Source organism: Rana temporaria, chromosome 12 (assembly GCF_905171775.1).
Source record: "Rana temporaria chromosome 12, aRanTem1.1, whole genome shotgun sequence".
In the NCBI taxonomy this organism is placed as follows: Eukaryota; Metazoa; Chordata; class Amphibia; order Anura; family Ranidae; genus Rana; species Rana temporaria.
Window position 1 is genome coordinate 90,854,007 of NC_053500.1, and position 288,358 is coordinate 91,142,364.

Genomic DNA, 288,358 nt, shown 5'->3' on the forward strand with positions numbered 1-288,358 from the left:
ACTGAAACCATTTAAATATACTTGGCAAATATAATTTGGGAGTTGGTTATTTCATATATTGCATATAAATTATTTGTTTTACCACGAATTGTACCGGATTTTAAGTGTTGCACTATATCTTTAGTTAATAAATATATATTTATTTTAAATATTCAGTTGTGTTGCTTGTCCTCAAAATAGCACGGATAAAATAATTTTGATATCTAGTATTGTAGGAAAATTGTATATCTCCCAAAGCACATATTTACATATTTCCATAAATACAATAATATTTTATAGTTCGGTATAAACATTCTGACGGTATATGTAGGCTCTATGCTGAGATACGTCAAAGGAGATCTGACATATATGGGGGCTCGTCCAGGAACTGTCAAAGTTTGAGACAAGTAACATAATTGTGCAAAATTATATATATTTGTCATTATTAATATTTTATATATTTTTTTTGGAAACAAAATATTGATATTTAAAAATTAATATTTGTATTGCCATTGTTAGATGCAATATTGAAAAATGTCAAAGACTAAAGTTATTGTTAGTGTAGCCGGTCCTGCTGATGCAGAGAATGAAATTGGTCTGCATCACAGACAGTTTGCAAAATATCAGGTAATGTCTTCTATCAAAGAAGTATGGGAAATGAAGACAGAGCATGGTCCCTATAAGTCCGCTGATGCTGCAAGAAGGACCATGGGTACTTTCAAATTTAAGCCCAATCAAAGTACCACAGAACTTTTAAAAGTTCTCAAGAAAGCCCATTGCATGGCTGTTGTAAAAAACCCAGATTTTGAGAGCCACAAATTTTCCCATTTGTTTGGTAAGGCTTTGCCAAATAAAGTAAAATTTATTATGGCCGGGGATTATTATCCCAAAAATGGATTGGTTTGGTTAACAGAATACCATCCTTTTTGCTGTTATACAGAACAGAAGCTTCAATAATAAATTTAAAAAGCCCGCTCAAATAATGGCTTAAAAAGAGCAAGAAACAAAATTGAAGGGAATGAAGTATTTTAGATTCCTGCATTTATAGTAAATATGCACAGCGATCTATAACATATTGGTATCGATCTTCTTAAAAAATAGTTATATCCTATTGTGATTTTATTAAAATGTTATATGGTCTCAAGTGACAAGGCCATACATGTGAACCTTCTCAGTTCTCTCACAATCAGTGAGTATTGTTGAGATCCATATTTAGATGGCACCTTCATACAGGTAACTCCACTTCCCCCAGAAGGGGTCAGACGGGAGGATCATACTAAAGTGTATGTCCCCTGGAATATAGTTGAGAGATTTGCTTGGAAGGTGATATCCTCAAATGCTCACAACCATACAGTGTACGCTGACTTGAGCTTAGCAATTATACGTAATCCTACTGGGATTGTATGGTATTTTCCCTAACAGGTTAGTGACCTGGGGAATATTTATGAGGTTCATATTTAGGCCAGGAATATAATCACATTAGTAGAAATTATTAAAATAGTTGATCAGTCCTAAAATAAATATTTAGGTATTCAAACCCCTCAGGAAATAAATCAGTCAATGATTTATTCCTGATAATCAATGACCCAATATATCATGTGTACATTGGCAACGATATATTACATTGCTTCGTTATGCACATAGATCTGGTAAATACCGATATGGTCCAGATTGAAATAAAACCCAAGTAGTTTCATAAATGAACATGAAGCCTTTAAATAATCTTGGTTACTGCCAGATGCAGTAAACATATTAGTACCACATAGGTCATTATTCAGACAGGTACTAATACATTTTATTATTACCCGGCGATGTATACGTAGGCCAAAAATTTTAAAAGAACCCAGCTGCATTAAAATGTCTCGCAGACAGGATGTATACAGAAAAGATTTCTGTAAATCACACTCATGAAAGAAAAGTTTTCATAGAGTTCAAGAAAATATGTTTATGAAAAGATTCCTGTGATGTGGTATAATAGACATACACATAGCCAGGATCCAATCTGATCCAAGTAAAACGTACCTTGTGTTTTAAATCAAACATTGTTGTCTTTCCCTAGCTGGCTATGTTTTGCTAGTGGAGACCATTAAGAATTTAAAAGGAAAGGAGCTTTATAGGATCAGTGCACTGGATCTTATGATAATCCTATACTTGATATTCTTAAACCAAATGGTCATTGCATTTATATGCTGATCTAAGACAGCTACATAAACGAGTATATATGTACAGCTAAGCTGTGCCATACATTGACCAATGCTTGATATAAAAATACAAAGCGCTAAGTACTTCACCACACTAAATGATGCCCAATGATGGTGAAACATTCAGGTAAGTCCTGAAGACCCATACAAGCTGGCAGTTAACGGTGGTAAGAAATAGAACCCCTGAAACAGAATGTAACTTGGTCAGATAAATTCAAGTTTTGAAGTTGTTTTTGTTTGTTATGTTACATAAGGCCAAGGCCTGATGAACCTTCAAGAAAAAGTTTAACATAGGTGGATGATATTTTCGTTAAATAGCAAAATGTTTGAAAGAGTCCCAGAGTTCAGATATGTTCTTAACCAGTTGAGGGAGGCGGGTGTTTGAAATTTAATTTCAGGAAGACCAATGGTGTCGCTCCAAGGTTCATCTCCTGAGGCCTACGGTTTGCAGCCTAAGTCTCGCACAAGAAGAAAATGGAGACTGTGATGAGGTCAAGAGTATCTGCCAATATCAGTGAATTGAGGACATGTTTGGGTATGGTATGAAATATGAAATTGTATGCTTGTCATCCTAGTTTCCAACCAAGAGTGATGGAAGGTGATGTATAAGAAGAGAATAAGAAAGGATCAAGAGAATGTAATGTAATAAAATGACATTGTGATATTTCTCTCTCGACTTACAGATCTCCAAATCTTATACTTCAGCATTAGTGTTGATCCTGCCATTCATGGCAGAATAATATCATCATTAAATCGTTGATGATTTTTAGTTAATTAAAATATAGTTAAGCAATCACTATATCATATATATATATATATATATATATATATATATATATATATATATATATATATATCATAGTTAGAAAATGTAAATCTTAATTAATAAGAATATGTATTCATTCTGTCTATTTACTCAAATAGAAAATGATTGACAATCCAGACCAGATCGTTGATTGGTAAAGGTGAAGTGATCTACCAAAGACGCAACGATCGCATGGATGATGTTAATCCTTAGCATCCCATTCCGGAGGGAACCATCACCAAACCACACTCCAGACCCAATTGTTGATTGATAAAGGCGAAGTTAACCACCAAAAGACACCGCGATCGTCTGGATGATGTTAATCCGTGATGCCCAGTTCCGGATGGAACCTGCCGCCACATCGAATCCTTCATCAGGAGTCATGAAGCAAGATGCTCCAGGATTCGCATTGTCGGAAAGAAAGATTTGTTGCAGAAGTCTCTTGTTTATTTGAATCCCAGAATATCCATTGAAAGAAGGGATATTGAATCCCATTTACAGCTTGTAACACTACAAGTGCGGATTCACTGAAGTGTTTCTTCAATCGCTGGCTTACCAGCTTTGTTTTATTACATTTGAAATGGGGGGGTGACCCCACCACTGCAACAGTTCATTTTGTTTTTATAAAGACTTGAACTCATCAAGGAAGATCCAAGACACACAAGAACATTCTTTGTCATATGGACGAAGAGAGGAACATTTTTCAAGTATAAAGAAAAATAATAATGGGCCATATCTTTTAAACCACTGATATTTCTTCGGACACCGTTTCTTAACCCCCCTGGTGGTATTCCCGAGTCTGACTCGGGGTTACATTTTTGTGCTGCGATCGGTAAAACCCGAGTCAGACTCGGGCTCGCATTGCAGAATCCACAGGCATGGTTTACTTACCTTGTCCCTGGATCCAGCGATGCCACCGTGCTGTGTGAGCGAGCGGGTGCTCGCTCGATTCACACAGTGCCTCTGTGTGCCGCCGATCTCCGTTCCCTGCGACGTTACGACGCACGGGGGCGGAGAACGGCGCCAAATTCAAAAAGGTAAACAAACACATTACATACAGTATACTGTAATCTTATAGATTACAGTACTGTATGTAAAAAATACACACCCCCATTGTCCCTAGTGGTCTGCCCAGTGTCCTACATGTAATTTTATATAATAAAAACTGTTCTTTCTGCCTGCAAACTGTAGATTGTCCATAACAACCAAAAGTGTCCCTTTATGTCAAAAATGGTTTTAGAGCAGCTAGAAAACAGCAATAATAAATTATAATTACATAATTTAATATAATGACAGCGACAATTCTGCAACTGAGCAAATTTCAGTGATTTTGAGTTGATTACATTATTGAATAATTTTTATTATAATTATATTATTATTTGTTATAATTATTTATAATTATTTATTATAATTTATCATTTTGTTTTTAAAAAAAAAATCATACCCGGGATGCCTACTAGACTCTTGTTTGGACAGATTTGAGTGAGTTATTCCTAAGGCCCCCGTACACACGACCAAACATGTATGCTGAAACTGGTCCGCGGGCCAGTTTCAGCATACATGTTCGGTCGTGTGTAGGCGCGAGCGGGCCGAATTCCAGCAAACATTTGCCCGCTGGGCCTTTTCCCAGCAGACAAATATTCCTGGACGTGTTTTAAAACCGTCCGCTGGAATCCTGCCCGCTCGGACATGTACGGTCGTCAGTACAGACCTACCGTACATGTCCGAGCGCCCGCCGTCCCTCGCATGCGTCGAATGACTTCGACGCATGCGTGGAAGCCTTTAAATGGCAGGCCCGCCCACGTCGTGGCGTCATCGTCGCGGCGACGGCACGGACACGCCCCGCGTATTGTTTACGCGCGGACTTCTGTACGATGGTTAGTACAACCATCGTACAGAAGCCCTCTGGCAGGCATGTACGGTGAAAACGGTCTGACGGACCGGTTTCATCGTACATGTTTGCTCGTGTGTACCGGGCCTATGAATTACAGGCCTACAGTATAAAACGCCAAATTTCCTTGCAAATAATGGTACCGCTTCCAGCACCTTTTTTCTGAAATAATCATACCGCCAGGGAGGTTAATATGTCTATGGCTGTTTCGCCAGAATATAAGGAACGTGGGGGGGATTTGTCAGAACATTTCGAGTTAAAAGAATACATATAATGTCGCACATAATATATGTTTCATAGTGTTCCCTAATCATGTATATGATGAACTGAAGACAGCCATTTTTCCCTGTTAAAGTTTAAACATAGGTTCTCAGGCAAGAATAGACATGGGGCCAGATCCATAAAAGGGATACGCAGGCGTATCTGCTGATACGCCTGCGTATCCCTGTTTCTATCTATGCGACTGATCTACAGAATCAGTTACGCATAGATATTCCCAAGATCCGGCAGGTGTAATAGTTTTACACTGTCGGATCTTAGGATGCAGTACCTCGGCCGCCGCTGGGGGCATTTCTCATCGAAATACCGCTTCGGGTATGCAAATTAGCACTTACGGAGATCCACGAAGCGGTTTCCCTTCGTGAAGTCTCCGTAAGTTGTTAGTTTGCAAACGCAAAATTAGGGCTGCTTTTAGAAAGTGTAAAGTTAGTACACCTTGTAAAAGTATACCCTTCTTTCCCGCGACGCTGTCAAATTTTTTTTTTTACATTTTTTTTTTCCGCCGCATCTCTTTTTTTGCCGACGCAACTTTTTTTACCCGGCACGATTCACAAAACTCGGCGCAATGTAATTTTGCGCAAAGCACATCGGGAAAATCGCGTCGGGAGCATGCATAGTACGTCCGGCGCGGGAGCGCGGCCTAATTTAAATGGGACTTGCCCCAATAGATTGGGCAGGACAGATTTAAGTTACACAGCTGAAAATTTCTAGGTAAGTGCTTTGTGGATCGGGCACTTAGGTAGAAATTTTGAGGCGGTGTAACTTAAATAGGAAGATTTAAGTTAAGCCCGCTGGCTGTGGATCTGGCCCATTGTTCTTAGGTTGTAAATCACAGGTTTAGGACTCCCAGAAAGATAAACAAGATGAAAGGCCTGGCACAGCATGACACAAAACATAGTATTGTCTTTATATATTGAGGCCATGGGGCTTATTCACAATGCGTCCAGTGGAACAGGGGGGGTTAGCATTTCCAGATCTATATAAATATTATCTTGCGGCTCAGTTAGTGACAGTGGGGAGATGGTTGAACCCAGATGGATATGATCCCGCTACAATGGTGGAGGCGGCAGTCAGGGCCAGATTAAGAACATCGTGGGCCTGGTGCTGAGGATTTTGGTGGGGCCTTTTATAAATAATAAATAAATGCGTGGGAATGACATCAACGCAGCCCGGCCAATGACCAAAGGCACAGAACCCAAAAGGAAGATTGGGTGAAGATGGAAGCGCCTGGGTCCCGCCGGATTGATCACAGTGCAGCACTGGAGGACTCAGTCTGAAAATTTAAGTGCCATGCTAGGAACTTTTAACCCCTCCTTGCTCTATGGATCGTGGATATCAATATTGCAAGTTGTGATCACCGCAAGTTGTGACTATTGTAAAAATCATATTTATTTCCATTTTTTCGTCCATTTTGGATTGGATTCATTATATTGAAATTGTGATTAATAAATGGACAAAGTTCAAATGGACAATAGTGCTAAAGAGCCTACCTGCATCATTGTGTATGTTTCATATATTTGGTACTTCTGGGTATGAATTTTATCCTGATGCTCTGGACCCACATCCTCCTTTGGATTTTTGCACCTCTTGATAGTTTGAGTAATTTTCATTTTTTTTTTCGTCCACCAAGGTTGCTGACAGATAGTCCCTTCTCCACTCCTCTGTGTAAAAAATCCAATACACAGGGGCCCAGATTCTCAAAGGGCTTATGACGGCGCAACGCCATGTACGCCGTCGTAAGTCCTAATCTGGGCCGTCGTATCTATGCGACTGATTCTTAGAATCAGTTACGCATAGATATCCATTAGATCCGACAGGCGTAAGGCAGCGTATTCTCTGAACCCCTGATGTGGACTTCTCTGATTGAGGTGACATTGATTTCTGCCCAGGACAGAATCTGCTGTGATAGCATTAGAAGTGACTCAGAACGAGTGACCCCTTGTTTGTTCAGGTATGCCACGTAGTGGCATTGTCTGAAAAAAACAATAGGTCTTTCGAACTGAGCCTCTCTTGCAGAGCCAAGAGAGCGTTCCATACAGCTAGTAGTTCCCTGAAATTTGAGGAGCGGCCTGCCTCCTCTGGTAACCAAGCTCCCTGGGCCTGCCAGCCCTGAGTGTGTGCACCCCAGCCCCACAGACTGGCGTCTGTAGTAACCTTCACGGGAGCATGTTGCGCCCAGTTCTTCCCTCCCTGCAGGTGTTCCCGCTGCTCCCACCAGGAGAGATTGAGAAAATCCTCTTTTGGTAGCTGAACTAGCTGATCTAGAGAATCCTTAATGCGATCCCAATGGCGCAAGAGAAAAGCCTGAAGGGGCCTGGAGTGTAATTGGGCCCAGGGCACCCCTGGGATGGCTGCAGTCATTAAACCTAATAACTGCATGATCCGCCGAAGCGAGGTCTGTGGGAGCAATTTGAAGGCCAGCAAGGCGAAAAGAAGTTTCCAAATTTTCTCCCTGGGAAGAAAAAAATTTTGAGCAACAGAGTCTATTAGATAACCCAGAAAAAGTATGCTCTGGGAGAGTACCAGACAAGACTTCCGTTGGTTGACTTTCCACCCCAGATTCTGAAAGGTCCGTAAAACCAACTGCAGATCCCGGATAAGGGACTCTTTGTTTCGGGCAAAGATCAGAAAATCGTCCAGATATGGGACGATCGATACACTCTGTAACCAGAAAAAGGCCATGACTTCGGCCATGATCTTTGTAAAAATTCTGGTCGCTGCCGAGAGACCGAAAGGGAGGGCATTGAACTGCCAATAACTCGGTCCTTGAGAATCGCAAATCTGAGGAAACCACGAAAAGGCTTTTTATTCTGTGGCTTATTCTTTTGAGAAGAAGGGAACCGTTTACTCTACTCAGAGGATCGAGCTAGGACCTCCACCAAGGAGGAACCGAATAAGAGCTTGCCTTCAAAGGGAATGCCGCAGAGCTTGATCTTGGAGATAAGGTCCCCCTCCCAAGACTGGTCACTAAAGGAATTTTTTTTTAGCTAAATAGCTTCCTTTACTTTACTGCAGTCCTGGTTTCATAATCGTAAAAGATAAAACAAATAAAACTTTTAAAAAAAAGTCCCAAAGGTTCTATGTAGAACTGTAGCAGCGCTACTTTTAAACCAGTGTTTAAAATTCTTCTATGGATATGGTAAACTCATAGGCATATGATGATAGTGCAGATGGATCACACACAAACTAGTCCTTAAATAAGTGCTCCTTTCACCAAGGGGGGTGTTCACCACGTGGGGAGATATTTACTCCCCTGTTGGGGATGCACTCACCACAAGATTGAATTAAAAGGGCCTGGATTATATGTCTGTGTATATCCCGGAAGATGCACTCTCCACCAGCAGGAATGTTAAGTTCAAACCGCATACATATAATGGAAAAAGACTCATATAGTGTAATACAGTTTAAAATCATTTATTAAGCCCAAAAACATCCCCTTTGTATATTGTGCGTACCACAATTTAAAAGTATTCAAGCATAAAAACGTAATCGGTACTGTGCCTGTAAGCTTCTCCCTGTGAGCCTGTGAAGATGCAGATGTCTGCCAAAAATCTCCTGTTCCTGCTCCTGGGGGCTGTACAGCGTCTCTGGTCATGGAATAAGTGTCACGCCCTGACGCATTTCATCATTGGTTAGACTTCAACAGAGGGCGTGACTAAGCCTATTCATGACCAATATAAATACAGAATTGCCAGGCGCCTATTGCGCTTTGATTGGTTGACTCAGGTCACATGCGCGCGTGTTGCCGCACAGGCGCACTATGTACCTGAGTGCCAAGATAGGGTATGGGCGGAAGTGATCATACCGCCGTCCCCTGTTTGCTGTGCGTCCTACTGAATAGACACAAGGAACCAGCCCTGCGTCGCGGACGTGTATTGGAGCGCAAGCTCTCCACCCATTGGTTTAATATGGTCACGTGTGCGCTGCATCTCGCGCATGCGCACTATGTAAACCATGATCCGATATGGGCGGAAATGCAGTGGCGTCCTGTATGAACCCAGAAATTGGCTGCGATCATTTTTAATCTGTAAAGCAGCATTGGCTAAATATATCTTTAGACATTTTCAGCAAATACTGTAGATGTGGCATTCTGTGTATAAAAAGAGAATGATTTATCTGTATAGAATCGATGAATTTATTGTAAACAATCGATCTTATATTCAATAGTAAGACTAAAAATAGGATAAAATATATATAAAAATATAAATATATCTCTTCTCTTCTCTCAAATCATAATCCAATACATGATTTAAAAGAGAGGAAAACAACAAACAATGCGCGTACATTATCACATAAGATATGAGACATGTTAAAACTGCATAGACAAATTGGAAATACAGCTAGATTCCATTAGGGAATTCAATATATAGCCCCTTAGGGCCAGATTCTCAAAGCACTTACGCCGGCGTATCTAGAGATGCGCGGCGTAATTGAAAAATGCGTCGTGCGTATCTATGCGCCGTATCCTCAAAACGAGATACGCCTGAAAACCAGGTTTTTTCCGTCCGACGTAAAACGATTACACCGGCGCATCTTGGAGCGCAAAATACGCTAGACGCACCATTGATTTGCTAGGCAAAGATGCAAATGAGGGAGATACGGCGATCCACAAAAGTACGCTTGTGCAGCGCAGGCTACGCCGTTTGCGCATCTGCTTTTTTCCCGGTGTAAAGTTACACCTTATAAAAGCTGCCTTAACTTTACACCAGACGTGTGCAGGTCAGCTAAAGCAACACCATTAGGGACGAGCTGAGCACACACACTTGCAGGACAACAATCTGTATGCCAACATGCCTGGGGCATCCATGCTCATAGCTATACTAGTGACTTTAGAGGCACGCAGAAGGAGGAGGGAACGGAGGAGGAGGGCACAAGGGAGGATATACCGCAGATGCATAGATGTCTTTGGTATTGCTGCTTCTGAGGTGTATCGCAACTTCAGATTCACCCCTGAAGCCATCATGGAATTAACCAGAACACTGGAAGATGACAACACCAGCCCAACACACCACTCACATGCACTGGAGCCACTGGTCAAGGTTGTGGCAACACTCCATTTCCTTGCCACTGGCTCTTTTCAGCGCACAAGTGGAGTGGTGGCTGGGATGGCACAATCCTCCATTAGCAGATGTGTGCACCAGGTTGTCCCTGCAATCCTGAGACGCATGGCCAACCAAATCATCAAACCCACCCAGGAGGACCTGCGGCTGAAGACAATGACAGATTTCTATAGAATTGCACACATGTGGCACTACAGCCCCCCCATGAGACAGAGCACATGTACCGCAATCGGAAGCATTGGCATTCAATCAATGTACAGGTGATAGTCGATGCCCAATACCTCACATGCCAAACACAAAGGATCCAGCCATGACAGCTACATATTCCGTCAAAGCAACATCCCAAGAGAATTTGAACAAAACGTGTACAAGGACAGCTGGCTGGTTGGTGAGTGACATGGGTGTCAGGCATGACTGTCCCCCCCCCCCATGATGCAGACATCACGAGGGGCACATGCATGACTAACATCCTCCTGTCTTTTCCCTTCCAAGTGACTCTGCATATGCACTGGGACCCCATCTCATGACTCCATTCCGGAACCCCCAAACCCCAGGAGAGGAAAGATACAATGCTGCACACATACGTACCCGTGCAGTGGTGGAACGCACCTTTGGCCTCCTGAAGTCCCGTTTCCGATGCCTGGATAAGTCTGGGGGTACCCTGTTGTATTCCCCAAACTTTGTGTGCCAGATCATCGGTGCATGTTGCATGCTGCACAACTTCGCAGTGAGAAGGGGCCTGGAGATGACATACATGAGGACCTGACCCCCTAACCAGACATTCCCCCCCTAGCCGAGGGTACCCCGTCTTCTGAGGGAAGAGCAGCCAGGAGACGCCTTGCAGAAGGCATCTTTGCACAGTAAACACACACATTAATCATGGCACAATGAGAATGCACGCATGCACACCCACTGTGGTCCCTAGCACACACACCCCACATCCTCATCTAATTGGATTAGACTGAAGTACACCGCATGGTACTAGGGAGCAGCAACGCCCCGCCAAGGCTCCAATTATGTCACTGTAAATTCATACACCATTCACATGGACCTGGGATCACTTCTCCCTGGTCCTGGGGATCCCTACTCCACCAAAAATGAGGGTGACACCCCTTTTCTGGCAGGAATGTCACCCCCACATTCATACCTCATTCACACACATAAAACAAATCATAATCACAGTACAAATCCCCATAAAATATGAAAAAAAAAATCAAAAGCACATACCACATTAACGACGGCGTGAGCTACGCCTGGGCCGGCCACGGCCACTCAGGGGAGACTCATGGGGGGGGAGAAGGGGAAGGAGGAGCCTCCCCTGGTGTCTTTACACCTGCTGGCCTGCCCTCCAAGGCCACGGCTATTCTGTTCAGGCCCAGAGTGAGGGCTGCCGTATTGGCCTGGACAGCCTGGGTATTGTCCTGGACAGCCTGGGTCAGGGCATTCACCTCCAGGGCCACGCCTGCTGTGGCGGTCAGCAGGTCATAAAAGCAGGTGATGATCGCCAATGAGTTGGTGCTCACATCATTCACGGAGTCTGATGGGCCTGGTCCCTCCGCAGATTTGCAGGCAGAAAGTCTGCCACCCCCCTGGTGTTCTGGGTGGCCTTCCTGCCTGCAGATGAGGCTTGGGGCCTTGGAGGAGGGGAGCCCCCTGGGGGGGGCAGCCCTGTTGGGGGAGGAGTGGGAGGGGCTACCCCTGATGGAGGCCTGACTGCTGCCAGCCTCAGGGGGAGAATCATCCAAAAGCCCAAGTATTTCCCTGGCAAGGTCAAGCTGATCCTCCTCAACCTCCCCCCCCTCTTCCTCCTCCCCCTCAACCTCCTCATGAGGTGAGGTGTGGCCACTCCCCTGCCCTGAAGACTCCTGCCTTTCTTGGGGCTCTTCAGCAGCCTGTTGTCCGGGGGATGGAGCAGACTGGCCAGATGGCCCAGCACTCTCCTGGCCATCTGTGGATGACACAAAACATACACAGGTTGGAGGATCCACACACTTGGCACATATTCCCTCCCCCCCACACATGCTACTCGCCAGATAGAAAAAAAAATTAACTTACCTGTCCTCACGGCCTCATCGGAGTCAAAGCCAGGCAGGCCCACCACTTGCTGGCTGTGGAAGCACTGGGTCACCGCACGCTCCTCCTCAGTCCACCTGATGGTGCAAGGTGGTCCCCCGCCAGTGCCCCTGGCATGTGCTGTAACCTTGGCCAGCTTATCACGGACCAGGCTCCTCAGATCATTGATCTTCTTTGTGATCCCACTGGGGGTCCTACTCTCCCCCCCGCATTGATCTCATCAGTAATCTCCTGAAGGATCGCCTTCTTCCTGGCCGGGGTGGTGTCCCGGCTCTCAGGGCCATGTAAAAAACGCCCATATCGGGTAATGGCCCTAGCAAGGATTTGCTTTTCACGCACCGAGAAGTTGAGCTTTCTCCTCTTTCGTGCCATATCACCACACAGCACTCAGCACCAAACAGACACAAAAATCAGACAGAACAAACAGAGACAAAAAGACACAGAACAAACAGAGACAAAAAGACACAGAACAAACAGAGACAAAATCAGACAGCAAAAAACAAAAACCACAAACAGACAGCTAATACAGACTCCAAAAACCACACAGAAAAAACAGACACAAAAAACACTCAGCAAAAAAAAACACCTAATACAAACTCCTCTAACACTCTCCAATAAATCTTTCCTACAACAACCTACACAAACCAACACACAGCCACAGACAACAGAACAAAAGCACCTTGCTTTCAGGAAGGGGAACACAGGGATGTACTTTTGCAATGGAAGGGCGTTTGTCTGGGCCTATTTATACACAGGGCGTATCTCACTAAGTACGCTGGGTCTAGTTCCTATATCACTGATTGCGCCGGGCCGAGTTCTGAGCATGCCCAGTGAGGTGCATATTCATGCGCGCATGCGCAGTACGGCCGACCCTTCATTTGCATCGGGTCACGGCTCATTTCAATGGAGCACGCCCACTTCCTTCCCACTTTCAATTACCCCGCCTTACGTCTCGGAATTTACGTTACGCTGGTGCAAATTTGGGCGCAAATACTCTGTGGATACGGGACTTATGCCACAAAATTGAGCCGCCGTAACGTAATAGACATGCGTTACGCCAAACTAAATATGCGCCGCTCTACGAGAATCTGGCCCTTAGATTGCATAGTTAGTTAATAACAGTCATTCCTATATTTGTGGGATGTGAAACCCACTGTAATTAATGTCTTATGTCCTTACTATATAACACTTGTAGTGGACATTTAGAGATGATCTGTGTATATGATGGAAGCTCATATTGAAATTATATGGGCACCAATGCAATATAAACCACATATCGTAAACCCATAAAACTGGATAAACGTGCTTATAAACTTAATACAACTTAATAAAAAGATATAAGCATAAATAAGGGGCTATAGTATAAAAGATACAAAAAGAGATAAAATACATAAAAATACATAGAAAAATTAATCAATTAGCGCTAAAATAAATTGGCGCTAAAATAAACGTTAAAGTTAATGATTAATGATAAGATAATGTAATATATGAAAATAGAAGACCTATGTGTCACTAATAAAACAATTTATGTCTAATTCAATGTGCAGGCCTTTCGGGTTAAAACATCTGTCGAGAAAATCCAACGTGTCTCATGCTTGGAAAGTTCCCTTACTCTGTGTGAGCCTCTCCAGTTTACTTCAAGGTGTTCTACCTCCCAGAACTGTAAGCCCGAAGGATCCTGATTATGTTTCAGTTTAAAATGCCATGACACATTATGGTCTTTGTAACCCAACCTAATGTTATTAATATGCTCCAGGATCCGCACTTTAAGCTTCCTTTTGGTGCGTCCTATATAGAGCAAATTGCAGGGACACTTCAAGGCGTACACCACGTAATCGGTATTGCATGTTATGAATTGCTGAATTGCAAATTCTTGTTTGTTCGATCGGGACGTGAATTTATCCATCTCTCTGATAAGCCTTGATACAGATTGACATGCTTTGCACTTTCTACACGAGAAAAAAACTTTTTGATCCCAGAATGATGTTGGTCTTGTGGGGGGATCCAGCACTTTTTTGACTATACGGTCTCCATAGCTAGATGCAAAAAAGTGTGAAAGCAACGAAATCGTATCTAAAGGATACAAAAGATCTCCTAATATGTCTTCAAAATATCTCCTTGAAGGAGTAACTGCTGATGTGGCATCACTTTATTCGATCATTCAACATGATAATGCAATGCTATCCTTAAATTGGGCATTAAGCCAACGTGAAGATTTACCACACAGTCAAAAACATTTTTTGGCCCATGCACTTAATTTTTTTGTCTATCGCACAATTATTTTTGGTACAACAGCAGGTTTTACTCCCAGAGAAGAGGTGTGACGATGGGTGCCAAGTTTGCACCCAGTATCGCCAATTTATTTATGGCAGAATGGGAGGACAAAACAATCTTTAGAGGAAGAAGATCCGAATTGCTTTTTTACAAACGATACATAGACGACCTGTTTTTTATCTGGTCAGGAACCACAGAATCCCTACATGATTTTTTAAACATTTTAAACAGAAACACGAACAATATAAAACTGACCTCCGAATCTAGTGAAACTGAGATCAATTTTCTGGATGTGTCCATATATCGTCAAGGTTCAAAATTACAAACAAAGGTCTATTTCAAACCTACAGATAGGAATAGCTACCTGCCAACCACAAGTGGTCATCATCCCCTCTGGATCCGTAATATTCCCAAGGGACAGATCATGAGGGTCAAAAAGAATTGCTCAGAAGACTCAAACTTTCTTACACAGTCAAAAATCCTTACAGATAGATTTGAAGCCAGGGGGGACATAAGCCGGAAGCAATGGAAAAACTAGTAGAAGAAATTCATGCTATCCCCAGAGAAACTTGTTTCCAGCCCAAACCTATCACTGAAATTACAGCCACAAAAAGTAAGGAATGGGGCTTCATATCCCAGTTCCACACAAAATATAAGGAAGTGGAATCAATATTTCAACAACATTGGCATATTTTGATGCTAGACAAGAAGTTGGGCACTGTTCTCCCACCGGAGCCCCAATTTATTTACAGAAAAGCATCTAGCTATGGAGACCGTATAGTCAAAAAAGAGCTGGATCCCCCCACAAGACCAACATCATTCTGGGATCAAAAAGTTTTTTTCTCGTGTAGAAAGTGCAAAGCATGTCAATCTGTATCAAGGCTTATCAGAGGGATGGATAAATTCACGTCCCCATCGAACAAACAAGAATTTGCAATTCAGCAATTCATAACATTCAATACCGATTACGTGGTGTACGCCTTGAAGTGTCCCTGCAATTTGCTCTATATAGGACGCACCAAAAGGAAGCTTAAAGTGCGGATCCTGGAGCATATTAATAACATTAGGTTGGGTTACAAAGACCATAATGTGTCATGGCATTTTAAACTGAAACATAATCAGGATCCTTTGGGCTTATGCCCCATACAGACGGTCGTTTTTTGTGATGAAAAAAAAATGACGTTTGAAGTGATGAAAAAAAACGACATTTTTGAAACTTCATTTTCAAAAACGATGGAGCATACACACCATCATTTTGAAAAATGATGAACAAAGTGACGGCACTCTAAAGGGGAAGTTCTATTCGCCTTGAGGCTGCTTTTAGCTGGTTACTTGTTAGTAAAAGATGATTCGTGCTTTTTTGTCTGTTAAAGCGTGATGAATGTGCTTACTCCATTATGAATGGTAGTTTTACCTCCCGTCTCAAAACTTGCTTCTGGGCATGTGCGGGTTTAAAAACGTCGTTTTGCCCACACACTATCATTTTCATTGACACAAAAAATGACATTTTGAAAAACGACACAAAAAATTCGAGCATGTTCGAATTTTTTTTTGGTCGTTTTTCTGAAGACATAAAACGACATTTTCCCCACACACTATCATTTTAAATGACGTTTTCAAAAACGTCATTTTTTTTCATCACAAAAAACGATCGTCTGTATGCGGCATTACAGTTCTGGGGGGTAGAACACCTTGAAGTAAACTGGAGAGGCTCACACAGAGTAAGGGAACTTTCCAAGCATGAGACACGTTGGATTTTCTCGACAGATGTTTTAACCCCGAAAGGCCTGAACATTGAATTAGACATAAATTGTTTTATTAGTGACACATAGGTCTTCTATTTTCATATATTACATTATCTTATCATTAATCTTAACGTTTATTTTAGCGCCAATTAATTTTAGCGCTAATTGATAAATTTTTCTATGTATTTTTATGTATTTTATCTCTTTTTGTATCTTTTATATTATAGCCCCTTATTTATGCTTATATCTTTTTATTAAGTTGTATTAAGTTTATAAGCACTAGACATGTGCACAGCAAAAATTTTCGTTTATTTCTGTTTGGTTTCTGTTCGTTTATCGTGATTCGTAACGAGTCGTAATTTCGTAAGACGTTAGTTATCGTATTCGTACTCTTTAGTATTTTCGTAACACTCTTTTTTCCGTTTCTGTTTTTTTTCTGTTAGTTTATTTTTCGTTGAATCGAGATTCGTATTTTCGTTATATTTTGTATTCTGCCGCGTTCGTATTTTTAAAATGATTTTTTCGTTCCTTCGTTTTTACGTTAGTTTAATTTTCGTTGTTTTGTTATTCGTATTTACATTATATTTTCCATCATGCCGCATTCGTATTTTCGTAAGAAATATATTTTCGTTGCTTTATGATCATTCGTATTTTCATGTCTAATTTCCTTTGATTGTAAAAACGTACTTTTGTAGATTTTATTGCATTCGTAATTCTGTTAGAATACATTTTACGTTTATTCGACACACTACTCGTCGTAATTTTGTAATTCGGATTTTACTGTGATTGACTTGACTGTCTTAGTTAGCACACACACCCTGTCTAGAATGAAGTCTGACGTAAAAGAAAACTAAAATATGTCAGATATTACAAATACAAATCTAGAAATTAGATGCACTGCAGTCTAACACAGAAAAAGACACAAGGAGCCAGGAGGTAATGAGAAAGAAGCTCATTGGGGGAAGGAACAAACCTCTTCAGAGGAAAGGGACAGCGCTCAGTGGCTATTGGTCAATGTCCAGAAATATTTCAGTACTAACGAAAGCTAATTTACATTATTTTGTATTTTCGTTGTTTTCATTTCAGTTTTCCGAAGATCCGTAATTTATTTTTCGTTAGTTTTGATTTTCGTTTTTTAGTCTTTGTTCGGCATTTCGTTTTCTTTTCGGTCTTCGAATATTAGTAAGTTTGCATTTTCGTTCATTTTGTTTTTCGTAATTATTTTTTTTTTTTGGGTTCGGTATTTTCGTTGTTTCTATGTTTTCGTTTCTTTCTTCTTTCGTATCTTCGTTGTTTTTCATATTCGTTTTTTTGAAAATATCGTTATTCGTTATTAATTGCTCTAAACCATTCGTTCATTCGTATGTTAACGAATCAACTAAAATAACGAAAAATGACGGAAAACGTATTCGTAACTTAAAAAATTGCACATGCCTAATAAGCACGTTTATCCAGTTTTATGGGTTTACGATATGTGGTTTATATTGCATTGATGCCCATATAATTTCAATATGAGCTTCCATCATATACACAGATCATCTCTAAATGTCCACTACAAGTGTTATGTAGTAAGGACATAAGACATTAATTACAGTGGGTTTCACATCCCACAAATATAGGAATGACTGTTATTAACTAACTATGCAATCTAAGGGGCTAAATATTGAATTCCCTAATGGAATCTAGCTGTATTTCCAATGTGTCTATGCAGTTTTAACATGTCTCATATCTTATGTGATAATGTACGCGCATTGGCCCAGATTCAGGTAGATTTGCCCTTTAGTTACACCTGTGAAGAGCAGCTGATTTGCTCTGCGCTGGGGCAAATTGGAAAGATTGCCACCTGATTCAGGATTCCTTTTGTCTGCTAATTTGCTCCTTTGTAAGGCAAAAATCAGGGCGTAAGGCAGCGCAAGTGAAAGTGGGTGTGCCCTATGCAAATGATCTTTTTTCCACTCAGCAGTGGTTTGCGCCTATTTTCAGGGCAAATTTTGCCCACCTGCTTGCACTGAGCAAATAAAAAGGGGCAGACCTGCGCAGGTCCTGTGCAAAATTACATCCTGCTTGTTCCACCCCCCCCCCCATGAGCAAGGTAATTTTGCCCTTTGCTGCGAGATGGCACCTCCCGGCCAAAAAAAAAGAGGAAGGCTAATTTTGTGGCAGCGGAGATGGAGATCATGCTGGAGGCACTGACGCGCCATACTACTGTTCTGTATGGCGCTGAACGCCAAAATACTACCGTAGCCCAAAGGAGGGCAATATTTGAGGCGATAACCTTAGACATCAATGCCCTGGGCTTTGAGGACCGGACTTGGATGGACATCCAGAAAAAGTTCACGGACATGCGGCGTCGCGTCCGGGACAAAATTGTCCTCATTAAAAAGCACAGCAGGGGCACCGGAGGAGGACCAGCCTGTTCTGTGCGACTCAATCTGGAGGAGTAGGTCATCTCTCAGAGTCTAGCCCTGGAGCAGGTGGAGGGACTGCCAGGCTATGACTCCACTGTTGGGGACTTGGGGACTGGTAAGTTTTTTGTTTCTCATATCTGCTGTGTATCATGGGAGGGGGTAGAAGTGAACATATGAGGGGGGTAGAAGGGAACATGTAACAAGTTTTTGTTTCTCATATCTGCTGTGTATCATGGGAGGGGGTAGAAGTGAACATATGAGGGGGTAGAAGGGAACATGTAACAAGTTTTTGTTTCTCATATCTGCTGTGTATCATGGGAGGGGGTAGAAGGGAACATATGATAAGTGTGTTGCTCCAGCAACATTTTTGTTTTGTGTCATCCACAGATGTTCATGATGAGGCTGGGCCGTCGTCGGCTGTAGGGCGACCCACGCCATCCCCAGAACATCATGGGGTGCAGTCAGGCCCTCTGCAGATCCTGGGCATGTTGGTGGAGGAGGATATCGGCCAGAGTCCATCTAGGGAGGAGGAAGTGGTGGAGGAGGCCGTTATCCTCAATCTGGAGGAAGCAGTGTCCCTCCAGGAGGATCTCACTATCCCTGACCGACCATAACATCATCCCCCTCCAGGGCAAGCCCCTCCAGTGTCCCTCCCTCCAGTGTCCCCCCCTCCAGTGTCCCCCCCTCCAGTGTCACTCCCTCCTGTGTGACCCCCTTCTGCTCCCTCAGTTCGTGCCCCAGCTTCTCCTCCAAGGAAGGCTCTTTCTAAAACTAGCGGTGTACCCTCCAGCCTCCGTGAGGGTCTGCAGGAGGAGCAGGCCCGGCAGACCCACCATATAGGGGAGATGGTGGGAGACCTGAGGCGGGTGGCGGACAGCCTGACATCCTCCTCCTCCTCTGTCCAGCAGGCCCTCACCCACCATGCTGACCGGGGGGACCGACAGAATGAGACCCTGGAGGATGTTAGTGGCAACTGCGCAGCCATTGTGACCTGTCTGGTTGAACAGCAGGATGCCACTGCATTATTAACTTCGGAGGTGAGCAGGTTGGCAGGTGCGGTGGAGGCCAACACTGCTGCTGTGCGGGAGGAGGGGAGACTTACCCGACGGCAGTTGAGGATCACCACCACATGGCAGATGAGGATGTTGGGACAGACCAACACCGTCCTCAACCGCCTGGCCAACGCCATGGAGGGCTTGCAGGCACCACCTGCCAGGAGAGATGAAGTAGGGGTTGATGCTCCCCCCCCCCTCCATCCCCACCCCATGCTCCACCACGGCATCTGAGGAGCCAGAGCCGGGGCACCCTTGGGCCAAGGATGTCTAAAAGAAAAAAATAATTTATGACCATTTTTTTTTTTTGGTGGCTCAGATTATGAGCTTGTTTTTTGGTTATGCTCAGATTTTGAGTTTTTTTTTTTATTGATGCTCAGATTATGAGCTTTTTTTTATTTTGTAGCTGCCCCTGGCATGTTGGCACACAGATGTGAGATCCAGAAAGTGTGGGTGCTCTGCTTGTTCAGCTCGTCCGTCTTGGTGCTGCTGTAGTTGCTCTCCAGCTGACCTGTGGCCATCTGTTGCTAACTTGCCCCTGCTTTTATAAAGTGCAAATTTGCCCCGGCCAAACAGCTTGTGCGCTTTGGGCGCAAAATGCGCCTCACACGCGCAAGTTTATGAATCAGTGGCAGTTCCTCATTTGCATATTTGCTGAGGGAAAACCATGAGAGCGCAAGTTGCTCCCTGAGCAAAATTGCCCCTTAATTGCGCCGGGGCAGAGAAACTGCCTCCGTGCAAAAATGCCACATTTCAGGCTTAGCTTGCTTTCTGGGTCACCCGCAAATTTGCCTGGGCGCAAATCCGTACTTGCGCGGCGCAAATCGCACTTGCTTCCGCGCAAGTCGTACCTGAATCTGGGCCAGTGTTTGTTGTTTTCCTCTCTTTTAAATCATGTATTGGATTATGATTTGAGAGAAGAGAAGAGATATATTTATATTTTTATATATATTTTATCCTATTTTTAGTCTTACTATTGAATATAAGATCGATTGTTTACAATACATTCATCGATTCTATACAGATGAAACATTCTATTTTTATACACAGAATTCCACATCTACAGTATTTGCTGAAAATGTCTAAATATATTTAGCCAATGCTGCTTTACAGATTAAAAACGGTCGCAGCCAATTTCTGGGTTCATACAGGACGCCGCTGCATTTCCGCCCATATCGGATCATGGTTTACATAGTGCGCATGCGCGAGATGCAGCGCACACGTGACCATATTAAACCAATGGGTGGAGAGCTTGCGCTCTAATACACGTCCGCGACACAGGGCTGGTTCCTTGTGTCTATTCAGTAGGACGCACAGCAAACAGGGTACGGCAGTATGATCACTTCCGCCCATACCCTATCTTGGCACTCAGGTACATAGTGCGCCTGTGCGGCAACACGCGCGCATGTGACCTGAGTCAACCAATCAAAGCGCAATAGGCGCTTGGAAATTCTGTATTTATATTGGTCATGAATAGGCTTAGTCATGCCCTCTGTTGAAGTCTAACCAATGACGGAACGCGTCAGTGCGTGACGCTTATTCCATGACCAGAGACGCTATACAGCCCCCAGGAGCAGGAACAGGAGATTTTTGGCAGACATCTGCATCTTCACAGGCTCACAGGGAGAAGCTTACAGGCACAGTACCGATTACGTTTTATGCTTGAATACTTTTAAATTGTGGTACGCACAATATACAAAGGGGATGTTTTTGGGCTTAATAAATGATTTTAAACTGTATTACACTATATGAGTCTTTTTCCATTATATGTATGCACAATCTTGTGGTGAGTGCATCCCCGACAGGGGAGTAAACATCCCCCCACGTGGTAAACACCCCCTTGGTAAAAGGAGCACTTATTTAAGGACTAGTTTGTGTGTGATCCATCTGCACTATCATCATATGCCTATGAGTTTATCATATCCATAGAAGAATTTTAAACACTGGTTTAAAAGTAGCGCTGCTACAGTTCTACATAGAACCTTTGGGACTTTTTAAAAAAAGTTTTATTTGTTTTATCTTTTACTGTTTTACGATTGTCATATTTTTTAGCAGCAGCTGCAACCTATGCATATTTATTAATCTGTTACCGATCACTTTGAACTTACGTGCCTAAGCGCTGAGTAGTGCTATATTGTAAGAGGGGCGTCATTAGCACTATTTTTGAATTGAGTCCTGGTTTCATGTCCTCATTGTTCGTTTTTGCTCTGATGTTGCTGTAATTCTGCTCTGTTCCGGACACTTCCTGGTTGTCTGTTTCCTGATAACCACCGTACTGTGAGATTCTAGTTTCGTTTTCCAAACCTATACTGCTCTATGGGTCTGTCCAGCACAGCGGCATCAAATAACATGCAAAAACTAAGCTAATTGCAAAAACGAAACTGAAACTAGGAGGTACATTACATGATTGATTTGTATCTATTTTTAATTGTTTTTAAAAGGAATCAGTTAACTATTATGTCTCTATACCCTGTTAACAGTCATTTCAGCTAAAAAATGTTTTTCCTTTAGTGACCCTTTAAGCCAGATCTCTCTCCTGGCTGAATTAATGAGAGCAGAAGACCTAGCTGCAGCTTTCACAGAGGATGCAGCTGCATCAGCCAAGAAGGCTGCTCACTTGGCAATGAGTGGGAGGGACTCCCTAATTTCCTCTTTGGGGGTGTCGGATGAAAGGAGATCATCCAGACACTGAACCCATACATCCAAATTCCTAGCCACACAGGTGGATGCTACAGCTGGCCCCAATGACAAAGCTGAAGCATCCCAGGCCTTACGCAGTAAAGAGTCAGCCTTCCTATCCATTTGTTTTTTAGGGACCCCTGAGTCTTCAAAGGACAGGTCTGGCACTATAGGCACTATATAGTGCCTATATACCACCCTGACCTGGCTTTATATATCACCCTAACCTGGCACTATATCACCTAACCTGCCAGTATACTACCCTGTCACTTGAAGTCAAAGTGTGGTGCACTGCCCTGGGGGAGGGGGGCGTATCCAGATAAAGGATACGCCCCGGGTGCCAAATGCTCTAAGTATGCCTATTTTGTTTATTGAGATTTTATATATAATTACATTTTGGGGAAAACAATTATTTTGTAGATTACAAAGATTGTTACCTTTAAATAAATGCAAGGTAGGAACAATGATTAAAAGATAAGAAAAAAAATGATTTTAATTATTTATTTGTTTAATTACATAATATATTAGTTTATTTTGCAGAATATGGGCGTGCTGGGGAGGCGGTAATGGGCGTGGCTGCTGGGAGGTGTCTGTGTACCAAATGCTGTAATACACATTGAGAACAATGCTTGTCTCATTCATGCGGTCAGTGAAAAAGCGGCACTGCACATGCACGATGCCGCTAAGCATACCAGGAATTGTAGTTCCCATTAACATATGATGTAGCGGCAGGGAGCGCGCTCCAAAACTTGAAGCTAAGGCAATCAAAAGAGACTGTAAAGGAGAAAGTGCCAAAAATAGCTATTAATGTAGTGGGATGCCTCTTTGTCCAGATTCCGGTGCCGGTCCCTTTAACTCAACTCCCCACAATCCTCTGAGCTCCTGGACACACCCAGGGGATATAAATGTCAGCTCCACCTAGCTTTTGGTGCTCAGAGAGATCTGGCCAGATGGGACAGCAGTGACTGGGCAAGTGAGCTGTTTCCAGGTGCTGGGTCCTCCCCTGTTAAGCCTGGTGTGCGGGCCACCAGCAGTGAGCACAAGAGCACGTAGCATCTTTCCAAGCCCCAGTCACTGGAGAGGACTCTGTTACAGTCCATGTGGGGAAGCTGTCCATGAAGTGGGTTGGCCCTATCTGCAGCCACCAGAACCTCCTGACCGAAGCAAGTAGCAAGCAGTGCCAGTGTGAACTCTGTGCCAGCAGGAGGTCCACTCAGCTCACAGTCTGCTGAATTAACAATTACTATCTTGGACACGTGAGATTCTTTAGTCCTCTATTCTATCTGTAGATTGAACTGAGAACACGCTGCTGCCACCTGGTGGACATTAGTAGAACTGCAGTATAGTTGTTATATCTTTTCCCTTTACGGTTCATATTAATGTTTTGTACTGTATACCCGTGTTACATGATCTCCTGCACAATTTGTGTTGAATTTCAATGTTAAATAACATAGAAATTGCATATCACCACTGGTCTGGTCATTTGGCTGAAACCGTTACTCAACACTAATAAAACAGGTAAAAATAGGATTTTTTGTACTCACCGTGAAATCCTTTTCTCTGACGTCCATGGAGGGACACAGCCCCTAAATATTTTTTTTGTAAATTCTTTATTTAGGAGGGAAGAACATACAGAAATACAGAGACACCCTCAACGTATATTACAATGAGTTTAGCATTCCCCACACCCTCATACACGTAGAAAACAGCACATATAATAAAGAAATATGTTAATCGAGGGAGCTCACAGTGTTTTTTCAAGGAGCAGGAGTCCTCTGCATCCTGCATGGCCATTATTGCGGCATCCGCCCTTTTTATTTTAAGAGAAACAGGATAAATTGAGTTTGAGCCCGGTGACAACCTCTCAGGTCCGACATAGTGAAGATAAAGGAGATTAAAGTAAGAAACGAAAGATAGAGGGAGAAAAGAGAAGAGGGAGAGGGGGAAAAGAAGGAAAAAAAAGGGGGGGAAGAGTAAGGGAAAATACCACCGTCCAGTCTTAGTCATCCCAGCTGGGGAGCATTTGGGGTCAACCGTCCATACTCTTCTGAGTAAATAAATTTGTGCCAGTGGAACCATGTTTTGGAAAAATTTTCAATCAGGCCTTTTTCCATGGCTACCAAGTCCTCCATTGCGTGGATATCCGCCACTCTCCTCAACCAACCGGCCACCGACGGAGGTTGGGTCTGCTTCCAGTTCAGGGGGATGCAGCCTTTCGCCGCCGTGATCAGGAGCGGCAGTATGGATTTTCTATAGGCCTTACCCGGGATCCTGTGGTAATGCAGAAGGAAGAACTCAGGGGATAACAGTATCACCCGATCTGTGAATTTCTGTGTGATCCGATGGACCTCTGTCCAAAAGGATTGCAGGAGGCGTCACGTCCAAAAGACATGAAGGAGCGTTCCAACCTCCTCCCCGCATCTCCAACATAGGTCAGTGCTCTGAGGGAACATCTTGTGTATCTTTTACGGTGTGTAATACCAACGGGATAGGACTTTATATCCCGTCTCTTGGAGCCTTGCACAAATAGAGGTCTTATGAGTGAAAAGGATGATCCGATCAACTTGTTTGTCCGTAAGTTGTAGGTCCAACTCGCGCTCCCATCTGGAGACATAAGAAGGTCTATGTTCCGGGGGCGGAGACACCAGTAATTGGTAAGTCAAAGAGATCGCATGCCTCAGCTGGGATTGGTCTAAGCTTAGTAGTTCAAAGGGGGTTATTATTATTATTATACAGGATTTATATAGCGCCAACAGTTTGCGCAGCGCTTTACATCAGGGAAGACAGTACAGTCACAATACAATTCAATACAGGAGGGATCAGAGGGCCCTGCTCGTTAGAGCTTACAATCTAGAAGGCAGGGTCAAGTGGAACAAAGGGTAGTTAGCTGTGGGAGATGATCAGATGGACTCAAATGAAAATACAGTTGTTAGGTGTGGGAAGGGTAGGCTTCTCTAAAGAGGAGGGTTTTCAGGGATCCTCTAAAAGCTAATAGAGAAGGAGATAGGTGGATAGATTGGGGTAAGGAGTTCCATAGGCTTGGAGAGGCTCTGGAAAAGTCCTGGAGACGAGCATGGGAGCAGGTGATGAGAGAGCTAGAGAGTAGGTCTTGAGAAGAACGAAGAGAACGATTAGGTTGGTATTTAGAGACTAGGTCAGTGATGTAGCTGGTGGCAGAGTTGTGGATGGCTTTGTAGGTGATTGTTAGTAGTTTGAATTTAATTTGTTGGGTGAGCGGAAGCCAGTGGAGGGATTGACAGAGAGGAGTAGCAGAGACAGAGCGGTTGGTAAGGTAGATGAGTCTGGCTGCAGCATTTATTATGGACTGAAGGGGGGTTAGAGTATGCAGAGGTAAGCCAATGAGGAGGGAAATAATCAAGGCGAGAGATGACCAGGGAGTAAATTAAGAGCTTTGTGGTGTCATTGGTTAGAAAGGAGCGTATTTTGGAGACGTTGCGAAGGTTGAGGCGGCAAGATTTGGACAGTGATTGAACGTGAGGCTTAAAGGACAGTCCTACTCCTATGACCTTGACATGTGGGGATGGGCTGATAGTTGTGCCATCAATTTTGACAGAGAGATCAGGGGAAGAGGAACGTGGGGAGGGAAAATGATAAGTTCCGTTTTGGATAGATTGAGTTAATTGGGTTAATTGTCTCCCAAAGGCCTCTGGGGAAGGCAACGAGCTAATGTAATGGGAAAGCTGTACCTTTTGCCAGAAAGATAGACCATTCAGGGCTGGATCTTCCAAGATTTGCTTCCTGCTTTTCCATTGGCCATTGGAAAGGAATTGCCTTGCCTGGGATCTCTCAACATGTTTTAAGTCCAGGAATCTAAGGTCGTTAAGTCCCGGGCTGAAGGCCGGGTTGCCAACCACCGGGGTGAGTAGGGATGGAAGCGGAGCGATTGACAGGTCACGGAATGCCTTCAAAGCCGTCCGGACCGTCACCCCCACCGTAGGATGGCTGGAGACCTGCCTCGGTAGGGGCAGCTGGCACCAGGGCAGCGAGTCCAGCCGTGTCCCCGTCAGGGATTGCTCTATTAGCACCCATTGTTTCAAGGCGCTGTGGCGGCTCCAATCCAGAATGCGGGTAAGATGACATGCTGTGTGGTAAAGAGTGGCATCTGGCAAGGCCACACCTCCCTTCAGCTTTGGTAGTCGAAGAACCATTTGCGCTAACCTTGGGGGATTCTGGGACCACACAAACTGGGTGAGCACTCTATTCACTGTTCTTAGGAAGGAGGTAGGGACCTGTATAGGGAGGGCTTGGAAATAATACAGCAATCTAGGCAATATATTCATTTTAAAGTGGAGGTTCACCCAAAAAACTTTTTTTTTAACATTAGATTAATGCCGCGTACAAACGGTCGTTTTTTGTGATGAAAAAAAAACGAAGTTTTTGAAAACGTCATTTAAAATGACCGTGTGTGGGGAAAACTTTGTTTTATGTCTTCTGAAAAACGACAAAAAGAAAATTCGAACATGCTCGAATTTTTTGTGTCGTTTTTCAAAACGTTGTTTTATGTGTCAATTAAAATGATAGTGTTTGGGCAAAACAACGTTTTTAAACCCGCGCATGCTCAGAAGCAATTTATGAAGCGAGCTTCAATGGAACAGAGTGCCGCCGTACGTGCTGAATGTAACCGCGCTTTGCTAGAGCATTTTGAAAAAACGATGGTGTGTATGCTTCATCGTTTTTGAAAATGAAGTTTAAAAAACGTTGTTTTGTTTCATGATCTAAAACGTCATTTTATTTCATCATAAAAATTGACCGTCTGTATGCGGCATAAGGCTCGTTTTGTCAAGGGGAATCGGGTTTTTTTTTACAATCGAAGCAGTACTTACCGTTTTAGAGATGCATCTTCTCCGCCGCTTCCGGGTATGGGCTGCGGGACTGGGCGTTCCTACTTGATTGACAGGCTTCCGACAGGCTTCCGACGGTCGCATACATCGTGTCACGATTTTCCGAAAGTAGCCGAACGTCGGTGCGCAGGTGCCGTATAGAGCCGCACCGACGTTCGGCTTCTTTCGGCTACTCGTGACGCGATGTATGCGACCGTCGGAAGCCTGTCAATCAAATAGGAACGCCCAGTCCCGAAGACCATACCCGGAAGCGGCGGAGAAGATCGCTCTCTAAAACGGTAAGTACTGCGATTTAAAAAAAACTACCCGATTCCCCTTGACAAAATGAGCATCAATCTAATGTTAAAAAAAAAAAATTGGGTGCACGCCCGCTTTAACTATGAAACATCGGCCGAACCAAGAGAACATACCATGCTGCCACTCCTGCAGGTCCTTTTTTTTTTTGTATAATAAGTGTTTTATTTTATAAACGAGATACAAAAATAAAATGCACAACAAATACATAATACAGTGGCATTTGGGCAACATCTCATTAACATAGTCCGAGCACAGTTATGCATTACAGCCGGGATACAGTTCTACTTGGTCTAAGGGAGGGGTGACATCCCACCTACTCCGGACATTCGGTCCACTTGAGCGGGCATCCCCCCCAACAGGTGGGGAGCGGGATGGCCCTGAACCCCCGTCTCTGAACAAAAACTGACGATGTTCCCATAGTGACATCAATACATTCCCTGGAGTCCGCCAAGGGCGCCTTAGGCGGCCCAGTAACAAGCGAAAAAGAGGAACCTTCCAGGGACCTTCCTGAAAGCTCGAGGCAAGGCCGGGTACCGAGGTACCACATGCCTGCCTAACTTTAGCCGTATGCCACAACACAAAGGCAAAACAAAAAAAAATGAAATTATTAAAAAATTAACAGGGGACACACAAACTGACACACATTAGACAGACACACAGAGAGAGAAAAGACAAGGGAGTCAGGGTAAGAAGAGGAAACAAGAGAGCAAGGTATAGAAGGAAAGAAGCGGAAGGATCAGCCCCCACCAACGTCCCATGCGGGGTATAGTAGTATTCAGGAGGCCTCCTGATTAGACCGTTGGCGTTGCGCCTGGACGAGTCTCCCAAAGGAGGGGTCTGCCAAAGTGAGCAGGGCCTCCTCTAAGCTGGACGATAACGGGGCAGTATCGTGGATGTGCGCCCTCCACTCACCCCATGTATTATTGAAGCGCTCCCGGGTGTCCCTACACTCTGCGAGCCAGCTCTCGGCCTCCATGATCTCCCCCACCTTCCCCAACCAGTCCTGTTCGCTAGGGATTTGTGAGCTCTTCCAATGAACTGGGATGAGACGTTTGGCTGCATTGAGGAGATGGGGGAGAGCACTTTTCTTATATCGGGACAGTGAGATGGTAGGAACGTGAAGCAGAAAATGTTGAGGCCGGGCCGGAATATCCAGCCCCAGGCCCTCAGAGATATGCTTACGGACAACATCCCAGAACGGCCGGAGCACCGGGCACTCCCACCAAATGTGTAGGAACGTGCCTTTCTGCCCACATCCCCTCCAGCACACCTCAGAAGCGGTAGGGAAAATCTTTGCTAGCGTAGTGGGGACTCTGTACCATCTTGTTAGTAGCTTAAAATTGTTTTCTTGGGTCCTAGAGTCCACAGAGCTTGAGTGGGTCAGTCGGTACAGATGGTGAAGTTGTTCCCCGGTAAAGTCTATGTGTAAGTCTCTCTCCCACTCCCGCACAAAGTGGGGGGTGGGGGAGGGTGATGCCTCCCCCAACAGCCCATATAATGCTGAGATCGCATGAGGCAGGGGTCCGCAGCGAACCACATGTCCTCAAATTCAGTCAAAGTGGACCTAATCGGAGCTGCCTTATGGCTTTTGGTTATAAAGGTCTCCAGTTGGCGATGTCTCCAGAAATCAAAGGGGTAGCTACCGAATCTCTCTCGCAAAGCGTCGAGAGACAACAAAACGCCCCCCTCCGCAAATTTTGCTATACTACATAGTCCGTCACCTACCCATGTACCCAGAGATGACCTGAGCTCCCCAGGGGCAAACCACGGGAACCCACAAATCAGCGCCAGGGGAGATGTCCTGGGCGCCAAGCCTAAGCTAGTATTCAGCCTATCCCACAGACTCAAGGAGTGTGCCGTCAATGGGGACACCCACTCCGAGAGCCCCCGCTCTTCAGCCGGTACCCATGGCGCATAGGACAGGTCCCTCCCAGCCATAGTCTTTTCCAGGGGGACCCATAGTTTAAGGGATGTGTGGAATTTCCAATTCAAAATCCGTTGCAAGGCGACCGCTTGGTAATATTGTGGGATGTTCGGTATGCCCAGGCCCCCTCTGATCTTGGCCCGCTGGAGTATGGACATTGCCAATCTGGGTTTTTTGCCCCCCCACACAAATTTAGTAAAAAGGCTACGAAGATCAATGAAAAAGCGCTTCGGTAATCGGATCGGTACCATTTGCAAAAGGAATAGGACGCGTGGCAGTACTACCATTTTTAGAATATTCGTCCTACCTACCCACGTGAAAAGGGCCCTGTCCCACGTCTGGAGGTCCTGTGTGATGGAACTGAGAAGGGGTATATAATTCAGTTTAAATAAAGAGTCATGATGGTTGGTGAGCTGTATCCCTAGATATTTTATAGAGGAGGTGGACCACCTAAAGGGGAAGGAATCTCTCAGGGAGGATATCAAGGTCTGCGGGACCGTGATTGGCAGAATTTCGGATTTTGTAAGGTTTACTTTAAAGTTGGAGACCTCCCCGTATGCAGTTAGTTCCCTCATAAGGCTTGGCAACGAGAAAAAGGGGTCGACAACATGAAAAAGTATGTCGTCTGCGTAAGCAGATAATTTGTGTTCAAGGGAACCCGCCTGTACCCCCCTGATGTCCGGGCACTCCCTAACCTTCTGAAGCAATGGTTCCAAGACCAGAGCAAACAGGAGGGGCGAGAGCGGGCACCCCTGTCTCGTGCCATTCCGAATGGGGAACACCTCAGAGAGGCCGCCGTTTACCTTTACGCGGGCCGTGGGTGAAATATATAGGGCAGATATCCAGCGTAGCATGTGGGGGCCTAGACCTGTCCTCACGAGTACCGCGCGGAGAAAGTCCCAGTCCACGCGATCGAATGCCTTCTCCGCGTCGGTGGACAATATCAAATAAGGAGGCATCCGATCCCGTGTGTGCGCCCAATGTATAAGCTGCAGGGCCCTATTGGAATTGTCTCTGGCTTCCCTACCCACCACAAAGCCAGTCTGATCGGCATGTACCAAGTCGGGGATAAGGTGTTTCAGTCGGTTAGCCAGGATTTTAGAGAAAATCTTTAAGTCCGTGTTTAGGAGGGATATTGGCCTGTAGCTCTGGAGGTTGGGTGGGGTCCTTGCCCTCTTTAGGGAGCACTGTAATGTGTGCCAACGAAGTCTCCTGCGGGAGGCCACCAGTCGTCGCCAGGGAGTTAAGGAGGGCACAGAAGGGGGCCCTGCAAGGTGTCAAAAAACTTCAGGTAATAGGCCCTAGTGAACCCGTCCGGTCCCAGACTTTTGCCAGAGGGCAATGATTTGATAGTGGCCAGCAGTTCGGCCGTGTCAATAGGACGTTCTAAGTCTGTCGCCTGTTCCGAGAGGAGGGAAGGGAGCCCAATCGAGGAGAGGTATTCCTTGATTCTGGCCCGTTTGAGAGTCTCAGCTGCGGGAGAGGAGGCGGAGTTCAAATTATACAGAGACTCATAATAGTCTCGAAACAGCGAGGCGATTTTTGAGGTATGCTGTGTTTGTTCACCCCCAGGGGACAATAATTTGTGCACGTGAGCTAGGAGCCTCTTCTTCCGAAGAGCACGGGCCAGCAACCGGCCGCATTTATTACCCTGCTCGTAGTAAGTATGGGCCATATATCTCAATTTGCGATTGATTTTGCGATCCAGTAATTTCGCAAAAAGCACTCTGAGCTCAGTAAGACGACTAAGATCTTCGGGACCAGACGTCTTCTTATGACTGAGCTCCGCAGTGCCTGAAGCACTCGCTGGAAGTCCGCCTGCCTCTCCCTATTAAGCTTAGCACCCATAGCAATAAAGGTGCCACGGACCACTGCCTTGTGACCCTCCCACAGGGTGCCCCCGCTTACCTCCTCGGCGGTGTTTTCCTGAAAATAGTGCGTCAAGGTCTCCTGTACCCCCGCCACTACCCCCAGATCATCTAACAGGTTCTCGTTGAGCTTCCAAGTCCTAACCCTGGAGAGTGCCTGAGATAAAGAAAGCGTGAGGGTCACTGGGGCATGGTCAGATATAGTGATTTGGTCGATAGTTGCCCCCAGGAGAAGGTCCAGTGCGTCCTGATCCACCAAAAGCATGTCAATTCTAGTATACACCTTGTGGACACTAGAAAAGTAACTATAGTCCCTTTCCGTAACGTGGAGGGCCCTCCAGCAGTCCACCAACGTGTGGTCCTGAAGTGTCCTCCTAAAGTGTCTTAAAAAAGCATTAGAGTGGGTGGTCTTACCCGACGAAGTATCCAGCATAGGGTCCGGGCTGATGTTAAAGTCCCCCCCCAGAATGAGTCTACCTTCGCGGAAGTCAGCTAGCTGGGCAAGGGTCTGGTCAATAAATGTAAGTTGTTGCACATTGGGGGCGTACAAGGTTGCAAAAGTAAATTTCTGTCCCATAATCAAGCCCTTTAGAAACACATAGCGTCCCTGGGGGTCCGTCTTGTGGTCGATGGTCTGAAATTGGCACTGCTTATGGATAGTGATGGCCACCCCCCTGGACTTGGGTTTTGGGGAATTACTAAGATACCACTGCGGAAACAAATGGGTGGGAAGCTTCGGGAGAGATAAGTCTGTGAAGTGGGTCTCTTGCAAGAACAGCACTTGAGCCCTTAGCCGTTTCACTTCTAACCAGAGCCTGTTACGCTTATTAGGGGAGCACAGACCCCGTGTGTTATAAGAAACTACCTTAACCGTAGCCATGGGAGAATGAGTGTGGTCGTCCAGGTACCATTCCGAATCCGCAGGGGCTGATGCGCTTCTCTAGAAGAGAGAGAGAGAAAAGAGGGGAAGGAAAGGAGAAAAGAGAAAAGAGATATAGGGATAAAAGGACATTAATGACACAAAATACACAACAAATAAAAAAAAAAAATTTCGGGTCCACTAATGCCAAAAGGGCATAAGAGAGTGCGACCCTGTACTGCTTGCCCGGCCCAGGTGGCCCCCAAAAAAATGCGGGGTCACAAAGGTGGGGCAAGGTGCCCTTAACAGGGCGTATACCCATAACAGGTGGTCCTAAGTGGGAGTCGTGATCGGACACCGAGAGCCAGGAAGCTCCCGCCCCTCACACACACTAGTAGAAATAAAAAAAAAAAAGAGAAAAGCAACATGTTCCGGCACTATTCTGCCCAAGAGGGATCCCAGGCATACTAAGGGCACCCAATCCTACAAGCCCAGACCCCAGGCCCATCAACCACCCCGGGCCCGCCCCCCAACCCACAGTCCCACCTCCTCATCTGAATGTACAGTTCCCCATTGGCATTGGATGGGTAAGGCACCGCAACATGGGCCTGGCTGTGGGGCAAGGTCCCGCAAAAAACAAAACGTGCGTAGTTTCAGGACCGAAAAGGAGTAACAGCCACAAAACCCCCCCCCCCCTCACTGGTGTGCCAACAAAAGAAAAAAAATATATACAACTGAGAAAAAGGGGACCCTCAGTTGGGCCTCTTCATCAAACAGTCTCTGGAGGGTGGTGTTGGGGATATCAGAGTCGGTCAGTGATACCAAAAAAGGGACAAGAAGAACTCCCGGCGGTTCTCCGCCTTCGGATGCGAGAGAATGCGACAGTCCTCAGTCCCCTGCCGGTGATCCTCTTCCAGCCCCAGTAGATGAGGGACGCTTACGACCACGGGAGCTTCGGACCTGCTGCCAGGGCTGGGGTGCTGCCACTGTCGGAATAGCATAAGTCATTCTCCAATCTGTGAAGTCTACCGGTTCTAGTTGTAGCTGCGTCAGGAAACGTGGGAGATCATCTTTATTGCGTAGGATAGCAGACCTGCCATCTCTGCTAGCTTGCAGCCTGAACGGGAACCCCCAGCTATACTTGATATCTGCAGATCTCAAAGATTCCAATAGGGGGGAGAGAGCCCTGCGCTGCATCAGGGTGCGGCGTGATAAATCCTGATAAAAGAAAAGCCTGGCACCATCAAAATCAAAATATGGGCGTTTGCGCATGAGCTGCATGATTCGGTCCTTAACAGTATATCTATGGAGCTTGCATATAATGTCCCGCGGGTTCTCCGCGTCCTGTGACGGGGGTCTGAGGGCCCTGTGAGCTCTGTCAATCTCCACTTTGTCATTCGGGGAGAGGCCCAGCAGTTCCTTAAAAATGCCTTGCAAGGTGGGAACAATATCACTAGCCCCTGTAGCTTCAGGCAAGCCCCTGATACGAATGTTGGACCTGCGGCTGCGGTTTTCGTAATCGTCCAGCTGCGTGATCAAGGCCTCAATTTGAAAATCCTGAGCAGCACATTTATCTCTGAGTAGTGCATTAGTAGGCAAGGCCTCATCTACAACCTGCTCCAGCGTTTCCAGTCTGTTACCAAGCTGAGTAGTATCGGCTTTTAGCTGATCAATGTCCTGTTTAAACGCTTTTTCCACCCTGGTGGCAAAGCGATCCAAATCTTCCCGTGTGGGGAGAGATAGCAAGTGCTGCCTCAAGTCCCGGTCGCCCAGCACCTCTGCAGCGTCAGATGCTAGGCCTAATGAGGCCACAGAGCCAGGGGAGTCAGGGGGGGTCGCATCCCTTACCAGATTCGGCGTGTGGATGGGGGATCCTCCGTGCTGCGACTGCGGGGAGAGTCTGGCCGCTTCCTTCCCCTGCTTCTCAGACCCCTTGCTCTTCCCGGGCGCCATCTTGGAGGGCTCGCCGCGTGTTTGTAGGCCGCAGCCGAAATAAGCGCCGATGGACCCGGTTCCGAGCTGTGCGGGAGGCTTGTTTCTGGAGGAGGTCTTCCGGGATCGGGACATGCCGTTCAGGGCCCGTTAGAAGGCGGCGAATCCGCCGGATTGTGCTGTTTAAGCTGCGGTGTGTGAGGAGCTCAGGAGATCAGCGTCCTCACGCGTCCATGTCCAAGCCACGCCCCCTGCAGGTCCTTTTTAATGGCTGTCAGAAGAGGAGGGAAATTCAGGGGGGAATATCTCCTCCATCTTACTGGGCAGGAGGATGCCCAGGTACCTAATGTGGGACATAGCCCACTTGAAAGGAAAGTCCAGTCGAAGCAACGCAGCTAGTGAGGGGGGCAAGGCGACATCAAGTGCCTCTGACTTCTGATAGTAGATACGGAACATTGACAACTCCTCATACGTCTTCAGTTCCTTGAGCAAGTTTGGAATAGACACTAGGGGATTAGTCAGAAAAAAGAGCAAATCATCCGCGAATCCCACTATCTTCGGGGACAAGGTGGCGTCTAGATGGCTGCCCGTGATATTGGGGTTGTCTCTGACGAGACGCAGAAAGGGTTCAAGGGTAAGGATAAATATCAAAGGTGATAGGGGACAACCTTGTCTTGTTCCGTTCGTTATCTGGAATGAAGAGGAGAGGTGGCCATTGACCTTGACCTGGGCCGACGGGCGGGAATATATTGCTTGCACCCACTTCATCATGCGTTCCCTCAGGCCTATATGTTGGAGAGTTTTGAACAGGAAGGGCCAGCTCACCCTGTCGAACGCTTTCTCGGCATCCGTCGAGAGGAGCAACAGTGGGATCTTTTTAGTCCGAGCCGCGTGTATAATATTGATAGCTTTGATAGTATTATCGCCCGCTTCTCTAGTGGGGACAAATCCGACCTGGTCAGGGTGGATCAGCTGCGGCATCAGGCCTATGAGACGCATGGATAGGATTTTTGTAAACACCTTGAGATCCACATTTAGTAGTGAGATCGGACGATAGTTTCGGCATCGTAGCGGGTCTTTGCCCTCATTTGGGATCACTGCAATGTGGGCCCTCAAAGCGTCTCCTGGGAGGGGTGTTCCCTCTCCAGTTGTGTTGTAGGTGGAGACAAAATGTGGGGCCAATAGGTCCCCAAATGTCCTATAATAGGGGAAGGAATAGCCATCCAGGCCCGGGGCCTTGCCCAGGGGCATCTGGGCCATTGCTAAGTGTACCTCCTCCACTGAAATCGGTTTTTCAAGAAGCTCCTTAAATCTTGACAAGGGGGTTATGTTCCTATTCACAGGAGAGGACTAGGCAGAAACATGTTAGATAATTAAATACATGTTACTTTAACAGAGATAAACAGCCCCACCAAGAGGGCGGTCCCTCCAGACATAACCCTCCTTCCCTGCAGTATGCAGCCTCAGTTCGTAACAAGCAGTACAAACCTAAAAAGGAGGGGTGGGTGCTGTGTCCGTACATGGACGTCAGAGAAAACGTTTTTACGGTGAGTAAAAAAAAATCCTATTTTCTCTTATCGTCCATGGACGGACACAGCTCCTTAAATCTTGACAAGTGGGACGTCCCCAAGCAGTGTCAAAAACGAGGGGTGAGAACAGTATCAGTAAAACCAATTTAACTTCACCCCAAAACAAGCAGAGCTCCTCAACAGAGGAGTTTCAACTTTAAACAGAGGCCTGCAAAACCTAGCGGACGAAAGAAGCATCAGAAGATGCACTCACAGCAACCTTGTAAAATGTGGAAAAAGTGTGAATGGACGACCAAGTCGCCGCCTCGCACACCTGTGAGACAGACGCATGATGTTGGAAAACCCTGGAAGCACCAATTGCCTTGGTCGAAAGTGCCGTGACCGGAAAGGGGGCGCCCGCCCCCTAAGAGCATAGGCCTGTATGACATTTTGTGGAAAGGGATTTCTCTGTATAGACAGAAAAAAACACTGCGCTATCGTGTAAATAAATTAACAGTGAAAAAATTAATTTCAGTGAAAAGCTGCCAGTATTAATTACTAAAATACCATAGTAAACAAAGAAACAAAAAACAAGATAATACGGCGCTATAGTTTAGACCTGTGAAAAATATATGTGCGAAATGTATCTCAAAAAGCTGAATACAACACTTATAAAAATAAATGTGAAATAAATAACAAAAAGAATGATCAAAGAATTGGATAAATGAATTGACAATATGGTATTCAATGTGACAAATCCAACCATAAAAATAAGTGAAGTGAAAAAGAAATAGTCCATAAAAAATCAATGCAATTAAGTCCAATTAAGGTGAGCATCTGTGATTAATCAGGAAAGGGATCCTCCACCAAAAAGGTCACCCAATGTGTGGGAAATGAAATCTCCTTACCAGAGAAAAAGACCGGGCTTTCAACGGTCTAATTCAACATAAGGATGTTTAAAGTCTTCCTTGAAAAGACTATTCCGGACACTGCTATGAATCACCAGTATTGATAACTCCAAAGGATAGAATCCCATTCAAATCCGCTCCAGTTAAACATTGGTGTTCATAAAAAATAAAGAATGGTAGGAAACCACATAGTGCATTACTGTGTAAACATTGAGCTTTAATAAAAACAGGTGTGCACTTACAGCAAAAACTTTGTAATCTATCCCCGTAGACGTCCGTATTGCGACGAAACGCGTAGGAGGAGCTTAGCCACAGTGACGTCATCACGTTAGAGGGAGAGACACGTGACGGACGGAGATACGAAGCGAACGGAGGCTTGGGGAAACGCCATCCCTTCCATACCATATCCCACATGCGAGATTACAAAGTTTTTGCTGTAAGTGCACACCTGTTTTTATTAAAGCTCAATGTTTACACAGTAATGCACTATGTGGTTTCCTACCATTCTTTATTTTTTATGAACACCAATGTTTAACTGGAGCGGATTTGAATGGGATTCTATCCTTTGGAGTTATCAATACTGGTGATTCATAGCAGTGTCCGGAATAGTCTTTTCAAGGAAGACTTTAAACATCCTTATGTTGAATTAGACCGTTGAAAGCCCGGTCTTTTTCTCTGGTAAGGAGATTTCATTTCCCACACATTGGGTGACCTTTTTGGTGGAGGATCCCTTTCCTGATTAATCACAGATGCTCACCTTAATTGGACTTAATTGCATTGATTTTTTATGGACTATTTCTTTTTCACTTCACTTATTTTTATGGTTGGATTTGTCACATTGAATACCATATTGTCAATTCATTTATCCAATTCTTTGATCATTCTTTTTGTTATTTATTTCACATTTATTTTTATAAGTGTTGTATTCAGCTTTTTGAGATACATTTCGCACATATATTTTTCACAGGTCTAAACTATAGCGCCGTATTATCTTGTTTTTTGTTTCTCTGTATGACATTTTGCCTGATCCACTGAGAAATGGTGGTCGACGAGACCACCGGGGCCCTTTTGTGGACCAGACACTGACACAAAAAGAGCGTCAGAGCTCCGAAACGGAGCCACAGCAGGCAGGTACACCCGCAAATCACGTACCACGCCTAAAGTATGAAACGCAACCTCCGTAGGATGCGCCGACCGAGGACATAAGGATGGAAGAACAAAAGTCCACCTTCGGAAGAAGGGAAGGTGGCGGGCGCACCACCACCACTTAATCCGTATCAGAAACCCTTCTGACAGAAGTAATGGCCACTAAAAAATGCCACCTTCCGAGATAGTGTCAAGGGAAGAATCTCTCTGATGTTTCCAAAAGGAAGATTCCTGAAGAACCGAGAGCACCAGAGTCAAAACTCATGAGGGAAGAGGTGGGCCAAGAGGGGGAAGTATATTACCAACCTTCTGCACAAAAAGGTACCCACCAGGGAATGGGCCGCAAAAGGCCACTGAAAAAACACAGCCAAGGCTGAAATCTACCCCCAAACGGTGTTTAAGGCAATTTTTAGATCCATTCCAACCTGTAAAAACAGCAGGACCCAGGACACCGAGTACATCCATGGACGTCACCCCATCTCTTCGCACCAAGAGATGTAGGCCTTCCAGGTGCGATGGTAGATCCTCCAGGAAGAAGACTACCGTGCCCTCAGCATGGTTGAGATGAGCATGGTTGAGATGAGAGTCGGACAGACCCCAGTCTCTTAAAACCTGGCTTCCAATAGCCATGTTGTGCAAGCCAGTGACTGTACAACAGGAGGAAGTATGGGACCCTGAGACAGAAGGTCCTCCCTTCCTGTCAACCGCCAGGGTACCTTCACCACCAGGCGCCCGCGATCAGCATATGAAGGACGCCGAGGCCAATCTGGAGCGATTAGAATCAACGGGATCCCCTCAGCCTCCACTCTGTGGAGCAGCCAAGGAAGCAACTACAATAGAGGAAAGGTATAAAGTAGCTGATACTGACACCACAGGGCCACCAACGCGTCTGTACAGGATCACTAGAGCTGGCCACAAACTTCGACACCTTGCGGTTGAGACGAGTGGCCAGGAGATCCAAGCCCTGTGAGTCTCACCTCCTGCAAGGGAGCTGAAACACCTCCAAGTACAAGGACCAGTCGCCCTGGTCCAGCATCTGGCGACTCTGGTAGTCCGCCTCCCAGTATACCTGATGGTAGACCGAAGCCACGGCCGTGGAGTTGTCCGGCTGAATCCAGATCGGACAACCTTGCAACCTCCTCGACCACGAGGAGAGGCATAGCCTGATCGCCCAAAGTACTAAGACCATGATTGGTAGACAGGATTTACAGCACCTGGTATTCCCAGGTGGTCTCCCGTCCAAGTACTAACCAGGCCCGACCCTGGTTAGCTACCAAGATCAGACGAGAGCGGGCGCATTCAGGGTGGTGTGGCCATAGGCCCACTAGAGTCCAGTGACTCTGGGCCGACTGGACCCCCCAGGCACCCCCTCAACCCGTGAGGCTGGCGTCCATCATAATCACGTCCACTGGAAGGGAAGAAACGACTTCCCGCACCGAAGAGTCTGGGATCTCAGCCATCAAATCAGAGAGACTCTGACTAGGTGGCGCACCTGAATCTGATGATCCAGAGACAAAAAGAGATTTGTACCACTCGGACAGAATTTCCCTCAGAAAAACACGAGTGTGGAACTGGGCATACGGTACCGCCTCGAAGGAGGCTACCAACAGGCCCAGGACTCGCATGCAAAACGGAGAGATGACCGATTGCGTGATGCCAATACCTTCACTGCAGGCTGAAGAGTCTTAAATTTCTCCAGGGGAAGAAAGAGTGCGGATCAACCCTAGGAACTCCAAGTGTTTAACACCCACCCGAATTCTCGGAGGGTCTAAATGGCTACCAGGGGTCAAGTCCTGGGGAAAAAAGTGTGGGAACTCCCACCCAATATACACTCCCCCACCAAAACAAAAAAAATGATACGCTCATATGCATAATTACTAAACCGCATGTTTTTTTTTCTCGATCCACTGTACCTTAGTAATCCTTTATGTTACTGGCCACTTCCTGTATATGGATTCATCAGGTAGTGTGCGGGTATTCCGTCACTTCCTTGATGCCGCAATTTCTCCTGGGAGCTTTTGTCATTGTTCCCAGGAAACATTGCAGAGGTCTGCCGCGAGTTATCGCGGGATTTAGAAAGAAGCAAGTTCTTTCTAAATCCCGCGATAACTTGCGTCAGACCTCCGCAATGTCTCCTGGGAACACGGATTGGCTTGGACGGCTCGGCTTTTCTAGTCCTGCAAAGGGAACCGAGTTCCTGCTGTGAAAAAAGTGCAGGAACTCCGTTCCCACGCGTTCCCGAAGGACTTGAGCCCTGATGGCTACAGACACATCCACCAATTCTGAGCCAGAAGCTGCTCTTAGAAGAAAGTCGACTAAGTAGCCCATAATGGCAAAGCCTCGCAGTCCCAGCAAAGCTAGGATAAGTGTGAGCTCCCTGGTGAAAACTCTTGGTGCTGACGCCAGATCAAAAGGAAGGACCACAAACGGGTCCTCCCCCATCGCGAAGCACAGAAACCTCTGTGACTTGCACAAAATAGGACATGCATGTATGCGTCCTTGATGTCCAAGGACGCCAGAAAGTCCCCCGGATGGAGCCCAGCTACCACCGAACGACTGGATTCCATGCGGAACTACCCAACGTTCACAAAGGCATTTAAGGCTTGAGGCCCAAAATCGGATGGACCCCGTCCATCTTCGGGACTGAGAACAGATTGGAATAGAAACCCTCAAACCTCTTGTCCTGCAGGACAGGTAAAATTACCCCGCAGCTTAGCAAGTCCCACACTGCCCCAGGGCAGATCGACGAGCCGGGAGGAGAGGGAGACACGAGGGAAAAAATCTGTTCGGTGGATAGGAAGGAACCCTATCTAGTACTCCGAAGAGACCACCTCGCAGACCCACTGGTCGGAGAGCAGGGAGGTTCACCGAGCTTTGAACCTGCAATGCCAACCCCCCACCCCCAAGACGGGCAGGGGAAGGCTACATACATTGGCGGGTTTGGGTGCCAGCGTGATCGGCTTACGCACCCAGGGACGTTTTAGTCCCCCAGCTAAACCTTTGTTGGCCTGGGAGGGTTTGCCCACGTACCCTGACTGACGAAAATACCGATTCGGCATGGGGAAGGAAGGACCCGGTCGACGGCGGGGTTCCTTCCCCCTGAAGGACTGAGGGAGGAGAGTGCTCTTCCGTCTAGTGACATCCTTGAAAATGTCGTCCAGCGAGGACCCAAAAGGCCTCCCACCCTTGAAGGGTAAATCCGCCAGGGCATATGTTAGAGGCCTGGTCAGCAGACCAGCATTCCAACCAGAGGAAGCGGCATAAAACCGAATCTGAAACAGAAGCTCTGGATATCAAGGGCGTGGCAGCCAGTGAAGCATCACAGACATATACAAGGCCCTGGACCAGCTGGTCCGCTAGCCTAATAACTTCGGGATAGAGCCGGTGCTCCTCCACAGTCTGGTGCAAAATGCTCACTCAGTGAGTGATTGAGACCCCAGGATAGTGGCTACAATAGGCCGCAAGGCAGACCCCAGCATGGTAATCATGGAATGGGTCAGTGCTTCGGATCTCCTATCAGGCACATCAATAAAAGCAGGGGTTCCTGCAATTTACCCTGGCAACCGGAGGGTCCACCACCGGAGGAGAAGCCCACCTCTTGAAGAGGCTCTCCTCAAAGGGGTACCAAACCGCCAGGCAGTGAGGGACTACAAAAGCCTTCTGCGGCTTTTCCCATTCCGCATCTATGACATTATCAAAGAAGGGCACATAAGGAAAAACCTGCACAGAGCAGTTTGATTTGTGTGACCCAAAAAAGACCGAGCCCTCAGCAGAAGCCCAGCTGCACTACATTGATACAATGAATAAAAAGTGAAAAAATGATTAAGGAAGTCCCAACTATGAAATATGTGACTTATGCAAAGTCTTCCAATGACCTTTTGGGGTTCTAATAATTCTTTTAGGCTGGGCTCACACTTGTGTGGTGCAAATTCTAGCTCTGTTATCTCTGTTCAGCGTTTCATCTGCGTGGTAGCTGCAGACTTGCTAAACTGGGAGAGGGGAGGGAGAGGAGAGGGGGAGTGTAGTGAGCAAGGAGAGAAATCCTGTTGAGAACTGAACACATCTGCGAATCAGATGCGTGCCCATAGAAGATAATGGGCCTGAATTCGCACTTGAGCCGCACACGTTTTTTGGGCAATGCGCAGTGCGAATGCATCACATATATGTGAACTAGCATCATTAAAATCAATATATTTTGTAATGCTATGTGAATTGGACGCTGTGTAAGCTGCAACGGGGCCTCAGAGAAGGACGTATCAACGGCCAAAAGTTTGGTGAAAATCTTTTGACTTTTTAAATATACACACAGTGAAACCACCACGCACGCACGCTTATCAGCTGCACAAGTTTTCCTCCAAAGACTTTAGATGTTGGTCTGGTCAGCAGGCATAATAAACCGTTAGTCTGCTATGGAGCGGCCTGTCAAATTCTGCAACCTGATTTAAAATTCTTGCAGCCGTGAAGTAAATCATGGGAGACAAACACACACCGTTGCCCATGTGATTGAGGCTAACAGGGCGGGATGAGACACAATAACCAGACCCTACGATCTCCGCCCAGCAGGTGGCGCTCCTCCGAGTGTTCACACTGCGGCCTTCACAGCCTCTGTTGGAGCAGAATGTCGGAAGCGGGTGTTGTCGCATCCCTCGAGGACTCTTGGAGCAAAGTAAGGAGGGTGGCATAGGGCAGGCCGGGGATGGTCAGAGTTACTAAGCTGGGGGCGAGGACACACAAGGGCGCGGGGCAGAATGTATTCTTACGACGGGTGACTCTTCTTCCTGACAGACTTATAGTATATCCTCTGTTATGTGTTGGCGCAGGGTACTGACACAGTAGTCAGTCAGATCCTTGGGTTATTACAAAGAGTCACGTTTTGTTTATGTTATTCAGTCTGGTCGGTGTGTTAGTTGTGGTGGGTGTATAGAAACGATCCAGTGGCGGATGGTGCTCCAAAATTTTTGGGGAAAAAAAACACATCAATTGCAGCCTCACTGTGCCCCATGAAACGCAGCCACTTGTGCCCCATGAAACGCAGCCACTTGTGCCCCATGAAACGCAGCCACTTGTGCCCATCAATTGCCACCACAAAGAGATATAAAGTAATCTGGAATGGAAAGGGTGTGTCAGGCAGTGTTTGGAATGGTCAGATCTGACACTGGAGGATGCAGGATATATGAGCAGTGAAGATATATGTGAGGGAGAGAAAACAGCAGAAAGTGAAGGAGGGGGAGAGGGATCAGTGTGACAGGGAAGATCTACACCAGGGGTCTCCAAACTTTTCAACACGAGGGTCACATTGTAGATTTTACAAGTATTCGGGGGGCGAAAACGTCTGCATGTCTATGTCCATCAGAGTCCCCCCATTATATCAGTATCCTCAGCATATTTTTCACCATTATCAGTGTCCCCAGCAGAGTTCCCCCCATTATCAGTGTCCCCAGCAGAGTTCCCCCCATTATCAGTGTCCCCAGCATAAATGTCCCCAGCATAGATGTCCCCATTATCAGTGTCCCCAGCATAGATGTCCCCCATTATCAGTGTCCCCAGCAGAGTCTCCTGTACATGTACAGTATGTGTGCAGATTAATGCCCATTTTACGCTTGCCTGTACAATCCTATTTCTTCACTGTAGGAGCCGACTTCAGCTCTCCTGCACCTTCCGACTCCTACCCACTGCTGCACATGCAGGCTGTAAGTTAGAAGGATTCCTAATGTAAACAGCGGGCGGGAAGCTGGGAGGACCATGCTGATGACGTTATCTCCTAGCAGCCAATCCTCAGCACAGCAGCCAATCCTCTGGCAGCACGGTAGGGTGTGTGGGGAGTGGCTTTTTGTCCTGGACCTGCTAGACATTTACTGCCGATAACAGCAGCTGCTTTTAAAAGCCAGCAGATCGGCAGAGTCTGGGCAAGCTGGGGGCCAAACAAAACACACACGTGGGCCAGGGTTTGGAGACCCCTGATCTACACACTTGCAGTACAGGAGAAAGGGGGAGTAAAGTTGGAGGTGAAAGATGTTGCTGTAGCAGGAGTCATAACAGTGACAATAGCTTCCCCCCATTCCTGACCCTCCGTGTACTGTACCTTCTCTGTTTTCAGTGTGCACTGCTGGATGTCACATGGAGATGGATGGAGGACTGCTTCTTCTCCTGCTGATTGCCTCAGCACTTACCTGCTGAAGGAGGCAGGCAGTGTGAGCCGAGTCAGGCAAATGCAGCCAGTGTAAATCCACATAGGAGCAGAAATAAAAAAAAAAAAAGTCCCTCCAGGCTCCAGCTACAGTCTTCCCGACTTCACTAGAACAGAAAGTGAAAGTAACATGGCTGCCGGGGGAAAGCACCTCCCAAGTTCTACAGCGGGTGCTAATGGTCAGATACAAAAACAGGCAGAAGTCTGACCAATGAGAGTGCTGGGGCTATTACCTCTGCGCCTCGAAGCAACACAAAACCCTGCAAATGTAGCGTCTCACCTGCAGTCACGGGATTGCAGTGGCGTGACGCTCCCATAGTGCTCTGGGGCCGGCGCCCGAGCAGAGTGAACTTAAAGAACTTTAAAAACACTTTTTTTTTAAAGGGACCCTTTTTTTTCTTCCCTAATAGCTTTGGGGGGGGGGGGGCCCAGTGGCGGCCCCTATGGACGGGCCGCCACTGAAACGATGAATACAAATTATGCTGTTAGGTCAGGAAAATAGAACGCCTCCTTGGCGACAGCTATCACAGGATGTGATGAGGACTCTACAGCCAGCCAAGAAGATATCTGGTTGTGGTGTGTTTTTTTTTTTTTTTTTTTTTTTTTTTTTGTGGTTTACTATAGGGTAATGTGACAGGTTCTCACTGACATCTACCCTCACCAACCCTCCCCTACTGTCGCATTCCGTCATCAGAGCCCAGTCCAATCCCTGTGTAAGCTGACCTGAGTCAAGTGTTGGAACTTATCCAGGGTACATGACTTATTTTGCTCCCATGATGTTGCTTAGGCCTGGGAGGATGGTGTCCTGGTGGGAGGTCAAATGTTGCCCCACTAATGGTAATGATAGGGGAGCATGGCGAAAGTAACAGATGGCAAGGGTTGGACTTTATTTGCAGGAGGGTCAAATAGTTGAATTTTTAATAACGTGTTTTTTTTTTTTTTCTTTCTATCAGTCTGACACCTCTTTTAGTGATAATGTGGAAACAGGTAAGACTAAACATTTATTCTATGCTTATTTTGTAACAGTAGTATGCTTATTGATGGAGGAAAAGCGTATATGTATACTATTTCTCTTTCGTTCATTGACGAACACAGCACTTTGTTCTTGACCTTAGGGTTATATCGCCACCTTCAGGAGAGGACTAGGCAGAACATGTAAACACTATAACCCCTCACACAGCATCCATCAGCTCAGTTTTTTTTTCTGCCTAGTGTAGGAGAAGGACCTGGCTCCCAATAAGAACCATTGGTCCTGGGGATTTTTTCTTTTTGATTCCTGTTATCTACTATCAACAGCCTGGCTGGGTGACAGGCTGGATAATATAGATCCTGGTAGACTCCCCAGCGTGGGGAGCGTGAGGAGACCTTAGCTGCGCGCTGGGTCGGCTACGACATGCCCTGTCTGATCCAGGGGCTGCCGGCGAGCTATATGCTCCGGGGCACACATATGACCGTGCTACTGCTGTCCGTGTCACAGTGTGCCATGGCCAACAGCCACCCCGTACCCCTCGGGTGATGGGTCTATCCGAGGAATGCGTCCAGCAGTTCTCACAGGAGGGGTAAGTATGGTTCTGCCTGCCTCGGCAGGACGGAGCAGCTGGGCATTCCCTGGGAGGTCGAATTGGGGGTCTTCCATGCTCCTCTTCTTCTCTCCCCGTCCCTTCCTTCCTCCCCATACTTGGGCCACTGCGCGACTGAACGGGGGTCTCCATGTCCGGCCGGGGGGCTGTGCTGGGTGTTGGGGGGTCCGTTGTTCCCTTCCCTATTTTTGGGGCATAGTGGGATGTTTGGTATGCACTTTTGTGAGAGACCACAGGGTCAGCGGGACCACGCGATTTTTCTGTAGTTTTTGTCAGGAAGTGCAGCGGCCATTTTCCTGTAGCCTTACTCTGGAAGTTCGGCGACAATTTTCCTGTAGCCTTACTCTGGAAGTTCGGCGGCCATTTTCCTGTAGCCTTAGTCGGGAAGTCCGGCCGCCATTTTCCTGTAGCCTTAGTCGGGAAGTCCGGCGGCCATTTTCCTGTAGCCTTAGTCGGGAAGTCCGGCGGCCATCTTTTCAGAGCCCTCAGGCATTTTCCTGCTGAGGCGGCCATTTTCTCGTAGTGTCAGCTTGTTTTTGCCTCTAGCGCTGGTTATCCTTCTGGAACGACGCAAAATGCACAGAAACGCCTCATGAGGGAGAGCGGATGGCACAGCACAATGCAGTACCTGGCCGGGGTGGTGAGTCCTGCGGGGTGTCCCTCAGTCTGTGGCAGCTAGGAGGGTGGACTTTTGTTGTACTGGCTTGTGGTCCCTAACGGGTGTCAGGTGGATCAGCATGGCATCAGAAGCTGGCGCTTCTTCTCCAGACATCCCTGTAATGGCAACCGGTCCTCCTGCACCTACGGTGCCTATGGACGCTTTGTCGGCAGTCCTGGAGTCCTTTGTTGCCAGGGTGGAAGCGGCGTGTGGGTGAAAAGGGGCTAAAAAAAAAAACGCCCCAGTGGTCTTCTGGGGAAAGCTCTGATTCAGACTCTGATCTTGCTGTGGCACACGGCCCTTGTTCTGACGTTTTAGAGGACGCGGACCAGGACTATCCGGACAGTGAGGATGACTCTGTGTCCGGGTCAGCGCAGGAAAGGGCGCTTGTAGGGGCACTTATCACAGCGATGCGGGATACCCTAAAGATGGAGGATACGGCGGGGGCATCTACAGAGGTGTCGGCCCCTTTAGGGTCCCACAAGCCGGCCAGCACGGCTAAGGTGTTTCCCTCCCTATCTTGCTTTGATTTTATTTACAAAGAATGGGAACAGCCGCAGCGGACCTTTTCGGTCCCAAAACGCATGGCGGTACGGTACCCCTTTGAGGAGAGTTTCCTGAAGAGATGGATATCTCCCCCCATTGTGCACCCCCTGGTCTCCAGGTTAAACAAGATAATCACGATTCCGGTGAAGGGGACCCCAGCTTTTAAAGACCCCGCTGATAGGAGGGCTGAGGTGGTTGCCCGGTCCACGGTGGTGGGGGTCGGCATTACAGCCAGTATTTGCCACGGCCCTGGTGTCCCAGACGCTTACTGAATGGGCAAAATTGTTGCATGAGAGTTGGAAAAGCAACAGGCTTCCCTGATTTGCGTGGAACTGGCAGACCAGTTGGTGCATGGCCTTAAGTATGTCTGCGATGCGGCCTTTGCTTTTTAGAGCCTCAGTATCTGCTGTGGTGCTCCATTGCCTAATTTGGCTAAAATGCTGGTCTTCGGACCAGGCGTCTAAAAAGGCCCTGTCAGATTTGCCCTTCCAGGGAGAGAGGCTATTTGGAGCATCGCTGGATGACATTATTAAGAATGTTCCTGGGGGTAAGAGTACGTTGCTCCCACAGTCCAGAAAAGGTAAGGAGCCATGCCGTAGGCCAGGGCCCTCCTTTTCCGATCAGAACCCCCCCCTCACCTTCCAGGACTGCTACTTGAGAGATGATTGGCTCTGCCCTCTACAGGAAACACAAATCGGATACAATATAAAAGGCCCCTCCCTTTCCTCTGACCCTCAGTTGTTTTGTGTTTCCAGACCCTCCAGGAGCACCACCACGTTTTTTGTTTTTCTTGGGTCTGGTAACTGTGGTTGGTGGACCCCCCTTCTTTGGCGTCATCCAGGACTAGTTGTGGCCAAGTCCTGGGTGCTTTTTATTAGTCATACCCCCAGAGGAGTTCTGTCCAGAAGGGTTCCCTGTTTGGAGTTTCTTGCCTACCTGGTTCTAAAATGGTGGCAACTTTTTTTTTTTTTTTTTTTTTCCCCAGCCTTGCTGTGCGTAACCTGTCCTACCTCGTACTTCACCGAGGTATACCAAGATGGCGTCCGGATGACTTCCGGTGACGCGGTAAGATGGAACCGGAAGTTGGGTGACGCGCTTCCGGGCAGCGTTTTTTATTAGAAGCGCGGCGTGATACACTAAGGACATGCTGCCTAGGGGACAGTCTGCTGAACGCCAGACAGGCGCATTTTTAGCAGGTCAATTGCAATCTATTTCTCTGGCAGATCTCTGCTCACCCGATTGGAGCTTGAGGACAGGTCTGAGGATGCTCCGCTCGGATTAAACCAGCGGCAGCCTCCGGGTCCCATACTGCCCCCACTGTAAGCCCTTGTCTGTGGTTCTACAGCAAGGGACCTTTTTATGTATAGACCTTTTTCTTATGATTCTTGTTTCTGCTTTATTCTAGGCCAAGATGTTGAAGAAGAAATGTGGGAACTGTAGGGCCAGGCTCTCTGATAGTTATAAGATACAATTTTGTGAGGATTGAATGCCATCCAGAGCTAGTTCAGAGACTACCTCTTTAAAGGAGTTTATGTCTTCTATGAAGAAGGTTGTGTCCTCCTTAGTCTTTCAATGACAGGTTAGCAGGTCTGGGGCCTTCCTCATCTAGTTCCATAGCTCAAGAGCCTTCAGCCTCGGCTAAACCCCTTCCTCTATTAGTATCCAAGACCATTAGTTCGCGCAATGCCTCCAGCGAAAGATATTGACAAACTTTTAATGTCAATATATACTTCGGAACAGATTGGACCAGCTGAGGTGTCTCAATCTGTACAAGATAAAATGTATAGGGGTCTACAGGGGTGGAAAGCAAGAGATTTTCCGGTGCACCAGTCGCTTAATGATAGGATTCTTGCAGAGTGAAAGGAACCTGAGAGAAGGTTATTCCAGTCTAGAGGACACAAAAGGAGATTTTCTTTTCAGTCTGAATTCATAGAGACTTTCTTTAAATGTCCTAGAATAGATGCCCCCATGTTTCAGGTGTCAAAAAGGTCAGACCTGTCCTTTTGAAGAATCCGGGGTCCTTATAGGGGTTGTAATGTATTTTTTTTTTCCTAAATAGCTTCCTTTACCTTAGTGCAGTCCTCCTTCACTTACCTCATCCTTCGATTTTGCCATTAAATGTCCTTTTATTTCTTCTGAGAAATCCTCACTTCCTTTCCTTCTGTCTGTAACTACACAAAGTAATGCAAGGCTTTCTCCCTGGTGTGGAGAAAGCCTCTTGAGGGAGGGGGGGAGGAGGCGAGCAGGCAAGTCAGGACACTCTCTACTTTGCAGATAGAGAAAGGAGCTGTGTGTTACACTCCTGCTCGCCCCCTCTCCCCTCAAGAGGCTAACACACAGCTCCTTTCTCTATCTGCAAAGTAGAGAGTGTCCTGACTTGCCTGCTCGCCTCCTCCCCCCTCGAGGTTTTCTCCACACCAGGGAGAAAGCCTCGCATTACTGTGTGTAGTTATAGACAGAAGAACAGGAAGTGAGGATTTCTCAGAAGAAATAAGGACATTTAAAAGCAAAATCAAAGGATGAGATAAGTGAAGGAGGACTGCACTAAGGTAAAGGAAGCTATTTAGGGATTTTTTTTTCTTTTTACCTTTACAACCCCTTTTAAGGATCAAATGGACAGGAAGGCCGATGCCTCAGCTTTCTCCTTGGGTCCAGCTGTAGCATCCACCTGTGTGGCTAGGAATTTGGATGTATGGGTTCAGCGTCTGGATGATCTTCTTTCATCCGACACCCCCAAAGAGAAGATTAGGGAGTCTCTCCAACTCATTGCCAAGTCAGTTGCCTTCTTGGCTGATGCAGATGCCGTTAAGGCTGTGGCCAGATCTTCTGCTCTCATTAATTCAGCCAGACAGGCTATCTGGCTTAAATCTTGGGAGGGTGATCTTGCCTCCAAAAACAAACTCTGCGGCATCCCCTTTTGAAGGCAAGCTCTTATTCGGTTCCTCCTTGGTGGAGGTCCTAGCTCGTTCCTCTGAGAAGAGTAAACGGTTCCTTTTTTTCTCAAAGCTACAGAATAAGAAGCCCTTTTGCGGTTTCCAGAACAAGGTTAATTTTAAAACCAACAGGCGAAGAAAAAGTGGTCTTTTAACAAAGATGAGCAAAAAGGCGGAGACTCTCTTTGCTCCTTCAGCACCTTCCAAGAATCCCCAGTGACACCAGGATAGGGGAAAGGTTGTCCTATTTCGTCAAGGAATAGGCAGAGATTTCTGACAATTCCTTTATTCTTCAAACATTAGAAAAATGTTACAGGTTGGAATTCAAGAGTCTCCTCCTCCAAGCCCTGTTTCCCCTGTTCCAGAAACTCAAAATTTCAGGGATTTTATTCCCACGTCTTTCTGGTTCGGAAAGCCTCCGGCAGCTTTCGTATGGTCATAATCATAAATGTAAGCTACCTAAACAAATTTATTCTCTACAGACGTTTCCAGAAAATATTTATTCTGTAAGAAATCTGTTGTGGCCAGAGGTCTTCATGGTAACCCTGGATTTTCAGGACACTTATCTTAATGTACCTATCTGCCAGCGCCACCGAAGGTTCCTCAGATTTGTGATTCTCATGGACAATGGACCGAGCCATTGGCAGTTCAATGCCCTTCCTTTAGATCTCTCGGCAGTACCCAGAATTGTTACAAAAATCATGGCCGAGGTCATGTCTTTTTTTCAGATACAAGGTGTATTGATCGTCCCATATCTGGACGGTTTTCTGATCTTTGCTCGAGACAAAGAGTCCCGTATCCGGGATCTGCAGTTGGTCTTGCCGATCTTTCAGATACTAGGGTTGAAAGTCAACCAACAGAAGTCTTGTCTGGGGTCCTCCCAGACGATACTTTTTCTGGGTTATCTAATAGACTGTTGCTCAAAAGATATTTCTTCTCAAGGAGAATATTTTGAAACTTCTTCTCTCTGTGCAGGCCTTCAAGTTACTCCCACATACCTCTCTTCGATGTGTCATGCAGTTATTATGTTTGACTGCGGCCATCCCAGGGGTACCCTGGGCCCAATTACACTCCATACCCCTTCAGGCATTTCTCTTACGTTATTGGGATCACTGGAAGAATTCTTTAGATTAGCTGGTACAGCTGCCAAGAGAGGATTTTCTCAATCTCTCCTGGTGGGAGCAGCAGGAACACCTGCAAGGAGGGAAGAACGGGGCGCAACATGCTCCAGTAAAAGTTTCTACAGACGTAAGTCTGTGGGGCTGGAGTGCGCACTCTCAGGGCTGGCAGGCCCAGGGAGCCTGGTTGCCAGAGGAGGCAGTCGTTCCTCAAACTTCAAACTGCTAGCTGTGGGGAAAGCTCTCTTGGCCCTGCAAGAGAGGGTCTGTTCAAGAGACCTATTGGTTTTCTCAGACAATGCCACTACAGTGGTGTACCTGAACAAGCAAGGGGGCACTCGTTCAGAGTCGCTTCTGACGCTGACACAGCAGATTCTGTCCTGGGCAGAAATCAATGTCACCTCAATCGGAGCAGTACACATAAGGGGTTCAGAGAATGCACTGGCGGACTATCTGAGCAGAGTGAGCGTCAGTTCCAGCTGTTGGGAGCTACATCAAGGCACGTTCCGGGAGATTGTGCTAAGATGGGGTCTTCCTGCAGTGGATCTTTTTGCCTCCAGTCTCAACAGAAAACTGCCAGCGTTCTTCTTGCTGGAGAGCGAGACAGAGTCCTTGGGAACGGATGCTCTCCCCTCTTACCTCTGGTAGTTTGGAAAATTATTCAGGATCGAGCAGAAGTGGTTCTGATTGCCCCCTGGTGGCCCAGGAGAAGTTGGGTTTCCTCTCTGAAAGACCCTCTCTGTGGATCTTCCCTGGCCCCTACCAGATCGGAAGGAACTACTCCATCAGGGACCAGTATTGCATCCAAGCCCTCAGACCTTCCATTTGAAGGCCTGGAGGCTGAGCGACGCATCTTACAATTGAAAGGGTGTTCAGAGAAAGTTATTCAAACTATCCTGGACAGCCGCAAGTTGGTCACAAGTGGAATCTATGGGAAAGTTTGGAAAACTTTTATTTCCTGGCGAAGGAAATCCGGTTTCGATTCTTTCCACTCCCTGTGCATTGGATTTTTTACACAGAGGAGTGGAGAAGGGACTATCTTGTCAGCACCCTTAGGGTTCAAGTTGCGGCCCTGTCTGTGTTTTCAGACAAGAGACTAGCGGAAGATCCTTTAATCAGGAGGTTCCTTTCAGCCAGATCTAGGCATGCTCCCAGGATCATCAAACATGTGCCTCCTTGAGATCTGTCATTAGTGTTAAATGCTCTAACAAGGGCTCCTTTTGAGCCTTTGCATGAATCTTCCCTGAAATTGATTTCCTTGAAGATTTCCTTCCTTTTAGCCATTAAATCAGGGAGAAGGATTTCTGATCTACAGTCCCTTTCCTGTAAAGACCCCTTCCTGAGGATTTTAGAGGACAGGGTAGTGATTAGGCCTGATCCTTTCTATTTGCCCAAGTTTCTTCTAACTTCCATAGGTCCCAGGAAGTAGTCCTTCCTAGTTTCTGTTCCTCTCCGAAGAATGCGGAGGAGGAAAGAGATGTCTGCTGCTTTACTTAGAGAAATCCAGTGGGTTTAGGAGTTGTTCCCAGCTGTTAGTATTGTTCAGTGGCCCCAAAAAGGGATGGATTAGGGAAGCTATTTGTGAAGCTTACAAAGCGTCAGGTCGTAGTCCTCCTTCTAGAATTAGGGCTCATTCAACAAGATCCATGGCTACGTCATGGGTAGAAAGAGCAGGGGAATCATAGGAAGAAATTTCTAAAGCTGCCGTCTGGTCCGCCTCTCATGCATTTGTCAAACATTATAGAGTTAAAATTCTTTCCAGCCAGGACCTCTCCTTTGGTAGGAAAGTGCTTCAGGCTGTTGTCCCTCCCTAAGGTATAGTATCTTGCTTATCCTCTCAAGTAGCTGTCTTGGAAGGTGAGGGGGGGAAAACCCCCATTGGTCTTACCGGGAACTGTATTTCCAGGAACCTTCCAGGACATTGTCTATATTCCCACCCTATTCTACTTTCACCTGGTGGTGGTGTTTTGTTATGTTTGTTTGTGGTTTTTTTTTTTCCTCTGCCGAGTGCACTTTGGTGGAGGTTTGCTTGATCTTTTAAACAACTGAGGGGCAGAGGAAAGGGAGGGGCCTTTTAAATTGTATTTGTGTTTCCTGTAGAGGGCGGAGCCAATCATCTCTCAAGTAGCTATCCTTGAAGGTTCCTGGAAATACCGTTACCGGTAAGACTAACGGGAGTTTTCGTCCGCCCAGATTTGCAAGTAATCGTTCAGAGGCAGACAAGGCGCCTGCTGAGGGAAAAGGAGCGTCCCTGGTTCACAAGCCTGTGAGCAAATCTACGACTACATGAAGGTTTGCTAACCGCTCAACACTCAGGTGGGGGGTCGCCTTCTGGAGTTTGAAGCTCGGTGGACCTCCCTCCTTTCCAACCAGTGGGTTTGCGAACTGGTATCGTCAGGATACAAGATGTTTTTTTCCCTCCAACCTTCATCTTCTCCCGGCACGACGGGACGCCCTGTTTGGGGCAGTGCAAGACCTGCTGAAGCGCGGATGATGGTGCTTGTACCGCCGCCAGAAAGGTTTCAGGAATTCAATTTCAATCTGTTTGTAGTCCCAAAGAAGGATGGGGTCCGTCCGATCCTGGATCTCAAGGCCCTCAACTGCTTTGTAAAGGTACAAAGATTCAGGATGGAATCAGTTCGCTCTTTGGTCGTTGCACTCCATCCGGGGGATTTTCTGGCATTCTTGGACATCAAGGACGCATGTCCCCATATGTGTCGGGCATTAGGAAGTTCCTGCGCTTTGTGGTCGGGGATGAGCACTACCAATTTGTAGCCCTCCCCTTTGGCCTGGCATTGGCTCCAAGGGTTTTCACCAAGGTGCTCGCCCCGATTTCTGGCTTTGCTGAGACAGCGAGGAATCACAATTATGGGCTACCTAGACGACCTCCTGAGAGCAGCTTCCGCCTGAGAATTGGAGGAGGATGTGGCGATCGCCAGTCAGGCTCTTCGAGAGTCTGGTTGGGTACTGAACCTCCAGAAGTGTTGATGCCGACTCAACGCCTGGAGTACCTGGGCTTGATTCTGGGCTCCTCAGAGGCAAGAGTTTTTCTCCCTTCAGACAAGCTGCAGACTCTTCAGGCTGTGGTGAAGCTGTTGGAGTCCCGCAAGTGGCCGTCACTGCGCTTTTGCATGCGAGTCCTGGGCCTTATGGTGGGCACTTTCGAGGCGGTACCGTATTCTCAATTCCACACTCGAGCCTTGCAAAAGGAGATCCTGTCCAAATGGGACAAGTCTCTGTTGTCTTTGGATTGTCAGATTCAGGTGAGCCACCTAGTCAGGGAATCCCCGGTTTGGTGGCTGAGGTCTCCGGCCCTTCAGTCCGGGAGATTGTTTCTTCCTCCCTATTGGACGGTGATCACGACGGACGCCAGCCTGACCAGTTGGGGGTGTTTTGGGGCGTACAGTTGGCACAGGGTCACTTGACGCAGGAAGAATCCTGCCTGCCGATCATTGTGCTGGAACTTCGGGCGATCAGGCGGTGCCTCTCCACATGTCCAACTGGATCCTGACTGGGCATCCCTGCAGCCTCCGTGACCAACGCCACGGCAGTGGCATATGTCAACCATCAAGGAGGAACGAGGAGCTTAGCTGCAGCATTGGAGGTCGCTCACATTCTGTGGTGGGCAGAGCGACGCGCGCCGGCTCTATCGGCTGTGTACATTCCCAGTATAGAAAACTGGCAAGCAGACTACCTAAGTCGTCAGATGCTGGACCAAGGGGAATGGTTGCTACGTCCGGATGTATTTCGACTCCTTTGCCTGAGATGGGGCATGCCAGACGTGGTATATTGTGAGTGGGTTGTGTTTCCGCGCCAAGAAAAATAAAATATATAGCAATTATTCACAATGTAAATGAATAAGTGACAAGCTGCTCCTCTGAGTCAAAATATTAAAATTAATGAAGTGCAATAGAATGAAAAGGTGTGAGAGGGCGCTAGTGAAATACCTAACCATTGGGACACCCTCACTGGTCGGGACCCAAGGTAGGGGTGATACAATAAATTATATAGAATTAAACCACTCTGGTGAACAAGGAAACTCATCACATACTAAATAGTACCTAGATAGCAGAGTGAGTACATATAAAACAAGTGAAATAAATTAATATGAAAACAAATAGGTTATCTCAAACACTCATAGGAAGTGAAATCACATTGGTGTGAAAGGGTAGTAAGGTGTCTCAAAAATAGCACCACACAAAAAACGCAGTCCATATGAAGTTGCCTTCGCAGGTTAATTCAATTGGTATTCATGCGATAACTAATGAGTGATGATGCAGCCACCACCATCTGTTTAAACTTCACCCAATGTGCTCAGGTCAGGGAATGTGCTTACCGGATGGAGTGAACCTATTTAATTAAAAATTAGGTCTGCAGAGCTGAGCAGGTTAAAGTGCCTGCACACTATACACCAGCTGTTCAGGCGGTCGTACTATCTGGGCCAATGGTGTCTCAGGAATCCATCAACAAAAACAAAGGAAAGCTAATAGTGCATTACCGCTTTATTAAAATGTATAAAACATACAAGGCTGATTGGCCCCTTACTTTGGTGGGTGCCTGCCCGGCACTAGGACCGTGTGCGTTGTATACAGGAGACTGTATCGATGTCACAGGCTGCTCAGTATGGGGCGTCCCAATCGAAAGTGCAGAGTATAGGCGCAGGATCAGCTGTGGAGCGGGGATGTCAGACTGCCTCCGACATATGTTTTGTGGATCTCCACGTCATCAGGGGGGGCGTGTCTGACCACCAGGGATTCTGGGATTTGTAGGCAGAGAGGAGCCAATGGAAATTGTCGGTGGGCGTGTACCAACAACGAATGTAGTCCTAGCACCACGCGGCATCGCCACCTCCAACAGCTCAGATTGTACACACATCCCCATTGAATTTTGGCATACATTTACCATGATCAGGAATATTTATAATATTAAAAGCACTACATATAAAATCTGGGCTAATACTGTTATTACAATACATTGGTGAGTAGTCAAATGTTTATCCTATATGCATGATTACCAAAAATTTGCATATCAATGATGATAAGTTCATTTGATTAATTGAATCTCCTCGGAAATTAATTAAACCTCTATTGTAATACAGATTATGGAGACATAATTTAAAAAACTGGTAAAAAAGGGGGATATTTTTAAAACCAATTACTTGGGGAAAATAAATTATTTGAGAGGATGTTATACTTAGAGAATGTTACTGCCATCTTGTGGAATAAAAATATAATGTTCCTATTGGAATTGAAAAAAACACGTTATGTATCTTGGATCTGGATTTATCATATATGGATAGGATGATTATCTTCCAAGTAAGATAGATGGATCTTGCTGGAAAAAATTAAGCACAATTTAAGGGGCAGATTTTTTTTTTTTTCAGAGGCCCCTGGCGGCTCATTCATTGGTGAGTACGTTTTGTGCAAGGGGTTGGACATGTGGCCCCTCCGGTTCGGAGGGGCCAGGGTGGGCGCCTCCTTTTCTTGTCACAGTACATTTGACCAGGGCAATTGGTCCCTCATGGGCTTCCTGACATCAGGTGTGTAGGGCAGCGACCTGGTCGTCCGTTCACACTTTCACAAAATTTTACAAGATTGATGTGAGTGCATCTGCGGATGCTTTCTTCGGCCGCAAGGTTTTGCAAGCGGCTGTTTAAGGTTGCAACTCCTCCGTTGAGGAGCTCTGGTTGTTATGGGTGGAGTGCTGTTTGTTTGCTGTTCCCACCCCTCATTTTTTTTTGACATTGCTTGTGGACGTTCCTAAGGTCAAGATTGAAAGTGCTGTGTCCATCAATGAACGAAAGAGAAAATAGGATTTTTGTACTCACCGTAAAGTCCTTTTCTCTGAAGTTCATCGACGGACAGAGCACCCACCCCTCCTTTTTCTGTTTGTGCTGCTTTTTGACAAACTGAGCTGCTGGATGCAGTGTGAGGGGGTTATAGCCAGTAGGACCACCCCCTGGGCGGTACTGTGCAGCTTTGCTGTTTTTACATGTTCTGCCTAGTCCTCTCCTGAAGGTGGCGATATAACCCTAAGGTCAAGATTAAAGTGCTGTGTCCATCAATGAACTTCAGAGAAAAGGATTTAACGGCGCCTACAAAAATCCTATTTTTTAACATCTTGCTGCCCACGTAATGCATATTTCTAGCAACAAAGACGGTGGGTTGTAATGCCCACACATAAGCATCCATGGGTGCCAGATATTTATGTGCTGAAAGTATGATTATAGCAAAGAGACTGAGCTGTAAAAGACAACTCCCTGTCTTTAGTAATGATCAGGGGCATTGGTCACATTAGGTAGACCTTCCCCACCCCCTGGGCATAATTGCCCAGAACTGGGTGGGAAAGAGTTGAGTAAGAATTACAACTACTTTACAAGGCTTTCAAGCTTTTTGGAAGCTTCCAGCATTATCCTGTTAGCCTATAAAGCAGGGGTGCCCAACCTTTTGAGGAGCGAGGACCACTTTAGTGACTTTGTAACTGGTCGCGGGCCGCAATGAGCAGAGCGAATAGATGACAGGTTTGTGTCATTCTGCATATGCGGAACAGACATGGACACAGCCCGCGGTACTCTATGGACCATCAGATCTGATCCCATTCTGTGTTTTTTTTTTTTTTTTTTTTTATTCTTATTGGAGTGGCGATAGGCAGATGTACGTTTACATCTGCTGCTCTATAAAGGTGAATGAAGGGTTTGACTGGGTCTGCCTGAAAAACGGACAGACTCGATGGTGTGAAAGGGGCTGAAGGCTGCTTTCACACTGTTGCACTGTGGTTTACCTGCATCTCAACTGACCTCAATTGTCACTTCTTCCTCAGGATTCCTGCAGGTATGGCTGGCTGCTACTGTCCCTCAGGTGGGTGTGGCTGCTGCTGGCTGTCCTCCATGGCAAGTACTGCTGGCTGGTTTTTGACCCACCATCTCCGAGCATCTGTGTGATAGGAGCTGGCCCTGGAGGAAGCATACGGCTGCAGTAGAGAGTAGAGCCGATGCTTCCTGTATCGCTCCTCTCTCAGACGGAGTACGTTTGGCATCACTCCACCTGTGACAGGAGCTGACGCTATACAGGAAGCATCAACTCTGCTTCCTCCTAGCATCGATTCGGTTCTTAGCACCGGTGCTCGGGGGTGGTGGTTCGGGAAACCCGCCATCTGGGCTTGCCACCCCAGAGCAGAAGGTGGCCGGTCACATCAGAGGGCACCACAGGCCAGCAGTTGGGGGCACCCCTGCTTTAAAGAATCCTTCAGCTCCTGCTTGGATGTGACACCTTAACCACTTGAGGACCCCTTCACGCCGATATACGTCGGCAGAAGGGCACGGCTGGGCACAGGCACGTACAGGTACGTCGCCTTTAAGAGCCCAGCCGTTGCGCGCTCGCGACCTAGTCCTGAGCTCCATGACCATGCTCGCCTAAACTGAGGGATTTTTTTTTTTATATATATTTTTTGGGGGGATATTTATTATAGCAAAAAGTAAAAAATATTGCTGCGTGTGTTTTTTTTTTTTTTTTTTTTTTTATTGTCGCTCTATTTTTGTTTATAGCGCAAAAAATAAAAACCGCAGATGTGATCAAATACCACCAAAAAGCTCTATTTGTGGGAAAAAAGGACGCCAATTTTTTTGGGGGGCCAAAGCGACGCAGTGCCGAATCGCAAAAAGGGGCCAGGTCCTTAAGTGGTTAATGGGTGTTCATACCGTCACTTTAACCCTTTTACTTCCAGGTCTGTACAGCGTAAGGACCTATAGAACTGCTTACACCTGACCAGGTCTGTACTCTGGACCTGGCATTCCTCCTACTGCTATAAGCTCATGGTCACTTCAATGACCATGAGCTTTTAGTAAAACCCTTCAGCAGACTGCTGAACATCTGCTAGATTTGATAAGTGGCTGTGAATTGGTGATCAGAGCTGTGAATAGCTCTGATCAGAGTTAGGCTGGGTTCACACTGGTACGACACGATAGTCGTACGACTGTGGATCCAACTTTGCCCTGCGACATCTGTCCTACTTCCATTCGACTTCAATGAATGGCATCCGACTTTGATCCGTTCATACCAGGTCTTTTGAGTCTTGAAGGGGGTAACCCTGCACCAAAAAAAAAGCCAGACCCTTCTCAAAGCATGCAGGTCAGGAAAGCAAACTCGCCTCCCTCCTCCTGGACCATACCAGGCCACATGCCCTCAACATGGTTAGGGTGCTTTGGTCCAGGGCAGGGGGGTGCAACCCACCCCAAAGCATCTTGTCCCCATGTTGATGGGGACAAGGGCCTCTTCCCCCACAACCCTGGCTGTTGGTTGTGGGGGCTTATAGGACTCATGGATGAAAAAAAACAATTGGTACACAGGTTTTTAACCACTTAAGGACCGCCTCCTGCACATATACGTCAGCAGAATGGCACGGCTGGGCACAGGCACGTATTTGTACATCCCCTTTAAGTGCCCAGCCGTGCGCACGTGACCCGGTCCGAAGCTCCGTGGCCGCGGGATCCGCGGACCTGATCGCCGCCGGTGTCCCGCGATCGGTCACAGGAGCTGAAGAACAGGGACAAGTGTGTGTGTGTGTAAACGCTCTACCCCGTTCTTCACAGTGGCAATTTCACTCATCGTCTGTTGCCTGATATAGGGAAAGGCGATCAGTGATGTCACACGTCCAGCCCCGTCCCCCTACAGTTAGAAACACATATGAGGTCACACATAACCCCTATAGCACCCCCTAGTGGTTAACTCCTAAACTGCAATTGTCATTTTCACAGTAAACAATGCATTTTTATAGCATTTTTTTGCTGTGAAAATTACAATGGTCCCAAAAATGTGTCAAAATTGTCCGATGAGTCCGCCATAATGTCGCAGTCACGAAAAAAACGCTGATCACCGCCATTAGTAGTAAAAAAATTTTTTTTTATAAAAATGCCATAAAACGATCCCCTATTTTGTAAATGCTATAAATTTGGCGCAAACCAATCGTTAAACGCTTATTGCGGATTTTTTTTTTTTTACCAAAAATATGTAGAAGAATATGTATCAATAAATAAATAGTGCAGCGCAAGTGAATATGCTTAAAAATTCAAATAATCAAAAATAGATACATAATAAAAAATAAATACATAAAGTCCATAGAGTGCAAAGTGATAAAGGTGCTCCAAAAAATATACAGTGGTGATATATAGTGCAGAAATCTTCATCAGATCTGTGACCCATAGGACAGGATAATCCTCCACCAAGGCTAATGGATGGCCTCTCACCTCAGCGATTCGACCTGTGGCTAGGTCAAAAAGCAAATATCATATCCTCCACACAGTAAATGGCAAGCAGCTTTCAGGGTTCAACTCCAAAAACGTCCACCAGATGGAACCAGCAAGCAATAAACAAATAATCTCCCATAGATCATTCAATGGACCGAGAAAGAGTAAAACAAACACACTCTAAGTGTTCACTGCTTAAAAGGTTTAATAATCACAACAAAAGTTTAAAAACCACTCACATTGTAAAGCACTCTGGTCCGAGTGCAAAGATAGCAGCTTGTACCGCAGCTCAGAGGCCCGGATCAATGTGTACAGCGTGTGTAGGTCTCTGTGAGGCAAACGTGGATGACGTCGTCGTAGCTCCTCCCCCTCGTACGCGTTACATCCCAATGTAGGCGGGACTTCATCAGCATGGGGCGGGGATCAACGCAGACGTCCCACAACACTATATATACAATACGGTTGCCACAGCAGCACAAAAGGAGCCAATTGACTAGCGCCATCTGGTGTTTGCAAAGCAACACGCCAGGCAAAGGTAAAATAAAATCTAAATAATATATTTAAAAATAGCCTGAGAATAGCGCCATCTTGTGTACAAACACAAGACTGAAGATACTTAAATCTTAAGGGACAATATTCAGTCAGGCAATCAGGTTAAAACCAACCAATTATTTAAAAATATATAAAAAAATATATAAAAAATATATAAAAAATATATTTAGACGTCATCCGCATCTACCTCACCTAAGACCAAAACATTTACATTACAAGTTTACAATATATAACTGCATCAACATATAAAGGCAGTTCAAGCTAGAAAAGCAATTATAGTAAAAATTATAAATAATAAAAAATTATATAGTAATACCCAAATAAAAATTTGGATACCTATAATAAAACATAACATTAAAATACAATCCCCAAAGTACTTCTCAACGATTAGATATAAAGCAGTTGAGATCGAACTCAACGTTCAATCCCAACGGCACAGAAACCTTCATCTCGTATATCCAGAACGATTCTCGTTTACTCAATTGCCGAATATAGTGACCTCCTCTCCAATGTCTGGTGACTTTCTCTATACCCTAAAATTTGAGGCATTTGGGGTCCCTCTGATGATGGTCTCTAAAGTGTTTGGATACGCTGTGGGTCTTAATGCCACGCTTAATGTTGCTCACATGCTCACCCACTCTCACGTGCAATTCACGTGAGGTGCGCCCTATGTACTGTAACCCGCAGTCGCACTCGAGCATATAAACTACGCCCTCTGTTGCGCAGGTGATCAACTGCTTTATCGGATACTCTACATGGGTAACATTGGAAACAAAAGATTTACGTTTTTTAATATTCCGTTTTGCATGTGGCACACCTACCACAGGCATAGAACCCGGACAGGAAATTAAAAAGCCTAGGACGAGGAATGACAGGTGGGTCAGTGACTCCAGGTGCCAATCGGTCTCTAAGTGAAGGTGCCTTTTTATAGATAAATTGTGGGCGCTCAGGAAGGACAGGACCAAGAATTACATCTCCCTTTAGTATCGGCCAATATTTGGCAACAATTTTCTCGAATGCTTTATGTTGAACATTAAAATCCATTAGCATCTTGAAACTAGTTTTTCCTACATCATCTTTGGGAGGATTGTCCTGTATCATCAGATTTCTATCTGTTGTCCTAACTTTTTCTATTTCTTGCTCTATCAAGGGCTTAGAATATCCCTTTGCAACAAATCTAGTGGCCAACTCACGGGACTGCACCAGGAAATCAGATTCCCTGGTGCAGTTTCTCCGCAGTCTCACAAATTGGCCACGGGGTATGTTGCACAACCACAATCTGTGGTGACAACTATTTAATTGAATATATCCATTCCTGTCCACCGATTTAAAGTGGTTCTTAGTCACCAATCTAGATTCTGACTTGGATATCTCCAAGTCCAGAAAGGTCACCTGTTCCGTAGAAACGGTCCAGGTAAGGACTATACCCAGTTGATTGGCATTCAACCTTGTCATAAAGGCATTTAAAGATGGCATATCGCCTTTCCAGATGAGCACCAAATCATCTATATACCTTCGATAGCAACAGAGCTGGGGCGGCATATCATGGAAGATTGCATCTTGCTCCCAGTGGGCCATAAATATATTGGCCACACTGGGAGCAAAACGAGCCCCCATTGCTACTCCGCAGCGCTGAAGAAAAAACTGTTTATCAAACCAAAAATAGTTTTTAAGTAGACAAAATTCCAAACTATCCAAAAGGAAACGTACATGCTCAGGGTCCAGATTAGTGGACTCCAGAGCCCATGCAACCGATTGCATGGGCTCTGGAGTCCACTAATCTGGACCCTGAGCATGTACGTTTCCTTTTGGATAGTTTGGAATTTTGTCTACTTAAAAACTATTTTTGGTTTGATAAACAGTTTTTTCTTCAGCGCTGCGGAGTAGCAATGGGGGCTCGTTTTGCTCCCAGTGTGGCCAATATATTTATGGCCCACTGGGAGCAAGATGCGATCTTCCATGATATGCCGCCCCAGCTCTGTTGCTATCGAAGGTATATAGATGATTTGGTGCTCATCTGGAAAGGCGATATGCCATCTTTAAATGCCTTTATGACAAGGTTGAATGCCAATCAACTGGGTTTAGTCCTTACCTGGACCGTTTCTACGGAACAGGTGACCTTTCTGGACTTGGAGATATCCAAGTCAGAATCTAGATTGGTGACTAAGAACCACTTTAAATCGGTGGACAGGAATGGATATATTCCATTAAATAGTTGTCACCACAGATTGTGGTTGTGCAACATACCCCGTGGCCAATTTGTGAGACTGCGGAGAAACTGCACCAGGGAATCTGATTTCCTGGTGCAGTCCCGTGAGTTGGCCACTAGATTTGTTGCAAAGGGATATTCTAAGCCCTTGATAGAGCAAGAAATAGAAAAAGTTAGGACAACAGATAGAAATCTGATGATACAGGACAATCCTCCCAAAGATGATGTAGGAAAAACTAGTTTCAAGATGCTATTGGATTTTAATGTTCAACATAAAGCATTCGAGAAAATTGTTGCCAAATATTGGCCGATACTAAAGGGAGATGTAATTCTTGGTCCTGTCCTTCCTGAGCGCCCACAATTTATCTATAAAAAGGCACCTTCACTTAGAGACCGATTGGCACCTGGAGTCACTGACCCACCTGTCATTCCTCGTCCTAGGCTTTTTAATTTCCTGTCCGGGTTCTATGCCTGTGGTAGGTGTGCCACATGCAAACATGCAAAATGGAATATTAAAAAACGTAAATCTTTTGTTTCCAATGTTACCCATGTAGAGTATCCGATAAAGCAGTTGATCACCTGCGCAACAGAGGGCGTAGTTTATATGCTCGAGTGCGACTGCGGGTTACAGTACATAGGGCGCACCTCACGTGAATTGCATGTGAGAGTGGGTGAGCATGTGAGCAACATTAAGCGTGGCATTAAGACCCACAGCGTATCCAAACACTTTAGAGACCATCATCAGAGGGACCCCAAATGCCTCAAATTTTGGGGTATAGAGAAAGTCACCAGACATTGGAGAGGAGGTCACTATATTCGGCAATTGAGTAAACGAGAATCGTTCTGGATATACGAGATGAAGGTTTCTGTGCCGTTGGGATTGAACGTTGAGTTCGATCTCAACTGCTTTATATCTAATCGTTGAGAAGTACTTTGGGGATTGTATTTTAATGTTATGTTTTATTATAGGTATCCAAATTTTTATTTGGGTATTACTATATAATTTTTTATTATTTATAATTTTTACTATAATTGCTTTTCTAGCTTGAACTGCCTTTATATGTTGATGCAGTTATATATTGTAAACTTGTAATGTAAATGTTTTGGTCTTAGGTGAGGTAGATGCGGATGACGTCTAAATATATTTTTTATATATTTTTTATATATTTTTTATATATTTTTAAATAATTGGTTGGTTTTAACCTGATTGCCTGACTGAATATTGTCCCTTAAGATTTAAGTATCTTCAGTCTTGTGTTTGTACACAAGATGGCGCTATTCTCAGGCTATTTTTAAATACATTATTTAGATTTTATTTTACCTTTGCCTGGCGTGTTGCTTTGCAAACACCAGATGGCGCTAGTCAATTGGCTCCTTTTGTGCTGCTATGGCAACCGTATTGTATATATAGTGTTGTGGGACGTCTGCGTTGATCCCCGCCCCATGCTGATGAAGTCCCGCCTACATTGGGATGTAACGCGTACGAGGGGGAGGAGCTACGACGACGTCATCCACGTTTGCCTCACAGAGACCTACACACGCTGTACACATTGATCCGGGCCTCTGAGCTGCGGTACAAGCTGCTATCTTTGCACTCGGACCAGAGTGCTTTACAATGTGAGTGGTTTTTAAACTTTTGTTGTGATTATTAAACCTTTTAAGCAGTGAACACTTAGAGTGTGTTTGTTTTACTCTTTCTCGGTCCATTGAATGATCTATGGGAGATTATTTGTTTATTGCTTGCTGGTTCCATCTGGTGGACGTTTTTGGAGTTGACCCCTGAAAGCTGCTTGCCATTTACTGTGTGGAGGATATGATATTTGCTTTTTGACCTAGCCACAGGTCGAATCGCTGAGGTGAGAGGCCATCCATTAGCCTTGGTGGAGGATTATCCTGTCCTATGGGTCACAGATCTGATGAAGATTTCTGCACTATATATCACCACTGTATATTTTTTGGAGCACCTTTATCACTTTGCACTCTATGGACTTATGTATTTATTTTTTATTATGTATCTATTTTTGATTATTTGAATTTTTAGGCATATTCACTTGCGCTGCACTATTTATTTATTTATTCACTTTGAGATATTTTTTGGATTATATCTGCAGTGCTGGCTTGCGATCTATTTTAGTTTAGTCTTATATTATATTTTTTTCCAGCGCTGAATCACTTTATTACTTTTTTCTGAAGAATATGTATCGGCCTAAACTGAGAGATTTTTTTTTTTTTTTTTTTTTTTTATATCTTTTTTTTGGGGGGTATTTATTATAGAAAAAAAGTAAAAAAATAAATGTTATATTTTTTTTTCCCCATAATTGTCGCTCTATTTTTGGTTTATAGCGCAAAAAATAAAAACCGCAGAGGTGATCAAATGCCACCAAAAGAAAGCTCTATTTGTAAGAAAAAAAGGACGCCAATTTTGTTTGGGAGCCACATCGCACGACCGCGCAATTGTCAGTTAAAGCGACACTGTGCCGAATCGCAAAAACTGGCCAGGTCCTTTACCTGCATAAAGGTCCGGGTCTTAAGTGGTTAACAAAGTCATTGGTTATTTTAAGGCAAATATGTGTTTATTGCTTTTCAACAGATTAATACAACACATACAAATGTCAGATGTCCACAATACAGGATGGCATATAACAATACATACTGTCTGAAACACTAAACACTGTATAATGTGAGCCAACCATGAGTCTAACCAAATCGCCTCCCTTATCGGGCAGCTAACAATGTGTAATATAGAAAAACAATGAGGGCTAATGAAATAGAAGTCAGTAGGACAACATCTGACATCTGACCACTAGAAAAGAGAAAAGGAGAAAAATTAAGTAAGGAGAAAGAGGAAAGAAGGAGAAAAAGACAGGTGGGTGGGGGGAGGGGAGGGGAGAGAAGGATGGACCGAGCGGACCACGACATGTCATACATACAAAATATGCGTGGATTGAGCATCAGGGCTGGCCTCGAGGCATTAGTAATGCCTTCAAGGAATCTGAGGTAGAGTAGTCGATCCATAATGCCGCGTACAGACGGTCGTTTTTTGTGATGGAAAAAAATACTTTTAAATCATGAAATAAAACAACGTTTTTGAAACTTCATTTTCAAAAACGACGTTGCCTACACACCATCGTGTTTTCAAAATTCTCTAGCAAAGCGTGGTTACGTTCAGCACTCTTTTCCATTGAAGCTAGCTTCATAACTTGCTTCTGAGCATGCGCGGGTTTAAAAACGTATTTTTTAAATGTCGTTTTGCCCACACACTATCATTTTAATTGACACATTTTAATTGACACAAAAAACTACGTTTTGAAAAACGACACAAAAAATTCAAGCAAATTCAAGCATGTTCGAATTTTTTTTTTTTTTTTTGTCATTTTTCAGAAGACATAAAACTACGTTTTCCCCTCACACGGTCATTTTAAATGACGTTTTCAAAAACGACGTTTTTTTTCATCACAAAAAACGACCGTCTGTACGCGGCATCAGAGTCACAAGGTCTAAAATTTATCCTAAGTGTCAGTATCTAAGGTCAACATTTCCTCCATGTGCATGATGTCGTTGACTACAGAGACCCATAAGGACAGGGGAGAGGTAGTAGTAGTTTTCGTCATTGGTTATTTAGCGTACCTTTCGATTTGCATTATTTCGCAATAAAGCGCAATTTAAACTTTACAAATATTTATGAACTCAATATGGGTTTAGCTTTTATATTTAGTAGGAATTTAGCAGCAATTTTGTAAAATTTGCTGTGTATGTGCTTGTTTGCTAATAATAATTTTAGCAAAAGTATTGTTTTTGATAAACATTTGCGCAAATATCACAGGGCCTTAAAAATCAGTAGCACCTTCCTTTTTATTCTACTGGTCCTATGCGCCAAAAAAATTTTATGTTTTGGAGAGTCTTTTGCAAACTCTGAAAACTTAAGGGGGATAAATTGAAGCCTGTGTGAAACAGGCCTAACTTTGTAGACATAGCAGCTTTTATTCTTTTCCTGCACTCCTATCTAGCGATGCCTCTGGATACTAAAGTATATCTAAACGTAAGAACAAAAATGTAATGTATTGCTCCTTAGGCCTCATGCACACTTGAGCTCAAAAACCTGCTTTCTTTCTCGTACATCACGGGACACAGAGCGGCATATTCATTACTATGTGGGTTATATGGAGTACCTTCAGGTGATGGACACTGGCAATCTCAAACAGGAAGTGCCCCTCCCTATATAACCCCCTCCCATAGGAGGAGTACCTCAGTTTTTTCGCCAGTGTCTTAGGTGTTGGTCATGGTTTAGCTTTGCCTCCACATCCTTGGGATCAAGGCAGGCTAACCGGATCTGTCCAACGGCCTCAGTGCTAAAGTGGACAGTATCCGGACCCCAAAGCCATGGGGTTTGCCCATAACGCTTCTCTTTTTAGAGAGCTGGACCCTGGGCCCAGGACTTAGAACCTTGGGCATCTAAAGCTCCTGTTTGCCAGGGTGCTATATGGGCCCAGGACAGTGGCTCCTTCATAGGAACCCAGGGCCTGAAGGTCTAGACGCCACCCACGGAGATGGGGGAAGATTGGACCTCTTGCTGTGCAAAAGTCCTGCGGCATGGAGCAGGTAAGTATTGGGGAGCCTGCGGAACTTGGTTCTTAGCAGATTCCCTGGAGGGAGGTGCACAGGGGGTCATGCCTGGGTATGCTCTGCATTGGCAAGGAATCACTATGTCTATGGTCAGAGACAGGATGATTCAAATCTTTTTCCCCCAGTGATAGGTGTCCTCCCTGGTAAGTGTTGTTTAGCTAGGTCTGCTGCGCTAGGTGTGGGATCTCTGTGAAATACAGGAGCCGTGTTTCCCATGCTAAGAGGAGGTCTGTGACCTACCTGAGGGCTTACCTGACTGGGTGCTGCGCCGCTCCGTCCTCCTCCATGTGCGATGGCCCCCGCCGACGGGCGCGCGCCCGAGATATGAACGTTTTTTCGCGCCATTGGCTGGGGTGGGGGCGCATCCCTGTGGGCGGCAATTTACATATAGGAAGGGGAGGCCCTTCCAGTAGCTGCCAAAAGCTCAGTGTCTTCCTGAGTTACAGAGGAGGAGGACGCAGAGCGGAGCTCGCTGAGGCACCCAGTGGCGGAAGGAAAGATTACAGTCTTTTTCTAAAGAATAGACTGTCAAACCTACAGATAGGTTTCTTTTTCCTTTTTTTCAGCAGATGGCTATTGGCAATACTTATTAGGAGACAGAGTATTTTTCTTTTCCTCTTCAAAAAAAAAAAAAGATATATAAAAAGAAAAAAGAAGAAGAAAAAGGGAAAGTACTTCTGATCTCCCTTCTCAGTTTGGGCGTTAGTCTCTATCGTTCCCAAACCGGCAGATCCCCTTAGCTACGTCTGTGGCTGGGTGATAGCAGGTGTACCTCGGTATTGTACCATGGCTTCTGGGTCAGAGGGTACAAAGGGTGGGGCTTCCCCCGCAAAATCCGAGGGCTCAGACACGGCTATGCCGCTGCTCTCCCCACAGGACATATCAGGGCACGCCCTGATGGGACCTGGGGGATCTGGTGCTGGGGCTGGTCCAGTTCAGTCCAACCCCGGCTTTGTCACTGAGAGGGTGCTTGCTGTTTCTTTAGGAGAACTAGAGAAAAGAATGGCAAAAAGAATAGCTAAGGCTATTTCGGGTAGAAAGCGGACTAGGTCTCCGTCACCCGAGCAGGAACCCTCAGACTCAGAGATCCTTTCCCTAGGGGAATTGGATAATCCTGACGTTTTGGACCAGGGTGGTTCAGAGATCGAGGATCCGGATACTGAGGAGTCTAGTTCAACCTCCCCAAGGGGAAAGTTTGTGGGTTCAAGCTTTAACGGACATGGTCCATGAGGCATTTAAGTTACCCATACCAGAACCTCAAGTATCGGCGGTTTCAGCTTTAGGCTCATTAAGAGCGCCTCAAAGCAACGCAGTTTTTCCGGTCCATCCTCTACTCGAGGATGTCATATTTCAGGATTGGATCAAGCCAGATAGTCTTTTTACCACCTAAAAAATTCTCTGTTTTATATCCTATGGAGGAGAAATTCTCCAAAAGGTGGGCGCCCCCGGCGGTGGACGCAGCCATCTCCTGTGTTAACAGATCTTTAACTTGCCCTGTAGAAAACTTACAGGTGTTTAAGGATCCGGTTGATAAACGCTTGGAAACATTACTTAAGGCCTCCTTTACTTCAGCAGGGGTGATAGTTCAGCCCGCTGTGGCTGCTATTGGAGTTGCCCAAGCATTATCAGATAAGACTAAGCAAATGCTTAAACTTATCCCTGCCCAACAGGCAGAGGAATTTTCGGATATACCCAGGGCTATACGCTTTACGGTGGATGCTATCAAGGACTCCATCCAGCAGGCGTCACGTTTATCCTTATTTCTAATCCATATTAGAAGGCTCTTATGGTTGAAGAATTGGGAGGCTGAGCCCCCGTGCAAAAAACTCCTGGTAGGGTTTCCCTTCCATGGAGGACGTCTCTTCGGAGAAGATCTGGATAGATATATTCAGACTATATCAAGCGGCAAAAGCACTCTCTTGCCAGTCAAGAAGAAGGCCCGAGGGCCCGCCTTTAAGCGCCAGCCCTCCCCGGGGCAGGGGCCCTCTAATACCAAACAGTATCGACGGCCTCCTGCAAGATCAGGATTTAACAATAGGCCGCAGGGCCAAGCCACGGGGGGCAAGAAGCAGTGGTACCGCAAGCCTGCGAAGCCAGCCCCCAAGTCGGCCTTATGAAGGGGCGCCCCCACCCACGATGGTGGGGGGAAGGCTGCGTCTCTTTGCAGAGGTTTGGGAGGCCAGCATTCCCGACTGCTGGGTACGGTCTTCCGTGACCACGGGCTACAAACTAGAATTTCTAAAATTCCCTCCTCCTCATTACCAGGAGTCAAGAGTACCAGGCGACCCTGTGAAAAGAGCCGCATTGATGGCGGCATTGACCCTGTGAAAAGAGCCGCATTGATGGCGGCATTGAATCATCTGCTATGCCAGAAGGTGATAGTAGAAGTACCAGTCCGGGAACAGGGATTGGGGTTCTACTCCAACCTGTTTATCATCCCAAAGCCCAACGGCGATGTCAGGCCAATCTTGGACTTAAAGGGAGTAAATGCGTACCTAAAGGTCCGCTCATTCTGGATGGAAACTATTCGGTCAGCTGTCGCCGTGCTCCAGAAGGACGACTTCATGGCGTCCATAGACATAAAGGATGCTTACCTTCATGTGCCAATTTTTCAGCCACATCAAGTATTTCTACGCTTCGCGGTGGCTCAGCGTCATTTCCAATTTGTGGCGCTCCCCTTCGGGTTGGCTACGGCCCCCCGGGTATTCACGAAGGTCCTAGCCCCAATCCTAGCCAATCTAAGGACCCAAGGGGTCACGGTCCTGGCTTACCTGGACGACCTCTTGGTCGTAGACCACTCGTCTCCTGGCCTGGAACGAGCAGTGGCCCTCACGGTTCAGTACCTCGAGAGGTTCGGCTGGGTCCTAAATCGAGACAAGTCAGCATTCCTGCCCACAAGGCAGCTGGAATATCTCGGCATGAGATTGGATACAGAACAACAAAAGGTGTTCCTACCCCTATTAAAGGTCAAGGCCATCAAAGAGCTAATACAAATAGTTCCAAGAAAGAAAAGGCCAACTGTTCGCCTATGTATGCGACTACTAGGCAAGATGGTGGCCACATTCGAGGCGGTTCCGTACGCTCAGAGCCACACTCGCATCCTGCAGGCAGCCATCCTGTCAGCATGGAGCAAGAGGCCTCAGGCCTTAGAAATTCCTTTGCCACTCTCACCAAGAGTGCGGCAAAGTCTATCTTGGTGGTTAAACCCTCAGAATCTCCTGAAGGGAAAGACTTTCAGTCCTGTGACCTGGAAGATAGTAACCACAGACGCCAGCCTGATAGGCTGGGGAGCAATTTTGGATGGTTGCACTCGCCAGGGCAGCGGCAGAGAAGCAGTTGCCCATCAATATCTTGGAGCTCAGAGCTGCTCGACTAGCCCTCAGGGCTTGGACGTCCAAACTACAAGGGTTCCCGGTGAGAATACAATCGGACAATGCCACGGCGGTGGCATATATAAATCACCAAGGGGGAACCAAGAGTCAAGCCGCTCAGAAAGAAGTGAGCTTGATTTTCTTGTGGGCAGAAGCCCATGTGCCCTGCATATCGGCTATATTCATTCCCGGAGTGGACAACCTACAGGCGGACTTCTTAAGTCGCCAGACTCTGTTGCCGGGGGAGTGGTCTCTGCATCCACAGGTCTTTTAGACACTCTGCCAGAAATGGGGAGTGCCGGACGTGGATATCATGGCATCGAGACTGAACAAGAAGCTAGACAGGTTCATGTCCCGCACAAGGGATCCCAGGGCCTGCGGAACCAATGCGTTAGTTTGCCCTTGGCATCAGTTCAAACTTCTTTATGCATTTCCCCCGCTCCAGTTACTACCCCGCCTGCTGCGCAGGATCAGGGTGGAGCACATACCAGTTATCCTGGTAGCTCCAGCATGGCCCAGAAGGGCATGGTATTCACTAATCCTGAAGATGGTAGTGGGAGACCCTTGGACTCTTCCTCTACAGCCAGACCTGCTATCGCAAGGTCCGATCCTCCACCCTGCCTTACGGCATCTAAATTTGACGGCCTGGAAGCTGAATCCCTGATTCTCAGGGGTAGAGGTCTGTCTCAGAAAGTAATCTCTACACTAATCGGAGCCAGGAAACCGGTCTCTAGGGTGATTTATTACAGGGTCTGGAAGGCCTATGTAGGCTGGTGTGAGTCCAAGCGATGGCTTTCTCGCAAATTTACCATCGATAGAGTATTAAGTTTTCTCCAGCTAGGAGTGGATAAAGGACTGGCATTAAGCACAATCAAGGGACAGATTTCAGCTTTGTCAGTGTGGTTTCAGCGGCCGCTGGCCACCCACTCGCTGGTTAAGACCTTCATTCAAGGGGTCTTGCGTATTAATCCTCCAGTTAAATCCCTGCTTTGTCCGTGGGATTTAAATCTTGTTCTGTCAAGTTTACAGAAACAACCTTTTGAGCCGTTGGCTGAAATTCCTTTGGTTTTACTGACAAGGAAGTTAGTATTTTTGGTCGCCATAGTTTCCGCCAGAAGAGTATCGGAACTGGCAGCCTTATCCTGTAAGGAACCATATCTTATTTTACATAAGGACAAGGTCGTTCTCCGCCCTCATCCTTCCTTCCTACCAAAGGTTATATCCAGTTTTCATCTAAACCAGGATTTGGTATTACCATCCTTCTTTCCTAAACCTACTTCCAAAAAGGAAGGGTTGCTGCATACCTTGGATATTGTCAGGGCCATGAAGGCCTATCTTAAAGCTACAGAGAAGATCCGGAAAACAGATGTGTTGTTCATTTTACCGGATGGGCCCAAAAAGGGGCAGGCAGCTGCAAAATCCACCATCTCGAGGTGGATTAAACAGTTAATCACTCAGGCCTACGGCTTAAAGGGGTTGCCTCCTCCGTTATCATTAAAGGCTCATTCTACTAGGGCCATGGGCGCCTCCTGGGCAGCACACCACCAGATCTCTATGGCTCAAGTTTGCAAGGCGGCAACCTGGTCTTCTGTCCACACGTTTACAAAGTTCTACCAGTTGGACGTAAGAAGGAATACTGATACAGCCTTTGGGCAGGCAGTGCTGCGGGCTGCAGTTTGAGACCCTCGGGTTCCGGGGGCTCCCTTTTGAGTAAAATTTAAAAATTATTTTTTTCTCAACCAAGTTGGATTTAATATGATTTAAGTATATCTCTAAATTAAATCCTTTTGTCTTGGGAAGATGTCTCCCTCCCCTCATTGTAAGCATTGCTTTGGGACATCCCACATAGTAATGAATATGCCGCTCTGTGTCCCGTGATGTACGAGAAAGAAAAAGGGATTTTTAATACAGCTTACCTGTAAAATCCTTTTCTTGGAGTACATCACGGGACACAGAGCTCCCACCCCTCTTATGGGGACCATTTTGGGAGGCATACTGCTTGCTTCAAAACTGAGGTACTCCTCCTATGGGAGGGGGTTATATAGGGAGGGGCACTTCCTGTTTGAGATTGCCAGTGTCCATCACCTGAAGGTACTCCATATAACCCACATAGTAATGAATATGCCGCTCTGTGTCCCGTGATGTACTCCAAGAAAAGGATTTTACAGGTAAGCTGTATTAAAAATCCCTTTTTTACAGGCACTTTGAGCTTTATCTTTCTCTGCCTCTAAATTCCCCTCTGTGTTAACCTGTGTGTGTCTATGCACTCTATAGGCATTTAGAGGCAGGGGTGTTAAGAGGCAGAAAAAAAGCATCACTTGTGCGTTCAGAAGAGAAGCTTTTGAACTAAAAAAAAAACTGACACGCCTAAAAGTGGGTAATATAAATACCCAACAATATGGTTAGGGAGCAAAATCTCTAATCCCCGATGAGATTAACAGATAAGAGATGTACTGCATATACTATTAGAGGTTGAGATCTATTTTTTTATTTCATTTTAAGGAAAAAAATTCAGTATTGTCCGTGAAGAAGAAAAAAATATTTTAAAGACTGTTTTGACGATTTTCAGACAGAACTGTAATATATTATGAATGACAGACTCCCTTGCCATAGGCGGGTGGCTTGATAAAAGCTACCTGCGCCTGCTGTCACTAATGCTGGCCATAAAAAAAGAATGTCTTCCTTCAAAAAAAAAACTTTTTTTTCTAATCCTTAGTGGGGTCAAATTGATTTCGACCACAGTGACGTGAAAACTTCTTGGTCAAAGTAATTTTCAGACAGTGTATGTGCTTTTCGTTCAGAAACTACATTAATTTTAAAACAATGTTAAAAGAGAAATTTTCAGGGGCGTGGCCGACAGCGGAGCTGTATGGACGCTCATTGCTAGAGCTCTGACTCTCTTTACCTCCCTGAAGCGGCTAGTGGCGACGAATAAAGTGCCCGATGACTCAGCGACAAGCTGGAGGGATTAGAGAACCTCTTCCCCGCAATTGGGGAAACGTAATTCCCGCAAGAAACCCCGCAAATTGCGCATGATTCACAGGGAGATTCTATCCTGAACCCTTAACTCTCGACTAATAAAGTCCCCACAACAAATATTTGTGCACACAAGAGTTGCTTGGCAACTCGCCTGTTCTTACATGTTTTTTGTTCTTGACCTTGACCCTAATCTCCTTCCCTTTCCACCTCACAAATTGTATCAATCAATCTCCTTTCTTTTATAGAAGTTATGTAGTCGATGGACACACTCTATCTTTACTTCATATGAACCGCATGCAGTTCATCTATGTGAAACATATTCACTATGTCTAATTTAAAAACTACTATCACTAAATGCCAAGGGCCTCAACAGCCCCTTCAAAAGAAAAGCCGTATGGAATGATGCCTTGAAATTCGGAAGTGACATACTCTGCATTCAAGAATCACACTTTGCAAAAGACAATCCTCCTCAATTTTCTCACCCTAAATTCCCACATATCTTCGCCTCTCACAACCGTAGGAAGAAAAAAGGAGTCCTGACGATCATCAAAGATTCGATCTCTTTTCAACTTTTAGACTCTCAACAAAATAAACCGCTGCGAGACACGCTGGGCCACATTCAGAGAGCACAGGGAAACAGCCTGCAAGGCCTCCTCCCACTGCTCCTCCTCAAAAACTCCAACATTTCGTTCCCACCGTGACACCACTTTAAGAGGGGAGTCCCCATGGAAAAGGCCGAGGAGCATTGTATAGCTACAGGAGATAAAGCCCTTATAGGTAGTAACATCAAACATGTAGTTGAAAACAGGGGTGGAGTCCAAGGACCACTGGTCCCCCTCCCCCCTGGGCCCCAACCACATGCCGAAGCTGCATGTAATAGAAGTGCATTGTGGCAGGAAGTCGAAAGGCTTCCTTAAGCTCCGAGAAAGGCCTCAGCCTTCCCTCTTGGAAAATATGGGTCAGATGAGATATTCCAAACTGTAATCACTTGGTACCATAGGGTAATTTTTCCAACTCCGGGTAGTGATTGTTATCCCATATGGGGCTATATTTAGTAAATCCCTGTACTCCTTGCATTGTTTGTACCTTATTCCAGATTTTTTGCAGAAGCACATAGGTAGGGAACAACTTATTGGACTTACTAAAGCGTAGGGCCTCAAGACCATCCGCCACCCCCGACCCCGTGGTAAACTGAAGCAGCGCAGGTGTGGAGTCTAACAAGTTCAGGCACAGCTCCCGCTGGGGGTGCACCGCCCTCGCTATGTGCTGTAACTGCGCGGCCAAATAATAAAGCCAGGGATTGGGTAGTGCCAATCCACCAGCTTCCTTTGGGCGCTGCAACTGCTCCCAGTTTTTTATTCTGGCCGATTTTGACTACCAGAGAAGCGACCGGAAAATCGAGTTTATATTACGAAATTTGTTTAGGGGGATGACCATCGGGGTGTTGTGGAGCACATAGAGCAGCTGTGGCATCACAATCATCTTTATAAGGTTTACACGACCCGCAAGGGATATATTGAGCCTGCTCCAAACTTTAATACTATCTCGACAACGGTTAATCAAGGGGGTCAAATTAAGTCTAATATAATCCAGGGGCCTAGGGGTCACCTGTATACCCAAATATCTAAAGGAACCTGTAAGCGGAATGTCCTGTAAGGTCAGCACCGGGGGTTCTGGCGTCTCATCTAGCAACATCAGAGAAGACTTAGTCCAGTTTATAACCAGACCAGAGTATTCCCCGAACTCCCTTATCACCCTCATAGCCTCTTGGAGAGAAACGGATGTATCCCCAAGAAACAACATTGTGTCATCGGCATACATCATTATTTTTTCATGTAGTTCCCCGTACTGGAAGCCCCGTATAGATGTATTAGAACGAACCATTGCAGCCAGAGGCTCTATGGCCAGGGCAAACAACAGAGGAGACAGGGGGCAGCCCTGTCTCGTACCTCTGTATAGTCTAAAACTAGGAGACAACTGGCCCCCCTCCCTGATGTGTGCCGTTTTTGCATTTTTAGATGCACATTAACACTCCATGCTTGGTGCTCAGCATTCTGTATGAGGCAAGAGTAACATATACACAAAAGGACGGTTTTTATGCATGTCGCAAGTGCCTCCCATGCAGGGAAGCCCATAAACCACTAAGAGCTGTTGAACCTTCTACTTCCACATCCAACAATATTGAATTCCCCATAAAGGAGTTCATCACATATAATACCTTCTATGTCAGGGCTCAAAATTTCAAGTCCTGAGTTACTAGCCAGGCCTCAAGAGTTACTCGCCACCAGTTGCCCCACCCAATTCATACACTGCCCTGCACCCGTAAACACGCCCTCGTCGATTATCTCATGGAATGACGATGTTTTATGCTGAATCAAGTTACAAAATTAAATATTACCAACAACAACTTTAACAAAATGGGACAGGGCACTGGGGGCAGACCAGAGGGACAGGGCACTGGGGGCAGACCAGAGGGACAGGGCACTAGAACTGGGTCTCTTCCCCATTCTCTTGCTGTCTCCTCTGCAACTCCCATCCATCCATCCTCTCTCTCTCTCCCATTTATCTAATCATCAGGAGCCTGTGTGTGCGGCTCCACGCTTGCATGTCCCCACTTCCCCCTTTTATTCAGGCTGGCAGAGAGGAGAGGAGCTGCAGCACAGCGGGGGGGGGAGTACAATCCAGCGCTGAGATCCACACAACTGCACAGCCATTGACACCATAGCACAGCGCACAGCACACATTGAGACCAGTCTGTTCACAGTGCTCAGGCTAAACTGTTGGACACTTACATAGAGCACAAGGAGAAGAAAACTGCACAAACTAGAAGGCTGCCGCTCTCATGTCAGGGCAACTTTCAGTGAGCGCTGCACCAGAGTGGTAATTTTTGCAATCCTCCACCTCACTCATTACTTTCTGCTCTCCAGCTACATTGGGGGGGCAGGCTCAGAGAGGTCATACTGTTAGGTCCCATGGCTTAATGAGAATTGTAAGGAGAGCACCTGTGTACTGCTCTGCCTGTGCGCGGCTCACCAGACTACCTTTCCCGAGCATGCACCTTTCCTCTTCGGCCGCCAATCTCATCGGGACTCTAAGTGTAGGCACAGATTGGAGGGAGATTGGTCATGCAGCCCTGTCATCACTCCCCCCCAGCTTAAATCCACTCGCCAAATGCTAGTAGGCGAGTGGAAATTTTGAGGGCTGTTCTATGTGGTGTACGTCCTAGTAAACTCCCCTGTAAACTCATGTACATACGCCGCACACAAAGATTTTTAAAAGCGAGGATAGCAGAACATGTAGCAAATATCAAGTTAGGTTTTAAGGACCATAATGTTTCATTACATTTTAAATTATTTCATGATCAAAACCCTGCAGTTCTCAAATTTTGGGGAGTTGACCACCTTAAACCATCATGGAGGGGGTCTAACCGCGTTGGGGAACTGTCCAAACTTGAAACACAATGGATATATTCAGTTGATACCTTGTTGCCGAAAGGGTTGACCGTTGACCTTGATATCAACTGTTTTATTAGTGATTATTAATAATATCCTCCTTTTATTCCCTATATGGCACAGATACTACTTTTAAAATATTTCTAATACATTTTAAATATTTTAAATGTGCTTTCGGTATTTTTTAAGTATTTTTTTTTATTATATTATACTTTGGAATTGTATGTGTGTGTGTGTGTGTGTGTGTGTGTGTGTGTGTGTGTGTGTGTGTGTGTGTATATATATATATATATATATATATATATATATATATATATATATATATATATATATATATATATATATATATTGGATATACTTTATAGGGCATTGATCTTCTTTAAAAATGATATGCCCAGCAGGCATTTGTGAATATGAGTTTCCTCCAGCCAGCATGTCGAAAGCTGATGGGTGCGTCCCTGCTCAAAACTGTGTGCCCCTCGTCCAAGCAGTGAAGAGCTTACAGGAAGGATACTACCAGCTGGAGGTTTGCCTGCAAAACCTGACCGTGTCTACTGATCCTGTGGACCTAAGCCCACCTTCTGCAACCATTGCATCAGCTCAGGAACATTTAGCCTCTGCTCTTACTGTGGTGGTCCTGCCTCCTGAACCAAGGATACCAATTCCTGATCATTTCTCCGGTGACCAAGAGAAAGGTTGGAGCCTTTCAGAATGCCTGCTTGTTATATTTGGCCCTCCAGCCAAGGACTTTCTCCCTAGAGACTGTGAAAGTGGGGTTCATTATCTCCCTTTTGTCCATTGAACCTTAGTCCTGTAGTCCATGGACTCTTGCAAATGGTGGAATGAGGCTGCTCTTGGATACCAGTACTGGCTGGGTCTGTCTGAAGCTTTTAAAGATGAGCTAGCTCTAGTGGATTCCCCTTCATTAGAAGGTCTCATTCAGCTGGCTGTCCTTGAATAACCAGCTCCCTTCAATAAGAAAGGTATACAGAGGTTTGTGGTTTTCACCAATTTTTTTTATTTTATTGGAGATTCGTAAAATTTATTTTCCACCATCATTGCTCCAATTACCCAGTTGACTCTCTATCATGTCTGATTTCCATGGACTCAGGAAGCTCAGGTAGTCTTTGACAAACTAAAGTGTCTGTTCATTTCTGCACCAATGCTAGAACATCCAAATCCTGCCTTACCTTATGTTTTAAAGGTCAATGCCTAAGAATTGGCCACTGGGGCAGTCTTATCTCAACGCCAGAGGCCCAAAACTTTCGCTTCTCACGAAAAATGAGCCAGCTGAAATACAATTATGATATGAGTGACCTGAAGCGGTTGCCCATAAGATCTGCATTGGAAGAATGAGAGATGCCTGCTGGAAGGTGCAGCCCATCCCATTATATTTAGGGGCCACAAGAACCTGGGATATCTCAGAGCCTGTTGGGCCCTGTTCTTTTCCAGGTTCAACTTCCATATCACTTATTACACAGGGTCCAAGAATGGGAAAGCAGATGCTCTCTCATGAATGTTTCTGGAGACTTCTGAGATTGCAGCAGCCAGTACTATTCTGTCTTCACCAAATTTTTTGCTAATTCAGCTGGATTTAAAGGCATTGATCAGACAAGCCCCAATGTACGCAACCTGAGGAATCTTCTTTGAGGAGACGGGAGGGATTTCTTTGGCACGATAACAAGGTCTTCTTTCCGCCGAAAATAAGACTCCCAAGTACTGAAAACGTTTAACCACTTGACCACTGGGCACTTAAACCCCCTCAATAGGGATGAGCAGAACACCCCCGTGTTCGGTTCGCACCAGAACCTTCGAACGGACCTAACGTTCGCGCGAACGTATCGAACCCCCATTGACGTCTATGGGATTTGAACATTCGAATTCAAAAGTGCTAATTTTTAAAGCCCAATATACAAGTTATTGTCGGAAAACTGGTTTGGGGACCCGGGTCTTGCCCCAGGGAACATGTATCAATGGAAAAAAAAGTTTTAAAAACTATCGTTTTTTTCTGGAGCAGTGATTTTAATGATGCTTAAAGTGGGGAAAAAAATAGAAATTCCTTTAAATATCGTGCCTGCTGGGTGTCTATAGTAGTGGTACGTGTTTAGAACTGTCCCTGCACAAAAATAAGATTACTATAAGAAAAAAGTCATTTGTACACACGATCAGTCCAAACTGATGAAAATGGACTGAAGTCTGAATGACTGATGGTCTGATGTGCCTACACACCATCAATTCAAAATCAGATCGAGTCCAACGCGGTGACGTAAAACACGACGACGTGCTAAAAAAAACGAAGTTCAATGCTTCCAAGCATGCGTCGACTTGATTCTGAGCATGCGTGGGTTTTGAACCGATGCTTTTGCGTACTATCGGTTTTGACCGATCGGTCATCAGTCCGATTTTAAAGCAAGTTTTAAAACTTTGTTCTCAAGGACAAAAATCTGATGGGCCATACACACGGTAGGTTTGGACTGATGAAACTGAACTTCAGTCCATTTTCATCAGTTTGGACTGATTGTGTGTACATGGCCTAAGACTGCTTGCGGCTTTAATGTAATGTTTGGTCCCTGCAATATGGATGAAAATCACTGAGAAAAATAGCATGGGTTTCCCTGCCCCCCTCCCCCCAGGTCATTACAAGCCCCTTTGGCCTTATATACTTTGAACAGCAGTATACAGGCGGTGCAAACAAGACAGGGACTGTAGGTTTGTTGTTAAGTAGAATCTGTTTGTAATTTTTCAACTGGTACTTCTTTAAAGTGTAGCTTCAGCCTTAAAATCCTTTTTTTTTTTAAGCTTTTCTGAAAACATAGAGAAGGGTTATCACCCCTGTAACATTTGTTTTGCTGTCTGTGTGCATCTGTTCAGAAGATTGCAGCTCACTTTCTGTCCCAAAGACAAATGATTTTTTGAAAAAAAAATTTTTTTTGTGATAAAGCATCAGTGGACAGGAGACATCTTTTACAGAAGAGAATATCCCTTCCTAGGGGTAGATTTCCTCTCATTTCCTGTTGTCTCCTTCCGTTTGCAAGTAGGAGTCGTTTGTAAGTTGGATGTTTTGAAAGTAGGGGCCTGACGTATATACTCTGCAGAAATTTGGGCCCTAGGTGTTGGTGTTGCCACAACACTGTAAGCCCTCACAGTTAGTCTTGGTGGGCGCTGGAACGCCCTGCTGTGAAATATTAGATCAAGAATTGTAAATACACGCCCCTGTTGAACAGGGGCAGAAAAATTGGGCCTTAGGCACTGGTGCTGGTGCCACAACACTTCTACCCCTCACAGATACTCTAGTTGGAGCACAGTAATGAGCCCGCTGCAAAGCATAGCATCAAAAATTGTAAATACACGCCCCTGTTGAACAGGGGCAGAAAAATTGGGCCTTAGCCACTGGTGCTGGTGCCACAACACTGCAACCCCTCACAGATAATGTAATTGGAGCGCAGCAAAGAGCCACATGCAAAGTATTGCATCAAAAATTTTTATTACACGCCCCTGTTAAACAGGGGCAGAAATATTGGGCCTTAGGCACTGTTAGCGGTGCCCAGAACCGACAATGTTCTTACTAGCTATCAGCAAAATCATTGAGGAGGAAAAGGATATTCAGTCAGCATAACAGGATAGTCACTTAGCATTAGCATAGGCAGTCTCCAAGGGATCTGACACTTCCAAAAAATGATTCAGTTACATCAGCATCAGGTGCTTGGTAGCTAATGTTGATCCAAGCCTGATTCATTTTTATGAAGGTCAGTCGATCGACTGAGTCGGTGGAGATACGCCCCCTATGATCGATCACAAAGCCTCCAGCAGCACTGAATGTGCGTTCTGAAAGAACGCTGGATGCAGGACAAAACAGTAGCTCAATTGCGTACTGTGCAAGCTCTGGCCAGTGATCCATCCTCAAGACCCAGTAAGCCAGAGGATTTTCGGTGGGGAAGGTGTCCAAGTCTGCTCTTGCCCCTAGGTATTCCCGCATCATGTAAACCAGACGCTGGCGATGGTTGCTGGAACCGGTCATACCTTGGGGCTGCGGACTAAAAAATTGTCTGAACGCATCGGTCAGACAGCCACTTTCTCCACCGCTCCTTCTGTGACTCACTGAAGCCTCAGCAACACGTTGTCCAGGACCAGGATTTGGTAATCCCCCAGGTTCTGGGAACGCGTTGCACATGTTTCATCTTCTGCTCCCTCTGCGACGGCAAGATAAGCTCCGCAACCTTACTCTTGTAATGTGGATCAAGAAGAGTTGCCAGCCAGTAATGATCCCTCTCCTTGATTCCACGAATACGAGGATCCTTACGCAGGCTTTGCAGGATCAGGGAGGCCATGCAGTGTAGGTTTGCTGAGGCATTCAGGGGACAGTCCTCTGGGTCACTGAGGACGACAGGATCCGCAGCCACCTCATCCCAGCCACGTAAAAGTCCATGGGTTCCTTGGGACTGTAAATGATCCCTTGAAGACTGCTGATGCTGAGTGGTAGGCTCCACCTCCATGCTGATGATACAATCATCTTCCTCCTCCTCTTCCTGTGTGCTAGGCAGGCAAGCAGGACCACTGTCTGGGTAAAGGGGGCCTTGAGAGGTAAGGAAGTCCTCCTCTTCCTCCTTCTGTTCTGCCTCAAGGGCCCTGTCCATTATTCTACGTAGCGTGTGCTCCAACATGTGAATAAGAGGGACAGTCTCACTGATGCATGCACTGTCACTGCTCACCATCATTTTGGCTTCCTCAAAAGGTGACAAGACAGTGCATGCATCCCTGATCAAGGCCCACTGGCGTGGGGGAAAAAAAACAAGCTCCCCTGACCCAGTTCTGCTGCCATATTGGCACAGGTACTCATTGATGGCCCTCTGCTGCGTGTGCAGCCGCTGCAGCATGGCAATGTAGAGTTCCATCTGGTGGGCATGTCATAGATTAGGCGGTTCTTGTGCAGGTTGTAATCCCTTTTGGAGGTCTGTCAGCCGAGCTGTGGCATTATATGACCTTCGGAAATGCACACAGACTTTCCTGGCCTGCTTCAGGACATCCTGTAAGCCCGGGTACCTGCCCAAGAACCGCTGCACCACCAAATTCATAACATGAGCAAAACAGGGCACATGGGTCAGTTGTCCCTGTCGCAGGGCAGAGAGGAGGTTTGTGGCCATTGTCGCTAACCTCCATTCCTGGCTTAAGCTGGCGTGGGTCAACCACCTCTGAGCCTGCCCCTGCAGAGCTGACAGAACCTCTGTCCCAGTGTGGCTCCTGTCTCCCAAGCACACCAGCTCTAGCACTGCATGGCATCTCTTTGCCTGCATTCCTGCGTAGCCCCTCGTACGCCTACGGAGCACGGCTGGTTCCGAGGACACATCAGCACAGGAAGAGGCCACAGAGGAATAATAAGAGGGGGTGGAGGAGAGAGGTGTGTTACAGCCAGTAGTAGTGTTTTGGAGGCGTGGTGGCGGAACAACCTCCTACACTACTGTACCTTGCCCTGCGTCCTTCCCAGCTGCCAGTAGAGTCATCCAATGCGCAGTGAAAGAGAGGTAACGTCCCTGTCCATGCCTGCTGGACCATGAATCAGCAGTAATATGCACCTTACCACTGACCGCTTTGTCCAGCGAGGCATGGACATTGCCTTCCACATGGCGGTAGAGAGCCGTAATCGCCTTCCGTGAGAAAAAGCGTTTGGGAACTTGCCACTGAGGTACCGCACATTCCACAAACTCATGGAAGGGGGCAGAATCTACCAACTGGAAAGGCAGCAGTTGAAGTGCTAGCAATTTTGCTAAGCTAGCATTCAATCGCTGGGCATGTGGATGGCTGGGAGAGTACTTCTTTCGGCGCTGCAGCAGCTGGGGCAGGGAAATTTGTCTGGTACAATCTGCCATCGGTGTACTGCTAGTAGATTGCCCGCATGTACTACTAGGTTGTGACACACCTAATTCTACACCTTCAGTCCTATCGGTGCAGGCTTCAGAGAGGTCCATGTGTATAGTGGGGTTGGAGATCCCAGCTGATGAGGGGCAAGGGGAGGTCCGCTTTGTTCTTTGGTGTGGGTCTTTCAGGTATGCTTGCAAACGAACTGCATGGCAGGTCGACATATGTCTGGTCATGCATGTGGTGCCCAAGCGGGTGATGTTTTGGCCACGCGAGATACGCTTGAGACATGTGCATCAGATCGCACCGTTGCTATTTGCAACATATGTCTCAAAAAAGGCCCACACCAAAGAACTTTTGCAGTAACGCTGAGACACAGCAGCACTCCTCTCTCCTCTCTCTCCTCTCTTTCCTCTCTTCCTCTCTTCCTCTCTTCCTCTCTTCCTCTCTTCCTCTCCTCTCTTCCTCTCCTCCTCTCCTCTCTTCCTCTCCTCCTCCTCTCTTCCTCTTCTCCTCTCTTCCTCTTCTCTCTTCCTCTTCTCTCTTCCTCTTCTCTCTTCCTCTTCTCTCTTCCTCTTCTCTCTTCCTCTTCTCTTCTCTTCCTCTTCCTCCTTCTCTCTCTCAGGCACCCTTGTAGAGTCAGTGACCTCATCATCCCCTCCTTATCACTGTCAAACTATACAAGAAATGGGTTTAGGTGTAAAGTAATTAGCACACTTGCACTATGCACCAAGTGGGTTTAGTTGCAAATGAATGAGCAGCACACTTGCACTATCCACCAAATGGGTTTAGTTGCACTGAGCACACGGGCAATACAACACGTGAGAACACTGCAGCTAGCACAATCACAAAGTAATGAGCAGCACACATTCACTATCCACCAAGTGGGTTTAGTTGCAAACGAATGAGCAGCACACTTGCACTATCCACCAAGTGGGTTTAGTTGCAGTGAGCACACGGGCAATACAACACGTGAGAACACTGCAGCTAGCACAATCACAAAGTAATGAGCAGCACACTAGCACTATGCAACAAGTGGGTGTAGTTGCAAATGAATGAGCAGCACACTTGCACTATCCATCAAGTGGGTTTAGTTGCACTGAGCACACGGGCAATACAACACGTGAGAACACTGCAGCTAGCACAATCAACTGCCTGACAGATTAGGAAGGACTAATCTAACTAAACTATACAGTGTATAAATATATGCACAACTCCTGGGATGTATATATATCCTCTACACACTGTAAGTGAGAACACTGCAGCTAGCACAATCAACTGCCTGACAGATTAGGAACAACTAATCTAACTAAACTATACAGTGTATAAATATATGTACAACTCCTGGGATGTGTAATATATATATATATATTATATATATATATATAATTATCCTCTACACACTGTACATTTAAACTAGTCTCTCTCTCTCTCTCTCTCTCTCTCTCTCTCTCTCTCTCTGGCCAATTATGGCTCTCTGTTTTTTGCGCGCTGTGATAGCGGGTCATAGTGCATGCTTGGCCAATCATCCGCGCGCAATGCCGCAGTGAATTATGGGCCTTGGCACGTCACTCGAATTTGGCGCGAACGACCCGTTTTGTTCGAATTTCGATGAACAATCGAACAGGCAATGTTTCGAGTCGAACGCAAAGCTCATCCCTTCCCCTTAATAACCAGACCAATTTTCATCTTTCGGTGCTCTCACATTTTGAATGACAATTACTCAGTCATACAACACTGTACCCAAATTAAATTTTTGTTTTTTTTTTTCCCACAAATGGAGCTTTCTATTGGTGGTATTTAATCACTGTTTTGTTTTTTTATTTTTGCGCTATAAGAGAAAAAAAAGCCTGAAAATTCTGTAAAAAAAATATTTTTTCTTTGTTTCTGTCATAAAATTTAGCACATTTTTTATTTTTCTTCATAAACTTTGGCCAAAATGTATACTGCTACATATCTTTGGTAAAAATAAGTACAAATTGGTGAATATTATTTGGTCTTTGTGAAAGTTATAGCGTCCACAAGCTATGGTGCCAATATCTGAAAATTGTTGGGGGGTAGTATTGCGCCGGGGGTATTGCAGAGTATTATAATAGGGGGGTGTAATGGCGCTTGCAAATAATAAAGTGACTAAAATTTAAATAATACTAATAGCAATTCATGTTAATAAATAAATAATGATCTTCCAAGTAATAAAATCCAATTTCAAGTGAGTATAAACACCATTTGCTGTGTGTCTAAATGTGTTCCACTCCAAATAAAATCAAGAATACCGCCCAACATCAATCAGTTAATGTGGAGGGTAATGAGAGTGAATTAATAATAAAATTACCTGATGGGTAACCCAACGTAAGCACAGTGTAGATGTGGTCAGAATAAAAATTCATAGACCTCAATAAATAATACATAAATATGCAGAAATCCAAAAGTGCTAAATCCAATAAAAGTGCATAGTGAAATTTTTTATTTTTTCACTATGCACTTTATTGGATTTAGCGCCATTAAAAGAAAATATACAGGCACGAAAGTCTCAGATTAAAAATTTAAAGAGAAGCACACCATTATTAAAAAATGCACTCTAACCTTAATAATTAAAAATGATCATAAAAAAAAGTCAATCCACGACCATCTTCTCAATTCAAGAGTGATATACACATACATATCAACCATTATATGAAATATGAAAATGAAAATTTAAAATTGATAAAAATACATAAACATCTACATTGTACAAAAGGAAATAAGTAAATAAAAAGACACCTATCTATTGGAAATAAAACAATTTGAGGTCAAAATCTACATCCACCCCAGCAGGCGACATCACCTTGGTCTCCGTAAATCCAAAAAGATTCTCGGCGACTTAGCTGGCGAATATAGTGGCCCTCTCTCCAATGTCTGGGGACCCTTTCAATCCCCCATTTAGGATCACGTTGGTGGCACATTCTAAAATGCTTAGATACGCTATGGGTTTTAATGCCCCTTTTTATATTGCTAATATGCTCGCCTACTCGTACATGTAGTGCTATCGAAGTATGTCCAACATACTGCAAGTCGCATTCAAGCATATAGACCACACCGTCGCACACGTAATGAGATCTTTAATTCCCAACCGGAAACCACACATTTCAATCTCAGGAATAGATCGATTTTTAATCCACATTGTAATAATAGACACTTATGCCGCATACACACGATCGGTCAATCCAATGAGAACGATCTGATGGACCGGTTTCATCAGACCAAACCGATCGTGTGTGGGCCCCATCGGTTATTTATCCATCTGTTAAAAAATTTGAAACTTGTTTTTAAATTAACCGATGAATACCTAACCGATAGAAAAAAAACGATAGTTTGTAGGCACGTCCATCAGTTAAAAATCCACGCATGCTCAGAATCAAGTCGACGCATGCTTGGAAGCATCCAACTTCATTCGGATTGACCGACAGGGCATAAGAGGTTTTTAAAAATATGGTATGTAGTGATCTTGACAGTCTCCGAGTAAAAGTTAGAGATTCTTAACATATCAAAAAGAGGTATTTTATCATTAGAACAAAGGAATGATATTGCGATCCGACCAGCTGGCAAGGGGGGGGGGGGTATTGTTCTCAGCAAGACATATTATCAAGAGGAAATGTCTAGGTTGCTGAGCGATCAGGAATCTTATCAATTACTAAACTGTGACCCTAGCTTTAGATTAAAAAATTAATTACATTCTTTGATAGAGGGAGGTAAAAGCAAAGGGATTCTTAACCCAAAAGAGGCATCCTATTTGGATCCTCTTTATCGTAGGACTCTGATTAATATATTTTTTGCCTAAGCTGCATAAAAACTCGGAACAGCCCCCTGGTCAACCGATAGTCAACGGGATTGATTCCGTGACTTCATTGTTAGGCCAATATTATTTAGATTTTTGTTTCTTGCAACCCCTTGTCACTAAAATGGAAGCTTATCTCAGAGATACTAAGCAGATCATCCAGATTCTTGATACCCTCTTATGTACTCCTACTAGTATATTGGTAACTGCCAATGTAGGATCTTTTATATACTATTATAGTATCACTAGGGAACCTATCCATTTCCTTTTAGAGGGCCTTGAGTTCTGTCTGCTTAACTATTTTTGGTTTAATAGGCAATATTATTTACAGACACGTAGTGTGGCAATGGGCACCCGTTTCGCTCTGTGTGACCAATTTGTTTATGGCCCACTGGGAGGACGATGTCAGTTTTCGCAATCGCCCACCCCAGCTGTCTTGTTATAAGGGGTATATAGATGATATAGTGATGATATGGGAAGGATACATGCCCAGTCTACAGCTATTTATGGACAAACTAAATGGCAATACCAAAAATATTAAGCTTACTTGGACTGTAGACAAACATCAGATCACGTTTTTAGATTTAGAAATTTTGAAGAAAAATAACTGTTTTCATACTAGGAACCATTTTAAATCTACTGATCGTAATGCTTAAATTCCTTTAAATAGCTGCCACCACTAACTGTGGTTGTGCAATATTCCGAGAGGCCAAATCATTATGCTCCGACAAAATTGTTAGACGGAAGAGGAATTTTTATCCCAATATCAGGTTTTAGCTACTCGTTTTAGACAAGATATGCATATTCTGCGATTAATAGTGAAATTGAGAGGGCAAGAGTTACAGATAGAAGTGCTATTGTGGCAGATAAGATTGTGAGTTCCAATAGTAAAGTGGCCACAAATGAATTCAAAATGGTAATGGATTATAGCATTCAATACAAAAAGTAAAGCACCCTCCCTTTATGATATTCTGGCACCAGGAGTTATTGATCCGCCCAAGACAGTGGAGAATAAGTTGTTCAGTTTCTTATCTAGCTTTTATGCGTGCGGCAGATGTGCGACTTGCAAAAATGCTAGAAATGAACTAAAATCCGCTGGCTGCAGGGAGGGCGAGCCATCGCTGTGATGCAAAAACACCGCCATTAAGCTGCTCTCTTCACTTCCAGGTTTTTTCTAGGAGGAAGCACTGAGCTCCAAGCCTCTTTCTGTACACGACCGCATCACAGGAAGTGGGCGGTGACGCAGACACAGTGCAACCCGGAAGTGTTAGGACGCCGGGAGACAGCGTGGAGAGTGGTGTGGAAGTGGTCGGCTTGCTGTACCAGCCCCTTTAGCTGTACAAGCAGCCCAGGACCCAGCCAACCTCCTCATGGAACAAGAGAAGGCAAATGCAACTGCTGGCAGATCCAGGTTGGGGACTGGGGAGTACAAACCCCCCTTGGAAAAGGAGGAGGAAAGGGGAGGGAGAGGTCCTGGTTTCCAGGGTCTGAGACCATGGGGCCAGCCAGAACAGGAAACTGGATTTCACTTCTCACCTTACCTTTTCCCCTCCCCAGTACAACCTGCAGTCCCAGGGGAAGACAGAGTAATGTTATACATATGTTTTATACCTCTTGTCTTGCAGACTCCCCCAGCGGAACCCAGGAGGCCTCAGTACAGTCTCCTGCCGCGACAGGGCATAGTTCCTCCAAAAAATGTGGGAACTGTAAGCATAAGCTCCCAAAGTCCTACTCAAAGCCCTTTTGCTATACATGCATAAACAATTTAGCAGGGAAGGAGGCTGCTGCAATGATGAAAAGATTCCTTGCATCCATGCAGACGGAAATGCTGGCAACTGTTAAAGCTTTCCGTGAAGCAGCTGGACAGTCAGCGACTCAGAGTCCTGACACAGAGGAACTTACCCCTAGAGAAGGCACATCCTCTCAAGAAAGCCTCTTTACAGGGAGACCCAGTGCCCTCCTCCCACCCTCACAAGTACTCCCCCTAGACCAGGCAGAGGAAGATTAAGGGAGGGACTTAGAAAGCCGGGCCAGATCAGGACACGGCTCAGAGGGAGAGTTGGATATAGACTCCTTTAGCCAGTCCCAGGAGGAGACAAGGCTAATGAGACACCTCTTTGCTGTAGAAGATCTGGACAGACTCCTCCAGACAATCTATGCCACAGAGGAGATTCCAGAAACCCCTAAAGTAACCTCGGCACAGGATAAGGTTTATAAGCAAATCTCAATCTAGAGTGTTCCCACTCCACCAATCCCTTAAGGATCTAGTCCTACAGGAATGGAGAGAGCCTGAAAGGAGGATTGTCAGACGGAAAAGGAGATTTCCCTTTCACCAAACTGATGGAGACTTTCTTTAATCTCCTAAGACTGGATGCGGCTTTGTCGCAATTCACCATGTTGTCTGACCTCTCCTTTGAAGACTCAGGCAGTATTAAGGATTTGGTGGACCGCAGAGCAGAATCCCTCCTTAGAAAAGCTTGGGAAGCTAATACAGCAGCCATGGGTCTAGCCTTAGCAGCAGCCTGTATAGCCAGGAATACAGATTCCTGGGTGGAGAAGCTCACGAAGCACCTGTCCCAAAAAACTGAATCAGAGGATGTTATCGATTCTCTAATAGTGATAGGAAAAGCTGTTGCTTACCTTGCGGATGCTGCAATCGAATCCGCAGGAGCTTCGGCTAAAACGGCAGCATTAATCAACTCGGCTAGAAGAGCTGTCTGGATTAAAGCCCGGGAAGGAGATGTAACATATGAGGGTAAGCTATGTGGCCTTCCCTTTTAAGGTTCGTTGCTTTTTGGCCAGGGCCTGGACGATGTCCTGTCAAGGTCATCAGAAAAATGTAAAAAGTTTCCAGTTAAACCCAAAAAAGATGGGTTTAGGAAAACTTTTAGATGCCCCTCTGGGCAAGCAAAGCACAGAACCAAAAAGGAAAAGCTGGCGACAAGGTTGTCCCAATTTTGTTCCTCAGTGGGAAAAGATTTCGGACAGCACTTACATTTACCGAATTCTACGAGAAGGTTATCGTCTGGAATTTTCGGCAACACTCCCCTCTATGATCACTCTTGCACATCCTCCCAGGCATGCCCTAAAAAGATCTGCCCTCCTGGAGGGTATCCAGGAATTGGTCGAACAGGTAGTGGTACTAGTACCAAAAGAACACCAATACCAGGGATTCTATTCCCACATATTCGTTGTCCGCAAGCCATCGGGAAAATACTGCCTGATAGTAAATTTAAGAAACCTGAACAAGTTTCTGGAATACAAAAAATGTACTATGAAAAGTATCTACTCAGTACGGAAGAACCTCATGAAGGAAGCCTTCATGACGACTCTGGACCTCAAAGATGAGAGAAGGAAAAAAGCCCAAGGGCAATAGAACGGCTCACTAGCTCGGATGTCATCCAACTACAGGGAGCTCAGAGCAGTAGGGGAAGCCCTAAAAGCCTTTCAGAGAGACATCACGGGCAAGGAGGTTCAAGTAAGCTCCGACAACGCCACGGTCGTAGCCTATTTGAGTCACCAGGTCCAGACCCCTACTGGAACTATCCAAGGAAATCCTGGACTGGGCAGAAGGAAAAGTTCTCTCCATTTCTGCCATACACATAAGGCCTCGTACAGAAATTTCTGTATGATGGCTGTACACCCCATCATACAAAAATCCGCGCGTACTTGATACGCGGCGACGTGCGCGGCCCTGGCAGTTCAATGCTTCCACGCATGCGTCAAAGTCATTCCGCGGACCAGTTTCAGCAGACATGTTCGGTCGTCTGTACGGGGCCTAAAGGGGACAAGCAATACAGAGGCAGACTTCCTCCGTCATCAGCTGATAAGACGGGGGGAATGGGAACTAAACCCTGAGGTGTTTGAAACCCTGGTGCAGTACTTCAGAAATCCAGAAATAGACCTTTTTGTCAACAGGCAGAACAGAAAAATAAAGAGATTTCTCGATTTCCCAAGAGAAAGAGTGAGAAGGTTTAGATGCACTGACTCAGACCTGGCATTACATGCTGGCATACACCTTCTCGCCCTTGGCCTTGATTCCGCGGGTCCTTCAGAAGCTCAGCAGGTCTCCAGGCCAGATCCTTCTGATAGCACCCTGTTGGCCAAGGAGAGCTTGGTTTGCAAGTCTGAAATCCATGGCTGTAGCGGAACCACTGAAGCTCCCAAACAGGATAGATCTTCTCGGGCAGGGGCTAGTTCTACACCCAAGGCCGGAATTTTTCCAGCTGCCAGCCTGGTTAGTGAGTGCCAGATCCTGAAGCAAAAAGGCTGCTCAGAGAAGGTAATAAATACCTTCCTTTTGAGTAGAAAACCAGTGACTAAAAAGATTTTTTCAAAAGTTATGAAGACTTTCTGTTCTTGGGCTAAGGAAAGACAGATGACCTCAACTTCTGTTCCGGTTATCCTGGAGTTTCTCCAGGACGGTGCAGATTTAGGCTTAACAGTCAGTACCCTTCGGGTTCAAATAGCAGCCCTCTCAGTCTATCTTGATAGAGGACCTCATTAAACATTTTCTATTAGCAAGGGAAAGAGTTTCCCCTGTGCTTAACCACTTCCCGACCGCCGCATGTAAATGTACGTCCACAGAATGGCACGTACAGGCAAATGGGCGTACATGTACATCCTTGCCTTCTAGCGGGTGGGGGGTCCGATCGGGACCCCCCCCCGCTACATGCAGCGGTCGGATTCCCGCGGGGAGCGATCCGGGACGACGGCGTGGCTATTCGTTTATAGCCGCTCCGTCGCGATCGCTCCCCGGAGCTGAAGAACGGGGAGAGCCGTATGTAAACACGGCTTCCCCGTGCTTCACTATGGCGCTGCATCGATCGAGTGATCCCTTATATAGGGAGACCTGATCGATGACGTCAGTCCTACAGCCACACCCCCCTACAGTTGTAAACACACACTAATTGAACACTTAACTCCTACAGCGCCCCCTGTGGTTAACTCCCAAACTGCAACTGTCATTTTCACAATAAACAATGCAATTTAAATGCATTTTTTGCTGTGAAAATGACAATGGTCCCAAAAATGTATCAAAATTGTCCGCAGTGTACGCCATTATGTCGCAGTCACAAAAAAAATCGCTGATCGCCGCCATTAGTAGTAAAAAAAAAAAAAATGTATAAAAATGCAATAAAACTATCCCCTATTTTGTAAACGCTATAAATTTTGCGCAAACCAATCGATAAACGCCTATTGCGATTTTTTTTTTTTTTACCAAAAATAGGTAGAAGAATACGTATCGGCCTAAACTGAGGAAAAAAAAACATTTTTATATATGTTTTTGGGGGATATTTATTATAGCAAAAAGTAAAAAATATTGATTTTTTTTCAAAATTGTCGCTCTATTTTTGTTTATAGCGCAAAAAATAAAAACCGCAGAGGTGATCAAATACCACCAAAAGAAAGCTCTATTTGTGGGGAAAAAAGGACGCCAATTTTGTTTGGGAGCCACATCGCACGACCGCGCAATTGTCTGTTAAAGCAACGCAGTGCCGAATCGCAAAACCTGGCCTGGGCATTTAGCTGCCTAAAGGTCCGGGGCTTAAGTGGTTAAAGGTAATTTTCTGCCTTGGGACTTAACTAGGGTGTTAGAGGCGTTGATCTAAACACCCATTCTAACCTATAGAAGAGGTTCCCTTTTAAGTTTCTAACTTTAACGTTTTTGTTGGCAATTACTACAGCCAGGAGGGTAGGGGATCTGCAGGCGCTGTCCAGCTTCCTGCTGGTACAGCCAGAGTGAGTCACTCTCAAAGCAGATCCTTTGTACCTACCAAAAATAGTATCCTTATTTCATAGGACGCAAGACATAATATTGCCGTCCTTTTGTGATGAACCAAAAAACGAGAAAGAAAAGTAATTTCATTGTCTGGATGTAAGAAGGTGTCTTCTTATTTATCTAGAGAGAACAAAGAATTTTAGGAGATCCAATCACCTACTAGTTCTGTATGCTGGGCCCAGGAAGGGACTTCAGGCCTCAAAAGCCTCAGTCTCCAGATGAATAAGAGAAGCTATCTCCAGACTTATATATGCTCCAGAATCCCAGCTCCAGCTAAAATCAAAGCTCATTCAACCAGATCTCTAGCAACTTCCTGGGCTGAAAAAGCAGGGGCCTCCTGGGAGCAAATCCGCAGTGCGGCCACCTGGTCCAGTCATCCTACATTCCTGAAGCACTATCGTGTGGAATTGTTGTCACAGCAAGACTTGGCTTTCGATCGGAAGTGTCATGGTCTTACCTCTCTCCTGTCTCCTTCGTTTGACATGTGCTGGCGGCCATCTTGGTTTCTGGGTCTCTTGTAGCCTCCCACCCTGCGGCTCCTCCTTCCCACTGGGAGGAGCTGGATGCCTGGCTCATATATATAGGAGGTCTGTGGCTTCAGTTCCTTGCTTGGTCCTCCTGTGTTCACATGCTTCTAAGACTGCTGCTGCTTCTGGTTCCGATCCTGGCTTCGTCTGACTTCCCTGCTGGTTCCTGATCCTGGCTTCGTCTGACTTCCCTGCTGGTTCCTGATCCTGGCTTCGTCTGACTACCCTTCTGGTTCCTGACCTCTGGCTTCACAAGACTCTGCTTCGGTTTTACCATCCGTTTGGACTTTTGCTTTACAGCTTGATTTTCAATAAAGCCTTCTTATTTTCAGTTATCTCTTGTTGTACGTCTGGTTCATGGTTCCGTAACAGGAAGGTCCTACAAGCTGTGGTCCCACCCTGAAGGTAGGCCTGTGGTTACTTGATTATCCTCTCAGGTGTGCCGTCCTGGAAGGTGATGGTAGAAAACCCACGTTAGACTTACCGGTAACGGTATTTCTACGAACCTTTCAGGACGGCCGGCCTACTTCCCGCCCTAAGTGGAGGGAAAAGATAAGCTAATCGCTAGGTGGTAAGTACCGTACCTATACGGAACTATGTCCCTTGTGAACCAGTTCGGGATTACTTTAATACATACTGGGGATCAAGGGGAAGGGTGGGGACTTATAACAAGCTATTGATTGTGTTTCCTGTAGGGAGGAGCCCTCATCTCTCAGGTGTGCCGTCCTGGAAAGTTCGTAGAAATACCGCTACGGGTAAGTCTAACGTAGGTTTTTCCTTTCCGTTTATAAAATTTAGCAAATTACTGTATGTACTCAAGGAAAAGCCGAGTTTTTCAGCACATTTTTCTTTGTGCTGAAAAAGCCCCCCTCGGGTTATACTCAAGTCTGTGTCCATCTTCACCTTTGTGCACCTGATCCTGGCCAAACTTGGCACACTGTAGCCTCAAAGTTTGTTGTCCGGGGGGACCTACGGTCGGGGAGCACCGGTTTTTTTTTCAAAGCCTGGCAAGCCTTCCATAGACTCCCATGATAAATGGTAATTTTTCCGGTGATATTGGGGACCGGGTACCGGCCAGCCCTAGGTCCCCTGGACCCCAACCTTGGCACACATGTAGCCCCACTCTTCATGTACAAGTGTGCAGTTTGTTGTCCAGGGGACCTACGGCCGAGGAGCACCAATTTTTCAAACCCGGGTAGCCCTTCCATAGATTCCCATGTTAAACGCCAGTCTAGTCACACAGATCAGGTAGGGAGATTGGGCACAGTGACAGTGAGGCACGGACACAGTGAGGCATGCACATGGACACCCTAGGCTTATACTCGAGTCAATACGTTTTCCCAGTTTTTGTTGTAAAATTAGGTGCCTCGGCTTGTATTCGGGTCGGCTTATACTCGATATATACGGTAGTCATTTTTTCTTCATAAATTTTGGCCAAAATGTATACTGCTACATATCTTTGGTAAAAATAAGTACAGTGGTGTATATTATTTGGTCTTTGTGAACGTTATAGAGTCCACAAACGATTGTGCCAATATCTGAAAATTGATCACACCTGAGGTACTGACGGCCTATCTCATTTATTGAGACCCTAACATGCCAGAAAAGTACAAATACCCCCCAAATGACCCATTTTGGAAAGTAGACATTCCAATGTATTTAGAAAGAGGCATAGTTTTTTTGAAGTTGTAATTTTTTCCCACAATTCTTTTCAAAATCAATTTTTTTTTTTTTTTTTTTTTTTTTTTTTACAAAATTGTCATATTAGCAGGTTATTTATCACACACAGCATATGCATACCACAAATTACACCCCAAAACACATTCTGCAATTACTCCCGAGTATGTCGATACCACATGTCTGAGACCTTTACACAACGTGGCCACATACAGAGGCCCAACATGCAGGAAGCACCTTCAGGTGTTCTGGAGCACCCAGGCCAATTCTGACATTTCTCTCCTACATGTAAAAATATTTATTTGCTAGAAAATTACATATAACCACAAAACATGTTTTTTTTATTTTTTAGCAAAAATCCTAGAGAATACAATGGCGGTTGTTGCAACTTTTTATCTCGCACAGTATTTGCGCAGCAATTTTTCGAATGCTATAAAAAAAACAGTATAGTTAGCCCAATGTTTTTGCATAATGTGAAAGATGAAGTTACGCAGAGTAATTGGATACCTAACATGTCACCCTTCAAAATTGCACACACTCGTGGAATGGCACCTAACTTCGCTACTTGCGTATGAATTCACTTCTCTATGCGAGCACACGGGGTCAGGGGCGCTTTAAAAAATAAAATACAAATTATTGTCCATTTTTACTTTATTTTAGTTTGACACGTTTGTCCTAAAAAGTGTAAACATCTCTTGTAATAGGAATATGGCATGAAATGTCCTCTTTTACAGTGAGATATGGGGTCAATAAGACCCCCACATCTCACTGAAATAAAAAAAAAAAAAAAGAAAGATCCTGGCTTCAATCGTAGCGGTGAGTCGGTAGAAGCACCGAAGGGCTGCGGGAGGAGGGGGGGGGGGGGGGAAGTCCCCTCTCGCCTCCCCTAAGAACGATCAAGCGACAGAACAGCCGCTATGATCATTCTTATGGTGTAGGGAATCGCTGGCTGATATCTGAATGATGCCTGTAGCTGCAGGCATCATTCAGATATCCCCGCACAAAGTCAAGGACGTCATATAACGGCCGGTGGGCGGGAAGTGGTTAAAACACTGTGGGGCCGATTTACTAATATCAATGCGCTGCGCCGGTTCATGGCTTAATTAGTGCACCGGGTGAAGCCTTAATTAGGCGCATGAACCGGCGTAGTAGCCGGCGCAATGCAAGTAATATGTAAAGCCGCCGCCGAACTCCCTATAGAAGTCTATGGGAGAAATCAAAAGTGTTAATTTTAAAGGTTAATATGCAAGTTTTGTCCAAGTTTTGTCCTAAAAAGTGTTTGGGGACCTGAGTCCTGCCCCAGGGGACATGTATCAATGCTTTTTTTTTTTTTCTAAACAGACGTTTTTTCGGGAGCAGTGAATTTGATAATGCTTAAAGTGAAATAATAAAAGTGAAATATTCCTTTAAATTTCGTACCTGGGGGGGGGGGGGTGTAAAGTCAGCATGTGAAATAGTGCATGTTTCCCGCACTTAGAACTGTCTCTGCACAAAATGACATTCTGAAGGAAAAAAAGACATTTAAAAATCACTCGCGGCAATAATGAATTGTCGGCTCCGGCAATTCAGAGAGAATTCATTCATTAAAAAAAAAAAAAAATGCGTGTGGGTCCCCCCAAATATCCATACCAGGCCCTTCAGGTCTGGTGTGGATTTTAAGGGGAACTCCACCCCGAATTAAAAAACAAAAATGGCGTGGAGTTCCCCCAAAAATCCACACCAGACCCTTATCCGAGCACGTTAACCTGGCCGGCCGCAGAAAAGAGGGGGGGACAGAGTGCGGCCCCCCTCTTCTCCTTAACTGTACCAGGCCACATGCCCTCAACATGGGGAGGATGTCCCCATGTTGATGGGGACAAGGGCCTCATCACCAAAACCCTTGCCCGGTGGTTGTGGGGGTCTGCGGGCGGGGGGCTTATCAGAATCTGGAAGACCCCTTTAACAAAGGGGACCCTCAGATCCCGCCCCCCCCTTTGTGAAATGGTAATGGGGTACATTGTACCTCTACCATTTCACCCAAAAAAAGGTGACAAAAATGTTAAAAATGACAGTAGCCGGTTTTTGACAATTCCTTTATTAATATCTTCTTTCCGCTCTTCTTCTTTTTTTCTCCTTCCGTCGGCCTTCTCGTCCCGCATCTTCTTCTTTCCCGGACACTACGCTTGAAATTGAATTCCCCGCCGTGTGCCGCTCCTGTGACCCCGCCCCCCTTTGACGCTACAGGTAAACTCATAAGAAAGTCATGTGCGTCAGAGGGGGGCGGGGTCACAGAGCGTCACACGGCGGGGAATTCAATTTCAAGCGCAGCGTCTGGAGAAGGTGTAGTGGATACTACTTTCACCTAGCAGCAACAAGGGTTGCTTATTCGAATCCCGCCCGTGACACCATCTGCCTGGAGTTTGCATGTTCTCCCTGTGCCTGCGTGGGTTTCCTCCCACAATCTAAAAACATGCTGTAAATCGGATCCTGTCTAAATAAGCCCCAATATGCAGTAGTATATTTAGGTTTTGTGCTGCCCTGGGCCTGACTAAACTTCTGCACCTCCTAATAGAAAAATAACCCACACTTCCTGTCAAGGCCTCACCCTGTTTTTTTTAGGACCCGCCCAGAAATCTTCAGGGGACACACACACACACACACACACACACACACACACACACACACACTAGTTCTGGGGGGGAGGGGGGGGGCACTGGATTCCCTTAATTTGCATAGTTTTTCTCTCACTTCCTGTTTGGCTATGGGGCAGGAATTGAAGGCAAATCTCCCTAATTGGACAGGGATGGTACAAAATAAACTGACTGGGGCTATAACCCTCCCTCCCTCTATCCAAAATGAAAGAAAAAAAGTGTTGATTATAGTTCTACTTTAAGCACAAATTTCTGTTAATTTTATTGAGAGGACTAAGAAAATATAACCATGCCAATAGGCCAGGATACAGCATTGCTAATATGTATGAATGTGTGTTAGGGACTCCCACAAACACCACCCAATGTTAACCACTTCAATACCGGCCCATTGTAAAGTGACGTCCACAAAGGACCTCTACCGTTCAGAGTGGATGTCATATGACGTCCTGGGCTTTGTGGGGGGATATCTGAATGATGCCTGCAGCTAGAGGCATCATTCAGATATCCTTCTCTTCTGCCGGCGATTCTGCACAACGTAAGAATGATCATAGCGGCGGGAGGGGACATCCCTCCCGCCGCCATCCGGTGCTTCTCAGGGCTCTCCCGTGCCATCGGGGGCCCGGAGAACGAATCGTCCGGCGCTGGCAGGAAGCATAGAGGTGACTGGTGACCAGTTGGTCACCAGTCATCTCTATGACCGTCGGAGGACCCGGGCGCGATGTGATGACGTCACGCCCGGATCCCCGTAAGTAAACAAAGCAGCGATTGCGGCTGCTAAGCAACTGTAATCATGAGATCGGTGAATTTTTTTTAACCGATTTCATGCTTTCAGGCCTGGAGGAGAGATGCGGGGTCTTATTGACCTTGCATCTCTCCATAAAGAGTACCTGTCACACACATTCCTATTACAAGGGATGTTTACATTCCTTGTAATAGGAATAAAAGTGATAATAAAAAAAAAAAGTGTAAAAAAGAAATAAAAAATGTTTTTTTTAACGCCCCTGTCCCCAGTAGCTTGCGCGCAGAAGCGAACGCACACGCAAGTCCCGCTGGCATATGTAAACGCCGTTTAAACCACATATGTGAGGTATCGCCTCGTGCTTTAGAGTGCAACAATTCTAGCACTAGATCTCCTCTGTAAATCTAAACTGGTAACCTGTAAAAATTTTCAAAGTGTTGCCTATGGTGATTTTTAAGTACCGAAGCTTGGCGCCATTCTATGAGTGTGTGCAATTTTAAAGCGTGACATGTTAGGTATCTATTTACTAGGTGTAACATCATCTTTCATATTTTACAAAAAAAATTGGGCTAACTTTACTGTTTTGTTATTTTTTTAATTCATGAAACAATTTTTTCCCAAAAAAAAGGCGTTTGAAAAATTATTGCGCAAATACCGTGCAAGATAAAACGTTTCAATGACCGTCGTTTTATTCCCTAGGGTGTCTGCTAAAAAAACATATATAATGTTTGGGGGTTCTGCGTAATTTTCTAGCAAAAAAAACATGATTTGTACATGTAGGAGAGAAGTGCCAGAATAGGCCGGTATGGAGGTGTGTATAAAAGCCCTGTATGGAAGTGGTTAAATAAAAAAATTTCTGAATTTGCAAATAAGTATCATCTGCTCATTTTTTGGAGATGTCTGCACCCCTGAGATCAATCTAAATAGTTTCTCATTATGTAAATTGCACTCTAGCATTTTGCTGTGTACACCCCAAATTTATTAGGGATCTTGGACTTTGGGGTCCATTTACTAAAGGCAAATCTACTTTGCACTACAAGTGGACAAGCAAGGAAGGAAGAAAAAAAAAAACGTTGCTTCTACAGGATTGGATGTTAAAACAATCAGTGCTTCCCCTCTGATTTTCAGCGACTACGCTTCTACTGCAGAGTGGCTTTGCCTTTACTAAACCCCAAACTAACTAATCATTTGGGGTGTACACAGCAGTGCTGGAGTGCAGTTTGCTTAATGGGGACACTAGTTTAATTGACCTGTGGGTCCCCAAGAAAAGACATTGGTATGGTTTTAACCTCACTTCCTGTTCAGCTGTGTGACAGGAAGTGAAGCCAAATTTTAAGAAATAGGGACACAAAGCCCAACCCAAAAAACACAAGCAAGGGTTCTAACACTCTCTTGGCTTCCCTTAAACACCCACAATTAGAATAGGATTGCCTTGCGCTAGAATTAAGCACAGTGCTGTAAATCGGCACTTCAAGCCTGTCCGCCAACCCCCCCCCCCCCCAACAGGCCATGTTTGCAGGTTTTCCTTCATCTTGCACATGTGCTTTAAAAAACAGTCTGGACAGCAATTCTTGATAAGATAAATCCACAAAATATGTCCTGTCTGGGGTACTTGACTGAGGCTGAGAACCACTGCAGTAAAAAGGCAACAATACTTGCCGCGCTGTATTTTTCCTTTCCTGGTGACATGGCAAACATTTCACGCATGAAGGCACCAGGAAAAGAGCTTCCAGACAAAAATCACAACTGATTGGTTACCAATCAGCCCTAATTCAGCTGCAGCTGTTAAAATCTGTATCATGAAAAAATAAACAAACTTCAAAATTTGAAAGTAATTTTTATTGGTCAACAAAACAAGGAAAGCAAAAAATAAATATAAAAAATAAAAATAGGTTAATTTGAGACCATAAACAGCATATGGTTTATGCTTTGGAAATAACACAATAGAGAAACAGACACAGGATTGAAACATTAGGCACAACATCTTGAGAAATATTTAGCAAAATAATGCAGTACAAAGACATCAAAGTGAGTGAACAGCGTAAAAAAAAAAACCATACACTGACGAAAAAAAAACCTTGATCAAAAACCTATCTTTTTGCAAAGACATTCTTGCCAGCCCCCACACACACAACCTGCCCTCTTTCAGGGCAGCTGACAAATGCTTTATATAACATAGGCTTGTGTGTTAATGACGCAATTGAAAACACATGGACAAAGTTCAGTCTCTACATTGGGTGCACTTGTTACACCTGTTGACTATCTCCTTAAATTACTAACCCAAAAAACACGCTCTATGAGACACAAAAAGCAACATCAAAAATTCTAAGTCCCTGGGCATGCTCAGTTCACCAGAAATGCAGAGGCAGAAGCATGAACAAAGCTGCAGTCGCAGCTGAAAGCATGAGATCTGTGTTTATTTTTTTCCCGATCGCATGCTTTCCAGCCTGAAGGACAAGATGTGAGGTCATATTGAATTATTACGTAAAAAAAAATAAAAAAATTAAAGCGCCCCTGTCCCTAGTAACTCGCACTCAGAAGCAAACACGCATGTAAGTCCCGCCCACATATGTAAACGCCGTTCAAACCACATATGTGAGGTATTGACACGTGCGTTAGAGCGAGAGAAATACTTTTAGCACTAGACCTCCTCTGTATCTCTAAACTGGTAACCTGTGAAAAAAAAAACAAGCGCCGCCTATGGAGATTTTAAAGTCCTGAAGTTTGGCGCCATTCCATGAGTGTGTGCAATATTAAAGCGTGTCAATTTAGGTATCTATTTACTCGGTGTAACATCATCTTTCACATTATCACAAAAAAATGGGCTAACTTTATTGTTTTGTTATTTTTTAACCAATTGCTGGTCAATGATGGGCCACTTTTTGCGATACGGCACTGCGTCGTTTTAACTGACAATTGCGCGGTCGTGCGACGTGGCTCCCAACCCAAATTGGCGTCCTTTTTTTTCCACAAATAGAGCTTCTTTTTTGTGGTATTTAATCACCTTTTTATTTTTTGTGCTATAAACAAAAATAGAGCGACAATTTAAACAAAAAAAAAATATTTTTTGCTATAATAAATATCCCCAAAAGTCTGTAAAAAAAAATATATTTTTTCCTCAGTTTAGGCCGATACGTATTTTTCTACATATTTTTGGTTAAAAAAAAAAATCACAAAATGCGCAAAAGTTATAGCGTCTACAAAATAGGGGTTAGTTTTATGGCATTTTTATTAATATTTTTTTTTACTAGTAATGGCGGTGATCAGCGATTTTTATCGGTACTGCGACATTATGGCGGACACATCGGACACATTTTTGGGACCATTGGCATTTTTATAGCGAGGAGTGCTATAAAAAGGCATTGATTACTATAAAAACCGCCACTGGCAGGGAAGGGGTTAATTATGTTCCCTGTGTGTGTTCTAACTGAAGGGGGGGTGGGACTGACTACTGGAAATTACAGATCGCTATTACTATCAGGCATTTGTCCTGACAGGACCGGGAGCTGTGTGTTTACACACACAGCTCCCGGTTCTTGCTCTGGGACCAACGGGGATGCTGAAGGGGAACTCCACACCAAATACCCCCCACCCCCTTTAAGCTTTTACATTGCACCCGGGCTTCGTAGTTTTCTGCCGGGGGGGGCGCCACCCCCCCGGGCTTCTCGCTGCCTTCCGCCGGGGCGCCCCACCCCCTTTAAGCTCTTTTTGATTTGGGGGGGAACCCGGGCTTCGACGTTTTCTGCTGGGGGGGTGGGCTTCTCTCCAATGTCTTCTCTGTTCCCTCTTCTGCCTGTCTCCTCCGCGGGGCCCAGGACTTCTCTCTGCTGTGTTCTCTGTTCCCTCTTCTGCCTGTCTCCTCCGCGGGGCCCAGGGCTTCTCTCTGCTGTGTTCCCTCTTCTGCCTGTCTCCTCCGTGGGGCCAGGGCTTCTTTTCACTATCTTCTTCCTTCTGTTCCATTTGATGTTGACACAACGAGCTCTCCCGCTGTTATGGCGTCTGAGCGGACCGCATCGACTTATATAGGCATAGGGCGTGGTCACCGGGTGATGCCACCCTGTGACCCCAACCTTTGTGACATCACATTCCCATCATGCCCCAGGCAGAAGAGGGAACAGAGAATACAGCGGAGAGAAGTCCACCCCCGGCAGAAAACGGCAAAGCCCGGATGCCCCCCCCAATCAAAAATAGCTTAAAGGGGGTGGGGGGCCCCCGGCGGAAGGCAGCGAGAAGCCCGGAGGTGTTGTGCCCCCCCCCTGGCAGAAACCTACGAAGCCGGGGCTCCGGCGGAAGAGAGAAGACCGAGCCTACACCCCCCTTGTAAAAGAGCTTAAAGAAGAAAGGGGGGGCCCTGACAGAAGACCCCTAGCTGACTAATAAATTACTACAAAAATCTGTGTGGTGTTTTTTACTTTACATTTTCCCCCAAGGTGAATGGGTAGAGGTACGATTTACCCCATACTCCTAGGGTGGGGGGCCCGGCATCTGGGGGCCTCCTTATTGAAGGGGGCTCCCAGATTCCGATAAGCCCCCGCCCGTATACCCCGACAACCAACGGCAAGGGTTGTCGGGAAGAGGCCCTTGTCCCTATCGACATAGAGACAAGAGTGCTTTGGGGTGGGGGGGGGCAGTGCCCCCCTGCCCCAAAGCACACACTCCCCCCATGTTGAGGGCATGCGGTCTGGTACGGCTCAGGAGGGGGGGTGCTCGTCCCCACCCCTATTCCTCTCCGGCCAGACTGCGTGCTTGGATAAGGGTTTGGTCTGGATCTTGGGGGAACCCCACGCTGTTTATTTCAGCGTAGGTTTCCCCCTTATGATCCAGACCAAACCGAAGGGCCTAATGTCCCCCCAGAGGGGAACCCACGCAGTTTTTATGTTTGAAATTTGGCGCAGAGTTCCCCTTCATGGTCAGCGCAAGCTGAAAACAGTTCGGCCTTTCACGTGCGCCGACTCAAGCCGTGCAAAGGCAGCTACGCCGCTTGGAATTTACCAAGATTTTCCCGGCGTAGTGAGACGACATACGTGAAAGGACGTAATTACCGTGTACGCATGCGCAGTATGCAAATAAACCTCCCGAGGGTTTAGGCGCACTTGCAGACATGCCGCGATCGTTTCACAAAAATCACTTTCAATTCGGCCCGGGAAACTTCAACAAACACATGTCACTACACTTCCCCACATCAACCCACACCCCTCTCCTAATAAACTCCCGCCCAAACTCCTATTTACATTTCTAAATGCCGTACGCCAGCTCTATAGAGGCGCACCATGCGCCCTCTCCTGGGTGCACTAGGCATTATAGTAACTAAAGAAATACACTGCTCTGCCAGCGTATTTCTTTAGTAAATGACAAAAAGGCTGTTACTTCTGTCTTTGCTCCATGAGTCATGGAGCGAAGGCTTGGTAAATCAGCCCCTTTGTGTTAAAAGAAAAAAAAAAGTTGTCCATTTATACAATATTTCTAACGCATAGCATGTACATACCAAAAATGACACCCCAAATTAAGAAAAATGGGGGAACTAATGCGCAAACCATCAAGGGATAAAATATACTAAAGTAGCAGCCACCTAAAAAGTATTCACACACTGAAAGGTATAACAATAAAAGGGGGGGGGGGGTGAGGGGGCGCTTACTATAAAAATATTTCAAACTATATGGCATAGCGTGCATAAAACGCCAAATAATTCAAGAGTGATACTTGCAAAACCTATCCATAAATGACCCTTCATAAAGGTGAAGATAATAGAATAACACTGAAAAATGTATTAAAAAGTGCAACAATCCAGTTCAGAAATGACCTGTGTAAAAAATATATATAAAATCCGTGTATGCAAAATACATACACTAGAAAAAAACTGTATAAAATTGTACAATAAACAGTCTTTAGTGCAGAAAAAAAATGTTTAAAAAAAACATGCAAAATAATGCAAATACTGGAAAATCTCTAAGCCACACTCTAATCCAAAAAGTGCAGATACAAAACAATTGTCTCTTAATTGCAGTGATATCCAATAAAGTGCAGGTGCTTTCATCCAGTGCTACGTGCCAAACGTTTCCCCCAGCCTCTCACCTTAAAGCGGTAGTTCACCCCCCCCCGACACATTTTACCATCGAGACAGGCATTGTAGCGCGAGCTACAGTATGCCTGTCCCGATTTTTTTAACCCCGTACTCACCTTGTAGTCGTCCATCGTAGATTTCGGCTCCTGCGGGGAATGGGCGTGCCTATGGAGAGGGAGGATGATTGATGGCCGGCCCTGGCACGTCACTCTCCCCGAAGACAGCCGGAGTAGGTCTCGGCTCTTCACGGCGCCTGCGCACAGGCTATGCGCACGCGTCGTGAAGACCAAGCCTATTTCGGCTATTTCCGGAGAAGTGTGACGCGCCAGAGCCGGCCGTCAATCATCCTCCGTCTCCATAGGCACGCCCATTCCCCGGTATCTTCGATGGACGACTACAAGGTGAGTACGGGGGTAAAAAATTCGGGACAGGCATACTGTAGCTCGCGCTACAATGCCTGATTTTAAGGTAAAATAATTTTTTTTTTTTTTTTCCCGTCGATAGGGTGAACCCCCGCTTTAAAGGGTCACTAATGGAATTTCTTTTTGTTCTGAAATGACTGTATAGAGACATAATAGTTAACTGATTCCTTTTAAAAACGATTAAAAATAGATAAAAATCAATCCTATAATGTACCTGTAGTTTTTTAGTTTTCGTTTTAGCATGTTATGCTGCATCTGTGCTGAGCAGTATTGGTTTGAAAATGAAACTAAAATCTCCCAGTACTGTGGTGATCAGGAAACAGACAACCAGGAAGTGTCCAAAACAGAGAATTACAGCAACATCAGAGCAAAAACGAACAATGAGGACATGAAACCAGGACTGCAGTAAGGTAAAGGAAGCTATTTAGCTAAAACATTTTTTCCTTTAGTGACCCTTTAAGAGGTGAAATAATAAGCCTTTATGTTGTATTCCGCATAAAAAACGATCCCTGCTCACTTTCTCTTTATGGTCACACCTGCTGATTAAATGCTCCGACAGACGCATACAGGAAAGAGAGGATACTCCATAGTGTAGTATTTAACACAAAAAACTAACTTTTATTAATGGCCAAACACCCACATGTAAGCAGAAGTAATTCAGCATATACTGACAGTCAGGGCCGCTGATAGGTCAGTACAACCAGCCCTGTTGTACCGGGCCCCAGCCAGCATGGGGGGCCCAAGCAGATTTCTAGCTAAAAAAAAAAATGAATTGGCTAAATAACTTGATTGACAAGGTATATAGTACCTTCCTGGGCCCCATCATGTTAATAGAGGGGCCCAGGAGGTGAGAGAAGAGGAGGGACTTTTTCTCCATTTTCGGGTGGAGACATACAATCCCTTCTCTGCATCAGTGTACCTTGTCTCACTGTATGCTTTCCTCCGCGTATGGATACAATTATAATGCGGCTCCCTTTCCTCAGTAAATGCCGTGCTGCAGCCTGAGAGAGAGAGACTGATCACTGAGGAGGCTGAATGAAAGTGTAATCCCGACGCTGGTCCACAGGCAAGCAATCCCTCTGCGCGCACACACACACACACACACACACACACGCTGGAGGCTCAGTCCCCTGACTCCCCATTGTGTACTCTAGAAGGTCCTGCATACAGTGCAGCAGGTAACCGGTGCTTCTTTGGGCTTGACCTTTCCTATTTTCACCCTCAGGGGTGTCTGGAACTTAGCCGCAAAGGAAGACCTCTCTCTCCATTGGCCTCCAGTACCAGGTACGTGATAAGCATGTTAGAGCCATAGAGCACTTGCTATACTCTGATCATCATAATAATAATGACCACAAGCACACAATAAGATGCTACTTTACACGTGTGTTGTGGAAAGGGGCAGTAAAAACACACAGCCAAGCTGCATTGTTACCACCCCCCAAACCACTGCCCTTTGGAGAATTTTTCATCTAAGCTTTGCAATCAGCTAAGGATGAGCTCCGGCGTGTTGGCAAGCCTCACGTGCAGAGACCGCCAGGAAGTCGGCGCTGCGCTAATCACAGGCAGTGAGACATTGTCCCGATGTGCGTCTGCAGAGATCGGGACGATACGCGTTGTCAAGACTACAGCCTAACATTCTTCTTTCCTGCTTCCCTCGGCTTGCTTTGCACTCTGAGCCTCAAGCCATGCCTCGACATCGGCTTCCTTGAGCCCTTTCCCACTCCCAGCTCCAAGCCTCGCTTTGGACTTGGTCTCCCAGTGCCGTCTGACGTCATGCCCGGGAAGCCCTGCACCCTTCGTGTCTCCAGTGGAGCCCTTTTACATTGCCTTTTGGGTTCCCCTTCCATCCATGGTAGGCCGGGTGATTTACCATCCATTGCCGGGATCAGAACTAGCTTGATTCGGCCTCTTTTTCCACATACAACCTAGATTGTCTCCCTTCTCCCCACCTGTGGGTACATCTTAGAGGATACATGAGGTTTCCATCCACCGCAGCAAACTCTCCTACCATTCGGCTTATTGCACGCCCCCACAGGGTATCCTCATCATAGTGTCAAGCAAGCTGATTGTTGATGGATTATTCATGCAACGGAGGACTAAATTGTTTTTATTAAATCGTTTATGGCAATATTAAATTGATCGTTTTATTGATTTTTTTTTGCCTGTTTATTCTGTCCGCACAAAACGTGGCCCCCAATAGCGCTTTTTATATGGTTGCTTTTGATTGCACAGAGATCGGCAAATGTCTCCCTGCCTGTGATTATCGCAGCGCCGTGTCAACTTCCTGGCGGGCTCTGCACGTGGGGTGTGCGAACACGCCGGAGCTCATCCTTAGCAATCAAGTCCGCCTTTCAGTTTATCCTGTGGACCAGTGGGTACAGTAGCTCCGTATGATGGCACAGTGGAATTGATGTGCGCAGTAGCTGTGTTTGATGGCACAGTGGTAGCAATTGATGTTTTCCCCTAATCGTCTTTCAGGACAGCCACGAGAGACCTTGGCTCCTCCCCTCTATTGGAAACTCCGCGCCAGCCTATAAATTTCCTCCTTCCCTGCTGGTCCTCAGTTATTTGTGTTTCCTCCAGAGGGGAGACACCATTAGGAATCAGCCAGGAAGAGCCAAGGGAGGCTCAGGTAAGACGGTCCTGGAAGGGAGCAGGGGCTCTTGGGACTAAAATCGGGTTACTTACCTGAAATAGGATGGCCGCCCTCACATCTCTGAGTTCAGGTGTAGGTCGGGGGGGGCTCCGTTATTGTATGCACCGAGTGCGGTGCAAAGAAGTGCAGCCAGTGTCCCATACTCCGCAGCGTGTGGTTGCAGGAGGAATGGGGATTCCAGAGCGCAAACCACGCTGAGTATTGGGACCGCTCGGAGCCGATGGCGGGTGACGTCATGTCCAGCATACGGCGGCGTGCACTTTCCGGGTTCGTGGCTTCCGGTTCCGGGCGCGAAATTCAAAACGGAGCCAGGCAATGGCTGGAGGGAGCTGCACATCGCTGTAGAGACAGCACAAGCGGCGCTGGTGACAGACATGTCGGGAACAGAAGGCAAAGATACTGCTCCAGCAGAGACCAGCTCCAGCCATACTAAGGTAAGGGGAAGCTAGGGTGGATTTCCCCTCTCCTAGAAAAACCCACCATCCCTCTACACCCCCCAGGGTAATAGGGAGGGGGAGGTGGTTTAATCCCTCAGTGTCAGAGGGGGATTCATAGGGCCCCTAGTGTGGTAAGCCCATATGAAGGCACTGCGCACCTGACGTGTAGCAGGGGGAAGGTTACGGTACTAACTGTGGGGTATATTTTGTTCCCTTGTGTCTTTCAGAAAACTGACAAAGATAAAAATACCCACAGTTCAAGAAAAAAGTGTCCATCTTGTAGAGTCACACTTAGAGAGTCATGGAAAAAGGCTATTTGTAGCGACTGTATTAGAAAGCTAGTACAGGAGCACACTGCGGAACAGAGTGATCTGGCATCATCGGTTAAGGAACTATCTAACACTTTTGATTCCTTTAAAACATTTTTTGAAGGTTTTCAGATCCCGCAGCTTCAGTCAGCTTCTCCTCCTGTACAGGCAACAGCTTTAGTACCAGAATTAAGACCTTCCACTAGTGCAAGCCCAAGGAGCCAGAAGAGGAACTTGACAGCGCAGTGTCCGGTTCACAGGAATCAGAGGAGGAGGCTCAGGAAGGTGATTCCAGGAAGCCCTCCCGTTACAAACTCGCATTAGAGGATGTAGATCACCTCTTGGGAGCTATATATACCACTCTGGGTATTCAAACAGAGAAAAAATCACTATCCCTACATGACCAGATGTATGAGGGTTTAGGTGAACAGGAAAAGAAAAATTTTCCAGTCCATGAAGTTCTGATCGAAGCAATAAGGAAAGAATTGCAGGAACCAGAAAGAAAACCATTCTTTTCTAAAGCTTTGAAAAGACGATTTCCATTTTCTGATGACCCATCCTCAATATGGAACAAGACACCAAAGCTAGATGCTGCCTTTTCTCAAGTATCAAGGCATACAGACCTAGCTTTTGAGGACATGGGCATTTTATCCGAAGCTATGGATATGAAAATGGATTTGTTACTAAAGAAGTCTTGGGACTCCACGCTGGGTAGTTTGAAACCAGCAATGGCAGTCACGGTGGTAGCCAGAAACATGGAATTTTGTCTAAACCAGATTCAGGCTCACATTGAGGAGGGGACTGCGAAAGAGCAAATCCTATCCTCATTCCCCACATTGTTGAGAGGCATAGCTTATATTGCAGACGCCTCAGCTGAACTTGTGCGGATGGCAGCCAGATCATCTGTACTGGCTAGCTCCACTAGGAGGGCTTTATGGTTGAAGACATGGCAGGGGGACTGCACGTCTAAAGCCAAACTATGTGGCATCCCATTTACAGGGGACCTGCTTTTTGGGCCTGGATTAGAAAAGGTGCTAGACCGTACAGCGGATAAAAAGAAAGCGTTTCCGCTGAAACGCAAAGCACCTTGGAGTCAGCCACAGCAGAATAAAAGGAGACAAAACAAATTTAATTGGGTTCCAAAAGGTCCCCGTTTCACAACACCCAAGGCAGACAATCAAAAAAGGCCCTGGGCCCAGAAAGGAAAAGGCAAAGCAGGAGCTATTTTTCGTGTTCCTGAACAAGCCTATGATAAAAAATGACAAATTGCTCGCAGTGGGAGGAAGACTGGGGGCCTTCCTTCCTCAGTGGGAAAAGATAACTTCCAATCAATTTATATTGAGACTCATAAAGGAAGGTTATCATCTGGAATTCTCCAAACCACCCCCAGGAAAATTTTATTTAACAAAGCTTCCAAAGGAGAGGAAAAGCCGAAGGGTTAATGAGAGCCCTGGAGGATCTCAAGAAACAGGAGGTAGTAGTAGAGGTCCCCAAAAAAGAAAGGGGACTCGGGTTCTACTCCCACATTTTTGGAGTAAAAAAGCCCACGGGAAAGGTCAGACCAATCCTAAACCTCAAGCCCCTGAACGTGTCCATAACCTACAAAAGGTTCAGAATGGACTCAATATATTCAGTGAAGGCCTTACTACCTCCAAACTGTTTTCTGGTCTCTTTAGATCTAAAGGACGCTTACCTACACGTCCCAATACACAAGGACCATCAAAAGTTCCTAAGATTGGCGGTAGAGACGGAAAACAGAACCTTGCATCTACAGTTTCAGGCCTTACCCTTCGGCCTTTCCTCCTCACCCAGGATCTTCACAAAGATTCTGGCAGAAGCCCTGGCACCCTTGCGAGTCCAAGGCATATCCATCATCGCCTACTTGGACGATCTGCTGCTGTTCGCAGAAACCCCAGGGAGGTTGCAAAAGAACCTCAAGATCACACAGACCTTTCTAAAGGATCTGGGGTGGTTACTAAATGTGGAAAAATCAAATCTAAAACCCACACAACAAATTACATACCTGGGGTACGTGATAGATTCTGTTCAGCAAAGGATATTTCTACCCAAAGGGAAGATAGAAAAAATCCAAAAGGAAGCAAGGGCAATCCAGGTAAATTCACCATGTGCCATCAGACAGATCATGTCAACACTGGGGTTACTAACATCAGCAATCCCAGCTGTTCAATGGGCAGCCTTACATTTTCGGCCCCTGCAAATGTTCCTTCTAAAGGTTTGGGACCACAAGCAGGAGTCCTTAGACACCCAGGTTCGAATACCGACACAGGTAAAAGGAACCCTATGGTGGTGGAGGACGGTAGAGAATATGACCATGGGTCGGCTGTGGACACTTCCCATTTCCCAGATCCTTACCACGGACGCAAGTTGTATAGGATGGGGAGCACATCTGGGCTCCCAAATAACCCAAGGGACTTGGAAGTGGGAAGAGGATGAGATCCTCCAACTGGAAAGAATTTAAGGCAGTAGGGCTTGCACTTCAATTCTTCCAGAAACAACTGAAAGGACATCATGTTCAAATAAGGTCCGACAACGCTTCAGTCATTGCCTATGTAAACAAGCAGGGTGAAACAAGAGGTGGAACCCTGTGGGCACTAGCGAAATAAATCCTGACATGGGGAGAAAAAAAACACTTTCTCTATCAGCAATCCACTTAAAAGGGGATTTAAACACAGTAGCGGATTTCCTCAGCAGAATTCAGGTGAAAGAAGGCGACTGGGAACTGATATAGGAGGTGTTCAACCAAATCACGCAAAAATGGGGAACACCTCAAGTGAACTTATTTGCATCCAAGAAAAACAAAAAAAGTCAAGACCTTCTTCTCTCTAAACAGAGAGGACGGAGCACTGGGAGTGGATGCATTAGCACAAAGGTGGACATTCAGGATGTGCTATGCCTTTCCTCCACCAGTATTAATACCAGCAGTGTTAAGGAAACTGCGTGCAGAGAACACCAACCTGATTCTCATAGCACCTCACTGGCCCAGGAGACCGTGGTTCTCTATACTAAAAGAACTAGCTATAGAGCCCCCCTGGTTGTTGCCAGTCCAGGAAGACCTACTCTCCCAAGGCCCAGTATACTGCCCCCAAGTAGAAAGGTGGAACTTGGCCGCGTGGTTTCTGAGGAGCAGCTGCTGAAAGCGAAGGGTTTCTCGAACCGCTTAATTGCGACTCTGCTGAAAAGTAGGAAAATAGAGACACGCAAGATCTATGATAAGGTGTGGAAGTGCTTTGGCAATTGGTGCACAGAAAACTCCTTTAATACACAGAGTTCAGTGGCCATCCTAGAGTTTCTGCAGAGGGGTGTGGAGAAAGGACTTAGCCTTAGTACGTTAAAAAGTCAAGTATCCGCACTGTCAGTCTTCCTAGAAGAAAGGCTAGCATCTGACCCATGGATAGTCAGATTTTTCAGATCTCTGAGCCGACAAAGACCTATACAAAATTCAGTCTTCCCGAAATGGGACCTGTCATTAGTACTGCAGACTTTGACAGCAAAACCTTTTGAGCCATTAGAGGATTGCAACCTAATGACGCTGACGCTAAAAGCAGTCTTTCTGGTGACAATCACCACAGCAAAAAGGGTCTGTGAGTTAGAGGCCTTATCGATCAGACCCCCCTTTTTTTCAGATCTTCACAGATCGTATAATTTTTAAGATGGACCCGGGATTCCTGCCTAAAGTAATTTCGAGGTTCCATAGGGAACAAAAAGTTATATATTACCTTCATTTTGTCCGAACCCTTCTAGGGAACAGGAAATAAAATTCCATAACTTAGACGTCAGGAGATGCGTCTTACATTATTTAGAAGTGACTAAAACTTTAAGGAAAACGGACTCCTTATTTATTTTGCATTCTGGAGCTAGGAAAGGACGTAGCTACCAGGCACACAATAGCTAGATGGTTAAAAGAAGCCATTGAACAAGCTTACAGGTTAGGAGGCATACAGATTCCAGAGGGTATCAGAGCGCACTCCACAAGATCTATGGCAGCCTCACAGGCAGAAAGAGCTGGAGCAACGCCGGAGCAGATCTGTAAAGCGGCGACATGGTCCAGTTTTGCCACCTTCGTAAGACACTATAGGGTGGATCTTTGGTCAGCTAAGGATCAGACCTTTGGACGTAAGGTCTTACAAGCTGTGGTCCCGCCCTAGGGTAAGTGCTCGGTTATCCTCTCAGGTGGCTGTCCTGAAAGACGATTAGGGGAAAAACTAAGTTACTTACTGGTAACGTTCTTTCCCGGAGTCTTTCAGGACAGCCGGGTAACCCACCCAAAGGTATGTATAAGATTTCCTTACAGGAATTGTGATATGGTTAACGATGTGTATCATGTTTCTTGTCTCCCCAGCAACTGGAGGTGCTCTTAATGAACTGAGGACCAGCAGGGGAGGAGGAAATTTATAGGCTGGCGCAGTGTTTCCAATAGAGGGGAGGAGCCAAGGTCTCTCAGGTGGCTGTCCTGAAAGACTCCGGGAAAGAACGTTACCAGTAAGTAACTTCGTTTTTTTTCCCCTTAATATTTCAGTTTGTTTGCGCCCCCCCCAAAATAAAGAAATTGGAGCACCAGCCGCCACTGATGTGGACCTGATTGAAAGCTCCATGTAGGTCTACAGGAGTCCAGATATGATTCGACTTGTGGGCATTCAGGTCAAAAAATAAATGGAAAAGAACATTTTAAGACCTAAATGTGACAGATCAGCGGTAGTCTGGTGTAAATGGACACAAGTCTGTGGTGTATGAGGACACAAACTGAACAGGCATAGATGTTAAAACACTGACATCTCTCCCATTCAGATCCAGTTATGTTTGGTGGGGTGCTGTAAAGCTTCCTGGTGGTATAGATAAAGGTGGGTTCAGACTACAGTCCGAACATGCCTGAGCTCATCCCAGCTAATTAGTTGTTCAAGTTCTAAAAATAAGGCATCTCTGCTGCTTAATGATAGCGTAAAAAGTTTTAAGTTTAGAATAATAACGGTTATTAAAGGTTCACCTTTTGGAACATGTTATTTCAGCTCCTGCCACCATTCCCACAGATTTTGTAACAGCATGACGGTCAGGTACGCTGTACGGGGCCCCATGATTTCTAACAGCGGCCCTGCTGACAGTACTGTGTACAGGAAGACTTCTGTGTTCGGCCACACCCGGAAAAGATGTCACCACGGCTCTCTGTCCTCACGCGTATCTTGGCTGTCCACATCACTTTTTCAAAGGATGAAGAGCCGTGGAGACTAAGGTGACTTAAATAGCACCGCGCTGCCATGGCTACCAGCAACGAGGTGCACCTGCATCTATGATGGCCAATAAATCTTGACAAATAACATCTGTAATTAAGTAATTGAACATGTGCCTATGTATATTGGATACATAGGTGTGTGTATATTATTTTTTATATAGTCCTGATCAAAAGTTTTAAGACCACTTGAAAAATGGCAAAAAATCATATTTTACATTGTTGGATCTTAACAAGGTTCCAAGTAGAGCTTCAACATGCAACAAGAAGAAATGAGAGTGAGACCAAACATTTTTTTGAGCATTCAATTTAATGAAAACAACGAATAAACTGAAACGGGCTGTTTTTCAGCTGATCAAAAGTTTAGGAGCACACCTCCAAAAAAAACTAAATCCCCCCCCCCCAAAACAGAAATCCAACTTCCAAACATGAACTCAGTAATGAGTATCTCCGCCGTTATTGTTGATCACTTCAAAAATTTGTTTCGACATGCTTGATGCAAGCATTTCCACGAGGTGAGTGGGAACATTTCTCCAAGTGGTGAAGACAGCCGCACGAAGGCCATCTACTGTCTGGAACTGTTGTCCATTTTTGTAAACTTCCCTTGCCATCCATCCCCAAAGGTTCTCAATTGGATTTAGATCAGGGGAACACGCAGGATGGGCCAAAAGAGTGATGTTATTCTCCTGGAAGAAGTCCCTTGTCCTGCGGGCATTGTGTACTGTAGCATTGTCCTGTTGGAAAACCCAGTTGTTACCACACAGACGAGGGCCCTCAGTCATGAAGAATGCTCTCTGCAACATCTGGACATAGCCAGCGGCCGTTTGACGTACCTGCACTTCCTGAAGCTCCATTGTTCCACTGAAAGAAAAAGCACCCCAGACCATTATGGTGCCCCCTCCACTGTGGCGCGTAGAAAACCTCTCAGGGGGGATCTGCTTGTCATGCCAGTAACATTGGAAACCATCAGGACCATCAAGGTTACATTTTTTTCTCATCAGAGAATAAAACTTTCTTCCACCTTTTGAATGTCCCATGTTTGGTGCTCTCTTGCAAAGTCCAAACGAGCAGTTCTGTGGCATTCAAGGAGACAAGGTTTTAGTAGACGTTTTTTGTTTTTGAAGCCCTTCAGTCTCAGATGCCGCCTGATGGTTATGGGGCTGCAGTCAGCACCAGTAAGGGCCTTAATTTGGATCAAGAGTCGTCCAGTGTCTTGATGAGAGACCCTGCTTATGCAGTTCAGCAACCTGACCACGTTCAAAAAGGGAGAGTTTTTTTGTCTTTGCCATCACAACGTGTGACTACCTGACAGAAAATGACAATGAATCCACATCTTTGCACAGATTTGGCCTTTTAAAGGCATGTGGTCCTAAACTTTTGATCAGCTGAAAAACGGCATGTTTCAGTTAAATCGTCATTTTCAATTACCGTATTTGTCGCCCTATATCGCGCACCGGCGTATAGCGTGCACCCCAAACCTAGAGGAGAATAAAAAAAAAATACTGACAATTTACAGATAGTTACTTACAGTTGCCCGGCGTCCATCCGTGGCCTTGTCCGGTCCGGCATCCGTCTGCGGCATTCGTGGTGTTCTCCCGCGCTGTCTTTGAACGCCGCCGCTGACATATACCGAGTGCAGTACACTCGGGTACATTCGGCTGGGCTCAGCCATGCTCGGCTCCTCTCGCGGAGCTGATCGTGGCCGAGCCCACCTGGGTGTACCCGAGTGTACTGCACTCGGTATATGTCGGCTGCGGCGCTCAGAAAGCGGGGATCGGCGTATAATGCGCACCCACGATTTCCCCCTGATTTTAAGGGGAAAAAAGTGCGCGTTATACGCCGATAAATACTGTAATTAAATGCTCAAAAAATGTTTTGTCTCGCTCTCATTTCTTCTTGTTGCATGTTGAAGCTCTACTTGGAACCTTGTTAAGATCCAACAATGTAAAATATGATTTTTTGCCATTTTTCAAGTGGTCTTAAAACTTTTGATCAGGACTGTATAACATTTATATTATATATATTTAAAAAAAAAAAAAAAAGAATTAAAAACGACTAGAGATAAATAACCAGTATTTAAAACAAATAACAGGCTCCATCTAGCGAAATATTGCTGCAATGACAAGCCTAAAAACCAGACTGACATAATTCTGGATAAATGGACTGACAATCATAGAGGCATCTAGTGGGGAAATTGAAAATTGCTGGTAAAAATTGCTTGTAAAAAATCAAGTAATATCAAACAGTAAAAAAAGTTTTTTTTTTAAATACTTTAAAACCATACTAGCTGAGGAGAAAAAAGTATACATCAGGGGTTGACAAATTTGCTTGGAATCTAGGAGCCAGCTAAAAAAGTTAGGAGCCAGAAAACGCGCCCGTCCCGACGAGCTTGCGCGCAGAAGCGAACACATACGTGAGCAGCGCCCGCATATGTAAACGGTGTTCAAACCACACATGTGAGGTATCGCCGCGATTGGTAGAGCGAGAGCAATAATTCTAGCCCTAGACCTCCTCTGTAACTCAAAACATGCAACCTGTAGAATTTTTTAAACAACGCCTATGGAGATTTTAAAGGGTAAAAGTTTGTTGCCATTCCACGAGCGGACGTAATTTTGAAGCGTGACATTTTGGGTATCAATTTACTCGGCGTAACATTATCTTTCATAATATAAAAAAAAAAATGGGGATAACTTTACTGTTTTATTTTTTAATTAAAAAAAAGTGGATTTTTTTCCCAAAAAAAGTGCGCTTGTAAGACCGCTGCGCAAATACGGCGTGACAAAGTATTGCAATGATCGCCATTTTATTCTCTAGGGTGTTAGGATAAAAATATATATAATGTTTGGGGGTTCTAATTAGAGGGAAGAAGATGGCAGTGAAAATAGTGAAAAATTACATTAGAATTGCTGTTTAACTTGTAATGCTTAACTTGTAATACCAACGGCCACCACCAGATGGCGCCAGCTTACACATCTGGTGGTAATAACTTGTAATACCAATGGCTCACCACCAGATGGTGCCATGTCGAGCCCTGGTATACATGATATCTCATAAAAAACGGATAATTAAATGGAACTCAGAAGGATCATCAACACACTCCTCTGTCACTGCAGATTTAAAGGAAGTTTTTTTTTTTTTTACTTCTTTTTGTGTGCCTACACGTAAAACAATTTTACATGGGTAATAACCCTTTCCATCAAAGATAGTGAATTTTCTTTGGGCAGGAGGATCAAGGAAATGTTTGGCAATAAAAACACAATGGGTCGGTGCCCTCCGGTAGACAAACTTGGGTCTATCAGATAGTACACCTCCCAGATGTCAATCTGCTTTTATTATGTTCCAGTGTTTCTTCTTGCAGATTTTTTTCTATTTGTTTATACTGTAAATTAAAGTCCATGACTAATGGTACTCCGTTCATTAGTGTTTTTTGCCTTCAGAGTCTTGAATCGACATACGTCCTTTATTTTCAATAACATTTCTTTTGTATCCCTTCTGGATGAATCTTTCCCCAATAAAGTGCACTTGTTCTAAACAGATGTCCTTGTTCGTGTAATTCCTCCTTAGTCTAGTAAATTGTCCTTTGGGTATATTGTCTAGCCATGGAATGTAGTGACAACTATCTAATGGGAGGTAGCTGTTCCTGTCCACCGTTTTAAAGTGTGTTTGTTACCAGTTTGTTATTATCCTTTAAAAATTTCCAGATCTAAAACATTTATTCTTTCATTACTAATTTCCCAAGTCAATTTTATATTCTTCGTATTTGTATTAAACTCAAAACCAAAGTCTATTAGGGCTTTCTCTGTCTCCTGCCCAGATCACAATGTCATCAATATACCTTTTAAACAGGAGGAGTTGCTGTGGTTTTCTACTGTACAACGCATCCTCCTCCCATTCAGCCATATATAGGTTTGCCACACTGGGTGCATATTTTGCCCCCATTGCAATACCACACACCTGCTTGTAATACTTCTCTTCATACCAGAAGTAGTTGTGATCCAAACTGTACCTCAAGCATTTCAAGAGGAATTTTCTTTGGGTCCGCTTTAGTTCACTTAAATCTCTCATGGCCCATTTTGTGGCTTGTAAGGCCTCTTCATGGTTAATGATTGTATATAAAGATGCCACATCTGCTGTTGCTAATATACAGGTCTGTCATCTAGTGTGATATTTTCTAATAGTTGGATCAGGTGTTTTGTATCGCGCAGATAGGACTTGGTGAAAAAGACTAACGGCTGAAGGAACCAATCAATATATTTCCCCAATCCTTGCTCCCACAGAGTTTAATGCCATTTACTATGGGTCTTCCTGGTGGTTTTTCTTTATTTTTGTGTATCTTCGGGAGCGTATAAATAACCAGAATTTTGCAGCCTGTTGGTTGGAGGTATTTGCTTTATTTTTTGTTTAGCAAGCCCTTTTCCATCCCATGTTCTAGCAGGTATGCCAATTCATCTTTATATTTAATTATTGGATTATCTGGTAGCTTTTCATGGGTGTCTCTCCCAATGGGCGGTCCAATTCTTCCTTATAAGCTTTTTTAGATTGTGATAAGACAAGCCGACAAAGGAGGAGCTATTGTGATCCAATTTCTTTTTTCTCGTCCAGGCTTTTGATACCCTTCTTTATATCACTTGGGTCATTCATTTTTCTTTCTTTTTAAATCATGTAAATCCTTCAATACCATCTTCGGGAAAACTGTATACTCACCTTTCCGTAATTTTCCTTTTCTGACGCATCTTCATGGCAGCACACACTGGGTTGTGACTCTGCCCCCACAACCTGACAGGTTTGGTTAGCTATAAATTTGAAGGGGAGACGCCCCGCACCATTCTCTGTATCATCAATAAACAGCAGGGTGGGCATCTGTGTCCTGCCATGAAGATGCGTCAGGAAAGGAAAATTACGGAAAGGTGAGTATACAATTTTCTGTTTTCCTGACGCATTCATGGCAGCACACACTGGGAAATAATTTGCAAGAAAACAATATTCTATAGCGCTGAGGAATTGGCTCTAACAGATCTGCCGAAGTCGGCAGTAGCCAAGTGAGCAGAATCCACTCTGTAGTGTGAAATGAAGGTATGTCGGGAAGACCAAGTATGGTCTCCGATGAAATGCCGCAATATGCTGCCCATGAAGTAGCCACTGCCCTTGTCGAGTGAGCCCTGATGCCTTGCTGAATGGAATAGGCTTCTTTGATAGCTTTAACTAAACCAGGGGGCGATGGTTCTGGGAGGTAGCTGCCTGGCCTCGTCTGCTCCCATGTGGGATAATCAAGAGAGAATCCATCTTCCTCAGGTTCGATGTAGCTGAGAGGTAACTGGAGATGGTTGACTTGACATCCAAGGTGTGGGGTTCACCCCTCTCATTAGTGAAGGACAGAAGGACGATGTCCTGGTTATAATGAAAGGAGGAAGAAACCTTTGGTCTAAATCGGTCTGAAGGTTTCAGTACCACTCTGTCAGGGAAGAACGCTAAATAGGGTTCCGTAGCCATAAGTGCTTGAATCTCCGACACCCTTTTAGCTGAAGTGATGGCAATAAGGAAAGCCAGCTTTTAGGGTTAGGTTCCACACTGAAACTAAGTTGAATGGAAAAAAGGGTGGATTGGACAGGGCCTCGAGTACTACTGAGAGATCCCATGTTGGAAAGGTTGGCTTCCTAGGTGGTCTGATCTTCATGCAGGCCTTCAGAAATCGAGTGACCAGAGAATGAAGAGCCCATCTAGTACCTGTCTTGGCAGAAAGGGCGTATACTTGAACCTTTAGGGTACCTGAGCTTAGGCCTTTGTTAAGCCCTGACTGAAGAAATTCAAGAATTTGAGATGGTTCTGGTGAGATAGGATTCCAATCTCTTTGCTGTGACATCGACCCGAACCTCTCCCAGATTCTAGTGTAGGTGGCATTAGTGGGGCTCTTTCTGGCTTGCATTAGGGTCGATATTACTTCATGGGAGCATCCTTGTTCCCTTAACCTAACCCTCTCAACTTCGATGCTATCAGATGCAGCTTCTCTGGGGCTGGATGGAAGTATTTTCCGTGATATAGGAGATCCCTGGTAACTGGTAGGTGAATTTGAGGCTGCATACTGAGTTGTAACAGAGTCATAAACCATTGCCTCCTCGGCCAGAACGGTATTACTGCTATAACCGTGGCTAAGGACTTCCGAAGTCGGGACAGGAATCTCGCAATCAAAGGAGTTGGAGGAAAAAATGTACCCCAGCTCGAAGTTCCAAAGGTGGACTAGGCAGTCTGTTCCTTTGGCTGATGGAAAGTGGGTTTTGGGCAGGAACCTCTGACACTTGGAGTTCTCCGGCGTGGCCGCTAGGTCGATTTCTGGTACTCCCCAAGTCTTCGTAAGAATGGAGAATACATGGTGGTTTAGGGACCATTCGTTGTTCGAAAGTGTCTCTCGGCTTAGGTAGTCAGCCAACAAATTCTGTGCTGCCGGGACATATACTGCCCTTAGATCTAACAGGTGCAGTTAGGCCCATTCCAATATGGGGCGAACTTCCTCCAGAAGCGTGCGACTCCTGGTTCCTCCCTGTCTCTGGATATATGACACCGCTACTTTGTTGTCCATCCTCATAAGAACACCTTTCCCCTCCAGAAGGGGCGCAAAGGACATGAGAGCCTGAAAGGCTGCCCTGAGCTCTAAAATATTTGACACTATGCCCTGAGCTCGAAAGTGCCACTGTCCTTGGGCTACTTGGTCCAGGTAATGTGCTCCCCATCCCCTCTGGCTGGCATCTAACGTTACTACTTCTGGACTTGGGGGAACTATTGGTCTGAACTTCCTGAGGTTGGACGTGTTCGTCCACCACCACACTGATTGCTTTACCCAACTTGGGATGTGAATGGTTTGGAGCATTGACGTTCCTTTCCATTGCCTGAGAAAGGAGTTTTGTAAGATTTGCATATGCCACTGGGACCACTGTACCATGGGTATGGTCGCAGACATGGACCCCAGGATACTGAGGCAGGTTCTGGCCGGTAGGCGCCTGGATGAGAACAGATTCTGCATCTTCTGGAGTAAGGTCGTCTTCTTCTCCTGAGGGAGTTGTACACAGTTCAGCCTGGTATCCAACTCTGCCCCTAGAAACACCATGACTTGCGTGGGCTGGAGACTGCTCATTTTCCAGTTGACTAGCCACCCGAAGTCTTGCAGGGTCGTGAGCTATAACTTCCGGTGATAAGTCAAGGTTTCTCGATTCTCTGACAGGAGCAGTATATCGTCCAGATAATGATGGACTCGCAACCCCTTCTCCCTGAGAAGTGCGATCAGGGGGTAGGAGAACTTTGGTGAATGTCCTGGGTGCTGAGGAGATGCCGAATGGAAGGCACCGGAATTGGAAATGACACTTGACTGAGAACCGAAGAAACTTTTGGAAGGCGGGATGGATCGGGACGTGAAGGTAAGCGTCTGATAAATCCACCGATAACATCCAGTCTCCCAGGTTCACTGCCAATAAAATGGACTGAAGGCTTATATTTTGATCCTCTTGTTGAGCCGCTTTAGGTCCAGGACTGGACTCAATTCCCACGTTTTCTTTCGTACCAAAAATAAAGGGGAATAGAACCCCCTCCCTTTTTGGTGCAGCGGTACTTCTACGATTCCTCCCCTTTTTGTATCAATTCTGTTACATATTGCAGAAGTAGTCTTCTTTTGTCTGGGGAAGATGGTATTTTGGTAGGGTGGAATGTATTCTCTGGTAATGTGCCCATGAATTTCCATTTGTGTCCGATCTTGATAGTGGATAATGTCCATGGATCTGGTATGTGACTTGACCATATTTGAGCAAAGTTCTTGAGCCTGGTGCCCACCTGAGCTGGGTGGGCGGGCGGGCGAATTCTCAAAAAGATTTCGGTTGGTCCCCAGCCGTGATGACCTTGACCTTCCGTACCTTCGTAAAGGAGGGTCAGGAATTTTTCCAGTCCCTTCTGAACTCCCTGCCGGGCCGATAGGACCTAGCATCCCTGTATTTTTCGGGAAGATTGCGCGTATAAGCAGGACTTTTCTGGGTGTTAGGTCTCCTATAGGAGGGTATTGGCCCTGATTTTCCTCCTGTGACTTTGGAGATGGCTGAATCCAGTTTTGCGCCAAACAAGTTTGAGCTGTCATATGGAATTTTGCACCAATTTGATTTTGATGCTGCATCAGCTATCCAGGGCTTCAGCCATAAAGCCCTTTTGGCCATAACTGAGGCTAGCATAGCCCTTGCTGAGGATCTACTGATGTCAACTGATGCTCCGGCTATGAAGTCGCCTGCCAGTTTAATCTCCTGTAAGGAAGAAATTATTTTCTCCTGGTCAGTTCCATCTAGGAGGGATTTCTCAATGTTGGCCACCCATGCCGAGATGGCTTTGGCTACTGCAGCGGTGGTGATAGCTGGTCTGCAAGCGCCTCCTGCCGTGGAGTGAGCCTTTTTTAATCCAAGATCGATTTTGCGATCAAGTACGTCCCGGAAGGTAACTGCGTCTTCAATCGGCAGAGGAACGTGTCTGGCAAGTCGCATTAAAGATGAGTCAACTGTCTGTGCATTAATCCGGGAATGATTTTAAACTCTTTTAATGGATACAATTTTGCAAGCATGTTGCTAAGGCTAGGCGCTTATCCGATCTCTCCATTCATCTTTTATGAGATCCTCCAGTTCCTCTATGAAGGGGAACGATTCAGGGTCCCACTTTAGTTCTGGAAAATATTTCCGAACTTTCTGAGGTTCTGTCTCATCTTCCTCTCAGCCAATTGCTTCCTTGACTGAGCGAGCGAATGGTTTGACTAAGCAGAAGTGGAACCCTGATGCCGCCTCGCGTTCTTTGTTTTCAGAGAGATTTTCTGAAGCCTGTGTGTAGTGACAGGGTATTGGTGATGTGCTTGGGGTAGGATCGTTCATCAACGGAGCCGTAGTTCCCAAAATTGATTCTCGTGGCGACTCTTAGGAGCTCTGTCGCTACTCTGGCATCCGGCTCCTTCTCCTTGGTTGCTTCGTTGAAGCAAGAACGGCAAGCCAATTTTCCTGGCAAGGCTAGAGCGCCGCATACCCAGCAGGCATTTACCACGGGACGGTGATGGTAGCTCCGATCATGGTGCTGCTGCATCCATCCAATCTGTCAGGTGAGGATAAAAAAAGAGAATGGTGCGGGGTGTCTCCCCTTCAAATTTATAGCTAACCAATCCTGTCAGGTTCTGGGGGCGGAGTCACAACCCAGTGTGTGCTGCCATCAATGCGTCAGGAAAACTTCAATATGACCCTCAGTGCCAATTGGGGGATTAAACAAGGACTTATTTCTCAAATTACTAAACTGAATCTTGCTTCCTGTAGTAATGGTATTCATCTGTGTATTTTCTCTAGGTTTATTCAACATATATTTTTTGATATGTAAATTCCTCACAAATTTATTAATATCAACATACATAATGAATTTATTGAGGTTCTTTTTTGGGGCAAATTTAAGACCTTTGTCTAGTACAGGGGTGTCAAACTGGCGGCCCTCCAGCTGTTGCAAAACTACAAGTCCCATGAGGCATTGCAAGGCTAACAGTTACAAGCATGACTCTCACAGGCAGAGGCATGATGGGACTTGTAGTTTCGGAACAGCTGGAGGGCCGCCAGTTTGACACCCCTGGTCTAGTACTTTCAATTCTTCTTTTGTGAGTTCTACCCCACTAATATTTGTGATCCCTTCTCTTATTCTTTTTTTCTTTTAGTTCCTTTGTTCCTGATCTGCATCCTCTCCTCGATTTACGTTTCTTTCAGATTTGCTTGCAACTGATTTTTTTTGGGGGTGTCACTCAAACTTTCTCTTCACTGCCTCGATGGCGGTCAGGCATTTTTTTTTTTCGTTCTTCCTCGTCATCGATCCAGATCTGACTCTGTCTGCTTCGTCTCTGGTATCCTGTTTCTTGTTGGTAATGCCTGGGAGATTCTTGACGTTTCTGGAAACCCCTCTTGTTGATGACGCCTTGGAGAGAGTTGGCGTCTCATCCCTAAAAAATGCCACAGTGTCCTGTCTCTTGTTTCTTGTATATAACGATCATTAGGATGTTCTAGGATCTCCATATTGGTCTCTCATTGCTTCACTCTCGTTCACTGTAGTTTGTGACACTATAGCGATACCTCGCCGTCTCAACAAATCTAGGACCGGGCCTGAGAACCTTGGTAAACACCCTTGGCGCTGAGGCCAGGCCAAAGGGAAGAGCCACAAATCGATAGTGGTCGTCCCTAACCGGAAAGCGGAGGAACCTTTGATATCCGACAAATATGGGGACATGCAAGTACGCATCCTTGATATCCAAGGAAGCCAGGAAATCTCCCGGATGGAGTGCTGCTACCACTGAGCGAACCGATTCCATCCTGAACTTCTGGACTTTGACAAAGCAGTTCAGAGCCTTGAGGTCCAGGATTGGGCGGACCCCTTCTTTCTTTGGGACCACAAACAGGTTTGAATAAACCCTTGAACCTTTCCAGCTGGGGCACGGGCACAATCACTCCCCGTGCCAGCAGATCCTGCAAGGCCCCAAACGGGGCTGCCCGGCATAGCGGGGGGAGCTGAAGGTTCGAGGGGAAAAAACCTGTTTGGAGGGTAGGAGAGGAACGCTATCTTGTACCCTGAGGAAACTACTTTGCAAATCACACAACTGCGGTTGGGGAAGGATTTCCATGCACTCCTCTGTTATGTGATGTTCAGTATTGGACCCCAGGCCTCACTCTAATCAAAAAGGGTTTGGGGGTTCACTACATCATCTCTTTCACATACAGGTATGCATTGAGCTATTAAGGGAGGAGATATTACTACATACCTACAACCCCTAGCTTAGGTATAGCGGACATGTTCCGTATTTCAGGCCAGAAGGCCGTATTCTATAAATAACAAATGTCAAGCACGTAGCATAAGAGAATACTGTATGCAGATAGCATATACCGTATTTATCGGCGTATAACACACACACACAGGGGTATAAAACGCACCCTAACTTTAAGAGGGAAGTTTCAGGAAAAAAAAACTTTCCACAGCCCCCTGCATATAACACGCAGGCACAGTTTACCCTCTATTTTCAGGGTAAAAAAGTGAGTGTTATGCGCCAATAAATACAGTACCTGAGAGAGGCAACTGTAGATTAATTTGGGTAAGTGTATGTCCCTTTAAGATATGTCACAACTGTTGCATGAAACCACAATAACTAATTCCATGCAAAGTGGTAGTTTAAACTTTAGCCAGGTTCAAATAGTACTTGGTAAATGCAATATGTGAACAGGGTAATTCTAGAGCAATAAATGTAACGTGGTAAGGGTACTTATCCGTTTGTAGAGCATGAAAGTTCTTCAGCAATAGCAGAGTATTGTGGCAGCAATGGGATTTAGGTAATAGAGGGTCTCCTGGTGGTGCATATCTTAGGGTGTCCCCACAGCAACTAATTCAGGATGGCAACGTGGATCTAGGTAGAGGATACTTAGGATTGAATTGCAGCTTGATGGTAGTGTGGATCCGGACTGCAACGGGTTACAGCTGAGGGGATGGTGGTATTAGTTTGGTGGTAGCGTGGTCCGGCTAAGGCCGACAATAATAGAACACCCTACTGCAGGAATGCAGTAAATATATAGGGAGAAAACAGGTGCCTGGAATAGCGTGATTGCACACAGCGCTTCCGTGTTCCACGCTGGAACACACGTGGCGCTATGAAGTGATGGCAGAGCGTGACGCCGGGAAGTGACGTCAGAGCGCGATTGCCGAATGCGTTCCAAGGTGGAACGCAATCGGCGACGGCGCTTACATATAGTGGGATACCTGGACGACCTTCTTCTGAGAGCTGCTTCAAGCTCAAAATTGGAGGTGGATGTGGTGATTGTCATCCAGAACCGCCGAGATTTCGGTTGGGTCCTGAACCTCCAGAAGTCTGTGTTGGTGCCAACTCGGCACCTGGAGTACCTGGGTCTGGTCCTGGATTCCCTAGAGGCGAACGTTTTTCTTCCCTCGGGCAAACTAGTAACTTTGCAGGAAGCAGTGAGGCTGCTGTCCTCCCGCAGGACATAAAACAAGTAAAAAAAGGCGCAAGCACATATACCTCAATACATAAGTTCAGTTAGATACCAAATAGTCCAAGGAAAGTAGGTGTATGTGCTGGGGTTCAAATATAGAGCAATGGTCAGTCAGGGCAGCCACCGAGACAACCAGAAGCAGGTTCAGTAAACTAAAATAAAACAAGGAGAGGGGCGCTCTGAGTATGTATCAAAAAGGTATAATAACAATAATATCCACTCACATGGGGAATGTAGAGTTGAGATCGTAGCTGGACTGGGAAGATGATGGTAGGGACTGCAGGTCACAGCAAGTCTTTCCCTGTCTGGCACACATCGGATTCTGAGCAGAAAGTTGCCGGGATGGCAGGGCACAGCAGGTTTATCCTCAGAGTCCCAGATAGGTCACACGGCCAGTTAGGTGTAGGAGAAATCCATCTAGCATTGGTATGGGTTCACGAAGGGGTTAAAATGGTGATAGAGGAGGGGGGAGAGCCGAATGACAGTAGGCTAGCGCACTCTGGATGGTGAAGTTCGTCCGGCCTCTGCAGTGACACGGCCGTGTGTTCAGAGGTCAGAACGAGACTTGGATAGCACAACAGCACACTGCGCCGGGCTGTGACGTCATAAATGTGTGACGTGTGTTCGAAGCTGGCTCGCTGTTGGTGGAGAGGACAGCAGCGTTCCTATCTCAAGCATGGGATGTGGGAACATGTGGACAAGTTTATATAAAATGACAGGGGGCGGGGCCAGCACGTGTATAGGGAAAAGGTCAGCGTTTTTACAAGATGGGACAATAGAGGACACACAATGTAAAAGGAAAGAAATGCCATAAAATACATGGGACACATAGCAAATTGAATAATTTCAGCATCATGCACAATAAAACATTATACATAAAGTACATAATGAATAAATAGATAAAAACATCATACATAAATAGGGCATAGAATGGAGTGAATTGACCTGTATGAATAAGATTAAGTAAATAAAAGGGATGGTTTTGATATTCATTAAGAACCGAAGGGGGGGAAGGTGGGGAGATGCACGTCGGTTTAAAGAACCAGATCATTTTTTTTCTCAAATTCTAGTAGAGAATCTTAGGTTTATGTTAAATCAGGTTAAACTTGTTTTGGTGAGGTAAGAATTAAATTAATGAAATGGACATTAAAAAACAATTATTTCATCAGATGTCATTCAGGTTGTGTGTGGTATGTATGTATGTATGTATGTATGTATGTTATAAATTAGGGTTGTCCCGATACCACTTTTTGAGACCAAGTACAAGTACGAACTTTTTTTTCCAAGTACTAGACGATACCGATTACAGATTTTTTTTTTTATGTCATGTGACAGTGGCACATGTGTCAGTATTTTATTTATTTTTTACAATTTTTCGTTATGTTTTTTTACAATGCTTTCTCCTGACATCTCCCCTTTGAGACCGAGAAAGGGACACAGATCCCCAATCCCTTTCTCTGCAGCCTCAGCTAAAATGAATGGCGAGAAGACAGCGGCTCCTCTTCATTCATAAACTGAAACATCGTAAACACAGGTTACGATGTTTGTTATATGTATGAATGGACACTGACTCTGTTCTTTTGGCAAAGGTAGGAGCCGGCTTTAGCGGCTCCTACCTCTGCTCTCTATCCTGACAGATTGAGGACAGAGGGAGTGGAGGAGGACATAGAGGGGGACAGCAGAAGAACGGAGGGGAAGAGCAGCAACACAGAGCGTGAGGGATGACAGCAGCACGGAGGGGGGACCTGGAGAGCAGCACGGAGGATACAGGGGGACAGTCAGCGGTGATTGGTGTGGATTTGGGGGGAGTTACAAGCACCGATCACTGCTGTCTAAATTTCACTAAAGCAGATAAAAAGGAGGGGGGGGGGTCCGGTGAGAAGCTGTCAGGCTTTATTGAAATCTATACAAGGAGATCGGTTCTCATATATATATACACACACACACACACACACACACACACACACACATATATATATATGTATATATTTTTTTTTTTATTATACCCAATAATTATACATGTATTATTTTATATTATATAGGAGAAGTGATGGAAGGGGGGGGGGCGGAAAGAGGGGGGAGGGTATTAAGAGAGAACATAAAAACTATAAATTACTCTACTTTAGCTATATACTTACTGGATAGCGAACCCGCCACCCCCATATATAATGAAGATAAATGTAAGGAACCGCAGGAGGTCGTCACTGGCGGTACCATACCCTCAATTTCACACTCATGCCTTGCAGTAGGACATTCTGAAAAAATGGGACAAGTCTCGGTTGTCCCTGGATTGCCAGATCCGAGTGGACCAGGAGGTCAAGGCCTCCCTGGTCTGATGGCTGAGGTCTCCGACCCTCCCGACCGGAAAGTCCTTTCTCACCCTTCGGTGCACAGTGATTACGACGGATGCCAGTCTGGCCGGTTGGGGAGGCGGTCGGTCAGCTCAGGGTCGCTGGACCCGGAAGAATCCCGCCTTCCGATCAACGTGCTGGAGCTTTGAGCGATCAGGCATTGCATCTCTTGGTGGTCTCAGAGCCTGCAGAGGGGTGCCAGGTCAGGATCGAATCGGAGGACACCACGGCAGTGGCCTTTTCAACCATCAAGGGGGGACAAGGAGCTTGGCGGCAGCCTCGGAGGTTGCTCACATTCTGAGGTGGGCAGAATGAAGTGTACCGGCTCTCTTGGCCGTGTACATCCCGGGTGTGGAAAACTTGCAGGTGGACTATCTTAGCCGCCAGATGCTGGACCAAGGAGAGTGGTCGTTACACCCGGAGGTGTTTCAACTCATTTTCAACAGGTTGGACACACCAGACGTGGATCTGCTGGCTTTGCGGCTCAATCGAAAGGTGTAGAGGTTTGTGGTGTGGTCAAGAGACCCCTGGACGGACGCGACGGACGTGTTGGTGGCCCTGTGGGGGCAGTATCGGCTGATTTATGCCTTTTTTCCCCCACTGAAATTGCTGCCTCGTCTGCTTCGCAGGTTGCAGACCGAGGGAATCACAATAAATTCTATTTGTTTTGGATTGGCCTTGCAGTCCCTGGTACGCCGACCTAGTGCGTCTGGTGGCGGATGTTCCGTGGCGACTACCGATGCGAGAGGACCTTTTGTCACAAGGACCCATACTTCATCCTGCGTTACAGTCGCTGGCTTTAACGGCATGGCTATTGAAAGCCAGGTGTTGAGGGACTGCTGCCTGTCGGATGCGGTCATTGCTACCATGTTGAGAGCATGAAAATCTTTCTCTAGGAAGATTTATCATCATACTTGAAAGGCCTACATCTCTGTGTGAGGAGCTAAAGTGGCGACCTCGGGTGTACTCGGTCTCCAGAATTCTGCTGTTTTTACAACATGGTATGGACCAAAAAGACTTGCTTTGGGTATATTAAGGGCAGATTTCTGCCCTGGCCGTCTTTTTTTTTTTTTTCAATGGCCTTTGTGGCACATTCCCTGGTGAGTATGTTTAACCACTTCCATACCAGGCACTTAGGGCACCTTCCTGCCCAAGTCAATTTTCAGCTTTCAGTGCTGTCGCAATTTGAATGACAATTGCGCGGTCATGCTACACTGTACCCAAACAATTTTTTTTTATCATTTTGTTCCCACAAATACAGCTTTCTTTTGGTAGTATTTGATCACCTCTGCAATGTTTTATTTTTTTGCGCAAACAAATAAAAAAGAGCGAAAATTTTGAAAAATATATTTTTATTTTTTTTTAGTTATTTTTTTTTGTAAAAAGTATGGTTTTTTTTCTTCGATTATGGGGCCACCGATGAGGTGGCACTTATGGACACTGATAGGCGGAACTGATGGGCACTGATAAGCGGCGCTGGTATGCGGCACTGATGGGCACTGATAGGCGGCACTTATGGCACGCATAGGCGGCACTGGGCACTCACGGGCAGCACTTATGGGTGGCCACAGATGGGCACTGATAGGTGGGCACTGGGCATGGATGGACACTGAGGGGTGGCACTGATGGACACTGAGGGGTGGCACTGATGGCATTGCTAGGCAATCACTTGTTGATCCCATGTTGCCAGTCAGTGCCCATTTGTGGGCACTGATTGATATCTATCTCATTTTTTTTTTTATTATTGCCCCCTTCCCTGGTCCAGTGTGGGCTTCCCTGGTGGTCCAGTGTGGGCATCTGAGGGGGAGCTGCGCTGATAAACAATCAGCGCGAACTCCTCTGTCAGGAGAACCGCTGATCGTCTCTCCTCTACTCACGCCTGTCAGGCGCGAGTGAGGAAGAGCCGAATCAACGGCTCTTCCTGTTTACATCGTGATCAGCCGTGATTGGACACGGCTGATCACGTTACCGAAACCTGGCTTCACGAATCCGACACTGCATCTTCTGCTGCTCTATCCCACGAGGTCTTCTTTGGACTCACTCCCCCAGAGCAGTGGACGCAAAGGAGGGGGGTGTTGGAATTCTTTTAGCCCCACATAGCACCTTTCAAATACTTCACCCACCTCCCTCTCTGGCACTCTCCTCATTTGAGGCACATTGCGTTCGTCCCTTCTCCCCAGTTTCTCTAAGGATAGCTGTGATCTACCGTCCCCCTGGTCCAGTATCATCCTTGCTTGACGACTGCCTGGCTACCCTACTTTCTCTCTTCTGAAATACCCACAATTATTTTTGGCGACTTCAACATCCCTACTAATGCTAGCACTCCTGCAACTTCAAAAACTTCTCAGTCTAACCTCCTCCTTTGACCTGAAGCATGCTCCTACTCACTCTGAAGGCAATACACTTGATCTTGTCTTTTCCCACCTATGACTCAATGCAACCTCTCCAACCTATCCTTACCCCCTCTCTGATCACTACCTTATTAACTTCACTCTCTCCTGCTCCTCCACCTCCTCTCCACCCAAACGCCTAACGGTTTCTCGTAGAAACCTTCACCATATCAACCCTTCTCTTCTATACTCTGCAACTGACCACCTCTATGACAAAATCGCACCCACCTAGCCACTTCTGTCTACAACACTTCACTTCTAGCCTCACTGGACAGACTGGCCCCCTCACTACACGCAGAATAAGGCCCCGCCCCCCTTCAACCCTGGCAAACAGATGATACTAAAAGTATGAAAAAACACAGCCGTGCCCTCGAGCGCCTGTGGCGTAAGACAAAGTCCCAGAAAGATTTCGTCCAGTATAAATCTGCCCTCCAAAAATACAATTCCAGCCTCCTCACTGCCAAGCAGACCTATTTCAATCACCCTCATTAAAAACTTATCATCCCGTCCCCGTCAACTCTTCTCTACCTTCAACTCTCTACTTCGTCCCCCACTGCCTGCACCCACCAACCTCAGTCGCTGCCTGAAGATCGCCAATCACTTCAAACAGAAGATTGATACAATTCGCAAGGAGATCTCTACTGTTCAGATACCCTCCATGCTATACACCTCATGCCCACAGGTACAATCTTTCAACCCCACCACTATAGACGAGGTCGCTAAATTACTTACTAATGTCCATCTTACCACCTGCCCTCCTGTTCCCTCACAAATGCTACGTTCACCCTCTGACTCTATTCTACACTCTCAACCCACATCTTCAATCTCTCCCTCTCTTCTGGCATCTTCTCTAACTCTATGAAACATGCACTTGTCGGCCCCATACTTAAAAAGCCCTCACGGGACCTATCCAATCTTAACAACCTACGCCCTATCTCCTTGCTCCCCTTTTTTTCCAAACTCCTTGAACGTCTAGTCCAGGGGTGTCCAAACTTTTTTAAAAGAGGGCCAGATTTGATGAAGTGAACATGCGTGAGGGCCGACCATTTTGCCCGACATTCTTTGAACCATTAAAATTCGGTCTATTAGCTTGATTTAGTAGGAGTTAGGCCGGCGTATCGGTAGATACGCCGACCTAACTCGGAATCTGCGCCGACCTAAGTTTAAGTGTATTCTCACACTGAGATACACTTAAACCTATCTAAGATACGACGGCGCAAGCCGTCGTATCTTAGGGTGCAATATTTAGGCTGGCCTCTAGGTGGCGCTTCCATTGCGTTTGGGTAGAACTATGTAAATCACTAGATACGCCTATTCACGAACGTACGCTTGCCCGTCGCAGTAAGATACACCGGTTGCGTAAGGCATTTTTCAGGCGTAAAGTTATTCCATCAAATAGCTGGACTAGTAATGTTAAGTATGGCCGTCGTTCCCGCGTCGAAATTTAAAAATGTTACGTCGTTTGCGTAAGTCGTCCGTGAATAGGGCTGGACGTAATTTACGTCCACGTCGAAACCAATATGTCCTTGCGGCGTACTTTGCCGCAATGCACACTGGGATATGTACACGGACGGCGCATGCACCGTTCGTAAAAAAACGTCAATTACGTCAGGTCACCCCCCATTAACATAAAACACGCCCCCTCAGCCTAATTTGAATTAGGCGCGCTTACGCCGGCCACATTTACGCTACGCCGCCGTAACTTAGCAGGCAAGTACTTTGTGAATACAGTACCTGCCTAGCTAACTTACGGCGGCGTAGTGTAAATACGATACGCTACCGCAAAGATGCGGCGGGCTGTCTGAATCAGCTATAAATGTGTTGGTCTGAGCACTAATACACTGCCAACAAGAATTCTCTTTCCTTTGTGGATGTGTGTGGCGAAGAGATGGGCTCGGGCGTGTTAATTTGGATATATATCTCTTTTGTGGCCCCCAACTAATCCCCTGAGCGCCGCTCCGGATAAGGATGAGCTTGGGTGTGTTATTTGATATACGTATTATCGGCGTATAACACGCATCTTCACTCTAATGCCGCGTACACACCATCACTTTATGTGATGAAAAAAAATGACGTTTTTAAAAACGTCACTTTAATTGACTGTGTGTGGGGAAAACGTCGTTTTATGTCTTGTAAAAACGACCAAAAAAAATTGAAGCATGCTTCAATTTTATGTGTCGTTTTTCAAAAGTGCACTTTTTACTTCACAGAAATTGACCGTGTTGTAGCAAAAAACTTCGTTTTCTAAGACGTTTTTTTCATCACGCATGCCCAGAAGCTACTTATGAAGCGAGCTTCAATGGTAAAACGTGATGAACGTAACCTCGCTTGCAAGATCATTGTGAGAAAACGATGGTGTGTAGGCAACTTCGTCTTTGAAAATTGAAGTTTTCAAAAACGTAATTTTTCTACTTCACAGAAAGTGTCGTTTTTTTTTCATCACATAAAGTGATGGTGTGTATGCGGCATTTAGAGGGAAGTTTCAGGAAAAAATAATTTTAAATAAAGAACTATGAGAAAATAAGGGTCACTGCCCATCTGCAGCTTCACCATTGCCATGAATGCCAGCCTCACCATGCCATCATTGCAGCCTGATCGTTGCCCATCTGTAGCCTCAGAGGGGACAGGGTGGGGGCAGACGACCGCTGACAGATTACATACAGGAGATTCTCCTGTTCACTGCTATGATAGACAAAAACAGTCGTCTCAATGGCAGCCCAGGAGACGGGAATTCCTATTACATGTAATAGGAATTGTAATCTGACGGCCCTCGTCCTGCCCCTCCCTGTCCCCTCCGAGGCAGCACCGATAAATACAGTATATATATATATATATATATATATATATATATCTATATCTCTCCAGATTGCCAGGGGGGGCCGTATTAAACCTGGATGCGGGCCACGATTGGCCCGCAGGCCGGACTTTGGACATGGCCTGGTCTAGTCTACAGCCGACTGAGCGTCCACCTTGCTGATAATAACCTTCTTGATCCCCTTCAATCTGGATTTCGTTCCTCAACATTCCACAGAAAACTGCTCCTCTAAAACTAACAAACGATATACTAACGGCCCCAAAACTAAGGGAAACACTATTCCGTACTCCATACTCCTGGACCTCTCTGCTGCCTTTGATACGGTTGACCACCCACTCCTCCTCAAAAAACTCCACACCTTCGGTCTCCGTGACCGTACTCTCGCTTGTTCTCTATCTCTTATCCAACCGTACCTTTAGCGTTACTTACAATTCTACTTCCTCCTCTCCTCTTCCTTTCTCTGTTGGGGTCCCCAAGGTTATGTTCTTGGACCCCTCCTATTTTCAATCTACACCTCCTTCCTGGGTCAGCTTATAGCCTCCCACGGCTTCCAATACCATCTCTATGCTGACGACACTCATCTATTTCTCTGCCCCTCAACTCGCCCCATTCATTCTCCTCACGCTCATTAATATACTATCAGATATATCAGTTTGGATGTCACACCAATTCCTCAAACTCAACCTATCCTAAACCAAAACTTTTAATTTTTCCTCCCCCACGTGCCTCTTCCCCTGATCTCTCTGTCAAAATGATGGCACAACCATTAGCCCATCCCCACATGCCAAGGTCCTTGGAGTAGTCTGGACTCTGGACTCTGAACTTTCCTTCAAGCCCACGTCCAATCACTGTCCAAATCTTGCCGCCTCAACATCTCCAAAATACGCCCCTTTTTAACCAATGACGCAACAAGCTCTTTAATTCACTCCTGGTCATCTCTTCGCTCGATTACTGCAACTCCTTCTCATTGGCTTACAGCTGCATACTCTATCCCCCTTCAGTCCTTCATGAATGCTGCTGCCAGACTCATCCACCTTACCAACCGCTCTGTCTTGCTGCTCCTCTCTGTCAATCCCTCCACTGGCTTCCGCTCGCCAAACAAATTAAATTCAAAATACTAACTACTACCTACAAAGCCATCCACAACTCTGCCCCCAGCTACATCACTGGACTAGTCTCTAAATACCAACCTAATCGTTCTCTTCGTCTTCTCAAGACCTCCTGTTCTAGCTCTCATCACCTCCTCTCATGCTCGTCTCCAGGACTTTTCCAGAGCCTCTCCAAGCCTATGGAACTCCTTACCCCAATCTGTCCGTCTATCTCCTTCTCTATTAGCTTTTAGAAGATCCCTGAAATCCCTCCTTTTCAGAGAAGCCTATCCTACCCACATCTAACAACTGTACTTTAATTTTGTCCATCTAATCACCCCCATATCTACTATCCTTCGTTCCACTTGACCCTCCTTCTAGATTGTAAGCTCTAACGAGCAGGGTCGTTTGATCCCTCCTGTATTGAATTGTATTGTAACTGTACTGTCTTCCCTGATGTTGTAAAGCGCTGCGCAAACTGTTGGCGCTATATAAATCCTGTATAATAATGTAATTCTACCCGGGCGATAGGTGCCTCCTGGGCTTTCCAACATCAAGCGTCTGTCTCCCAGGTGTGTAGGGCGGCAGACGCCGGTCCTTGCCGGAATTAAGTCTCCCGCGTGCAAACGCGGGAGTGACGACATCGCCGCTCAGCCAATCACGGCGCTTGGAGCGGCGATACCGGAAGACACGGCGAGGCAAGGTGACATCTCACTCAGCGTGTGGACCAGGTATAAGTTCCCCACACCTCGTTCCAAGGTAAGTATTTAATCCAACTTATTATGCACTTATGCCTTTGCCTTTCAGGTGTGCTAAAAAAAAAAAAAAAAAAAAAAAACCTGCTGCGGGTATACAACTGCTTTAACCACTGTTGAGTTGTATGAGGAGGAATGTAACAGGCTAAGACCAGGGTTCGACAAAATCCGGGCGCCCGGTCGCAATTGTGACTAGAATTAGCGACCTGGCAGGTGGGGAAGCTTAGGCCTGCTAAGACAATTTGTGCCATGGGGTCTAGTAGTATTCGGATCTAGTCATCTCAAGCAACACGATAAGCAGTTCAAAATAACAGGCATTGTAAGTACAGGTCATTAGCATAGTACCATTTGCATAAGCTATCAGTTGAGAGAAATGTGGTTTAAAAACATTCCCCCGTCCCCACCCCTCCCAACTTGGCATGGACATGTTTACTTTTACCGAAATATATAAACAGAGAACATCCAATGCGGAGAACTCATCAGAGGTAGACATCTTGGGTTAAAAAAAATAGATAACCACAGAAAAAAGGAGAAAAGAGTACACTCATTACTTTACATTGTAGCAGTGTCATTTCTTCAGTGTTGTCACATGGAAAGATATAATATATTTACAAAAATGTGAGGGGTGTACTCACTTTTGTGAGATACTGTAAGTGGTGTTACACTGCATTTTGAAATTTTGTGATGGAAGATGTTCAGATAATACATTTTTAGTCACATGAATTTTATTATTCATTTGTCATGTATGTGTTTTTTGTTTGATTGCACAGAGTTTTATTTTTTTTTATTGCATTTTATGTGTGTGGGAAACACACAAACAGCTGCAGCCAATTATTATAAATGATATCATTTTTGGTTCACGATTTGTGTGGTATTGTGGAGACTTTGGTATAGAACTGTATCTAATTCACAGCTGAACAACTAATTTGGAATGCTCACTCAAACAGACCTGAAAATTGCACTCTGCACATGTGTGAACCTGGTCAATGGTATTAAGTTTGAAAGTATTGATTTCAACAATTTCCTTTCTCCTTCTTTCTTGGTGCAATGAAAAACTGATAATGTTTCATTATTCTAGGACATATGGAACGAAAAGGAAGCATAGTGTCCAGAGCAAACAGCATTGGCTCCACCAGTGCCTCCTCTGTTCCCAATACAGGTACATTTCCAGCTCATATGTTCCTAATTAAAGTACCACAGAACTCCGTTGAGGATTATTCTGTCTTTTGGGGGCCCATTTACACTCACGGTTTGTTAATGCACTTTTCCAGATGGCAGCACATAACACATATATCTGGTTATTACATTACTTGCTTGTTAATGCAAAGCCTTGTGAATACAGCCTTGAGCTCTGATCACAGTTGTGCACTTTTGGCAAAGTCCTAGTTCTATTACATGTAGCCAATTGCATTGCTCTGATCTCTTCCTGCAGTTCCAGTGCCCTTGACTATAAGCACAAATCTGATCACACATTCTACATAATATTTGGCACACATTTAACCATACCAAAAATTCTGAAGAGGTTTACATGTATATTGCATTCTCCAAAGGATAGTAACAATGTAGAATTTTTTTTTTTTTTATCTTTAAAATGATATATGATTCTATGATAGAATCTCCAAGCCTTTTTCTATTCGAAATGGAACACGGCAGGGATGCCTATTATCACCCATTATTTTTATTCTGACAATAGAACCTTTTTTAGGACGATTCAGGAGAACTCGCACATTAAGGGAATAGCAATAAAGGGAGAGGAACAGAAACTCGCGACCTATGCCGATCTAATTTTTTTTTCCAACTTTAAAGTTAACTATGGAAAATCGGAGGCGATGGAAATAGAAATAAATACCTCATTACATTTGATAACTACGCAATTTAATTTTAAATGGACAGAATCCCACAAAAGTTACCTAGGGACTAAAATATCGAAGAATTTGAATAAGCTATTTGAACTTCATTACACACCATTGGCGAGACGGATCAAGCTAGACTTTTTGAGATGTGATAAAGAAATCTTTTTTTACCAGAAAATTCAAGTTTATTGAGATGTAAAAGAGATATACATACCGAATTTTCCGGCGTAAAAGACGACTTTCTGGATGCAAAAAAATGCATCCAAAGTCGGGGGTCGTCTTATACGCCGGTGACAGTCTCCGTGCTGCGAGCGTCAATGATTTAAAAGCCGCTCCTTCTCCTCAGAGTGTCCTGTGATAGGCGGAACACAAATCTTCCCAGCAGCGCCTCTGTTCTGTGTTCCTCCTATCACAGATGCCTTCTCATCCTTGGACGAGATGAGAAGACGTCCGTGATAGGCGGAACACAGAACAGAGGCGCTGCTGGGAAAATTTGTGTTCCGCCTATCACAGGACAGTCTGAGGAGAAGGCGCGGCTTTCAAATCATTGACGCTCGCAGCATGGAGACTGTCACGGCCTGGTAGTCGATTCAGAAAAACGTGAGTAATTGCACTGTTCGCACAGTGGGGGGCAAGTTCAGGCACAGTGGGGGGCAAGTTCAGGCACAGTGAGGGGCAAGTGATGGCACAGGGGGGGCAAGTGATGGCACAGTGGGGGCATGTAATGTAATGGCACAGTGAGATTTGAAAAAGCCTGTTTCTGTCAGCGGTTCTGGCTACCCCCTCCGCTTCCAGAAAGACTAGTAGGAAGGGGGTAGTCTTATATGGCGAGTATATCCCAAAACCAAAATTTTTCCTGGAAAATTAGGGGGTCGTCTTATACGCCCAGTCGTCTTATACGCCGGAAAATACGGTACATGAAAAGCAATGGATTAACATCGACCAAGATTGAACAAGGGTTTTGCAGTTGTATATTGTAACTTTCAAGCCGTCTATCCGGTTCGTACCGGTCCTCGCATACATGAGCACATCATTACCAAAAAAATAAAAAATAACCAGATAAACACAAACCAAAAAAAAAAATAGAAAAAAAAAAAAAGGGAGGAGAACCGGAAACCAAGATGGGAAACCAAGAAATATTAGTACAGCCTTTTCTGAGTTATGCCTATACACCAACGTAATATCTTCCTTCTCCCCCTCCCTGAATATGATGTCCTCCCCCCAAAATCATCACCCTCCGTCCAAAACCACCATTTGGTAGTAACTCAGACCGTGCAAGTTTCCCCGTCTTCCAGCCATCTATCCCATATACTGGAAAATTTCTGTGGTCGCCCCCTATGGACATAGATCATCCTCCTGTATGGAAGAGTGATGTTCACCTCCCTTTTCCACTCCTCTAATGTTGGGGCCCTGGCCTGCATCCAGGCCTTGGCCACAACCTTCCTAGCCAGAAATAGTGTTTCACATATAAAGATAGTCTAATATTTGTCTACCTCCACATCTGGCAGTAATCCCAGGAGACATAATATTGGGTCCATGCCCACCGGAGATCCCATGTTGTGGAGGAATTGCGTCACCTGTAACCAGTAGGCTTGCACGTCCGAGCAGTGCCACAACAAATGATAAAACGAGCCTGCAGTTGCGGCACACATGGGGCACCCGGGGTTTCTTGTGGGTTGGAACTTTGCCAGTCTCATGGGTGTTGGATATGTGCAGTGAATTATATACAATTGTGTTAGTCTATCCGAGAGTTTGGGGGATGACGTCTTAACTCCCTCTAAAATCTCTCCCCAGTCAGTGTCTTCTATATGTCCTATGTCCTGTTCCCATTTCACCTTAGCCATCTGAGACACCCTGCCTACCCTACGCTGTCGGATAATATAATATAGATTAGATGTGAGTTTGGCTGAATCAGCTCCGAAAATGATATCTAGGGGCCCCCTTTAAATCCACTGCGACCAAGTCCAACTGTGTTCTAATCGCATGCCGAAGCTGTAAATACCTGGATAAAGAAATCTTTACATGGTTCGGGCGGACAAATATTATAAAGATTAACATGTTACCAAGGCTTTTGTATTTAATACAAACCCTGCCAATCAAGATCCCCCCCCCCCCCCCCCCAAGTTTTCTAAGAGATTTAAGATCAAGTTTTTTTTAGGTTATGTGGACGGGAAAGCCAGAAAGAGTACGTATAACTATCCTATCATTGCCTAAAGGAAAAGGAGGAATTGGGTTTCTGGACCCAGTAAGATATCAGGAAGCTTCTCACTTAGTCAGAGTGATGGAGTGGTGCGGATGTAACAAGAAGCCCTGGATACAAATGGAACAGATGAAGATGGATATTCCCCTAGAAGGCCTGGTCTGGATTCTGGAGGCAGAAGTGCCAAGGAAGTGCCACTGGAAGTAAAGAAACATCCAAAGATAGGCACCACCATACGAACAACTAAAAAGATCTTTAAAAAACAAATGTCGACATACCCTAGCCTGATACTGGGTACCACGGGAGTACTACGTCGAAGGGGTATTGTAGGGTTGGGTAAAGTAGTTATTCCTGCACTACAGTGGAAACTATGTGTGCAAGAGGGTAAAGGTGCGGCAACTACATATGGGCCAACCACTACCACAGTGAGACATGGAAAAAATCAAGAAATGGTGTTGCGCTCCAATAGCATAGAATGGTGGAATTGGTAAAATGTATAAATAACCAAAATAGTATAATTGATAAATGGATGTGCAAATATGCAAATAGACTGACTGAAAGATAAAAAAAATCGCTGTAAATGCCAAGATAAGATGCATCCAAATGCATATATATTTTTATTCGTACATTTATCCATTCATATATATTTCATTAACATTTTCATGTTTTATATACTTTACTCTTTATATGGAATTTATCGGGCTTGCATCATGAGACATCTACAGTTCACAGTACAAAAGAGAATAACCTATTTCTCTGGTATTCATATTTCTGTATATTTTTCTTTATCGTACATCACGGGACACAGAGCGGCATATTCATTACTATGTGGGTTATATGGAGTACCTTCAGGTGATGGACACTGGCAATCTCAAACGGGAAATGCCCCTCCCTATATAACCCCCTCCCATAGGAGGAGTACCTCAGTTTTTACGCCAGTGTCTTAGGTGTTGGTCATGGTTTAGCTTGCCTCCACATCCTTGGGATTAGGTGAGCTAACCGGTTCTGTCCAAAGGCCTCAGCGCTAAAGTGGTCAGTAACCGGACCCCAAACCAATGGGGTATAGCCCATAATGCTTTCTTTTTAGAGAGCTGGACCCTGGGCCCAGAACTTAGAAACCTTTGGGGGCCTAATGTTTCTGTTGCCAGAGTGCTATATGGGCCCAGGACAGTGGATCCTTCATAGGAACCCAGGGCCTGAAGGTCAATGCCCCACGAGATGGGGGAGATTGGCCTCTTGCTGTGCAAAGTCCTGCGGCATGGAGCAGGTAAGTGAGGGGAAACTTGCGGGAACTTGGTTCTTAGCAGGTTTTTTCTGGGGGGTTCACAGGGGACATGCCTAAAGTTATGCGCTGCATCTGGCAAATTAAGTCACATGTCTTAAAGATAGGATGGCTTTATGTGTATTCCCCATAAAAGGTGACCTCCCTGGTAGTATTGTAAACATTGAGAAAGAGGCCTGTGTGTATGTGTGTGTAAAGAGAGCTGTGCTTGCCTGCAAAGTTGCTGCCACGGTTCTTCCTCCTAGCCTGGAGACAGGACAAACTGTCTCCTCGTGTGGTCTCCTTAACCCAACCCCACCCCCCCCGCCGGCGGGCGCGCGCGCGTCCCCGTGATATGGGCGCAATTTCGCGCCGTTAGCTGAGGGGGAAGGGCGGGCCAGCATGTTAAAGGAAGGGGCGGCCCTTCCATTTGTTCCCAGCTCAGTGTATGCTGGAACTGAGAGGAAGAGACCAGAGCGGCAGCACGGGGCGCCGAGGACACACAGTGGCCAAAACAGTTATTACAGTCTTCAATAAGACTGTCCTGGAGCCTAGAGTTAGGCTGTTCTTTTCTATCTCAGCAGTTTTTTGGCAATACTACTAAGGGGGACAGAATGTTTTTTCTTTCTTGGGTTTGAAAAAAAAAAAAGAAAAAGAACCATTAACGGGAAAGAAGGCATTTTTTATCCCCCAAACGGGTTTTTGGGCAATAACTATTTATAGTTCCAAACACCGATAAGTTAGCAGGCGTACCTCAGTATTGTACCATGGCATCTGGGTCAGAGGGTACAAGAGGTGGGGATTCCCCCAGAGAGTCTGAGGTCTCGGACAAAGTTATGCCGCTGCTTTCCCGAGAGGGAGCCTTGGGACCATCGGGATCTGGGGCTGGAGCTGGCACGGGTCAGTCCAACCCTAGGGTGGTCACGGACGAGGTATTGTCCACCTCTTTAAAGGAGATGGAAAAAAGAATGGAAAAGATGATAGCCAAGGCTATGCGGGGCAAAAAACGGAATAGATCTCCGTCGCCCGATCGTGGACCCTCAGAGGAGGAGGTCCTTTCCGCAGGGGAATTGGACGACCTCTTGGACAAGGACCAAGCAGGTTCGGGGATCGAGGATCCGGATACAGGGGAGTCTGGGGCAGCCTCCCAAGGGAGAGCTGGTGGGTTCAAGCCTTAACGGACTTGGTCCATAGTGCATTCAACTTGCCAGTACCAGATCTCCAAGTATCGACTGTTTCAGCTTTGGGCTCACTAAAGGCGCCTCAAAACAACGCAGTTTTTCCGATCCATCCTCTGCTAGAGGAAGTTATGTTCCAAGATTGGACCAAGCCAGATAGAATCTTTTTACCACCTAAAAGATTCTCTGCCTTATATCCTATGGAAGATACATTTTCCAAGAGATGGGCAACCCCGGCGGTGGCATCTCATGTGTTAACAAATATTTAACATGCCCTGTAGAAAACATACAGGTGTTCAAGGATCCGGTGATAAACGCTTGGAAGCACTACTTTAAAAGCTCCTTCACTACTGCAGGGGCAGTAGTGCAGCCAGCTGTGGCTGCGATTGGGGTTGCACAAGCATTATCGGATCAAACTAAGCAGATGCTTAAACTTATTCCTGCCCAGCAGGCAGAAGAATTTTCTGATGTCCCTAGGGCCATACGCTTTACGGTAGATGCGATTAAGGATTCTATCCAGCAAGCGTCACGTTTATCGTTATCCCTTATCCATATGAGAAGACTCTTATGGTTAAAGAGCTGGGAGGCCGAGCCCCCATGCAAGAAGCTCCTGGTAGGGTTCCCCTTCCATGGAGGACGACTCTTCGGAGGAGACCTGGATAAATACATTCAGACCATTTCAAGCGGCAAAAGTACTCTTTTGCCAACCAAGAAAAAGTTTCAGGGGCCTGCGTTTAAACGACAGCACTCCCCTGGGCAGGGGCCCTCTAATGCCAAACAGTATCGACGGCCTCCTGCAAGATCAAACTTTAACTTCAACAGCAGGACAGGCCGCTAGAGGCAAGAAGCAGTGGTTTCGCAAACCAGCAAAACCAGCCCCCAAGCCGACCTTATGAAGGGGCGCCCCCACCCACGAGGGTGGGGGGAAGGCTGCGTCTCTTTTCAGAGGTTTGGGAAGCCAGCATTCCCGACAAATGGGTACGGTCTTCCGTGGCTACGGGCTACAAATTAGACTTCCTAAAGTTTCCTCCTCCTCATTTCCAGGAGTCAAGGGTTCCAAACGATCCGGAGAAGGGAGCCGCATTAATGACGGCATTGAATCATCTACTCTCCCAGGAAGTAATAGTAGAGGTACCAGTCCTAGAACAAGGGCTGGGTTTCTACTCCAACCTATTCATCATCCCAAAGTCCAACGGAGATGTCAGGCCAATTTTGGACCTAAAGATGGTAAATGCATACCTAAAGGTCCGCTCATTTCGGATGGAATCCGTGCGGTCAGCAGCTGCCACACTCCAAAAAGACGACTTCATGGCATCCATAGACATAAAGGATGCCTACCTTCATGTTCCAATTTATCAGCCACATCAAAGATATCTACGCTTTATGGTGGCTTCGCGTCATTTCCAATTCGTGGCGCTTCCCTTTGGGTTGGCTACGGCCCCCCGGGTGTTCACGAAGGTCCTAGCTCCAATCCTAGCCAAGCTAAGGATCCAAAGGGTCACGATCCTAGCGTACCTGGACGACCTCCTAGTCATAGATCACTCGTCTCATGGCTTGGAACGAGCAGTGGCCCTCACGGTCCAGTACCTCGAGAGGTTCGGCTGGGTCCTAAATCGAGAAAAGTCAGCATCCAGCCCACAAGGCAGTTGGAATATCTCGGCATGAGGTTAGACACAGAACAACAAAGGGTGTTTCTACCTCTGATAAAGGTCAAAGCCATCAAGGAATTAATCCTACTGGTTCTAAGCAAGAAAGAACCGACTATTCGCCTATGTATGCGGTTACTAGGCAAGATGGTGGCCACATTCGAGGCGGTACCGTACGCCCAGAGCCACACTCGCATCCTGCAGGCAGCCATCCTGTCAGCATGGAGCAGGAGGCCACAGGCCTTGGATATCCCTTTGCCGCTCTCATCAAGAGTCCGACAAAGTCTGTGTTGGTGGTTAGACCCTCAGAATCTAGTGAAGGGGAAGTCTTTCAGCCCAGTGGCTTGGAAGATAGTAACCACAGACGCCAGCCTGACGGGCTGGGGAGCAATTTGATGGTTGCACTCGCCAGGTACTTGGGCAAAGCCAGAGAGGCAGTTGCCCATCAACATCTTGGAGCTCAGAGCTGCTCGACTAGCCCTCAGGGCTTGGACGTCCAAATTGCAGGGGTTCCCGGTGAGAATTCAATCAGACAATGCCACGGCCGTGGCATACATAAATCACCAAGGGGGAACCAAGAGTCAAGCCACTCAGAGAGAGGTGAGCTTGATTCTCCTGTGGGCAGAGGCTCATGTGCCCTGCATATCGGCAATATTTATTCCAGGAGTGGACAACCTTCAGGCGGACTTCTTAAGTCGCCAGACTCTGTTGCCGGGGGAATGGTCTCTACATCCACAAATCTTTCAAACACTCTGCCAAAGATGGGGAGTGCCGGACGTGGATGTCATGGCATCGAGACTCAACAAGAAGCTAGACAGGTTCATATCCCGCTCAAGGGATCTGATGGCCTGCGGAACCGATGCGCTGGTTTGCCCTTGGCATCAGTTCAAACTTCTTTATGTATTTCCCCCGCTCCAGTTACTACCCCGCCTGCTGCGCAGGATCAGGGTGGAGCACATACCAGTCATCCTGGTAGCTCCAGCATGGCCCAGAAGGGCATGGTATTCACTAATCCTGAAGATGGTAGTGGGAGACCCTTGGACTCTTCCTCTACGGCCAGACCTGCTATCGCAAGGTCCGATCCTCCACCCTGCCTTACGGCATCTAAATTTGACGGCCTGGAAGCTGAATCCCTGATTCTCAGGGGTAGAGGTCTGTCTCAGAAAGTAATCTCTACCCTAATCAGAGCCAGGAAACCGGTCTCTAGGGTGATTTATTACAGGGTCTGGAAGGCCTATGTAGGCTGGTGTGAGTCCAAGCGATGGCTTTCTCGCAAGTTTACCATCGATAGAGTATTAAGTTTTCTCCAGCTAGGAGTGGATAAAGGACTGGCATTAAGCACAATCAAGGGACAGATTTCAGCTTTGTCAGTGTGGTTTCAGCGGCCGCTGGCCACCCACTCGCTAGTTAAGACCTTCCTTCAAGGGGTCTTACGTATTAATCCTCCAGTTAAATCCCCGCTTTGTCCGTGGGATTTAAATCTTGTTCTGTCAAGTTTACAGAAACAACCTTTTGAGCCGTTGGCTGAAATTCCTTTGGTTTTACTGACAAGGAAGTTAGTATTTTTGGTCGCCATAGTTTCCGCCAGAAGAGTATCGGAACTGGCAGCCTTATCCTGTAAGGAACCATATCTTATTTTACATAAGGACAAGGTCGTTCTCCGCCCTCATCCTTCCTTCCTACCAAAGGTTATATCCAGTTTTCATCTAAACCAGGATTTGGTATTACCATCCTTCTTTCCTAAACCTACTTCCAGAAAGGAAGGGTTGCTGCATACCTTGGATATTGTCAGGGCCATGAAGGCCTATCTTAAAGCTACAGAGAAGATCCGGAAAACAGATGTGTTGTTCATTTTACCAGATGGGCCCAAGAAGGGGCAGGCAGCTGCAAAATCCACCATCTCAAGGTGGATTAAACAGTTAATCACTCAGGCCTACGGCTTGAAGGGGTTGCCTCCTCCGTTATCATTAAAGGCTCATTCTACTAGGGCCATGGGCGCCTCCTGGGCAGCACACCACCAGATCTCTATGGCTCAAGTTTGCAAGGCGGCAACCTGGTCTTCTGTCCACACGTTTACAAAATTCTACCAGTTGGACGTAAGAAGGAATACTGATACAGCCTTTGGGCAGGCAGTGCTGCAGGCTGCAGTTTGAGACCCTCGGATTCCGGGGGCTCCCTTTTGAGTTAAATTTAAAATTTAAAATTATTTTTTCTCAACTAAGTTGGATTTATTATGATTTGAGTATATCTCTAAATTAAATCCTTTTGTCTTTGGAAGATGTTCTCCCTCCCCTCATTGTAAGCATTGCTTTGGGACATCCCACATAGTAATGAATATGCCGCTCTGTGTCCCGTGATGTACGATAAAGAAAAAGAGATTTTTAATACAGCTTACCTGTAAAATCTTTTTCTTGGAGTACATCACGGGACACAGAGCTCCCACACCTCTTATGGGGACCATTTTGGGAGGCATACTGCTTGCTACAAAACTGAGGTACTCCTCCTATGGGAGGGGGTTATATAGGGAGGGGCATTTCCTGTTTGAGATTGCCAGTGTCCATCACCTGAAGGTACTCCATATAACCCACATAGTAATGAATATGCCGCTCTGTGTCCCGTGATGTACTCCAAGAAAAAGATTTTACAGGTAAGCTGTATTAAAAATCTCTTTTTTACTGATTTTTATTCATATGTTTTCCATCTGTCCTTCTACAACTCTATATCGCTGTATTTCGCCGCTTTTACGTCTTTCATTCACTATTTGATTTTTGTCATTAGCATATATAAGAAATATCTATCTCATCTTCACCATTCTTTGCAATGTGTATCTATGTTTATTAGGCCACTGTGTATTCACATATATCAACATATTCGCTCCCCCTCTTTGTTTCTGGATAAATAATTGCCAACACATTATTGATCTACAATACACCTCCCCCGATCATGATTTATGACCGGGACGGGGTTTTTCTGCACATGTTTATCACCTTAGACACTAACACTCACTACTTTCATTTTCACTGACACATATTATTCTATTTTTACTTTTATTATATATCATATGTGTATTGTAACATTCGGGGCTATAGCTCGGTGGGATTAAGTGCACAAACCGTTCACCTGAACATAAAAAGGCTTTTATTCATAGGTCAACAAAAAAATAAGGCTTTTCTCAGCACACAAGGAAAACTATAAACGAAAAGTTCACTTAGCTTCAGCATCAAGGCCGTTTTCTCCCTGGCTTCCTTAGTCAGGGGGATCTGCCAGTACCCTTTTGTGAGGTCCAGCGTGGTGATGTACCTGGCAGGACCTAACCTCTCAATCAGCTCATCTACCCGTGGCATGGGATATGCGTCAAACTTGGAGACTTCATTAAGTTTTCTGAAGTTGTTGCAGAAGCGGAGGGTGCCGTTGGGCTTGGGTACCAACACGATTGGACTTGACCACTCGCTCTGCGACTCTTCAATGACTCCAAGCTCGAACATTCTTTTAACCTCTTCCGACACTGCCACCCTATGAGCTTCTGGGATACGGTAAGGCCTTAATCGGATTTTTACATTCGGCTCGGTCACAATGTCATGCTCAATGACATTGGTGCGACCGGGCAACTCTGAAAACATATCCTTATTTCTTTGTAAAAATTATTTTGTTTGCTGGGTTTGGGGCCCAGTCAGGGTAGCAGCAACCTGCACCAGGTCGATCCCTGCATGGTCCCCTGACTGTACCCCTACTACCGCGGACACTTGTTCTCTGTCTCTCCAGGGTTTCAACAAATTAACATGATAGATCTGGTATGGTTTTCTTTTCCCTGGCTGGTGTACCTTGTAGTCCACCTCACCGACTTTCTCTACCACCTCAAACGGGCCTTGCCACTTGGCCAAGAATTTACTCTCTACCATGGGTATTAGAACAGCCACCCGGTCTCCTACTTGGAACTGTCTAATTTTAGTCGACATGTTATACACTCTTCTTTGGGCATCCTGAGCCTTCTGCATGTGCTCCCTCACCAGCGGCATCACCTTAGCCACTCTCTCTCGCATTTGAGAGATATGCTCTACCACCGTTTTATGCGGTGAGGACTCACTTTCCCATGTCTCTTTTACCAGATCAAGTAATCCCCAGGGCCTTCGTCCATACACTAATTCAAATGGTGAGAAGCCCGTGGATGCTTGTGGAACCTCCCGGATAGCAAACAGAGCAGGGAGTAGCATATCCCAATCCTTACCATCTTTCTGGACTACTCTTTTCAACATGGACTTTAGGGTTTTATTAAACCTCTCAACCAGGCCATTGGTCTGCGGGTCATAGACGGACGTCCGCAACTGCTTAATTTGGAACAGTTTGCACAAGTCCGCCATCACCTTTGACATAAAAGGCGTACCCTGATCCGTCAGTATCTCTTTGGGGAACCCATTTGAAACAATTCCCTGGCAATGGCCTTAGAGGAGACTTTCCTCAAAGGGATGGCTTCTGGATACCTAATTGCATAATCTAAGATTACCAATATGTGTTGGTGCCCCCGGGCCGACTTTACCAGGGGTCCCACCAGATCCATAGCGATTCGCTCAAACGGGACCTCAATAATTGGCAAGGGTACCAGAGGATTTCTATAGTGGGACACTGGGGCGGTTAACTGGCAAATGGGACAAGACGCACAATACCTTTTTAACTTCGGCTTTCAGCCCTGGCCAGTAAAACCGGTCGGTTATCCTGGCCTCTGTTTTCTCCGCCCCCAGGTGTCCTCCCAGTGCATCGTTGTGGGCCAGATCAAGGAGCATCCGCCTATACGGTTGGGGAACCAGCAACTGCTCCACAGTTTCCCCTCGGCTCTCAGCCACTCGATACACCAAGTCCCCCTTCAATGCAAAGTGAGGAAACCTCTGATCTGCGCCTGGCATTTGTGAGACCCCATCAATAACAGAAACCTGCTCTCGAGCATTGATCAAGGTAGGGTCCTGTAATTGGGCGGTGCCGAACGCACCCCTGGATATATCCAGGTCTGGATGTACTGGCCTTGAGGACGTTTCCCCTTCCCCCTCCTCAACCTGGGAGAGCTCCTCATCATCCTCCCCCAGCATAACTTGCAATGGGAAGACTTCCCCCCCTCAGAGATCAACTCGGTTTCTAGACCTGGGACAGGGGCATTATCCTCCATATTAGCATTCTCTGCCGTTTCATTATTGGTGACAGGTGTCTCCATATCAGAGGGGTATGTTGGGGAGGTTTCAGGTTCGGATGCCTCAGACCCTGTCCCTTCCAGGTCCAGTGTCCCCAGTTCTCCTGGCAGCCCCATCTGTACCTGGGTCCATAGTTCCAGAAATAGTGGACAGTCCCGCCCCACTATGATGTCATGAATTAAACTTTTTACCACCCCAACCTCCTGTGTAACTGAGGCATGGCCATAGGAAACAGTCACCGGGACCAAGGGGTACTCCTTGGTGTCCCCATGGATACACACTACCCGTAGTGTCTTGGTTACTGGCCCAAGCCTCCCAAGTACCCTGGCATGTACTAGTGTTACCATGCTACCGGAGTCCAGTAGAGCCCTGGCAGGAAGGTGGTTCACCCACACTTCACACTCAAACCGTCCTGCAGCCAGATCAAGATGAGTGGCACACACACTTTGCACATAGAAGGAGCTTCTCCGACCAATCCCGCAGTCCATAGGCTCCTCCTGCAGTGGGCATTGTGCCCGGGTATGCCCCCAGGACCGACACCGACACCAACACTGTAGATCCCCTGTCCTTGGGGCAGGCGCCAACCTTCGTGCTTCTGCGGAAGCTGATGCAGGTCTGCGAATTCCCATGTCTGGTAGGGCTTCTCTCCTAGGTGTTGTGGTCGGTCTGGTTGGCCTAAGCGTGTGTTCCCGACGCTTGGCAGGCCCAAGCAAGTCCTCTACAACGGTATACCTTTCAACCAACTCAACCAGCTGGTCAGCAGTTGCAGGGTCTCCATGGCTTACCCAGCGCTGTAGGTCCTCCGGCAGGGACCGCAGGTACCAGTCCATCACCACCCGTTCCACCATTTGTGGACCGGACAACTTTTCGGGCTGCAGCCATTTTTTGACCAACTGTATCAGTTCATGCATTTGTGACCTGGGTGGTCTGTCAGGTTTGTACCTCCAGCGATGCACCCTCTGAGCCCGGATGGCTGTGGTTACCCCCAGGCGGGCCAGGATCTCTGCCTTCAGTCGCTCATAGTCGCTGATGTGCTCAGACGGGAGATCAAAGTAGGCCTTTTGCGGGTCACCGGTGAGGAAAGGGGAGATAATACCAGCCCATTGGTCACGGGGCCACCCCTCTCTCTCTGCTATCCTTTTGAAGGTGGTAAGAAAGGCCTCTACATCATCACTGGGTGTTAACTTTTGTAAAAAATGACTGGCTCTCACGGACACTGGGTTGCTAGTGGCAACGACCGCTTGCTCTCGTCCCTGAACCAGCCGCCGTACTGCCTCCTGCAAGGCAGCCACCTGCGCTTGAGAGGACTCCTGCTGAGCCGTAAACTGGGTGACTAGCAGTCGTGTGTTTTCTTGCTGCTGAGCCATCGCTTCCTCATGGCGACGGTTTGCCTCTGCCAACGCTTGCTGCTGGGTCACAGTGGCTTGTGCCAGAGCCTTGATGACCTCCTCCATGCCTTTGTCTGTTTGCAATGTCTGGGCTGACTTTACCCAAGACATGCCATAAGTACACTGTCTCTTTAAATGTCAGTTTTTAGTTTTTAAACAGTTTTTGCGCCTGCAAATGCACTTTGCCCGCATTCGACACCAGTTGTAACATTCGGGGCTATAGCTCGGTGGGATTAAGTGCACAAACCGTTCACCTGAACATAAAAAGGCTTTTATTCATAGGTCAACAAAAAAATAAGGCTTTTCTCAGCACACAAGGAAAACTATAAACGAAAAGTTCACTTAGCTTCAGCATCAAAATAAAGTCTGCTTATCTTCAGCACCAAAAATAAGTCAAAAGAAAACACATACAGTTCGTTGGTAGATGGGTCTTCACCCCCTGTAATCCAAAAGTCCTCACTGTATTGTGAACAGCAGCTATCAGACTCCCAGCTTGTCCTCACAGGTGCAATCTCCACACACCTCCACCATCACTTCCTGTTTTAAATGGGTGGTTCTCTGGGAGTGTTAACACCTTGTGTGCTGGCTCTTCATTGTTTAGGAGTGGAGGCTCTTTCCCACCCAAATAGCACTTTAGAGCCTCCAGAATTCCAGGCCCCAAATTACTCTATCAAAACAGATAGAACTGCGAGCCAGTCCTCTCTGGATTAATTCTTACCTGGAACCCTTCACCCACTTTGGGTGACCCCCTGAACACTCTTCCCGCTATTTAAAGGGACCATAGCCCAAATAGTGGTGCTGTATAGCACCCGTCCAGGACCCAACCCTGGTGTCCTGTACAGTATATACAACTTCCTATCGATCTTCACAATTTTTATTTTCATTTTCACATCCATTGCTTTGTATAATCATTTGATAGCATTTCATTGTATTATGTTTCTTTACACTTTCACTTACTCACTTATGCACATTGAGTTCACGTATATATATTTATGTTGATTAATGTTGTATTTTGGAATTTTCTCCACATATATTTTTTGGTATGCACAGGTGGGCTGTGACTCTATATTGGCCTTAGGTGTGTCCTGTTACCATAGGCCCCTCCTAGCCAATTACCAATAGAGGTCACATGTCCCCCTTTGATCTCTATATATATCAAACAGTTTTATTGCATGTTAGCCATGAATAAGCACTGATTTTGTGCGAAACGTCGGCTGTTCCCCTGTTCCTGTTGTTGTGATCTGGTGATGTATCTGCTGTTCATTTAATAAAAGACAACCTGTACGGTTTTTGGAGTGCGGCCATCCATCCTTCATCTATCTTTCTTTCTCGTACATCACGGGACACAGAGCGGCATATTCATTACTATGTGGGTTATATGGAGTACCTTCAGGTGATGGACACTGGCAATCTCAAACAGGAAGTGCCCCTCCCTATATAACCCCCTCCCATAGGAGGAGTACCTCAGTTTTTTCGCCAGTGTCTTAGGTGTTGGTCATGGAATAGCTTGTCTCTACATCCTTGGGATCAAGGCAGGCTAACCGGATCTGTCCAAGGTGCATCAGAGCCAAAGTGGACAGTACCCGGGCCCCTAGCTAGGGGGTTTTGCCCATAATGCTTCTCTTTCAGAGAGCTGGATCCTGGGCCCAGGACTTAGAACCCTTTGGGGTGCCTAAAGTCCCTGTTTGCCAGGATGCTATATGGGTCCAGGACAGTGGGTTCCTTCAAAGGACCCCAGGGCCTGAAGGTCTAGACGCCACCCACGGAGATGGGGGAAGATTGGACCACTTGCTGTGCAAGGTCCTGCGGCATGGAGCAGGTAAGAAAGGGGGGGTCTGCGGAACTTGGTTAGGCAGCAGGCTCTCCAGGGGGGATCTTTTGGGGGAGTTTGCCTGAGTATGCTCTTGCATTGGCAGTCTGGGGCCACTATGTCTGTGTAAGACAGGATGGTCTGTGTTTTTACTCCCCATATGTGTGATCTCCCTAGTCTATGTGTTGCAGGTTCTATCTGGCTGGGCGCTAGGTGGGGTATTAGTGTGTGCCTACTCTTTACCCTGAACTAGGGAGGTGTCTGCGCCTACCTGAAGGTTCTTACCTGGCCGGGTGCTGTGCGGATGTTTCCTCTGTGTCTTGTCTTCTCTCCTGCGTCCCTGCAGCATGCTGCTTCCACCATGGCCCCCCCCGTGACACGGGCACGCGCGCAGGCGCGTGCACAGCGATTTATAAAAAAAAAAAAAAAAAGACGAAATTCGCGCCGTTTTTAGAGGGGGGGGCGGGACGTTGGATCTCATAAGAGGAAGGGGCGGCCCTTCCTCTGTGCTGTATTGGCTCAGTTCATTTCTGAGCTCAGGAGAGGAGGACACAGAGCGGCAGCAGTGCAAGCCTGATGCACAGTGGCACCCGGTGGCGCAAGGGAGTATTGCACTTCTGACAAACAGAACTAGCTTTTCAATCTAGCCTAAACATTTCCTTACAGCAGGTGGATTCTTGCAATTTCTCTTGTGGGGAGACAATGTGATTCCGTAGAAAAAGGGAAAAAAGGGACTCAGGATCCAAAAAATCCTAAAAAAAAAAAAAAGAATATATATGCATAATTGAAAAAAAAAATAGGGAACACATATTGGTCTCCCCATTGGGTTTTTTGGGCATTAGTTGTTACTACTGTCCCCTTAAAACCGCATAGTTTTTTCTCCTACCTACATCAGTCAGTTGTTGTAAGTAGGGGTGCCTCGGTATTGTACCATGGCTTCCAAAGCATCAGGATCAGGGGAAATGGCAAGAGGTGCCAGAGGACAAAGGGGTTCCCCCTCAGATTCTGAAGGTTCGAGTCGGGATATGCCTGTACTCTCCCCACAAATTATTCCAGTAGTGGGTGCCTTGGTTGAGCCATTAGGGGGATCTGGTGTTGAGGCTAGTTCAGATCCACCCAACCCTGTGTTTGTCACAGAGGAAATGCTAGCCCTTTCCTTGGGGGGACTAGAGAAGAGATTGGCAACTATGATTGTCAATTCCATGTCGGGCAAGAAGCGGACTAGGTCTCCATCACCGGGGGGTGTACCCCCAGATGCTGAGGTTCTCTCCCTCGGAGAATTAGAAGCTCAGGAAAATCATTCCCAGGACCATGAGGGTTCAGGGGATGAGGAGTCTACTTATGAGGAGCCAGTCTTGGCCTCCCATGCAGAGAGCTTGTGGATTCAGTCATTGACAGACATGGTCCGCCTGGCATTTAAATTGCCCTTACTGGAGCCTCAGGCTTCGGCGGTATCATCCTTAGGTTCATTGAAAGCGCCTTTGAGCAGCGCTGTTTTTCCGGTCCATCCTCTTTTAGAGGAACTGATTTTTCAGGATTGGATACGACCAGATAGGATCTTTTTACCACCTAAAAGATTTTCCACCATCTACCCTATGGAAGAAAAATTTTCCAAGAGGTGGGCTCTCCCAGCTGTGGATGCCGCCATCTCTTGTGTAAACAAATCTTTAACTTGCCCGGTGGAAAACATACAGATGTTTAAAGAACCGGTGGATAAGCGTTTTGAGACACTTTTAAAGGCATCCTTTGCTACGGCAGGTGCAGTAATACAGCCAGCAGTGGCTGCTATTGGGGTTTGTCAAGCGTTAACAGACCAGACAAAACAGATGCTTAACCACTTGGGATCCGCCTGCCGTCAATTGACGGCTACAGTGCGGATCCCAATCGCCAAACTGCCGTCAATTGACGTCCGCCCCTTAGGGCGGTCCCCGCGCGCGCTCCAGAGCGCGCTGCGGGGAAAATCTGTGTTGGCCGTGTCCCTCGGACACAGCCAATTACAGATCGCCGCGAACGGCCAATCAGAGTGGCCGTTCTCGAGGCGATCTGTGCGGCCAATGAGAGAGGATCTCATATGTAAACATATGAGATCATCTCTCATTGCCGTTTTACACAGAGACAGCGGTGCTGTCTCTGGAGAGGAGACCGATCTGTGTCTCTTGTACATAGAGACACAGATCGGTCACCCCCCCCTCCACCTACAGTTAGAACACTAAGCAGGGATACATTTAACCCCTTCCTCACCCCCTAGTGTTAACCCCTTCAATGCCAGTCACATTTATACTGTAATTAGTGCATATTTATAGCACTGATCGCAGTATAAATGTGAATGGCGCCAAAAATGTGTCTGATGTGTCCGCCATAACGTCGCAGTCCCATTAAAAATCGCAGATCGCCGCAATTTCTAGTAAAAAAAAATAATTAAAAAAAAATAATTCTGTCCCCTATTTTGTAAGCGCTATAACTTTTGCGCAAACCAGTCGCTTATTGCGATTTTTTTTTTTTTTTTTTTTTTTTTTTACCAAAAATATGTAGAAGAATACGTATCGGCCTAAACTGAGAAAAAAAAATGTTATTTTTTTTTTAAAATTGGGATATTTATTATAGCAAGAAGTAAAAAATATTGTATTTTTTTCAAAATTGTCTCACTTTTTTGTTTATAGCGCAAAAAATAAAAACCGCACAGGCGATCAAATACCACCAAAAGAAAGCTCTACTTGTGGGGAAAAAAGGACGTCAATTTTGTTTGGGAGCCACGTCGCACGACCGCGCAATTGTTAGTTAAAGCGATGCAGTGCCGAAAGCTGAAATTTCACCTGGGCAGGAGGGGGGTATATGTGCCCAGTAAGCAAGTGGTTAAAGACATTCCTGCCCAACAGGCAGAAGAGTTATCGGATATTCCTAGAGCCCTGTGCTTTGCGGTGGATGCTATAAAGGACTCCATTCAGCAGGCGTCTCGTTTGTCACTATTTTTAGTACACATGAGAAGGCTCTTATGGTTGAAGAACTGGGCGGCTGAGCCCCCATGCAAAAAGCTTCTGGCAGGTTTTCCCTTCCATGGAGGTCGACTCTTCGGAGAGGATCTAGATAAATATATTCAGACTATATCGAGTGACAAAAGTACCCTTTTACCGGTCAAAAAGAAGTTTCGGGGACCTGCGTTTAAAAGGCAGCTCTCCCCTGTTCCGGGGCCCTCCAATTCCAGGCAGTATCGACGGCCTCCTGCGAGATCAAACTTTAACAATAAGTCGCAGGGACAGGCCTCTGGGGGCAAGAAGCAGTGGTATCGTAAGCCAGCAAAGCCAGCCCCTAAGTCTGCCTTATGAAGGGGCGCCCCCACCCACAAAGGTGGGGGGAAGGCTTCGTCTTTTTGCGGAGGTTTGGGAAGCCGATATCCCCGACAGATGGGTCCGGTCTTCCGTGGCCACAGGCTACAGATTAGAGTTTCTAAAGTTTCCTCCACCTCATTATCAGGAGTCAAGGGTACCGAGCGATCCAACAAAAGAGGCCTCTTTACTGGCGGCATTGGATCATCTGCTTTGCCAGGGCATGATAGTAGAAGTACCAGCCCAAGAGCTAGGGCTAGGGTTCTACTCCAATCTGTTTACCGTTCCAAAGCCCAATGGCGATGTCAGGCCAATTTTGGACCTAAAGGGTTTAAACGTTTACCTAAGGGTTCGTTCTTTCCGGATGGAATCTGTTCGGTCAGCAGCCGCCGCACTCCAGAAGGACGACTTTCTGGCGTCCATAGACATAAAGGATGCTTACCTTCATGTGCCAATTTTTCAGCCACATCAAAGATTTCTCCGCTTTACAGTGGCCCAGCGTCATTTCCAATTTGTGGCACTCCCTTTCGGGCTGGCTACGGCCCCCCGGGTATTCACAAAGGTCCTAGCTCCGATCCTAGCCAACCTAAGGGTCCAAGGGGTCACGGTCCTAGCCTACCTGGATGACCTCCTAGTCATAGATCACTCGTCTCCTTGCCTGGAACGAGCAGTGACCCTCACGGTTCAGTACCTTGAGAGGTTCGGTTGGATCCTAAACCGAGAAAAATCAGCATTCCAACCCACAAGACGGTTGGAATACCTCGGCATGACGTTAGACACAGAACAGCAAAGAGTGTTCCTGCCTCTAGTAAAGGTCGAGGCCATCAAAGACTTGATCCATCTGGTTCTAAGCAAAAAAGAACCAACTATTCGCCTATGTATGCGACTATTAGGCAAGCTAGTGGCCACGTTCGAGGCGGTACCTTACGCTCAAAGCCACACTCGCATCCTACAGGCAGCCATTCTGTCAGCATGGAGCAAGAGGCCACAGGCCTTGGAATTTCCTTTGCCACTCTCATCAAGAGTCTGGCAAAGTCTGTGCTGGTGGTTAAATCCTCAGAATCTACTGAAGGGAAAATCTTTCAGCCCCGTGGCCTGGAAGATAGTGACCACAGATGCCAGCCTGAGGGGCTGGGGAGCGATCTTGGATGGTTGCACTCGCCAAGGTACTTGGGCACAGGCGGAGAGGCAGTTACCCATCAATATCTTGGAGCTCAGAGCTGCTCGGCTAGTCCTCGAGGCTTGGACAGCCAAATTGCAGGGGTTCCCGGTGAGGATACAATCGGACAATGCCACAGCTGTGGCATATATAAACCACCAAGGGGGAACCAAGAGTCAGGCAGCTCAGAGAGAGGTGAGCTTGATTTTCCAGTGGGCAGAAGCTCATGTGCCCTGCATATCGGCAATATTCATTCCCGGGGTGGACAACCTGCAGGCAGACTTCTTGAGTCGTCAGACTCTGTCGCCAGGGGAATGGTCTCTGCATCCGCAAATTTTTCAGATAATCTGCCAGAGGTGGGGAATGCCGGACGTGGATATCATGGCATCGAGATTCAACAAGAAGCTAGACAGGTTCATGTCCCGGACACGGGACCCTATGGCCTGCGGAGCCGATGCGTTGGTTTGCCCTTGGCATCAGTTCAAACTTCTTTATGCCTTTCCCCCGCTACAGTTGCTACCCCGCCTGTTACGCAGGATCAGGGTGGAGCACAAACCAGTCATCCTGGTAGCTCCAGCATGGCCCAGAAGGGCATGGTACTCACTAATCCTAAAGATGTCAGTGGGAGATCCTTGGACGCTTCCTCTACGGCCAGACCTACTCTCGCAAGGCCCGATCCTCCACCCTGCATTACGGCATCTAAATTTGACGGCCTGGCGGCTGAATCCCTGATTCTCAGGGGTAGAGGGCTGTCTAAGCAGGTAATCTCTACCCTGATCAGGGCTAGAAAGCCGGTTTCCAGGGTGATTTATTACAGGGTCTGGAAGGCCTACGTAGGCTGGTGTGAGTCCAAGAAATGGCTTTCCCGCAAGTATACCATTGATCGAGTGTTAAGTTTTCTCCAGCTAGGAGTGGATAAAGGCCTGGCATTAAGCACAATCAAAGGACAGATTTCAGCTTTGTCAGTGTGGTTTCAGAGGCCGCTGGCCACCCACTCGCTGGTTAAGACCTTCATTCAGGGGGTCTTGCGTATTAATCCTCCGGTGAAGTCGCCACTTTGTCCGTGGGACTTGAATCTTGTTCTGTCAACTCTACAGAAACAACCTTTTGAGCCGTTGGCTGAAGTTCCTTTGGTGTTACTAACAAGGAAGTTGGTATTTCTGGTCGCCATAGTTTCCGCCAGAAGAGTGTCAGAATTGGCAGCCTTATCTTGTAAGGAGCCATATCTTATTCTGCATAAGGACAGGGTGGTTCTCCGTCCTCATCCTTCCTTTTTACTAAAGGTTATATCCAGTTTTCACCTGAATCAGGACTTGGTATTACCATCCTTTTTTCCGAAGCCCACTTCCAGAAAGGAAGGGTTGCTGCATACCTTGGATATTGTCAGGACCATGAAGGCCTATCTTAAAGCTACAGAGAAGATTCGGAAAACAGATGTGTTGTTCATTCTACCGGATGGGCCCAAGAAAGGGCAGGCAGCTGCAAAATCCACCATCTCGAGGTGGATTAAACAGTTAATTACTCAGGCCTACGGCTTGAAGAGGTTGCCTCCTCCTTTGTCAGTAAAGGCTCATTCTACCAGGGCCATGGGCGCCTCCTGGGCAGCACACCATCAGATCTCTATGGCTCAAGTATGCAAGGCGGCAACCTGGTCTTCAGTCCACACGTTTACAAAATTTTACCAGGTGGACGTAAGAAGGAATACAGAGACAGCCTTTGGGCAGGCAGTGCTGCGGGCTGCGATTTAAGACCCTCAGAATCGGGGGCACCCTTGAGTTAAAATTTAGATTTAAGTTAATTTTTTCTCGACTAAGTTGGATTTATTATTATTTGAGAGTATCTCTGAATTAAATCCTTGTGTCTTGGGAAGATTTCTCCCTCCCCTCAGTAAAGCATTGCTTTGGGACATCCCACATAGTAATGAATATGCCGCTCTGTGTCCCGTGATGTACGAGAAAGAAAAAGGGATTTTTTTTAATACAGCTTACCTGTAAAATCCTTTTCTTGAAGTACATCACGGGACACAGAGCTCCCACCCCTCTTATGGGAAACATTTTGGGAGGCATACTGCTTGCTACAAAACTGAGGTACTCCTCCTATGGGAGGGGGTTATATAGGGAGGGGCACTTCCTGTTTGAGATTGCCAGTGTCCATCACCTGAAGGTACTCCATATAACCCACATAGTAATGAATATGCCGCTCTGTGTCCCGTGATGTACTTCAAGAAAAGGATTTTACAGGTAAGCTGTATTAAAAATCCCTTTTTTAAGATGCATCCAAAGGTGTACTGCATGAATGTGCAAACCGTGCAGATAAGGTGACTCAGGAGCATAAATAAAATCGCAACGTAAAGATAATAGTATATGCAGTCGCAGAGGAAATCGCAGGATGGTGTTCTGCTCCAATCAAAATAAATGACTGGACATAACTGATGTACAACAATGATGGATGAATAAAACAGTGAACTAAATAAGAGTGCAAATATATACAAATAGGTGACTGTATAATGTAAGTAAAATCACATCATATGAATAGTGGATGGAACCGCAAGATTGTCCAATTGTTACAAAGTGTAAATGGTGCAACTGCGACTCAGTCCAAGAGGTGGAGAAATTACAAGGTGCAAGTAGAGTGCTGGGTGCAGAAATAGAATCGCAGCATAAACATAATATATGCAGTCGCAGAGGAAATCGCAGGATGGTGTTATGCTCCCATGAACATGAATGACTGAACATAACTGATATACAGTACACCAATGATGAATGATGCAACTGCGACTCAGTCCAAGAGGTGATGCAGTTTAATCAAAATAAATTGCAAAGTGCGAGTGAAGTGCTGGGTGCTAAATGACATCAGCAGGTGGCAAGGTGACTTGTTGGTGAATCTTCGGTGTATGATGACACCCGAAGGTGTGCTAGCAAATTACCTTACGGCTGCAAGATAAGCAGCTTTCAATAAAACCAATGGAATCACTCGGGGGGGGGGGGGGGTAGAGGGGATAACTCCTATCCATCCTTTCAGTGGTGTGGCGCCTAGGGGGTTAAGGGCCCTTTCACACTAGCGGACCGTATGTCTGCATTTTCATCTGTCCGTTTGCGGATGAAAACAGGACATACATGGGTCCCTATGTGATTACGGGTGTCAGCGGATGAACATCTGCTGACACCCGTAATTTGTCCGCCTCCGCAAAGATCCGCATTTGCAGACGGAAGAAATCCTATTTTTCTTCCGTCTGCCGGATCGGATGAACACGGACATACGGTCCGTGTTCATCCAATCCCCCATATGAGGAGAGCGGAGGAAACACAGGGCGGTCCCTGCACAGTGTGCGGGGACCGCCCTGTCAGCTGCCAGCTCAGCGGGGATTTTACAGAGGATCCCCGCTGAGCAAAGCGGACACACGGAGCGGATCATTACTGATCCGCTCCGTGTGAAAGGGCCCTAAGGCTTCCTTCCAGGCTGGGTGGTCAGCAAGGTAAGACAGCTCCAAAGTGTGTCACCAGGCAGGGTAGAGAAAACATAGAGGAAGCTCTCTAGTGTAATATGTTTTAAACACTCAGCGGTTTATTCAAACATATAACAAACAGGGTACTCACATTTAAAACAGTAATGCAGTGTATATCAGAAATGAGCAGCGAGTTCACACTGTGCAAACGTCACTTCCGGTGTCCTAGTGTCTGACGCGTATCGTCACTGTCACATGACTTCATCTCAACGCTTCTCTAATGTGTATAGTCATTGGAAAGCAAGCAGTCCAGCGCATTGCGCTCCACCTCTTGGACCGAGTCGCAGTTGCACCATTTACACTTTGTAACAATTGGACAATCTTGCGGTTCCATCCACCATTCATATGATGTGATTTTACTTGCATTATACAGTCACCTATTTGTATGTATTTGCATTCTTATTCAGTTCACTGTTTTATTCATCCATCATTGTTGTATACCATTTATCAGTCCTGCAATTTCCTCTGTGACTGCATATATTATTATCTTTACGTTGTGATTTTATTTATGCACCTGAGTCACCTTATCTGCACTGTTTGCACATTCAGTACACCTTTGGATGCACCTTATCTTGACATTTATAGCGATTTTTATCTTTCAGTCAGTCTATTTGCATATTCAGTTATCAATTATACTATTTTGGTTATTTATACATTTTACCAATTACACCATTCTATGCTATTGGAGCGCAACACCATCTCTTGATTTTTTCCATATCAGGGTTGTCCACTTTTCATTAGACAACCGTTTAATGACTAAAAGATCGAAAGAGACATAGCACCAGAATTGGACTTCTTCAGGATGATGCACCTAGAAGCCTTATTCGAAAAAGGCAAATGCATATACAGAGGTCAGGACATTAACAGGGTTTGAGCAGACATGCCTGAAAAGGGAGTCAATGAGACACTTTTTGTCATATTTCTATGTTATATTAACCGGTCTCGAAGCACCACAAGAAGTTTCGTTTCTTTAGGCCTCATTCAGACGAGGCGGACTCCATTGCTACGGAGTCCGCCTGCTCGCGCCAGCTCAGCGGGAGATCAGTCTGCAGATCTCTGCTGAGCCGACGGATGACAAGCTCCTCTCTGCTCACTGAGCATGGAGGGGCTTGTCGGGCATCACTGTCTCCTATGGAGTGATCTGATGAAAACGGACAGCATGTCCGTTTTCATCAGATCTTACCCGATCCGATTCGCTATGGATGGATGGGGACGTGCCCCCATACGGCGGCTTCAACACTGAACTCGACGAGGAACTCGATGTGTTTGGCACGTCGAGTTCCTCGGACGTGTGTACGGGGCCTAACATTCCTATGTTAATGGAAAAAGATAACTCTTTGCTGAGACACCTTCTCACAGCAGCGAGGGCATGTATCCCTGTCCTGTGGAAAAAGGATAGTCCCCCTCTGGACCCCTTTACATCACATAGCCCCCTGCACCTCTGGACCCCTTTACATTACACAGCACCCTGCATCACTGGACCTCTTTACATCTCATAGCACCCTGCATCTCTGGACCCTTTTACATTACACAGCACCCTGCATCGCTGCACCCCTTTTACATTACACAGCCGCCTGCACCTCTGCACCCCTTTACATCGCATAGCCCCCTGCACCTCTGGACCCTTTTACACTGCACAGCCCTCTGCACCCCTTTACATTACACAGCACCCTGCATCACTGGCCCCCTTTACATCTCATAGCCCCCTGCACCTCTGGACCCTTTTACATTACACAGCACCCTGCATCACTGCACCCCTTTTACATTACACAGCCACCTGCACCTCTGGACCCCTGCATGTTACACAGACACCCCCTCAGTGCAGACCCCCCCCCTTAGTGCAACCCCCCCTCAGTGCAAATCCCCCCCCCCTCAGTGCAACCCCCCTCAGTGCAAACCCCCTCGGTGCAACCCCCAGTGCAAACACCCCCCCCCCAGTGCAAACCTCCCTTAGTGAAAACCCCCTGAGTGCAAACACCCCCTTAGTACAACCCCCCCTCAGTGCAAACACCCCCCCCCCTTCAGTGAAATCCCCCCAGGTGCAAACACCCCCCTTCCCATTCAGTACCTCAGATCATCGCAGGCAGCGCCACGGCACATTGACAGAAGGTCCCCTACCCCTCTGTACACACAAACAGAGAGGAGGGGGCTGTGCCTGTGTGCCGACTGCCGAGCACCGCTAACAGCCCGTGGCTGTGAGAGGAGGGGATGGATGGTGCTGTGGTGTCACCCCGCAGCCCCCCTCCTCTTGTACCGCGGCGCTTGGCGCTCCGATTCCGCGGCGCTCATCGCTGGGGGGGGGGGGGAGACTTCCCACTGAGGTGCCTTGATACAGCACTCTGGGAACAGCCTATTCGTTCAGAAATTTCTTTCTGTGTCTTACCCTCTTGCTTGAGGGTGTCAATGATGGCCTTCTGGACAGCAGTCAGGTCGGCAGTCTTACCCATGATTGCGGTTTGGAGTAATGAACCAGGCTGGGAGTTTTTAAAAGCCTCAGGAATCTTTTGCAGGTGTTTAGAGTTAATTAGTTGATTCAGATGATTAGGTTAAGAGCTCGTTTAGAGAACCTTTTCATAATATGCTAATTTTTTGAGATAGGAATTTTGGGTTTTCATGAGCTGTATGCCAAAATCATCAATATTAAAACAATAAAAAGGCTTGAACTACTTCAGTTGTGTGTAATGAATCTAAAATATATGAAAGTCTAATGTTTATCAGTACGTTACAGAAAATAATTAACTTTATCACAATATGCTAATTTTTTGAGAACCACCTGTACAGTTGTGTTCAAAATTATTCAACCCCCCAATGCTGTAAAGGGTTTTAGGGAATTTAGTGTACATTTGTAATTGTATTCAGAATGAAATCCTACAAGGACTTCTTAAAGAACCATATGCAACTAAAATGACATCAATTGGTTTTGTAATACAGTAGTAAATGTTTCTTTTGTGAATTCTTCATTTACACAATTATTCAACCCCTTAAAGACTACCACTCTGAAGAACAGAGGTTCATTGAAGTGTTTTCAATCAGGTATTGAAAACACCTGTGGATGTCAGGGAGCAGCAATAAAGCCAAATAAGCACCAATTAGGCAGCTTTAAAATGACTGTGATACTCAGCTCCTTCTAGACATTTACTGGTGTGGTTACAAACATGGTGAAGTCAAGAGAATGGTCCAGGAAGACAAGAGAAGAGGTGATTACTCTTCACAGGAAGGGCAATGGCTATAAGAAGATTGCAAAGATGTTAAACATACCAAGAGACACCATAGGAAGCATCATTCGCAAATTCAAGGCAAATGGCACTGTTGAAACGCTACCTGGTCGTGGCAGAAAGAAGCTGACTTCGACTGCTGTGCGCTACCTGAAGCGTAGAGTGGAGAAAAGTCCCTGTGTGACTGCTGAGGAACTGAGAAAATATTTGTCAGATGTGGGTACTGAAGTTTCTGCTCAGACAATACAGCGCACACTGCGTACTGAAGGCCTCCATGCCAGAAATCCCAGGCGCACCCCCTTGCTGTCTCCAAAGAATAAGAAGAGTCGACTGCAGTATGCCAAAAGTCATGTGGACAAACCACAGAAGTTTTGGGATTGTGTTCTGTGAACTGATGAAACAAAGTTAGAACTGTTTGGGCCCATGGATCAACGCTATGTTTGGAGGAGGAAGAACAAGGCCTATGATGAAAAGAACACCTTGCCTACTGTGAAGCATTGCGGGGGGTGTCAGGATATAACTTACCGAAGCCAAGATGCCAAGGGCGGCTCACCTTTGCGACCTGATGCGATCCGCCCTCTGGATTTTGGGACAGAGGGTAGGACGCAACAGGAGGCACCGGGACCAGTGGCAGGAGGAGATCCAAGGTAAACCGGAAACTGGATCGCAGAAGCACACTGGAGACTGTAGCGGATGACACAGGAAACAGTCCAAAATAGCAGGTGCACACAGGGAATAAGACTGAAGGAAAAACCAGGAACAAGCCGGAGTCAGGGGCTGAAGCAAGCGGTGTATCCAAAAGTCCAAAGCCGAGGGTCAGGGATTACAGAGATCAGAGAGTCCAAGTTCAAGCCGGGGTCAAGGTAAACAGAAGACGATAATCCAGGAAACAGGCCAGGGGTCAGGTAACGAGATATCCAAAGAATATTCAGCAGCAAGGTAATCCAAAAAGCAGCTGGAACATTTTGGAGTGGTCATCGCAGTCACCAGACTTAAATCCGATTGAGAACCTCTGGTGGGACTTAAAGAAAGCAGTTGCAGTGCGCAAGCCTAAGAATGTGACTGAACTGGAGGATTTTGCCCATGACGAATGGGCGAAGATACCCGTAGATCGCTGCAAGACACTTGTGTCAAGCTATGCTTCACGTTTAAAAGCGGTTACAACTGTAAAAGGATGTTGTACTAAGTACCAAGATTAAATGTCACTTGGGGGTTGAATAAAACTGATAATGATGTAAGCACAGAAAAGACATTTGTGGTTATTTCATTATAAATGTTATGTTATATTTGTCTGACCTACACGTGCCTCTTTGATTTAATTGTAAGCAGGATGACTGAATGATCAAAATCAATGTCAAACTGGCCAAAACAATCAATTTCAGTGGGGGTTGAATAATTTTGAATACAACTGTAAGAGAGTGGAGTGGGCGGCAGGGAGGGGAGAAGGATTACTCCACCCCACCTCCCCCCTTTCTTTTCTTTTTGTGGGCGGTGTGTATTAATGGGGAAAGGCGAGGAGGTAAAGAAGGATAAAGAGAACTTGCATTGAATTTATAAACTATTTAAGAGGCAAAGTAATGTACACAGTTAGATGGAAATATTAAGACATTGTAAGACTGTGATGAATTGTAATGTGAATTCTATGAAAAATAAAGAATAAAAGAAATAAAAATATAAGATATATGATAAATATATAATAAACATCCCAGCTATTTTTGTGATGTTGGTATTAAAGCTTACCTCCAGGCAAACTGTTTTTTTTTTTCTGTGTCATGGTTTAGTAACGCAAAGCAGGATTTCCCCCATTCACCTTGTTGTGGAAGAATTCCCTTGGGCTTTGTACGCAAATCCACACCGCGCCAAAATGTGCACTTCCAGCGTCTCAATGCACACAAAGCACCAAACAATTCCTTTGTGCTTAAAAGCACGTTTGTATCAAGCTCTTTGGTACAAGGAATGTACTTCATGGCACCAGGTAGAATCAGAAACGATGCTGCTTCAAACTGGAATCTCAAGCTTCTGGGCAGAGCACAGAAACTCAGGTTCTTTTATTCATTGGAAACAAAAGAATAACAAAGCAGGAAGTGATGGCCCCATTAGCCAATCACTTCCCTTAATACAAAATCACATGACAGGAAATGACAAACAGTAAAAGGGGAGGGCACTCAAAGAAAGGCAGGGGGAGGAAGTGCACACACCCCATCTTAGCCAGCATGGAGCCCACTCGGATATTGTTCAAAGTAAAACAATATCTAAATTAAGATCATTCTACTTGTTCTTGCAGGCTTGAGACAATCTGCGGGGACACTGCCACTGCTGTTGTTAATATACGGTACAAGTACACAGACGAGCAGATATCAAACAGATATGTATCCATAAGGGGATAACGAAGTCCACAAGAGCGATATAATAGGTTTCTCTCGTTATGCGGACTTCGCTTCTCTAATGTGTATAGTCATTGGAAATAAAGCAGTCCAGCGCAAATGCTCACACACACAGATAACACGTTTCAATCCCATAAGAAGGTTTTCATACTGACCATTTTTGCCGCTGGTCTCGATTCAACCCAAGTGCGCTCTGCTAGAGCACTCCTCGTTTAAACATCAGACACAGGGAGACAGATGACAATCTATAAAACACACATCCTAGAATAAAATGTCCACATATATATATATATATAACCTTTCCACAACAACCTCAAATTTGTGGCTGGGTAGATTGTTTTTTCACATCAAATAAACAGAATCAAACTGGTGTATGGTCAGCTTTACATATCTTAGTGACTGGGCAGTAAAAGGAGAAACAGCAGACTGATGAACTCCCTTCTCTCTCTCTCTCTCTCTCTCTCTCTCTCTCTCTCTCTCTCGACTTCCCTTCCTATCGGCATGCTCCTTATGCTGCCCCCCCCCCAATATGAGTTATGCTGTACAGGGGACAACAAGGGGGGTGATGTCAGGTACTTCCACTACATGCATAAAAAAATTGATTGCATAGCTGAATTATTTGTGTGTGGTTTGTCTGCCTGGAGTTTATCGGTCCATACATACTGTATTATCTCATCGCATCACAGTGGGGACAATTTACTAAAGGAGGCAGTCTGTGAATTTAAGTTGAGCCTGTTTATTTTGACTATACAGTAATGTGCGTTGGAAATGAGGGGGGGGGGGGATTTTGCCAACACATAAATGGTTTAATGCAAGTGAACCCAGTGTGGTTTGCTGCTTTTTTGAACCTATAAGCGTTTTCATTCTTCTAAACTTCAATTAGAAATTAATCTGAGCTTTTAGTATATAGGTTGCTTTGCAGATCTTTATAGAATAGGCCCCTGTTTATTACAGTTGCCTTTTTAGCTTGGGGTGGGATACAGTTTTACTTTGTGTGACAATGGTATACCGCTCAACCATCCATAGCCCGCTGCATGATCGACAATACTTGTTCCCCAACCTTAGATGACGAGGACAGTGATTATCGACAGGAAAGCATTAAGGATGCATACAAAGACAGACGGAGGCGGGCACATACACAGGCCGAACAGAAACGAAGGGATGCTATTAAAGTAAGTAAATTTTCTGGGCATGCCGCTTGCATCATTTACATGTTATTTTTTTTTTCTGTTCTTTGCTGCTTGACAGCCCTTGCTGTCAATGCCAATGGTGAGGATCTCCATATTTCTTCTTTTAGTGTGTACATACATCCCTCTTCATGACCATATTCGTTTTTTTAAGTCCAAATGTAAACCGTGTTTCTAGTTCCCAGACCCTAATCAAACAAGCAAATTAATAATTGAGTTTTTGTAAAGTTAAAGCTTAACTCTGGGTTTTATTATGCTTTAAATAGTTTTGTTTTAGACTAAATGGGTTCAAATTAACTATTTTCCTTTACTACCGCACCAGCTACATGCAGTATACAGCCATGTATTCCAGAAGCAGTGCAAGGACTCCCCATCCCGTTCCTAGAACAAAATCGAGCTGGGCTGAGCTCTAGTCAGCCTTTGATAGGGAGCCTTGGAGATCATGACCTCATCTCACCACCTCTCCAACTCCAGTCAGTGTGCATTTGTGAAAATAGGCACTGCTCTATCACACAAAGCATGACTAAAATCAATAGAATGAGGTCTGGTATAACACTTTACTGCTGTGGTTCACTGTATAATACAGCAGATCTTTTGGCATTACCCCTGCTTCTAGGGGAATGAACATTTTCCCTGCTGCTGTTTCATTAGCTTCAGTGGAAGGCAGGTGAGACATCTACTTTCTAATAGACTCCTTATGTCTCATTAAAAAGAACCTGTTATATCACATAGGGTAGTTGTGGCCTCCTATGTGATAAAAATAAAGTTAAAAGCATTTTACACTTTCAAGTGTGTGTGTGTGCGTGTGTTTTTTTTTTTTTTATTGTTTTAACTAGGTATTGGTGTAGCTATATTCTATGTGTTTGCCTTGCTTTAAAATGATGGGCTCACGTGTTGTGGCTGCAGTGTGAAGTATCATGCCTGATCAGTTCCCATGTGTTCATACACAAATGCACCTAACTTGTCCATATTCAAAAGACCAGCAACATCTTGTTCTGGGTCACGCAGCACTTGTCATTTTTCCATGTTGCATCAGATGGTTGCATGCTAATGTGATGAAAACAAATGGATCTCTTCCACTATGTTAGCTCTTTCACCTGAAGACCACTAGTTTGAGGGACCAAGGGATTGTGAGGTATATAGTTCTTCGCAAGAAAATGTAGTTTTCAGACTACAGAGGTCATTTATTAACCTGTGCAGTGCCATATGACATGCCTCTGGTTTCAAACTAACAGAAATTTTGAATTCTACTATAGACTGTGTGCATAGGGCAATTAAGGCATGTAAATGCCTACAGTGAAGGATTTTCAAAACTTTAAAAGGAACGGGTAAAAACCAAAACATCCCTGAACTGCAGTTCATCAGCATTAGTACATGTGGCCAAATGCCCATAAAATCTTCTATATGTGGGAAAGACTATTCGACCACTGAAAATAGGAATTTTGGAACATATTGGGTATGTTGCCCTTAAAACAAATAAACCCACCCCACGTTATATATGGGAGAAACAATGACCTGCAGTCCTGGGGGATTAGAAAATGTTAAATGTGGACCTAGGAAAGGTGAGTAATAAAGAAAAAAGTACAATTTATGTTCACCCCATTTATTTGAAATACAAAATACAGGCAGTTTTGGAGTTGCGAACATCCGAATTACGAACAAAGGTGATGTGACGGCGCTGCCGGCCGCTTGTGCGCCACACTGATCCTGGATACAGGCGAGCAACCATTTGGCATCACTGGACGCATCTCACACTGCAGTGAGTGCATGGCCACAAGTGTCCCAAATAACATGACTGCATGCGCAGAAGCACACCCGGAACATCCCACATCACTGCACAGGCTGGAGCTACACTTACAAATGTACTGTTCCGGCTTACAAACAATTTTCACGCAAGAACAAACTTACAGTCCCTAACTTGTTCGTAACCCCAGGACCACCTGTATTTGAAAAAAAAATACCTTGTTTTGGTAGTTTCCCACCTGGAAAAAAGTAGAAAATGTAAGTAAAAATTTTATATATGCGTAAATTATGCATCATGATGTAAATATACGTCCTGACTTTGGGAAGAAGTCCTCTCCTACATACATTTAGTCGGTAATATCCCTATGCCAAACACTGTTCATTTGCCTACTGGGCCTTGCAGAGCAGCTGGTCCCCACTGTAGCAGGGCCTACGATGGTGAGTCTGCTCTTGTTTTACGCTAGAAAAGCCATCACACTACACTGGAAGCCAGTCCCCCCCAACGAGCACCTTCTGGAAAAAGCTAGTAAACAAGAAACCTATATCAACAGGGGAAATACCAGAAGGTTTGGTCTAAGTGGTTGGCTGAGCCATCCATGGCATGAGTGGGGGGATGGAATTCAGTTTTCTGTTTGAATATGTGCCTCTCTCTCTCAGTACGATGCTCTAGAAGATATCCATTTTCCCCATGATGTGTCGTTTATGTGAATTTTACATATTATGCAAGGTGCCCTGCTGAAATGTGAGACTGACTAATGGAGCCAAAGTGGAGATAAACACATTGTAAATTGTTAATACTGCAGGTCTTTTTTGCATTAATCTAGTGAACCTAGTAAACCCTGCGTGGCCACGCATCTGGCATGTTCCTTACATATTCTATGCATCATTGACCCATGTGTGGGCCGTCTGATGGGTATTGTTTTGTTCTGTTTTATGTGTATGTACGTGCCTTAAAAAAACAATAAAAAAAATGAAATATACTTCCTGCCCAATGGGCCTATAAATGGCTTTTTACACATGGTAGATGTGCTATTTTGCTTTTCTCTCACTTTAGAGCACGTTCACAGTATATATATATTTTTTTGTATGAATACTATTGGGGAGCTACCTTGACCTAATGGAGAGTTAAGCTGGGTACTGTGAAAAAAGCTGATAACAATTCTGTACAAAGCAAGATTGTTGGCTTTTTAGTGTAGTGTGTACACAACTTTTCGACATCTGATTCAGACTTTCCAAAGGGACAAACTCTAAAATGTTTCTTGTACGTGAACAGAACAAACTATTTTCTTTAATGTGTACTGTTTTCGTATGAGAAAAACAAAGTTATTACCTGTTACAATCTTCCAGGACCTGAGCGATGGGCACCTAACAGGAAACGCATGATCCACATCAGTTAAGCCATCACACATACAGACCCTCAGTATTAGAAAATTACAGAGGGCTACAACAGGCTAAAAATGTTTACATCTGAATGCAGAAATAAATTGGGTGGGAACTAACGCTGTCCTGGAAATACTGTTAACGGGTAATAACTTTTTTCCCCCCAAATCATCTTCCAGGTCCACTACCCGAGAGGATAGTCTAGAATTAACTGTTTTTAGGGCAGGACCTTCCTATCGAAAGTTTGATCTGCTCTGGACAGAAGTTCCAGCCGATTGTGCCTTGCAAAGATTAGGAAACTTGATCAGGTGGCTGCTCTATAGATCTGGCTAGGGGAGGCTGCTGCCTTTTTTGCCCAAGAAGCTGCCACTGCTCTGGTCGAATGGGCTTTGATGCCCCCAGGAGGTTGCAGCGTTTTGAGTTCTGTAGCTTTTTTCTATGGCTATATTTATCTACCTTGCTATGGTGTTTTTGGATGCTTTCATGCCCTTCCTTAGGTCCATTGAATAGGATAAATAAATTAGTGGATTTTCTTCACTGTCCTTTCAATGTAATCAGGCATCTCCTCACATCCAACTTGTTGAGATCTATCTCTTTTTTAGATTTTTGTAGTTGCTATGAAAAGAATAACCAGCTTCTTGAGATCTATGGAAATTTGTGATAACCCTGGTAAGGAATGCCGGTTCAAGGAAAAGCACAATCTTGTCCATAAAAATTGGACAGTATGGTTCAGCCACAGATAGAGCCCGAAAATGAAGAATACACTAGACCGAAACCGATACCGAAAATGACAGTGTTTTTAACCACTTCCATCCCAGGCACTTACGCACCTTCCTGCCCAAGCCAATTTTCAGCTTTCAGCACTGTCGCAATTTGAATGACAATTGCGCGGTCATGCTACACTGTACCCAAATGAAATTTGTATAATTTTGTTCCCACAAATAGAGCTTTCTTTTGGTGGTTTTAGATCACCTCTGCGATTTTTTTATTTTTTGCGCAACAACTAAAAAACGACCGAAATTTTGGAGAAAAAAAAAAAGTTTATTTTTTCAGATTTTCTTTTGTAAATAAGTACGTTTTCTTCTTCAATTATGAGCACTGATATGGCGGCACTGATGGGCACCGATGAGGTGGCACTGATGGGCACCAATAGGCTGCACTGGGCACGCATAGGCAGCACTGATGGGCACGCATAGGCGGCACTGATGGGCACGCATAGGCGGCACTGATGGGCACGCATAGGCGGCACTGATGGGCACGCATAGGCGGCACTGATGGGCACGCATAGGCGGCACTGATGGGCACTGATGGGCACTCTTTGGCGGCACTGGGCACACTTTGGCGGCACTGGGCACTCTTTGGCGGCACTGGGCACTCTTTGGCGGCACTGGGCACTCTTTGGCGGCACTGGGCACTCTTTGGCGGCACTGATGGGCACTCATTGGTGGCACTGATGGGTACTTATGGGTGGCACAGGTGGACACTGGGCATAGATGGGCACTAAGAGGTGGCACTGATGGACACTGAGTGGCACTGATGGACACTGAGGGGTGGCAACATGGGCACTGACTGTAATGATGCCCAGCAATGCCAGTCAGTGCCCATTTGTGGGCACTGATTGGCATCAATTGTGTTTATTTTTTTGTTTTATTGTTTCTTTGCCCCATTTGGCAACCGGGGGGCACTCCCTGGTGGTCCAGTGTTGGCATCCGAGGGGGGGGGCTGCGCTCATAAACAATCAGCGCAAACCCCCCCCCTGTCAGGAGAGCCGCCGATCGGCTCTCCTCTACTCGCGTCTGTCAGACGCGAGTGAGGAAGAGCCGATCAATGGCTCTTCCTGTTTACATCGTGATCAGCCGTGGTTGGACACTGCTGATCACGTGGTAAAGAGCCTCCGCCGGAGGCTCTTTACCGAGATCGAAAATGCAGGGTGTCAGACTGACACCCCGCATCACCAATTGCTGCGCGCCCCCACTGGCTGCACACCGGCATGAAATCCTGCAGGACGTCAATAGACGTCCAGTCAGGATTTTACAACCACTTCCCGGACATCAATTGTATATTGACTGGGCGGGAAGTGGTTTAAAATAATAAAGTATTTGATATATAAAATTGTGTTATTCATATTCGACTTTTTATTATCATGAATTTTAACAAATAAAAACAAGTACTGTAATATTGTAATTCTATTACTGTAACAGTAATGTATTGTAGTGTGTGTGTGTGTGTGTGTGTGTGTGTGTGTGTGTGTGTGTGTGTATATATAAGTATTTTAATAATAAGTAACCCACATAAATTGAACACAGAAAATAAAATGCCAAATTAAAAAAGAAAGTAACTTGCAGTTACAGTACATATGCTGCACATTAATAATAATAAACAAAATAAAAAAATAACCAGGCATAATCTAAAATGCCAAAGACTAAGGGCTTCTATGTTTGAGTAGACGTACGGTATTTGCACAGATTATATTGTTCAAAAATAGAAGAACCATAAAACAAGACAGAGGCTATTATACACATCATACCACTAAGCCGTCGGGTCAGTTGTATCAAAGCTTGTTGTCAAATTAAAACAGCTTCCAGCCCACGATACATCATCATTCACATCACATAATTGGGAGTGGGACAGCTGAAAAACCCAACAGGTGAAGGTGTTTAAAGGACTTGCCTCTCCTCAGAGCTCTAAGGAAGAGGCAAGTCCTCAAAATGCGTTAGCCTGTTGGGTTTTCCAGTTGTCCTAGGCTATAGGTGATGTGATATGATGTATTGTGGACTGGAAGTTTACTTTGACGACAAGGTTGAGAAAGTACACCTGTTGGTTTGTTGTATATTACTAAAGTTACCATATTAACAAAGAGAGGTCTTCCTTAAGATAATGCACTAGGCTGGTGCACCCTCTGTCTTGTTTTATTTCAGACGGTGTATCCACTGACTTCCCTAGTCATAATAAGAGGGCATCAAGGCGAGGCATGTCCAGTGAAACCAGCAGGGAAAAAATGTAGGTAGCAGTCTGGGGCCCACTTCCAAACACCAGAGATTGTGTAGTTTATTTTACTAAAATTGGAGAGATTGAAAAATTTAGCGCAGCTGAGTATATTAGCCTAGCCAAAAGTTCTTCGGCTTGTTCAAAGCTTTGACAAAAAAACAACAACTGGAAGCTGATTGATTAACCTAACCTTCTACACAGAGCTGCACCAGATTTTGCACTCTCCAGTTTTAGTAAATCTGTTTCAATACTTTTTATTAAGGCATTTTCAATTTCCACATAACAAAATGGAACAATAAAATCGTACAAGTCACAAGAATAAGAGTAGCATAAAATATATATAGAATGTATCCTCAATTGTAATGTATAAGATTGTAATCCATGCATACAATACAGGACTCCCAGCAGAGTTTACTATTCGGCACAAACCGTAGCATTCCAACCAATCAGCAGTCCGTGACTAAAACTCATGTCAAAGCCAACGAAATCCAAGGCATTCATCCAACAAATAAATGCATGGAAAGACAGAACAATATTGTCATCAATAAAAATGTACAATATAAAACAAATTTCAGAGGACCAACACCATTCCCAATACACAGAATATCGGGTTTGGCATCGGGATAGCGCAAGAAAGATTTAGGTATCTTAAATTTCTCACTGCAAGTTAAGCAAGGCAAATAAACGAAGTTTAAAAAAAAAAAAAAAGTTTTTTAATAATAAACTAATAATAATGATAATAATAATAAAATAAATAGAACAAATAATAAAACAATAGGGTATGTGGGGGGAAATATCTCCGTGCCAGCTAATTAAATATCCAATAACTAGATCAGAAGAGACCTAGGATCACTTGATATATAATTGATCCATGGATCCCAGACAGCCTTGAAGAAATCCAGTTTGTCATGAAGGATAGCAGTCATATGTTCGTTGAGCATGATCCAGGAGAGTTTATTTTTAAGATGGTCGAATGGGAGCATGGCCGACTTCCATGACCTTGCAATAACCATTCTAGCTGAAATAAATATAAATCTTATAAGGCATTTTTGGGGTCTAGAGGCGTTTTTCACATCATAACCCAGCAGCGATTGTTTCGGAGATTTAATTAAATTAATTTGAGTAAGAGTATATATAAAATTATAAACTCTGATCCAATAACGCCGCACTCTGGGACATTTCCACCATATGTGATACATCGTCCCCTCAAGTCCACATCCACGGAAGCAAAGAGGAGAAGCACCAGGCATAAAGGATGCCAGTCTATAGGGAACCATGTACCACCTCAAGAGAATTATGTAATTCGCTTCGATTATTGAAGTGTTCATAAGTGAACGTGATGCTCCTAGAGCCAATTTGTACCAATCTGAAAGTTCAATATTATCCTGGATATCCTCATCCCATTTTACCATATAATTCAACCTAACTGAAGAAGCCGTCAAAATAGAGTAAATATTTGAAATATGACCTTGCATATGGTCGAATTTGCGACATAAACATTCCATTTTTGACAGTGACGTTAAATTAGAATCACATGGCAAGTCATCCAAAAAATGTCTTATTAGATTGTAATTACATTTTTCAGAAACCGGTATATGAAAACGATCCTCCAGGAGTTTATAACGTAGCATTCCATTAGTATTACAGACGTCCGCTATGCGTATCAGTCCCTTATTTTTCCACCATTCAAAATTATTGGGGACAAGCCCCGGGGGAAATTTTCTATTCCCAAAAATAGGTGCCATCAGGGAGTGAAGAGATCTAAATTTATATGTTCTGGATAATCTATCCCAGATATTAAGAGAAAGCGATAAAGTTGGGCATAAGATCGGTGGCCTTTCCCCAGGTGACAACCAAAGCATGTGTGATAATGACATACCACGACATGCGTAACTCTCCAATTCCATCCAGATAGGGCCGGGGCGTGAAGAGTGCGATCTAGTCAATTGTGCTAGTATTGCAGCATAGTAATATTTAATGAAATCAGGAGCACCCAGACCCCCATTAGCCTTGGGAGTAAGTAGTGTACGTTTGTCTACCCTAGGTTTCTTATTCCCCCATATATAAGAAATAACTCTGGACTGAAAAGCTTTGCGATCCGATTGAACTAATGCCACCGGAAGTGAGCCGAAATAGTATAGTAATTTTGGGAGGATATTCATCTTAACAGAAAATAATCTGCCCAGCCATGACGGTGGGTGAAATAACCATTTATCCAGATCAGCCTTAAGTTTCTTAAATAGAGCAGGGTAGTTCCGGGAATATAACGTGCGTATCGACGGAGTGATATTGATCCCCAAATATGGGAGGGATTCAGTATTCCAATTAAGAGAGAATGTTTTAGCAAGGAGATCGTGGCATCGTCCAACGAAATACTCAAGGCCTGAGACTTCTCCTGATTAACAGTTAGGCCTGAAATAGTGGAAAATAATGTAAGAATAGTATTCAAATTAGGGAGAGTAGTGATTGGGGAAGATATCAGCATTAGGATGTCATCTGCAAAAAGGACACATTTATGCTCACTGGTACCACATTCAATTCCCAAAATATCCGGAGAGGAACGAATTTTGATCGCAAGTGGTTCTAGGGCCAAGACAAAGAGTAGTGGCGACAATGGACAACCCTGTCTCGTACCCCTATGGATTAAAAAGGGATCGGAGGAGTATCCTCCAACCATCAAGGACGCCGAGGGGGAGTTATACAGCATTCGAAGCATAGTCAAAAACCTTGACTCAAAACCAAACTTATGTAAAATATAGAAAAGATAATCCCAAGATAGGGAATCGAATGCCTTGTGCATATCCAATGATAAAAGCATTCCCTTCCGTGGTCCCCTCGCATCCCAATCAGAATGAACCGCAGATATAATATCTATAACCCTTCTAATTTGATCAGTAGTCTGTCTTCCTGGAACAAATCCTGCCTGGTCTGGGTGTATATATTGAGTCAAAAAAGAATTAAGTCTCGAAGCCAAAATTTTCATCATAATTTTCAAGTCTGTGTTAATTAAAGAAATAGGGCGGTAGTTAGAACAGAGTCCCAGGTCCTTACCCGCTTTAGGGATAACATGTATATAAGCTTTGTTCTCTTGGGTAGGAAGGGGATCTCCCCGTCTTATAGCATTAAAAAATGTACATAGTTTTAGTAAATCAATCAACCTCTGTGTTTTCCGATTCTGTTTCATATCCCTTTAATAGCAAAATTACTGGGCAAAACAAACCTATTTTAAAATTAAAGAACCACCAACCATAACAGAAATATGGCAGAAGGCAGTTAGTTTTTCTGTAAATAGAACGCACATGTAGACACGTAAGTGCAAATGTGCACCGGCGTATGCGCGCGCCCGAGTCACAAACCAATATACGCCTAAAACCTGATCACCCTACGCCGACGTATCTTGCACACGCCGGCATAGCGTGGGCGCAAATATGGGCTGGACGCATGTTGCTTCTCCAATTGATTGGGCATTCAAATATGCAAATGAGGGAAATACGGCGATTCACGAACGTGCGTGTGCCCGGCGCATGCTACGCAGGGTGCACGTAAGTTGTACGTCCGGCGCAAAGTTATTCCCCATAAAGGAGGTGCAACCCGGCAACAGACGTGCACAGGTCAGCTGGAGAGCAGCTGCAGCAGCACCGTTACGGACGAGCTGAGCAACCATACTTGCAGGACAACACATCTGTATGCCAACATGCCAGGGGCAGCCATGGTCATAGCACTACTGCGTCCACAGGCACGGAGGAGGGCTCAGGAGAGGATATACCGAACGCGCGTGAACGTCTTTGGCATGGGGGAATCGGAGGTGTATCGCATCTTCAGATTCAGCCCTGATGCCATCCTGGAATTAGCCACAGCCCTGCATGATGAAATCACCAGCCAGACAGAACGCTCACATGCAGTGCAGCTTCTGGTCAACACTCCATTTCCTCGTTAGTGGATCTTTCCAACGTACAAGTGGAGTCATGTCTGGGATGTCACAATCCACCATGAGCAGATGCGTGCACCAGGTTGTCCCCGCAATCCTCACAAGCATGTCCCACCACATCATTAAACCAACCCATGAGCATCTGCGACAGAAGGCAATGCAGGATTTCTACAGAATTGCCGGATTCCCAGTGGGGGCCATTGATTGCACACATGTGGCACTACGGCCCCCCCGTGCCACAGAGCACATATACCGCAATCATAAGCAGTGGCATTCCATCAACATACAGGTGATAGCTGATGCCCAATGCCTCATATGGCACATCCGTGCCAAACACCCAGGGGCCAGCCACGACAGCTACATATACCGTCAAAGCAACATCCCAACAGAATTCGAACAGAACGTGTACAGGGACAGCTGGCTGGTTGGTGAGTGACATGGGAGTCAGGCATGACTGTCCGACCCCATGATGCAGACCTCACGAGGGGCCCCAATGCTCGGCTAACATCCTCCTGTCTTTTCCCTTCCAGGTGACTCTGCATATGCACTTGGGCCCCATCTCCTGACTCCATACCGGAATCCCCAAACCTTGCTGGCAGGAATGTCACACACACACACCAGTCACACTGTAGCATCACCGGGCAAACCCTGCCCCTGCAAACTGGTGTCCAGTCACCACTTCTGCACTCCTGACCGTGTGCAGTGACAAAATAAATAAAATAGGGATCATGCCATTGTCTGACGTGGCATGCCCTTACAGGAGGACGGCACATACATCTGTGCACGTCACACAAAACAAAAATAAAGCTCATACTCTGAGCTGCACTTGTCCAGAGGAGAGTCAGGGCCAGGCCTCGTGCCAAGGGTTCGGCTCCTCAATTGTCATGGCGACGACTCGGGTGGGGGGGTTGGATCATCACGAGGAGGTTCATCCCCTGGGCTTTCGCTCCTGGAGCTGATGGCAGATGTCCAACAACAAACTATGTACAGTAGTTCAAAAGCTGGAGTTCTCTCTTAACCACTTAAGGACCGCCTCCTGCACATATACGTCGGCAGAATGGCACGGCTGGGCACATGTACATACAGGTACGTCCTGTACTAGTACCCAGCCGTGGGTCGCGGGCGCACTCCCGCGACCTGGTCCGAAGCTCTCGCTGGAGTGCGCCGATCGTTCCCCGGAGCTGAAGAACGGGGAGAGCCGTGTGTAAACACGGCTTCCCCGTTCTTCACTGTGGCGGCTGCATCGATCGTGTCATCCCTGTTATAGGGGGACACAATCGGTGACGTCACTCCTACAGCCACACCCCCCTACAGTTGTAAACACACTTCAGGGAACACATAACCCCAACAGCGCCCCCTAGTGGTTAACTCCCAAACTGCAACTGTCATTTTCACAATAAACAATGCATTTTAAATGCATTTTTTGCTGTGAAAATGACAATGGTCCCAAAAATGTGTCAAAAGTGTCCGAAGTGTCCGCCATAATGTCGCAGTCACGAAAAAAATCACTGATCGCCGCCATTAGTAGTAAAAAAATAATAATTATTAAATAATTATTAGAACTATCCCCTATTTTGTAAACGCTCTAAATTTTGCGCAAACCAACCGTTTAACGCTTATTGCGATTTTTTTTTTAACCAAAAATAGGTAAAAGAATACGTATCGGCCTAAACTGAGGAAAGCATTTTTTTTTATATATTTTTGGGGGATATTTATTATAGCAAAAAGTAAAAAATATTGTTTTTTTTTTTCAAAATTGTCGCTCTATTTTTGTTTATAGCGCAAAAAATAAAAACCGCAGAGGTGATCAAATACCACCAAAAGAAAGCTCTATTTGTGGGGAAAAAAAGGACGCCAATTTTGTTTGGGAGCCACGTCGCACGACCACGCAATTGTCAGTTAAAACGACGCAGTGCCGAATCGCAAAAAGGGGCAAGGTCCTTTTAGCTGCATTTTGGTCTGGGTCTTAAGTGGTTAAATTGAAGAAGTGCAAATAAAAACTGTAGAAGAACTACAATGAACAACCAATGGCACAACTAGACAATTGGAACATGGTAATAGTCAATCGCAAGTCTAGAACGGTTTCAATGCAGTACAGAGAGTTGGACTCAGTGGGCCGGATTCAGATACATTGGAGTATCTTTAGGCGGGGCGTAACGTATCTCAGATCCGTTACGCCACCGTAAATTAGGGTGCAATTTCCCGTATTCAGAAAGAACTTGCGCCCTTAGTTACGGCGGCATAACGTATGTTGCGTAAGCCCGCCTAATTCAAATGTGGATGATGTGGGCGTGTTTTATTTAAATTCACTGTGACCCCACATATTTGACGTTTTTTACGAACGGCGCATGCTCGAAATTACGCCGCAAATCGTCATTGCTTTCGACGTGAACCGTATTTATCGGCGTATACCGCGCACTATTTTGCCCTGAAAATCAGGGCAAAATCGTGGGTGCGCGATATACGCCGATACCCCGCCTTTCCGCCCACAAGTTTGAATAACTGCGCCGGCATATACCGAGCGCAGTACACTCGTGTATCTTCGGGCAGTCTCGGCGCCTCTCGCACTGACGTCCTGAGCGTACAGGACGTCAGCGCGACAGTTGCCGAGCCTGCCCGACGATACACGAGTGTACTGCGCCCGGTATATGTTGGCGCAGTATTCAAACTCGGCGCAGGAAACGAGCGGGGAGGACGCTGCCGCAGAAGAATGCCGGACCCGCCGAAGAGGACACCCGACCCGCCGAAGAGGACACCCGACCCGCCGAAGACGGACGCCGGACCCGCTGAAGAGGACACCCGAAGCCGCAGAAGGACGCCGGACCCAACGAGGACGCCGCGCAAGACACCAAAACTGTAAGTACAAAAAGACAAAAAAACGTTTTTTCCACAGGATTGGGGGCCACTTTAGGGGTGCGCGGTATACGCGGGAGCGCGTTATACCGCGATAAATACGGTAAATTACGTCCAGCCCTATTCGCAAACGACGGGGGGACGACATCCATACTTAACATAGGATATGCCTCGTATAGCAGGGGTAACTTTACGTCGGAAAAAGCCTAATGTAAACGACGTTAAAAAATGCGCCGGGCGGACGTACGTTTCTGAATCGGCTTAACTACCTAATTTGCATATTCCTCACGGAAATATACGGAAGCGCCACCTAGCGGCCAGCGGAAATATGCAGCCTAAGATACGACGGCGTAAGAGAAATAAAGAGACTTACGCCGGTCGGATCTTAGGGAAATCTATGCGTAACTGATTCTACGAATCAGTCAGTCGCATAGATACGACTCAGAGTTACGACAGCGTATCCGGAGATATGCCGTCGTAACTCTGTTGTGAATCTAGCCCAGTGTCTTGAAACCGGTTGTTAACGGCCTTATTCCTGTTTCTGCCTCTTCCTAGCAGACGCTTCAGTGCAGCAATCAAGGGAATAACTTCAGCAATGGAAGCATTAGCTGAGCTTATTTTGTTTGTTAACTGTTTAAATGGAGATAGTTAAAAATTGTTTGTTTCTTCTAACATCCACTGATGCGCACTCAGTGTTGCCGGCAGCTCGTAATCTGCAATGTATGCAGCTAAAACATGCTTTTGTTCGAAAAGACGTTTCAGCATATAGTAGATGCTGTTCCAACGAGTGGCTACATCTTGCTGCAGTCTTTCAGTGGCATGCCAAACTGTATCTGCAAAGCCTGTAATCTGGAATAAGCAAGCAGAGAATGCTTAGTGACCCACAATTTTTCTTCCTTTTGATACGATTACAGATATGGTGCGCTGACTCGGCAATCCTTCATTCACAGCCAATTGCAGCGTGTGTGCCATACACTGTATGCTTTTATGTTCACTGTCCCCCATTGCCTGTGCCATGTTCCGCGCATTATCTTGGACAATCAAATGCACTTTAGACTTCTGATTGTGCCAAGCATTGTGCCAAGCTGCTGCAATATGTGATCTAACAAGCATGCATGCATTAAGTAGGATGTTTCGCAATTTAAATTTGGCATCTATCCACTGCGCTGTCAGGCTAAGCATGCTCGTTGGACTGATGTCTGAACTCCAAATGTCCGTAGTAAAACTGATTGCTATGTCGGTAGTCATGAGCTCATGAACGTGTTTTCTAACACTGCAAAACAACTCAGGTAGAAGTACACATGTTTTGGATGTTAGTCCTTCATCATAGCTAAGGACTATGGGGGTAATCCACAAAGATCCGGCGTAACGTAAATTTTCCCATTTAAGTTACACTGCCTTAAAATTTCTACCTAAGTGCCCGATCCACAAAGCACTTGCCTAGAAATTTTTGGCTGTGTAACTTAAATTCCGCCGGCGCAAGGCGTTCCTCTTTTCATGGGGGCGATTCCCATTTAAATTAGGCGCGCTCCCGCGCCGGCCGTACTGCGCATGCTCGTGACGTCATTTTCCCGACGTGCATAGCGCGAAATTACGTTACGCCGAGCTTTGTGGATCGCGATGGGTTCAATAAAGTTGCGTCGCAAAAAAAAAAACATACGGCGAAAAAAAAAAAATTCAAAACAAAAAAAAAACGCGTCGCTGGACAGAAGGGTCTGCTTTTACATGGTGTAAACAGTTTACACTTTGTAAAAGCAGCCCTAATTTTGCGTTTGCAAACTAAAACTTACGGAGAAAAAACGAAGCTGAAAAGCTTTGTGGATCTCCGTAAGTGCTAATTTGCATACCCGAGGCGGCATTTCGACACGAAATGCCCCCAGCGGCGGATGCGGTACTGCATCCTAAGGTCCGGCAGTGTAAGTCCCTTACACATGTCGGATCTTCTGCCTAACTATGGGAAACTGATTCTGTGGATCAGTTCCATAGTTAGAAACAGGGATACGACGGCGTAACAGCAGTTACGCCGGCATATCCCTTTTGAGGATCTGGCCCTATCAGCTTTGTACATGTACTTAATAAAGAAATACTATTTTGGATGTCATCCTGAGTGCTGAACATTCCTTTCCTTCACCATTCTCCAGGGTCTCGGCTTAAAAAAAAGTTTTGGGGTTCTAAATCATTCTTAATGACTAAGATAAAGTGGCTCTGCGCAAATGTTAGTATTACAAATATAAAGAGCTGCTGGCTCCACTGCAACAACTAACAAGGTAGAGTCTGAGGCCTCGTACACACGACCGAGAATCTCGTCGTAAATGAAACATCGTTTTCCTCGACGAGGTTCTTGTCAGGCTTGTCGAGAATATTGTCAAGCTTTCTTTGCATACACACTGTCAAGACAAAAACTCATCGTTCTCAAACGTGGTGACGTACAACACATACAACGGCACTATAAAGGGGAAGTTCCATTCCATTGCCACCACCCTTGGGGCTGCTTTTGCTAATCTCGTGTTGCCACGTGTTGGTAAAAGTTTGGTGAGAGACGATTCGCGCTTTTCAGTCTTCGTTTTCTGTGGTTCAGTTTGTGCTTGTGGCTTCGTATCTTGTCTTTCAGGGCGTGTGGTCAGGTCGTATTTGTTTTACAGTGCGTTCCTGGCCACTCGTTTCTGTTTTTCAGGTCGTTCTTCATAGGACTTGCTGTTCTTCAGTGCGTTCTGTTTAGTTTGTTCGTTCTGATTAGACGTTCATTTTCTAGCCATGTTGCAGTCGGTTTGTGTTGGTCTTATTGTTTTAGACCTAGACAAGGCCATGAACAGGGTGAGGAGGCGTTCATGGACCAAGAATCGGTTGCTCTGTAGGAACCAATTCTCTCATATACCTCTGCTGCGGGAGATCCAGGAGAATAATGCTGATGATTACAGGAATTTCCTTAGGATGTCTGGCCCCGTTTTCCAGCAGCTTTTGGTTTTGGTGTCGCCCTATATCACCAGGCAGGATACCGTTAATGCGGGAAGCCATCGGCACTGAGCAGAGGCTAGTGGCCACGTTACGCTATCTGGCAACTGGGAGAAGCTTGGAGGACTTGAAGTTCACGACGGGCATCTCCCCCCAGGCTCTGCGCCTCATAATCCCAGATACCTGTTCTGCTATAATACAAGTCCTGCATGACGACTATATGAGGGTAAGTTTTTCTCCTTTAAAATCACATTTAATGTATGCTAATGTATTGTATATTTTTCCTCCTTCCCTAATTGCCATGATTGTAATATGCTGTGAATGTCCCCTTTGCCCCCATGCGTGCTGTAAGCTTTTAATGCCCCTTTTTTGGCCTACATGCATATTTCCCTTCACTAACCTCCCCAGCATGCTATCCTGGGCCCAAAACACCTAGCCTATTCACTTCCCAATGTATTTTGTAAGATCCATTGTAGTGCTTTATCCTCCCCCCCCCCCCCTAAAATGTGTTTTAACTTCACTTTTTTTTTTTTGGAGGTCCCAAACTCATCTAGCCCCCCCCCCCCCCTTAAATGTTTTACAATGGTCCATCTGAGGGGGTGAGGAATGTGATAATTTGGCCTTATTTTTGTATTTTAATGCTCCTTAAAATAAATGTTTGAATGATGTTGGCCAATAATGTTTTTGTATAACCTGCTTGCAATGTTATGTGTAAAAGTACAATTTTTTTTTATCTTGTTTGATTCCACAGCTTCCGTCCACGCCACAGGAATGGCAGACTGTGGCATCGTAGTTTGCTACGCGGTGGGACTTCCCCAACTGCGGTGGAGCCATTGACGGGAAGCACGTCCACATCGTGCCACCACCCCGTTATGGTTCCCAATACTATAACTACAAGGGGTTTAATAGTATTGTGCTGTTGGCAGTGGTGTCGGCACAGTATGAATTCCTCTTTGTGTATGTGGGAAAGAACGGCCGGATGTCGAATGGGGGAGCCTTCAGGCAGACGGAGTATGCACTTAGTCTACAGAGCGATGATCTTGCATTGCCCCTGGATGCAGAGAATGTGGAAGGACTCCCCTTTGTGTTTCTGGCTGATGAAGCCTTTGGCCTGGGACCGCATCTAATGAGGCCGTTCCCCCAGCGGACCTCACCCCAGAAAGGAAGGTGTTCAACTACCGGCTGGCCAGAGCCCGAAGAGTTGTGAAGAACGCCTTTGGGATAATGGCCAGCCGGTTCTGCCTGTTTTTAACCTCTATTCACATGGCGGAATATAAATTAAACTACATTATTTTTTGTTGCTGCATTTTACATAATTTCTTAAGGAGACAGTCTCCTACCTATATGGCCACAGTTGGGCCCGAGGCCGGACTTGGCTCAAGTGTAATCGCCTTGCCGGGCCTAAAATATGTCTGTCCTGGCTTGCCCCCCCAAAGTGCCTGTGCAGCCCGGGATATATATGTGGAGTATTTCACGGGTAGGGGGGCCATTCCTATGCCAGCCAATCTGTAACTTTATTTATTGAAGAAAAAGCATAAAGAAATCTGTTGAAATTACATTTTTCATGTCTTGCTTGTGTTTATTTTAGCTGTCTCATAGTTTTTCCTAGTGTACTACTTGTAGTGTCAAGTGTATTTTCTTTATGAACTAACAACCATTTCACAGGTAACACCAAAACTAAACACATCAAAAGTTCTAGGGTATTTAAGAAAAACAAGCCACACTTTCTTGTTGTTTTTACCAAATTTTTACTTGGTGCATATTCACACACATGGTCTTTCTCAAATATTTGATGTGTGTATACATTTTGTTTTATTTTTTTAATTGCCATAAACTGGCATTTTTTTTTTTTAGGAAAAAAAAAATGACATAACACAAAATACAACAATGTAAACCTCTAGGCAATAACTCAGACATTCTAATTTTTATTAAATTGTCTACCTGCCCATAATAAGATGGGGTGTTGTCACCCCTAGACAAGCCAAAATTTGAAGATGCACACAGTCTTTTTAGGGTTAAAAATTAGTATTTCCCTCCTGATCCCTATTGTCAACATGCTATCTGCCATCATGGGTGATCAATGGACGTGTTTTGTGGGTGCAACCCCTTCTTCCTTTCACCTACTTGAGTTGCGAGGAAGGGGTTGCACCCACAAAACACGTACATAGATATCCAGAGATGGCAGATGGCACATGTTGACCCACTGTGTGCATCTTCAAATTTTGGCTAGTTTGAAAAAGTGCAAAAAAGTTTTGGTCAAACTGGGAACACAAAAAATTGTTTTTTTTTAGTTTCCCCCCCCAAGTCATCAATTATGTCATTAAATGTTTTCTCAATAAAGGCCATTTTTTGTTTGACGTACATCTCCCTACTGCACGCCTTGATTTGGAGGAGGTTGTTTTTGGCCCTGGAATTTGAGAATCGAGGCCTTTCTTCAGCCACATGTTCATCCCCTAAACCAAAAAAAAAAAGGGTATTTGGAAATCTGCAGGTCTACATCTCGTATTGCCTGAAGCTGTGGTGAAAGATACTGACCTGTTGTAGGAATTTCAACCACTTCTCCTTCCTCCACATCCTGGGTGGTCGGTGAGGTGTGGGTTCCTGGCGAGGTGGGCGGTGAGGTGTGGGTTCCTGGCGAGGTGGGCGGTGAGGTGTGGGCTCCTGGCGAGGTGGGCGGTGAGGTGTGGGTTCCTGGCGAGGTGGTTGGTGATGTTTGTTTTCTGTGCTCGGAGGAGTGGTGTCCTCCCAGTCTTCTGTCCCCTATGAGAATGAAACAAAAAGTACACTTGGCACACACATATTTGAGGGCAAAAATAGGAATCTTAAACATTGCTTGGAAGTGGGGTACAAGTGTCTGTTTGGGCAGTTACAAGCAGAAGACATGATTTTTGCAAACACTATTCTTGACTACTCACTTTTTTGGGGACAAGTTTCAGACATGTAGACACCCCAGAAATGCACAGGAGCACCTGTGTAGGTCACCCTAAAAAGGTTGTTCTGGTGGCACACACTAGTGCTCTTGAGTGCAGATGTGAGTGCCCTCTCCTTTAGACTGATGTAATTTTGATTTTAATTCTACTTACAAACACATCAGCTAGATACAGTGGCGGCCCGTCCATAGGGGGCGCCCGGGGCGCCGCCCCCCCTCCCCAGGCAGAAAAAAAAAAAAAAAAAAAAAAAAAAAAAAAAAATTGAATTTTTTTTTTTTTTTTTTTAAACATGTCCCTTTAAGAAACGTTTTTTTTTTTTTTTAAAGTCCTTATTGCACTGTGTATGGGCGCCGGGCACAGTGCGGTATTTTGTAGCGCTACGTCTGTGCAATCACAAGATTGCAGTAGCAGACGGCAGCTAAAATATGCCTTTGTGGCACAAACCGACGCGCCATTGTTCCCGGCGCGATGGCTTGCATTATAGCCGGGCGGGTGCAGTGAGTGCACAGCACACAGTGTGATAGAACTATGTCACCGCCCAGTGGGCGGTGCTTTCTTTCACACAGTCAAAGGACAGTCGGGAAGTGACGTCACCTCAGTCAGATCTGCAGCTCAATACTGCTCCGCCTGAGAGGATCTGCTTCAAAGAGGTAGGAAAGAACTGAAGCCTTCCCCATCATTATATTTTTTTGATATGATATTTCTTGGTAGGAAGCGGCCCCCCCCCCCTGGTTATTAGCTGAAATGTGTTTCCCACAGTTTATTAACATTTCTGTTAATAAAAGAAGGTAGAAGCCATGCCTTCCCCCAGGAAGGCATGGCTTCTACCTTTTTTTATTAACAGAAATGTTAATAAACTGTGGGAAACAAATTTTATCTAATAACCAGGGGGGGGGGGGCCGCTTTTTACCAAGAAATATCATATCAAAAAAATATAATGATGGGGAAGGCTTCCCCATCTTTATCTTTTTTTTATATGTATCGTGCTTGGTGAAAAGCGGCCCCCCCCCCTGGTTATTAGATAAAATTTGTTTCCCCAGCCCAGTCCCCCCCTGTGAGCATGGCGATTGCCGAATGTGGCTGAAAGGCCCCCGCTTATTGTAAGTTTTTTGTGGCCATTAGCAAAATGAACACCTTGTCCGAAATGGCGGCCGTCAGCACCACAGCCCCCCCCCCTCCCCCGCTTAATGCAGAAGTCAGCCAGCGCGGCACCCTCCAGCATAAAACTTTTTTTTTAATATACTATCTGGCCAAATAGGAAGCCGTCAGGACCCCCCCCCCCCCTTATTGAACGTTTTTAAACATTAATGCACATTGCACATTATGGGAGAAATGGCGGCCGTTAGCAGCCAAATCCCCCCACCTGCTTATTGAAAAAGTTTTCCAAATGCACATGGCTAAAATTGCTGCCCCCCCCCCCCCCCCCGTTATTGAAACAGGTTACAAAATGCACATTGCTTTCTGAAATGGCTGTCCCCCCCCCCCCCCCCCGGTTATTGAATTTTATTTAAATGCACATTGCTTTCTGAAATGGCTGTCCCCCCCCCCCCCCCCCCGGTTATTGAATTTTATTTAAATGCACATTGCTTTCTGAAATGGCTGTCCCCCCCCCCTGGTTATTGAATTTTATTTAAATGCACATTGCTTTCTGAAATGGCTGTTCCCCCCCCCCCCCCCCCCCCGGTTATTGAATTTTATTTAAATGCACATTGCTTTCTGAAATGGCTGTCCCCCCCCCTGGTTATTGAATTTTATTTAAATGCACATTGTTTTCTGAAATGGCTGTCCCCCCCCCCTGGTTATTGAATTTTATTTAAATGCACATTGCTTTCTGAAATGGCTGTCCCCCCCCGGTTATTGAATTTTATTTAAATGCACATTGCTTTCTGAAATGGCTGTCCCCCCCCCTGGTTATTGAATTTATTTAAATGCACATTGCTTTTTGAAATGGCTGTCCCCCCCCCTGGTTATTGAATTTTATTTAAATGCACATTGCTTTCTGAAATGGCTGTCCCCCCCCCCCTGGTTATTGAATTTTATTTAAATGCACATTGCTTTCTGAAATGGCTGTCCCCCCCGGTTATTGAATTTTATTTAAATGCACATTGCTTTCTGAAATGGCTGTCCCCCCCCCCCCCCCCTGGTTATTGAAACAGTTTATTAAATGCACATTGTGGCTGAAATGGCGGCTGTCTGGCAGCATCCCCCCCGGTTATTGTTTTTTTTTAAATGCACATTGTGGCTGAAATGGCGGCTGTCAGGTAGCAGAACCCCCCTCCCCCCCCCCACCACGGTTATTGAATTTTATTTAAATCTACATTTTGGCTAATATGGCGGCTGTCGGCTAGCATCCCCCCCCGGTTATTGAATTTTATTTAAATGTACATTTCGGCTTAAATGGCGGCTGTCAGGACCCTCCCCATATTAATTTAAATTTTGGTGGATAAAGGTGGATGACAGAACCCCCCCCCCCCCCTTATAATTTTTTTTTTTAATTACATCTTGGCAGAAATTAAAAGGAACCAAGCCCCCCCCACCCCCGCGCTTGTTCAACGTTTTTTTAATGGCTGAAATGGCGTCTGTCAGAACCCCCACCCCTCGCTTATTAATTTGTGGCGGCAGACGGCAACCCTGTCCCCCTCCCCCCTTTTTTTTAATGTAAATGGTGGCCGTCAGTTAGGCTCTGTTCCACTTGTGCAAATTGTCCGGGACTGGAAAGTTGCATGACAAGTTGTACTCGATGATTTACAATGAGAACCGTTCATATCTGTGCAACGTCAAGTCACAGCGACTTCAAAGTAGTCCCTGTACTACTTTTGTCTTTTGTCCCACTTTGATGTGACTTGAGGTCCTTAGACCTCCAGAATACCTAGACATTGCCTCAAGTCGCTGCAAAATCGCTGCTAAAAATTGTGGCAGAATCTTGCGACTTTCAGGCTAACGCAGCATGAAAGTTGCGCGATTCTGCCGCAATTTTGATGCGACTTGAAGCAATGCCTGTGTCTTCTGAGGGTCTATGGACCTCAAGTTGCATCAAAGCGGGACCAAAGTAGTGCAGGGACTACTTTGAAATCACACAGATATGAACGGTTCTCATTGAAAATCATGGGGTACGACTTGTCATGCAACGTTCCAAGTCCCAAGTCGCAGGACAAGTTGCACAAGTGGAAACGGTACCTAAATGAAAAGAGTTTTTGTGCATGTGAACTGCATTCTGATGAGTAAACTTCACAGTTAACATTGCGAGCCATCAGATTTGTCCATAGTCTTTACAGCACATGCACAGGAATAATGATCAGATTTTACTACCACAGGCGTAGTACCAATGGTAGTAAAATCCAATCGTTAAGGCTCCTTTCACACTTGTGCGACTTGAAGGTCACGTGATTTTGCCATGATTTTTGCCTTGACTTGAAGCAATGTCTGTGTAATCTTGTGTAATCTTGAGGTCTCTGTCTCAAGTCGCATTAAAGTTGGACGAAATTAGTACAGGGATTACTTTGAAGTCTCACAGATACCAATTGAACTCGTTGGAAATCATGGGGAATGACTGAGTGTGAAAGGACCTCAGGTTGTCTGTAGCACGTTTTCACTGCTGCTACCTGATCATTGATTTAGTCAGGGCTGTCTCGCAGGGCAAATGGGGAACTTCCCCTGGGCCCAATCTTTATAGAGCGCCCCGCGCTACCCGTGAATTAGGGTCTCAGGGACAGCTTTGCAGAGTGCAGTTGTGCACAGAGGACACGGGAGGCTGTATTCCTAATCTAGCTAGCAGTGAGGGGGCGGGGCCGGGAGCTCCACTGACCCCGCCCCATGTAGCCTGTATGCAGAGCGGCTGTAGTAAGAGGCGAGCCCCCTTTATACTGGTTGGGGAATACAGAGGTCCGGGGGTGGGGCGGGGCTGGGAGCTACACTGATGCGCCCACTCTGATCACTGGCTCTCACTACAGCCATGGGCGTAGGAACCGGGGGGGACGAATCCCCCCAGGAAATAATGCGGGGGGGGACAGGTATGATAAAATCCCCCCCAGGTTAGGAGGACTTGGAGCCAGGGACGGGTCACTGCTCAGCAGCACAGCGGGTGGGTGCCGTTGCGCCGAAGTTTCAGACACTCGCACTGGTCCCCTCCCTCCTCCTACACCCCTTGTTGTCTCAGGTGGTACTGGTAGCGCGGCGCCGTTGCGTAAAGCGTGCGTGCGTAATGCATGCAGCTTCAAACTCTAACCGCGCCAGGAGCAGAGGGGAATGACTGACCGTGTTAAAGCGGGAGTTCACCCATTTATAAATATTTTTTTTTCTCCCCTTAGCTTCCTGCTCGTTCGGTCTAGGGGAATCGGCTATTTGTATTAAAATATGAGCTGTACTTACCCGTTTTCGAGCTGCATCTTCTTCCGTCGCTTCCGGGTATGGGTCTTCGGGAGCGGGCGTTCCTTCTTGATTGACAGTCTTCCGAGAGGCTTCCGACGGTCGCATCCATCGCGTCACTCGTAGCCGAAAGAAGCCGAACGTCGGTGCGGCTCTATACTGCGCCTGCGCACCGACGTTCGGCTTCTTTCGGAAAATCGTGACGCGATGGATGCGACCGTCGGAGAAGCCTCTCGGAAAGACTGTTAATCAAGAAGGAACGCCCGCTCCCGAAGCCCATACCCGGAAGCGACGGAAGAGGATGCATCTCGTAAACGGGTAAGTACAGGTCATATTTTAAAATAAATAGCCGATTCCCCTAGACAAAACGAGCATCCATCTAAGGGGAAAAAGTGCCCTCTAAGGGTGAACCACCGCTTTAAGCTGATGTCGCACAGCACAGAAGCCGGGATGGGACTGACACCACTCGCCGTACTGAAGAAAAAGTTAAGGTAAGGTCGCCTGTCTCCTCCCCTTATCTAGCAGGCTGTCAGTTTTCACACCTCTCAGGGTCTTCGCACCTGTAATTCCCTCCTCCCCCCTGGCCTGTACTCCACTGAGGAGGGGGGGGGGGGGGCCACCAAAAACAGATGTGAGCCTGGCACTGTGAAAAACGAAAAAAAATAAAAAAATTTAGATATGTTATAGCAGAACGTACAATTTATATTTTTTTTAAATTGGTCTTTTGTTAGAAAAAAATAAAACAAAAAAAAATAATAAAACGCAGAGGTGATCAATACCACCGTGCAGTTGTCAGCTTAAGTTACGCAGTGCACAAAATGGCCTTCATGAAGGGGGGGGGGTAATTTAGATTTACCCCCCCCTTAATGACAGGCCATTTTTTTTGCGATGTGCACTCCCGTAAGTTAAGCTGACAACTGCGCGGTCATGCAACACTGTACACAAATAAAAATTTGTATTTTTTTTATCTTGTGGTATTTGATCACCTCTGCGTTATTTTATTCTTTTTTTTTTTTTTAAAGACCAAATTTGAAAAAAAATAAAATAAAAACATTTTACTTTCTGCTATATACACATATCCATTTCTTTTCTTTCTTTTTTTTTACGTTTTTTCATAAATTTAAGCCAATGTTTTTGGTACAAAATATCCCAATAAGCATCTACAAACTATGGGATATATTTATGGCATTTTTAAAAATTTTTTCTAGTAATGGCGGAGATCAGCGACTTATAGCGGGGCTGCGATATTGCGTCATTGTAGGAACCAGTGACTCTAATACAGTGATCAGTGCTAAAATATGCACTGTCACTGTACTAATGACACTGGCTGGCAAGGGGTTAATCATCTAGGACAGGGGTCTCCAAACTTTCTAAACGAAGGGGCCAGTTTTACTGTCCTTCAGACTTTAGGAGGGCCGGAACTGTTGTGGTCACTGGAAATAGAAAAATGTTCCGGTATCAGCAGAAGTAAACAATGCCCCATTTTTTGGTGTCAGTGAGAGGAGTAATGACCCATCATTGGTGTAGTTGGGAGGAATTGTGCCTCTTTGTTGGTGTCATTGGAGGAATTGTGCCCCTTTGTTGGTGTCATTAGGAGAAATTGTGCCCCTTTGTTGGTGTCATTGGGAGGAATTGTGCCCCTTTGTTGGGCTTATATTAGAAGGGAATTTGTTCCTCATTGTTGGTGTCATTGGGATAAATTGTGCCCCTTTGTTGGTGTCATTGGGAGGAATTGTGCCCCTTTGTTGGTGTCATTGGGAGGAATTGTGCCCCTTTGTTGGTGTCATTGGGAGGAATTGTGCCCCTTTGTTGGTGTTATTAGAAGGAATTTGTTCCTCATTGTTGGTGTCATTGGGGATAAATTGTGCCCCTTTGTTGGTGTCATTGGGAGGAATTGTGCCCCTTTGTTGGTGTCATTAGGAGAAATTGTGCCCCTTTGTTGGTGTTATTAGAAGGAATTTGTTCCTCATTGTTGGTGTAATTGGGAGGAATTGTGCCCCATTGTTGGTGTAATTGGGAGGAATTGTGCCTCATTGTTGGTGTCATTGGGAGGAATTGTGCCCCATTGTTGGTGTTATTAGAAGGAATTTGTTCCTCGTTGTTTGTCATTGGGAGGAATTGTGCCCCTTTGTTGGTGTCATTGGGAGGAATTGTGCCCCTTTGTTGGTGTCATTGGGAGGAATTGTGCCCCTTTGTTGGTGTTATTAGAAGGAAGTTGTTCCTCATTGTTGGTGTCATTGGGAGGAATTGTGCCTCATTGTTGGTGTCATTGGGAGGAATTGTGCCTCATTGTTGGTGTCATTGGAGAATTGTGCCTCATTGTTGGTGTCATTGGAGGAATTGTGCCTCATTGTTGGTGTCATTGGGAGGAATTGTGCCCCATTTGTTGGTGTCATTGGGTTAAATTGTGCCCCTTTGCTTGGAGTCATTGGGAGGAATTGCTCGCCCCTTTGTTTGGTGTCTAGTGGAACTAGAAATTGTACCCCCTTTGTTGGTGTCATTGGGAGAGGAATTGTGCCCCTTTGTTGGTGTTATTAGAAGGAATATGTTCCTCATTGTTGGTGTCATTGGGATAAATTGTGCCCCTTTGTTGGTGTCATTGGGAGGAATTGTGCACCTTTGTTGGTGTCATTGGGAGGAATTGTGCCCCTTTGTTGGTGTCATTGGGATAAATTGTGCCCCTTTGTTGGTGTCATTGGGAGGGAATTGTGCCCCTTTGTTGGTGTCATTGGGAGGAATTGTGCCCCTTTGTTGGTGTTCATTAGGAGAAATTGTGCCCCTTTGTTGGTGTCTTTGGGAGAGAATTGTGCCCCTTTGTTGGTGTTATTAGAAGGAATTTGTTCCTCATTGTTGGTGTCATTGGGATAATTGTGCCCCTTTGTTGGTGTCATTGGGAGGAATTGTGCCCCTTTGTTGGTGTCATTGGGAGAATTGTGCCCCTTTGTTGGTGTCATTGGGAGGAATTGTGCCCCTTTGTTGGTGTTATTAGAAGGAATTTGTTCTCATTGTTGGTGTCATTGGGATAAATTGTGCCCCTTTGTTGGTGTCATTGGAGGAATTGTGCCCCTTTGTTGGTGTCATTAGGAGAAATTGTGCCCCTTTGTTGGTGTCATTGGGAGGAATTGTGCCCCTTTGTTGGTGTTATTAGAAGGAATTTGTTCCTCATTGTTGGTGTCATTGGGATAAATTGTGCCCCTTTGTTGGTGTCATTGGGAGGAATTGTGCCCCTTTGTTGGTGTCATTAGGAGAAATTGTGCCCCTTTGTTGGTGTTATTAGAAGGAATTTGTTCCTCATTGTTGGTGTAATTGGGAGGAATTGTGCCCCATTGTTGGTGTCATTGGGAGGAATTGTGCCCCATTGTTGGTGTTATTAGAAGGAATTTGTTCCTCGTTGTTTGTCATTGGAAGGAATTGTGCCCCTTTGTTGGTGTCATTGGGAGGAATTGTGCCCCTTTGTTGGTGTCATTGGGAGGAATTGTGCCCCTTTGTTGGTGTTATTAGAAGGAAGTTGTTCCTCATTGTTGGTGTCATTGGGAGGAATTGTGCCTCATTGTTGGTGTCATTGGGAGGAATTGTGCCTCATTGTTGGTGTCATTGGGAGGAATTGTGCCTCATTGTTGGTGTCATTGGGAGGAATTGTGCCTCATTGTTGGTGTCATTGGGAGGAATTGTGCCCCATTGTTGGTGTCATTAGGAGGAATTGTGCCCCATTTTTTATGTCAGAAGATAAATTATTGCCCCAAGGGCCAGATAAAAGCAAGTAAAGGGCCACAGTTTGGAGACCCCCTGATCTAGGGCAATTAAAGGCTTAACTGTGTTGCCTAACCAGTTATAAACAACTCCCAGTTTACTGAATAAGAATATACCTGGCGAGTAAAAATGCTGTCCCCCCCAGATTTGTAAGGGTTCCTACACCCATGACTACAGCCGCTCTCTTACGTTACGAGTGAAGCTCTTGGCCCCGCCCCCTTTCTGTTATATAGCACGCGAATACAGCCTCCTGTGTCCTCTGTGCACACTGCAAAGTCTGTCATCGGGGCCCCAATTCACGGAATTATGGGTAATCTCATGCAGTATGTCACAGTATCTGGTAATCTCATGCAGTATGTCACAGTATCTGGTAATCCTGTGCAGTATGTCCGCAGTGAAGGCCGCAAAGCCGCGGCCTCAATTACCGGCTGGCTCCCAACGGCCGGTGCGGGCCAGCCGGTAATTGAGGCTTTGCGGCCTTCACCGAAGGAAGCTGAGGCCTGCAGAAGGAATCTAGGAGTGGCCATCTTGTGGTGGCCGTTGGCATTACAGGTTACATTACAAGTAGCAAAAAACAGCAGTTCTAATGTATTTTTTCACTGCCCTTCCCTCTAATTAGAACCCCTAAACATTATATATATTTTTATTCTAACGCCCTAGAGAATAAAATGGCGGTTGTTGCAAAACTTTCTGTCACACCGTATTTGCGCAGCGGTCTTACAAGTGCACTTTTTTGAAAAAAAATACTTTTTTTAATAAAAAAATAAAACAACAGTAAAGTTAGCCCAATTTCTTTTTTTTTATATTGTGAAAGATAATGTTACGCCGAGTAAATTGATACCCAACACGTCACGCTTCAAAATTGCGTCCGCTTGTGGAATGGCGACAAACTTTTACCTTTTAAAATCTCCATAGGCGACGTTTAAAAAATTCTACAGGTAGCATGTTTTGAGTTACAGAGGAGGTCTAGCGCTAGAATTATTGCTCTCTCTCTACCAATCGCGGCGATACCTCACATGTATGGTTTGAATACCGTTTACATATTCGGGCGCTGCTCATTCTGCGCGCGAGCTTTGGCTCCTAACTTTTTTAGCTGACTCCTAGATTCCAAGCAAATTTGTCAAACTCTGTAGTATATGATGTACAGAGCCTTGTGTATAATGTGCAGCCTGGTATTTGATGTGCAGAGCCCTGTGGTATATGATGCAGACCCCGGGTAAAATCTTGTAGTGGGTCGGATGTGGTTGTCATGCCATAGTTTGGAGACCCCTAGTCTTTACTTCCTTTCAAGTGTGCAATCTAAAGGCAAATACCCCAAAACAACAACTGTTACTGATAGCTGTTTTTCGAAGATAAACTGAAAATTCCTGGTTGTGTTTTTCACATGGCAATATTGAATAAACATGCATCCAGAACACCTTGAAAAATGTGGTGATCAGGTTGAAGCTACATAATGTACCCTGTTCTCTGAAGTCTATTGCCAGTATAAAAGCCAGCCACAAACTCAGCACAGGGATGGTGGGAACCCATAATAATGGGCACAACGGGTGTACAGACCTGGGAACTCAGCACAGGGATAGTGGGAACCCCTCACAATGGGCACAGCGGGTGTACAGACCCGGGAACTCAGCACAGGGATGGTGGGAACCCCTCACAATGGGCACAGCGGGTGTACAGACCCGGGAACTCAGCACAGGGATGGTGGGAACCCCTCATAATGGGCACAACGGGTGTACAGACCCGGGGACTCAGCACATGGATAGTGGGAACCCCTCACAATGGGCACAGCGGGTGTACAGACCCGGGAAACTCAGCACAGGGATGGTGGGAAACCCCTCATAATGGGCACAAGGGGTGTACAGACCCAGGAACTCAGCACAGGGATAGTGGGAACACCTCATAATGGGCACAGCGGGTGTACAGACCCGGGAACTCAGCACAGGGATGGTGGGAACACCTCATAATGGGCACAGCGGGTGTACAGACCCGGGAACTCAGCACAGGGATGGTGGGAACCCCTCATAATGGGGCACAGCGGGTGTACAGACCCGGGAACTCAGCACAGGGATAGTGGGAACACCTCATAATGGGCACAGCGGGTGTACAGACCCGGGAACTCAGCACAGGGATGGTGGGAACACCTCATAATGGGCACAGCGGGTGTACAGACCCGGGAACTCAGCACAGGGATAGTGGGAACACCTCATAATGGGCACAGCGGGTGTACAGACCCGGGAACTCATCACGGGGATGGTGGGAATCCCTCATAATGGACACAGTGAGGCTACAATTAATGGGCACAGTGAGTCTGCATATGACGTGCACAGTGAGGCTACATTTGATGAAATAGACACTTGGATTTGGCAGCCATACCTATCTTATAAACTTACCCTGATTCTCATTTGACTCATAGGTACTGATCATTGTGGAATTTGTTTTTCAAAATGAATGACAATTCAGTTCTATCTTTGAAGCAAGTGCCCTTCACAAGGCGTTCAGATGATGAAAAAAAAAGGATAAAGGAGCTTGGACCACATCAACCCAAATTGCAAATCCAGCAGAGGTCAAGTGATCGTGGTCGAGTTTACACTCGAAGCTTTTCCCCCACTTCATATAACAAATGGAGTTGGCTAGCTGGATGTGATGTGACAAATGCCTATTATTGCTTCCCCTGTTTGCTTTTTCGAAGTCATGGTACTGACACGTTGTGGGTATCAACAGGAATTTGCGACCTAAAGCATCTCACTGAAAAGTGCAAGCGGCATGAAATGACGAAAAGCCATCTTGACAACTTCATGAGGCTTGAGTTTTTTGGGAAGCGTAGCATTGGCGAACAGCTAGATGCAGGCTACAGAATTGGCATTAGAAAACACAATGAAGAGGTCACAAAAAATCGTCACATCCTGTCTAGAATAATAGACTGCGTAAAATTTTGTGGTGCATTTGAACTGGCTTTGCGTGGCCATGATGAAAGCGAGAGATCAGAGAATCCTGGGATATTCCGTGGCTTGGTGGATTTTGTTGCTTCTCTTGATGGAGTTTTGCAAGAGCACCTTGAGAATGCCACTGTTTTCAAGGGAACTTCAAAAACTGTGCAGAACGAGCTTTTGGACTGTATGTTGTCTGTTGTGAGGGAGCACATTATCCAAGAAGCACGGAGCAGCGATTTCATCTCAATCCAGGCCGACGAGACCACCGATATTGCCACACAGTGCCAACTTGTGATTGTACTGCGCTACATTGATGCCAACAACAACGTACAGGAGAGGTTTTTGGAGTTTATTCCTCTGCAATCTACTACAGCAGATTCCATCGCTACAGCACTACAAGAGCGCCTTGCTGTCATCCTTCCAGAGGATCAGAAACATAAGCTGATCTCCCAAGCTTATGATGGAGCGAGTGTGATGAGGGGTGCCACTGCAGGTGTTCAGAAGAAGATACAAGATGTGTACCCAAATGCCCATTATATCCACTGCTATGCACATCAGCTGAACCTAATAATGCAACAAGCCACTTCTCAAATTCCCAAAGTGAGACTATTTTTTGCAAACCTTGGAGGATTTGCCAGCTTTTTTTCAAGATCACCCAAGCGCACAGATGTGCTTGATAAAATAGTTGCTCATAGACTACCGACATCAAGCAGTGTCAGATGGAACTTCCACAGCCGTGCTGTCAATACGGTGTTTGAGCACAGAGAGGACCTCATCCGCTGTTTTGAAGAAATCCGAGACTCAGGTGACTTTGACCCTGTTACCATGAGAGAGGCAGCAGGCTTTGTCGCGATGCTGGAGGATCGGGATTTTAAATATTTCCTGACGCTTTTCCACACCATCATGCCCCATGTGGACTTCCTCTATGCCAAACTCCAGAAGAAGGACATAGATTCAGTCCACATTAAGGGGAGCATCGAGCAGTTCCAGAAGGACGTTATGAAGATCAGGTAGCAGCTGTATTCCTCCTTTTACATGTGTTGTTGTTGTTATTATTATTATTATTATTTTTATTATTATTGTTCATACATTTTGCAGAGATTCTATCCCATCCCTGGTTGACCAAAGCATTCAAGGTGGTTCTCAACAGAGGAGGCGGCGCTCGCTGAATCTGGGAGAACATAAACGCATTGCATCTGAGGTGAGTTTTTATTTGTTGCAATATTTTTCTTTTTGATAGCTCTCTAAAATAGATATGAAGATTATAAAGAAAAATATTTTTCTTACAATATTCATATAAAAATGATGAGATCTGAAAGGATTTGTTATTCCCTCTAGTGGATAACATGAGTATTACAGCCTTCATCTGTGTTAGCTGCTTGAGCATCAGAAATACATGAAACCTGACATATTTACTAAGAATGTCATGTTCATGTTTATGGAGTTCTGAGAAGTTATGGATTCAAAACCACTGAAACTGATCTTCTTTTATAACTTAAAACTGAACATTTAAAATGACCAGTTTTAAGTTATGAAGGGAGATCAGTTTGTCAAGTTTCCTGCATTTCTGATGCTCAGGGAGCTAACAGAGATGACATTGACATTTGTCTTCACTACATAATTTTTGTTTTTCTCCTTCAATCCATAGGTCTGTGATACCATACTTTTGCACACCATGCAACGTTTCTTCTTCACAAACCACCTTGTTAGTGCCACCTTGCTTCAAGCAGACAAGTTTGAACAGTACGCAATGGAGTTTCCGGAGGATGCACTCAGTAAGACTTTGAAGGCCTATCCACAGCTCAATAAAAGCTAGTTAAAGACAGAGCTTAGTCTCATCTACTGCACAGACGAGTTCAGAAAATGTAATGGTGCTGTGGACCTACTTCAGCTGTTTATGGAGAACAATCTAAAAAAAGGATTTAGAGAGACTGTCACTCTTCTGAAGATCCTGATCACCACACCCATGACCACAGCAGAAGCTGAGAGGTGCTTCTCAACCTTAAAAAGGATAAAGACTTTTTTGAGAAATTGCATGACCCAGGAAAGGCTGAATGCATTGGCCATGCTGTCCATGGAAAAGAGAGTGGTGACAGAGATGACTGATTTCAACCAGAAGGTCATTGAAAAATTTGCAAGCCAGAAAGAGAGGCGAGCAAAATTTTTTTTCAAATAATTATACTGGTGCGAATGTGAATGTGGCATTCATTTGTATTTAGTCACCTTTACTTTAAGATTTTTTTGGTTGCTGTTTGTTGTGCAATAAAGTTTGTTTACTGTTTTAAAAAAATTCACTGATTCCTGCTAAATTTATTGCATTATTTAACAGTTGACTTAAACATTAAGGTTTTCTATATTTTATCTAGCAGGAATGACACATAATCACCTGCTAAATGCAAATTTAGAGTCCTTCATTACTATCGGTGTAATTTTTCAGTTTGTTTGTGCCGATCTGTAAGGCTGTACTATATACTATGATCTGTGATGCTGGGGCTGTATACTCTGTGGCTGTATACTCTGTCCTGTGATGCTGAGCTGTATACTCCTGAAACTATGGGTGGAAGCAAGTGGAATACAGGGGATGGAGTAGATGGATTATATAAGGTGTACAATACAATAAGTTGGAGGTGCCAAACATAAATGGGCGGGTTCTTGCGCCCCCCCATCCTAAAACTTCACCAGCCGCCACTGGCTAGATACCTATGTAATCATATTTCTTGAATATAAACAGGCATATTAAAATAGTTTTAACCCTGTATCTTCAGAAAACATCGTAGTGGCCGAACAAATGTGTCTGAAACGACTGTTATTTTCTAAGGTCCTATATTCAAAAGCAACAACATGGAGCAACATGCAAGTTCTGAAAAACAAGAATAATAGGGACACAGGAGAAGTACATACTTTTTTTAAGCATTCTCTTAATGCTCCTTAACTGTTCCGGCTCCCTCAGTTTGAGGTCTGACCACCTCTTTCTGAGCTGCTCCTTTGATCGTTTCACCCCAAAATGTCTAGTCAGACTTCTTTGCACTTTATCCATAATGCCTGCCATCATAATTAGACTTTAGCAAGATTTCCGCCATTTCCGCGTAGGACATGTTCGATGCCTTGTATCTGCTCCACGTTTCTGACGGTTCCTCATCAGGCTCTGGGCTTGTTGTGTCGTCGTTCGACAAATTTATAATTAGACACATGCTCATCTGATTCCGCCACGTCGTCTTTTCTGGATGTTCTAGGCCTAATTGGAGACACCTGCTTATCTGATTCTGCCATGTCATCGGTTCTGGATGATCTAGGCCTAATTGGAGACACCTGCTCATCTGATTCGACCATGTTGTTGTTTTTTGATGAACTAGGCCTAATTTCAGACACCTGCTCATCTGATTCCGCCATGTCGTCATTTTCGGATGAACTAGGCCAAATTTCAGAGACCTGCTCATCTGATTCCGCCGTGTCGTTTGTGCGCCGAAAGAGATTATGAGATCAGCATGAAAATTTGTACAAAAAGTTAGTCAGAACTGTGTAAATATCAGCAGCAAAAGAAGTTCATTATTGTACCATTCTAAAGATGATTTAAATGCGCAGCATTTAAACGATGCAATAATTTTTACAGCGTGACGAATGTGCTATCTCCATTACGAACACTAATTTTATCGAGGAAAACAGTCGTGTGTACGAGGCCTCAGAACAGTAAAAATTGTAAAGTCGGTGTGGTGCTGCTCTATAAAGTAGATAATAAATTAATTGATACTGGTTTTTTTTTTTAAAGATATTTTTATTAGGTTTAAGACAAACCAACAAACAGAAAAACATACAAACAAAAACACCAGACAACCTAGTCATAAACATCAAGCAATACACTCAAACATGGAAAAATAAACTGACATCAATGCAATATAAAGTAGGCACAGTGGTAAAAGGCTCAGGTATAATACCGGGATATAGCAAAAGCAGAGGTCCAGACATTAGAGATCCGTGAGGCACGGCCCATCAATGGTCAAGCAAGAGTAGTACAATCAGTGCTGGGAGAGGGTTAGCGGACTAGCCAACCATCTACCCCAAATTTTGTGGAAGGTTTTGTTCCGTTTCCGGAGTTCAAAAGTAAGTTTATACAGTGGGATTGCGTCATTGAGTTTTAACCAGAGCGATTTCAGAGAGGTCTGTGTCCCCTTCCAGGACAGTAAAATTACCTTTTTTAACATAGAAGAAGAGTATACGGAGCAGTCTCTTGGCATGTGATGATAGGTGTAATTCGCCAAAGATGCCTAATAGGCAGTTCTTGGGGTGGATAATGTTTAGGAGGCCCAGCGCCGATGGGATGAAAGCACCCACTTGTTCCCAGAAGTCCTGGACTACCGGGCATGTCCAGTAGCAGTGTAAGAAATCGGCCTCACAGCCGCGGAAACAGGCAGCTGAGGGCAGGAGACGCATCCTGTGTAACCTAGCCGGAGTGAGGTGGGTTTGATGGAGAATTTTGACCTGTATGATGCGGTCCCGGGAAGCAATAACAGAGGTTTTATACGTATCACTAAATTCTGACCAGTCCTCGTCTACCAGGGAGATGTCCAGAGAGGTCCATTTTACCTGGGCTTTGTGAAACCTGGGGTTAAAGCCAGTCATTAGGGCTGCATAATAGGTGGAGACAAGTTTAGTGGAATCTTGCTGTCTGAGCAGTTTTTCCAATGGGGGCAGGTCAGTGGGATCATCCTGGGGAGCCAAACTGGGCACGGATAGCGTGCCTGAGCTGGTAGTAATAAAATAGGTACGATCTTGGTAAATCGAAATCTAAACGTAGCTGAGAAAAAGATTTAAAGCCCTGAGCATTGTACAGGTGGCATAAATATTTAACCCCCTTGGAGTACCAGCGATTGGGATCAGGAAGGGAGTATAGTTCCTGCAGATTGGGGTTAAACCACAGGGGGTTGTTGGGAGATTACAGCCAGGTGTGCCTGAATACTTTAGTGACAATATAACGAAAAGAGGAAAGGGAAGTGGCAAGTAGGGAGGTTTCCGGGGCGATCTGGGACACGACCTCTGTAGATAATATTATGTAGGGTTTGCAGAGAAGATGCGATGGCTCCCTCCGTGGAGGTAGAGGCACTGGCCAGAACCGGGCACAGCAAATCGTGGATGTGCACCAACTGGGATGCCAAATAATATAGAAAGAAGTTGGGAAATGCCAGGCCTGCCAAGTGCGCTGGCAACCGTAGTGTTTCAAGTGCTACCTTGGGGGAGCCACCCTTCCACAGGAAAGTAGTACATATTGAATCTATACGTTTAAAAATAGATTTAGGTATTTTGCAAGGGGAATTGGCAAGGATATAGAGTAATCTCGGTAGGTAGATCATTTTCAGGACGCTGGCCCTCCCCATAAAATCCAGAGGCAGATCCTTCCACTGCTTGGTCTGCTCCTGAAGGCGGACCAATAGAGGATCTAAGTTATTGGCGACATATAAAGATAAAGGGGTCTGCACCAGAACCCCAAGGTACCTAAAGGAGGATACCACTTGAAGCTTGGAATCCGGGTGAATCAGGGGAGGCTCAGCCACATCTAGGAGGAAAAGACTAGACTTATCCCAATTCACCCGGAAGCCAGAATAGTCTCCAAATGTAATAATCTCCACCAACAGGGCCTGAAGTGATTCATTAGTATCAGCCAGATACACCAATGTGTCATCCGCATAAAGTGAAATGCGCTCCTCTATATTAGCAATTGGGAGTCCTTTAATTGAGGGGGAGGAGCGAATGCGAACCGCAAGTGGCTCCATGGCCAGGGCAAACAAGAGGGGCGACAACGGGCACCCCTGTCGTATGCCCCTAGTAATCGGAAAGGGGCCAGTGATAGAGGAATTGACCCGCACCCGAGCTACAGGGGAGGTGTAAAGGAGTTTTATCCATGCTACAGCACGGGGGCCAAAGCCATACATCTGTAACACCCAAAACAGATATGGCCATTCCACACTGTCGAATGCCTTGCAAGTGTCCAAAGAAACAATAGCACGAGTGGGAGGACAGTCGTGTGGATATTGCAGGTTTTGAAACAGCCTGCGGATATTCATTCTGGTGGACCTGCCGGGGATAAAGCCCCCTTGGTCACTATTGACCAAGGACGTGACTACAGTGTTCAAACAGTTTGCCAATATTTTGGCCAGAATCTTAACGTCCACATTAATAAGAGAAATTGGACGGTAAGATTCGCAATTAAGTGGGTCCTTACAGGGTTTTAATAGAAGTACAATCAAAGCCTCTCGCATCGTTGGGGGGAGGATCCCGACATCTAGAGCTTTGTTATAGGTTCGCAAAAGAAAGGGGCACAAAAGGTCTTTAAATTGTGAGTACCATACAGTCGGGAAACCGTCAAAGCCCGGAGTCTTGTGTGCAGGCATTTGTGAAATGGCTGCAGCAATTTCCTCAACCCAGATAGGTGCATCCAGCACTTCACGCCCCTCCGTTGACAAGGAGGGGAGAGATATGTCAGCCAAGTAGTCATTCAATTGGGAGTCATCGTAGTCAACCCTAGAGGTATACAGGTCTTTGTAAAAGCATAAAAAGGAGTCTAGGATATCCCCTGGGTTGTCACTGATGGGGCCTTGAGCAGTAAGGATATGTGGGATCGAAATGGGAGAGTGGTCAGGTCTAGTCAGATATGCCAAGAGACGTCCGGCTTTTTTACCATGTTCAAACGATTTTTGTGTTTTTGCGTGAGATCTAACAGACGGAGTTCATACTCCCTACGGCTCTGTAACCATGCCTCCCTCGTGTCAGAGGCAGGGTTAGAGGCATAAGCAGACTCAGTACGTACCATAACAGTCTCAAGTTCCTCTGTAAGCATCCGGTTATTTTTGCGCAAGACCCCTGTGATGGACATGAAAGTGCCCCTCAGAGTTGTCTTAAACGCGTCCCATTCAGTGGAGGGGTCTACTGTTCCCAGATTATCCCTCCAATAGTTTGTGATGCCTGTCCTGCATTCTCCCTGCACTACCTCGTCCTCCAACCAGTATAAGTTCAGGCTCCAAATAGCAGGCCCTGAACCTGGGAGGAGGAGGAGGTCCACTGAGAGAGGGGCATGATCAGAAACCCCTCTAGGCAGATATGAAACGGCAACAGGGAGGGTCTCAGCCGGAGCAAACACCATATCTAGTCTGGACATGGTGTGGAAAGAGTCCGAATGGCAGGAAAAGTGGCGTACATCCGGATTTTTCCTTCGCCACACCTCTGTAAGGCCATGAACCTGTACCCAGTCTTGAAAAGAGGGAAAGGGTCTACCTCGACCACCCAGGTGGTCCATAGTTGGATCTAATATAGCATTAAAGTCCCCCACATAAAGTAAGGGGCCAGGGGGTCTAGTCAGCAGCTGAAGTGACAGTCTAGAGAGTACCTCCACCGAAAACGGGGGGGGGGGGGTCACATAAATGTTCACCAGGGTAAAGGTCACAGTAGAAATTTGCAAAGTAAGAACAATAAACCGCCCATCAGGGTCGGTTTTAACTTGTACCGTCTCAGCCGGGAGAGATTTGGCTAGAAGGATGGAAACCCCCCTGGAGTAATTGGTATGAGTGGCAACAACCACGGGCGTTTTAGAGCCCTTGTTTTAGAGCCTGTAAGGTGAGTCTCTTGGAGGCAGATGTGAGGGTGAAATTTTTTTAATACTGAAAAGACCAGGGATCTCTTCTGGGGTGCATTCAGACCTCTAGTATTCCAGGAGACTATCCTTAGGGGCTTTGCCATTGTAAAACATACAGTAGTAAATAAGCACAAAGTAACAAGAATATAAATGACCAGACAGGCCGCGCCACCTGAAGCACATACATGCACATGAGTAAAAAAAAGTGCGTGGATTCGCCATCAGGACACCATGAGCCAGCAATGAAATAATAAAAAACATTAAAAGTCTGCCATAGGCAGCAACCTGAGAAAAAATATAGGAGTCAAAAAGTGCAAAAAGGAACAGATTAAAAAAAGAGAACAAAAACACCAACAAAATCCCATAAAGTCTAGATAAAATCCCTTGCCCCCCTCCCCTCTCGGCCAACCCCAACATAGCGAGCCTTGGATCCCTGAACTGTAAAACGAAAACCCCCCTCCTTAAACTGAGGGAGAGCTGTACCGTGGCCTCGCCACTAACTGGTATGGGGGGGTGTAGTGGAGTCCAGAGTGACTTCCGAGCAGCATTGTAGGGGTGAAAAGCATCATAGTCCAACAGCGGATGCAGTAGATTGCAGAGTAAACAACTGGCAGTAGTTGTAGGGGGATAGTAGGCCTGTTAATAAGGGGGACGTTCAGTCTATTAGGATTAAAGATGACAGGGTAATAGTTCTCAGGCCTATTGCAGGGAGACGTACCATACCTTCATGAAAATTCGGATCACAGTGCAGCCAAGGCAAATGAGTTCTCCAAAATGGAAGGATGGACATATCCATAATCAGTTCAAGGAAAACATAGAGGAGAATGCAGGGGCCTAGGACCACAGATATTAGGCAGCCCTGTGCCTAGGAAGAACTCCATATCGATCATTGAGCCAGGCCATAGCCTCCTTGGGGTTGTTGTAGAAGTGCGCTTTACCCTCATAAATGATGCGCAGCTTGGCGGGAAAAAGCATGGTGTAGGAGAGGCCCTCTGTACGCAGGCGGGCCTTCACTGCCGCAAAGGAGGTGCGTTGTCGCTGGACATCTGCTGAAAAATCGGGGTACCGTTGTATTTAAGTGGACCCTTCTCCCAGGCCAGGCGCAGAATAGCAACTTTGTCTTGGAAGTTGAGGATCCTTGCTATAATGGATTGTGGGGGTGCTCCAGAAGGTGGGGGATGCGGAGGGGTGCGATGGGCACCTTCAATGACATGTGAAAATTATGGTGCATCAGTCCCAAAAATGTCCCTCAGCCAATTATATAAAAAAAATTCTGGGTGGGAGCCCTCCGCCCTTTCAGGGAAACCAACGAAGCGTAGGTTGTTCCTCCTCGAATGATTTTCCAAACTGTCGATTTTGGTGCAGAGGGCCACCATTTCCCCAGTATGGTCCCTCACTGTAACAGCTAAGGGGTGGACAACATCCTCAAGGGAGCTGATACGTTCTTCAGCCTCCCCAGCTCTGTCCCTTAAATTTTGCACATCTTGCTTCAGGAGAGAAAAGTCCATGCGGACTGATGCAATCTGTGCAGTGAGAGAGGCCTTGCAGTCCTGTATAGCATGCATGATGGTGGCCAGGGTGGGCTCAGCAGGAGGGGAATCAGGGCCTGAGCCATCCTCGCTGTCTATGGGGGAGTCCTGAGACTGCAGGGGGTCTGGCTGTGCACAGTGGGGAGCAGGGGCAGATTCACTCACCAGAGCCTGTGATTTCTTGTGAGGAGTGGAGATGGGTGGCTGCAGCCTCACACCATGCTGCTCTGCCTGTGTCCTAGAGCCATCTTGCCATCTGAATCGGGCCTGCTGTTCCGCCGCAGTTGCTGGCGCGGGTGGCCCGTATTTCACCATGGATGCCAGCCTGGAATGTTCCCACTACCGTGGGGAGTATTTAGAAGTTGGTCTGGTGCAAATCGGATATAGGATGCCTGTAGGATGCCACTCGGAAGACAGAGCTGAAGTCTCACAGGTCTGTTCCCTCTGCCATCCGGACACGCCCCTCCTTAATTGATACTGTGTTTACAAAATGTGTGTAACACTGTACACCAGATACCAGATCTCAGCTAGTATGTGCTGTGAATGCGGTTTACCCCCTTGTTGGGAGAGCTCTCTGGTGAGTGCAGAGCAAGAGGGGGAGCACGAGTTGAAGCACAATGCATACTTTTTATGAATATACATGGCTGCTGAAGCACTTAATAATGTTATCAATGTATACCTCCAAAAACATTATGCTATTCCTAATAAATATGTGTCACTAAATATATACCATAAATTCCTAAAAATGGTAATATCTCTTAGATCTGTAAAAAAAATACATGTGATCCGCAAATAGTACAAAGTTCATTTTTTTAAACCGCACAAATTTATCAATAAACCTAAACGCTACTCAATTAAGTCACAAGGGGTCTGCTCCTTAACTTAATCAGTGCTAAAAAAAAATAGTAAAGTGCAAATGTGTGCGCAGCAGGGATAAAGATCCACTCTGTGGTTTAACCATTGCAATTCAAATAAAACATTTCAAAATAAAAAAAATGAAATTAATTCTCTACTGTTTTTACTGATGGCTGAGGAAGTGAGTTAAAGTGTTACTAAACCCACAACAGTAAAATCAGTCTGTATATGCAGTAAAGCATACTTGTTATAATCACTGTGGAACCTAAGGGGTTAATCCTCTGCATTGTGTAAAAAAGAGTATTTGATCATGGCTTTTCTGATCTTTTCCTTCCACTGTCCCCAATCCATCTCCTGATAAGACAGAGCCTTTGGAGTCACTCTGCACACGCTCAGTTTGGTGTATATTTCTAGAGTTTTTTTTTTCTTTCTTGGGAGGGTGCGCTTGATGAACACAGCGCCAATCGGCGCTGTCCATAGGGTCAGGGGTCCTGCAGCCTCATAGGACAGTCAGAGGAGAATGAAAACTCCTCCTACAAACTTTAACCAGTGGCCGGTTAGAGACTGCTATATACTGCTGATGAGAAAGGGTATTTAGGAGTTTATAGTGTATTTACTAAAATAATTGCATTTCGATGTACTGTGGGAGACCAGATATAGTAAATGCAGGTTTAGTAACATTTTAACCACTTGGATGAAAAAGACTTCTGTGCTGTCAGTGAAATTAAGCTAGGGGGCACTGCTGCAAACACCTGGTGATCTGTTCTAACAGAAAATATGTGTCAATGAATAAGTGATGGTGTCAGCGCTGTGCACGGACAGCCTAAAACTCAACAGCTGTGAGGTGAGCGGCTAGGATACACAAGAGGTGTCTGCACTGAAGTTTTTCCTCTTTTCAACACTGGCTTTTGGGGATCACCATATAGACTCTTTGCTCAGCATTCAGTGTGCTCTTTCATTATTTGCTTTCACTCACAGACTTGTTGCTCAGCATTCAGTGTATTCTTTCTATCTTTCTAAAATATAAGCAAGTGAAGTGTTATAACATGGAACAATCTCTAAACGTAAAAATATGGCACACATAAAGTCCAGAACAGAGAGATCCAAAGCAAAGAACCACACGATAAATATAAAAAGTCTGATGCAACTGCTGAATGAAAGAGAAGAGAGTCCAATGATGAAAGACCCCGCAACTGAATCTTGTGAGATAGGCAAGCCGCACACCTTGAAGTATCACACACACACCACTAGTGGTCCCAGCAGCTCACCTTACAGCTGGCATGTATAGCCTGATCGAAAGGGTTTGCATACGAGGGTCTGCTCTTGTAACCAATGCTGCTCTTAGAGTCGCATGCAAGGAAATAACATACGGCAAAAATAGTGTAATACTGGTATGACAAAGAGTTAAACATGCAGCCAGCACTGGATGCACTCACATGAAGTGAAGGAATAAGTAGCTTATCTCCACGAGCAGCGAGCTCGTCTGTGTCCTGCTTCCCCTCTTGCTCCGAGTCTTCAGTGTGTCACTCTGGAGATGCTAAGTGACTCGAGTAGCGATGTCACAAAAAATGAAGGGAAGGAGGGCACATTGCATAATCCAATATAGCAAAAACTTTTATTTAAAACAGCATAAAAAACTCACATTTAAGCAGTAAGACGGTGCACAATATCCACGAGTAGCGAACTCGTTTGCCAGCCGTCAGGTGCTACAGTTGTCCAACGCTCCAATCCCGACGCGTATCGTCACACCACGTGACTTCATCCCCTGAAACATTTTTTTTCCTAAATAGCTTTGTTTACCTTAGTGCAGTCCTCCTTCACTTGCCTCATCCTTCAATTTTGCTTTTAAATGTCCTTATTTCTTCTGAGAAATGCTCACTTCCTGTTCTTCTGTCTGTAACTACACACCGTAATGCAAGGCTTTCTCCCTGGTGTGGAGAAAGTCACTTGAGGGGGGGAGCACGAGGGTCAGGACACTCTCTCTACTTTGCAGATAAAGAAAGGAGCTGTGTGTTAGTGGGCGTCCTGACACTCCTGCTTGCCCCCTCCCCCCTCAAGAGGCTTTCTCCACACAAGGAAGAAAGCCTTGCATTACTGTGTGGAGTTAGACAGAAGAACAGGAAGTGAGCATTTCTCAGAAGAAATAAGGACATTTAAAATCAAAATCGAAGGATGAGGTAAGTGAAGGAGGACTGCACTAAGGTAAAGGAAGCTATTTAAGGAAAACATTTTTTTCCTTTACAAAAGTATAGCTCTGCTAAGGAACCCTCTGGGGGTAGAGGAGCTATGCTTTAAGGATCCTTCCAAGACGCTAATAAAGAGCTGAATCTGGAGGATCCAGGCCTCATGGGTGAGGCGTCACCTGTAATGTCTCTCTTCGAAGGACTGGGGTCCAGCACTTTCGGTACAGCAGCTAAAAGTCCTGGTCAGAGTCTTTTACAAGGCCCAGGGGAGAGGTATCCGTACAGGAGCCCATATCCCTGAAGGTTGGCACACAAACCCGCAGAGATTGGTGAAGATTGGTGCTGTCTGAGTTCATTTCAGCAGAAAAAACTTGCGGTGAGGATAAGGTAAGAGAAAGGGAAGCCTAAGAACAAGCATAGGATCCCTTTCAAAATTATGAGTCGTGTGTCTTCTCTTTTTTGGCCACTAGAGGGAGTACTGAGTGTACTCGCCTTACTCTGCAAGGATGTCAGTTCCACTGGACAAGCACATTCCTTCTGCTGCATAGCTCTGCATCAGCACGGCCACGGCTCCTCTCCCCCATATGTTGCCAAGTCCTAGGCAGGTAAGGCATCCGGGAAGAGCAGGGATGTCGCTCTCTAAACCCTTTCAACCGCATAATGCCCCAGGTGCGCACGTACAGGGGCGTGCTTTATAGACGGTGCACAGGCGCGTGCATGGGCACTCCATAATTATAGCGCTCAAACAAATGCTTTTAAAGCGGAGTTCCACCAAAAAGTGGAACTTCCACTTAATCCACTCCTTGCCCCCCTACATGCCACATTTGGCATGTAATTTTTTTTGGGGGGGGAGTGGGGGCTTCAGGAGGAGTGGGACTTCCTTTCCCACTTCCTCCTTCCGCCGAGGGGCTGCAAAGGCGAATACTCTAATCGCCTTTTGGCAGCCCCTCCCTGTAGGCGATCGACTGGGACACGTGACAGGTCCCAGGCGATCGCCTGTCCAATCAAATGGTGCAGCGGTTGCAGTGGAGGTGCCGGCGGTGAAGGGGGGGGACCGGAACGAAGCTCCCAGTGGCACGTCGCTGGACCGGGGAACAGGTAAGTGTATGTTTATTAAAAGCCAGCAGCTACCCTTTTTGTAGCTGCTGACTTTTAATAAACATAAAAAAAAAGCCTGGAACACCCCTTTAAAAGCTCATGGAGGCCACAGCTCTTCCCTTTGGGACACAAGCAGCAGCAACGACAGGCAGCTGCAGCTAAAGGGGCACATAAGCTCTAGGTGGTTGGTAGGGCACTACCAAGAGAGACCCCAACTCCCTAGCATGAAACTGTGTGTTTAAGTTGCATACTTTATGTAGATTGCTAAACTGAGCACAGTAGTATATGCTTATTGGTACCTCGGCTTGTTGCTTGTTAATATGTCACCCCTTAGAAGGAATTCAGGGACTAAAAAGGACAAGAAAACACCTCCACCTGAGACAGGAGGCTCTAGCCGTGCCTACTCGGTACCGTCCTCCCCTGTAGATCTTGATTTACTAATACAGGAGGAGCCATTGCCACTATCGGGAATATCAATTTCTCCAGTGGCGCCTGGGCCTGCCTATGTCACTGAGGACACATATATCGCAGCCATGGGGAAGCTGGAAGGAAAGATCCCTACGCTAATCACAAAATCCTCACAGAAGAACAAAAAGCGATGAAGGTCTTCTATGGTATTAGATTCTCTTTCAGAAGCTTAAGAGGAAAAGGATGAGGTATCGCCTACAGACAGGGATGAGGAGTCGGACGGATCAGGGATGTCTGAGGAACCCTTTTCTGCTTCTCGAATGCTAAGAGCTCAGGTGCAATGTTATGCTGAAACAGTGCGTACTACATTCAGGTTGCCCTCTTCGGAGTTAACTGAAGCACCTTGTCTCCTCCCTAGGCTCATTAAGATCCCTGCAAGGTGAAGTTTTTTTTCCTGTTCATCCCTTATTAACCACTTCCATACAGGGCACTTGTACACCTTCCCGCCCAGACCAATTTTTAGCTTTCAGCGCTGTTGCATTTTGAATGACAATTGCGCGGTCATGCTACACTGTACCCAAATGAAATTTTTATCATTTTGTACCCACAAATAGAGCTTTCTTTTGGTGGTATTAGATCACCTCTGGGATATTTATTTTCTGCAAAAAAAAAAAAAAATGACCAAACATTTTGAAAAAAAGTTTTTTTTTGTTTCTGTTATAAAACATTGTAAATAAGTACGTTTTCTCCTTCACTGATGGGCACTGATGGTACTGCACTGACGGGCACTGAAAAGGCGGCACAGATGAGGTGGCACTGATGGGCACTAATATGCGGCACGGATGGGCACTGATAGGCGGCATGGATAGGCGGCATGGACGGGCTTGGATAGGTGGCACGGATAGGTGGCACAGATAGGCGGCACGGATAGGCAGCACGGTTGGGCATGGATAGGCGGCACGGATAAGCGGCATGGATGGGCACTAATAGGTGGCATGGATGGGCATAGATGGGCACTATTGTATGTGTTGTACTAATGGATGCCAACCAGTGCCAAACAATGCCTGCCAATCAGTGATGCCCATTGTGGGCACTGATTGGCATCCATTGCGGCACTGATTGGCATCCATTTTTGGTGTCCTCATCCCTGGTGGTCTGGGGTGGCATACTTTTTTTTTTTATCCCTGGTGGTCTAGTGGGCATCCCTGGTGGTCCAGTGGGCATCCCTGGTGGTCCAGTGGGCATCCTCGGGGGGCTGTGCTGATAATCGATCAGCACAAACCCCCCCTGTCACAGGAGCAGCCGATCGACTCTCCTCTACTCGCGTCTGACAGACGCGAGTAAGGAAAAGCCGATTACCGGCTTTTCCTGTTTACATCGTGATCAGCCGTGATTGGACATGGCTGATCACGTGGTAAAGAGTCTCCGTAAGAAAGTCTTTACCTTGATCGGTGTTGCAGGGTGTCAGACTGACACCCTGCAACAATGATCGCCGCGATGCGCGCCCCTGGGGGCGCGCAGCGGCTCAGAATCCTGAGGACGTCATATGACGTCCAGTCAGGATTCTACAACCACTTTGCCAGCGGCAAGTGGTTAAAGAGGTTAATCTACGCAGACTGGTCACACCCAGACAAGCGTTTCCTACCTCCAAAGAAGTTTGATATTTGTTATCCCATGGAGGAGGAGTTTTCCAAGAAGTGGAGCTTGCCATCAGTTGATGCGGCCATTTATTGTGTAAATAAGAACTTGACTTATCCAGTGGATAACGTACAGGTATTCAAAGACCCTTCGGAAAAGAAATTGGAATCTTTGCTGAAATCTTCCTTCCTTCTGGCTGGGTCAGTCGCCCAACCTGTTATAGCAGCAGTAGACATGTGTCAGGTCCTCAAGGACCAGATAAGAGGGGCTGAAGGAACTACCTCCGGAACAAGTCAAATTGTGGGAGGAATTGCCTAAAGCTTTATGTTTTACTGTTGACGCTATGAGAGATTCGATTCTACAAACATCGCGTCTTTCACACCAGCTGGTGCATATGCGCAGGATTCTTTGGCTAAAGCATTGGTCTGCAGAGGCACCATGCTTCTGGCTAGTTTCCCCTTCCATGGCGAACGCCTCTTTGGGGAAGATTTGGAGAAATATATCCAAAATATATCGAGTGGGAAAACCACTCTGTTACTGGAGATGAAGAAGAAAAACAAGAGACCTTGTGTTAAACGTTCTCTCTACCCGGCTCCTGGTAAATCTACCTCCAGCCAGTGGCGACGGCATTTTCAGCCAGCCACAAGAAGTAGAGAACACCAGACCCAGAAGAACAAGAAGCAGTGGGGTTTAAGAGCTAATAAGCAAAAACCCCAAAGCCTCTGCATGAAGAGGCACCCCCGCTCGGCTGAGGGGGGGGGATGGCTTAGTCCGTTTTCAGCAGTATGGCAGACAGAAATCCAGGACAGATGGGTAGTATCCACAGTATCCCTAGGGTACAAACTGGAATTTCAAGAGATCCCATCTTCTCAGTTCCGAAGCTCAAGGCTTTCCGAAGATCCTCTAAAAAGAGCATCCTTCTTCAAGGGATTGGATCACTTGCTGTCCCAAGGGGTGGTCTCAGAAGTACCCCTAGGAGGAGCGAGGTTTAGGGTTTTACTCAAACCTCTTTGTGATCTAAAAACCGAATGGAGACATCAGACCTATCCTGGATCTAAGATCGCAAAATCAGTTTCTGAACATTCGCCATTTCCGAATGGAAACTATTCGATCTGTGGTCGCCACCCTACAAGGCGGAGAATTCATGGCGTCGATAGACATCAAGGAAGCATACTTACATGTGCCCATTCATACTGCTCACCAAAGATTTTTAAGGTTTGCGGTAGAACATCGCCACTTCCAGTTTGTGGCTGTGCCATTTGGTGTGGCTACCGCACCTCGGGTATTTACAAAGGTAATGGCCCCTTTGTTGGCAAATCTCAGAGCACAAGGCATAGCAATAACAGCTTATCTAGACGATCTACTGATTATAGATGAGTCAGTAGAAAAATTAGATCACGCCGTGCTCACCACCATAAGATACGATGGAGCATTTAGGATGGATGGTAATTTTACAAAAATACTCTGTACAAGCCCAAAGAAGGAAAGAGTACTTGGGCATGATCATACAAAGCCCAGAGCCGGGTATTCCTACCAGAGCCAAAAGATCAAGTCACTTAAAGACCTGATCCACAAGGTCAAGGCAAACATATAGGTCCAGAGAGGTCCAGTGCTTTCTACAATTATTAATGCCAGAAAGCCAGCTTCCAGACTTATTTACTACAGAGTATGGAAAGCATATGTTTCATGGTGTGAAACCAACAGATGGAATCCTCAAAGATATGACATAAGCAGGATTCTTGCCAGCTAGGGGTGGATATGAAATTAGCCCTTAGAGCTGATATTTGACCCTTAATAGTACTATCAGTCTTCTTTCAAAGACCACTGGCATCTCATTCCCTTCATTCAGGGGGTACTGCGGATCAATCCGCCAGTCAAGTCTCCATTGTGCCCATGGGATCTGAATTTAGTCTTGTCGGTGTTGCAGAGGCAACCTTTTGAAACGATTCGCCAGATTCCGCTGATTCTGTTAAGCAGGAAGTTGGCCTTTTTGATTGCTATCTCTTCGGCTAGAAGAGTATCTGAATTAGCAGCTCTTTCTTGCAAAGAGCATTATCTAGTTTGTCATAAAGACAAAATTGTACTACGACCCCATCCTGCTTTTTTACCTAAGGTGGTGTCGGCTTTTCATTTAAATCAGGACATTGTCCTGCCTTCTTTTTTTCCGGATCCGCAGACAGCGGAGGAAAAATGATTACACTCTCTAGATCTTGTGAAAGCAGTTAAAGTGTATCTGCAGGCAACCGCTCATATACGCAAAACAAATATTTTGTTTATTTTGCCAGATGGTCCCAAGAAGGGTCAAGAGGCATCTAAATCCACTATTTCCAGGTGGATTCGACAGACAATTATTCAAGCCTATGGTTTAAAGAATAGGACTCCTCCTTTTTCTTTTAAGGCACACTCTACCAGGGCGATAAGTGCTTCATGGGCAGTGCACCACCAGGCTTGGGTGACTCAGATCTGTAAATCTGCAACCTGGTCCTCAGTCCACACATTTTCCAAATTTTATCAGGTGGACGTGAGAGGACAGGAGGATGCCGCCTTCAGGCGAAGTGTGCTGTAGGCAGCGATATAAAGCGTCTGGTCTAGGGCGGCCTGCTTTGTCTGTGTCTCCCCCCCCCTTCATATGGAGCATTGCTCTGGGACGTCCCATTATGTAAAGATAAGACTCTGTGTCCCGTGGTGTACGATAAAGAAAACAGGATTTTTAAAACAGCTTACCTGTAAAATCCTTTTCTTGGAGTACACCACAGGACACAGAGGTCCCCCCCTTCTTATGGAAATCCTTATTGCTTGCTACAAAACTGAGGAACTCTCCTGATGGGAGGGGTTATATGGAGGGGAACTGTCTTCTATTGGTTGTGCCAGTGTCCAACCACCGCTATGTAAAGATAAAACTCCCGTGGTGTACTCAAGAAAAGGATTTTACAGGTAAGCTGTTTTATATACAGGAGATGTTCAGAGACTGGGGACATGGTACAGGAGATTGTCAGAGACTGGGGACATGGTACATGAGATCAATGCAGCCTCACCAGTGCCCATCATTTGCAGCCTGCCTGTGCCTCACAAGTGCCCAGCAGCCTACCAGTGCCTGTCATGCAGCTTGTCTGTGCCTCACCAGTGCCCAGCAGCCTACTAGTGCCAGTCATGCAGCCTGCCTGTGCCTCATCAGTGCATATAAAACATACACACACACACAGGGAGAGCATGCAAACTCCAGGCAGATGGTGTCGTGGTCGGGATTTGAACCAGCGACCCTTTTGCTGCTAGATGAAAGTGCTAACCCCTACACCACTGTGCTGCCCCTAAACACAGCATGACCGTGCTCCTTCACTGGAGCCTGGTTCCATATGCAGCCACCGCTCTGGGAGGGGGAAGGGCACACAGAGACCCCACTGCCCCTGCAGCATGGGTGGGGAGGAGAAGAGAGTGGTATTCTTGGTGGCTATTACGTCCGTCAGACGTGTTTCTGAGCTGGCGGCCTTGTCCTGCAAGGCTCCGTTTCTGGTCTTTCACATGGATAAGGTAGTGCTGGGTCCGCAGCCTTCCTTTCTTCCTAAGGTTGTTTCGGCCTTTCTTCTCAATGAGGATATTGTACTTCCATCCTTGTGTCCTCATCTGTCACATCCAAAAGAGGCTGCGTTGCATTCCTTGGACGTTGTCCGGGCTCTGCGGTACCTGTCTGCTACTGCTCCGTTCCGGAGGTCTGACTCACTGTTTGTTTTGGTAGCTGGTCCTAAGAAGGGCCTGGCGGTCTTGTCGCCCACCATTTCTAGGTGGATCAGGCAGATCGTGATCCAGGCTTATGCCCTAAAGGGACAGACGCCCCCTTTTCCTGTCACGACGCATTCGACCAGGGCAATAGGTGCCTCTTGGGCTTTCCAAGCGTCCATTTCCCAGGTGTGTAAGGCGGCGACCTGGTCGTCCGTTCACACTTTCACAAAATTTTACAAGGTTGATGTGAGTGGATCTTCGGATGCTTCCTTTGGCCGCAAGGTTTTGCAGGCGGCTGTTTAAAAGTTGCAACTCCTCCATTGAGGAGCTCTGGTTTTTGTTGGGTTGAAGTCTGTTTTTTTTTTTTTCAATAACATGTTTATTTAGACATTTTTGTTCATTACAAATATGCATGTAAGACAGTCAACTTGTATAGTAAGCAATAAAGTCATAACAATTGTATCCAGCAATATCAGCGTAATTGTCATTTCTTCCATGTGTTAACATGTAGTGCCATAGCTGCGAACTCTGAGCCTACGCCTTTTTTTTTTTAAAGGCTTAATAAGTGCATTGAGAGAAATAACCGTTTAGATGCAAATTTGAACTGCTCCCTAGGTGTGAGTCACCAGGGGACTCACGGAAGGAGAGAAAAGAAATAGAAAAGGGGGAAGAAAGAACGGGAAGAGAAAAGGTAAAAGGTCATCTATCTGCTGCATTTACCGGTTCAGGGTGGATCCTCCCGTCGGTGCCACAACTCCCAGACTTCATCGTGGGCCTCCAGTCTGTCCTGCATTCTAGCCGTCATCCTCTCCATCAATTCCACATCTTTAATCCTGGCATAAAGAGCCTCGGGAGGGGGGGGGGAGGAGCTGCGCTTCCGGTGCAGTGCCACCAAACAGCGCGCTGCCGTGATTACATGTCGGGTCAGTTTCTTGTAGGGGGCAGGGATTTTCAGTGGGGATAGACCTAATAGGCAGAATTTTGGGGTAAGGGGGAGGGATCGTCTTTCGAGAAGCAGAGCCAGCAACTGCTGAACCGAACTCCAAAACGGGGCAATCAGCGGGCAGCTCCAATAGATATGTAGGAGGGTACCCCTAGCCCCCTGACAGCGCCAACAGCGGTCAGATGTAGTAGGATAAATGGCATGGAGGACGTCGGGGGTCATGTACCAAAAGTAAAGGATTTTGTATGTGTTCTCCTTGTACGGAGTACAGATCGAACTTTTTGCTGCCTGAGCCCAGATCACCCGCCACTGTTCCACGGAGTTCTCCTCGCCAAGGGCCCTCTCCCATTTAGACGTGTAAGCATGTTTGCCCATAGTGTCCACCGACCAGGCATTCAAAATTTTATAGATATCGGAGATCAGGCTCCTCTGCGTGAAACCCGCCAGGATCAGCCTTTCAAAAGGGGTCGGTGGAGAAAACTGCAAATTTGGTGCGATAGACAAGGCGTAATGGCGTATCTGGAGATATCCGTAGAACTCCTGGCGCGGCAGATCGTATTTGGCCTGCAGCTCAGCAAACAGGTGCAGCCTGCAGGTCAGTGGGTCCACCAGGTTCCCAAAATGGAAAAGATTTTGTGTGGTCCATGGTGCGTGCGGACATGTGGTGGGTACGGCTATCCGGGATCTTGGGGTTGCAGGCAAAGGAGGTGAGAAGGGAGCTGTCAGGCGTCAATTTGTGTTGGCGGACCAGTTCGCGCCACATTCGCCAGAGGTGGGTCATGGGGCCAAACATGCGCTTGGGTTCTACCTCTACGTCTGCGCTCCACAGCAAATTGTTTGGGTGCATCGGGGCGAGCCATAGCTTCTCTATTTCCGTCCATTTATTATATGAGCGCAGGGTAAACCAATAGGCTATCGCCTTCAACTGTGCTGCCTGATAATATTTACAAGGTCTGGAAACGCGAGTCCTCCGTCCGACCGCCTGTAGCACCGAGCGAGGAATCCTATGCCTCTTGTAGTTCCAAGTATACTGGAACAGATCGGCCTGGAGTTTTCTCAGGTGGGCATAGGGCACCGGTACGGGCAGGGTTTGGAACAGGTATAATATTTTCGGGAGGATTGTCATCTTAACCGACGCCACCCTCCCGAGCAGAGAGATGTGGTGTTTCTTCCACTGCTGGAGGAGGGCCCTAATAGAGCGGAACAAGGGGGGGGAAGTTCTGTTGATATAGGGTGGTGAATTTCGGGGTAATATGGATCCCCAGGTATTTCAAGGAGAAGGATTTCCAGTTGTATGGAAAATTTGTCTGCAGGCGGGCTACCTCCCCGTCTGGGATATTAATCGGGAGCACTTCCGATTTAGATGCGTTTATTTTGTATCCCGATAGAACCCGGTATCGGTCTAGTTCAGCATGCAGGACTGGAAGGAAGGTCCTAGGTTGAGACAGTGTGAGGATTATGTCATCCGCGAATAGTGAAATTTTAAACTCTCGATCCCTGACTAATATGCCCCTGATGTCTGGGTTCTTACGTAAAGTGGCGGCCAGGGGTTCCACACACAGCGCGAAAAGCAGGGGGGATAGTAGGCAGCCCTGTCTGGTACCGTTAGTCACCGGAAATGCAGAGGAGAGGGCAATAGGGGTCCAAACTTGAGAGTTGGGGCCAGAGTATAAATGCTGGATAGCTCGTAGGAAAGGTCCCCTGAGCCCTACATGGCGTAATGTGGCGAACAGGAATGGCCATTCTAAGCGATCGAAAGCTTTCTCAGCATCCAGGCCAAGCAGCAGAGACTGCCGGCCCTCCCTGTTCGCCACCTCCACAAGGTCAATTATTTTCCTAGTGTTGTCCCCCGCTTGGCGGAGCGGGACAAAGCCTACCTGGTCTTTATGAATAAGGGAAGGGAGGACAGAATTTAGACGAATGGAAAGCAATTTAGTGAATATTTTCAAGTCCGAATTCAGGAGGGCAATGGGTCTGTAGTTGGCACAGAGGGGGGGGTCCTTGTCCGGCTTAGGTATCACCGTAATGAAGGATTGTTGCATGTCGTGGGGGACCAGAGTGTCGTGCAAAAAAGCGTTGAATAATTTGCACATGTGGGGGAGCAGGAGGGGGAGAAACGCTTTATAGTATTCATAGGGGAAACCGTCTGGGCCGGGGGACTTGCGTGATGGTAGGGATTTAATGGTCTGCTCCAACTCCTCTACTGTGATGGGGGCATTTAGGGGGGCCAGATCCGAGGGTTGGAGCCCAGGAGACTCCGCTCTGCTCTAAGTAGTCATGCATGCGCTGGGTGAGGTCAGGCAAGGGAGGATTACTGGGGATGTCCGGATTGTTGTAAAGAGTCTCGTAAAAGTTCGCAAAGGAGTGGGCTATGACTCTAGGATGGGATACCAGGATTCCTGAGTTGTTTCTAATCTGGTGTGGAGTTGTAGCTTGTGCGCCGTCTCGTAGCTTCCTAGCAAGAAGGGAGTGGGCTTTGTTACCCTTGTAGTACAGTTGCCTAAGCCTGAGTAGTGCTTTCTCCACCTTTCCAGCGCTAGCTCACCAAGAGTTGTTCTGAGGGCGGTGTCTTTTTTAGGAGCGAGAGGGTAGGGGAGTCCTGTAATCAACTTTCCAGGACCTTCAGGTCCCTTTGAGCTTGTGACTTTGCGGCCTGCGCATTTTTTTCATGGCCGAAGTGAGAGCTAGGCATTTACCCCTCAGTACCGCCTTGTGAGCTTCCCACAGCGTGGACAGGGTTGTGTCCAGGGTGTCATTCTCTTCAAAATAATATTTTAAGGTGGACTCCAGTTCGGATTTCGAGGGGAGGTGCTGGAGGAGGAATGTGTTAAGGCGCCAGTTATAGGGTCTGCTAGCGGGGGAGCCCAGATCCAGAGTCAGTAGGACCGGAGCATGGTCGGACCAGGATATCGGATGTATCTGTGCTGCGCGGGTTAGTCGCAATGCCGGGTTGTTAACAAAAAAGTAATCTATTTGGGAGTGTATTCGATGAGGGGCCAAGTAGAAGGTGTGAAGTCTGTTTTTTTAATGCTGTTCCCACCCCTCGTTTTTTTTTTACACTGCTTTGGGATGTCCCACTTTGTCAAGAGAGTGCTGTGTCCATCCATGAACGATAGAGAAAATAGCATTTTTGTACTTACCGTAAAATCCTTTTCTCTGAGTTCATGGACTGACACAGCACCCACCCCTTCTTTTTATGTTTGTACTGCTTTTTGACGAACGGAGCTGCTAGATGCAGGGAGAGGGGTTGTACCTAGAGGGACCGCACCCGGGCAGGTACTGTACAGTTTTTTGATGTGTTTAAACATTTAACCTGTTTTCTGCCTAGTCCTCTCCTGATTGAAGGCTGAATACCCACTTTGTCAAGAGAGTGCTGTATCCAACCATGAACTCAGAGAAAAGGATTTTACGGTGAGTACAAAAATCTTATTTTTTTTTTACACTTTGTAACTGTAAAGGTTCCAGGTTAGGGTTTCTCAAAATGTGATTGCCATCTCATCTTTCGAGACAATGTGTGAAAGTGTGCCATGCTGTACTCTACTGTATGCTAATACTCCACCAGTGTGTGGTAGCGATGGAAACTGTCCCCGATGCAGAGACCAGGTTGGTCAGGACAGGAGGTACAATAGTGGGTGTCACGCCTATGTCTGCATTTTCTACAGACACAACATCTTCTTTGGGGTGCTCTTTGGGTAGGGGTACCAGGGAGGACATCCTGCAGTATATGTGCGATGGGCGATCCAGAACTGGGAAGTAAAAAAAAATTTAAAATATGGTGCACAAGTGTGCACACCCTAAACCACTTCCTGCCCGCAGTATGTCATGTGACGGCCTGGACTTTCAGCGGGGATATCTGAATGATGTCTGCTGCTACAGGCATCATTCAGATATCATTATTTTCTGCCGGTGATTCTGTGCACAGCAAGAATGATCATAGTGGCAGTCTTTCCTGCTTCATCATTTTTGCCGGCGACGTGAAGGGGCGCCCCTGCCCCGCGGCCATCCGGTGCTTCTCCTGTGCCATCGGGGACTCTGAGAAAGAATCATCTGGCGCTGGATGATTGTCGGTGGCCCGGCCGTGACATTATGAAGTCACGTTCGGGCCGCGGATGTAAACAAAGCCGCAATGTCCTAAAAATTGGTGAATCTTGTTTTTTCACCATCTCATGCTTTCCAGCTTGGAGAGAGATGCTGGGTCTTATTGACCCCGCATCTCTCCATGAAAAGGATCTGTCATGATAGATTCCTATTACAAATGGATGTTTACATTCCTTGTAATAAAAATAAGTGATCAAAAAAATTCTAATGTAAAAAAAAGTGTACAATTTTTTTTTTTTTTTAAATGCCCCTGTCCCCGGTAGCTCGTGCTCAGAAGCGAACACACACGCAAGTCTCGTCCACATATGTAAACGCTATTTAAACCACACGCGAGGTTTCCCCTTTCACCTTCCAGGATGGCTACTTGAGAGATGATTGCCTCTGCCCTCTACAGGAAACACAAATCGGATACAATTTAAAAGGCCCCTCCCTTTCCTCTGTCCCTCAGTTGTTTTGTGTTTCCAGACCCTTCAGGAGCACTGACATGTTTTTTGTTTTATTAGGTCTGGTAACTGTGGTTGGTGGACCCCCCTTCTCTGGTATCATCCAGGACTAGTTGTGGCCAAGTCATGGGGGATGGTCCTGTACTTTCTATCCAGAAGGGTTCCCTATTTCTGGGGCTACTTGCCTTCCTGGTGGTGAGTGGTGGCAACTCCCTTCAGTTTTTTCCCCCAGCTCTGGCTGTGTGGAATTGTCCTCCGCATGCTTCACCGAGGTGTACCAAGATGGCGTCAGAGGACTTCCGGTGATGCAGCAAGATGGCGCCGGATCCAAAAATCACGTGACCCAGAAGGGTTACCGTTTTAAGGAAGCATGGCGTGATACACTGAGGACATGCTGCCTGGGGAAACAGTCTGCTGAACAGCAGACAGGCGCATTTAGCGGTACAGCAGCAGCCCATTTCTCTGGCGAATCTCTGCTTGAGGACAGGTCTGAGGATGGAGCGCACACTCGAATTAAACCAGCGGCAGCATCCGGGTCTCATACTGCCCCCAAGGTAAGTCCTTGTCTGTGAATAGCTTCTACAGCAGGGGACTTTGTATGGCTTTTTGTTTGTTTATAGTTCCTCTTTCTGCTTTTTTCTAGGCCAAACTGGTAAAGAAGAAATGTAGGAACTGTAGGGTCAGGCTTTCTGATGGTTATAAAAAACTATTTTGTGAGGATTGTATTCCATCCAGAGCTAGTTCAGAGACTTCCTCTTTTAAAGAGTTACTGTCTTCTGTGAAGGAGGTAGTGGCCTCCTTTTGGTCCTTTAATGACAGGGTACCTGGACTGGGGCCTTCCTCGTCTAGACCCATAGCTCAAGAGCCTTCAGCCTCGGCTAGATCCCTTGCTCTGTCAGTGTCTGAGACCATTGGTTCACGCAATACTTCTGATCTGGAAGAAGGTGAGAATCCGTGTTCTTCATCTGATGAGGAATCTACATCAGAGGAAGATATGGGTAGCTCTAAGTATCTTTTTCCAGTTGATGAACTATTAAAGTTAATATGTACCTCAGAGCAGATTATACCCGATCTGTATAGGAGTCTACTGGGGCGGAAGTCGAGAGCTTTTCCAGTACACGAATCACTTAAGGACATTATTCTTCCTGAGTGGAAAGAGCCTGAAAAAAGGTTATTCCAGTCTAGAGGGCACAAAAGAAGGTTTCCTTTTCAGTCTGAGTTTGAGGAGGTTTTAGATAAGATGCCCCTATGTCACAGGTGTCCAAGAGGTCAGATCTTTATTTAGAAGTCTCTGGGGTCCTTAAGGATCAAATGGACAGAAAGGCAGACTCATTGCTACGTAAGGCCTGGGATGCTTCGGCTTTTTCTTTGGGTCCGGCGGTAGCATCCACCTGTGTGGCTAGGAAATTTGATGTATGGGTTCAGCATCTGTATCCCTTTATGCTTCAAACATTGAGAAGGGTTTACAGGTTGGAATTCAAAAAGCTTCCCCTCCAGAGATTTTTTATTACCCATCTGTCGAGAGACCAAGAGAGACGGCAAGCTATGATGAATCTAATTTCAGAAATGGAGGGAGTTATTTTTCCCGTGCCGGAAGTTCAAAAATTCCTTGGATTTTACTCCCATGTCTTTCTGGTCAGGAAAGCTTCTGATGGCTTTCGTATGGTCATCAATTTTAGCGTGCTGAACAAATTCATAGTGTACAGATGTTCCTGGATGGAAAATATTTATTCTGTAAGGAATCTGTTGTTGCCAGGGGTCTTCATGATAATCCTGAATCTCCAGGACGCTTATCTTCATGTACCAATCTGCCAGAGTCACAGGTTTCTCAGATTTGTGATTCTTATGGCAAACGGGCCAAGTCATTGGCAGTTCAATGCCCTTACTTTTGGTCTCTCGGCAGCACCCAGAATTTTTACAAAAATCATGACCGAAGTCATGGCATTTTTTCAGATACAGAGTGTATCGATCGTTTCATATCTAGACGATTTTTTGATCCTTGCTCCAGACAGAGTCCCTTGTTAAGGATCTGCAGCTGGTTTTACAGATCTTTCATAAATTGGGGTGGAAAATCAACGAAAGTCGTGCCTGGTGCCATCCCAGAACATACTTTTTCTAGGTTATCTAATAGACCAGGGATCCTCAAACTATGGCCCTCCAGCTGTTGCGGAACTACACATCCCATGAGGCATTTTAAAACTCTGACATTCACAGACATGACTAGGCACGATGGAAATTGTAGTTCCTGAACAACTGGAGGGCCATAGTTTGAAGACCCATTTAATAGACCATGGGTCTTCAAACTATGGCCCCACCAGTTGTTCAGGAACTACAATTCTCATCATGCCTAGTCATGTCTGTGAATGTCAGAGTTTTGCAGAGCCTCATGGGATGTGTAGTTCCGCAACAGCTGAAGGGCTGTAGTTTGAGGATCCCTGTAAATAGATTGTTGTCCAAAAGATTTTTCTTTCCGAAGAGAATATTTTGAAAATTCTTCTCTCTGTGCAGGCCTTCAAGTTGCTCCCGCAGACCTCCCTTCGGCGGATCATGCAGTTATTAGGATTGATTACTGCGGCCATCCCAGGGGTGCCTTGGGCCCAATTACACTCCAGACCCCTTTAGGTATTTATTTTACTCCACTGGGATCGCAGGATCAGCTGGTACAGCTGCCAAGAGAGGATTTTCTCAATCTCTCCTGGTGGGAGGGAAGAACTGGGCACAACATGCTCCTGTAAAAATTACCAAGGGACGCCCATATTAATTTTCTCAGACAATGCCACAACTGTGGCTAAACAAGCAAGGGGGCATTCGTTTAAAGTCGCTTATAACTGTAATACAGCAGATTCTGTCCTGGGCAGAGTTCAGCGTCACTTTAGTCAGGGCAGTCCACATCAGGTGGTCAGAGAATGTGCTGGCGGACTATCTGAGCCGGGTGAGCATCAGTTCCAGCGGTTGGGAACTACATCAAGGCACGTTCCAGGAGGTTGTGCTAAGATGGGGTCTTCCCACAGTGGATCATTTTGCCTCCAGTCTCAAAAGAAAACTTCTGGCGTTCTCACTGGAGAGAGAGGCGGAGTCCTTGGGGAAGGATGCTCTCTCCTTCCCGTGGGATTTCACTCTAGCCTACGGTTTTCCCTCCTTTTCCCCTCTTACCTCTAGTAGTTTGTAAAATGATTCAAGACAGGGCAGAAGTTGTTCTGATTGCCCCCTGGTGGCCCAGAAGGAGTTGGTTTTCCTCTCTGAAGGTCCTCTCTGTAGATCCTCCCTGGCCCCTACCAGATAGGAAGGATCTGCTCCATCAGGGACCGGTGTTGCATCCAAACCCTCAGACCTTCCATTTGACGGCCTGGAGGCTGATCGGCGCATCCTACAGTTGAGAGAGTGTTCAGAGAGGGTTATTCAAACTATCCTGGACAGCCGTAAGTTAGTCACAAGAATAATCTATGGGAAAGTTTGGAAAACTTTTCCTGGCAAAGAAAATCCGGTTTAGATTATTTTTCCACTCCCTGTGTATTGGACTTTTTGCAGAGGGGAGTAGAAAAGGGACTCTCTGTCAGCACCCTTAGGGTTCAGGTTACTGCTTTATCTTTGTCTACAGAAATGAGACTAGCAGAAGATCCTTTAGTGAGGAGGTTCCTTTCAGCCGGATCTAGACATGCTCCTCCCTGGGATCTATCGTTAGTGTCAAATGCTCTAACAAGGGCTCCTTTTGAGACTTTGCATGAGGCTTCCTTGAAATTCATTTCTTTGAAGATTTCCTTCCTTTTGGCTATTACATCAGGGAGAAGGATTTCTGATCTACAGTCTCTTTCCTGTAAAGACCCCTTCCTGAGGATTCTAGAGGACAGGGTATGATTAGGCCTGATCCTTTCTATTTGCCCAAAGTATCTTCGAACTTTCATAGGTCCCAGGAGGTAGTCCTTCTTTGTTTCTGTACCTCTTCCAAGAATGCAGAGGAGGAAAGGTTTAGTCTTATGCCGCGTACACACGATCATTTTTCGGCATGAAAGAAAACGTAGTTTTTCAGCATGTCCAAAAAACAAAGTTTTTCCATCTTCATCATTAGCCAAAAGCCTGAAGGGTTTGTGCCAATATTGACTGGTATTTGTAACTGTTCATAAATCCCTCTACCTTGACTAAGGCCCCTGTTCCAGCTGAAGAAAAAAAACTGCCACCACTTGAAAGGATAAGCAAGATTCTATAATCTTGCTTATCCTTTCAAGTAGCTGTCCTGGAAGGTGAGAGGGGAGAACCCCTGTTAGACTTCCAGCACAGCGTCTATATTCCCACCCTATTCTGTTTTTCACTGGTCAACCTTTTTTACCTGGTGGTGATGTTTATATATGAGTTTCTGTGTTTTTACTCTGCTGAGTGCACTTTAGGTGGAAGTTTACTTGATCTTCTAACAACTGAGGGTCAGAGGAAAGGGAGGGGCCTTTTAAATTGTATCTGATTTGTGTTTCTTGTAGAGGGTGGAAATACCGTTACCGGTAGGGTGTCTGCTAAAAAAAATATATATATTGTTTGTGGGTTCTGAGTAATTTTCTAGCAAAAAAATTATGATTTTTACATGTAGGAGAGGAGTGCCAGAATAGGCCCAATATGGAAGTGGTTAAACTAATTAATAATACTTGAAGCACATTTTTTTTATTTTTTTATAGTTACTGTCTTTTTGGGTATGAATATATAAAGTATAGTGCAGCGCTAGAAAAGTCCATCAAATAGTCATCCCGGTGAATTTCAAAAAGTGACTTGATGTAAACACATGCAGGTGATGAACGTGGGTTAATGAAACACCTCAACCAATGGCAAAAATGGCCGCTCACCTCCCAAGGTGGACCCTCTGTTAGATAGGGTCAAATGCGCATTCCCATAGGGATACAATCCAGGCTAAACTGTAACAGTGGTCAATCCAGGGCCAAGCGCTCACAAGCAGATGAATGCCAGTGGAATAAGGATCCATTCATAAAAAAAGAGGACATGCCATAGTGCTCTCCGTAATAACAATAGACAGTTTAATGTAGAAATATAAATAAAACACTCACAAACATGGGCACTGTTCCAGTGCCAGGACATACAGCAAGACTGAGTGTAGTGGTGGACGGCTGCGGGTGACGTCACGTCCTTTCCCTCCCGAACGTTGCGTCCCTTGGGGCGGGACTTCTTCAGCGGAGTGTAGGATTGGACGGCGTGCACCCGATATATAGGCTGCCAATTGCCATGGAGATGAAGATGCCGCATCAACGTGATGCAACGTGCAAGAGAGGAGGAGACAAGAAACGCCTCCTATATCATGTGATCTGCATCAATAGATGTGACTATGGAAACCAAACATTATTCGCCACAGCGCCACTCGGACAGTAAAGAGTGTGCGTTGCCCTTTCTCTAGTGGAGAAAAAGTATATTACAATTGTATATATATATAAATTTCAGGGGAAAAAACTCCATGATACCTAATATGATGCAAAAAATGAAAAATAAATCAATACATTGGCAACGGCTTACTATAAAAAAAATAATAGAAAAATATATAAAAAAATATATAAAATATTTATATGTAAAATGTATATATTGGTGTACGAATAAAATTATTTAAGCATACACATAGATAGAAAAGTCTGCACAAATGTATATACAGACAAAAATTAAGTGAAGTCAACCGCAGCCAGCCACAGCCTTAATATGAACAATAATAAAACCTAATACAAAAAAATAAAAAATATATATAAGAAGGCCAGTATGGTGGCCTGAGTTTATGGGAGGAGCCCGGAGGGTATTTAAGCAGCCCACTCACACATGCTCTTTGTCGGTTCAGTACTACACATCACTGGGCCGACTCTTCCCAGCTCACCTCATGTCCGTGAGTCTGCGCATTCAATCGCATTCGACATCGCAAGCGCTTTGCGGCTTCTCCCTTCATGGTCTTCGCCGGCGGTTCCCGCTTACTGACGCAGGTAGGATTCAAACCTTTTCGTATCTTGTGCAATCTTGCAATTCGTTATGCTTCCCATCCTGCATCCCTTTTTGGAAAAAAATCTGCCTCTGAGTTACTGTTGCTCATGTTCCAACATCATTCGGCTCAGGCGTAGTACATTTGTAACTTCCTTCTGCCAAACATACGATTCATTTGTAAATCCATTTGGAGATTAGCATGTGTTTGTATGGGTTCTTTGGCAGATTGAGGTGGTAATTGGACTCACATGATGCCTTGTCTGCACTTGATTAGCCTGGGGGGATGGGTGGTTGGTAGGTGTTCGGTTTCAAAGCAAGGGGTAGCATAAACTCTACAACCAATTCGTATCATATTCGTTCAATACTCCTTACTATCAATTCATATCGGATTCATTTCATGCATTTTACAACAGTTTCGTATTAGATACATACTTTCTAAAGTTGTCATTCATTGTTTCCCCCATGCCGTGTGTTTTAGTTCCCGCTGCGGAACTTACGAATTGTTTGTTCACGGTTCTTCTCTCTCATTTATTTACCAAAGTTATTGCCTGTGCGTCATGCATGGCGCCACACCACACTCTTCGGATGTGTTGCACATCCACTCCAGTCCAAAGCAAACCCAGTCGCACGTTCACTGTCCCAGGTAGGATTCGTTACCTTATTTGTCATGTCAAATTCGTGGCCACTCATGGTGTCACCTGTACCATATGTTTGGTTCCCGCAGTGGAGCTTACAAAGCATTGATACGCACTTCTCGTGTTCTATTTTCTACACCAAACCTTGTTGTTTTGCCCCATGCACGGCATCACGCTACACATTCCCAACATGTTTCACTCCAGCCACAGTCCGCCGCAAACTCACTCGCATGGCCCACTGTCGCAAGTAAGATTTGTTATTACATTCTTTATGTCCTATCAATTTGCTACCATTCGTTGTCTCCCATATCGTTTATTAGTGGCCCCTACGGAACCTACGATTCAAACAGGTGTTTCTATCCTTTCTCAGTAACCCAATTCTTATTGATTGAGACCTTGCAACCATGCAAATCATCTCGGCAGTCTGATACCCTTTTTGAGACCCTTGCAACACATGACCCTTACAAAAGGCAAAAAAAGAAAACGCAAAAAGAAAAAATATATATAAAAAACGCAAAAGAAAAAAAAAATTGCCACCACGTAATCTCAGCTCAGCAACCTGACACCTGTTGAGACCGTTGCAACCACGCAAAATTAGTCTCCGCAGCCTGACACCCTTGTTGAGACCCTTGCAAACGCAATACTGTCTCAGCAGCCCCACACCCATCGAGACTCTTGCAACCACACAAAATCGTCTCAGCAGCCTGACACCCTTGTCAAGACCCTTGCACATGACCCTTACAAAACGAAAAAAAAATATATATATATATATATATATATATATATATATATATAAATAAAAAAAAAAAGCAAAAGAAAAAACGCAAAAAAAAAAAAAAAAATATAAAAGTGCAAAAAAAAAAAAAATTGCCACCTCACAATCTCGGCCCAGCAACCTGACACCTGTTGAGACCATTGCAACCATGCAAAATCGTCTCAGCAGCCTGACACCCTTGTTGAGACCCTTGCAGACGCAATACCGTCTCAGCAGCCCCACACTAATCAAGACCCTTGCAACCACACAATACGGTCGGAGCAGCCTCACACCATTGTTAAGACCCATACAAACGCAATACCGTCTCAGCAGCCCTACACTCATCAAGACCCTTGCAACCACGCAATACCGTCTCAGCAGCCTTACACCATAGTTCAGACCCTTGCAAACACAATACCGTCTCAGCAGCTCCACACTCATCGAGACTTGCAACCACGCAATACCATCTTGAGCAACCTCCCATTCGTCAAAGACCTTTGTGACCATGCAGTCTCGCCCCAGCAACCTGGCATTCATTGAGACCCTTGCAGCCAGACAAATCATCTTTTGCCTCATGTACACTGCTGTTGGTAAACAGACGTTTAGGAACAGTTGGGTGTTTTTCAGACGCCCCTGATTTCTCCTACATGTACACAGGATCATTTATAGTCGTTTCTAGGCAGTTGAGTTTAGAAACCTTCCCAAAAAAAAAATGGGTTCAGACGGATGTTCAGAGGCATTCGAAACGCCAATGCCTGTAACAGCTTGTAAACACTGCCAGATGCGGTAACTCATGTTTACCAGCGTTTCATTCACAGTCGTTTTCATAAAAAAATAAAATAAAGGGGAATATTGTCTCAGCAACTTGACACTCATTTCAGACCCTTGCTAAATGTAATATCATCTCAGCTACCTCACACCTGTTCAGACCTTTGCAGCCATACAAAGTTGTCTTAGCAACCTGACACTCATTTGAGACCATTGCAAATGCAATATCGTCTCAGCAACCTGACAGCCATTCAGACCCTTGCAGCCATACAAAGTTGTCTCAGCGGCCGACACACATTTGAGACCATTGCAAATGCAATATCGTCTCAGCAACCTGACAGCCATTCAGACCCTTGCAGCCATACAAAGTTGTCTCAGCGGCCGACACACATTTGAGACCATTGCAAAACGCAACATCGTCTCAGCAACCCCTCACTTGTTGAGACCCGTGCAAACACACAATGCCATCTCAAAACAAACCTCATAATCATCGAGACCTTTGCAACCACCAGACTGAGACCCTTGCAACCACGCAATACCATCTCGGCAAACCAGACTGAGACCCTTGCAACCACGCAATGCCGTCTCAAAACAAACCTTCATACTCAAGGCCCCTGCAACCACACAATATCGTCCCAGCAACCTGACACTCACTGACACCCTTGCAACCGCACAATAATGTCTGCAGTAGTATAAAACACTTTGCGGCACGCACCTACGTGCAAACCCGAATACAAACTAAACTTGCAAACACACCTCAGTGACAAACAATCAGCCACACAAACACACAGTGGCACCCAGTTGGCCATTCATCTTCAGTGGCACGCGGCCACTCATCTTTTCTCTGTGTTTTTTCCCCGCAGGTTAGTTCAGGTTTTCATCCAACACCAGCGAGTGCACGTTGGCCTGCGAGTGCATGTATATCGTCTTGTTGAGCACCTGTGTATTGTCTTGATTTTCTCACGCCAATGCAAGATCCAGTCCAAGTTCTCAAACTAGACCAAGTATCAGTAGCAGACTTGGCTATGTGGGACAACTTCCCCACCTGATAGAACAGCATTTCAATCTTCATCCCGGCAGTGTCAGCCGAGCCACCAAAGGCTTTTGCAGCCATTTTTAGGCCGCCACTGGTTCTCCAAACCTTGGCCCCCAGAAATTCTCTTAAATTTTTGCTTCACCCAGTCTTCATCACGGCTCGTGCTGCACCCCATCGTGGCAGCTGCCCAGGTCTGGGACCACACTTGAACAGGACAGACACTGTTCTTCACCACAGACAATCAGGCCACAGCCAACATCATCAATTAAGGTAGATCTAAGTCACTCCCCATCACTTCCTGCGCAGGCTCGCGCAGCTGTCACTCCGTCACCAATTAATATCTTATGTAGATCTTTTCCAGGCAAATGCAAAAAGCAGCTGTTGCGCTTTCCTATTCCAACCTTGGAATGGATGTTTTTTCCAGCAACAGCCTGGAGCCGACCCAACAACTATCCCTGTCCCACCATGGACATTGCTGACGATGGACTGAAGTCGCATCTCACCAACGCAATCCAACTTATTAACCACTCCTTGGCACGCAACACACTGAAGGCCTATCGCACTGCTTGGAACAATTTTTGGCCCCTTGCCCCGGAGCAGCAATAGGCAACGTTGGACACATCCTAGCCTTCATATCGTATTGCCACATGCAGCTGACCATTTCTCACAATACTATCACGCCATATCTAGATGGCATCCAGCATTTCCTGTCCCCTGCAGGACCCCAGTAAACCGTCAGTATTCTCGAGCCCATGCAGTCAAGTCCCTCCTACAGGGCATACAGAAGCACCAACCTGTAGTCAGTGGCAAGCGCCTACCTTTCAAGAGGGACATGTCTGAAATCCTTACTCGTTCCCTGTTTAGGGCTTTGCCCAGACTAGTCACCCAAACAGCCATCTACCAGGCCTTCTACGGTTCCCTACAACCTAGTGAATTTAGTCAGCGGCTCCGGCAGTCAGACACTGCTCCGACGCCACCCGACTCGCTTTCGAACCACTACACTCTCACAGTCTGCAAATGCAACAAACCAGCTTCTGGGTTGACATCAACCTGTTTCAGACTAACAACGCCTGACGCCCAGTGACGGTGCTCGACCCACTACTGCTCCATCTACCCAGCCAATCTGATGGTAGCTCGTTGCTACCCTTTCTAAACCAGCTCCCTGAGTGTCAGCCAGTGTGTCAAGCATGTCAGAATCCTCCTAAGTAACTTGGGCTTTAAACCCCAGTCAGTTCTCTGGACATTCTTTCCGAATTAGAGCAGCCTCAGTTGCCTCCCAACAGGGAGTACCAGACCACGTAATCAAGATACCAGGCTGATGGAAGTCTCCTTGTTTTGCCACATACATCCCAAATCCTCATGAAGGAATGGCACAAGCCTTTACCAAGTTGGCTCAATAATTACAAGAAATCAATATAAACTATTTCCCTATCTGAGTCTTTTGCCCCCTTTTCTTGGCATACTGACCAGACCACCAAGGCACACTTCAGGTCTTTATGTTGTAAGTCTTGTCGCGTGTTTATGTGATCCACATCTCTCTCGGTCAGAGGGTAACGACCATAAATAAGAAGGCCAGTATGGTGGCCTGAGTTTATGGGAGGAGCCCGGAGGGTATTTAAGCAGCCCACTCACACATGCTCTTTGTCGGTTCAGTGTGCGGTACTACACATCACTGGGCCGACTCTTCCCAGCTCACCTCATGTCCGTGAGTCTGCGCATTCAATCGAATTCGACACCCTCCCACCCTTCCCTTTTTCAGGGCACTTCTCAGCATATCCTTCTTCAATTAACTACCCATTACTTACCTTGGGTATGCCCCCTTTCTTGGCATACTGACCAGACCACCAAGGCACACTTCAGGTCTATTTATGTTGTAAGTCTTGTCGCGTCCATAACGACCATAAATAAAATATATATGAAGTAAAAAAAGATTAACGGTCTGTAATAAAACAATTAATGTCAAAGTCAACATTAAGGCCATCAGGACAGAGTACATGAGTCTCGTGTATCCAGTAGGATTCTCGTTTACTCAATTGGTGGATAAAGTTACCACCCCTCCAATGACGGTTGACTTTTTCAATTCCCCAAAAACGGAGACCCTTAGGATTTTTGTCATGAAATTGTTTAAAATGCCTAGATACATTGTGTGTTTATTTTTCCTGTTCTGATATTGTTTACATGTTCAGCTATACGGACATGCAGGGGTCTAGATGTTTTACCAATGTATTGAAGACCGCAGTCACATTCCAACATGTAAACTACTTTGACTGTGTCATAGGTTAATTCTGAAATTATGTTTGTCATTTTTAGACTCAGGGTCAACCACCCGATCAGCGTATGTCTGTCCAGTTTTGGACATGATCCATTTCTACTTCCAGACTTTCTTTAGTGTACCCTTTTTGTACAAATCTGTCAGCAAGAACTTGTGATTGACTCACATAGTCACTTACTTGTGTACAGTTACGGCGTAACCTGATGAATTGTCCCCTGGGGATGTTGCACAGCCAGGACCTGTGATGACAACTCCCCAGGGGAATGTACGCATTACGATACGTGGGTTTAAAATAATTGGTCAACTTAAAGTGGTCAGTGTCTCTAATGATATTCAAGTCCAAAAAAACAACTTTTTCATGGTCAATGGTCCATGTAAGGCTGATGTTTTTGTTGTTATCATTGTAACGATCAGGGGTTAACACCATTCACGATCTCCCATTCCATCAACCCAAGACAGCTTCCGACCCTCCAACCATCCAGCAGGCCCGAACATAAGAATTCCCTCAATAACGAGACTGACAAGCTCTGTTACTGCGTCAAAATATGAACTAACTTTTAATGGTTTCTTAGCTTGCTTATATACAGTACAACAGCTTACAGTAATCACAGGAACAATCAACCTCTCCACCCCCTCATCACACCATGGGGGGCTTCAATCACATTATTTTACATAATCATATTCAGAGTTAATTATCCCCCAGACGTTACGTCTCCGACAAGTACATTCCACACATAAACAGTATACATAATGAGAGGTCTAGGAGACAGGCTGACTCTCAGTTTCAATCCACAGTAGCAGTCTTAGTTAGCATCTCAACAGCCTCACACAATGGACAGTCTTTCAGGAGCCTATTGACCTGGTGTGGGTCAGCATGAAACCACCTGTAACATCTCAAGACATCCTGCAATATGAACTATCAGTTATGTCCCATCTCATGTAATCCGAGATATCAGTTCTCAGTCACCCTATGCCCAAAAAGGGACTCCCGTTACAATCATTAAGGCAACTAATGAAGGCATCTAGTGATAATCTCCATGGCAATTGGCAGCCTATATATCGGGCGCACGCCGTCCAATCCTACACTCCGCTGAAGAAGTCCCGCCCCAAGGGACGCAACGTTCAGTAGGGAAAGGACGTGACGTCACCCGCAGCAATCCACCACTACACTCAGTCTTGCTGTATGTCCTGGCACTGGAACAGTGCCCATGTTTGTGAGTGTTTTATTTATATTTCTACATTAAACTGTCTATTGTTATTATGGAGAGCACTATGGCATGTCCTCTTTTTTTTATGAATGGATCCTTATTCCACTGGCATTCATCTGCTTGTGAGCGCTTGGCCCTGGATTGACCACTGTTACAGTTTAGCCTGGATTGTATCCCTATGGGAATGTGCATTTGACCCTATCTAACAGCGGGTCCACCTTGGGAGGTGAGCGGCCATTTTTGCCATTGGTGGAGGTGTTTCATTAACCCACGTTCATCACCTGCATGTGTTTACATCAAGTCACTTTTTAAAATTCACCAGGATGACTATTTGATGGACTTTTCTAGCGCTGCACTATACTTTATATATTTGCCTCAGGAACTTTTGAATTGATTCCTAGTGTTCAGAAGCTGGTCTATATTGTATTGATTATTGCGCTGATTTTATACTTTTTGGGTATGAGTCTTATCAGCATGGCACATCTTGACTTGGCAATATTTGCCCACTCTTCTTTGCAAAAACACTCCAAATCTATCAGATTGCGAGGGCATCTACTGTGCACAGCCCTCTTCAGATCACCCCACAGATTTTCAATCGGATTTAGGTCTGGGCTCGGGCTGGGCCATTCCAAACTTTAATCTCCTTCGGGTGAAGCCATTCCTTGGTTTTGGATGTATGCTTTCGGTCATCGTCATGCTAAAAAATAAAGTAGTTCTTCAGAAGCCTGAAGGTTTTGTGCCAATATTGACTGGTATTTGTAACTGTTCATAATTCCCTCTACCTAGACTAAGGCCCCTGTTCCAGCCGAAGAAAAAACTGCCACCACCATGCTTCACTGTGGGTATGGTGTTTTTTGATGTGCAGTGTTGTTTTTGCACCAAACATATCTTTTGGAATCATGGGCCAAAAGTTTAACCTTGGTTTCATCAAACAACACATTCTCCCACATACTTTTGGGAGACTCTAAATGTGTTTTTGCAAAATGTAGCCGGGCTTGGATAGTTTTCTTCGTAAGAAAAACTGCCACTCTACCCCATAGCCCAGACATATGAAGAATACGGAAGAATGTTATCACATGTACCACACAGCCAGTACTTGTCAGGTATTCCTGCAGCTCCTTTAATGTTGCTGTAGGCCTCTTGGCAGCCTCCCTGTCCAGTTGTTTTCTTGTCTTTCATCAATTTTGGAGGGAAATGCAGTTCTTGGTAATGTCACTGTTGTGTCATATTGTTTCCATTTGACATGGTATATCTATGCATTATGGTATAACAGCAGCCCTGGATATAGTAGCTCCAGTACAGTCCCGAAAAGCAAAAAAAGGTAGAAAACTGGGCTCAGCAGACTGGTTCTCTCCTGATCTAGCTGACTTAAGGAAAAAGGGACGAGCCCTGGAAAGAACGTGGCAGAAAAAACAGTCCAAACCTAACCTTATAAAAGGAGAATCTTCATGCGCGGTTATAAAGCGGCAATTGTACGTGTAAAAAGATCTATATATCATCTAAGATTGAGGCTGCAGGTAACACCCTCAGGAGTTGTTTAGGATAGTGAGGAATTTCGCCAGTCCACAGGCAGCGCAGATGGAGGTGAAGGCTTCTAAAGAGAAAGCCCAAGAGTTTTGCAGACTTTTTTGTGAATAAAATAATTAAATATATAAGGGCCTTGAAGGCCAGGTAAGTGCCGAACTGGAGATGACGAGGTCACCCCCGTCGGCGGTAAGGGTACCAGAAATTATGGTTTCAGAATTGGATTTTAGGACAGTTTCCGCATAGAAGTCTTGGATTTAATTGCGAAATCTAAGGCTTCAGCACCTCCTTCTGACCCGTGTCCAGGCCAGGTGTTTAAAGAAGCCTGTGTGATTTTAGCCCCAGTTTTAGCTGATCTTATCAATTGCTCTCTAGTGGACTGAACCGTTCCTAGATTTTTTAAACGGTAATTGTTACCCCTATCTTAAAAAAAGGTGGTACCGATCCCTCTGACCCAGAGAAGTCCAGGCCTATCACAGGGCTATCCTTTCCAGCCAAGATAATGGAGAAGGTTGTCTGTGGTCAGCTGCAGCTTTCATGGAGGAGGGCAATCTGTTTGATAAGTGGCAGTCCGGTTTCCGGCCCAAACATGGGACGGAGACGGCATTGCTGGATGTCATGGACCATCTACTGGTCGTCGCGGATCGGGGGGCCCACTCAATCCTTATTCTCTTGGACCTGTCAGCCGCATTCGAAACAGTAAATCACCAGATCTTGCTGACCCCGGCTTCAGGAGGTGGCGAGGGTGAGTGACCAGGCCTTGAAATGGTTTAAGTCATTTTTAGAGGAGAGGGAGTATAGGGTGAAACTGGGGACTTCTACTCGGAGCCTATCAAGGTGACGTGTGGGGTCCCACAGGGGTCCCCGCTTTCCCCTCTTCTCTTTAACATCTATCTTCGCCCTCTGCTGGCGGTGATTGCAAGTCTGGGACTTCGATTTCAGTCCTATGCGGATGACACCCAGTTGTTCTCCAGAATCTCGACCAATGAGCCAGAGGCGGAGGGCCAAGTTGGTAGCAGGTTTAGAGATCATAAAAAACTGGATGGCAGCTAACTACCTGCTGCTAAACCAGGCCAAAACCGAGGTTCTGAGATCAGGGAATATTCCTGAGGGACACTGGGTGTTATCATGGCCCGATGGGGCAGGGGTGTGCCCGCAGACGGGCCGACACGGTGGGGACACTAGGGGTCCTAATTGACAGCGACTTGACGCTAATCCCCTGTCGGTCAGGTTGTCAAGACTGCCATTTTAAGATGCAGCTTCTTTACCGCATTTTGCCTTTTCTGTCAGATCTGGAAAGGATCTCGGTAGTGCGAGCTCTGGTCCTTCCACATCTGGACTATTGTAATGGTCTCCTGGCTGGACTGCCTCAAGTCCAGATTAGGAGACTTCAAAAAGTCCAGAATCAGGCGGTAAGGCTTGCATTAAATCTCAGAGGCCACTGCCCCACCGCGAGACATCAGGCTGCCCTGCATTGGCTGCCAGTTGGTCAGAGGGTGCGTTTTAAAATTCTAACACTTGTTTTTAAAGCGTTCCACGGGCTAGGACCCACCTATCTCTGTGAGAAATTGAATAGACATGTTACTGGCCGCTCCCTTAGATGGAGCTGCCAATTCCGTTTGGAACAGTCAAAGAGTCGGCTGAAAAAATGGGGGGCAGGGGCTTTTTCTGTCCTTGGCCCGAGAGAATGGAGTCTACTTCCCCTAAGTCTTAGACAGAGTCCTGACCTACCCACATTCAGGAGGGATCTAAAAAAACCTATCTGTGGGCAGAGGCAGATTGATAGGAAGAGTGAGGTTAGGGTCATTCTGGCGGAAGCACTGCTAGATCTGTTGGGAATTGTGTGTTGTCTCTCTTTTGGTCTTATGTGATTTCTATGGTTTTTGTACTGTATTGGTTTTATGGTGGTTATATTGTTGTTTTATTATTTAATTTTAATTGTGGTACATATTTTATATTGTTACTATGCTAATTTATGCCTGTAACACTCGGTCCTGTTGTGAATTGTTAAGGTCTGGAAGCGTTTCGATACCTTCGGGTGATTCTACGCTATACAAGCAATAAGCCATAAACACAATATCTAATGCCGTGGAAAGTCTTTTATACCCTTCTGGCTGATGTATTTTAACAGTGAGATCCCTGTGATGCTTTGGAAGCTCTCTGTGGATCATGGCTTTTGCTGTAGGATGCGACTAAGTAAATGTCAGAAAAGACCTACTAGAACAGTTGAACTTCATTCTGAACGGAGCTACATCCCCAGTTATAAGAGGATGTAATGAAAAAGAAATTAATAGCCCACGCTATGGCAAGTTAATTATCAACATAAGTGTATAATAGGGCTGCTGCTAAAGGCGCAAGGTGATACCCCAAGAAATGTGAATAAATTATTTAACTCAGCGCTGCTCCTATTAAATTGCTAACATACATAAATCTGTTTCACCATATATAACATAAGATATATATATATATATATATAAAATATATAAAGTGCTCAGTGCTTATATTTTGCAAAAATACAATCAATAAAGTCCACCAAATGTGGTATACTGCGCAATTGAAAAATGTTCTCAGGTGGTTAATCGTGCTCCCCTCTTGGGTCCCCACTCACAGGAATGAAGTTTGAATGCACCTGTAACAATATGGTGTCTCCCATCCACATATGAATGTGTCTGTATTAGTGTGGTATCTCCATTCACAGAAGGGGTTAGTGTTGCTGGGTCATCAAGGAGGTGTGTCTCCTAGCCTCCACCAAAGTAATATGGACCCGTACAGATGATCTGGGTTTCCAAATTTAAACGATCAATGTACATCCGTTGTAGCAAAGTTAAGCAATGAGGAAAGAAAAAGTATATAGTGTAATACTGTAAAATGTATTTAAAAGGTTCATAGACTATTACACTAACATTAAAATCATGCAAGATTACCGCCTTTGCATACAAACCGCCTTCACAGATTCTCAGCTTGATGCGTTTCGCCCCTACCACTGGCGTCATCAGAAGTGATAGAGTTGATAAAAAAAAATGTTTTTCTTGGAAAGGGTAAAGGAGGGGTATACCCCTATCAGGTGTTTTTTTTCCTTGCCATTTGTGTAGGAAGATTTCCCTCTATTATTGTACTAGGGACATCCAAAAAATGTGAAACTTTTTTATTTTCTTTTTTCACTTTCAGAGAATGATGGTAAATGGACAAATTGAGAGGGTAAAACTCCTGAGTGAAGGCACAGATGGCACTATAAACTTGACAGGGATGTCCACACTAGCCAAAGCTGCGATTTTGGAAAAGGTACAGGGACCTTTTCCCTGCTTGTTCGTAGGTACAGCAGCCCATTCAAATTAATAAGACTTACTGGTTGAACAACCCAGTAAAAATAAAGGAAAGTACGTCTGCTGGTGATTCCCTACAATGTAAAAGTGATCTGAGGACATATACAGCTGCTCAATCACTTTTACAAGGGGCAGAAGGTGGTCCCCCCTCCAACAGCCACCTTTACTGACCTGTCTGTCCCATTGGAATGCCTGTTAACAATGCAACTGCACTGATCGCAATCAGGAACCAGAAGGAATGAAGATTTTGTCACTCCTGTTTTGTTTTTGTTTTACAAGCTTCCGGCTAACAAATTACTGGCTTGTACAGTCATATGGGGTCTAATAGACCCCAGATCTGTCCTAAAACAGGACCTGTCATGGCCCATTCTATCATAAGGGGTGTTGCTAATTGACCCTGTAGTTGGACATTATACTACATCATCCTGATCCTTTATACTGCATTCAACCAAAGCGAGTTGTAGGTGCTTGGCTTGGCCCATTAACATTTGATCAAAAATCCTTTTCTACAAGAATAAAATAGTGTGGGCTGCTTTCTTTTATGTCTAAAAGTGGCAATGCCTTAAAACCATTCTGTATAAACGGTGTATTTACAGTATTGATGTATACAGTATGTGTGTATGTATATGTGTGTATAGGTATGTGTGTGTATACCAAGCAGGTGCTAATCATCAATTTCATATTTAGGGTGCAAAGAGTAAAATGCTTATGTTTAACATTCTAATCCTTCAGATTTCTTCAAATTATTCTTCAGTTTTACTATTGCTAATATGAAAATATAAATGTTAATATAATCTTTTCATATGTTCTACATATTGGTCTCTTGGCATATTGGCCACACACACTTTTCCTAACCTGTTGGCAGGAGCAGATCATTTTCCTTTTGAGTCTTTTGGTCAAAAACTGGTGAACAATACATTATTTATACATGTGGCCAAGTACCATTAGTATATAATTGGAGAACTGGGTTGAATGAAGTGACACATTTTTCCCTGGATAATTTTTACCTATAAATGTCAGTACCCAATTATATTATGTACATTTAGGAAATAATCCATGTCTTTTTCTTAAAGCAATCTACTGAGATTCCCTATCAAGGGAGTCTATGCCACATTTTCACAGCTCTTACTGTGTAGAAACCTTTCCGTAGTTGAAGATGAAATCTCTCTTTTCCTTTAGGCATAAAGAGTGCCCCCTTGTCCTCTGTGATGACCGTAAAGTGAATAACTCAACACCAAGTTCACCCTTATATATTTGTACATCTTGATCATATCCCCCTTAATCTCCACAAGAGAGAATTCAGTTCCTCTAATCTTTCCATATAGCCGAGTTCCTCCATTCCTCTTTGATCGCCCTTCGCTGCACTTTCTCCTGTTCCCTGATATCCTTTTTGTGAACTGGTACCCAAAATTGAACTTTACATTTATCAACATTAAAACTCATCTGTCACATAGTCGCCCAATTAGAGCTTGGCTTGTAAATTAGAGACATTCTGTAAGGACGTTATTCCACTGCATAGCTGGGTGTCATCTGCAAAGACTGAAATGTTACTTGTAATCTCAGATCCTATATCATTTATAAAGATTTCTCTGTTGCAGAAAGGCTATGATGATTTACAGACTATAGTGCCTACGTGTCAGCAACAAGACTGCTCCATAGGCTCTCAAAAGCTAAGCAAGGCAGTTGTTCTGCAGAAGAGTAAGTACCAAATATATATATTTTTGTTTTTTGCCCAGTCTTGTGTAATACTGAAGGTCATCTGGTGACCCACTGCTTTTACATGAAAATCTGTTTTGTTTTTTTGTCCTTTTTCTGTGAAAATGACCAAAGGCCAGATAAACTAGTGAACTCATTACTTAGAGTCAAGAGCTTGCACTGTGAGAATGTACACCTGATATTGCTATTTACATTTCCCACAGCCATTGATTATATTCAGTTCCTTCATAAAGAGAAGAAAAAACAGGAGGAAGAGGTATCTACCTTGCGTAAAGAGGTCATGGCCTTGAAGATTATGAAATCGTAAGTTTCAGATGTCCTTGAGGGAATATGTGGTGTTGAAGGCTTGGTAAATCCAAAACCATTTAAGAGTTAAGCTCCAGGGAACCCTGATTAGTAATCTATCTACAATTGTTTCCAGGTCAGCCACTTCAGGAGTACCATAGTGTTCCTATTTTTTTTTTTTTTTTTTTACCTATTATGAGATTGCAATAGGAGATGCAGGAACATGCAACACCCAAATTACCAAGCTGGGTTGGGTATATGGCAAAATCAGAATTGTTTAGAATTTAAAATGATTCTTGGAAATGCTAAAGCCAGTACACACCATCAGGTTGGAGCCACTGTACTAAAAAATGTTAATGTTAGTACAGTGATCTCCCCCGCTAAACACTAGTGTATACAGCCCTATAAAAGGTATATGGTGTATTATAGATTTTTTTGTTTGTTTTTGCAGTAATTATGAGCAGATTGTTAAAGCTCATCAGAATAATCCTAACGAAGGGACTGACCAAGTTCCAGACCAGGTGAAGTTCAGTGTATTTCAAGGGATCATGGACTCCTTGTTCCAAAGCTTCAATGCTTCAATCTCTGTGAACAGTTTCAGGAGTTGTCTGCTTGTGTCTTCAGCTGGATTGAGGAGCACTGTAAACCTCAGGTATTTATTTTTGGTGATCACAGTATCCATACTGAATGTTCCGTTTAAAACCCAAATCTAAAATGTAATTTCCTGACAGCTCCATGTCAGCCTACCACTGGGTCTGCCACACCCATACCAATTCCTGCAGGACCTAACTCTTAACTTTGACTCCCTCTCCCAGGTGTACCTGTATTTTCCTCCTCACCTCGTAGGACCAAGCAGCTCCCCTTACCTGGCTGTGGCCATGCACTTGTTGCTCCCCCGGTGCAGACCCAGCTGTATGGATCCTTAAATAGGATTCTCGCAGTGGTGTTTTGGCTGACATTTGGGATTGATGCCCTGCTAATTGCACGGCTGTTCCCAAGGGTGACACCATAGCTGTGCAGCTATCTGGTATGTAATTCTGCCTGATTTTATTGCCTTTTTATTTGTCCCTGTGATGCATGCTGCGTCTAACTTCAGTCATGTTTCTCTAGATCAGCCCTTCTCAACTGGGGTGCCACCTGAAGTCTTCAGGGGTGCTGTTTCAACCTGGTTGAAAACAGCTGTCAGATCCGACCAAGCAGGAGCTCAGGCGGCACGGTGCAGAGAAAAATGCAGTTAAACGTAATGGAACAGGGAGGCTCTCCCTCTTCCCCTACAGGACAATACCCAGCTCAAGTGCAAGGCTACAGTATGTCTGAGTATCAGTATGCTGTCTGTAAGTACACAGGGCCAGTGTGTGAGGGGGGAGCAAAAGGAATATGTGCCCTATACATACTAAGTGCACACCAAGCTTCACTCGAAAGCCAAGACTGAATCCTCATTCTGCTAGCACCGCCCACATGTTTGTAGATTGTGATGGAAGAACGGCTCTGCTCTGAGGTTCTGCAGGGAGGAAAGTAGGGTGCAGAAGGGATCAAAGTGGAAGGTGGAGGGTGGAGGTTGACACAGAGAGTGGGATAGAAATGTGTGCAAACAGGTGGTTTTGGGGTACAGAGGTTAGCAGAGAGGGGGTTTGGGGCATGGAAGTCAGAGGGTGGGTTGGTGTGAGGAAGTGAGCAGGAAGGGGGTTACCAAGTCGCTTAAGTGGGCCCTCGCTCTTCAAAGGGTTGGGCACGCCTGTTTACATGTTATATTAATTTTCTTAATGTGGAGGAGTTCTTTAGACTTGCTCAGTATCCCTGTTTGTCCCCTGCTAGGAAGGCATTGGCTCCTCCCCTGCGACACTGCGACAGCCTTCTTCTTTTTTTTTTTTTTTTATTAAATGTTTTTATTGCCCACAAAAGTGTACATTTTAATTTGGGTGAGACAGCTTTGCATGTATCCTATACCTCACTCCAGTCTTCGTCCTCTAGGTTCCCTAGGTCTCCTTCCCATTAATGCAGCATGTTATAGAATGTGGATATTAATCTCTGGGGGTCCTCACTTTTCACTTCCTCCGTGATAGGATTGCGAGATTCTGGGAACGGAGAATGAATAGCATGACGGACTTGTAAATAAACGGAAAAACATATGATTTGGAAGGTTGAATTACAGTTGTAGTGCATTGAAAGTTTTTAACGAGCTAGCAGAAAGTAAGTGCAGGAGGTAGAAAATTCTCTGTACACCAAGCCCCAGAGTCTGGTACAATCAGGAAATCTTTGAGTTTTCTGTTGTGCCAAATGGGAGAGTAATCGTTATGTGTAGGTATGCCTAGTTTGACAGAGGCCAGTCTCTTTCTATAGTGGTTTAGGAGGGAACTGTGTTCCTTTTTCTTGGTGGAGTCCTCGATTCCTGCTGCTATGGGTGCAGATAGGGTCTGTCTTTAGTTGGGCCCAGGTGGGGCATAAGAATAGGGTCAATCTTTTCTTTTGGGATAGTTGAGATGCAAAGTAATATATGCTGAAATCTGGTAGGGCTGTACCGGCCAAATTACTGGGATTTTTTAGTAGTCACCATGCTAATTTATGCCTATACTTCCACCAAACAAAGGGTTTGAGAATTGTATCTATAGTTTTGAAACATTTCAGTGGTAAACATACTGAAGTGTGCCACAGTATATACAGAATTTTAGGGAGGAGTATCATTTTATTAAGGTTGATATGACCTAGTACTCAGAGGTAGATGTGCCCATATTTGTGTTTTTAAACGATGGTTCCACATTGAGAGAGACATGGTCAACCGGTGACCTAGTTACCTTTTACCCTAGGTATTTGATATTATTATACCCTCTGTAGGGGTAAATTGAGTCTGTAGCTGTTTGGGGAACGCCTTGGCTGTGCCAAGTGTTACAACCACCCTCTCCCCAACATTTGTCGTGATGGGCTTGCATATTTATGAATAATTTCCTAAGATTGAATGAGGTGTTCCTACCCGGGTCCTCATGTACTAGGGTTAGGATAACCTGATTGAGGCGCAGTGCCAAGATTTCCGCCAATGTTTTGATGTCCACCTGGAGCAGGGAGATGGGTCTATATGACTCGGGGAGACCCAGATCCTTACCTGGTTTGGGAATGAGCATGATAATAGCTTCCCTCATGGACGGAGGTAGGGTGAGGGTTTCAAAAAGCGGAGTGTAATGGGTGAGCAGTTGAGGTATGAGAGTCTCGCTGTATTGTGAGTATAAGTCAATGGGTCAGAACCAGGGGACTGGGATCTAGCAAAGCTGGCAAATGACGTTGCCATCTCCTCGGTTGTTAATGGTGCCTCAAGTGTTTCTATCTGAGCAGAGGTCGGTTGTTGGAAGGCGAGTTCTTCTAAAAAGAGATCAATGGGTGTTTTATCATTAAATGTAGTGGTGGTACTAAAGAACCTGAGGAACATAGCCGTTAATACCGCAGTTTCGGTGATCATCTCACCGGATGGGTTGCGCAGGGAGATCACGACTGGGGGTCTGTCCTCACTGTGAACCGTGTATGCCAATAGTTTGCCCGCTCTCTCCTCATGTTCGAAAAGTTTCTGCCTAGAGAAGAAAAGCTTTCTTCTAGACATCTCATATTGCATCTCAGATTGCAGTTTAAGGCAGAAGGTGTTCTGCAAGAGAGAGCTCCTCCAGTACCCTATCTGCCCTCTCAGCTGTGGTTGTTTTAAGCCTATTTATTTTAGATATTAGGGTTAGGGTTTAAATGAGTCCCATATACTCGCAAATGAGGCAGAGTGAGCGTTTTCGTGGAAATATCTTTTCATCCATCTGACTGTCATCTGGTTGTAACGATGGCCAAAATGGGTTTAACCACTTGAATACAGGGCATTTTCACCCCCTTTCTGGCCAGACCATTTTTTTTTAGTTTTCAGCGCTGTTGCGCGGTAGTGTGACGTGGCTCCCAAACAAAATTGACGTCCTTTTTTTCCCCACAAATAGAGCTTTCGTTTAGTGGTATTTGATCAACTCTGCAGTCTTTATTTTTTGCGCTGTAAGAGTGACATTTTTGAAAAAAAAAAAACTATTTTTTACATCACATCTAAAAAAAAAAAAAAAAACATATAGCCGGATTCAGGTAGAGCGGCGCTTCTTTGTTCAGGCGTAGCGTATCTCATATACGCTACGCCGCCGTAAGTTAGAGAGGCAAGTGCTGTATTCACAAAGCACTTGCGTCCTAAGTTACGGCGGCGTAGCATAAATGGACCGGCGTAAGCCCGCCTAATTCAAATTGTGTTGAGGTGGGCGTGTTTTATGTAAATAAACCATGAGCCCACGTAAATGACGTTTTGAACGAACGGCACATGCGCCGTCCGTGGACGTATCCCAGTGCGCATGCGTCGGATAGAATGCCTAAGATACGTCGAACACTGCCTACTACGTGAACGTAACTTACGCACAGCCCTATTCGCGTACGACTTACGCAAACGATGTAAAAAGATACGCTCGTTCCGACGTCCATACTTTGCATGGGCTGTGTCACCTAGAGACCAGCTTTATCTTTACGCCGGCGTACGTCTTCAGTAAATGGCGTAACTAATTGCGACGTGCGTACGTACGTTTGTGAGTCGGCGTATCTTGCTCATTTGCTTGCTCAACGGAAGCGCCTCCTAGCGGCCAGCGTAAATATGCACCCTAAGATACGCCGCTCGTATCTTAGGCTAATTTAAGCGTATCTGGTTTCCAGAATACGCTTAAATTTACGACGGCGTAGATTCAGAGTTACGACGGCGTATCTACTGATACGCCGGCGTAACCCTCTCTGAATCTAGCTAATAATTTTTTCCCTCAGTTTGGGCCGATACGTATTCTTCTACATATTTTTGGTAAAAAAAAATTGCAATAAGCATATATTAATTGGTTTGTGCGAAAGTTATAGTGTCTACAAAATAGGGGATAGTTTTATTGCATTTTTTTTTTTTTACTAGTAATGGTGTTGATCTGCGATTTTTATTGTGACCGTGACATTGCAATGGACATATCGGACACTTTTGACACATTTTTGGGACCATTCACATTTATACAGCGATTAGTGCTATAAACTGCACTGATTACTGTGTAAATGTGACTGGCAGGGAAGGGGCTAACACTAGGGGGCGCTGAAGGGGTTAAATATGTTCCCTAGTGAGTGATTCTAACTGTAGGTGGAGGGGACTTACAAGGGGAGGAGACCGATCTGTGTTCCTCTGTTCTGGAAACACACATCGGTCTCCTCACCTCTGACAGGAGGTGGATCTGTGTGTTTGCACACACAGATTCACACTCCTGCCGTGATCACGGGCAATCGCGGGTGCCCGGCGGCCACATGCACCGGGTCCCGAGCAATGCCGTGACCGCCCCTCCAGCGGCCGGGAAGCCCAGGACGTCATATGACATCCACCCAGAGGGAGACAAGGTTCCTGCCAACGTCATTTGACAATGGCTCGTTAGGGAACTGGTTAATCTCCAGGTCCTAGGTGGTTTGACTATAGGGACCCGCTATTTTCCTTCAGTACAGACTATGATCTGACAAAAGTCTAGGGCAAAAGGCTGCATTTAACAGATGAGGCGCTAGTATCTGCGATAGAGGAATAAAGTCTATGCGGGACATTGAGTCAACCAGATTGAAAGATTATATCAATCTGGCGAACCTGGTGGATGTACATGGCAGGGCAGGTTTTTTTGCTCTTTCCAGGTCAGGGTTTAGGGTGGCATTGAAGTCCTCCAGCCAAATGGCTGGGATCGTCAGATGTTGTGCCACATAGTCAAGTCCATCTGTCAAAACTGTCATGCAAAATAGATGTGATACATAATATGCCAGCAACAAAAAATGGTGTCACCCCCCCTCCCACCAACTATAGTCCCCCCTCAGTATAGAACCCCCTCGGTGCAGACACCTCCCCCTCTCTACTGACACCCCCTCCCTCTCAGTACAGACACCCCCCAGGTAGTACAGACACACCCCCCCAGGTAGTACAGACACCCCCCCCCCAGGTAGTACAGACACCCCCCCCCCAGGTAGTACAGACACCCCCCCCCCAGGTAGTACAGACACCCCCCCCCCAGGTAGTACAGACACCCCTCCCCCCAGGTAGTACAGACACCCCTCCCCCAGGTAGTACAGACACCCCCCCCCAGGTAGTACAGACCCCCCCCCCCAGGTAGTACAGACACCCCCCCCCAGGTAGTACAGACACCCCCCCCCAGGTAGTACAGACACCCCCCCAGGTAGTACAGACACCTCCCCCCCCCAGGTAGTACAGACACCCCCCCCAGGTAGTACAGACGCCCCCCCCAGGTAGTACAGACACCCCCCCCCAGGTAGTACAGACACCCCCCAGTAGTATGACTCCCAGCGGTGTGTGTCCCACGAGTGTGGGCTCCTCCTCTGTGGGTGTAAACAGAGAGGAGGTCCGCCGCCGGGTGTACCAAGATGGCCACGGCTCCAGAGCTAGGCCGAAGCCGCGGCCTTTCCTAATGTTATGGCCGCCGCTTTCCTAATGTTATGGCCGCGGCTCCGGAGCTAGGCCGAAGCTGCGGCCTTTCCTAATGTTATTGCCATGGCGGCAATCCGCGGATCACAGTGTGTGCCGATCCGAAGGGGGTGACCCGTTCGGATCACGGATTAACGGTGATCCGTTGCACCACTAGTCTCAACAAGAACTATGTCGTCTGCTTTTTGCTTTTTAATGTAGGATAGGACGGCTGTGCATTTAACTTTGTCTCTCAACTCCCTAACGTTCCAAGTCAGGAATTTCAAAGACGTCATGGTGGAGTGTGATGTAGGTAACATAGGATTTTGATCATGTAGTGCCCTGAAGTCACACAAGAGGGGGTCATCACCCCACACATGTGGGGAAGCCCCCTAGATAACAAAGCATCTAGAAATACACTGAACATAATATTTGTACTTGATGCATTGTACTTTTGATACAACAGTCCCCCTCCCTCCCACCCAGCCCAACACCCACCCCAACTGGTGTAGGCATATTCCCATAACAAAACAGTAACTTGCATGTGAAGTGGATCGAACACTCCATTCAAGTAAAACGGTAACAATGAGAGAACCTGGATCTGGGCCCTGAGTGATAAAGGTTGATGCGGTAATACAGTCCTGTAATCATATCGCACAGGATGTAAGACTTTTGCGGCATGGTGGGGTGGATGTCAAGATGAGCCTTCACCCACAATCCAGGTCTCTCTGGTAGTGCAAGGAGGGCAAAACTTCACTGGGGGGTGTGGGCGCGGCAGACAGGAGTAGAGAGGCAGGAAAAGGAGGAGCAGTGTCCGAGGCTTCGTGCACACAGCGAAACTGTCAGCATGACCTCTTAGGCGGAGCTGTGTGTGAGAGAGACACACGGCTCAGCCGCTAATGTAGATGCGCTGGAGCCCGGAGATGACACAGGCACGGCCGCATAGCGGTAGATGAGCCGAGGCCTGTTTTAACCCTGTCCAGGCCGTGGGCGCTGCTTACCTCCCGCTGTGCGGCCTGATCATCAACAGGCCAGAGAGCAGCGGCCCGGCCCAAATGCCTGGTCTGCCCTATGGTCAGTCCGGGCCTGGTGATGGGGGGAAAAGAAAACCAGGGGTGGGAAATGCAAACGGCAGACTGAAAATATTGAAAGGGAGGCCTGATAGGAAATGTACAGTACCTGAGAAAAGGTGTAGATAAGACTTGTGGTCCCTAGTAGCAATACAGAGCCGTGTACTGTGTATTGTAGGTTGTTTTCTTGGCGCTCTAGCCAGGCAATGGTGTCATCAGGAGTTTCAAGAAAATGGTGTGATCACCATCTTCTATGTGAAGGTGAACAGCATGGAATATTTAACCAGTTCCGGACCGCCTCATGTACATATAAGTCAGCAGAATGGCACGGACAGGCACATCAACGTACCTGTACGTGCTCTGCTTGACGTGGGTCGGGGGTCCAATCGGGACCCCCCCCCGGTACTTGCGGCAGTCCGGTAAGCTTCAGGAGCGATCCGGGATGAGGGGGCGGCGGTTCGTTTTTGTCCGCCCCCTCAGGGTCGCTCCCCAGCCAATCCGCTTCCTCCCCCGCCCTCCTCCGCCTGCATTGTAAACACAGGCAGAGGAGGAAGTGATGTCACCGCTCCTCCCGCCGGTATATTCGTCCGGCGGAGGAGCGGAGACATCACACAGTGAGTACACAAGCACTACACAAGCACTACACTGACACCTGTACACATAGGCATACAATCTCACCCCCCGATCACCCCCCCTGTCACACTGTCACTAAATAGCAGTGATCATTTACTGATCACTGCATTTAGTGTCAGTGTGACAGGCAGTTAGTGTTAGGTCCAGGATAGCCCCCTACCCCCCCAATAAAGGTTTTAACCCCTTGATCACCCCCTAGTTAACCCTTTCACCCCCCTTTTGCCAGCGTCACTAAGCGATCGTTTTTCTGATCGCTGTATTAGTGTCGCTCGTGCCACTAGGTAGCTAGCTTTTTTTTGAGGTTCGCCGCCATGTTTTTATAGCGTTAGAAAATTTATGGGGGTACCTAACGCTATAAAAACATGGCGGCTAACCTCAAAAAAAAACTAGCTACCTAGTGGCACGAGCGACACTAATACAGCGATCGGAAAAACGATCGCTTAGTGACGCTGGCAAAAGGGGGGTGAAAGGGTTAACAAGGGGGTGATCAAGGAGTTAAAACCTTTATTGGGGGGGGGGGTAGGGGGCTACCCTGGACCCAACACTTTTAACCCCTTGATCACCCCCTAGTTAACCCTTTCACCCCCCTTTTGCCAGCGTCACTAAGCGATCGTTTTTCTGACCGCTGTATTAGTGTCGCTCGTGCCGCTAGGTAGCTAGTGATTGAATATTGACCAAAAAAAATAAAAATTACAAAACGTTGTCACTAAATTATATATTTCTCACACATGCCATGGTTATATGTGGAATTGCACCCCAAAATACATTCTGCTGCTTCTCCTGAGTACGGAGATACCACATGTGTGGGACTTTTTGGGAGCCTAGCCAAGTACGGGACCCCAAAAACCAATCACCGCCTTCAAGATTTGTGTGAGTGAAATCAAAAATTTATGTCCTTAGAAATCTTGAAGGTGGTGATTGGTTTTCGGGGTCCCGTACGCGGCTAAGCTCCCAAAAAGTCCCACACATGTGGTATCCCCGTACTCAGGAGAAGCAGCAGAATGTATTTTGGGGTGCAATACCACATATTACCATGGCATGTGTGAGAAATATATCATTTAGTGACAACGTTTTGTAATTTATTTTTTATTTATTTTTTTGGTCAATATTTAATCACTTGGGGCAAAAAAAAAAAATATTCCATGGACTCAACATGCCTCTCAGCAAATAGCTTGGGGTGTCTTCTTTCCAAAATGGGGTCATTTGGGGGGGTTGTGTGCCATCTTGGCATTGTATGGCCTTCAAAACTATGATAGGTAGTGAGGAGTGAAATCAAAAATGTATGCCCTTAGAAATCTTGAAGGTGGTGATTGGTTTTCGGGGTCCCGTACGTGGCTAGGCTCCCTAAAAGTCCCACACATGTGGTATCCCTGTACTCAGGAGAAGCAGCAGAATGTATTTTGGGGTGCAATTCCACATATAACCATGGCATGTGTGAGCAATATATCATTTAGTGACAACTTTTTGTAATTTTTTTTTTTTTTTTGTCATTATTCAATCACTTGGGACAAAAAAAAAATATTCAATGGACTCAACATGCCTCTCAGCAGTTTCCTTGGGGTGTCTACTTTCCAAAATGGGGTCATTTAGGGGGGTTTTGTACTGCCTTACCATTTTAGCACCTCAAGAAATGAGATAGGCAGTCATAAAATAAAAGTTGTGTAAATTCCAGAAAATGTACCCTAGTTTGTAGACGCTATAATTTTTGCGAAAACCAATAAATATACGCTTATTGCGATTTTTTTTTACAAAAGACATGTGGCTGAATACATTTTGGCCTAAATGTTTGACTAAAATTTAGTTTATTCGATATTTTTTACTTTTTACTTCGGTCTTTTTCCGTTTATATCGCAAAAAATAAAAATCGCATAGGCAATGAAATACCATCAAAAGAAAGCTCTATTTGTGGGAAGAAAAGGACGCAAATTTAGTTTCGGTACAACATTGCATGACCGCGCAATTACCAGTTAAAGCAGCGCAGTGACAAATTGTAAAAACACCTTGGGTCTTTAGACAGCGTATTGGTCCGGGGCTTAAGTGGTTAAAGAGGAACCCTCTTAAAAAAAAAACTTGAAAAAAAAAAAACCTGCAAGAGAGAGGCATAATGAGCTAGTATGCCTAGCAGTACTAGCTCATTATGAATTACTTACCTAAGATCGAAGCCCTAGAAGTGGTCCTCGATCACCTCCACCCCCACCATCTTTCCCGGAGTGAGTTTTTTTTGCAAAACAAAATACTGAAAATTTAGAAAAAAAGTTTTTTTTTTGTTTCTGTTATAAAACATTGTAAATAAGTACGTTTTCTCCTTCACTGCACTGATGGGCACTGATAATGCGGCACTGATGGGCACCGATGAGGTGGCACTGATGTGGTGGCATTGATGGGCACTAATATGCGGCACTGATAGGCGGCACGGATGGGCACTGATAGGCGGCATGGATGGGCACGGATAGGCGGCACGGATAGGTGGCACAGATGGACACGGATAGGCGGCATGGATGGGCACTGATAGGCGGCATGGATGGGCAGTGATAGGCGGCATGGATGGGCACGGATAGGCGGCACGAATAGGTGACACAGATGGGCACGGATAGGCGGCATGGATGGGCACTGATAGGCGGCATGGATGGGCACTGATAGGTGGCACGGATGGGCATAGTTGGGAACGGATAGGTGGCACTAACGCTTGTGTTGTACAGGATGCCAATCAGTGCCAAACACTGCCTGCCAATCAGTGATGCCCATTGTGGGCACTGATTGGCATCCATTGCTGGCACTGATTGGCATCCATTATTTCTGTCATCCCTGGTGGTCTAGTGTGTGTTTTGCATCCCTGTGTTTTGCATCCCGGTGGTCTAGTGGCATCCCTGGTGGTCCAGTGTGGGCATCCTCGGGGGGGGGGGGGGCTGTGCTGATAATCGATCATCACAAACCCCCCTGTCAGAGGAGCAGCCGATCGGCTCCCTGCAACAACGATCGCCGTTGGGGGGGGGCGCGCAGCGGCTCAATATCCTGAGGACGTCATATGACGTCCACTCAGGATATTGAAGCCACTTTGCCGACGTCAATCTGCAATTGGTGGGCGGCAAGTGGTTAAATGTTTTAGGCCGCATACTATAGAGAGTAACATAATAAAAAAAGAGTGCCCAAAAAGGCAAGGCCTGTTTGAGCTTCAAAAGTTATTGGATCAGGAAAAAGAGAATACTGCATCCAAAAAAAAAAAAGCTAAACAAACAAATAGCAAATCCTTAATACAAGGAAAGGAAAGAAAAAGACTAAGAGAAAGAATTTAGTGCTTCGCCTTCTAACTATTTTCCTCCATCTTTGCCCTTGGTAATCACATTAGGGAACAAAATAAAAACAACCCAACAACATCAAACAGCCACAGAAACTCTTTACGCTATCAACAAGGCTCTACTACAGTCAGCAGACATAGTAGCGCCAAAACGCGCATATGTAAAAACAACTCCAGCTGGTTTAACGACCAGCTGTTTGAAACAAGAGTGTAGAAGAGCGGAAGCAGCCTGGAAAAGAAGCGCTTCAGAGGAAAACCACACCATTTACAAGGTAATAACGAATAAATACCATAAAATCTTTAAAGCCAAAAAAAAGGATTTTTCCAATATCATCACAAATGCCCTAAACCGCCCCCGCAAACTCTTCAATCTAGTCACCAAGACTAGAGGCCCCGAATTCTGATTCACAAGAATTTTGCAACGAATTATCGGATTATTTCATTAACAAAATTGAAAAAATCTGTAATAGTATTCAGCAAAATAGAACCTTCAACGACCCCCCCCCCCCCCTAAATAACAAAGCAAATACCCACATAAAACCGCCGCAATCAACCAATTTCACTCTAAAACCCATTTCCAACGATGCCACTAAAAATATCATCAGGACTCTGAGAAACAGCACAGCGCCCAATGATATCATCCCCACTACACTGCTGAAAGAATGTGCCGATATTTTGGCTCCAGCTTTCACACAGCTCATAAACCAGTCATTCAAGTAGGGCATGGTGCCAATCCTGCTGGAACAAGGCATAATCAAACCTATTCTAAAAAAAACACACCCTTGACCCTAAAGACCCAAACCACCGTCGGCCCATAACAGCCCTAAATGTTTTCTCCAAGGTAATGGAGAAAGAAGTTGTACAACAGCTGCAACATCATTTAGACACCCATAAATTACTCAATCCATTCCAATCGGGTTTCCGTCCTGGTCACGGGACAGAAACAGCACTTCTCAAAATATGGGATGACACTCTCGAGGCAGCAGACGAAGGAGAATCTTGTCTTCTGGTACTGCTGGATCTAAGCGCAGCATTTGACACGGTAGACCACGAATTACTACTGACTCGGCTAGCCGAAGTGGCCAGAGTCGCAGAAGGTGATTTATCTTGGTTCTCCTCCTTCTTGGAGAACCGATCACAAATGGTGAAACTTGGTTCTTTTACTTCGGGAAAACGTACAGTGTCATGCAGAGTCCCTTAGGGATCCCCTTTGTGGCCTGTTCTGTTCAATATCTATCTCCGCCCTCTCTTTGAAATCATCAGTAACCAGAAGTTACTTTACCACTCTTATGCAGATGACACACAACTTTATTTTCACATCTGTAATAAAAAGGATCATTATCTTGGACTCGAGAAATGCCTTACCCTGATAGAAAACTGGATGACCAAGAGTTACCTTAAACTGAACGGTTCAAAAACAGAACTTCTCCTGTTTCAAGCCAAGCAGAAGAATCAACCCGCAACAACATGGACACCCCCGCCCATTCTGGGTAAAACTATCACCCCTAGCACCAAAGTTAAGTCTTTGAGTCATTTTTGACACCTACATGACGATGGATGCACAAATAGGGTCAGTAGTCAGCGGATCGCATCATCTGCTGCACCTACTACGCAGACTCATTCCCTTTATTCCAAAAGAAGACATAGCAGTCGTGGTGGGAACAATCATTAACTTCAGACTTGACTATGCAAATGCCCTCTATCTCGCACTCCCCAAATACCAAATCACTTGTCTGCAAGTCATTCAAAATACGGCCGCTAGACTTGTGACTGGGAAAAAAACATGGGAACCAATCTCATCTACACTGAGATCCCTTCATTGGTTGCCAGTAAAAGACAGAATTACTTTCAAGGCACTCTGTCTAACACATAAGTGTGTTCAAGGAAATGCCCCCCAATATCTATGCGAAAAACTAAAAGCGCATTACTCCAATCGCGTTCTGCGATCCACCAATCAAAATCTACTCCAGATACCCAAAGCCAGATACAAGTGCAAAAGAAGAACGGAGATTTGCAGTCCAAGGACCCAGGTTATGGAACGCTCTACCAACCAGCATCAGGCTGGAGGCAAACCACTTGGCCTTCAGGAGAAAGATCAAAACCCATCTCTTCTGAGGGCCCAGGGAATGGATACCAAGCGCCCAGAGGCGATTCAGTTTGCATGTGTTGCGCTATATACGTTTTTCACTCACTCACTTGGTCCATCAAAAATTTTTTTTTTTTTTAATATTTTTTCCCAAATATGTGAGTGTCCACTGGGTTACTTAAACTCAAACTTCTCGTTTTCGTGTGCTTGAAATGTGATATTTGTGATTTTATGTGTCTTTTTTCCGCCCTCCCACCCCTTTAACCAACCCCCTCCCTCTGTCCCCCCTTCCCCTGCCTATCTAGGCAAACCCTAGGGGCTATACTTGTGACCGATACCTGCCAACCCTCCCTTACATTCCCCTCAATAACCATATCCATTTGTACCCTTACATATTCCTTCCCACTGTTCCCTCCTCCCTCCCTTTCTTTAAAAAAAAAATGTGGACATCAAAAAGCTTCTTATTAGTGTATCACATTCATACATTTTAGTGCTTACAAGTGACTCTCCACTCAATCTCCTAGTATATTTAGTTGCGTTTTAAGACAATTAAAAATCAAATCAAATAACTGAAAAAAGAAAGACCAAAGGCCAAGAATGATATGAGAGGGAAAAAAAAGGGGGAGAAAAAAATAAATTCCACCAAAAAATGTTTTTTTTTTCCTTCCCCACCTTCCTTCTCCCCCTAAAAGTTAACCCCCCCTCCCCCTCCCCCTCCCTCCGGGGAAAAAAGGGAAAGAGATCCCGCTATTCATGGGCACAACCAAAGTGATCTAAGGTTATGTCCAAAAAAGGGCAGAGGGGGGGGGGGGGGTGTTGTGGGTTAGTCCAACTCCGGATAAAAATCCGGATACAAGAAGTTTCTTGATCCATTATAGAAAATATCACCTTTCTCTCTTGTTTTTTGCAGTGCTGTTACCTTATAATTATAGTTAAGACATTTCAAAAGTAGGGGCCGAGGGTATCCATCCTTCAGGTGGGCTCGGAATGCAACTCTATGGGCCCTTTCTATCTGCAAAAAGCGGTGACATTTTCTTTCCCCAAAAATGTCTCTAAACCAGTTCTCAAGAAAACCTATGGGGTGAGTGCCCTCACTTCATTCCGGGAGGCCCACCACTTGTATGTTTCTGCGTAGCCTATTTTCAATTTCGTCAAGTTTGTATGCCTGCCACCCCATTTGTTCCTTCATTACTTTCATCTCCTGTTTTAATGGGTATACTACATCTTCCACTTGGCTTAATCTCTCCTCTACTGCTGTTGTCCTTTGCACAGTTCTCTGGAGTTCCTGGCCCATTGTCACTAGCTCTTCCTTAATTCCTCTTATCTGGTCAGATAAACTATTTAATGACCCCCTGCATGCGTTTATGGCACTTAGTATTTCTTTCAGTGTTGGCTCTCCCTCCCTCAGTGGGTCAACTGCCACAGCAACTGCAGGGATCTCTATAGGCACATTTGCAGGTACAGTCGCATCCCCCGGGATTTCTCCTGTGGGGGTCTTTTTAATTGTCGTTTTTGAAGCTGATGTACCAAGGCCACAACTTATACTATCTGCTAATGCTCCTGCTTGTTTTTTTGCCTGTACTTAATGGTGCTGAGTCCCTTTACCTGGCGAGTTTGCTGAAGTACCGTATTTATCGCGGTATAACGCGCTCCCGCGTATACCGCGCACCCCTAAAGTTGCCCCGAATCCTGTGGAAAAAATGTTTTTTTTGTACTTACAGTTTTGGTGTCTTGCGCGGCGTCCATCGGCAGCCTCGTCGGGTCCGGCGTCCGTCTGCGGCTTCGGGTGTCCTCTTCGTCAGGGCCCGGCATGCTTCTGCGGCTTCGGGTGTCCTCTTCGTCGGGTCCGGCGTCCGTCTGCGGCTTTCTGGTGTCCTCTTCGTCGGGTCCTTCGTCCTTCTGCGGCGTCCTCATGTCCTCCCCGCTCGTTTCCTGTGCCGAGTTTGAATACTGCGCCGACATATACCGAGCGCAGTACACTCGTGTATCGTCGGGCAGTCTCGGCAACTCTCGTGCTGACGTCCTGCGCGAGAGGCGCCGAGACTGCCCGAAGATACACGAGTGTACTGCGCTCGGTATATGCCGGCGCAGTATTCAAACTCGTGGCGGGAAAGCGGGTATCAGCGTATACCGCGCATCCACGATTTTGCCCTGATTTTCAGGGCAAAATAGTGCGCGGTATACGCCAATAAATACGGTATGTGCAAACTGCTCCAGTTTGGCTGCTGCAGCTGCTTGCGTTGCTTTCTCTTTTGCAGATTGCGTTGTTTGAGGCCCCCACTCTCCAAATTAGGCTGCCCCTCTCTCTTTTTTTTGCTGCCATTCCTTGCCTTAAGACCAGGTTAGTTTTTAATAGCCTTCCCTCTCTTCACCTATGTCAAAACTGTTTAAAGAGACAAGCAACTAAAGTGGTAGAAGACTAAACTAATCTAAAATACATTTTCCCCTACTGACGGTAACGCAGTTTAGTTATTGATTACTTAGACGCACAGAAGATGCGCAGGAGCTCGTGTGAGTCTGTTACTCGCATTAAGTGGAGAGACTGACCCAGGGACAGTATCGCTAAACACAGGTCGCAGCACTGACACACTTTAACAGTTTAGCCTCCACAGCTTCTCTGTAATAGTCTTTAACCACTTCAATATAGGGCTTTTATACACCCTTCCTTCCCAGACCAATTTTTAGCTTTCAGCGCTCTCACATTTTGAATGACAATTACTCGGTCATGCTACACTGTACCCAAACCAAATTTGTATAATTTTTTTTCCTCACAAACAGAGCTTTCTTTTGGTGGTATTTTTTGTTTGTATAATCTTTATTTTCATTTTCAAATCAAAAGACAAAAACAGTATGACTTCACAACAAAGCCACAACAATCAGGGAGGGAGGGGAGGTTAAGAGGCCAGGGGGGGGAACAGAGAACAAACAAAAATGGGGGAAAGGGAAGGGTACTGAGGGGAGGGGGAGGCACCAGGGGACATGTTCAGTATAGCCGAAGCATAGACAACCATCACATTTCGCAGGGGAGAGCCGATATCCGCAATGTGCTGATGTCAGGGCGCACCCCACCCATCTCGGCCCGACCCGGACATTCGGTCCACGTGGCCAGGCCTCCCTCCTAAACTAGAGGGGGGCAGGGCAGCCAGCCACGCCACTCTAGGAGAAGCGGCAAATACAACTCCCCTGCGCATTAAGCATGTTAACAAGTTTGGAGTACCCAGAGCGGTTAAAAACCAGAGGACCGTCTAGGTAACCCAAAAAGAAAAACAAAAGGCTCCCAGGTGTCCCAGAGGGGAAAACTAGTTAAAACCAAACAGATACATAAACAACAATGAGAAGTAAGGGGGTTGAAAAGAGAGAAATGGAGTCAGAAAAGGAACAGAGGAAAAAAGGGAGAGAAGAAGGGGATAGATTAAGGTAGAAAAGCATGTGGAACAGCCCTCAATGAGATCATCTGCACGGTTAATCACTATGAAGTGAAGCTTGTGGTATTAGATTGGCAGTGCGTCTGAACAAGTCTCACAAAGGAAGGGTCGGCCAAGGCTAGCAACAAGATCAAATTTTTCGCGGGCGCCTCTACAGTCAGCTAACCATCTCTCCGCCTCCATGATCTCCCCCACCTTCCCCAACCAATCTTGCTCGCTTGGAATATGCAAGCTTTTCCAGTGTATCGGAATTAATCGTTTTGCTGCGTTGAGGAGGTGGGGGGAGAGCACTTCGCTTATAACGAGATAAGGGCATTGGGGGAGCGTGGAGCAGAAAATGTTTGGGCTGGGCCGGCATAACAATGCCCAGGCTATCAGATATATGTTTGCTAACCACGTCCCAGAACGGCCGCAGCACTGGGCACTCCCACCAAATGTGGAGAAATGTGCCCTTCTGTCCACATCCCCTCCAGCACCCATCGGAGGCCGTGGGAAAGATTCTGGCTAGGGTGGTAGGAACCTGGTACCACCTCGACATCAGTTTGTAGTTCTCTTGGGTCTTAGAATCTACCGAGCTCAAGTGTGTCAAGGAAGTATAGATGGTTTAGCTGTTCCCCGGTGAAGTTGGACTGGAGATCCCTCTCCTATTCCTTAATAAAGAAGGGTGTGGGGCTAGGTGTCGCCTCCTCTAGCAGTCTATAAAGTGCCGAAATCATGTTGGGCAACGGGTCTTCAGACTCCTAATCCGTGCTTGTTTATGACATTTTGTGACAAAAGTCTCTAATTGTCGGTGTCTCCAGAAGTCAAAAGGGAAGCTACCATATCGTCCCCTCAAGGCATCTAGTGACATCAATGATCCCCCCTCCATGAATCCTGCCAGACTAACAGTTCCGTCACCCACCCAAGTCCCAAGGGCGGCTTTCATCTCTCCAGGAGTGAACCACGGGTAACCACACACAGGTGCCAGTGGAGATGTCTGCGGCGCCAGGGCTAGGCGGCTATTTATTCTGTCCCACAATGTCAGTGAGTGTATTGTCAACGGAGAGACCCAGTCAGAGAGCCCCCTGTCTTCCGGGGGAACCCAAGGTGCATAAGATAAGTCCCGTCCAGCCATCGTCTTTTCCAGAGGTACCCACAACTTAAAAGATGTGTGAAACTTCCAGTTCAGTATGCGTTGTAACGCAATCGCCTGATAGTATTGTGGTATGTTAGGGATGCCCAGTCCCCCTTTCAGCTTGGACCTTTGTAGTGTCGCCATGGCGAGCCGGGGGCTCCTGCCTCCCCACACAAATTTAACAAAAAGGCTGCGAAGGTTTGTAAAAAAGCCTTTCGGCAGGCGTATCAGTACCATTAGCAGGAGGAAGAGAATACTGGGCAAAACTGTCATTTCTAAGATGTTTGTCCTACCCACCCAAGTGAACTGGGCCTTGTCCCATGTCTGAAAGTCCTGAGTGATTTTCTTCAGTAGGGGGACATAGTTGTGTGTGTATATAAAGAGTCTAGACGATTCATAAGCTGGACGCCTAAGTATTTCATTGAGGAGGTAGACCACACAAATGGGAAGGAGTCTCTTAGTGAAGTTGCCAAGGTTTGGGGGATCGTAATCGGCAATATCTCCGATTTTGCGTAATTTATTCTAACATTTGAGACCTCTCCGTACGTATTCAGTTCTTGCACCAGGTTTGGCAACGAGGCAAGAGGATCAACGACATGGAAAAGTATATCGTCCGCATAAGCGGAGAGTTTGTGTACAAGGGAGCCCGCAAGCACCCCCCTGATGCTCCGATTCGCCCTGACCCTCTGCAGCAACGGTTCTAAGACCAGAGCAAACAGAAGGGGCGAAAGCGGGCACCCCTGCCTCGTGCCATTCCGGATAGGAAATGTTGCAGAGAGGCCCCCATTTACCTTCACCCGGGCAGTAGGAGACTCAGAGTGTGGAGATCCAGCGCAACATGTGTGGGCCTAAACCAGTGCCCCTGAGCACAGCGTCAAGAAAATTCCAATCCACGCGATCTAATGTCTTCTCAGCGTCAGTAGACAAAATCAGGTAAGGAGGCATCCGATCGCGTGTGTGCGCCCAGTGCACAAGCTGGATGGCCCTATTTGAGTTGTCCCTAGCTTGCCGTCCTACTATGAAACCGGTTTGGTCCGCATGCACTAAATCAGGGAGGAGATGTTTTAAGCGATTGTCGAGAATTTTAGAAAAGATCTTGAGATCCGTATTTAAAAGGGAAATGGGACGATAACTCTGCGGTTGAGTGGGGTCTTTACCGTCCTTTGGGAGCACAGTGATATGCGCCAGCGAGGACTCTTGGGGGAGGCGTCCAGTGGTCGCCAGGCAGTTAAGGAGAGCGCAAAAGGGGGTCTGTAGCCTATCAAAAAATGTTAAATAATAAGCCTTAGTGAAGCCGTCGGGCCCAGGGCTTTTGCCGAGGGTAAAGACTTAATGGTGGCCAAAAGTTCTACTGAAGTAATAGGGCGTTCCAGGTCCACTACCTGTTCCGAGGATAGGGTGGGGAGCCCAATCGAGGAGAGATACTCGGCAATTCGTGCCTGTTTGAGGGCCACATCTGCCGGAGAGAAGGCGGAGTTCAGATCGTACAAGGCCGCGTAGTAGTCGCGAAACATGGACGCGATTTTCGAGGTATGTTGAGCAGGCTCTCCTGATGGTCTCCCGATGCCAATAGTCTTTTTACGGAGCGCGCGAGCCAGCAGCCTGCCGCACTTGTTGCCATGCTCGTAGTAAGTATGCGGTTAATTTTACGATCCAACAATTTTGAAAAAAGCTGCCTGAGCTGCTTGTTGGGCCCCGTACACACGACCGAACATGTTTGCTGTAACTGGTCCGCGGACCAGTTTCAGCAGACATGTTTGGTCGTCTGTACAGCCGAGTGGACAGGATTCCAGCGTACATTTGCCCGCCAGACCGTTTTCGAGCGGGCAAATGTTTCTAAACTTGCTTAGAAACATGCCAGCTGGAATCCTGTCCGTCGGACATGTTCGGTCGTCTGTACAGACTTACCGTACATGTCCGAGCGGCCGCCATCCCTCACATGCGTCGAATGACTTTGACGCATGCGTGGAAGCATTGAACTGCCAGGGCCGCGCACGTCGCCGCGGCGACGGCGCGGCCTCGTCGCCGCGTATCGTGTACGCGCGGATTTCTGTATGATGGTGTGTACAGCCATCATACAGAAATCTCCGGGCGGGCATGTACGCTGAAAACGGTCCGGCGGACCGTTTTCATCATACGTGTTTGCCCGTCTGTACGAGGCCTTATTATTGTAAAATTTTGCAAATAAGTAATTTTTCTTCATAAATTTGAACCAAAATGTATACTGCTACATATCTTTAGTAAAAATAACCAAAAAAAGTGGATATTATTTAGTCTCTGTGAAAGTTAGTCTACAAGCTATGGTGCACATCATTTTCTTTCTGGGGGAGATACTTGCTGATATATCAGGTCAGTGACAATTTCTTCGATAAACTTTATGAAGATGGTGGGTCTCTCCGTTGATTTTTGGTAGATGATGAAAGAATTTAAAAGGGCCAAATGAAAAAAGTAAATTGCAACTTTTTTGTACCAGAAGAGGGATTTTCGGGATGAAAGATAGGGCTGCCACATTTGGTCATTTAAATCCACCCCCCTCCATGAATTTATTGTATTCATTGATGCAGGAAGGGCTTGCGAACGGTTCTGCGTCTTCTGCAAAGTTCCACCAAGGTGTCATCGTGGATGGTGGACATCATGTACACATCTTTCCTATCCCTCCACTTCACAGCCAACACTTCCTCGTTCCTCAAGCTTGCCAATTCCCCCCTTTGAATGGTTGTGGTGACAAGACGCTGTGGGAAGCCCTTTCTGTTTTTTCTTGTTGTACCACAGGCCAGAGTTTTTTTAGGTGGAGGTGGCGGAGAAGGGGCAGGATGGTGTAGTAGTTGTCCATGTAAATGATACCCCTTTTGGAGGAGTGGGAATGCCAAATCTCAAACAATTTTTCCACTTATTCCCATGTACGATGGACACTAAGGCCCCATACACACAAGAGAATTTATCCGCGGATACGGTCCTGCGGACCGTATCCGCGGATAAATCCTCTCAATGATTTCCGCAGATTTCTATGCGATGGAGTGTACACACCATCGCATTGAAATCCGCACGGAAATCCTCTGGCGATGACGTGTCGCGCCGTCGCCGCGATTATGACGCGGCGACGGGCGCGACGCTGTCATATAAGGAATTCCACGCATGCGTCAAATCATTACGACGCGTGCAGGGAATCCCTTTGGACGGATGGATCCGGTGAGTCTGTACAGACGAGCGGATCTATCCGTTGGGATGGATTCCAGCAGATGGATTTGTTGTGCATGTCAGCAAATATCCGATCTGCTGGAATCCATCCCAGGGGAGATTTATCCGCGGAAAAAGATCCGCTGGCGTGTACACACCATAGGATCTATCCGCAGAAACCCATTTGCTGGGATTTATCTGCGGATGGATTCTATCGTGTGTATGGGGCCTCAGGGGCCTGGAGCTGGGAATCTTTGCCTTCGTACACGCGGAATGAGTGCACATAACCGGTGGCGCTTTCACAGAGCTTGTTGAGCTTCAAACCATACCTTGCCCGCTAACTGGTGATATATTGCTTGATTCCCAGCCGGCCTGTGAAATGCACCAGGGATTCGTCCACAGAAATGTTTTTGTCAGGGACATAAAGTTCGGCAAACTTCTTTAATTAGGGGGCGAATTTTATATACTATGTCAAAGTTTGGGTGATTTGGGGGGGCACTGTGAGTTGTCACTAAAATGCAGGAGCCGCATTATAATTTTGTATCGGGACCTGGGCATGGCTGATGAAAAAATTGGCATATGGTGGATGGGTTTGGTCGACCAATATTTATGCAAATCATTTTTTTTGTAAGCCCCGTATTGAGTGATATGCCGCGTACACATGGTCGTTTTTTGTCTTGTAAAAAAACGTTGTTTTTTATCATGATAAAAAACGTTGTTTTTCAAACTTCATTTTAAAAAACGACGTGCCTACACACCATCGTTTTTTCAAAATGCTCTAGCAAAACGCGGTTACGTACAACACGTACGACGGCACTCTGTTTCATTCAAGCTCGCGTCATAACTTGCTTCTGAGGATGCGCGGGTTTAAAAACGTCATTTTAAACTTCGTTTTAGCCCACACACGATCATTTTTTATGACACAAAAAACGACGTTTTGAAAAACGACATAAAAATTGAAGCATGTTTGATTTTTTTTTTTTTTTCGTTTTTCAGAAGACATAAAACAACGTTTTCCCCACACACGTTTTTAAAAATGTCGTTTTTTTTTAGGCATTAGGCCTAAAAACAATTTAAGCTCCATAACTGTTAGGGGTCTCCATTCAAAAGGGCGGGCATAGCTTGAGCTGGGGTTGTTTCGAATAAATTGTTGGGCAAAAAGGTTGGTTTGGTCCACGATGCCTTGAACTAATTCGTCAGGGAAAAATAAATAAATAAATACATTTCTGAAAAACCCTCAGTGTGAACCTGTACACCTGGCTGTGCTGTGAAAGGGGGATCGTGGCTGACCCTGTGCTAGAAGACAGCCAATGGGTTTGCCAAGGAATCTGGTAGATGGGTTTGGGCCCTAATTCTTTGGCGTGCAATTCTGGGGCTTTCCTCCTGGGGTCTAGCAGCACTTGTACTGGGCCTCCCCTCCAGGGGCCAGATTCACGTACGAGCGTGTAACTTTGTGCGGGTGTAGCGTATCCTATTTACGCTACGCCTCCGCAACTTGGACGGGAAAGTGCAGTATTCACAAAGCACTTGCTCCGTAAGTTGCGGCGGCGTAGCTTAAATGGGCCGGCGTAAGCCCGCATAATTCAAATGTGGAAGAGGTGGGCGTGTTGTATGTAAATCAATCGTGACCCCACGTAAATGACGCGCCTAACGAACCGTGCATTCGCGCGCATGCTCAGTATCACGTCAAATTTACTCCATAAGATACGCCAGGCCCATTGCCTGTGACGTAAACGTAACCTACGCGCAGCCCCCGTCACGTACGACTTGCGTAAACAACGTAAAAAGATACGCTTGCCGACGTCCATACTTTGCATTACCTACGCCTCATATAGCAGGGGTAACTTTACGCCGGGCGTAGCGACCGCAAGTACGTTCGTGAATCAGCGTATCTACCTAATTGATATATTTGACGCGAAAATCTACGGAAGCGCCCCTTGCGGCCAGCGTAAATATTGCACCCAAGATACGAAGGCGTAGGAGACTTGCGCCGCTCGTATCTTGGCCAAATCTATGCGTAACTGATTCTAAGAATCAGGCGCATAGATACGACGGCTCACATTCGGACTTACGACGGCGTACGTGGAGATACGCCGTCGTAAGTCCGCTGTGAATCTGGCCCCTGGGGTCTAGCGCCGTTGGCACTGCTGGTAGCTGCCTGGTGTTCAGACCGTTGTCTTTTTGGACAGACTGCTTCCTCCTCTCATTCGTATCCAGATGTGCTGCCTTCGGGGGGGCTCATATTCTGAATCGGAATCAGAACTGTAACTGGGTGGTGAGAGCTCCCCGTTGCTCTCATCGGACATGGCTGTATGACGGGTGACACTGATGGGCTGCACGTGAGGGACTAATGGGCTGCACCTTGGTAGTAATTGGCTGCAGATAGGTACTCTGATGGGATTACAGGTACTCTGACGGGGTGGATGGACAGGTACTCTGATGAGCTCAGACAGGTTCTATGACAGGTACTGAAGGCAGGTACTCTGAAGTGGTACTGATGGCGGGTACTCCGATGGCAGGTACTCTGAAGTGGTTCTGATGGCGGGTACTCTGATGGTGGGTACTGATGGCAGGGGTACTCTGATGGGTACTGATGGCAGGGGTACTCTTTATTGGGGGGGGGGGCAATCTGGGCACCGTAATAGAGGGAGGCCATGATGGGGTGAAAAAAAGGAAGGAGCACAGCCCCACCCCGGGAACCGGTGGGGGTGCCATACACACATTATCTATCATCCATCACAGTACCCCTGCCATCAGTACCCATCAGAGTACCCCTGCCATCAGTACCTGCCATCAGAGTACCCCTGCCATCAGTACCCATCAGAGTACCCGCCATCAGAACCACGAGTAAGCATCACATGATGTGAAACATGTCAGCCACCTTTTTCCTGTTGTTCACTTCATTTTGACTACATCGCTTTGGTTGTTTTTGGATCTTATTTGTATAATAAAGACATCGTTTTAAGGAGTGCGGCAGTCCAGGACCTTCTTCTATTCAATGCACTTGTGCTAGCCAGCACCTTTTTGGTTTAGTGGGATGGAAGCAAAGCCAAGGGATCAGCAGTTTTTAGAGCGGTATTATTTCTCAAGTCATATGACAATAGCCGGGTATTTAAGTGGTTAAAGGCCGGTACGTGGACAATTCCTCTGTTCACAAATCGCAGCTCACTGCACTAGTCCGCATACAATCTAATAGCTGGATTCAGGTAGCCGGGCGCATCTTTCCGGTGGCGTATTGTATCATATTTACGCTACGCCGCCGTAAGTAAGTGAGGCAAGTACTGTATTCACAAAGATCTTGCCTCCTAACTTATGGCGGCGTAGCGTAAATGGGGCCGGCGTAAGCGCGCCTAATTCAAATGAGGATGGGGGCGTGTTTTATGTAAATGTGTGGTGACCCGACGTGATTGACGTTTTTTTTTACGAACGGCGCATGCGCCGTCCGTGTACATATCCTAGTGTGCATTGCTCCAAAGTACGCCGCAAGGACGTATTGGTTTCGACGTGAACTTAAATGACGTCCATGTGTAAAAAAATATACTGCGCAGGTCTAAATGGACTAATATTAGTGATGTGATATCAAAATAAATAGTAAAAAGTGAAAATGCTGCAGCAGCAGCAAAAATATGTCAGATAAAACACAAATGAAATAATAAAAAAAGGTAAGCTGCGCTGTGTGTACAAATTGTAAATAAACAAATTGCATGACCAACAATTCAATTCTGGAAAGATTCAACTAGTCCGTAAAAAATGCCAAGGTTGGTACAATTAACGTGCATATGGAAATAAGAATAAAGTGTAAAACAAAGAAAATGGTGGATATATAGTCCATAAGATCAAAACATTCACAGCTGAGATTCTTGTGGATATCCCATAAATATCGAAAGTACACCAATATATGGACATGTGAGTGCATTACCTTTTAATGTGAATAAATAGCTTTTACCATACAGTACTGCTCTATGTTGGCAATTTTGTTTTACCTTGGGTACGATTGATGTGGTGAGACCTAGAGGTCGCTACTAAGTGAAATCACTTGGAAAGGAGCGTTAGAGGAGCAGTGAGAATCAGCTGGGCTCGGCTCATGAGCCACATGCGTATATGATCTCAAACATAGAGATCCATGGGAGTCGGTAAGGAGATTTGTTATTAGAGGTGGAGGTGCCTTTCCTTCTGACACTGCTTCCTGGATTGCTTTCAACACTCTATTGGTGTACTTGCGATATTTATGGGATATCCACAAGAATCTCAGCTGTGAATGTCTTGATCTTATGGACTATATATCCACCATTTTCTTTGTTTTGCACTTTATTCTTATTTCCATATGCACGTTAATTGTACCAACCTTGGCATTTTTTACGGACTAGTTGAATCTTTCCAGAATTGAATGGTTGGTCATGTAAATGACGTCCAGCCCCATTCATGGACGACTTACGCAAACGACGTACATTTTTCAAATTTCGACGCGGGAACGACGCCCATACTTAGCATTGACTAGGCCAGCTTTAACTTTACGCGGCGTATCTTTACTGCGACGGGTGCACGTACGTTCGTGAATCGGCGTATCTAGGCATTTACATATTCTACGCCGAACTCAACGGAAGCGCCACCTAGCGGCCAGCCTAAATATTGCACCCTAAGATACGACGGCGCAGGCTGTCATATCTTAGCTAGGTTTAAGTGTATCTCAATTTGAGAATACACTTAAACTTACGACGGCGCAGATTCAGAGTTACGTTGGCGTATCTACTGATACGCCGGCGTAAATCTTTCTGAATCTAGCTATAAGTGTATAGGTGTACAAATCAGCATCCACAGTCCCTCTACAGGATAAACTATACACCTCTTCAGTTCACTTTATTGGTATATATATATATTTATATGTAAATGCCCATACAAATCACAGTACGTTGTGCTGGTCCATAAGTGGTTCAGATATGCAGGTTGACCTCCACAGCTACTCTGCACAATGATCTTACACTCTGCGTTGATTCACCCAATGTATCCTGCTACTGCTGTTCCGTTCTGAACACATGTTTCTCCTATTCACTTGGCAGCACAGTTACAGTTCATTTATTTTATCACAATACATAAGTAAGCTCACCACTTGGCTCACCATTCGGTAGATCTGTGATTCAGGGCGTCAGGGATTGCCTCTGTGTCCCGATGTCTCGGGGATTCCTTCAGATCCCGCTGTACAAACGGCTTCAGTTTCGGCGTGCTGGGTTCCTCTCCGGTCCCCCTCCTTCAGCTCCTACTCGAGATCTTGCGGCGTCCCTGAGATTTTACAAAGGGGAATACTACCACTGCAGCTCCGTACACAGTGCCAGGATTACAATGCAAAACACAATGGTTGTAAGGGTAGTGCGATGGCAGACAATGATGGCATAATATGGTGACCTGCTTATTTCCTGCCTTCTTTAGAGCGTCATTAAGCACAGGGGGATAGAGCGGGTGGAGGTCACATGGGCATCCTCTCTCCTCAGTCCTCGCAAACTCTCACCACCTCCGGTAACGCCTCCCTCTGCCTTCCACGTATTCTTGGTGCAGAAGCCCTCTGGAAAGTTCAGACTGATGCTAAACCTCAAACCCTTAAATCTGTTGATAACCTACAAGAGATTCAAGATGGCTTCCATCTTTTCAGTAAAAGCGTTACTACCCCCAAACAGTTATATGGCTTCCCTGGATCTAAAGAATGCATACTTGCACATCCCTAGCTCAAAATTGCCAGAAATTTCTAAGACTGGCAATAAAAACGAAGGAAGAGACATCCCACCTTTAGTTCCAGGCCCCTCCATTCGGCCTCTCCTTTTCACTCCGAATCTTCACAAAAGCTCTGGCGACATTTCTAATCAAGAGCATCTCTGTCATCTAGACCATTGTTTCTCAACTCCAGTCCTTGAGGCGCCCTAACAGGTCATGTTTTCAGGATTTCCCTCAGATGAAATGGCAGTGGTAATTACCAAGGCAGTGAAACTGATCAAATCACCTGTGCAAAATTATGGAAAGCCTGAAAACATGACCTGTTGGGGCGCCTTGAGGACTGGAGTTGAGAAACACAGATCTAGACGACCTGCTTCTCTTTGCAGCCTCTCCCGAGAAATTAATAAAGGACCTGAAGTACATGCAAGCTTTCCGAGGACATCTAGGCTGGTTGGTGAACACGGAAAAGTCCAGCCTGATCCCCACTCAGCAGATTACATATTTGGGTTATGTCCTAGACTCGGCACAACAAAAAGTGTATCTGCCCAGACAAAATGTACAAAAAAATTCAAGATGTTGCAGAACAGTCGACCAGGTTCAATAAGATGGGCGATGTCGGCATTGGAGTTACTGACCTCTGCAATCTTGGTGGTACAATGGGTGGGCTTACACTTCTGTCCTCTACAGGTGTTCATCTTAAAGATTTGGGATTGCAAATAAGACTCCTTAGACGCACAAGTACTTATACCAACACAAGTAAAGAGATCTTTGTGGTAGTGAATAGGGATGAACTCCGGCATGTTTGCACACTCCACATGCAGAGCCCGCCAGGAAGTCGGCACAGTGCTGCGCTAATTACAGGCAGGGAGACATTGTCCTGATGCGTGGCTGCAGAGATTGGGAAATGTCTCACTGCCTGTGACTGCAGTGCTGACTTCCTGGCGTGCTCTGTACGTGGACTGTGCAAACACGCTGGAGCTCATCCCTAGTGGTGAAGATGGGAGAACTTAACTAAGGGATGGATGTGGATCCTACCAGTCACCCGAATAGTGACTACAGATGCAAGCAGTGGGGGGTAGGGAGAACATCTAGGTTCCCGAGTAACACCGGGGGCTTGGAAAAAGGAGGAGATGAAGAAATTGGAAGGAAATTAAGACAGTACTTTTTAGCACTCATGTCCTTCCAGAAAGAACTGAGTGGCCACCATATACAAGTCGTGTCCGACAACTCGTTAGTAGTGGCCTATGTCAACAAGCAAAACTAGTAACTGGTCTCAGAGCTTTCTCAGGCCAACCAACCTTCTTCAGATTCTTCCAAAGAAGAAGATGCAGAGGATGACCTTTGATCCCTCTTTTGTAAGGCTGGTGAGATGCCTTGAGATAGGAAGTAAAGGAAGCATTTGAAAAACTCAATAGTACTTCCAAAGACGGATTTGCAATTTCCCTATGGTGACTGAATTAAAGCGCATTCTAGAAGAATGGAGCAAAAAGCATGTTTTCACAGAAGAATGTCAGTTATGCCCTTGTGAAGAGGAAGACATCCAGCGTTTGGAGTCACCCTTTTTTGTCTGTGTGTCCCATACGGGATTGGCCAGTTACATGATTTTACCATTAGAAGATGTGTCCTTTAAGGAAGTTCACTGCATTGCTCATAAAAGATGAAGCTTAAATTGACAAGGTTTCTGCCTCAAGGTAACTGTCTGAGGAGACTGCAGTGCAAGAGTCTTTTTCCACTGGAGGTTAGCCTCTGCAAATGGTTGGCTTGGCTTTGTTGTCCAGGAAAACCTGGAAAGCCAAAACATCATCCAGTGCCAAGTAAGCAAGAGCTACATGCAAGGATGCTTCCTTGTATTTTGGGGACTGTCATCCATACATGTCCTGCTTAGGGACATCCCTGTTTGGTCATTGATTATGAAGAAAGGCTGTGTCTGTCAATGAACTGAAGAGAAAACGTGATTTTTATTTTGTTACCATACAATTCATGAATTCATTGACTGACACTGCACCCAACCCCTCTATGGCAGGGGTGTCCAAACTTTTTTCAAAGAGGGCCAGATTTGATGAAGTGAACATGCGTGAAGGCTGACCATTTTGCCTGACATTCTTTGAACCATTAAAATGCAGTCTAAGTGTGTTCATCCGAGCACTAATAACACTGCCCAACAAGAATTCTCTTGCCTTTGTGGCTGTGTGTGGTGAAGAGATGAGCTCGGACGTGTTATTTGGATATACCATATGTATCCTTTAAGAGGGAAGTTTCAGGAAAAAATTTACATTTTAAATAACGGTGAAGCAAAATAAGGGTCTGTGCCCATCAATGCAGCCTAATCATTGCCCATGTGCAGCCATGAATGCAGCCTAACCATTGCCATCACTGCAGCCTGATTGATGCCTATCTGCAGCCTGGGAGGGGACAGGCAGGGTGGCGGGACGACCGCCGACAGATTACAGGAGCATCTCCTGTTTACGTGGCAGCCTCTTTAATACAAAGTCCCACCTCCTATAATAGACAGTACAGTCAGGACTTCCAATTACAGATGCCGCCGAGTAAACAGGAGATTCTTCTGTATGTAATCTGATAGCGCTCATCCCGCCCCCTCCCTGTCCCCTCCGAGGCAGCGCTGATGAATACAGTATTTATATTTTGTGGCCCTGGGGGTCACAAAAGATATGTATATCCAATTTACCAAGGGGGCCACATTAAACCAGAACGCGGGCTGCAATTGGCCCGTGGGCCGGACTTTAGACATGCCTTGACTTTAGACATGGAGTTTTTTTCCTTTGACACTGCTTGTGACTGACTGGGTTGTCTATAGCAGAGGAAGGGGTTTTATACCCAGAGAGGACTGCAGTGGTGGTGAGTGTTTGTTTTTTTTCCTGCCTAGTGGTGTCCTCCTGTAGGACAGAGTATAAAACCCTGTTTGGTCTTTATGAAGAAAGGCTGTGCCTGTCGAACTCAGAGGAAGGGATCTTATGGTAAGTTACAAAACATCTTTTTTTCCCCCTATTACAGTGCACAACATACAACAGTGCATAAGTGTCTACTGTACATATAGAATATATGATTGCAGTGCTGCAGATACCAAAATTGAATATCCCAAATACAATGTGAGTTGCAAATTATACAGACTCAATCTGTGCTACTAACCACAAAATAAATTTACACTCACCGGCCACTTTATTATGTGCACCTTGCTAGTACCGGGCTGGACCCACTTTTGCCTTCAGAACTGTCCTAATTCTTTGTGGCATAGATTCAACCAGATGTTGGAAGCAATGCATGTAGTTGTGGTGCAGTAGTGTACTCATTAGTACAGCAAGCTCCTCCTAAGCCCCCTAGTTTTTTTTTCATTCAGCCCACTGGGTTGAACTAAAAAAAAAACTCACTGTGTTAACCAGGCTTTAGATCTGATTCATATGTTCTAAATGGCCATGGAATGGCAAATATACCATGAATAGCTACAGGATCCCAGATGTTCCAATTTTTCTCAGCTGCTCAGCCTGTTCACCTGAGTGTATCTCACATCCAGTGGTCCCAATGTTTAAAGGGATTGTAAAGGAAATTTTTTTTTTTCCCTGAATAGCTTCCTTTACCTTAGTGCAGTCCTCCACTTACCTCATCCTTCGATTTTGCTTTTAAATGTCCTTATTTCTTCTGAGAAATGCTCACTTCCTGTTCTTCTGTCTGTAACTCACCACCGTAATGCTAGGCTTTCTCCCTGGTGTGGAGAAAGCCTCTTGAGGGGGCAAGCAGGAAAGTCAGGACACTCTCTACTTTGCAGATAGAGAAAGGAGCTGTATGTTAGTGGGTGTCCTGACACTCCTGCTCGCCCCCTCCCCCCTCAAGAGGCTTTCTGCACACCAGGAAGAAAGCCTCGCATTATGGTAGTGAGTTACAGACAGAAGAACAGGAAGTGAGCATTTCTCAGAAGAAATAAGGACATTTAAAAACAAAATGGAAGGATGAGGTAAGCGAAGGAGGACTGCACTAAGGTAAAGGAAGCTATTTAGGGGGGGGGGGAATGTTCCTTTACCTCCCCTTTAAGCTCCGGGGGACAAAGCAAAACACATTGAGGTGTGGCCTGGCGGGAACCAAGGCTGAGGTAGTCTCTCCCATTACTTCTACAGCATAGGACTTTGTGGATGTGTGGCACCAGGGATGTTTTTTTCTCTTCCCTTTAGTGACTACAGGAGCTGGGTTGAGCTTCATCCCTCGCCAGCACTCCTGCAGCACATTCAGTATCATCTACATTACTCCCCACATCGATTGAGCCTGAGCAACACAATAACAAAGCATTACCTGCTGTTAGGGACACATTTCTGACCCTGGATGCAGACAGATTTTATCCAAAGGCAAAAATGTATCCCTACCTGCAGGTACCACCACTGGATGTGCAGATACATGTCGATACATGTTTACAGCAGCAGACAGCCATGGCTCTTTTCAGCCCATCACTCAGGTGTACATGCTGAGCAGAGATTGGAACACCTGAGATCCCGGGTGCAGGTATGCACCATGGTCATCTAGAATGTATAAATGAGACCCAAGACTGGATTTTAGCTAACCTTACTGTGCAAGTTGAGCAGGTTCAAGGGGCAACATACTGTGGTAGGCAGTACATTCTGTGATGTATTTAAACATTAAAAAATAAACGTTATGAAATGTTTTAAGAGCTAAAACAATATATATATTAGTACACTGCCTACCACAGGCTGGTTGCACCTGGTCAATATGGCTTTTATTTTGTCTTGAAACTGTAGTAAGCCCAGCTTTGGAACTTGTAACTAATGCCGCGTACACACGATCGGACATTCCGACAACAAAACCGTGGATTTTTTCCGACGGATGTTGGCTTAAACTTGTCTTGCATACACAAACGGTCACACAAATGTTGTTGGAAATTCCGAACGTCAAGAACGCGGTGACGTACAACACTAAAACAAGCCGAGAAAAATTAAGTTCAATGATTCCGAGCATGCGTAGAATTTTTGTGTGTTGAATTGTGTACACATGGTGTATTGTGTACACACAGCTTTTGTTGTTGAAAAATTTGAGAAACAGCTCTCAAATTTTTGTTGTTGGAAATTCCGACAGCAAATGTCTGATGGAGCATACACACGGTCGGATTTTTCGACAAGCTTACATCGAACATTTGTTGTCGGAAATTCCGACTGTGTGTATGCGGCATAAGCCTATAATAACGCTTACCTGTAGGTACAGTGAATATCTCCTATACATGTGGTGTTTAGGAGATATTTACATGAAAAGCAGCCAGTGCTGTCACCAGTGCATGTGCTCTGAAGGGATGGCATAACGCTTGGTTGTACTCTCCTGGGGAGAACTGCAGTTTGTTCTGCACTTTTTTGACCCATTTTTAGCTAACAGACAGCTATAGCCCGCTGACATCGCTCAGCAGGTCCAGGCTGTGGAAAGATCCCAACTTTAAAGTCAGGATTCACCCAGATGACTGGACCAGCAGCTCGCTCAGCCTCTCAATGAGCCACTGAGACCCTGAGCCAGCCGCTCCTGCCCCCTCCACAGCCTGGCATTTAAGTGAGCGTGAGGGAAGAGGGGCAGAGCCAGAGACTGACAGTCACCACTCTTTGAGTGAGTGAGTGAAAAAATGTAAATAGCGCAACACATGTGAGCTGTATCCATTCCGTGAGTGAAACCCTTTGACCTCAGAAGAGATGGGTTTTAATCTTTCACCTGAAGGCAAAGTGGTCCAACTCCAAACGAATGGTGGTTGGTAGAGCGTTCCACAGTCGAGGTCCCTGGACTGCAAACCTTCGATCTCCTTTGGACTTGTATCTGGCTTTGGGTATCTGGACAAGGTTTTGATTGGTGGATTGCAGAATACGGTTGGGGTTGTGAGCTTTTATTTTTTCGCATAGATATTGGGGGGCGTTTCCTTGAATACACTTATGTATTAGACAGAGTGCCTTGAAAGTGATTCTGTCTTTTACTGGCAACCAATGAAGGGATCTCAGTGAAGGTGAGATTGATTCCCATGTTTTTTTGCCGGTCACTAATCGAGCGGCCGTATTTTGAACGACTTGCAGACAAGTGATTTGGTATTTGGGAGTCGAAATAGAGGGCATTTGCATAGTCAAGTCTGGAATTGATAATTGTTCCCACCACGACTGCAATGTCTTCTTTCGGGATAAAGGGGTGAGTCTGCGAAAGTAGGCGCAGCAGATGGTGCGATCCGCTGACTACTGACCCTATTTGTGCATCCATTGTCATGTTGGTGTCAAAAATGACTCAGAGACTTTTGACTTTGGTGCTAGGGGTGATAGTTTTACCCAGAATGGGCGAGGGTGTCCATGTTGTCGTGGGATGATTTTTCCAGTTGGCCTGAAACAGGAGAAGTTCTGTTTTCGAACCGTTGAGTTTAAGATAACTCTTTGTCATCCAGTTTTCTATTTAATAAGGCATTTCTCTAGTCCGAGATAATGATCCTTTTTGTTGCAAATGCGAAAATACAGTTGTGTGTCATCTGCACAAGAGTGATAAAGTAACTTCTGGTTACTGATGATTTCAAAAAGAGGGCGGAGATAAATATTGAACAAAACCCGGCGACAAAGGGGATCCCTGAAGGACTCCACATGATACCGTTGGTTTTTCAGAACTGAAAAGCTCCAGTTTCACTATTTGTGATCGGTTTTCCAAGAAGGAGGAGAACCAAGCTAAATCACATTCCGCGACTCTGCTACTTCTGTTAGCCGAGTCAGTAGTAATCCGTGGTCTACCGTGTCAAAAGCAGCGCTTAGGTCCAACAGTACCAGAAGACAAGATTCTCCTTCGTCTGCTGCCTCGAGGGCGTCATCCCATATTTTGAGCAGCGCCGTTTCTGTTCCGTGACCAGGACGGAAACCCGATTGAAACAGATCGAGTAATTAATGGGTGTCTAAATTATGTTGTAGCTGTTGTACAACTTCTTTCTCCATTACCTTGGAGAAGACATTTAGACCTGTTATGGGTCGACGGTTGTTTGGATCTTTGGGGTCGAGGGTGTTTTTTTTTTTTTAGAATTGGTTTTATTATACCTTGTTTCAGCAAGGTGGGCACCGTGCCCTCCTTGAATGATTGGTTTAAGAGCTGCGTGATGGCTGGTGCAAATATATCGGCACATTCTTTCAGCAGTTTAGTGGGGATGATATCATTGGGCGCTGTTCTGTTTCGCAGAGTACCGATGATATTTTTAGTGGCCTCGATGGAAATGGGTTTTAGAGAGAAATTCGTTGATTGCGGTGGTTTTATGTGGGTGTTTGGTTTGAGCTTTGGGGAGGGGTTGATGAGGGTTCTATTTTACTGAATGCTTACACAGATTTTTTCAATTATATTAATGAAATAATCCGATAATTCATTGCAAAATTCTTGTGAATTGGAATTGAGGGCCTCTAAACAAGCTGGGTTCATAGTCTGAGTGACCAGCTTGAAGAGTTTGCGGGGGCGGTTTGCGATGATGTTGGAGATGTGATTTTTTTTTTGGCCATAAAGATTTCCTTGTGGTATTTCTTGGTTATCATCTTATAAGTGGTGTGGTTTACCTCTGAAGAGCTTCTTTTCCAAGCAGCTTCTGCTCTTCTACGCTCTTGCTTTAGCAACGACAGCTGGTCACTGAAGGCTGAGAACTGAGTGATTAGCGGCCTTTGATCGCTCTGTTGGTGATCTTAGAAGCAGCTGGGGACAGATGCAACATTGGATCGATGCTCCATCCACCTAGGTAAGTATAATAAAAAAAATAAAACTTTTAATGGAAAAAAAAATCCCTCTCTCCCTCCTAAGAACCCTCCGTCCCCAAGCAAAGACCCCTACTGTAAAAAATCTCCCTCCCTCAAATATTCCCCCAAAAATAAACCCCCTGTCTCTAAACCAACCCCCAAAACAAAAATATCTCCCTCAGTCAACACCCTTTCCCCCAGCAAAGATTCCCAACTATGAAGAAAATCTCCCTTCATCCAATCAAACTCCCCTCCCAGAAGAAAATCCCTGCAATTAACCATCCCCTGTAAACTTCTCTACAAGAAACTCCCCCCTTCTCCAAAAGCAACCCCCCCCCCCTTTTCTTACCCCCCCCCCCCCCGGCTGTAATTCTCACTTCCTCCTTCCCAAAACAGAAAATTGATGCCTCCCCACTTACCAGACCTCAGATTCAGCACGGCACAGAAGCTGAAAAACGTCTGCATCCCCAGTCTCCCTTTGGCTGTTTCATATGATACCTCAAGGAGGAGTCCAGGAGTTCCCTCAACTCTGCACTGTCAATTGCCGGCATCTGAGACCTTGCAGTAATTTAATGCTTTTCCCCTTATTAAACTGAAGGGATTGGGCACAATAGAAGGGGGGCTGGCTGATGCACTGCGAGACGCTGATTGCTTCTACTATGCTGATGTTCAGGCTAAACAGCAGGGACACTGGGCATTTCTTTATCGTACACCATGGGACAAAGAGCCATTACATAATGGGTTAAGGGTCACCAGTGGTGATTGGACACTGGCACAACCAATTAAAGACAGTTCCCCTCCTTATGACCCCTCCCATCAGGGAAGTACCTCAGTTTTTTCGCCAGTGTCTCTGCCAAAGAGACCCTCTGGGGGTAAAAGAGCTAGGCTTCCGGAGCCACTCAGACGCCTAAAGTAGGTCAAAACTGGATGGATCCGGGCCTCATGCATGAGGCGTCGCCTGTAATGTCTCTCTTTGGAGGACTGGGCTCTGAGGTCCAGCACTTTCGCTACTTCGCTAAAAGTCCTGGTCAGAGTCTTTTACACGGCCCAGGGGAGAGGTATCCTTTAAATAGGAACCCATATCCCTGACGGTTGGCACAAACTGCACGCCGTGAGGGGCGAAGATTGGTACTGTCTAATCTCAGCAGAAACCTGCGGCGTGGATAAGGTAAAAGGTTAGAGTCCTAAAATTTAAAACGCCATAAAAGGAACCACAAAGCCCAGCAGACTTTCTCCTTGAGGGGAACAGCAGCATTGCAAGGCACATGTGAGACTCCATGTGGTTGGGGCTGGTATTACCAAAGAGAGACACTTACTTGGGCATTGAAACTGTGTGTTTGAAGTTGCTTTATGTAGATTGCTAAACTATGTAGATTGCTAAGTATATGCTTTTGTGTACCTTGACTTTGCATAAGCAATATGACCAGGACAATAAAGAAGCCACTTGAGGCGGAAGGCTCTACCACTGCTGGCTCAACACCTTCCCCACCGGGAATTAGCCAATGCACTTGTACAGGATGAGCCATTGCCGCTATCTGGGATAGCGGGATCTCCGTTGAGGCCTGGGCCTGTGTATGTCACCAAAGACACTTTAACAGTAGCCCTAGACAATTTAGAAGGGAGAATCGCTACATTAATCACTAAATCATCAAAAAAGGAAAAAAAAGCAAAACAAATCCCCTTCTGTGGTAGACCTCCTTTCAGAAATATCTGAGGATGAGGATGATGCTTCACCTATAGAAGATAAGGACAAGGAGTCTGATGGATCAGGAGTATCAGAGGAGACATTCTCTGCATCCCAGATCTTGAAGTCGCAGGTTCAATGATATGCAGGAACAGTGCGTTCCGCATTTAAGTTACCTTCTTCAGGGTTAACTGAATCACCTGTCTCCTCCCTGGGTTCATTGGCCCAGCAGGGTGCAAGCTCCTTTCCAGTGCACCCGTTACTAGAGGGACTAATGTACGCAGACTGGCAACATCCAGACAGACATTTCTCACCTCCTAAAAAGTTTGATATTCTTTATCCTATGGAGGAGAAGTTTTCCAAGAAATGGAGCCTACCTTCGGTAGACGCAGCTATTTCTTGTATAAATAAGAACTTGACCTGCCCGGTGGATAATGCACAGAGGTTTAAAGATCCATCTGAAAAAAAATTGGAATCTCTAATAAAATCCTCCTTTCTTTTGGCCGGTTCAGTTACCCAACCTGCTGTTGCAGCAGTTGGTATGTGTCTGGTCATCAAACAGATAAAACAAGGGCGAAAAGATTTGCCTCCAGAACAGGACAAATTTTGGGAGAATTTACCTAAAGTCTTATGTTTTACAATAGATGCTATGAGAGATTCTATCCTACAAGCAATCGCGCCTTACACTGCAGTTAGTGCATATGCGCAGAGTTCTTTGGTTGAAACATTGGTCAGCAGAGGCTCCATGCAAAAAACTCTTGCCCGTTTTCCTTCCATGGCGAACGCCTATTTGGGGACGACCTGGAAAAATATAATCCAGAAGATATCAAGTGGAAAAACCACTACAAAAACTTGAGAAAAAGAAAACAAGCGGCCTTTTTTTAAACGTTCTCTTTCCCCATTTCCGGGGAAAACCTGCCTTCAGAGGCCAAAGTAACTCAGGGCTCAGAAAAACAAGAAGCCATGGGTCCAAAAGCTAACAAGCAAGACCCCAAAGCCTCTCTGTGAAGGGGCGCCCCCGCTTAACCGAGTGGGGGGGATGGCTGCGTCCATTTTCAGTGGCATGGCAATAGAAATCCAGGACAATGGGTAGTATCCTCGGGGTACAAAACTGGAATTTCGAGAGATCCCATGTTCTCAGTTACGAAGTTCAAGACTCTCCAAAGATCCACAAAAATGAGTATCCTTCTAAAAGAGTTTGAATCACTTGCTGTCTCAAGGGGTAGTCACAGAAGTACCCCTAAAAGAGCAAGGTTCAGGTTTTTATTCAAACCTCTTCGTGATCCTAAAACCAAATGGAGACATCAGACCCATCCTGGATCTAAGATCTCTAAATCGATTTCTGAACATCCGCCATTTCCAAATGGAAACTATTCGATCCGTGGTTGCCACCCTACAAGCCACCCATTCATGGTGTCCATAGACATCAAGGACGCATATTTACATGTACCCATCCATCCTGCGCACCAAGGATTCCTAAGGTTTGTGGTAGAACAGCGCCACTTCCAATTTGTGGCCCTACCCTTTGGTGTAGCTACCGCGCTCAGAGTATTTACAAAGGTACTAGCTCCTCTGTTGGCAAATCTGAGGACACAGCATAGCGGTAACAGCCTACCTGGACGATCTACTTGTAATAGAATAATCAGTGGCAGGATTAAATTTTGCTGTGCTCACTACGGTAAATTACTTGGAGCATTTAGGATGGATTGTAAACCTACAAAAATCATCTCTACAAGCCCAAAGAAGGCTAGAGTATCTGGGTGTTAGGATAATTCTCTCCCTGTGATCAGTCAAACTTCAAGTGTTCGAGAAGCAAGATAATTTATTTCAAATGTATCGGTACAGATGGATGAGATCTTCATGCTGAGAAGAAAGCAGAAGTCACATACAGACACGAGGTGTGTAACCTTCTTTATAGAGTCAACAGGAAAAATACCATTGGCTAAAAGATCACTGGTGGCTCATGACGCAAAAAGTTTTATTGCCATTCACAGTGCCTCTTTACAACTCTTAGCAAAGTTTGATTAAGGAAGTAAAAATAAACAATAGAACCAGACATGCTAAAGCAACGTGTCTTTTTAGAAGCCATACAGAAACTGGACTCCATTTTACATTCTTATAAATAGTCACACAATGCACATAGAAAACTTTTCCAACATTCCCTCCTCTAGTGTGGCTATTTTATCTCAACACATTTCGATGATAGTCCCTGTGTTTTATGCACTTTCGGACTATATGTCATTAAGTTGAACTTCAACGTCCACACAGGTCTCCTCGGAGGTAGGAAGTGCTTGATACATTGTCCGTGAAATTGCAGTTTTGATCACTTTTTGTGAAAGTCCTCGAACACATGGAATGCAGCAACATTCGCAAGTGACCAGAACGGCCAAAGCCACAGCAATTGAGATCAAACATGATGCGATAAGTCCAGTCCATTTACCAAACCATCCTTCAAGCCAGTTTGTGAATGGATCATCAATAACTGAATTTCCTGCTAATTCATTCGATAGAGCAGTTAGTCCTTCCAGGGCTTTGGTCACAGTCCCTTCAGGAACTGTATTATTAGGGATAAAGGTACAACACATGCTACCAAACATTTTGCATACCCCTCCTCTTTCAGCCAAGATCATATCTAAAGCCATTCGGTTCTGCCATGCCATTAGAGAGGTGGGGCCCAGCTGTTCTGCTAGACCTTTTACAGCGTCCCTGGTATATTTTACAACTCGTTGTTGGTTGTAGTATATATAGTTAATCCAGTCAACATTTTTATCTATAGTCACCCACCAGAAAAGAGACTCAAACCCTGGCCTTAAACTCATTCGGAACCCCTTGAGGAACACAATCTCATCTATGTAGATATGGGAGTCAAATGACTGTTTGGGAGAGGTGTCCCTTCAATACCGTTGGTGACTCTTAGTTCACGGGTGTTCTGACAGGATTCTTAGTGGCATAACCAGCTGGACCATGGCACAATCCCCTCGGGCATTGGCCGGGATCCTAGCTCGCAGTTTCTTATCCCCACACATCCACCAGACATCAGCTCTCTGAATGTCATGTTCCACCCAGTCACCATGTTCCTTGTTAATCCTCTCCGCACAGCAGTCATTAGGTAGTGACCCAAGATCCACCGCGCTACTGTTCCCTGGAAATGCAAAACAAGTAAAATTGCCCGGATACGTAGCAACCGCTGGAGGTATCTGAGGTCTCTGCACTGGGGGAAACTACAAACTCAATGTGTGACAGGTAGAATTTGTTTCTGGTTTATATCTCTTATTATACAACTGCAGCATACATTTTAAACCTTCTGGATCTGTATTGTAATCTAGAGGAAAAGGGACCGTTGCTAAATATGGTCTGGCTCCAGCACAAACTAAACAGTTTTCCTTTTTTAGAGTTTTAACTGTGTACCTCAACCATTCTAACCACTCATTTTTTTCTTGGTAACCCGTCTCCAAAGCTATGGCATCTTCTACTGTTAGGTTTTATTGGGTGGTAATACCTTGAGGAAAAATGTACCTAAAGGATCTGTTCCCGACACCCATGCTCCCATAGAATATAACCGTTGATCTTTTTTTTTTTTTAGGTTCTTTTAATGTTATCAGCAATTGATTGCAATCTCTGCCAACTAAAATGGTACTAGTTACTCCTTCTATGAAGGTTAAGTTCAAGGCCTTCCCCGTACTTGCCCATTCTAGAGGTTCCTTCTCTTTCACATTTCACATTTGTCCAATTCAATAAAATACAATGCATTGAGAACAAAACATTTTTGAGTAGTTTGTGAAGCCATAGGCTGTACATAACTTATTTAACATCTCAGTCATCCCCCTGTTTGACACATGAGTTACTCCATGTGTCAACACTGCTGCATACCTAAATAGGGATTTTGGCAATACCAGTTTTCCTTCAGGTGATATGTAAATGTTATCTATCATTGTGCAACCTTTTGTTTTCCAATATTGTTTCTCCCCGTGGGGTGCATTCTGCTGCACATCAGTAAGGACTGTATGATCTATATCTGATTTCCAGTTCTGTCATTATTTGATGTGTTTCTTGTGCCGCTATTTTAGTCACTTCATCTGCCATTTTATTTCCCTCCGAGATGGGGTCTGTATGTTTTGTGTGTGCTTGACATTTGCATATTGCATGCTCTTTTGGTAACTGTATTGCAATGAAGTCCGTGTGTGAAATTGGCTTACCACTAGAGGTCACCCTGTTTTTCCATTGTTGTGCAAAAACATGTACAATTGAAAATGCATATTGACTATCTGTGTATATGGTTACAGATTTTCCTTTTGTAATTATGCATGCTCTTGTCAGTGCTACAAGTTCTGCTACTTGTGCTGAATAATGTTTTGGTAATGGCCTGGCTTCCAAGATTTCATCCTGTGTCACTACTGCGTATCCGGTTACATTTGTGCCATCTGGATTTTTTTTATACTGGAGCCATCAAGAAAAAGCGTCATGTCAGGATTATATAACGGTACATCTTTCAAATCACTTTGTGGCAGTACCCTTTCAGCGATGGCAGCAGTACAGTTATGTTTATGGCCATCAGTAGGGAGCGGTAGCAGTGTGGATGGATTTAATGTAGTACACCTGTATTGTTAAGTGAGGTTCTGTCAAGAGTATTGTCATTGGCTCAAATGTGATATCTTTTGTTGTAAAAGAATAACAGATACTGCATGAGGTACTTTGAGTGTCAGTGGGTGATATAGTACTATAGATGCTGAGGCCTTAACTGCTTTGGCTGCAGCTACCACTGCCTGTACACAGGGTGGAAGTGCTCTAGTTACACTGTCTAGTTTTGTAGAATAGTAAGCAATTGGCCTCTGGCGCTCACCTTGTGACTGTGTAAGTACTGATGTCATGTGACCTTCCCTTAAATCTACTGTTTGTTCGAAAGGTTTGTCATAGTCCATTAAGGCTAGCACTGATGAACTAGAAAGGACTTGTTTTAGGTCAGTAAAGGATATCCCTGTTTCCTTACTCCATTTTATAGCATCCTGTGGGGCCATGGGGTTACCATGCAAGGCATGGGCCAACGGGGCGGTCAATATTGAATACCCTGGGATCCAAACCCTACACAAATCCCTCATGCCCAAAAAATACATCATTTGTTTTGTTTGGTCTTTGGTGTCGGCACCTGTAGGAGGATTCAAATTCTCGCTTCATCCAGGTGCCAACCTTCTTTTGAGATATTATACCCCAAGTATTTGACCTGCTGTTGTCAAAACTAGAGTTTTAGTTTTATTTACCTTATGCCCTTGATCATGGAGAAAATACAACAGAGCCATTGTACCAGTCATACAAACCTCCTCTGAGGGAGACGCCACTAGAGTGTCTACATAGAGGAGGAGCTGGCTTCCCCCTAGGGGCACACATTGAGCCAAGTTTGAGGACATTGCCTGTGAAAAGATGGTGGGGGACTCACAATAGCTCTGGGGCAACCTGGTGGAGGTATATCAAAGAGGGGTGTTACAGGAGCTATCAGGACACGGAATAATCACCCCTGTTGTAAAATGTATCTATTACAGAGGCTATACCCTCCTCTGCTTCTTTCTATGGGACTCCTCTGTTTCCGCCTTGGTGGTGTACTCCCTCTACATCCTCATCTCCTTCAACACTTTGCACAAAAACCTTTACTTTAAAAAAAAAAAAATTCATTGTTTTCAGATACTTCTCTGAATGTTTAGCATATTGTAAGACTCTAAAACTGATGCAGTTCGGTACGTAACCATGTTTTTAACAATGTAATCTTTATGATCCTGTTTTAATTAATTTACAAAGCAAATTTTTTGCCATTGCTGATATGCACTATTCACATCCTCAGCTTCGGGGATCCTGGAGAACACTTTAAAAACCTCTTGTAGTTTATTTAGGTAGTCACTGACACTCTCCTTGTCTTCTTGTACTGTCATATTTATTTTCTGCCAATCAGTCCGTTGTAGCCATCTAATCTGGCATCTATTCAGTAATGCAGTCAACCTGTTTCCTAAGTCTGGGCTATCTGGAGGTAATGGATCTCTTCGCCCCTGTCCGTCTGCTAGGCCGCAAGGGTCCCAATTCCCCTTTACGGAAGCCCAATCTGATCCCAGTACTCTCCTCAGGGCTCTCTCTACCTCCACCCCGTTCAACTTGTAACTGTTCCGTAATCCTTGTCCTTAATCCTCTATGTTTTCAATAAATTCCGCTGGACCTAATTTTGGATTTTTGATGTGTTCTGTAGCCTTTTGTATGTCCTTCTCAGTCCATGGCCTGAAAACAGTCATTGTCAGGGGATGCTGTCCTCCCAACCCATCAGCTGTCCTCCCCTGGGTTTGGGAACTTCTATCAAGGGTATACTTCACCATACCTAATAGGAGGTTTACTTGATCTCTTCGCTCCTGCTGGGGCACCTAGTGCATAGGTTATGGCGTCAGTTAAAGTTTCAAGGATTGATCTGTTCAACTCTGAGATTATGCTGCTATCTGGAGAGTTTAAGGAAGTAGGGTTAGGGTCTTGGTTCAGAGGCGGTTCCTCTGACAGGGGTGATGTCACAGGGAGGGTGGTACTCTGGGCAGTGGCTTGCACCTGAGGGGGAGGACCATTATAAGGAGGTGGTCTCTGGGTGCTTACAAATGAAATCATCCTCTTTGTCCACTAGGGGAAGTTGGGCTTGGCATTTTTCTTTTGTTCTTCTAGCATGTTCAAGCAGCATGCCCCATTTCTAACTCACACCTTCTCTGATCTTAACAATTTAAGCTTATCCACCAAATTCTGGCAACCTTTTACAGTTACATTATTCTTAAAACCAAATTTTCTTTCCCAATTAGCACAGTATCTCACAAATTTAGGGTCTTTGTTATGCATACATTTCTTATCTCCTTCTAATGGTGCATTAGAAACACAACAGCAACACACACAATACATTCCTTTACAGAAATTATTCCCCATGGTGCTCTGTTCTTTTGCTTCAGTGTTGAGTTTAGAATACAAGACTGGTAATTCTAATCTCAAAACCCCACCAATCTATATAAAACAACAAAGTCTAAATTCCCCAAACAGGAAACCTATGTATATATATATATATATATATATATATATTTTTTTTTTTTCTATAACATTACCACCCCCTCTCTTTTTTCTTTTTTAGAAGCACAGTTTGTTTAAAACAAACACAGACAAAAACAAACAAACAGACAAAACAAAACAAAAAAAAGAAGAGAGAAAAAAAAAATGACCTGGGTCTGAATTCACGCGTGCACCCATACAAAAAGGAAGTGCACTTAGCTTAGGATAGGCGGACAAGTCCTTAACAATACAAATGTCTGAGGGGGGTGAGCCTTAACTACAAGATTGCAGACACGTGAAACATATAACTGCCTTAACAGGAAAGTTCACTGTCGTTAGCATTAATTGGGCTTTCCAATAATTTGTAAAACACTGGGGTAGCAATCCTGGAGCCACGATAACAATAAGAATACAAGGAAAATCCAAAAAATATCAAAACACCCCACACTATGGGAAATAAAAAAAATGTTTAAAACCGTCTATGCAGCACTGTTCAAAATTTTTTTTTTTTGTAAAGTTTAGCCATTTGAAAAAGAGAGACGAGAATGGTACTACACCACCTATTATAGAAAAAGAACGTGATCACCAATATGAAAGTACTTTTAGCGCTTAAATTTGTCGGGTTCGCAACCTTCGACATTCGGTATACCCTTCAAATCTTTTTTTTATCTGTCCTGGACAGCAGGCGACGTCTATTTTAACGCAGGCAACGCCCCCAAATGCCTGTGACATCGGACTATTAAGATCTCATACAATCAATCCCAATGTCTGTTATTACAACTCATCTATAACTCATAACCAGAATTAAGCAGAAAAAAGAATAGACTTAGAGAAAAAAAAATTAAAAAGTAATTAAAGTCAGTCTTACCTCCCAAACACACTAGAAGGACTGCGATCACGGCAGGTTCGGAAACCAGATGGTTGAACCCGGGTCCTGTAGCAATCGGCCCCTATTTGACCCACTAATGTTAAGTGGGGGGACTTATTTTCTCAGTGAGTTTTGAGATCCGATACTCACCGATTTCTGATCGATCAGAACCATTGGACCCGAGCTTCATGCATTGGTGCGGCTGGAAGGACCAAAATGTTAGGATAATTCTCCCCCCTGGGATCAGTCAAACTTCAAGTGTTCGAGAAGCAAGATAATTTATTTCAAATGTACCGGTACAGATGGATGAGATCTTCATGCTGAGAAGAAAGCAGAAGTCACATACAGACACGAGGTGTGTAACCTTCTTTATAGAGTCAACAGGAAAATACCATTGGCTAAAAGATCACTGGTGGCTCATGACGCAAAAAGTTTTACTGCCAATCACAGTGCCTCTTTACAACTCTTAGCAAAGTTTGATTTAAGGAAGTAAAACAAACAATAGAACTAGACAAGCTAAAGCAACGTGTCTTTTTAGAAGCCATTACAGAAACTGGACTCCATTTTACATTCTTATAAATAGTCACACAATGCACATAGAAAACTTTTCCAACACTGGGTGTGATCATAGACACAACCCAAAGCAGGGTATTCCTGCCAGAGCCAAAGACACAATCTCTAAAAGACCTGATCCACAAGGTCAGGACAAAGAGGGGCCGTCTATTTGCCTTTGCATGAGGCTATTAGGCAAGATGGTGGCTCATCGAGGCTATCCCTTATGCCCAGTTTCATTTGAGACTACTTCAAAGCCGGTATCCTACTGCCTGGAACTAAAAGATCCAAGCTCTGGATTTACCCATGCACTTGTCTCTACAAGTGCGCCAAAGCTTCAACTGGTGGCTAAAGATCGAAAACCTGCGGAAAGGAAGATCATTCCTCCCAGTCTCCTGGAAGGTGGTGTCTACGGATTCCAGCCTATCGGGCTGGGGAGCAGTGTTCGAAGAAGGCTCAGCCCAGGGAACCTGGGCCAAGACCGAAGAGAGTCTGCCCATCAACATACTGGAGATCGGGGAATAAATCTAGCCCTCAAAACCTGGACATACAGGTTACACTGCCACCCTGTCAGGATTCAATCGACAATGCTACTGCAGTAGCTTACATCAACTCACCAAGGAGGTACACGCAGTCAGGGTGCTCAGAAGGTGGTGAATCTAATTTTGGCATGGGCAGAAGAGCAGGTTCCTTGTCTTTCTGCAATCTTCATCCCAGGGGTAGAAAACTGGCAAGCGGACTATCTGAGTCGCCAGCAGCTATCACCAGGAGAGTGGTCTCTCCACCCCAATATCTTTCAGGCCATCTGCCAGAGATGGGGGACCCCGGATGTAGACCTGCTAGCATCCAGGTTCAACAAGAGGTTGGACAACTTTATGTCCAGGACGAGTGATCCGCTAGCCTACGGAACGGATGCTCTAATAACACCTTGGAATCAGTTCACACTGATCTATGTATTCCCTCTGATCCCTCTCTTACAGAGACTACCAGAGGGAATACCAGTAATCCTAGTGGCCCCAAATTGGCCCAGGAGGCCTTGGTATGCCGAAATCATAAAGATGGCGGTAGGAAGGCCCTGGAAGCTTCCGCTTCAACACGACCTGCTGTCTCAAGGTCCAGTGCTCCATCCTTCCTTACGAAAGCTAAACTTCACGGCCTGGCTGCTGAGACCCACATCTTGGAAAAAAGAGGGGTCTCTGGTCGAGCTCTTTCTACGCTCATTAATGCTAGAAAACCACTCTCCGGACTTATCTATTATAGAGTCTGGAAAGCATATGTTTCTATGGTGTGAATCCAGAGGATGGAATCCTCAAAGATATGAAATAATCAGAATTCTTGCATTTTGGCAGTTAGGAGTGGATATGAAAATTTAGCCCTTAGTACATCAAGGTCAAATATCAGCTCTAGCAGTCTTCTTTCAAAGACCACTGGCATTTCATTCCCTAGTCCGGGCATTTATTCAAGGGGTACTGCGGATCAATCCGACAGTCAAGTCTCCCTTGTGCCCCTAGGATCTGGAATTTAGTATTGTCAGGGTTGCAGAAGCAACCATTTGAACCTATTCGCCACATTCCGTGATTTCTTGTAAGCAGGAAATTGGCATTTTTGATGGCTGGTATCTGAAATAGCATCTCTTTTGTGTAAGAGCCTTATTTAATTTGTCACAAAGACAAAATGTATTACTCACCCCATCCGGCCTTTTTACCTAAGGTGGTGTCTGCTTTTCATTTAAATCAGGACATTGTTCTCCCTTCTTTTTTTCCGGATCCGCGGACAGCGGAGGAAAAATGATGCACTCTCTCGATCTAGTAAGAGCAGTAAAGGTGTATCTGCAGGCAACCGCTCAGATACTTAAGACAAATGTTTTTGTTTATTTTGCCAGATGGACCCAAGAAGGACCAAGCGGCATCAAAACACAATTTTTAAGTGGATTCGACAAGTAATTATTCAAGCTTATGGTTTTAAAGGGACAGGACTCCTCCTTTTTCTGTTAAGGCGCACTCTCCCAGGGCGATAGGTGCTTCATGGGCAGTGCTTCACCAGGTTTCGATGACTCCGATCTGTAAAGCTGCAACTTGGTCTTCAGTCCACACATTTTCCAATTCTATCAAATAGATGTGAACGGACATAAGGATGCGCCTTCGGGCAAAGTGTGCTGCAGGCAGCAGTTTAGGTCTTCTTGTCCGCAAGCGGGCCTGCTTGATCTGTGTCTCCCACCCTTCATATTGAGCATTGCTCTGGGACGGCCCATTATGTAATGGCTCTGTGTTCAGCTGGTGTACGATAAAGAAAAAGGGATTTTTATAACGGCTTACCTGTAAAATCCTTTTCTAGGAGTACACACGGGACACAGAGGTCCCCCCCTTCTTATGGGAACCGTTATTGCTTGCTACAAACTGAGGTACTTCCTGATGGGTGGGGTTATATGGAGGGGAACTGTCTTTAATTGGTTGTGCCAGTGTCCAATCACCGCTGGTGATCCTTAACCCATTATGTAATGGCTCTGTGTCCCGTTGTGTACTCCAAGAAAAGGATTTTACAGGTAAGCCGTTATAAAAAAATCCCTTTTTTGCCAAGATGCTCGGGGGGGGGTGTTGAACACCCCTGACCCCCCCTTATCGAATTCCCTGGACCATCTGTCTGGAATTAACAACCATTCCACGTTCAAAGTCACCTTAAAGGGGTTGTAAAGGTTCCTTTTTAAAAATAAAAAATAAAATAACAAACATACCATACTGTGCGGCTCGTTTTGCACAGAGTGGCCCCGATCCTCGTCTTCTGGGGTCCCTTGGCGGCTATCTCGGCTCCTCCCTGCATCAGCTAACCCCCCCAGGCAGGTGTAAAAAAATGCTGTAAATTAAGAATGCTCTCAGAACTAGAAGTGTTGACAATACATTATTATCGCTTAACGAAATGTAAGGAAAATTTATTAATTAATCAATAATTGGTGTGGCCACCCTTTACCTCCAAATCTTCTAGGTACTCTTGCACACAGTTTTTGAAGGAAATCGGCAGGTAGGTTGTTCCAAACATCCTGGAGAACTAACCCTCTTTCCCATGTCCATGGCTGGTTAAGAATCCCCAGTGCAGTGCGATCTGGACTGCAATAGATTCATTGAAGCATTCTTGGACCCTGGATGTTTTATCAAAGAGAAACTGTCATAAAAAAATCTTTACATGGAGGACTCTCTATCCTATGTAATGAAAAAAAGTAAATGTTTTTTGTTTTTAGCAACACTGAGCTGTATCAGAGGCTGCACACTTTTTGTCCAGGTTATGTGAGTGTGAATATACCGCTGTGGTCACGTCTTCTATGGACATACATATTGCGCTATGAGCATTTCTCTGTTTTTTGTCCTTTCTTTATGAGCTGATACTCTTGGGTCAGCAGGTGTCATCACTAGTCTGTGGTGTGAAGCGTTGTGGAGGAACCACTGGTTACCATTATCACTCGTGTATACTGACTAGTTGAGATTCATGGATTGTGACTTGTCAATTTCTGCTGCCTGATTTGTATATCGCCTAGATATACATTTACACCACGATTCATCTTATTGTTTATAGAATTATTCACACATTTTTGTTTGCAATTTTACTGCGGAGCTGACTGCGGTGCACACCA

At 45.6% G+C, this 288,358-nt stretch overlaps 2 protein-coding genes and 1 pseudogene across 2 annotated transcripts; 2 read left to right on the forward strand and 1 right to left on the reverse strand.

Annotated features, from left to right (window-relative positions):
* Positions 1–38,952: 38,952 nt before the first annotated feature.
* Positions 38,953–39,071, reverse strand: LOC120919755 (annotated as a pseudogene).
* A 3,204-nt stretch (positions 39,072–42,275) lies between these two features.
* On the forward strand, positions 42,276–240,646 carry MLX (MAX dimerization protein MLX). Its single transcript, XM_040331815.1, is given in 8 exon segments — positions 42,276–42,416; positions 44,891–44,924; positions 135,854–135,934; positions 165,940–166,046; positions 239,484–239,583; positions 239,805–239,904; positions 240,338–240,477; positions 240,480–240,646. Coding segments are annotated over 8 exon segments (717 nt in total). The 5' UTR covers positions 42,276–42,368; the 3' UTR covers positions 240,587–240,646.
* On the forward strand, positions 195,223–198,347 carry LOC120919596 (zinc finger MYM-type protein 1-like). The gene is made up of 3 exons (XM_040331814.1): positions 195,223–196,890; positions 196,979–197,081; positions 197,529–198,347. Exons 1-3 carry the CDS (start codon positions 195,395–195,397, stop codon positions 197,694–197,696), a joined length of 1,767 nt encoding a protein of 588 aa, XP_040187748.1. The 5' UTR covers positions 195,223–195,394; the 3' UTR covers positions 197,697–198,347.
* Positions 240,647–288,358: the final 47,712 nt, after the last annotated feature.

Coding starts and splice junctions, on each gene's coding strand:
- LOC120919596 (XM_040331814.1), top strand. CDS start 195,395: ATGAATGACAATTCAGTTCTATCTTTGAAGCAAGTGCCCTTCACAAGG. Junction 196,891..196,978: donor AAGGACGTTATGAAGATCAG/GTAGCAGCTGTA, acceptor TACATTTTGCAG/AGATTCTATCCCATCCCTGG. Junction 197,082..197,528: donor ATAAACGCATTGCATCTGAG/GTGAGTTTTTAT, acceptor TTCAATCCATAG/GTCTGTGATACCATACTTTT.